Genomic DNA, 288,358 nt, shown 5'->3' on the forward strand with positions numbered 1-288,358 from the left:
TGGCATGGTCGACACTTCGTCCTGCAGCTCCGCTTGGTATGCGGTAAGCATAGAGATCGCGTTCAGAGCCCTGACGGAGAGAGCAACTGCCTTGTAAGCGCGCTCCGTCATGCTCGACTGGAATCTGTCCGCTTTGGATGGTAAAGTCGGATTTGCAGCCGCCGTACGCTTTGGGTGTAAGTGCGCGGCAACTAGTGGCTCCATGGGGGGCATTCGGAGAAGGCCATCCTTCTCCATCCCTTCCACATCAAGAGCGGATCCTCCCTGCACGGGCATCTTGCTTGTGAATGGTTTGTCCTTCCATGTCACCGCAACCTCCTCAAGCAGCTCTGGAAATACTGGAAGGAGCTGTCGTGCTGCCCGTTTCGCTCTCGGCAGCCTCTTGCCCTCATAGCGAGACTTTGCAGTCTCTGCTACCACGGTCGGCCACGGAATATTTAGTTTATCTGCAGCGCGTTTGCACACATCTTGCAGATCAACACTGAGAAGCGGAGAGGATGGTGCCCCGCCCGCCTCTTCCGTGGATCCCGCCGCGACGAGGAGTCGTGCCGAGTGCGCAGGGTGAAGGAAGGGGGAGTCCTCGAAATCTTCCTCTTCCTCAGAGAGAAGATAATCGGATTGTCCCTCTTCCTCGAAATCGAGCGCGTCCTCATCCTCGTCCGTGCTTAGCACACCAGGCAGAGGGACGCACGCGTCAAGCTCTTCACTCCAGGACAGAACTGCCGTGGTGGGCAGCTCTACTGCAGGAATGGTTACCTGCGGAGTGGCAGCTGGAACAGGGCTAGGTGACATGAGGGGATCTTGGCCTGACAGGCTAGCTTGGCGTGCTAGCCTGCGGCGAAGGCTCTTCATGGTGAAGCGTGCGCAGTGTTCACAGGAGCCGGGGTTCTCGATAGCCAATTGGGCATGTTTCAGCCCGAGACATGCAGAGCAGACCTGGTGTGTGTCCTTGCATGAAATTTTGTTCCCGCATGAACACAGTCGCACAGAATCTCCCTCGCTAGCCGGGATGGTTTGCATTGCTGCGGCCATCGTTGTATCGAACAATCCTTGCAATCGGCTGGAATGCAAATTGAAGGAGCCAGACGAAAAAACGGCGTGGTGGCCAGTGGTTCGTCCAGAAGTTTGTTCTTTGAAAAGGTAGGCTTCAAGGCTTCTGGTGTGAAGCGAGAAGAGGTTTTTGAATGTCGTTGTGACGTTGTGCTGCCCGTTTTATACTGAGGGAGGGGGAGGCCACTCCCAGACACGACGTCACGTCTGCCAGCCAATTGGGGCTGGCGTAATGTAATAGGGCTTCTGAGGAATACGCGGAAGGGGCGTATCCCATAGTGAGACACCGAAACGTATGCTTGAAAGAGAACCTGCCCTTGATAAATGCTGCGGCTGAAAACGATCGTCATTAGAATAACACGCCCCTATATATTCAAGTCTCTGCCTCCCCCACGCCCTCATTTTACGCCATGGACACTCGGAAGACGGCAAAGAAGCGAAACTTCTCTGACGTGGAGATCAAGACCATCACCAGGGAAGTGGAAAAAAAACTAAACTGTTTTATTTGGGAGTTTAAAGAGTGGGATTAAAGGCGCCCACAAAAAGGTGTACGGTGGAAATCCAGTTTAAATAGCTGTTTGGATGAGAAATTACCTATCACAATTCATTATTTTACAACACGTGTTTTGAAATAATATGCATTTAATTTCGTATCACATCACATGTATTGGGGTGTACAATAGTGATGATGATGTGATGTGGAGTACCATTCATTCACATTAATATAATTGCATGACAATTTGTAAGATTCTTATTATTATTATTATGATTTGTATTATTAATGACGCTTATTGCTATTTAGAAGAAGAATGTCATTATTATTATTATTATTATTATTATTATTATTTATTTTATTATTATTTAAAAGAAGAAGAATGTCATTTTTATTATTTTGTCAGTCTGAATTATTTTCAGTCCCAGTCCGTGCGCAGCTGCCGGGCCCAACCTTGAACCGTCAGGTAAAGCGCACAGGCTCGCAACTGGAGGAATATGCCTACAAATCAAATGCTTTGGTAAAGTCACACAAATTAAACATTGAAGTCCATGTTGCACAAAATAAACACTGAAGTTTATAATGACTTATTCGCACGGGATTAGTATATGCGGGGACCTCTGGTGATTTGTAATAATTGCAGAGAATGTCTGTGATCTTAGTCCCGTGCGAATCGGCCATGTAAAGTAAAAATTCCCCCGCAAATACCTACCATAGCCTACTTCGCCGAACACCGAGGTGATAATATTAGTCCCGTGCGAATCGGCATCTATATGGCCGGGATTAGGCGGATCGTATATAATTTTTGCAAGGTTTTTGTGTCCTGTGAGCATTTCTATCTTTATCTTTCACGAAGAATGGCGCTGGCTGCATATGTGCACCGTTATGAATTCCCGTGCGGCCGCGCGGATTATAGGCTACCACTTTCACTTTAGAATGAGCACAATTTGGGAGTAAATTGCTTGAATGGTGTGTTTAATATTATTCTTAATGAAAAACACAAAAACAGAACAGTACAACTCGCTTTTACATTTAACACTTTTACATTTAGCTTTGAAACTGAATCTTCCGCCGTATAGGCTATTGTTGTTATTATATTGCTTATTTACGTTTTTAATTGCGTTTGTTCTCTAACTGAACGAAATTATTTGTATTACTATAAAACAATCAAAATGATATCGATACGACTGTTTATAATTTCATACAGCTATATAACGAAAAAACATTTTCAAGCAACATCATATCCGGGAGATAAGTCAGTAAATTCGAGTAAAATCACAGCTTATCCCGTGCGAATTGTTTTTCTGCTCATTTTCGCACTAACTCAGAACGTGCGTACCACCTCCTGAGCTGGCGTAGGATTTGAGCGTGCCGTACGCCAACGTCCATATTGATAAATCTCAAAGTCACCGTGGTTTTGGGTGTACACCAGGTGTACGCTGGAAATTTGGTGTACGCACTTTTGATAAATGAGGGCCATTGAGTTTTGAAAGCGTGAGGGTATAAGGCCGGTCCACCTTCTTCTTGTAGACTTGATTTACTCTTATCTGTTTGGTTTACATGCCAGACGCCAAGACATTTATCTTCATTTAGTTCAGCATCATTCTCGCTGCCGGAATGGTCCTTTTAATGCACACATAAAAATTATTTTATAAAAAGAACTCAATTAAAACATGATTGTTTATAAGCTGTGTGCCATTAGGCTAGACTCACGAGCTGGTGTTCGAAAGAAAACTTCCACAAATCTTACCCTGCGCATGCAGATCTTCATGGCATCATTTTACCTTCATAAATGTTGCCCTTCCTGTTTCTTAAACTGAGGTTATCAGAGTGAGACCCTGCAGTTAGTTCACGGCAGTTTGCTTCAGAAACACTAAAATGAAACCTATGCACATAGGTTTTTTTAAAACGCAATTTAAAGCAGCATTGACACCATTCATGCTCTACAGCTGTTCATATTAAAACACTAATTCATTCATTATGCAAAATACCCGTCCTCGAAATCTTGAGCACTGCAAGCAGTGTGAATTCAAAGCGTCAAAGTCACCACTTTGGAATGGCATTCAAATAAAAACGCTGGATACTAATGGTTACCACAACAACCAGGGATTAATTAAGTTTTCATATTCAGTTTTAATGTGCATAAACACTTAAGTCTGGCTAATTTTCAGCCAATCTCTTTAGTTGTGTCAGGTCACATCAAAGAAAATAGATTCCTAGCTTCCATCAAAAATTCAGTATAAAAATGAAGGGAAATGTGTTGACAACATAATAACATCTATCAAACTGACTAAAACAGAAACTTTTATTAATTCACTTAATTCATCCTGTATGAAATCAACTCGTTCTCAAGACATCAGAGAGCAATTTAAACCAGCACTTAATGTCTTTTAAAAAGAGGAATGTTGTTTGATCAATGTTTTTGTCTGGATTAACATGAAATATCCATATAAAAGGTGTCCAAGGGCGGCTCCAAATGCAACAATCAAGGATGTGTTTCCATAGTAATGTCACTTAGTTGCCATGGCAAATTATTTCTTGAGATAAAATGACTAATTTTAAACAAAGAACTATCCAGCCATTTGGATATTATAATCTGTCTTGCCTGTCCCTTTCAACGCTTGTCTCTGGTACTTAATGCTTTCAGAAACAAACATAAATGTAAACATACACATACACATAACATGCTAAAGGAACAGCCCCTGCACTTCAGATTCTTTAATAAAGAAATTGTACAAAAACTCCAAATATTAAAAGGCAGAAGGCACTATTTAAGCTGTCAGCAGAAAAATAGTGATCATTTGGAGATGCCTTTCCTGCCCAACACTTTCCCTGTCACAGCCTTTGTCTTAATAGAGCAATCACCCATCACCACGCTCGCTCCCTCTAGCAGCTGCAAGCATCATAAGACACAGCTGCAGAGGCAGATTGCAAATATAAATGTAGACCACAGACTAATGTTTTATGAGAATCATGAGAACATAACAAAAAATACTGGTTTTACTGTCAGTTTGGTTGGTGGACTTTATCATCTAAGCAGTGCAATACAAACTTCCAGCATCTGAGGAATCCAAGATACATGATAAAAATTTTTTTTTGATTTACCAGATCTAATACAAATATCAATTTCAAGGAAAATCCTACAATCCAAAAGCCAACTCCCTACAATTTATCAACAAATCAGATCATTTGTGTGGGTAAAATATACATAACATTTTATTAATTACTGAAATATCTAGTAATCTAATTATGGCAACTCATTTCAATCTCAGAGTAAGAAATAAAAAAAGTTACTGTGATAAAGATTAAAATAAAAAGTCACAACTGGGAAATACAAAGTTACAATTATGAGAAACAATCTTTGGAAACACTTTAGAATGGGGAACATTCTAGACTTTTGTCTCAATAAACTCATAATTTACTGCTTATTAATAGTTAAGCTTAAGTTTAGTTATTGGGTAGGATTAAAAAATTATGTGGAATAAGGTTATGAAGAATAAGGCATTAATATGTGCTTTATAAGTACTAATAAACAGACAATATCCTAGTAATATACATGATAATAAGCAACTGGTTAATAGCGAGAATCAAACCCTAAAATAAAGAGTTACCCAATCTTTTAATAATTATATAATTATATAGTCCGAGAAATATGGGCTTCCATAGACATTATATACAAATGTTTATATATGTATTGAATTTATTAGTTCATTGTATAATTTATTCTCTGTCGTTGTCATTTCACAATTCAAGGACACAGTACTAATACTATATGACAACCTCTGAGTCTGCACTGACATTATGCTATAAAAAAGAAAAGAAAAGATAATTGAGGCACAACATAAAGCCCTGCAGTCAACAATCCTCTAGAACTGTGGGTGAATGAAGTCACAGCTACAAGCAACCTTCCCAGCATCATGTCACAAAATATAACAAAGTAGATTGGGTGACAGAGTCGCATATGTTTTTTCATTTACAAAGCAATTGTTGTACGATTCGAGTACAAGCTTAAGAAAGTAAGCACTGACACTTAAAATCAATCCAAATCTCTCTCTCTCGCTCTCTCTCTCACTACCCACACACATACATGCACAAAAGGCATAGAAGACATTTAGTTAATTCTAGCATGTAGTGGACACATTTTATACTAAATTTAAAGTTCAACATGACAGTGATAGACAAATATAATAACCCTTTAAGCCAAATACAAGCAAAGTGTGCATTACACAAACTAGTAGTTAAAATATAACAAAAAATTACATACCTGTTTATTTTCTCCTGTAAATATAGAGCACCCAAAAAGAACTATACTACAATAAAATGTCATTATTTTCATTACCAATGGTGGCCTTGATGTCATTATTTTCATTACCAATGGTGGCCAAATGTGAATTTGACACATGTGAATCGCAATCAACCAAACAACAGAAGGGCAGTGAACTAGGAAGGGTTCAGTTTAGATAAACATCAAGAGAACAAAAGAGTGAATGGAGGAAAATGGGAGGACAAAAAACAAGAATAATTTATTTTCCACTATATAAAAAGGTGATAGATGTTTTGTTCCTCTCCCTCTTACCTCGTGCAGCTTCACTCTTACTTTATTGATAGCCTTCAACCAGTGCAGACGGGAAGGAGAAAAAGGAGGTGGGCCATCCTCATAGAAACTGAAAAAGACAATAAAATGAAATTAGACCAAAATCACTTGCTGAAACTACACTTTTGACCCATTTCCTGGAAGAGTATATTACATGCTTATGTAATATACATTACATTTACATGCATATAATTTGTTAAACTAATTGTGTCAACTTTTAAAAGTATACTAGCATACAGATGGTCTCAAAGCTAGCAGACATGAACTAAATTTAAATTTCACTGGGTATTTAGATCAGATACAAACCAGAAACAAACATGTAAAACATGATTCTCATACAGTTAAACAATGTGTAATTAAAGGGTTTCATTACAGTTACAACCAAGGTCAATCAATACACATTTTCCAGTGTTGTACTTGTATATTTATTTAAATATTAACTTATTTTTAGGTTTCATGTGATTGTATCTTGTTTTATACTTCTTAGTCTTTACTAGATTAATTTACTCTTCATTTATTCACATCTATTCAGTGTGCAACACATACCTGTGCTGCCTCTCAGGCTTTCTCCCTTGATTAGCAACAGGCTTGGGCGTATTCTCCCCCTGTACTTCTTTCTCCACATTTGCTAGTATCTCTCTTTCTCCTTTTTCTGTATCATCTGAGGCTGGAAGAGGTTGATCAACAACAGAAGGCTTTCTCTGAGTGTCTGAATAGCTTCGTTCTTCTGGCTCAGAGCTGAACTGGGAACTGGCTTGGCTAAGGTTACCAGAAGACCCAAATCGAGAACTGTCCACCGGGCTGGTGAAAGAAAACAAAAGATGTCAATATCAGGATGTAAATATGTAAACCTAGTCACAAACTAAATCACACAGGAATCAATTTCAGTCCAAGACAATCTTAAAAATGTGTTTAGGTAACAAGTCAATCATTTCATTGCAGTAATGCAGTACACAGAACCTTGGGAAAGTTGAATAAACATACTGGGAGCAGTGCTAATATAAATTTTCTGATTGTTTTATTTTTTTTTAACCAAGAACAGTTTAAGGGATTCGTAATTTCAGTAGCAAGCAATGTTCTTGTAATGTTTGTTATGTTATGCATGTTTTGACAGATTATAAGAAACCAAACGAAAAATGATCAATAATGGGAATATATAACAAATGAATAATTATTTTAATAAAATGAATAATAATTAATACAAATTAATACAATGGAGGGTAATGTTCACAATAAACCATAATAAATGGCATAAGAATAGACATTTATTATGATTTTACTAGCCTTTTATCAAAGGTCTGCTGTAGAAGGCTTCCTGGTAGCTTTTCTGCATTGGAATCTGTATCAGGAGGGTCCTTGTCCTTATCTATGCAATCTTGGGAAATTTGAGATTTCACTATATGTTCTACTTCCAGACAGGGCGCCCCTTGGTCAGGTGCTGTTGGACTATCTGGACTTGTGTCAAAGCTTGGCTGCTTATGTGAAGAGTTGTCACTTGGACCTTCTGCATCACTGGGATCTGCACTTCCTGTGACATCCGATTCAAGTGACAATTTATCAGCCTCGGGTTCATAATTTTCTTCAGGCATCAAGTCTAGGTGTTTAGACTGGGTTGCAGGAGGGGTCTGAGGGGGTGAACTTTGCCATGGGAAGCCCATTTTCCTTCCAAACATTGATGACATGGTCTCTTCCTTTGCAGTAGCTGACTTCTCTTCTTGGAAGAGACCCACAGACAAACCTTTGAAACCGGAAAGCAGACCACTGCTCTCTGCTTGTGGTTGTGAATGGTTGGTGCTGACTGAAGGGGCAGGAGTGGAAGAGCCAAAAAAAGAGCTGAAAGGTTTGGCTGTCTCTGCTGCACCAGACATCAAACCACCAAAAGAGGATGTTGACAAACCAGGTAAAGTAAAAATACCTTTAGAAGGTGGTGAGGTTGGCCGTTTGTCTTCAACAAGTATTTTGGGTGTAGATGGTGGGGTTTCAGTGTCTCCTGGTGGTACCTTTGAGGATAAACCCACTTCAGATGTCTGTGTGTGAATGGTTTCAGATGCATCATTGATCTCCTTGCTTTCATCTTTTGTTTCATCTGAAGAGTTGACCTCTTGTTCTTCAACAACCTTCAACAACTCAGAATCACATTCCTTCAGTTCTTCATTTACTAATGTAGTACCTGTCACAGTTGACTCAGATTCAGAGACTGCACTTGACTCATTAACATTGAGGCTCATTTGCTCTTTAGAGTCTTGTATTCCATCATCCCCTTTAGTTTCAGATTTATCTGGCAGCTTGGTTTCATCTGATTTTGTTGCTTCTGTACCTTTAAACAATCCAAACAGATCACCAGTGAGGGAGTCCGTTGGCAGGTTGGTTGGAAGATTAAAAAATGAGCTCTTCTGCTGTTGTGGTTGTGCAGCAGTGGATGTAGGTGATGACTTGAAGAAGGAAGTCTGTGGCACTGAGAAGAAACTAGAAGTTGCTGGCTTACTAGAAGCACTTGGGCCAGAAAACATTGACATAAAGCCAGAAAATGCAGCAGGTTCTGGGGGTCTTGGAGAACTAGGCATTCTTGGTCTTGGTTGACCAGACATGACAGGTCTAGGTCCTCTTGGGTCAGGCATTCCGGGTCTGGGCTGAAAAAAAGGTCCAGCCATTCTTGGTCTAGGCTGAGCAGGAAAACCTGGTATTCCTGGCTGAGGTACAATCATTTCTTGTTTAGGCTGTTGCTGCTGTTGAACAGAAGAAATCAGCTGTGTATCTAAAGATGGTTGCATGGTTGCGATCATTAATGTTTTGTCACTTTGTTCGGACTTTGTGATTTCATCTGTTTTTTCCTTAAGGTCTGCTTGTTGGCTGTCATAAATTTGGTCTGTTTTTTGTACATCATCACCTTTCCCCGATTCTTCAGTGAGAGTTTTCTTATTTTCTGTGGCTTTCCCAGAATCCAGAGGTTTGCTAATTTCTTGAGACTTTTCCATTTCCAGACGTTCTTCTGATTCCACATTTCTCTTCACTGGTTTTTCAGCTTCTAACGGCATTTCATTTTCTTGTAATTCAGGCAGGTTTTCAGGCTCTACAGCTTTATCAGATTCTAATGATACCTCTGATGGTTTCTCAAGCCCAACAGGCTCTGTAACTCGCCCTTGATCAGATGAATTTTTAAGAACAAACTGGTTTATATCTTTACTAAAATTGGTTTTATGTGGACTGGTGGCTACCGCTTCTTTGTCATTTTCCATGCCCAGCTCCTCATTTTTAAGTTGCTCATTAATGGCTTGTTCTCCATGTATTTTGTCAACCACTGAAGTTTCTTCATTTTCCTCTGTCAGAAGAACAAGCTCTTCAGTCTCATTTATTGGTGTCATGCAATCAGATTTCTTTGAACAAGTGTCTACAGTTTCTTTGTAGCTTTCCATGTTCAGCTCCTCATTGTTAAGTTGCTCATTAATAGTTTGTTCCTCGTGTATTTTGTCAACCACTGAAGTTTCTTCATTTTTAGATTGTTCCTCAGTCTGAAGTACAATCTCTTCATTCTCATTTATTAGTGTCATAATTTTAGATGTTGTATTATCATTTATGCATGTCTGCATTTCATCAGTCCTCCCTGTAGCATCCATAGAGTCTTCCTTCATTTCATCACATGGTATTTGATCCATCTTAACAGGAGATTCAAATGTGTTCTCTATAGGAACCACTTCTTTAGCCTCAACATATGTATTTTCATCTGTAATTGATTCAGGTGTTGGTGTTGTATGGCATGTGAGAGAACTGTCCCTTACAGTGGTTACATCCACAGATTTTGAATCAGATTTTTTATCATCCATGAAAGACATTATGTTGAATCCAGTAGATTTTGTTTTATCAGATGAGAACACAGAGGGAACTTTAAAGAGACCTTCTGGCTCAGAGCCTCCAGCTGGACTTTGTCCACTAAACATGGAAAACAATCCTTTTCCAGTTGTCTCCTTATTTGTGGATTCAGTTGCAGCAGCATCAGTTGGTGCTTGAGATTGAGAACTACTTCCACCAAACATGGAAAATAAACCAGGCCCATTATTTTCTTTGGCCCCCGAACCAGGCAAAATACCTCCAAGAATTGAGGATCCAGATCCAGGTGTTTTTGTAGCAACACCTGTTGGTGCTGTCTGCTGAGAAGACCCACTAAACACAGAAAATAGTCCTTTACCCAGTGGTTCTTTGGAAGTGGGCCCTCTTGGAGTTGGACCCCTTGGTCCAGGTCCTGATGTAGCCCTTAGAACATGTCCTGGTGGTCCTCTTGATCCAGGTCCTGAAGCCACACTTGGAGTAGGCATGCGTGGTGGTCTTGGTCCTACAGGTAGATCTTTTGGGCAAGACATATGTGGACCTTCTTGGTCAGGTTGTGGCTGAGCAACAGATCCACCAAACATAGAAAATAAGCCTTTTCCAGGTGGATCTTTGGGTGCAGATGATGCAGGAGATGCGTGAGGAGTAGCACTTCCAAACATTGAGAATAATCCTGTACCTGGTATTTCTTTGGAGGATGATGATCCAGGGATTATTCCTCCTAGTATGGACTGTCCACTCTGAGGCTGAGATTGACCCAATGATGTGCCAAAAAGTGAGAATATGCCTTTGCCAGATTGCTCTTCAACAACTGTGTCTTTGACAGTGGAAGGAAAAGCTGGTTCAGTGCTGGTGGGTGTGGCCTCTTCATTCGATATTGCAGGCCCTGATCTCTGCATTTCCACTTCCTTTGTACTTGGTTTAGATTGTGATATGGAGGCTTTCGGAATGTCTTCTGATGTTACTTTTTCTGTTCCTGAAGACACTGGTCCAGAAGTGATACTCGATTTGTCAGACATTACTTTAGGGGATTCTTCATGATCTTTTATTTTCTCTTCACACTTCTTTGATTCAGTGTTGACAGGTGTGGCCTCTTCATTTGATATTGCAGGCCCTGATCTCTGTATTTCCACTTCCTTTGTACTTGGTTTAGATTGTAATATGGAGGTTTTCGGAGTGTCTTCTGGTGTTACTTTTTCTGTTCCTGAAGACACTGGTCCAGAAGTGATACTCGGTTTGTCAGACATTACTTTAGGGGATTCTTCATGATCTTTTATTTTCTCTTCACACTTTGTTGATTCAGTGTTTCCAGGTGTGGCCTCTTCATTTGATATTGCAGGCCCTGCTCTCTGCATTTCCACTTCCTTTGTACTTGGTTTAGATTGTGATATGGAGGTTTTCGGAGTGTCTTCTGGTGTTACTTTTTCTGTTCCTGAAGATACTGGTCCAGAAGTGATACTCAGTTTGTCAGACATAACTTTAGGGGGTTCTTCATGATCTTTTATTTTCTCTTCACACTTTGTTGATTCAGTGTTTGCACCATCTTCTAGGTTCGACTTAAAAGCACTGGACACCTGGTCATCTTTATTGTAATCTTCTTCAAGATGTGTTTTTTCAGAAGAGCTGACCTCAGGGCAGATACTCTCATTTTGTTCAACAGTGCTTAGTATTAATGGTGCTGATGCATCAGAGTTGGTGAGTACATCCTCAATGGAGTCATCGTGTTTAATCTCAGAAACCTCTGTTAGAGCCTCTGGAGATGTAATTACTTTGTAGAAATTCATTTCAATGCTCTGACTGTCAATTTCTTGAGATGCCACATCATCTGTTGCTAAATTGTCTTGAGAATCATCAGTACTTTCCATAGTGGTCTTGTCAATGAAAGATAAAGCAAAATCATCTTTCTCTGTTGTATCAGGTTTATCTGTCAAGATATCTTCTTCACTAGGACAGTCTTCAGGACTGCTAGCCTCTGAAATCATGATCTGAGGGATAAGCATTTTTCTTGGGCCCAAACCAGAACTAACTAATGATCGCCACTCTAGCTCAGTGGGTGAAACTGGAGTGAAAGTAGGTACCTCTTCAATAGACATCATCTCAGACAAAACAAACTGTTGGGGAGTAACATCTAATTGACTAAAATTGTCCACAACAGTGTCTTGTGTTGAAACAGATTCAGACATTGCTGCTGTTTGTGGTACGGAGGCCTGTGAAGTAGCTTGAATTGGCATATACTCTGCATCACATCCACTTACTGTAGCTGAATGATGTAGCATTGACATTTTATCTGGTTGGCCTGAATCAATCTGGTTGCCAGACATAACCATAAGTGGTATCTCTTTCAATTGTGTTTGAAGTATTGAGGGGGTAACTGTAGACCCACTGGAAGATGTAGGAAGGCTGGTGGCAACAGGAAATGATGCATCACTTGTGACTGAAACTTCAGCTAAGGGAATGCTTCCAGAAGTGTTTTCTTGAGTCTGAGACTCTGCTGCCATTACAAAAACATTCATTGGCTGAGAAATTGTGCCACTAAATGTTGGAGCCCAACTTTCAGCAAATGCATCTGTAATCTGAGGAACTGATGTCCTGTTATGTTGCCCTAGTGAACTTCTTAAAGACTGTTCAGTTGGGAAAACTTCAGCTGGTGGAACTGGGGAAACTTCATTAAGTTCAACAGATGGACTTAATACAGAAGGTGGTGTAGTAAATACTGGACTTGGAAAAGGCTCTGTGGGTGGATCGACTAAGGATGGTGGTGCAGCATGTGCTTGACCAGTAGTTAGTATGGTTCCACTGAATGCTGATGTATCTGCTGTTGTCATCACTGTCTGGTTTGGAGATGTAGTCATTTCTTGGTTCATTTCAATACAATGATGAAGTGATGGTTTGATGATTGGCTGTATCATTTTATCACTTTGTGAGATATTAACTTTTGTTGGTTGTGAGCCTGCTCCATCAAATAACGATATCAATCCTTTGACTGACGTCTTTGTGGATGGGTCTGAAATTGAAACTTGATATGGAGAAAGTTGACGACCATCCATAACACTTGGCATGACAGCTGGACTTGATGAAAATGGCCCTGGACATGCCATGGAAACTTCAGAGTTTGAAGTACTTGTGGGTACAACAACTACAGATTCTAGTACAATGGCAGAGGTTGTCACTGGCAGGTTTGCACTAGTAGGCACACAGTTAGATGACAAACCATCAGGTATGGATACATCTTGAACAGATATAACTGGAACAATTGAAGTTTGAACAAGTGTTTTGTCTAACACTGGTGGCTTTCCGTTGAAAGTAGATATCACATTCTGAGGGATGCAATCTTCCCCTAAGCTTTCCACTGTTGATTGTTTGATAAGACCTTTTGGTCTTGAGACAGTAGTTGAAGTAATAAATGGCTCAGCCTGCTGAATATGTTGACTCCCTTCATTCTCAATTAATGTTGAGGGAACTGACTGGTGTCTTATCTGCCTATTGATGATAGACCTTTGAGCTGGCTGCTGATTAGCTGTATGCTCTGAGTAATTTATGTGAGGCATAGATTTTTGGGCCAGGTCACTGAATGTCACCACTTTAGAGGAATCATTGATTTCTGTAGAGAGCAGAGATCCATGTAAATCAACACTTGTGCTGCTTGCAAATGGAAGCCCCTTATCCAGAAGCTGTGGGTTGACTGGTTTACTAGGTTCATTTTGTGCTTCCTTTAGTTGTACAGAATGTTTTGAGATATGCAGATCAGTTCTATGCAAATAATTTTTCATCTGAACTGATGTATCTGCCATTTGAGTAGGCACGTTAAACTGAAAAGATGGATATGATGCTTGAGATTTTGGTAAATTATTTGATTGGGTGGCCAATACTTCCTGATTTCCTGACAGCTGAGGAGAATCTTGCTTATTTGTTGTAGTGGAACTCTGAACAGCATATATAGGCACTGTACATGACGATGTGTTCTGAGTAGATATGCTAGTAGTTCTTGGAGATGAAAGATCTTTGACATCATTGTCAGTTTTGTTTCTATTTACGGCAATCATTATGTCAGCAGTCAAATCAACAGCCCCAACATAAGATTTATTAGACGTAATACTATCATTTTTGGGATATCTGCTTCCAATCCTTTTCTCCTCTTCAGTTTTAGTAAAATCCACAGGATGTCCATTCTGAAGAACAACGGAGCAGTTGCGCTTTGTAGGTGAAACAATGACAGAAAAGTCAACCGGTTTGCTGAAGACTTGAGATTGTACGGTTTGTATCTTTGAGACTGGGAGGATTCCATTTCGATGATATGTAGGGATCTGCTGGCGCAACAAAGTTTCTGTAGTATGACGTCCATCCAATAATTGCATTCGGTTTGGATTACCTTTTTCTTCTAGTAAGGATACACAGTGTGTTGTTTTTTGGTGGATCTGCTCAGAAGGTGAAAATGATTCAACAATTAACGGCATTCCTATTGAATCTTCTCTTGAATTTTGTTTGTTGATGGATACTTTATCTTTGACAAGAGGCAACACTCCACTTGGAAGCATTTCTGCTGTTGATCCCTCAGATATCTTAGAAGTTGATCGGACCACAGACATATCAATAGTGGATTTAATTGTGTTAGCTGGTGCTGAAGGTACTTTTGTTCCTTGAGCTATAGTTGATTTCAAGGAAAAAGAGGAGATTGTCCTTTCATCAGGCAATTTGCTTTGCCCTCGAACTGGTTTAGGTAACAAAGGAGGCTCTACAATTAGAGGTAAACCAGCTAATCTTTTTAATAATTCAGCATCAGTGGTTGGTCTTGTCTTTACAAGTGACAGCACACCAGCTTCAATGACATAATCTCCAGAAATATCTGATGGCTTTGACAAGAGTTTTGGAGACATGTCAACTATGTCCTTGATTGTATTAGCTGGTGCTGTGGGTATTCTGTTGGGTTGCCCTGAAAGAGATGATTGGCGTGTCATTTGTAATGTGGCAGCTTTGCTTTGAAAGAAACTCACTTTAGCAGAGATGCTTCTGACTTCAAGGGATTGCTGGCTTGAAGTAACACTATTCTTTTCTTTCAGTGTTTCCTTATCTGAACTTTGCTGCACTTGTGATGGAGATGTAGACTCCAATATAAGGTTTTCTTGGGAATTAGAGGGTGTTACAATTAAAGGCAATCCAACAGATGTCCCTGTGGCAATCACAGTATCTGATGATTTTCTTTTCATCAATGGCATTGGAGATAATTCTTGTTTTTCCTCTTGGACTTTTTCAGTTGGCTTTGGAGACATATCTACAATTGTTTTAACTGCACTGGCTGGAGCATATGCCACTTGCCAACTTGGTGTTTGTTGGCTTAAGACTGGACTCAAATCCATTATCTGTTGTGAAGAATCATTTTCTGTGACATTTGATTGCGATTCATAACTCCTGAGAAGAGTTTTCTGCTGTTGTGTTGGAGGCTCTACAATCAAAGACATACCAACAACAACTTCATTGCCATCTGAGATAGATGATGATCTTGCTCTCACAAGTGGCAGTGCTTCCTTTTGAACTTCCTCAGTTACCACAGCCGAATGAGTAGTTAATTTTGCAGACATATCTAATGTAGCTTTAATTGCATTTGCTGGAGCAGTTGCTGTTTGATGATAACGAGAAGGTTGCACTGGCAAACTTGCAGTTCTGTTATAAAGATGATTTTGGCTGTGTAAAACAGGGCCTTCCTGGTAAAACTTGGAGTCATTAGATAAGAGCTGTGGCAATGATTGACGCCTTTGTTGGAGAATATTTTTCTCTGGTACTGATGGCTCAAAAAGCAAAGGCAATCCAACAAGCTCTTCATTGCCATCTGAGATTGATGTTGACCGTGCTCTCACAAGTGGCAGTGCTTCCTTTTGAACTGCTTCAGTTACCACTGCTGAACAACTAGTTGATTTTGCAGACATATCTAATGTAGCTTTAATTGCATTTGATGGAGCAGTTGCTGTTTGGTGATAATGAGAGGGTTGCAGTGGTAAACTTGCAGTTTTGTTGTAAATACGGTTTGGGTTGTGTAAAACAGGGCCTTCTTGGAAAAACTTAGATTTGCTAGATAAAAGCTGGGTTAATGATTGATGCCTTTGTATGAGAAGATTTACCTCTTGTGCTGATGGCTCCACAAGCAAAGGCAAACCAACATAATCTGTATTCATTTCTGTGACTGAGGCACGTCTGCTTCTTACAAGGGGTACAGCTTCAGTTGCTGAGATCTCAGTGATCATTGTAACCATATCTTTATTGACTGTCTTTGAAGTCATATCCAAAGTTGCTTTGATTGAATTAGCTGGAGCAGTGCTCTCATTATATGATTTTCCAGTGATGTGACTAATTCTCAAGGATTCACTAGCAAGTGAAGTCTGTCTTATAAGACCAATCTGTTTATTTTGAGCAGGCATCTGCAATGCTGGGCTTATCATTGGTGATGTCTTTATTTCAGAACATGTATGAGGTGAGGCTGCCCGAGGTATGGAAGATGGCACTTGGCTGGGTTTGGCACTACGCTTAAATGGCCCTCCCTCTAGCCTATCAAGTTGAGCCGGAGTTGAGGCTGACTTGAATGTTGCCTTTGAGGGTGAATCCACCAGGACTTTGTTAGAGTTTACTACAGAACTGTTTGCCTGGGGCAACTGATCTGAGGCTTGTCTAGCAATCTGGGGTTTTTGTCTTTGTGATATGGGTACTTTATTGCCGCATTTGTCATTTTGTCTGGGAACTCCACAGTCTGGAGGAAAGTATTGTGGTCTGCTTCTCGGGGAAGGTGCAGCAGATACAGTTCCGAGAGGTATATCACACATTATGGAGGAGAGATTTCTATCCTCTAAAGCTGGAAAGGTGACATTGATTTCTTCCACTTCCTTACTTAACTCAACAGTCAGATCAACAGCCGCTGTCTCACTTGTGTCAGATCTCTCTTCATTCTGGTTTTTAACGTTTAGTTTTGTTGTGGTAAAGTCAATGGCATCCAAAATACATCTTTCAGCATGAGTGTCTAACGGAGTTTTTTCATCATTACCCTTGCCTTTTTTGCTCATGGTTCCAGAGAAATCCACAGGTTTACTACAAAAAAGAGAGTCGACTGCAGTTTGAGGTTTGTTAAAAAGTAAATTCTGTGGTGGTGGCAATGATATTCTTTGATTTGACACCACTGTGCAATGTTTTGGCTTTAAGGGAACTACTGCAGTCTTAGAGCCTTCAAAATTAGACACTTTATCTGATAAAGGAGACTGTTTTGACAGTGATGGCTGTCTTGCCAGTTTGGGTTTTTGAGATGCAGCAGAGGGCTTAGAAGCAATACTTGTGAGTTGCGCGCTCAAAACTGAGGCTGGTGGAGGAGGTAATACATGAGGTGTGGTGGTTGCACTGGGCTGTGTAAGCCCATCTTGCCTGGTTGAACTTACTGGTGTTACAGGAAGTGCCCTAGTTGATGTAGGTGGCATTCCATTGCTTTTCGGTAGATCAGGAAGTTTTCTAGAAGTGGACTGAGGTTGTGGTGTAATCGTAGACCCTGCTGTTACTGTGCTTTTAGCTGTTTGCGGTCCAGTAGTGGTCTTTTCAACCAAGTTTCCAGCGGTTAAAACAAGACCAGAAGTTTGCTTATTCTGAGTTTTCTGGTCAACTGGCTTATCATCTACATGTCCAATCATGATTTCAGGAATTGAAGGTTTCATATTTGAGGGATGCCGTCTATAACCCACTGAGGAAGTAGACATAGCTGGAGAAGAGGACTGTGGCACAGATACTTCAGGAAAAATGTCTTTAATACCCTGATTTCTCCAGTATGGTCCTCCATGACATGGATTCTCTGATTTCCTTGAGAGGTCAGCTGCTTCTTGTTGCTCCTCTGGAGAAATTATACTTGGCTCTTGTGAACCCATTTTTACTTTTTTTAATTTGTACACACTGAAGTCAACAGGTTGCTCTGTCTGTGCATTTATGGACTCATGAAACATTTGGGAGAACCGCTCAAGGTTCATGTTCATAATCTTGTCACCTTTCTGTAGAGCTGAAGACAAATCAACAGGAGCATTTAGGAGCTGCAAGTCACGCTGATTTTTTCCTGGTCTCCAAACCACCTCATCTTCATTGACTAGAGGTATTTTAAAACCACAAAGTGTAATTTTAGGTTTGTCTTTTTTATGCAGAATACTTGAGATATTTTCAGTGATTTGTTCTAAAACACGGCTCTCCTCTGGGGTTGCACATGCATAAAGGTGCCTACCAGCCCTATCAGTCAAAAGAGAGTATATATATTCTTCATCCATGTAAACATAATATCCACAGTCTCCTGCCTCAGCTGGCCACCACATTCCCTGCTCCAACAAGGACAGCCACTGCTGGTACCACTCAGAATCTTCAAAAAACATGTCAGCCTCTATATCTCCACTAGCAGTCACAGTGCTACTGAGGTCGACTGCACCTGGAGTCAAATCCAATGCCCCCTTTTTTTCAGTGAGTTGTTTGAAGAATCTTGAGTCAAATTTAAAATTACAATGTGTTTTCGGGGTCTTCTTTGGGGCATTTATGCTATTCAAACTACAGTCTGACATTGACTGGCATGAATATATTTTTGCTGGTACATCCGTTTTGAGGTTAACAGCAGCATCTTTCTCCATACAAGGCTTTTTGCTTTTATCACTGAAGTCATCTAAATGGTTACAGCCTCCCCAGGATTTCCTGTTTGTGTTACTCATGTCAAATACAAAAATATCCTCTCCATTTGATAGTGGAAGAGTCCTTTGAAATGGCAAATTGACAACATCCTGCCAAGGATGTGAGGGTATATGGAACTGACTAGGATCCATATTTTTCAAGTTCCCCCATTCAGGTGTATCTAAAACTGGTTCAGAAGTTAATGGCATTCCCACTTGATTTGCAGAATAACAGCCTGGAACTTGTGTTGCTAGGGTCTCCGACAGAGCATAATCATTCAGTTGCTGCCAAAGAAGAGCTTCTATAAGACACTGATGATCATAGAGTTCTGGGGGAATCACACCATGCTCAGCAAATGTATACAATAGATCTTGGTATCCATAATTAGTAGCTGTGCCATATAAGAGTCTATGGATCTCCTCCATGTACTGTTGCGTGGATTTCACTGCAGGATGCAGATTAGCAGGTTGTTGAGAAGCTTCACTTACTAATTTGTTTGACTCTGAACCACTGGTGCTGCTGGTAACTGAAGTGATGGGCTCATCTTTATTCTGCTTAGACATTGGTCGATCAAGAAAGCCCTTCTCTTGGTCCTTACTTTTTGCTGGAGAGTCATTTTCATTGGCTCCAGATTTAAAAATCCCAGAAAGCACACATGCACCACTATTGGAACTACTTTTTGGTTCTTCTTTGGTTTGAAGAAAAGGAAGTTTAGATGAATTGTCTTCATCTGATGCCTTGTTAAATAATCCAGACAAGAAACTTTTTGGTGCTGAAACTTTTTGATCTTTTTCAGCACCTCCATCTTCAGAGGACAAAAGTTCAACTGGTTTGGCCCTCTGAATCTGGGGGCGGCCTTGACTAGGTTTAATTCCAGAACGGTCTTGTTGCTGCTGTTTTGGTCTCTGACTAGGAAAACCTTCATTTGTTGCTGTTGGCTCTTCAGCTGTTGTAGTGAGTTTGCTCAAAAACCCAGATAAGATGCTACTAGACTCATTTTGCTGATTGCTTGCACTTTGAACAGAGACATTTTCTGGCTGATTGCCTGACTGAGTATGTTGTTGCACAGATTCATCTGAGGTGGCCATTTTGAAAATGCTAGAAAATAGACCACCAGACTGTGTTGCTCCTTGTGACGTTGTCTGACCTTGACGCTGTGGACTTTGCAGCTGGTTTCCAGAAGCAGGATGTGGCTGCTGTCCTACAGAAGGTGATTTTTGAGTTGCAGCTTCTGAACCCATCTTCAAAAGACCAGAAAGAAGTCCACCTGATTGGCTTGGAGGGGGTGGCTGCTGGGTAGAAGTTTGACTCTGTCCTGATGCATCTGGCCTACTTGTTTGTTGGTTAGGCTGATCTACAGGACCAGACTTTGTTGACTGAGCTGGAGTATCTACTGATGCAAGTTTGTTAAAAATGCCTGAAAGCAACCCCCCTTGTGGTGTCTCAGGAGTTGGAGTATGAGAGGGAATCTGATTCTGTCTTTGTAAAGGCTGCCGGTTTCCCTGCTGCTGTTGACTGGATCCAGGTCGTTCTTGTTGTGACTGTGTTGGTGTTGGGTTTGTTGAAAAAAGCCCAGAAAGGAACCCACCCTGTTGGCTAGAAGATTGCTGGGGGGCACTTTCAACTTGACCAGATCTACTGATTTGCTGCCTAGTTTGTGACTGGGGTTGTGCAGTGGCAGTATCTGCAATCTTATTAAGCAACCCAGAGAACATTCCACTTGGTCCACTTTGTGGTACCTGGTGAGGTGGAACTTGATTTTGTCGTTGCAGGTTTTGTCTGTTTGTTTGCTGTGCATTAGGTTGATCAGAACAAGGGGTCTCCTGCTGTGGATGACTTGGGGGAGCTGGATCTTTGGCATTATTAATGTCTGAAGCACTCATCCCAAACAGGCCAGAAAGAAAGCCACCTGTCTGAGGTAACGGTTGTTCAGGGAGTTTAGAGCTCTGTTGTGAGGTCAGGGTATTATTTCCAGGATGTGGCTGTTGAGGAGCACTCTCTGGAGCTGTTAGCTTGTTTAAAAATCCTGAAAACATTCCACTTGCTGTAGCAGGTTGTGGTTGTGGTTGTGTATTTGGCTTGCTGAATTGTGGCTGTGCATTTGGCTTGCTGAATTGTTGCTGATTAGGCTTACTGCCAGGGCCACTTGGCTGTTGTGACCCTGCAAGGGCAGTCTCTGTTAGTTTTAGAAGCCCCCCAAAAAGTCCTCCTGTTTGACTAGGAGGTGGTCCAACTGGCTGCGGCTGAGATTGTGGTTGACTCTTTGTGTCTGTTTGTTGTTGACTTGGTTGTTGACTACTGCTCTGTTGTGATGTTTGCTGCTGCTGAGGTTGGGATACCTCCACGGGTGCTGGGACAGTCTCAGGGTTGGCTAACTTCAATAGCCCAGATAAGAATCCTCCTGATTGAGGCTGAGGTGAAGCTCCTTGAGGTGGCTCATTGGTGGTGCCCTCCAATGCTACTTGCTTAGTGACATTTTGATTTTCAGGACCTAGTGCTGACTGGATATTTGCTGTTTGGGGGCTTGAAACTGTATCACTGGCCAATTTGAATAGCCCAGAGAAAATCCCAGGGCTCTGCTGTGGTTGGCTGTTGCTTTGAGTGTTTGCAGGTGATTTTTTAATGGAGCTCTCTTCGTTGGAGGGTTGTTGCTGTTGTGTGCCTGCTAATTGGCTGCTTGTGGTCAAGCTTTCAGGGGCAGCCATTTTCAATATTCCTGACAGCAGTCCTCCTGACTGAGGAGGTACAGCCCCTGGTTCAACCTGGTTTGAGTTCTGGGAGCCAGTAACAGTGGAAAGTAGCCCTGAGAATAATCCACCCTGTTGAGGTTGACCAGAACTTGTTTGTGGTTTGTTGTTGCCAGATAAAAGACCAGATAGCAAGCCCTGAGACTGGGGTTGTGCTTGTGTATCAGTTTGGGGCTTAGATTGCACCTGAGTCTCTGGATGACATTGGTCATCTTGTTTAGCATTTGCTCCATCTTGTAGTTTAGATGGATTTTCATTTCTCTCAACTTGATCTGCTACCAGTGTATCGGTGTTAATCTCACTTTGATTTTCAGTAGACAGGCACTCATTATGGACTTTTTGATCCGTTTCTATATCTACAGAAGCTTCTTCTACATTGAATGGTTTTTCAGGATTCACAACAACAGTGGGAATACTTTGAGTAGTTGCTGTTGGCTTTGATGAGGCTTGTGTTCCAGTCTGTGGCTTTGGTGGTTCAGTTGGACCTGCTTTAAACAGATTGGAGAACCAGCCAGTATCTGTATTTCCTTTGGAAACACTTTCAAGCATTGCAGAACGACTGGACAGTGGCGATTTAGCACCAGTTTGGGGTCCGCCAGGTCTAGGTGGACTAGGATCTTCACCTGTTGTCAATTTTAGAAATCCAGAGAGCATACCACCTTCTTGTTTAGGCACCTGAGTACTGACTGGAGCATCTGAGGAAAAGAAAGGAAGCTTTAATTTATTGCCAAACGTACCAGACACATCCTCAGATTTTGTAGCCTCGGCTGGCTTAAAAATAGAAAACATTGAGGGAGCCTCAGCTGGTTTATCATCAGGTGTATTGCTTGATATGAGTGAGTTCAATGACTTCTTAAAGGGGCTAAAGAATCCAGTGTCTTCTGCAGGTATGTGACTGGCAGGCTTTGCTTCAGTTTTACCCTCTCCTAGCTTGGACATAGCCACTCTGGGCATGGAATCAGGTAATTCTCCAGATGATTCTGTTTCAGGTAAGAGCTCTACTGATCCACTTCCTGATCCCCCACATGAGGACTGGTGCTCAGGTTGTGTGCCAGACCCCTCTAAAGAAAATCTCTTGGATTTATCCATTGATGCTTCTTTAGACTCTGTGTTTCCCTGAGATATATTTGGTTGTGAAGTATTTTCAGCACTAGATTTGTCTCCAAAAAGCCTGAAAGGGCTCAATCTTCCTAGCACTGAATCAACCACTGTTTGAGACTGACTTGGAGTGGAGTCCTGAGTTTGAGAGCCATTTGAATCAGTAACGTTTTTAGCATCAGTCTCTGATGTAGCACTGGGTGGTCGACTGACCTCTGGGGACTGAAATGGCAACAGTGACTGCAAAGAGAACTTCTTGTCTGCACTGGCTTCCTGATTAGCAGGTGGTACAACAGCAATAGGAGTTGGACTACCAGTCGGTTTAGGTATGAAAGAGAACAATTTGGAAATACCAGATTCTGCCTGGGGAGGAACTGGAGATGGAGTTTTTACTATCGTTTCTGTTGATTCTGTATTTTCAGCTGCTGGTTTAGTATTTGTGAATGAGTTAAACAATGAGCTCATGGCATTTTTAACCCCTGTAATACCTTGTTTCTCAGCACTTTCCTCTTTTACCTCTGCTGGTTTACCCTCAGTTTTCATTTCTTCACTCCCCGTTTCTGTTTTTGTGACAGATTGTGATTCATATTTACTAATTTCCTCCTCTCTTCCAGCTAGATATTCTGACACCGTGTCAACTAAGTTCTGAAGTTCATCCATAGTATCATGATACTCCTTATTTGGTTGCTCCACAGGTGACACCATTTCATCTGGGCCCCTTGTGCAAACATTCCCCATGCTACTATGCGGTTTATAATAGCCTTGTGACCATTCATCATAAGAGGAAATATATCTTGAATTATTGTAGTAACGATCATATTCAAATTGTGCATCCTCTTCTACAAACGCCATATCATCCAGCTCCTCTTCAGACCCAAGAGAAAAATGCATTTCATCAGATCCTGCAGATCCATATTCACTTCTTGCTCTCATCCTGGCTTCCTCCTCCTCACAATAAATTGTATAGTTCTCAAGGGTGTCTTCAAATGATTTTTTGGCCCACATCCTGGTTTTGTACAATAGCCCCTCCGTATTTAATGCTTGGTCTGCCCTGCGAAGTTGACTAATTGAAGGCATGATGGAAATCTCGGGAGGGGAAATTTCATCCTCGAAGTTTCTAGCTTCCTTATAGACCAAACGGACCTCACTGCTGCCTGTGGCTGTTCTCCTGATGGGATTTCCGGATGCATCATACTCCTCAGCCTCCTCAGGAGACATTGCATCACACTCTACTGTCTGGTAGAAACGACTGCCTTTGGAATCACCCGGGCTGCTCACGATTCTATAAATTTCACTCTTGGTCTCATCATCATCATCCCACATTTTCTGCGCTGGTTCCAGGTAATCATCCAGTATGTTGTCATTCATTTTGTATTTGGTCTCCCAGTCTTCAACTCCCATGCCTGAGTCCACTGGAATCATCCGGACATCATCTGTACCACTTGAAAATCTGATGTATATAATGTGAAAGTGCCAAAAGCATGGATGAGGATGAGAATGAACAGAAAGAGAAATGAACAAAATCTTAAATCAAAATATATAGATGGATAAACACAAAGAAAAAAAAAATGCATGAATTATGAAACAACTGAAATGTAGAATATTTTCCTGAAGGTATATTGACAGCAATAAATTACTTAACTTGTTTTTTTATTAAAAGAAGATTAAAATTAACTTTAGAAGCTACTCTTAGACATTACAACTTGGCTTCATAGATTGTATCTTGAATATAAGTGCATTTTGTCTTACTGCAACGACCGAGTTTTGAACACTGCAATTGTTTTTAACTTGTTTAAGCATAAAATAAGTAAACAATTTTGCCAGTGCAGTAAGAAACAAATGCACTTTATTCAAAACACATTATATAAAAAAACTCATACCATCTTATTCAAGGTTGCATCAAATAAACATATCTTGTTTTAAGGATTTTTAGATAACGTTTGTGTAATGCAATATTTTCAAATGTATTTATGCAAAGCCGTACATGTGTTTGTGTTTCAACATACCTCTGTTCCCTTCCTTCTCTATAATCCAAGTCATAGCTCTGTATAGAGCCTATCCTAGACTCTTTTGACAATGCCTCATGCTGTAGTCTTCGACCAATGGGGTACTGATGTACAGAGGAATTAGGTTGAGCTGTGGTGTAGTATCGTGGAGGCCTGCTGTTTGTCTCACTACGATAATCACTGTCCCTGTCATCCACAGCGCTGTCATGATCATCGAAAGCTACAGCACAATGAAATCCAGAAGTGAATAGTGTTGTCAGGGCGGACTGCACCTAAACATTTGCATTCAATTCATTTCATACAACCTTTGTATTTAAATGTTCAGAGCAGAGACTCCAATGTACAAATTGAAACATAAACAAAGCAGTGACAATAGTGTGATTAGCTACACTCCATCATAAACTATTTTTTTTTTAAATTAAAAATTATAATGCAAGCAGTTATGACTTAATATTAAATGAGAAACTACCTGGAATATTTTACTTTTAAAAGTTTATGTCAAATCACTGCATTAAAGCTAAAAGGCAATCAAAAATGGTGAACATTTTAAAGAAATGGTGACCAGTCACAGTCAAAGCATCTTAGCTTTACCTTATGTATCACATCTTAATGTTGAAAAAAGTTCATGGAGATGGTATTTGTCAAATTACACATTTCTACATACAAATAATACACATAACAAATAAATGCATGAAGCACAAATAAATGGATAATGAAGGAATGATGGAAAAACAAAGTGGGAAAGGATGGAGAGTAGTGCAAAACCTCAGTTTGCATATGCCTTAAACTTAAAGGATTAGTTTACTTTAAAATGAAAATTGTTCCATGATTTACTCACCCTCAAGCCATCCTAGATGAACACAATCAGAGTTATATTAATAAATATCCTGACGCTTCCAAGATTTATAAATGGCAGTGATGGGGTCCATTGAGTTTGAAGCTCAAAACGTGTATCCATTCCTCATAAACATACTCCACACGGCACTGGGGGGTTAATAAAAGCCTTCTGAAGTGAATCGATGAGTTTTGTAAGAAAAATATCCATATTTAAAACGTTATAAAGTAAAATATCTAGCTTCCGTCAGACTGCCTTTCGTATTCAACTTACACAAAAAGTGTAAAGCCTCTAGGAGTTCAAAACGTTTGCGCTATGTCCAACGTCATATGCCGCGAAGTTACGCTTTTTCCATAAGTAGAATTTTTATTACACAAACGCATCACTTCGCTTAAGAAGGCCTTTATTTTATTATAGTAAGGAGTATGTTTATGATGGATGGATGTGCTTTTTTGAGCTTCAAACTCAATGGACCCTGTCACTGCCATTATAAAGCTTGGAAGCATCAGGATATTTATTAATATAACTCCGATTGTGTTCATCAGAAAGAAAAAAGTCATATACACCTAGGAAGGCTTGAGGGTGAGTAAATCAAGGGTTAATTTTCATTTTAAAGTGAACTAATCCTTTAATTTTGTTGCATTTACACTGCTAGTCAATGGCACATTAACACGTTATTTATTATTACAATTTTCAAAATTTTAGAACAATAGTAAAATGACCAATGAAAACAAAATGGATTATCAAAATAGTTTTTGTAATAAAATGGAATTTAGATTTATCTTGAGAACTAATTTTAAGAATGTAAGCCTTTAATCAAAAGATTTAAGATTACAAACAAATTTAGTAGTGTGCCAAAATGTTTGACTGGTAGTGTATATTAGACACCTTAGATGTCTTGGATTCGGGTGTACTACTAATAAATATTACATTTTTGACTAGTGAAATAATCACTCTCATAATCTGTATGTGTATTAGCAGTGCATCTGATTCACTTTTTCTCTCTCTGTAATTTAATACATGGTAATACTTCATCCGCTACAGTAAAAGACCTGGGTGTTATATTAGACAGCAACATGTCTTTTTAAAATCATATTTTAAATACTACAAAAACAGCCTTCTTCCACCTCAGAAACATTGCTAAGCTACGGAACATGCTATCTGTCTCTGATGCGGAAAAGTTAGTTCATGCATTCATGACCTCTAGCCTAGATTACTGTAATGCACTACTAGATGACTCTCCTGCATCCTCAAAAAAAAGCTACAATTAGTCCAAAATGCAGCTGCTAGAGTTCTTACTAGGTCAAGAAAATATGATCACATAACACCAATTCTAACATCCCTACACCTATTATGGTTACCTATTAAGTTTCGTATCAATTATAAAGTCTTATAAAAATCTTATCTCACAGGTAGGTCCTTCAAGGTTGCCTGGAGAGGAGAGGAATCCCAACCGCATCAACTGACCACGGGGGTTCCTCAGGGCTCAGTGCTTGGACCTCTCCTTTTCTCCATTTATACTACTTCATTAGGTCCCATCATACAGGCACATGGCTTCTCATATCACTGCTATGCTGATGACACTCAGCTCTACCTTTCATTCCAACCAGACGACCCCACAGTAGCTGCACGAATCTCCAGCTGTCTGGCTGACATCTCTGCATGGATGAGTAAAAATCACCTACAGCTCAACCTGGCAAAAACTGAGTTCATCATTATCCCCGCCAGTCCCACTATGCAACATGGCTTCACCATCCAGCTAGGTACATCCCTGATCTCCCCTTCAAAATCACTCAGAAATTACATTTGATGACCAGTTGTCCTTCAGAGATCACATTGCTAAGACCGCTCGCTCATGTTTGCGCTTTACAACATCAGAAAGATCAGACCGTTCCTAACAGAACACGCAACACAGCTTCTTGTCCAGGCCCTGGTTATTTCTAGACTTGACTACTGCAACGCGCTTCTGGCTGGACTCCCCTCTTGTGCGATCCAAACACTTCGAATGATCCAGAATGCAGCGGCACGTCTGGTCTTCAACGAGCCCAAAAGGACCCACGTCACACCACTCTTCATCTCTCTGCACTGGCATCCACTCGCTGCTCGCATCAAGTTTAAGGCGCTGACGCTTGCCTACAGAGCCACCACGCGCTCAGCTCCTGCATACTTTGACTCGATTCTACGACTCCACACCCCCGCCAGAAGCCTTCGTTCAGCTAAGGAGCGAAGGCTTGTGGTACCTTCACAGAGAGGCAAAAAATCCCTTTCCAGAACATTTTCTTTCAACGTTCCCAGCTGGTGGAACGATCTGCCCACCGCCATCCGAAATGCTGATTCATTGACAACATTCAAAAGTCAACTAAAAACTCATCTCTTCTGTGAGCACTTAACCTCTTTAAAAAATTTTTTAAAAAAACTTTCCTTTCCTCTTTCTCCTCCTCTTTCCCTCCCTACTCTAGCCTGTGCTACACTGAGAAATGTACACGGACTAAGTATTTCAGGCACTTGTTGCGCTCACTCGACTCTTCACGACCAATCGCTTATTGTACCCCCAAGCTGTAAGTCGCTTTGGATAAAAGCGTCTGCTAAATGCATAAATGCGTAAATGTAAATAAAGTACTGCTACTAACCTATAAGGCCCTGGTTTAGCTCCTGTGTATTTAACTGATCTTCTGTCGCCTTATAACCCATCACTAAACTCTGGGCTTCTGGTAACACCTAGGATATCTAAGTCCACTAAAGGAGGAAGAACGTTTTCATTTTTGGCACCTAAACTATGGAATAGCCTTCCTAATAATGTTCGGGGCTCAGACTCACTCCTCCAGTTTAAATCTAGATTAAAGACGCATCTCTTTAGCCAGGCATTAACATAATGCATCTCATAACCTTGTACTCCAGTTATATCAGTGCACATGATTGTCTTTGCTTACTGCTTTGAACAGCAGCTACCCTAATTATTTTTCTGTTCTGTTTTTTCTCGGGACGCCCATCCCGAGGTAACTAGAGAGTCCGTCAGCTCCAGTCTGGATCCAGCCCCTCATAAAGACTGCAGATGACCAACACCTGTGAAGAGACGACTCTACTCCTGCGAGGACTTCAGATGACGCAGCTCTGCATCAACACACACCCATGCTCATTTCTATATACGCTATTCATTAACATGTATTCTTATTTCACTTATTTCTGTGCCTTAATTATTATATTGATTAATAATACATTGTTAGCTAATCTGTGTGCTTTGTAGATGTGCATTTCTGAAATACATAACGTGGACAAATCACTTTAAATTGTAATGTAGACGCATGCATTTTTCTGTGAAGCTGCTTTGAAACGATATGTATTGTGAAAAGCGCTATACAAATAAATGTGAATTGAATTGAATTAAAAGAAAGAAAGTAGAAAAGAAGTAAAATGATGATGAGTTCCAACACACAAAATACATACTCTGCTGATCATTCCACCCAAAGTATGTCCAATCGCCTAATGGTGCGGAAAAAGTTAAATAGCAGAAAACAGTTGTAATTTATAGCTGCATAACCCACAGAGAGTGTTTAAAACTTGCAGACAAATCTACTTTCTTAATCATTCAATCCCATAAATCTACTACTGCTCTTGTTACAAAATACCATGAACTATATCTGTGCATTACTCAAGGGCTTCATGGTTGCTTAAAGGGATAGTCACCCAGAAATGAATTTTCTGTGATTATTTACTGTGTACAACATTTTTATGACATTCTTTTCCATGGAACAAGAAAACAGATGTTAGGCACAGTGTTAGAGAGACTGGCAGTCTCAGCTTCCACTGCATCTTTTTTTTTAATATACCATGAAAGTAAATAGTGACTATCATAGCGTTATTCTGCCTAACGTCATCTTTGATGTTCCAAGTATAAAAGAAAGCCATATGAGGGTAAATGTTGACCATTTTTATTTTTTAATTAAAAGTGAATCTTGACATGCAATATTACAACAAGCAGAATGACAAAATTATCAGAACTAAATGCATTACAACAGCTATTAATTACTGCCATCTATTGGCTTAAAGGGGAAATGTCAATTTCATTTTTTTCCGCACAGTACAAGCTGTGTATACTTACAGCACTGGGAGGGTACTGGGGGCAGCTGTTTCTTCTGTGCTTCATCTTGCAGTGAATACTAAAAAATAGATGGAAAATTAACCAAAAGGTCATGATGATACACAACAGAAAGATTTTCATACCCATGTGTGTCTTCATAAATGAGATTAATCAAATGAAGTCAAATTGAAGCCTGCTTAATCTTTTTTTTACACTGGCTAAAATGACAATAAACCATTCTTGTGCTCTGATCTTCCCCTCCATTCGTTATACTGTACAGCTCCTAAACCATTTGGCAGTATAACTGCGCAGTAACTCAGTGCTCACAGCAGGTGGCAGAAGATGATAATTATTTTCTTAAATTGCAGAATTCCTTTTTTTGTTGTTGATGTACAGAAATACAATATTGATGAAAGCAATATAGAAAAAAATACCTGTTCCATACCAACATAAAGCAAATCAATACACACACGTTTTTTTAGTTTTTTTTTTTTTCAGTTTATGGCTGAAAATGAATTAAAAGCATTACATATTTCCACAAATATTTGCAAGTCATTCATTCATTCACTAAATTACGTATTACAGTTTTTAAATAAATAACTAAAAGACACCAAATTGTGCAGACTCAGTTTCGAAATATCCAGTCAGAGGTTGATGCTTATTTAAAGGCAGTTTTACCAAGCTCAGTTCTGACAAGAGGTACACAGAGATTATAACAGGTTTGAGGATGTAATAATTACCAACCAATTTCTGTTGGATAAAGCAACAGAGATATGAGGGCAAGTGACCCAGTTAACGAAGACCAAGAATCTCTTTTATACAATACACAATGGTGTGATTAGAATTTACATTCTGTAATAAAATCTGTTAAAAATAAATAAATAAATAAATAATAATTCAAATTCAAGAAAAGAATGTTCTAAATTCATATCTCAAACTAAATTCACCAGAGTTCTTTTGAAAAATGCATTAGTATTGTTTAAGAGTGCGAAAGAAATGTAAAGATTTCGAATGCCAAGGCCCATAAAGAAACACGTTACTACTTCTACTGTATATATTCACACATCTCTACTCCAACTAAACACACACAGTCTGTACCTCATCATGTATCCTCATAGAGTTGATGTGATCCAGCTTTTTAGTCCAGTACTGAGCCTCGTCGTCAGGTATATCTGCACAAGCAAACATATAATGGAGAAATAAAGGGGGAAAAAAGTCAGATATATTCAGATAAAACTCCAGCTTCCACTTCCTCTCACTCCTCCCTTCCAGTTTCTCTGCCCGCACGGCACTCAATTCTGTATTCACAGTGTTTAATATGGCATGAGAGACAGAGGTTACTGCAGGAACATCACAAATACATCAGCACCCTTTGCTTCCTCTACAGTTTCCTTATGATGTTCTCCGATTATGTCTCCCTAATTCTCTCAATTCTTTAACTTTTTATTGCATACAGTGGCGCTAAAAATAATACTTGGACACATGAGGCACTTAATGTATGAATTTATTTTTGCGGCCACTGTATTTACAGTTCATCCGGAAGGTATTCACAACGCTTCACTTTTTCCACATTTTGTTATGTTACAGCCTTATTCCAAAATGGATTAAATTTATTATTTTCCTCAAAATTCTACAAACAATACCTCATGGTGACAATGAGAAATAAGTTTGTTTGAAATCTTTGCAAATGTATTAAAAATAAAAAAAATCACATATACATAACTATTCACAGCCTTTGCTATAACACTCAAATTTGAGCTCATGTGCATCCTGTTTCCACTTCTCATTGTTGCGTTGTTTCTACAACTTGATTGGAGTCGACCTGTGGTAAATTCAGTTGATTGGACATGATTTGGAAAAGGCACACACCTGTCTATATAAGGTCCCACAGTTAACAGTGCCTGTCAGAGCACAAACCAAGCCATGAAGTCCAAGGAAATGTCTGTATACCTTTGAGACTCGGATTGTATTGAGGCACAGATCTGGGGAAGGGTACAGAAACATTTCTGCAGTATTTAAGGTCCAAATGAGCACAACATGGGAGAAGGGCCTTAGTCAGGGAGGTTACCAAGAGCCCGATTGTTCCTCTGACAGAGCTCCAGCATTTCTCTTTAGAGAGAGGAGAACCTTCCAGAAGAACAACCATCTCTGCAGCGCTCCACCAATCAGGCCTGTATGGTAGAGTGGCCAGACGGCACATGACAGTCGGCCTGGAGTTTGCCAAAAGACACCTGAAGGACTCTCATACCATGAGAAACAAAATTCTCTGGTCTGAGGAAATAAAGATTAAACTCTTTGGCCTGAATGGCAAGTGTCATGTCTGGCAGAAACCAGGCACCGCTCATCACCTGGCCAATACCATCCCAATAGTGAAGCATGGTGGTGGCAGCATCATACTGTGGGGATGTTTTTCAGCGGCAGGAACTGGGAGACTAGTCAGGATCGAGGGAAAGATTAATGCATCTGGACCTCAGACTGGGGCGAAGGTTCATCTTCCAACAAGACAACGACCCTAAGCCCACAGCCAAGATAACATAGGAGTGGCTACGGGACAACTCTGTGAATGTCCTTGAGTGGCCCAGACTTGGACTTGAACCCGATTGAACATCTCTGGAGAGATCTGAAAATGGCTGTGCACTGACGCTCCCCATCCAACCTGGTGGAGCTTTAGAGGTCCTACAAAGAAGAATGGGAGAAACTGCCCAAAAATAGGTCTGCCAAGCTAGTAGCATCATACTCAAAAAGACTTGAGGCTGTAATTGGTGCCAAAGGTGCTTCAACAAAGTATTGAGCAAAGGCTGTGAATACTTATGTACGTGTATTTTTTTTGGGGGGGGTGGGTTTATATACATTTGCAAAGATTTCAAACAAACTTCTTTCATGTTATCATTATGGGGTATTGTTTGTAGAATTGAGAAAAAAAAAGATTTAATCCATTTTGGAATAAGTCTGTAACAAAAAGAGCAATATCACACTCATAGCAGTGCGATATGGCTGTATATCAGCACGGCTGTGATTCGGCTGTAGGTAATTACAGCATGCTGATATACAGCCATATTGCACTGCTACGAGTGTGATATTGTGTTTATACAACAGTTCAACGGCACAAGTGTGTAAATAAATCAATAACTGAGTGTCTTTAACATCTCTTTTGTGCAGAACTACTTCCCTTTGCCACGGATTCAAATCTCAAATTGACAGTTGAGCCCAAGGCTCCGTTAGTAATTCTAAAACGTCACTTTAGAACTAGTACGCGTCATTGAAGCTTATTGTATTATGTAGAGGGAAAGATCGGCTAAACGAGTGTATTACCTGCATCTGATATAGCATTCATTCTTCAGGTAGACGTCCATAATATTATATCCATTAAATGTCCGTTTGAATGTCCACTGAGGAAAGCGATATCTTTGTCTTTGTCCTTTTAAAAGATTGACAGCGCTGAAACAACTTGCTTGTTTACAACCAGTCACTCATAAAGACAGTCTTTGCCGCCATCTAATGGTTTAATAATGTAACTGTCACTGAAGTCGACTATTGCAATCACTGACGGACCCTTTCTCAATACCATATATTTTATATAAGATAATATTTATTGAACAATAATATTAAAATTAACAACAATAACCATTATAAAAGACAATAGGGAGGAAAAAAAACAAGCAAATTCAGTCAAACGTACAAAAGCAGCACTCTAGTAGGCCATACAGGACTTAAGTATAGCCTAAATATAAAGTTATGAAACTTAATTTTCCCCTTAACTAAAATCGATTTTCTCTGGAATATGTTAAAGATTAATAAGACCAAAGATTGCCTGTTTGATATACTCCAAATTAATTATATCTGTTAAACCACTATCTACATAAGGGACAGCGGCAAATTCCCGAAGGACTGGCCGATATGAAGCTCTCGGCAGATACATGAACAGCCACTGGTGACCTGGATCTCGCATCTGCGAAAGCATCAAATTGTAAAATAGGCGCTATGTTTAAATATGAGTCACATATTTGAGGTCCAAATAACTACATTCTCGTCAAAAAAAAACCTGTTAAAACTACATTTTGTGACACAACAATAGTATTATTAAAACATTTATGGTGGATTTGCTCGACCGCCATGACAGTCGCCGCAAGTGGATTGATACAAACGGTGAAACGGTTTGAAACAGCTGATATCACTAGAATTTCGCACGGCTGGAAAAGGCTCTCAGCCAATCAGATTCGAGAACCAGAAAGAACTGTTGTATAAAACATAATGATACATGAACAGGACTACCAAAAGGGAGCTCAAAGCGCATGTCCAGCAGCACTAGGTGAGGAGTGGGGTTTTTAGTGCCATATATCTCATCTTCCTTCATCAGAACCTCAGAATCCAGTGAGGTCCATTCTCCAGGCCCCTCCTAGAGAGAAAAAGAGAAAGACCTGTAAGATGTCATGCCAACTCTGATTCTGAGATACAGTGCATGAAATAGAGATAGACACCAGCATGAAGATATTGCAGCAAATAAAACACATTTGGAAAGGGAGCGTTTGGAGGTTTCAAGTCAGTAAGCATCCCATTTCACCAGTGGCAGAGTTTTTTTTTTTTTTTTTTTTTTTACAGAGTATTTGCATTTTAAGCTTTACAAATTCATTAGAGCGACACTAAATTGTAAGCCTGAATGCTTATTAAAGTAATAGAACTCCTTTCCTCATCAAGCCACATGCCTTGAAGTATAATTTACATCAGTAGGACAAAAGTGCTGGGTTTATGTAACTTAAAGGTCCCATGGCATGACATTTTCATTTTATGAAGTTTTTCAACATTAATATGAGTTCCCCTAGCCTGAATATTGTCCCCAAGTGGCTAGAAATTTTGATCGGTGTAAACCGAGTTCTGGCTGTCCTTCTCTGCCTTTGAGAAAATGACAGCTCAGACGAGCTGATCTTGAATTTTCCTGTTATGACGTCATAACAGGAACGGTTACCTCCCTTTCCTCCACCCAGAGAATTTGGCAAGCTCATGCGAGCGCCATATTTGAACGAGTGAATGCTGGCAGTTTCTCAGTGTTTAGATGTACAAATGAAAACAGAAGTCTTTTTTCAGTTCCTTCTGATCTGTGATCAGTGATTTCTGATGTGTAGCTAATTATTCAAGTTCACACAGAACTTTATTATTCGTGCACACGCTGCGGCTTCTCTCTCTCCCGACAAAACTGTGTTTTCTATCTTGTGAGTCAGTGTTTTTGTACGTCCTCGTCGCGTCTATCTGTTCTAAAATGTGCATACAGTTGTGAGTTTCTGCTCAACATCGGCAGAGCCACATCTTTAGAGATAAACCTCACGCACGCCGAAGCTCGGGCTGCACTGACCGTTTGGCTTTCAACATCACCGACCCCCACTACTACATCTCGCCCACAGCGGAGGCGCCATACGCGGCGCGAGATTAAGCAGAAGGGGGGTAAGCGTGAGGGTATCCGGGCTAGGCTAGCCAGCTATCCCCAAAATAAACTGGATTACATTCGATTACTGCGCTGTTATGTCTTTGTTTGTGCTGTGTACTCAATGCGCATCACTGACGCTAGGGCTGCACGATTCTTGCAAAAATGTGAATCACGATTTTTCTCCATGGGAATTGAGATCACGATTCTCTTACACGATTCTCATTTTTTCTTATACTTTAAAAAAAATGAATCAATTTTAAATAAAAGTAATTAGTTACAATTAAATGAAAATGTAGAAACAACAAATGTAGACAGACTAGATGTAAATATATGCTTATTACTGTTTATTTCTATTTTTATGATTATTTAATATCTTGCCTTGTGGAGAGAGGGTTTTTGTTGTCTTATTTCGTTGTTTCATTTTGTTTTTGCGTTCTTGTAAAAAATGAAAACTATAAATAAAAAAAATGTTATAAGAAAACGCTTAACGTGGCGTAATGTACTAAGACAGTGTTACAGACATCCCAACCTGAAAAAAGTAATTTCAGGGAGGTACCGAATTTCACCACAGAACATGACTTTACTTGTATATTATAATATAATATATCATTAATATATAATTACTATAGGCCTATGCAATTATTTGTAAAAAAAAATATGTAAAATTATGTAGATCACTTTTACTATTTACATAAGCTGCTTATACTATTTATGTAAACTGCTTTTATTTATATTTCATTGCAACTTTAAACAGGTCTAAAGAGTTTGTTTTCATGTAGCCTTGGCAACTAGCCGACCTGAAAAATATGCACATGAAATGAAACTTGTTTAACTCAAACATAACATGTCAGTAACAAACTGTACAGCGTGCAAGATTGTCATTATGTTTATACTTTATACTTTCGTTTTTTGGGGCACTCTCCCTCTGCCATGCGCTCCAGTTTCTAGATACACTGAACTGATTAATTTGGTTCGGGAGAAGAGATAAAAGCCCGCCCACGCTGACAATTGATTGGTTGACTTACCGAAACAAGCCAATCAGGATGCTCTCCGTCTTGCATGCGCTTCATTAGGTGCACACCAGCACACACACGCAAGGTCTCTTGCTCTCTCTCCCTCTCTGCCGTGCGCGCGTGCACAGTTTGCGGTTCATTTTTACCTCTTACCGCTACAAATCTGACTCCGTTTAGGTCTGCTCTGCCGTCTTGTTACACGTCAGTAACAGCGAAACATGGCCAATGAGGGAGAGGAGAGAAGTGGAGATTTATGATTGATTGGTTAGTGTTTTGTTATTGTGTGAGTGTGACAAGCTCTGGTGTGACCAATAATGCGTGAACGTAGCATGATCTGAGGGAAATACACAGAAGTGAATCGCCAACATTAAGAAATGAGATCGCATTTATGTTTGAATCGAGATCGTGATTTTTTTTCGATTAATCGTGCAGCCCTAACTGACGCTTTTCATATGATAGGAAAATATCAAAAAAATAATGCTATAATCAACACTTATTCGTAACTCGTTCATCTCGACAGCTGTAATGGTACATTACATGTGTTACAAAGTTGGTAGAATAAGGAGGAAGACGGGCTCGGCATGACTGGGACTCCTGTTTTACTCTCAGGTACAAACAAAAAAAAAAACTCGCGCTGACAGCGCTCTCACAACTCAGTAGTTACAATATAACTTTGTTAGCAACCACTCCTTCTCTGGTCCACTAGTGATGTCCGGTTCGTGAACAAATCGTTCTTTTGAACCGGTTCTTTTAAGTGAACCAGTACACCAAATCGGACTGAATCGTTCTAAACTGTACGCATCCCGAGTCGGCGCTGATCCATAATTTACTAAAGTTACTAACTTTCTGACATGAGTGACAGTCCCTCTGACTAGAAATAAACTAATAACCTGAAGTATATGCTAGTAACTACAACAGTTCACTGAACTGACACGTGCAGAGAGAACTGATGAGAAGTGAACTCAGGTCCATCCGTCTCTCTGGCAGGCTCCTGCCTCGTAGACCTTGTTAAAGCACGCCCCCTCCGCTACAAGATCTAATACTCATTTCAAATGCAAAGATGTCAGCCAATAACAACAGTGGGCGTTTTTTACGGAAGTCTCACAGCAGACACGCCCCTTGAAACAGGGCATTCAGCCAGAGGGAAAACATCAGTATAGAAAAAATGCCTTTTATTTCTAAATTATGACATTTTATGATGTAAAAATCATACTAACAATATAAGTACACCTCAGAATACATTATAAAATAAAATAAAAAATCCATGCCATGGGACCTTTAAGTAATACTTAAGGTTAGGGGTTTAGACTTTTTGTTTAGCATTTTAAAGTACTGATGGTTATATTGATATACCTTTTAATACTTAATTGAATGCCTCTTGATTTAATCAGACCATTAATAATATAATTTGCACTGTTGACTGTCACCCTGGGGTTATTTCAGAACTGTCCAGTTGGAAGCAGTTCAGGTAAAATTTTCCATTTGCAACGCATCCCCACCCACCTCAGCTCCGGGCATGACTCAGATGGTCTTAGTGTCTAGTGTGAAAAGGGGTGGGAGTGGCACTTTCATGCCTCACCAGATAGACAGCTGAGTTGAGTTGTGTAACTGCTGAGGCCATGTTCTCTGCAATTCGATTAGCTGGTGATGCCCACTTACCTCATCTGATTGGCGGATAGTGTTAAGTGGGATCCATGCTGTTCCCATCAAGGTGTCCCAGATGAGTCCTTTACTCCACACCTCCACAACCAGACCCAGATCCAGACGATTAATCTCACTTGGGCCACAGATAGAGACAGAAATAGAGATCAGACCATCAACAAACATGCATTCTGAACTTTTTTTCACCCACACCTCTCTGTGAGTTTAAGACACTTCTTCAGTGTCCTGGGAGTGTCTAAAATAGCTTTGCCAATAATGGTGGATGAATTGAGAAAATGTACTAGGCATAAATATTGTGTCTCATAAAATCTCTACTGGTCAAACACTGTGTATGGATGGATGTCATCCATCCATTGCCATGTCTGTCTGTCTGTCTGTCTATCTATTCAACAACAACAAGGATCTGCCTATCATTCATTGAAATTTAAATTACATATCGTTCCTGAAAAAAAACAAAAAACACAACATTTTGAACCCTGCTTTAGGGTTAACTCTTTATTCACTTCAATATTGGTCTAAACAGCTAAATATATTCACTAAAATAATAATGTCAAGCTCTTATAAGTTAAACTACCAGAACAGAAATCTCTCTGCAGAATTCCAAGAAACCAGACCCATTCTTCACAATCATATTCAATATAAAGACACAGTCATTCTATTAAGAGGGGGAGAAGACATGGTGGAATTAATTATAGTCCTCTCTTAACATTACGATCAGAACATTGAGTCTTTCAGGAGTCCTGCTACTTCTAAATATTTTAATTCCTCTGTAAAAATCATAATTGTCTCTCCTTCTCTTCTTTAGTGATTCTCAGTGGTCTCTAAAGAGCTTGATGCTGGCAGCAAACCTTTAATGCACTACATTTCTCACTTCGCAACAGTGGTGGACAAAGTACACAAATTAAGTACTTGAGTGAAAGTACAGGTACTCTATTAAAATATTACTCTAATAGTTACTAGCTATTAAATACTCTTTTTTAATTTAACTCAAGTAAAAGTACACAAGTACTTGATTTATAATGTACTAGTAAAAGTAAAAAGTACTGATTGTAATTTGATACATTTGTATACTTTTATATTATTTTTATATTACATACTTTATATAATCCTACTGCTCAAGATACCTGGGGGATCTGACATCATTATGAATTTTCAAGTAGCCAGCACTAGTCATTATGGAGGATTAGTGGATGCAGATACAAATGTATTGATCTGCAAGTAAGAAAATTAACGATCAATGTTTATATGTGAATAAAAGCCTAAATTAAATCTGTTCAGCGTATAAAGAGATTGTGTCTCTACAGAAAAGTTGGACTAAACAACTCAATTCATATGGATTAGTTTTGCAATCTCGTTATGAACTTTTTGAAGCATCAAAGTGGCAGTTGCGTAGCTGTCAGAGTACAGGACTGGCTCAGATTTTATTACAAATCTTGGTCGCACTTCAGATTAGGGTACACTTTTCACTATTAAAGGGTTAGTTCACCCAAAAATGAAAATTCTGTCATTAATTACTCACCCTCATGTCGTTCGACACCCGTCAGACCTCCGTTGATCTTCGGAACAGAAATGAAGATATTTTAGTTGAAATCTGATGGCTCTGAAAGGCCTCCATTGGCACAATGGCACGGTTCACTATCAAGACCCTTAAAAGGTACTAAAGACGTCGTTACAAAGTCCATCTCACTACAGTGGTTCTAAAATAACTTTATGAATCGGCGATAATAGTTTTTGTGCGCACAAAAACCCTAAATAACGACTTACATAGTGATGACGATTTCAAAACACGGCATCATGAAGCTTCGAAGCGTTATGAATCAGCGAGTCGATTCAGCGGTTTGAATCGCCATATTTCAGCAGTTTGGCGGTTTGATACGCGATCCGAATCATGATTCGGCTCGCTGATTCATAACACTTCGAAGCTTCATGATGCCGTGTTTTGAAATCGTCATCACTATGTAAGTCGTTATTTAGGGTTTTTTTGCGCACAAAAACTATAATCGCCGATTCATAAAGTTATTTTAGAACCACTGTAGTGAGATGGACTTTGTAACGACGTCTTTAGTACCTTTTATGGGTCTTGAGAGTGTAAAGTGCATTGTGCCAATGGAGGCCTTTCTGAGCCATCGGATTTCAACTAAAATATCTTCATTTGTGTTCCGAAGATGAACGGAGGACTTACGGGTGTCGAACGACATGAGGGTGAGTAATTAATGACAGAATTTTCATTTTTGGGTGAACTAACCCTTTAAATATTAGCAATTTGATATAGCGTCTCTACATTTTTGTTCATCAAATGGTTTCACTGTCCATCTCTCTCTCACTTTGTGTCTGTCTATCACTATCAATTTGTCTCGACCATTTACTAGTCTGATCCCTGGCATGTGAGGTCAGCACGTGGCAGTTTAACCCCTCAAAAAGCAGATAAAAGCTCAACACTCCTCTTTACCCCTAACACTCTCTCTCACACACACACACACACGCAAAAATGTTCACTTAAGCCCTATTCGGACGGGATTAGTTTAACATGGGGAGGTGGGGGTAAAGTAATTTTACCTCAGGACGTCTGTAATGTTAATGGCCAATTCGCACGGGATAAGACATCTCAGTAAAACTAGCAGAAGTGGGAGGGGTAACTCGCTTTACGCACCACAGTAACCTCCTTGTCGTATGACGTTGCTTCCTGTTATAACGTGAGCAAACACGGCAACAAGAAAAACGTGAAACTGGAGCAGGGAGGAAACGCCGTGTTTAATCTCGGAATATTAAAAAAATCTTTAATAACATTTTTATATTATATGAATATTAAAAAATATTCTAATGTAAGTGTTGTGCCTCTAATAAGTGCTTTCAATCTTGTTTTTGGTTTAAATGGTATGCGGAAAATACTGGAGGTTTGTCACAGAGTTGTCCCACCACCAGTGTTGTGCCAGTTCACAGCTTTTCTGAACTAGTTCAAGTTCAGTTCATACATGCTCAAAGTGAACAGTTCACATTCAAAGTTCACAATTTTAATTCTGAACTAGTTCAAAGTTCAGTTCATTTAACTTTTTTCGTGAGATATTCAAATAAATACTTTTTTTCACACTACGAGCTAGAAATCACTATACGTTCTTTGAAGCTGCTCATTGTAGACATTTGCTCATGACACTGCAATTGTCGGTGTCCGTCTCCGTGCCATCACTTCCACTAGCCATTTTTTTTTAAATTGCAGCGCTTTCTCTCACTCTCGTCTTTGGTCTGTCTCTCTCTCTCTCTCTCGCTCCTCTAGCCCTCCGCGCTCTCGTCGTTGCCTGCTACGCGGCGTTGCTATGCCTACCCCGCTCTGCTGCAATTCATCATGGGTAACGTTGTGCGGAAGCCAGTATGCTATTCAATTCTCAGCCGGACACTACGTTGCCCGCAATGCATTGCGCACACAATGTCAAAACCATTTCTGTCTGGTGATACATGATTTAAGCGGCACCAGCGAGAATACAGGAGGGAGGAACTTTCTCTCGTTGCGTTTCAAAAGAGAAAACAGATGTCACTCAGTTTTCAATGGAAAACAAATTCCAACGTTCATTTACAGTGATGTCTGCCGTTCATGACACATAATGTGAACTAATTCACGTTCAAGTTCTTTATTAAAAAATGTGTTGCGTTCAGTTCAACGTTCACGAAAAAATGAGCGTGTTCAATGAACGCGTTCTTTTGAACTCGTTCACGCACAACACTGCCCACCACCTACAACGCAACCGAGTGCTGTTTGAAGCGGCTCCATGCTTGCAAAACGCTCCAAAAACTACTTTTAAACAGTAAATGATGGAATTTTACCGTACATTTTTACAGCGGGTCTATTCGAACGGGATTAGTATTACCCGAGGTCATTTTTCCGGACCTTTTTACAGAAGGTAAAAGTCTCCGTAATCTTTACTGACATTGTCCGTGTTTTGTTCACTTAGATCTATGTTACACACTACATGAAAGGTAAATTTCAAAATTCCATGATAGGTGCTCTTTAAGAGTAAAATTCCATCAAATTGAATTGAATAATCCTTACATATTTTAATTGAATAATTGATTAAGTATTGTTCAATTATTCAATTACAGTTTTCTCCATTGGTTTGGCTCATTTCTTGACACAGAAATTACATTCTCAAAATTGTAAGATCATTTGGCCAAACAGTCTTACAGTTCAGCACAACACTATAGCTCACTTGCAAAAGCTAATATCTCTCCCAAAACTGTTCACTCATGCTTCAAAACTTTTCAAAGGCTTGTGTTTTTTATATCTGCTGAGGTTGGGCTGAAGTCTCTGTCCAGCCTCTCTCAGTGTCAACCCATGGGTACTCTAACCCCTTCCCCTCTCTTCCCCTCTCTTCCCCTCTCTACCCCTCTCTACCCCCTTCCCCTCTCTTCCCCTCTCTACCCACTTCCCCTCTCTTCCCCTCTCTACCCCCTTCCCCTCTCTACCCACTTCCCCTCTCTTCCCCCTTCCCCTCTCTACCCCCTTACCCACTTCCCCTCTCTACCCCCTTCCCCTCTCTACCCACTTCCCCTCTCTACCCCCTTTCCCTCTCTACCCCCTTTCCCTCTCTACCCCCTTCCCCTCACTACCCACTTCCCCTTTCTTCCCCCTTCCCCTCTCTACCCCTCTCTACCCCCTTCCGCTCTCTACCCCCTTCCCCTCTCTATCCACTTCCCCTCTCTTCCCCTCTCTTCCCCCTTCCGCTCTCTACCCCCTTCCCCTCTCTACCCACTTCCCCTCTCTACCCCTCTCTACCCCCTTTCCCTCTCTACCCCCTTCCCCTCACTACCCACTTCCCCTTTCTTCCCCCTTCCCCTCTCTACCCCTCTCTACCCCCTTCCGCTCTCTACCCCCTTCCCCTCTCTATCCACTTCCCCTCTCTTCCCCTCTCTTCCCACTTCCCCTCTCTACCCACTTCCCCTCTCATCCCCTCTTCCCCTCTCTACCCACTTTCCACTTCCCCTCTCTACCCCCTTCCCCTCTCATCCCCTCTTCCACTCTCTACCCCTCTTCCTTCACGGGCTCCCCCTCTCATCCTCACTCTTCCTCGAGCAGGCAGTTGCCCTTGTTCATTTACTTGACCAGGTGCCTCCATGTTCAGAAATTGACTGGTCATCTGAGATGTGTGAAAGTCCTCCTTCGTTAGTCAAGTTCTAGTTTCACCTGACTGTCAATTGCTGTAATAAATTGATCAAATGTTCCAAGGGATTCATATATGATATTCATGGTATTACGTTCTTGACTAATTTTGACAATTGAACAGATTGTGCATGTGATGACTTATACAATGAAATGACGCTGACACGTTTTGGAGCGAACAACCATTAGACTGAGAATCAACAATCAGTTTAGATCAACAAGATCTATTCACTTGGAAATTGCTAAATGTGGGCTACCTGTACTCAATCATTTGCAAAGATGTACTGAGACATTGAGACATGTACTTAGACATTTGCAATTTGATGAAATGAATGAGAAATGCTATTCTGTTGTGAACAATTGCAGAGTGGTTTGGAGGTTTGTCCATGTTGTTTTGAGAATGTAATTTCTGTTTCAAGAAATGAGCCAAACCAATGGAGAAAAACTGTAAAATATGTAAGTATTATTCAATTCAATTAGATTAGATTATTCAATTCGATCGTTAAAATGCGTAAATCTTAAAAAAGGCTTAATTGTTTGGAGTGCAGGCTCTCTTTCATATAGGGTGTGTGCATTAACTTTCAATAATTCAACAGTCCATGTTTTAAAGATACAGTCTTTTTAAAGTAGATGTAAATGAAAGATGCATCTATTATAGTGTAGTACATCATTATCTACATTACAATCCAGCTGTTAGTAATCCTAATCTTGACATTACATAACCAGATGGCCTTGTTCCACTCCACAAGACCAGGATTTGCCCGACAGTGACACAAGCAATTTTCAATTTACATGACATCCATGTTTCTGTGTTTGATGACTGTATACATTTTTTTTTTTCAAAAGTGTCATTCTGCTATTCATTTGTCATTTGACCTAAACATGCACATCACTATAACAACTAGTAATGCACCAACAACAACTATGAGGAGATCTGTCGTGTCAACAGCTCAGACATTAAAATGAAAATAAATTCTGTCAATGCGTCACATACGCATTTCATAACCATATCAGTGCAATAGGAATCACAGAAAAATACAGATATTTGAGCTATGATCTCTAGATAATAGCCGTCCCACCAAAGCCTCTATTTTGGTCACGTAAGCCTCTTAAGAGAGGGCAGATTTTAGTCCATATCGACTGATTTATTAGACTCTGTTATGACCTCATGTCCAATAACACCAGGAAACTCCAATAAAAAAACCTGGTAAACAGATCTTTGTTTTTGTTTGTACAGCAACTCAACAAAAAAAGTGACAGCTCTTTGTAGCATTAATTAAATAATATTTAATTAATTATATTTAATTAATTAACATAATATTGGGACAGCCCTCCAAATCATTGAATTCAGGTGTTCCAATCACTTCCATGGCCAACGGTGTATAAAATAAAGTACCTAGGCATGCTGTCACAGACACGTCAGGTTCCAACCTCCACCAATCACAATGCACGCCATCTCCTGAGTACTGATCACCATCACCTGCACCTCATCACGGCACTCATCACCAGCACTATATAACACACACTCACACAGCACTCCATGTCCGGTCTCGTTCGCATATACTCTGTGTTATGCTTACCTCAAGGACTTCTCTTCGCATACTTACCTGTCTCCAGGGTGTCTCCTTCCCTTTGTGTTCCTCGTCTGCTGTGTGGGTGTGTTCCAGTCAGCTCCTCATCGACAAGGATTAGAACCTCGGGTACGGCTGCATCTCGCTGCATGCGAGGATTCCATCGGCCTTGAGAAATTCATCCAGCTCTCCATTCGCTGTGCCACTTGCATGCAAGCGTGCATCCAAGAGCACCAGGACCAGTATTCCATCAACGTGCCCATCTGCCGATCCGAACCCGTCAGCACCCCAGAACCAGCCCAAGAACCCATGGAAATAGAAAATTCCCGTTTGTCTTCTGAAGAACGCCGCCGTCGGCTGACCCTTCGTCTTTGTCTCTATTGTGGTGAACCAGGGCATGTCATTGCTGCATGCCCCAGACGACCCCCGTGACCCATGGTGAGTGCTATTATTCCTGCTACTCATAAGATGAAACCACTCACCACTGTCGTCATCCTTACTGCCGCTAATGTCTCCCTTTCAGTGGTCGCGCTCCGCGACTCGGGGTCAGCCGGCAACTTCCTCTCCGGTGCCATCTGCCGCCAACTTCACCTCAAGACCACTCCGTCTCCGACCATCTACAGGATCAGTTCCATAACCAGCAGACCCCTCAGTCGCAAGCGCGTCCGCACCGTGGCTGGACCAGTTACACTACAAGTGGGTTTATTACACCGTGAAGAGGCTCATATGCTGGTTCTGGAGGATTCAACTGCTGACGTGGTTCTGGGGCGCCCCTGGTTGGAGCAGCACAACCCTACCATCTCCTGGAAGACGGGCAAAATCCTGAAGTGGGGCGACACTTGCTTCTCTCGCTGTTTGACGGAACTTCCTCTTCCACCATCGTCTCCGCCTGATTTAACTCTCTGTGCCACATCCATCGAAAGTCCAGTTGAACAACGCTCAGTTGACGTCCCCAAGTGTTACGCCCCCTTCAGAGATGTCTTCTGTCCGCAACGGGCTTCCAAGCTGCCTCCACACCGGCCATGGGACTGTGCCATCGACCTGCTTCCGGGTGAACCAGTACCAAGGGGTAAGATATACCCATTATCCATCCCGGAGGAGAAGGCCATGGAGGATTACATCAAGGAAGCCCTCGCCCAAGGTTACATCAGGCCGTCTACTTCCCCTGCTGCTTCCAGCTTCTTCTTTGTGGCAAAAAAGGACGGAGGCTTGCGGCCATGTATCGATTATCGTTCTCTCAATAAAATCACCGTCAAGTTTCGATATCCCCTTCCTCTCGTCCCAGCGGCCCTGGAACATCTCCGTGGTGCCACTGTGTTTACCAAGCTGGACCTCCGCAGCGCTTACAACCTCATCCGGATACGTGAGGGGGACGAGTGGAAGACTGCCTTTATTACCCCTACAGGACACTATGAGTATCTCGTCATGCCGTATGGATTGGTAAACGCCCCCTCCGTATTCCAGGATTTCATCCATGAGGTGCTCCGGGAGATTCTCCATCGATTCGTCCTAGTCTACATCGACGACATACTCATATACTCCCGGAGCCAGGCCGAACATCGCCAACTCGTTGCGGAGGTCCTCAACCGTCTACGTCAATTCCACCTGTTCCTCAAGGCAGAAAAATGTTCATTCCACCAAACATCAGTTTCCTTCCTGGGTTATCACATAGACCACAGTGGCATCCGGATGGACGAGAGGAAGGTGGAATCCATCACCAACTGGCCAGAACCCACAACCATCAAAGAACTCCAACGCTTCCTCGGATTCTCCAACTTCTACAGACGTTTCATTAAAGGTTACAGTTCGATCACTCATCCACTCACCAGTATGCTACGCAATAAGCCCAAGTCTCTGTCCTGGAGCCCGGCAGCCACCAACGCCTTTGAACAACTTAAGAAAGCCTTCACCACCGCTCCCTTACTCGTCCATCCAGATCCAGAAAAGCCTTTCATCGTGGAAGTGGATGCCTCCACAACTGGAGTGGGAGCGGTGTTGTCCCAGCAGCAGGGGACGCCTTGTAGACTCCATCCATGCGCCTTCTTCTCCCGCAAGCTCAAAAATCATTTTCAACGGAAATCGTTCTTCTCCCTCCTAGGTGTGGCCGTTAGCCTGACGTCGGGATATCATCCACAATCGAACGGGCAGACGGAAAGGAAGGTACAGGAAATTGGCCGCTTCCTACATACCTTCTGTCATGACCACCAGGACTCTTGGAACCAGTTCCTGGGTTGGGCCGAGTACGCCCAAAACTCGCTGAAGCAGTCAACCACAGGACTCACCCCGTTCCAGTGCATACTCGGCTTCCAACCTCCACTGTTCCCCTGGGATGGGGAACCCTCCAACGTTCCAGCAGTGGACTACTGGTTCCGAGAGAGCGAGAGGGTCTGGGACTCAGCACACCATCAATTGCAACGGGCCCTGCGCAGACGCAGGATGGTAGCAGACCTCCGACGGTCTGACACTCCTGTCTTCCAGCCTGGTCAGATGGTTTGGCTATCAACCAGAGACATCAGAATGCGTCTGCCTTGCAAAAAGCTGAGTCCCAGGTTCATTGGCCCATTCCCCATCATCAAGCAGGTCAATCCAGTCACCTACCAACTCCGTCTTCCACAAGGGTATCGTATACACCCCACTTTCCATATGTCACTACTTAAAGCTCACCATCCCTCTGTTTCACCCACAGGACCTGACGTGGTTCCCGCCAAACCCCCCCTTCCACTCATCCTGGAGGACGGAACTGCCTACAAGGTTCATGAGATCTTGAACTCCCGACGTCGTGGTGGTCAGCTGGAATACTTGGTGGATTGGGAAGGATATGGCACCGAGGAACGCTCCTGGGTCCCGAGGAACGACATCTTAGACCCCAGTTTACTCCAGACCTTTCACGACAGTCACCCTGAGAAACCGGCACCGCGGGGTAGGTCGTCCACCACGGCGTCGGGGTTCTCGGCCCTCTGGAGCGGGCCGTGGAGGGGGTACTGTCACAGACACGTCAGGTTCCAACCTCCACCAATCACAACGCACGCCATCTCCTGAGTACTGATCACCATCACCTGCACCTCATCACGCCACTCATCACCAGCACAATATAACACACACAGCACTCCAAGTCCGGTCTCATTCGCATATACTCTGTGCTATGCTTACCTTAAGGACTTCTCTTCGCATACTTACCTGTCTCCAGCGTGTCTCCTTCCCTTTGTGTTCCTCGTCTGCTGTGTGGGTGTGTTCCAGTCAGCTCCTCAGTTCTCCAGCGATCTCCAAGCTCCAACATTCATCTATCTGCAAAAGAAAGGACAGTAACTATCTCTATCATATCCATCCAACAACCAGTTCACTCACCTGTGTTACTTCATCTGCTCTACTGTGGTCAAATAAACAACCATTACCGGTTACGTCTGTGTCTGCCTCCTGTGTACTGTAACACATGCAGACTTCTGGTGAGCTGATTGAGACGCACCCAAAGAATGGGTCGCTCTCAGGAGCTCAGTGAATTCAAGCGTGGTACCGTGATAGGTTGCCACCTGTGCAATAAGTCCATTAATGACATTTTCTCACAAATAAATATTCCATGGTCAACTGTTAGTGGTATTATAAAGTGGAAGCAATTGGGAACAAAAGCAACTCAGCCACGAAGTGGTAGGCCACGTAAAATCACAGAGCGGGGTCAGCACATGCTGAGGCACACAGTGCACTGAAGTCGCCAACTTTCTGCAGGGTCAATAACTACAGACCTCCAAACTTTGTGTGGCCTTCAGATTAGCTCAAAAACAGTTTGTAGAGAGCTTCAGGGAATGGTTTTCCATGGCCGAGCAGCTGCATCCAAGCCTTACATCAAGTGCAATGCAAAGCGTCGGATGCAGTGGTGTAAAGCACACCGCCACTGGACTCTAGAGCACTGGGGACGTGTTCTCTGGAGTGACAAATCCCGCTTCTGTCTGGCAATCCGATGGACGAGTCTGGTTTTGGCGGTGGCCAGGAGAACGGTACTTGCCTGACTGCATGGTGCCAAGTGTAAAGTTTGGTGGAGGGGGGATTATGGTGTGGGGTTGCTTTTCAGGGTTTGGGCTTGGCCCCTTAGGTCCAACGAAAAGAACTCTTAATGCTTCAGCATGCCAAGACATTTTGGATAATTTCATGCTCCCAACTTTGTGGTAACAGTTTAGGGATGGCCCCTTCCTGTGCCAACATGACTGCGCACCAGTGCATAAAGCAAGGTCCATAAAGACATGGATGAGCTAGTTTGGTGTGGAGGAACTTGACTGGTCTGCACAGAGTCCTGACCTCAACCCGATAGAACACCTTTGGGATGAATTAGAGCGGAGACTGCGAGCCAGGCCTTCTAGTCCAACTTCAGTGCCTGACCTCACAAATGCGCTTCAAGAAGAATGGTCAAAAATTCCCATAAACACACTCCTAAACTTTACCAGAAGACTTGAAGCTGCATAGCTGCAAAGGGTGGGCCAATTCCATATTAAACCCTACGGATTAAGAATGGGATGTCATGAAAGTTTATGTGCATGTAAAGGCAGGCATTCCAAAACTTTGGCAATGTAGTATAGGTAAACAAATATAATTTATATAATCTGAGAGACACATTTACATGACTGTTTGAATTTAATACAAAATTTTAATAACTAATTGTGCACATGATCTCTGGAGTTTGAGCATTTTCAGCTATGTTCCAAAAGTAAACCTAAAACTTCACAGTTATCTTACACAGCTAAACTGGGGTGATATAATAAAACAGTTTTACCAGTTTGACAGATAAAATCAACATCCCCACCTCAGCATTTAAACCAGAGGCATTAACATTAACTGAAATAAAATATAAATAATAAAATATTACAAATAAAAATATTAATAGAATACTAATACTGTATTAACAAAACAGTTCACTTTAGTCCAAAACACATTAACTACAACAGAACTAGTGCAATAAATGTGGTTTCTTTTCATTTAAATATAGCATTTAAATCAAATCTAGTTGAATTGGAAAACACATTTCGTTACAGACTATATTTCATTGCAAACTTATGTGACTATGCATTTGTGTGAGTGTTCAAACTGGATAAACACTTGTAACCTAATCTATTATTAAAGACGCACCAATAACTGGAATGATGATAAAATAGTTTTGCCTGTCATATCTGAGAAGCATATTTAAACTGGCCATCTACTCATGGCTGAACAGCAGAGTCTAGCCATAAACACAGAAATGACAGCTGGGAATATTGCGTCCGCTCTAAATATGACCGTGTGACAGTTTTCGGCATAATGTGTCACACTAACAGGCCTTTCAAATTTACTCATCTGAAACCTCCTGCTAGCCTCTTGCTATCAAACCTGCTCCCGCTCTCTTTAATACATTCACTTCGTCCTTCTATTCTCTACACACAATGCTGCTTCAATCCCGTAGAGAAAGTATGTTACGTGTGTGTGGATTTTAACCTGCCGATCATTCGTGAGTGCCGAGCAGCAGGACAATAATCCAGGCATAGAGGATCTCTGTCTGAAGAGAACACGCACACAAAGCTGAGCCACTGGCCTAGAATCCTAACACACTATCCCTATAATTATACAATGCTTTCTCAGTGGTAAAAGGAACATTGCTTTTGACTTCAGGCTTTCCAACCGACATAGCAAGACATAGTGGTTTGAACACTTCCTGTCAAATCAAAGGTTAGTAGAAAATGTTTCCAGTAATGTGATGAACTACACATGTGCTTATTCTGCAGGGGAACTGACTTCATACATATACATATACACATACATTATATATATATATATATATATATATATATATATATATATATATATATATATATATATATATATATATATATATATATATATATGGGGGGGGGGGTGTTGAAGGATATATTTTACTCTTTACATACTGTAAATATTATTTTCTACTTAAAAACTATAATTTCGCTATTTTAATAACCCAACCAACGACTCATCTGCACTTTCCAATAGGTTGCACGCACTTTTCGCAAACCGTTACGGAGCTGTTCAATTTTGATTTTGCATTTTTTTTTTTAAACGTTCATATGTGTAGTTCAGATGACCACTTTACAATATTTCAATAACAATTTATTTTGTAGCCTGTGCTATGCTTTGCACGACAAAAAGTTGTGCTGCTAATTATAAGTGAAATGCAAATCCTGAGTTTCGTGTTTTTCCCATTTTCTTAATTCTTGATTTGTTGTTTTTCTGTTTTAATAAATCTGTGTTATCAGAATCACCTTCATTCTTTCATTTGATTAGACATTATGGCCAAGGCAAATTGTCTTTAAAAGTATTAACAAGACTAAAGTTATTTGACGTTCGCTGCAGTCTGGGTTTATCTTAAACTGCCGCTTTAGTGCAGTAAAGCCACAAAAGAGCTATGTGACAATGAGCAAGATTTCATGAGACACTACAATAGGCTGCTATAATAATTCATTAATAAGGAGGACTGTTTTCTTGTACAAAATTAAATATTTTAAGTTAAATGTACAGTGTAAGACATGTAAAAAAGACAAGAGGCTAACAATGTCAAGATCAATGTGTAGCCTGTCTGACACGGTATTTTCACAGACTAACACACGTCACGTCTCCGGAATAGACTACAGTATTTAAAATAGCATATATGCATTAGTTATAGCTCAATTTAATTTACAGAGCAATCCCTGCAAAGTTTTTAGGTTAACTATAGAAGAGACTAGGATTAGTGTGTGTCGCACTCGCAAGACTCGAGACGGTGGGCGTGGCATCACGGTGGTGGCGCTCCATCGTGATGTCGGACAGCCATCACAATGGACGATGATATTCAGTAAAACAGCCATACTGTAAAATACTATTACAATTTAAAATAACAAATTTATTCCTCATTTTGAGCAACCATTACTCCAGTTTTCATTGTTATGATCCTTCAGAATTTTTTCTAATATGCTGATTTGGTGCTCAAGAAATATTTCTTATTATTATCAATGTTGAAATCAGTTGTGCTGCTTAATATTTTGGTGGAAACTTATTTTCAAGATTCTTTCATTAGTAAAACATTACAAAAGAACAGCATTTATTTGAAACATGAAACTTTTGTAACATTAATCAAAATGTCTTTAATGTCACTTTTGATCAATTTAACGCATCCTTGCTAAATAGAAGTATTTTAAAAATCTTATTGACCCTACATTTTTTTAATGGTACAGTGTATACACATATGACATCTCATTATTTAAATTTGGTAAGCATTATATAATTAAACTGTTGACAATTTCACATAATATTTACTCGAATAAACTTAAATAAAAAAATAGAAAGTCAGTAATTTACTCACTGTCAAGTTATCCCAAACACAAGAATCTTACTTTCTGCAGTTTACTCTTTTCCATGGAATTACAATAAATGGAGAATGAAGCATTCATGCTTCAAAAAAAAAAGAAGAAGAAGAAAAAAATAGCCAAAACTTCTCTCAACTAAGTCAAATGTGATCTAACCACTAATATGGTTACCAAAACATTTCACAATGTTTCAATCCAATAGGTCGGGTAATTTTCTCTTTGTGGTTTAATAATTTGGTTGGTCCGAGTTGTCAAGTCAAGTCAAGTCAACCTTATTTATATAGCGCTTTTAACAATGCAGATTGTTTCAAAGCAGATTTACAGTGTTAAACAGGAAAATAATGCAACATAACTTTATTCAGCTGTATAGCCATTCTGGAGAAAACGGTGATGTCATCAGTTCATTTCAATTATCATACAGTGACAGTGTGGGCTTTAGATCAGTAATTAGATCAGTAATTTAGTTTATATGGTTAATTTAGTTTAATAATTATATTTATTTGGATATTTAGTTGAAAAATTTAGAAAAATTTAGTGTCCCCAACTGAGCACGCCAAGCCAGAGGCAACAGTGGCAAGGAAACCAAAACCCCATCAGGTGACCTAATGGAGAAAAATAAACCTTGGGAGAAACCAGGCTCAGTCGGGGTGCCAATTAACAAGCAGTGTATGATTATTATTCTGGCAACTTTACAGGTCAGAGGTCATAATAGATCAGAATTTTCGAAGGATCGGAGGCAACACGCCGGAGACGGGTTTATTGAGGATGCCGTGTCGACGATGCAATTTCAGGGGAGTCTAATTGAAACGTAGACACTTCAGGGTCATGCGTTGGTCTTCTCTGGAGTTGTGTGGATGAGTGTGTCAGTGTCCTGACTGAGGCTGGCTGTTGTTAGTCGTGTTAGTTTGTTTTTGCAGCCTCAGGATCAGCTGAATCAGGGGACTCTTCACAGAGTTCACTTCATGGTTTTTAAGGGCTTTAAAATGATAAGAGTTGGAGTCACTTATTTTTAAATGTTTCCAAAATTTGATGGCTCGTTTCTGCATGTGGATTAGTAGAGGGTATTGGCCTAATTCTGCCCTGCATGCATTGTTCGGCGTGGTCATCTGTACTCTGAGGATACTCTTACAGAACTCAGCATGCAGAGTTTCAATCTGATTTTTGTCCCATTTGTCAAATTCATGATTTAAGAGAGGAACCCAAACTTAGCCATATAGTGCAATAGGTTCTATCACTGACTGGAATATTTTGAGCCAGATTCTGATTGGTATTTCAAATTGAATTGATTTTTTGATCCCTTCTTGCTTTCTCTTTAAGTTAATTTACAGCCAAGTTGAAGTTTCCGTTTGCACTGAATTTCAACCCGAGGTATGTGTAGTCGGTGGCATGATCTATTTTGGTCATACCAAGGGTGAAATTGTGCCTCTTTCCCTGACATCTGTGTCTTTTCTGGAATGTTAGTACTTTAGTTTTAGCTGTGTTAATGGTCAGGGCCCAGGTCTGACAGAACTGATGCAGGACGTCCAGGTTCTGCTGTAGACCCTCTTCTGCACCAGATCATCCGCATACAGGAGGAACTTTATAGAGGAGTCATGTAGTGTGAGGCCAGGAGCTGCTGATTGGTTTAGGAGATTCCCCAATTCATTGATGTAAATATTGAAGAGGGTCGGTGATAGTGGGCAGCCCTGTATCACACCCCGCCCTTGAGTGAAGAACGCCGTTTGTTTATTGCCAATTTTAATTGAGCACTGATTGTTTGAGTACATTGTTTTAATTATGTTGTATGTTTGGGTTCACTCACACGCCGTCACGGTGTAAAAGTGGCGGTGGCAGCGAGTGTGGAGAGTTTTTGTGAGAGAAATTGTGGGACATGAGAAAGTAATGTCTGCCTCAAAAATGAACAGCGCTATCGTAATTTTCTTGAGTACAACAGAAAAAGCAAACGAAGTAGTTCAGAGGGGAATTGTGCTAGAAGGTGTTCTTATCCCCGTTCTTCCACTTTCATTACCGTCTAAAAGAGTTACTCAGTCGAACGTCACGCCCTTTATTAGCGATGTTGTTTTAATGCAAGCCTTGTCTCGTTACGGAAAACTAGTCTCCTCGATTAAAAAAAAGATTTCTCCCTTACTGAAACATGTTGTGTCTTTCAGACGCTCCGTTTACATGATCAGAAACAACGACGCTGATCTAGACTTCTCGCTGAATTTCCGTGTGGATGATTTTGATTATGTGGTTTTCATTACCACTGACAAAATCAAATGTTTCGGCTGTGGCAAAGTCGGCCATTTGGTCCGAGCTTGTCCCAGCAAACAGGAGGAAGACAACCGTTTGGCTGACGCAGAAGGCGCAGTACTGTGCAACCGGACAGTGAGGCTGAGAAGTCCGGTGAGGCCGGTGAAGAGTCCGCGGTGGTACGGGCGAGCAATCATGATGGAGTTCAGAGCGCCGGGACTGCGAATGATGCTTTGTTTTCAATGGGGGAAGAAATCAAAAGTGCAAAAAGGTGTTGAGAACGAGGGAGGCAAAGGTGAGTCAAGCAATAACAGAGATTCAGAAATTGTTATGGGGATGTTGGGGAGGTTGACGGTAGGCCTAATGAAATTGATTCAGAACAAGCATTGTTTAAAGTGGTTGCTTTAAACCAACAATCCCCCCGTGTCTTTTAAATTTTCTATAATGAAATAGCTAGTAAAATAAAGGCTTTTTAATAATTTGAAGAAGAGTGCCTTGGATTTTCTTTTTTCCACATTCATTTGAATTCTCGACCCCAAGGAAGAAGTCAGATAGAGTTCATGATTTTAGACATTTAAAGAAATTAGATCTTGAAGATGTTGTTGATCCGATTGATTCAGAGAGTGACATGGAGTTATCTGACTCCAGTGTTACGTTGTCACAAAGTGAGTTTTCCAGCCGCAATTATGATGTAGATGACATTAAAAATCAAAATCAAATCAACAAAGAACAAGAGAGGGGTGCAGGTCAATGAGTACTTCCCAGACATAGGACATGGGAAAAACAAAGAATTTCATGACTGAAGGCTGTTTTTCAAACAAGGAGGTGTACAGGTTAAAGAAAATAGTTAAAAGTCAATATGGATTTAAATGATGGCAGTGAAAAAGCTTAAATCAATGAATATTCATTTTAGTCTGATTTTATTTTTTATTTTTGAGTATGGCTGTGTGTATTGCATCGCTGAATTGTTTGAAGTCATTAAACAGAAAAAAATTGATGTCACTTGTATCCAAGAAACACACAGTGATGTTAGAAATGCTGCTGATTGGATGCAGGAGTGGGATGGTATTTCTGTACTCAGTCACAACACCACACTTAGTGGGGGTGTGGGTATTTTATTTACGAAGAGTTTTTGTCCAGTCTCTTATCAAGTTGATGAGATTGTAAAAGGAAGAATTTTAAAAATAAGAGCAATTTTTGAAAAATGTGTTTTTGTTTTTGTATATGCTCCAACAGCAGCAATGGAAAGATTGGTGTTTTTAGATGCCCTTAGTACCACTTTACAAAAATGCAGTACTGAAGAATATTTATTTTTAGGAGGAGATTTTAATTGTACGGAAAATAATATTGACCGAGATCACATTGAGCCCCATATGCCTTCACGTGATCGTCTCATTAAGATGATAAATGTGAATGATTTATGTGATGTTTGGAGGCATTTTCATGATGGACAGAGACAGTATACATGGGCTCATGCTTAGACCTCTCACGATAACAAATTTTGCTGGACGATAAATTGGCCAATAAATTATTGCGATAAACGATAATATTGTCGTTCTGAGACCATTTTCACCTAAAATAATGATAATGGCATAATAATGCATAATAATACACCTTTTCAAAGATCAATAAACTTTTATTTCTAAAGACTATTTAACACTGAAAACGGAAAGCATTTTAAATATCCACAATAAATGAACAGAACCAAAACTAAAAAAGCAAAGGACTCTCAGTCTGTTAACAAAAAAATACACTTAAATAAACAGCTGGGAAAACTGCAACGGATGATTGTGTTTTAGGTAGTGCTGGGAATCGATTAAAAAAAATTAACTAATGAATCAAATTTTTTTCTGTAATTAATCACGATTAATACGTTTTTAATGTTTTGATATTGTAATAATTTCAGTTCCTCTCCAAATTAATGTAGAAACAATTTATTGACAGCGTATTTTAAATATGTGTTGTATTGTCATGTTTTTATGAATGAAGGCCAGTATCACCGATGTCTCTATGAAACATTAATGACGTTACATTACAGTATAACTGAAAGCCACCAATTTCAACATTTATTAGGCTTTAAAAAAACAACTTTCAATTTAAGTGAACTTAAAACAATCTTTACATAACCCCATTATAATAAATGTTATTTTTACCTGTGCCTTCCCTGTTAGACATATACAGAAATTTAATAGTTATCAAACTGCATAAATAAATGTATGCAGTTAGTTTCTTAACTGCATAAATAAAAAAATGAAATAAAGATTAATCATCATTAAAGCTACACTTTTCTCTGTTCCCGTTGTTCTTTGATGAACATTAATGACAGGCATCATCAGTGCTCCTGTCACTTTAAGAACAGCCGCTGCCGAACATGACGCGGATCTCACGCGCATCTCATTTTCTCACAACTCTTTTAAGTTAATTTAAGACGTTATTTAACTAATTTAAGACTCCTAATATGAGAATACTCTAAATTCTCTGTGTTGTTGTTATTGTTTGTTCATGAGAAAAAGAGAACTCGATGTGAGTAGGAGACTGACGCGAGTCTGTCTGTGCGTCGAGTGTGTGTGTGTGTGTGTGTGTGTGTGTGTGTCAGAGTGTCACTCGATTAGCTGACATGAGACGCAGCCACACAGACAGGACATTGACATACAGCGCATTCTCATGTGTCTTGTCGCGTTTAGAAGCATTTACATGTATAAGAGTGTGATCATACAATGTAACGCTCTGCAAAAATGGATATAAAAAACGGACGCTGAAAATTATTGCGGCCGGAAAAATTATCGAGCTCATTTTTTTTACCGTGCGATTAATTGATTTATTGACTAATCGTGACAGGCCTACTCATGCTAGCGACAATGTTCTATCTCTTGCTAGATTAGACCGTTTTTATGGTTTTAAACATCAGTTGGGTATTTTTGAAAGTTGTGTCATTTCACCGGTCAGTTTTTCTGATCATCATATGGTATTGTAGCCTGAAGTTGTCATACTCAATTCTAGTCAGAATATGGGAAGCATATTTTAAATTTTAGCATATTTTTAAATTAAAAAAAAAAGCATTTGAGAGTCAGAATTTTTTGAAGCATCGAAAATACATTTTGGTCCAAAAATAACAAAAACTACGACTTTATTCAGCATTGTCCTCTCTTCCATGTCTGTTGTCAATCCGCGTTTACGACTCCGCAGTGATGCTGCTGACGTGTTATCTGGTATCATCTGTACCAGAAAATTTATTTTTCCAGAAAATTCTAACTAACCCACTGATGTCACATGGACTACTTTGATTATGTTTTTATTACCTTTCTGGACATGGACAGTATACCGTACATACATTTTCAATGGAGGGACAGAAAGCTCTCGGACTAAATCTAAAATATCTTAAACTGTGTTCCGAAGATGAACGGAGGTCTTACGGGTGTGGAACGACATGAGGGTGAGTCATTAATGACATAACTTTCATTTTTGGGTGAACTAACCCTTTAACATTTAAAATGAAATGGTGTTGTAATGGAGCATTATGCACTGTTGTTGAAGAGGATTTATTTTTCGCAGTTAGTGTAATTTACCTTTTTGTATGTTTTAATGATTTCCTTGGTACTTATGTGATATAAGGTAATTTTGTAACTTGTTAACTGTACAGTGAAGTGTGATTTTATAGTAATAAAAGGCTTTTTCAAATTCAATTCTCTCTCTCTCTCTCTCTCTCTCTCTCTCTCTCTCTCTCTGGTAATCACTGTAACTGCAGCTGATTCTCAGAGCTGTTCCTGAGGAATTGACAAAATTCTCTCTGGAACAATCCAAAAATCGGGGACAATTTCTAGGACGCTCAAAACCTCCTGAGAGGCCATCAAAAAGCTATTTAACATTAGTCATTACAACAGAAGAGGGTCAAAGGTAAGAGAAACTGAATTGTGTGTAATTTAGAGCAGGAACAAAAGAACAATCAACAAACATAATTTTCTGCTCTATGAAGAAATACAGAACATAAACAGGTCTAACTTTTATATAGAAACAATGATACCCTTTAACCTAAAATAAATATTTTAGTTTTTGTATAAACTATAAAGTTTTCTTGTACATATATAACAATCTTCCATTTTGCACAGCAAAGTAGTTTTGATTGTTTTTTAAAGTCCTTCAGCAAAGCAGCCCATGCATTAGGTGCAAATGTGTGTGTTGTGGTACAGACATGTCCAAAATACTCACAACATGAAGTCCTGTTCCCAGCAGGGCTGGTCTCCTCGCACCGTGATTGTTGTGCTTTTAACATTCTGGACCTTCAGCGTGACGTACACATTAAACTTGTCTGCAAAATAACAAGTAGCCAGGTTAAAACATCAATTTGTTTCTTATGGTTCACCCAAAAACAAAAATCCTGTCACCATTTACTCATCTTCCTGTTGTTTCAAAACTTTATGACTTTCTTTCTGTCATAGGAAAAAAAAAAAAAAAGAGACATTTTCAAGAATTGTACTAGCCCACTAAGTGTTACCTTAGTTCAGGAATCAATATTTTTATGCATAAAATAAAGCAACTCATGTGATGACGTCATGGCAATCCGACAAGTATTGTAATGGAAAATTGAGATGTGACATCTTCCTAAGTGTATTTGTGTGTGTTAAATATTCATGGTTTTATGTAAATGCAATAGTTATTATGTGCAGCGACGCTGTGACAGGTTGAAATAGGCTGTCAGAGGTCAAAACAAGCAGGCATAATTAAAGCTAGATAATAAGTGCCACAAGAGCACCATGAGAGCCGCAAGTACAGAGGAATATGAAGACAAATGCAAGTGCATATATCATCTCTCCATAGATGGTTCTATAAAAGCAACTCCCGGTACACATCTCATTACTTAACATATTCAGAAACTACAGTCTGTTTTGAATAATATAGACAATTTTCATTGAAATTCTGAACTGTGAGATGTTAACTTTCAGAACTCAAAACTTCTCTATTTTAACTATGCTACAAAACATGAGGGCGATTCTATAATTGCAGACATTTGTTGTCCATTTATAATTTTTTTCTGCTTTTTTAAAATGGTTATTTTTAATTATTTTAGTAATTTGTTACTCATTGGCATGGATCACAAGATGTTACAAGCCATAACAATAGGATATTTTCTGTAAAAAAGTGTCTTACATAAACGAAAATCATGATTTCTTGTGTCTGAATTTCCATCATGTATCATTGTGCAATCAAAATATTTTATTTTACTTTTGGTAAGATTTAATTTGTTTTAATCATAAAAGCCCTAAAAAGTCACTTCACTAATTCTACAACATTAAATTGTTTAAAAATTACTTTTATCTTATAAAAATGTGTGTCCATAAATTGTGTCTGTTCTGTTACCGTACCATACTTTACCTTTAAATTGGTGGAATTATCTCCCACAACTATGTAAGATACAGAAAATGTCTTGTGTGATCTCTTACAAGAGTTATTTTGTAAAATGTCAATTGTTACCATTGTTACCACAACATTGGTAAAACATAGTTAACAGAATTGATCACTGATCAGATCACGCAGTGGATTGTTTAAAAGTCTTTTTTATCATGATTTCATTATTGCCATGCTTTTAGCATTTATGCAAGCAAGTGGAGTTTTTGGCTAAAAAGTTTAAAATCGTCAATTATGTTACCATTAAACTCAGTTACAGAGGCTGACAGTATGTAAAAGAGTTGACAAACGATACAGGACACTTCTCACTTATTTGCAGACCTTTCACAAGATCGTCTTCCTGTTCTTGTCATTTCAGTCCTGTTAAAATGTGCATACGAAAATGTCCTTCACTGCATCTGTGCTTGTCTGTTTACATTATGAGGAATGCCTGGATCCAACAATCCTTCCTTCTTTAACAAGAAAGAAGCCAAACTGGATCCATCAATCTTTCCTTCTTTAACAAGAAAGAAGCCAACAATCATCCTTACACATACAAAAATGGATACACTTAACTTACACTTTGGTGTTGGTAAGAGTGTTTGAATGTTTATGGAAGAAGACTCTTACGCTCACTAAGGCTCCATTTATTTTATAAAAAATACAGTAAAATATTAATACAATTCAAAATAACTGCTTTCTATTTTAATATATTATACAAAAGTAACTTATTCCTGTAATGGCAAAGTGGAATTTTCAGCATCATTACTCCAAATCTTCAGCGTCTCATGATCCTTCAGAAATCAATCTAATGCTGATGTAGTACTCAAGAAACATTTCTTATTAATAACAGTTGAAAACAGTTGTGCTTCTAAATATTTTTGTGGAAAAAATATCTAGCTTCCAGCAGACCGCCTTCCGTATTCAACTTACGGAAAAAGCGTAACTAGTGCTACGATGACATTGGACGTAGCTTAAGCATTTTGAACTGCGAGAGGCTTTACACTTTCTAAGTAAGTTGAATACGGAAGGCGGTCTGGAAGCTAGATATTTACTTTATAACGTGTTAAATACTTATATTCTTCTTACACAAACCCATTAATCCACTACAGAAGGCCCATTGATTCACTTTATTAACTAATTTGGAACTAAATACTAAATAATTTGACACATAAATGTGCCAGTCTACAATACGCACTTGGAACCAATTTGGATGGTTAAGACTGAGCAAAGAAAAAGTAAATCAATCTCCATCTTGACCCAGAACTCTGTGTACTGAATTATATTATGTTTCTATCAAGATCTCAAAGCAGATTACCAAACTATCACAGACAGAAAGACTGATTTCGAATGGGTGATTTCTAAAAGAAAAGGGCAAAAATACGCAGAGAAAAAAAAAAGAGAGGCAGCATTATCAAAGTTAGACAAAAAGGATTATTCTAAACTAAACTATAATTTCAGAACATAGTATATAAAATATTAAATATTCCAGAGAATATTATCTCCATAAAACAATGTGTTCATGACCCTGTGAGTACTCTAAATTTAGCTCATACATATCACCATGGGCTGAACTTCTCATCTGCAGATTAATCAGTAGTAGATTGCTCAATGACATTTCTATTTACAGCAATATTATTCATCCAATCAAGAACTTTGGCCTGAGAAGACCTCGCAAAAATGGAGCCTGCATTTTGTACAGTCTTACAAGGAGATCGTTCCTAAAACAAATCAAAGAAAATATTCAATAAAAATCACATGATTAAATGTAGGCTAAGAGGTGTCCACTGACAATCTCTTGAAAGGCTTTCTGTCCTTCACTCTTGATTTATTTCAACACAGTCCAGTGGCTAATGAATCCTGCAGAAAGCCCAAGAGAAAATGTGTCTTTAACTGAAGGTGGCTCAATCTTTACACCCAAGATTATCTGGCACGGCTGACAAATAGTAGTCGTGATTTTAACTCTCCAATTCTCTTTCCCTAAACCTCTTTATTTCTACCTTTCCTCTACCTTTCAGTTACCCAGGTCCAATTTACCTCAACTGTCAGTCTTGAGAAAGACAGAGAGCAAGCACACGGATAGGTGCCCATAGGGGAGAAAATACAGATAACATCTCTGTCAATCCCAATTGTTTCTCTTATAGCCAACAGTGAGATATTGAAGAAATTATAGAGAACTTTGCTTAAAGGAATAGTTCACCCTAAAATTATATTATATATATATATATATATATATATATATATATATATATATATATATATATATATATATATATATATATATATATATATATATATATACATATATATATATATATATATATATATATACATATATATATATATATATATATATATATACACACATACATATATATATATACACACATACATATATATATATACACACATACATATATATATATATATATATATATATATATATATATATATATATATATATATATATATATATATATATATATATATATATATATATACACACATACATATATATATATACACACATACATATATATATATACACACATACATATATATATATACACACATACATATATATATATACACACATACATATATATATATATACACACATACATATATATATATATACACACATACATATATATATATATATATATATATATATATATATATAAAAAAATTACATTTACTACAATTATTTTAAATCATTTGAATTAAGATTCTGAAGGGAGCATTCTATGGACACTTTACTATCCCATGAGGCCACGGGAGGGGATTTATGAATGTAGGTGAAGCGACACAACTGGCACTGGTAGGTCACATGATAAATGACAACATGGCGGATGTAGTTTATCCAGATTACATTCATACTATATAGAATGTACTTTTTCAACGGTCATGAATGAAGTTCAAATTCAAATGTAGTACCTACTCAGACAGTACGCGATTTCGGACGCAGCTATAAGCTCTAATTTGCCTATATGACAAAAAATATTTCAATATGAACTCAAAGTTTTCCAAGACCAAATTATGGCTATACTATCCGCATCTATTGTATTGCGCCATATTCTTACTGCATATCAACAATGGTCTCCTGAGGCATTTCAATATTTCTGAGACAACATAACATTTACCACAATTGTAAACTGTAGTCTTTGGAGTACTAAAAGAGCAACAGCGATAACTGTCCTCTGCGTGTGTATGCATACATTAGTATTAATGTAATCCTTGAGGGTCAAGTGTCATGTGTTTGTCTAGGTGAGAACTAGACAGCTTTTCTCAAGAGGTAATGCTAGTTTAATGAGAATTTCTCTCTCTCTGTCACTCTGCAGACATGCTGCAAGACCCTCTCGGTCCCCAATGTAATCTCGGTCCCCATGGATTCATCCTTATCCCAGAGCCTGCAAAGGAGGACACAGCTTCTACAGCCCGCTCTTGATATGACCATCGTAATGAAGAGCAGAATTGGGGCTGAATGAGAGTGAGATAGAGGGATAGAGCTGGAGAAGATAGAAAAAGTCAGTGAAGGGCAATTGATGAGTGTGTGGGTCTGTAATTTTTAAAGGGTTAGAAGGGATTCAGCTAAAGCGGTATAGCAAATATTACTCTATCATCTATCCTTCTCATAATAATATTTCTCTGACCTTTGAGGTCAAGTACAGACCCTTTAAATTTAACAGGTACACAAAGAACAGAAAGCGAAAGCTTAATTGCTGGTTTATACAATATGTATGTAACGTGATTATACGTGATTAAATATTGCTATTCAATATTTTATTTTTACATTTGATTATTACATTTTTACATTACATATTTTTGTTAAATTGTATTTGTCCTATTGTTTGTAATTTGCTTATTTTTTCTTATTTTTAATAACAGAAATGAGATAAAATAACTATATCGTGATATATATCATTATCATGAAATAGAATTTCTCATCTCGTGAAATAAGAATTTGGACATATGGCCCACCCCTATGTGACGATCTAGCATCTCTCCACTGATTATTCTTCCTTCCTCCTCAAATGTCCCAAAGCAAATAATTGAGCATGTATCCATCCATAGTGAAAAGAACAGTTAGGTACCAGAATAAGTAATTTGGATGCCTGAGATGGTGGTGTGCTGGTGCGGCATCTTAACTGGCTTGGTTAGGCTTCTAAAACAGCTGTCCTTGAACACTACACTTAACACTGGGTTAACATCTTTTTTTTACTCTTGGATTAAGGAACATTCCACAATTTTTATTATGTCCAGAGCCAAAGTGAGATGCCAATAGATTGATTACTAACACAGGGTAAAGAAAAAACTATGTGAAAGACAGAAAAAGGCTATTACGCTAACCCTGAAAATTAAACCAGCTACTGTAAGCCAATTAGTTAACCAGCTTGCTGGTAAGCAAGCTTCACCTGCTACATTTTGCTGGGCAACAGCATGGCTATAATAGTCAACCATCCATACTAGCAGCAATAAAGCAGTCACATTGAGGGAAGTTTCAGGCTTGCAGCCGACAAATTGTGTTGTGGATTTACCTGTGTGACTTGTAAAGGGCTGTGATAGTAAGTTGAAGGTGTATACTACCACCATGTTTCACAGAATACCAACGAATCATTGCGCCGCTGCAGCCTTGGTACGGCCGCGAAGATCCGCGACTATTACGCAGGAATGAGAAAGTAGTTCCTAGCCATATAGGTGTAGAAAATCGCAACTTTTAATTTTCAGTTGGTCTTAGCACACGATGTAACTGTAGAAGAGTCAAGTTTTAAATAGGAAAAATATTGAAAGTGTCTTTGGTCATTTTTTGAATGAAATGCTAATGGTCTGATCAGAATCAATGATGTATGCTAAGCTATGCTAAAAGTGCTACCGCCAGATACAAAGATCGGCTGAATGGATTAAAAAACGGTAAAACTCAACTATTTAACTCTAGGGGACTTGTAAAATGAGCCTATTTTCAAAAAAAGTGGAGTGTTCCTTTAACATTAGTCAATGTATTAACAAACATAAACTAATAATTAGCAATTCATTTGTTACAGTATTTATTAATCGATGTTAATATTAGTTAATAAAAAGACATCTTTTCATTGTTCGTTCATGTTAGTTCACCGTGAATTAACTATGTTTAACAAATGCAACTTTTGATTTTAATAATGTATTAGTAAATGTTGAAATTAACATTAACTAGATTAATAAATGCTGTCTAAGTATTGTTCATTCTTAGTTAAAGTTGACTAAAGTAGTTAACTAATCTTAATTGTAATTGTAAAGTGTTACCGAATGACTAAACTAAAAAGTAAAATTAAAGTAACAAGTATGTGTATTGCTGTGGAACAAATAATTTATTTCATGTTTTATTTTTTTATATTTATATATATATATAACAAAATAAAACAACGTTAACGTATACATCTTGCATGGCTTATTAGAGTAATTTCATCATTTGAAAATAATAAAAAATATTCGCAAAAGGTGGCAGCTTGAAATCTGCATTTCACAAAATTGAAGACTGGGGACAGCAAGGAAATATACACAAAAATCTAATTTTTTTTTTAAAACCCATAGACAACAAAAAAGCTTAATCTAATCTTTAACCTTTGCTTTTCAATTTGTAGACCATGTAACATAATCCTACAGTAAGGCTGCAGAACCACTGAAACATGTTTGAGGGAAATGGAAATACAGAAATGAGGTGTGACTTTTGTGATTAATGGTCTAATCTGGGCCTAGGGAGAAGCAGGGAAATTATCAAATATTCATATCTTTCTGAATCTCTAATTACTCTTATGTACGTCAGACTCTTTTGCTTCCTCTCGCTCTCTATTACACCAATAATAACACCATCTTCAACACAAAAAACCCTTCCCTACAACTAACTTTAAAATCTGAATGTTATCTTCACATCCGTACCCAATTAGGTTAGGTTAAGGGTAACTTTATTGTCCATTCTGTTTGTCACAGAGCGGAATTTTTTCCTTGACTCTGGTGTCATACATATATACATAAATACATAATTCCTAACATTTTTTTAAATTAATCTAAACAATCAATTAAAAAAAAATTTATAATGACAATCATTCTCTTGCATTACTTCGGAAAATAGTGTGATTTAAAATAATCACTGCCATTGGGACAAACCATTTGTTTATACACATTTCTTCTTGCCAAAGGAAATTTTTAGTGTATGCCCAGATGGGAGCATTTCAAAAGCAGAGTGAAGGGGGTGAGTTTGGTCTATCGCAATTGCCCTTTTTCCCCTTTCACAAGATTCCTTTATACGCTCTCGCGCTCTCTGTCTCAGAGTGCAAAGGGGCTCCCAGGGATGCCTAACCTGATGAATATTTCATTTTTGATGACTTACGAAAATAAATAAGTCATATTTGCACACGCCTAGGCCTGTACATGGTGACATTTAAAAGCTATTTGAAGAAATACTCCCACATGCGATGTTAAAAAAAGACACTTAAGTACTTAAGCAATAAATATAGCCCATATTACAGTGCACCAGTTAAACTAATATGGCATGTTACGCCATATATACAGTCCTGATCAGAATTATTGGCACCCTTGGAAAATATAAACAAAGAAGTCTGTGAAAATAAATCTGCATTGTTAAATCTTTGTCTTTCTTTTTTTTTACACAAAAAAAGCCCACAAAAATCTAACCGTTTGAACAAAAATTGAATTTGGGGGGGTGGGGGGGGGTCTCATTATGTAATAAATGTTCTCTAATACACAGTGGCCACAATTAATGGCACCCTTTAATTTAATACTTTTAGCAATCTCCTTTTGCCAAGATAACTCTGAGTCTTCTCCTGTAATGCCTGATGAGGTTGTAAAACAAATCTTTCCAGATCCTTCAAATTCCCAAGTCCATGTTGATAAACTCTCCACTTGAGTTTTCTATAGCAGTGGTTATAGGATTCAGGTCAAAGGACTAGAAATAAATTAATGTTGATGATTGTTTAGGATCATTGTCCTGATGGAAGATCCGACCACAAGGCTTAATAGATTTCAACAAGATTTCAAGCAGAGGCTGTCAAGTTCGGAACAAGAAGTCCAGGACCTCCAGCTGAAAAATAGGCACACAAAATTAAAGATCCAGCCATATATTTAATTGTACACATGGGATACTTTTATCCTTGTGTGCACCAAGCCCATCCTGTGGGTTTGCTGCAAAAAAGGGCTCTTTTTTTTTGTTTGATCTGACCATAACCAGGTCCAGTTTGAAGTTCCAGTCGTGTCTGACCACTGAATATGCTGGAGTTGAAAACCTCCCAAACGACTTATAGGTGACTTTTTTTTTGTTTTAGTTTTTTTAGGCTTTCTGACTCCAAGGCTCAACTATTTTCTACAATTCTCCAGCTGTGATCCTTAGAGAGTCTTTGGCCACTTGAACTATCCTCTTCTCCGTGCATTAAGACAATATACGCATCCTCATCCATGCAGATTCGTTAAATTTCCTGTTGATTGCACTCACTAGCATCAGCTGACAATCTGCTGATCCATGTCTATAGGAATTAGGCATGTGCCGTTATCAAATTTTCATGTTGCGATTAATTGCTGAAGCTTTTATCACGGTATACGGTATTACCACGATATTGGAATAAGTTGCAAAAAAAAGTGTTGTCATACCATAACAGGTTTGATAACTTTCTTATAACAAAAAGAACCAAACATTTAAATACAATAAAGCAATACACAAAAATGTATAAAGTAAACAAATATTTAAAACAGATTAAAGTGCCAAAGAATTATAAAGAACAATAGGTAACACTTTACAATAAGGTCTCACCAGTTAATGCATTAACATCAACAAAGAGCAAATAACTACATTTTTACAGTTATTATTCTTTGATAATGTTAGTTAAAAAAGCAACTGTTAGTGTTAGCTCAGGTCCATTAAATAATAGTTACAACTTTTGATATTAATAATGTGTTATTAAATGCTGACATTTACATTTAACAAAGATTAATAAATGCTTTAGAAGTATTTTTCATTGTCAGTTTGTTAATGAATGAACTAATGTTAAATTATGGAGCCTTATTGTAAAGTGTGTGACTGAACAACAATCAGAACATATTCAAACAATATCTAGTCCATGTAATTTAGTCCAGATTAAAATATAAAATGTTTGAGTTTGAAAATGAATAGCCTTAAGTCTTTAAGTATTAAGTTTTTGGTTATGTGATGAGTTTTGTTTACGAGGGTTACTGGGGAAACGGCTGCATTTCTGCTGTTCCATCAGCGCCCACTGCTGTCAGAGAGTGAATGCGTGTTTCATTCCTTCACTCGTTCCGCCATGTGCTCATGCAGGTTGGGTGTTGTTTAAATCAGTGCGTGTTCCTCTTTGACGTATTGTTCATATTAAACGCTTGATGGGTAAAGTATTCTTAAAATGCATTCTAAAAATCTGAATATATCGTAAGAAATAATTATTCACGGTATTTTTAAGTGCCCACGATAACAATATTGTGCATGTTCAATATTGCGGTATATCGTATTACCGTATACCGGCACATGTCTAATAGGAATATGACACCTACCACAGCATCTTAATATAAGGTTCATTCAGTATTAACAGCAGCTTTATTGCATTGTGATATTCATTTTAATATCGTAACGCGATTAATTAATTTTAATTAATTTCACAAAAACAAATGAGTGTTTAGAATAGGTTTAAAGCCCAGAAACAGGAATTTAGAAACACTGTCTCTAATAGGCTTCATAACATCTAATAGCCGCAAACATAATAAAATCTTATTAGGAGTCAAACTGCATTGGATTCTGGTGCAGTATTGAATTCTGTGCTGTGGTTGGGCCACTTGTAGAAAAGGCTGAAAAGGCTCTTTCTGTTATTAGCAATAAATTAGATTTCTATGGGCTTCTCTGTCACTCAGACAGAACTCTGTTCATTTGGGATGCAAACACAGACTGATGCTTTGCTGATGCTTCTGGTGCACACAAACACACACACACACACACATTCCCTCTCTCCCAGTGATCTTAAATCTCATTTATGGAATAGTCACTCTACATGAGGTCAATCAAGAGATCATGAATTATGCAGTTAGGAGGTGCCTCATCAGATAATGAAAAATATCATATATGCAAACATTCACTGTATTATACATACACTTTCAGATGAATGAAGCGTTTCATTTCTGTGCTACTAGCAGCACCAAAAAGAAACACAAAAATAGTGACCGTCTTTTCAAATAAGTTTTAAATACTTCCTAAATGCTACTGGCCAGACAGGCCCATTTTTATGTTTAGCCCAGCCTGGGCACTCAAACAAGTAGATTGCAATTCTGTTTGATGCTACTTGTTATGTAGTTATGTATGTAGTTATATATGTATGCATGTTTGTATGTATGCATGTATGTATGTATGTATGTATGCATGTATGCAGTTATGCATGTATGCATTGATGGATGTATGGAGCAGGGTGAGGCATAAGCAGACATTCATGGTGTGGGTGGCACAGGGAGAATGAGAAGACCAAGACACAATCAATTATAACAGAGAGTCAGAGAGAGACAAAAACACTAGCTCATTAGTTTATCAATAGATTCATTGGTTGGACTGAAAGATACTCATGTACCCATATAGATCCAGTTGCCATACATTTCTACCTAATCTAACATCCTTTTATCTTCAATATTACATTTTCTTGCAATATTTTATGTCATAAACCACACAAGACATGAGCAAGTCAGAATCACACATTCCAGATTCATAAACTTTTCCCTGGCAGACTGCAGGATGTATATCTGAAATTGTATCATAGTCAGATTGGAGTTGGAGATTTTAGCCAGCTCTTTCCATTTTTGTATGCAACACTGATCAGTGGTTGGTTGCATAATCTGCTTAGACAAGTTAGTCATCAAAAAAAAAATTCTAGGGGTCATGAACTGCATATTTTTGATTATTTTATAATGTTTCCTGAGGTGCACTTATAATGTTAGTATGATATTTACATAATTTTGAAATAAAAGGCCATTTTCTACCCTGATTTTATCCCTCTGATTTGAACGCTCTGGTGGAAGGGGGCATATCTGCTGTGAGAGCAGTGAGACATCAATGTAAACATCCCCTGCTGTGACTGGCTAATACCTTTGCAGAAGCAGGGGCAGATTAAGGTCTACACAGGCCCCTAGGCTCAGGGATTTCTAGCGGCCCTCCACCCTTCCAAATAATATACAATATCCTGGAAATCGAGAGAGAGAGAGAGACTGTTTCCACCTGGTATTAAGATGTGTTTTCGGTTATCCGATCACAAGTGGTCAGCCAAGATGCATTACCGTGTCACCTGGTATCATCACACGTTCCAAATGCATCATCTGTGACCACTTGCATTCATATTTTGTGGAGACACTCTGCTCTTTTTTTCGTCCCACTCAACTACATCAGTTTCACTTTCGGCGCAAGAATGCTTTTGAATGAACGAACCCGTGTTAGGAGGCAAATTAATATAAAAGTGACCTATAATAGAATTTTTTTTTGGAAGGGTGTTGTGCCACAACATCATGGAAATGTGTTTTTGCAGGGTGGGATGTCTGTATACGCACATCCAACACACATGTGCATGACTCGTATGTTGTATCACTAATCAGATTGTGCTACCAACAATATATTTTCATTGTTTTATGGGTAGGTTTAGGGTAGGGGTAGGTATGGATGACCAGATTTAGGGTAGGGGTAGGTATGGACTTATGGACTTAACCACATGAATATGATGCTGTTGGCACAATCTGATAGGTAGCACTTTTCGCTATCGATTTGTGCTACCTATCTGTTTTAATTTGAAGTAGCACAATTTGAGTGGGTAGCACAAATCATTTTTAGACGTGACATGAGAACTGCCCCTAAAATCCATAATGCACGATGTGTGCTCGTCAATTGCCTGTTATTTACTAGTACAGTAGAAATAATATAACAAATATATTAATAAGAAAATGTTTGTAAAAACAGCTGAACAGAGGCCCCCTGATCACATAGGCCCCTAGGCTGCAGCCTAGGTTAGCCTATGCGTTAATCCACACTGATATGGAACTCTCTCAAACGTTTCATACGTTTTTACTATTAAAGCTTAACGAGATTAGCTAATCATGAAAAGTCTTGCTTATAGAGCTCCGGACATCACATGACCAATTCTGTCTACAACGCCCTATTGGAAGGCAGGAACAGCGGGGAGCGAATTTGAAATGAAGGACGCCAGCATGAGTTTCCAGGCAACACTTAATATAAATAAAACTAAATAACTTAATAGATTAAACAACAGATCCCTATAATGCCCCCGGGGTGCTTTTCACGTGTATCGATAAAGGAACAGATAGCTTTCCTGTCAGGACACCTGTTGCACCAGCTGTGCGCAAGTTACAACTAGCCTGGTTTTGATGTAAATGGGCACTAAGTTACAACTTATGCACTGCTAAATATTTTTGCGTTGCGCCATTAAATTTAGTTGAAGCCTAAATCTACGTATAAACCGAATATTTACGGAAGCCTCCAATCAGGAGTAACGTTAACGGATAGAATAAAATAGCAGGCAGACTGAACTGCATCAATAAGCTCAATTCTTTACACATATATGATAATGCTGACATTTACACGGGGCTAACATTTTAAGAGAGAAAACATTATGTGAATAGATTACTATGTTAGCGGTTAACACAAACTTTCGTGTTAAGGTTAATAATGGATAAATAGCTATATAAAAACTCTATACTATTTTGTCCATCTGAATAAATAAAAAAAGAAAATACTGAAAACTCAAATCAATTACTTTTAAATGCTGAAAGTGAATTTAGGCATCAGAAAATTAGCAAATATCAAAATGAATATAATTTTTTAAATACTTTTTTATACATTTTATATTAAAAAATATAACATATTCATTTTGATATTTGCTGAAGCTATCAAGATAATCTAAATAAAAAAGGGGGGAAATGAGCACGTTCAATTCTAATATCGTCTGTCATGGCTGATACTTAAAAGTTCAACAAAAAACATTAAAAACAATCAATTAGGCTAATGCAAAAAATGTTTCAGTGCTCCTCTATAAAGCTTATTGCAATTCAAAGGTTCAGTCACTGAAAGGCATACACATTTACACGTGTGTGTCTGTGTGTTTGTAATGCATCTCTCGTGAGTAAAAAGTGTAATATGTTATAGTAGAGTGAAAATCCCCTGACAGTCTAGTGCTTGCCTGCTGGCTAACAAGTAAACCAGTTCACTGTGTCTCTGCAGCCCATGCCAAACTGGGCCGCAGAGTCTGATTCAAGCACTTCATTTTAGCACCAAACACTCATCTGAATGACAATTGACTGCATTGTGTGTTATTTTTTCCTCTTTGAGTCTAAGGCAATTGTAGAGCCACAACTGATTCATGTATGACGCAAACAGTTCATTACCTGGAGGTCCTTGTAGTTTGGCCTTTTTCACTGAAAAGAAAAGAAAAAAAGACCAAATTAAGTGAAAGCCACAAATAGCAGGAAAGTGGATGTAATACATTTTTGCAGTAATACAACACCTGATGAAAGGAACAAAATACAGATACAGACAAAACACTACTGCTTCATAAAATGATTTAACCACATATGTCCCGAGCAAGTTCAAACTAAAGACAGGGTTCAATCCCAAAAAACAATCTGTTATGTGCTGGCCCCTAGCCTGTACAAATTATTAACTCTCTCCCAAATGATTTCCACTAGGCCTACCTAAAGAAAGCGTTAGCATTCACAGTGTAATTGCATTTCAATGGCAGCTGTTCAGCTGACACAAGACTCCCAAAAGCAAGCAATCGTTGTTCAAGGGACACAAACATTTTGGAGCAATCATCTGAACCATAATTGCCATGTGACTAATTACTCTAGAGGCACAGAAAAATGGCATAATGACAACACTGATTGACTGATAGTACCACAAGAACCTGACAGTCCCAAACCGCTAGTGTCAATCGTAGGGACCCGTGATTTCAGCCAGTACTGCAGAGGGCGCATGTGCCGCATCATACCCAGCGGAAGTACTGGAGAAGCTGATGCCATAAGGCCCAGCATTCTCTGAAAAATTTGCAGGGGTTTGTTGGTTCCCGTCTTGAATAAGTATGCGAGCTGCTGTGTAGTCAGAGCGCGCTCGTTCGATAGCCACGCCCTCCCAGGAAGGAGATTCTCTGTCTGGGAAGCAACGAGCTCTTGGCTGTGTTTATTCTGAGACCCAGGCATTCTAGATGGCTGAGTAGCACAGATTTGTGAGATTCTAGTTCTTCCTCTGACTGGGCCAGGATGAGCCAGTCGTCGAGGTAGTTCAGAATGCACATTCCCGTTTGTCTCAAAGGGGAGAGAGCTGCATCCATACACTTCGTAAAAGTGCGGGGGGCCAGAGATAGACCGAATGGCAGGACTGTGTACTGATAGGTCTTCCCCTCGAACGCGAATCTCAAAAACGGTCTGTGACGGGGGGTCATTTGGATATGAAAGTAAGCATCTTTCAGATACACTGGGAAAAACCAATCCATCGCGCAGATTTGCACGATGATTTGTCTTAATGTCAGAAGATGTTGGATGCAGGACGCACTCCATCCACACTCAAAGTCTACACGGCAGCTATCGCCGCATCCCATGTCGTTGGGAAGACACGACATGTTCATAAAATTCTTAAAAGGAGCCAGGAGGCTTAACCCTCCCCGCCCTCCTACGGTGCCATCCTGGGACCTTTCATTGGTACTAAGAGCACTAAAAAGACCTCCCTTCGAGCCGTTGCAGACGGCAGAATTGAAGCCACTTTCGCTAAAAACTGCTCTGTTATTAGCACTGGCATGCTCTAAGCGTGTCGGTGACATTCAAGCGCTATCTGTGAACGCGTCATGTTTAGAATTTGGCCCAGGTCATTCTAAAGTCATCCTTAAACCGAGGCATGGCTATGTACCTAAAGTGCTTTCAACAGCGTTCAAAGCACAGGTAATCACTCTCTCTGCCCTCCCCCCTTCAGAGGATGAGAGACAGTTACACCTGCTCTGCCCAGTTAGGGCGCTTAGAGCATATATTGAGCATAGATATATCGTCGCTTCAGTCGATTTAACCTGACGCAATTCCGTTACGCTGTCCTGCCATTGGTTCATGCAGTTCCCATAGGCCAACCAATAGCATACGAGATGTCTCGACACTCTTTTGACTGGGCAGTGGCACTGCGTGATTTTACAAATACTTCATTATTTCGAGATAAAGGAATTATCCCAGTGCGTCTAGCTAGACGCAGTACTCGTTCCCTTATCTCAGGGAACCGAGGTTACGTTAAGTAACCGAGTATGTTATGTTTACGAAAGTTAGCCTGTTTTCAGGCACTGCGTAATATCCTTACGCACCTGTTGCACCCATGGTACGGCAGCAAAGTTCCTTGATTATTATGCAGGAATGAGAGTATAGTTCCTAGCCATATCGGCCTAGAAAATCGCAACCTTCTTTTTCGTCGGTCTTAGTACACGATGTAATTACAGAAGAGTCTAGTTTTAAATAGGAAAAATATTGAAACTCTTTGGTCATTTTTGAGCGAGATGCTAACAGTCTAATCAGATTCAATGAGTACGTTTACATGCACGTTTTAAAGCAGCACTAGGTAACTTTTCAACCTTTATAATATATTTTCAAGACTCTTGTGATGATACATCGACTTACAATAGGTTGAATGACACGTCTGCCATAGCCTGACGGGGTCTGTATGGTTTTTAATCGCACTTTTAAACTTCGGGTTTCGGGTAGTAACCCGAGAACAAAAAGAACTACAAAATTCGACTGCTTTACGGCATATACGTCACTTCCACCACCACCCCCACTTCCTTAAATTCGGACGTGCGAGCCAAACTATCATTTGTTTGCCGAATGTTATAATCATGGCCGAAGCAGCACAGAAAAATAAGAAAGCAAAGGTTTTGTCGGAGGAAAGCAAAAAGAGGAAACGAGAAAGTGATCGGATTAAAGGCAGGACGAGGATCAACATTGGGCCAGCGTTTGCTCGTTGGCATGAGCTGAAGGAGGAGGGGCTACATTCTTGCAAGTAAATACAGAAGACGTACAAAATCATATTTTAGGATACCTAACATGTCTGTGATATTTGTTTATTTGTCTTGCATCAAGCTATAATGCAAATTGATTTTTCAAATTTGCAGATTCATCTATGGTAGCTTGATATTATAATATTGACGATATATGGTTATTACCTACCACTCAAACACTGAATTGAAGTGTCATATAGATTATGTAAAACGGGAACCAATAGACTAGGCTACTATAATGACACTGGCTTGTAAACGTGAGCATCACGATCATTTGGCGTTTGAAAAAAAAAAATAAAACCCATGAAATTATATTCATATGACATGCTGAAACATATGCCACTGTACCTGGGATGAAGACATTTCACACACGACGCAAGCAGAACACCTGCATGTGAACTCCTCCTGCAGTGTTCAGGGCTATCATGGTTGTCATGTCAACAAATGCACGTGCGATGCATCCCCTGATGTAGAATGACAGAGTTTACGACAGTAGTAGAGGACAATACTGTTTCCCAACTGTAGGGGGACCCCGAGAGCAAAACCTACCTAGTGCTGCTTTAAGCCGATTATGCCTAATAAGCCGACAACGAACATGGTCATGTAAACGCTGTAACACATTGTCTTTTATCGGAGTAAGGTCATAAACGGCTTAAGCATAAACTGGTCGGAACAGGTAGATTTTGCCTCTTATCCCGATTTCACGCGGCATGTAAACGCATTAACAGCTTTCTGTCGGCTTATTGAAGTGCGCATGTGTGATAGGTGACAGAAACGCATACTTAGAGCAGATTTAAACACATCTAGACAGAGCGAGCGTTTTGCATGAAAGAAAGAAGGAAATATATCACAAACGCAGACTCTTTTAAAGGGGGGGTGAAATGCTGTTTCATGCATACTGATCTTTTGGCACTGTTAAAGACTTGGATTCCCATGCTAAACATGGACACCGTTTCATAAGCTAAGGTGGACGTTTAATGGGAGTATTTCTTTGCCAAAATTAGTACTTCCTGTTAGTCATAAGTTTCGGAAAGTTTTTTTCGATCATGGGTCCGCTTGACGTCAACAGGGCGGAATTTCCTTGTATGGGCCGTACGGACAATTCTACCGGAAGAGCGCGCGTGAGAGAGAGAGAGAGAGCGTGAAAGCAATAGGCTACGCCCATCAGAGCGCTGGCTCGTACAGATGGAATTTGCTTTTCCGGATCAACAACTGAGTTGCGCAAATATTTATGTCTGTTCCCTGCATTTCGGTGCCGATTGTTTTATAAACAAGGCCCAGTTCGACGCCGGATTTTCAGATCGCCTAATACTGAAGGATGGAGCGGTCCCAACGATAAAGGTCCCAACGTTGGAACCGCAGGTTTGACTGCTTCAAATGTCTGTTTTTGCCTATGCCCATCAAGTAGCCCAAACATGATCACGTATTGATCAATGGAGCATGCGATGTATAGTGTGTGTACATTTGTTTAGCTGGCCACTATATGTGTATGTTTGTGTATTGTAAAAGCACTCCAAACAACAATACACAAAGAATGGGGAAATATGTTGAACTAAATAAGCGCGCTTCTTCATTCAAATGCGCTACTATTCCATGTCTTTCTATGTAAACACTAGCCTGACGCGCAAAACCAGTCCGCTTACTACAAATCATGTCTTCACAAACCACGCGTAAACACACACACATACACACACACACACACACACACACACACACACACACACACACACACACACATTGTAACACTCACGCTTGACATGGTGTTCTAAATAACACAAGCCGCTAAACATATTATATAGTTAGTGTAACTTATACCACAGTCGACGTCCTGCTCTAGTCGTTTTTGCTGCTGCTCCTGTTCAACTTCAGCCTCTGGGTCTGATTCCGGATCATAGATGTATGGCTGTATCTGATTAAAAGCCATTTTTTATGTTGAATAAAGTTTTTCCCCGCTTTTAGGGATGACGCAGCTTTCAGACGCACTCAACACAGTAACAGCGGCGCGCGCTCGACATTCTTTAGCTCCGCCCACACGATACGCCCCCAGCCGCACGGCTTTTTCCGGAAAGACTCGGAACAGCGCATCTTCCTTTTATAATTATAATAAAAATAAAGACTTTTCGGAGATATGCAGGATGCAGTGCTACTCTATAGGTACTCAAGATTGACATGAGACTGACTGAAACTGAGTGTTCCCCCCCCCCCCTTTAAAGGTCCCATGGCATGGCATTTTTCTATTATTTTATAGTGTTTCCTGAGGTGTACTTATATTGTTAGTATGATTTTTACATCATAAAATGTCATAATTTAGAAATAAAAGGCATTTTGTCTATACTGCTGTTTGCCCTGTGGCTGAATGCCCTGCTTCAAGAGGCGTGTCTGCTGTGAGACTTCAGTAAAAACGCCCACTGTTGTGATTGGCTGACATCTTTGCATTTGATATGAGCGGAGGGGGCGTGGTTTAACGAGGTCTACGACGCACGAGCTGCTGCCAGAGAGACGGATGGACCTAAGTTCACTTCTCATCAGTTCTCTCAGCATGTCTCAGTTCAGGGTGAACTGTTGTAGTTACTAGCATATACTTCAGGTTATTAGTTTATTTCTAGTCGGAGGGGCTGTCACTCATGTCAGAAAGTTAGTAACTTTAGTAAATTATGGATCAGCGCTGACTCGAGACGCGAACCGTTTAGAACGATTCAGTCCGATTTGGTGAACTGGTTCGGTTCACTAAAAAGAACCGATTCAAAAGAATGATTCGTTCGCGAACCGGACATCACGGAGACGGAGCGATTGCTAACAAAGTTATTTATAGTAACTACTGAGTTGTGAGAGCGCTGTCTGTCAGCGCGAGTTTATTGTGTTTGTATCTGAGAGTTCTGAATAAACACGAGTCCCAGTCACACCGAGTCCGTCTTCATCATTATTACCAACTTTGTAACACATGCAATGTACCATTACAGCGAGATGAACGAGTTAGTAAGTTTGATTAAAGCATTATTTCTAGATATGTTCCAATCATATGAAAAGTGTCAGTGACGCGCATTGAGTAACTTACACAGCGCAAACAAAGACACAACAGCAGTAATCGAATGTAATCCAGTTTATTGTGGGGAAAGCTGGCTAGCCTAGCCGGATACGCTCACGCTTACCCCCCTTCTGCTTAATCTCGCGCCGCGTTTGGTGCCTCCGCTGTGGGCCAGATGCAGTACTGGGGGTCGGGGATGTTGAAGGCCGAGCTTCGGCGTGCGTGAGGTTTATCTCTAAAGATGTGGCTCTGCCAATGTTGAGCAGAAACTCCCGACTGTATGCACATTTAAGAACAGATAGACGCGACGAGGACGTACAAAAACACTGACTCACAAGATAGAAAACACGAAAACACCGTTCTGTAGGGAGAGAGAGAAGCCGCAGTGTGTGCACGAATAATAAATAATTAGCTACACATAAGAAATCACTGATCACAGATCAGAAGGAACTGAAAAAAGACTTCTGTTTTCATTTGTACATCCAAACACTGAGAAACTGCCAGCGTTCACTCGTTCACAAGCCGAGGACAATAATATAGCTTTTGCATGGGCGTGCCAGATTCTCTGGGCGGAGGAAAGGGAGGTAACCGTTCCTGCTTGGACGTCAAACCAGGAGACTTCAGGATTGGCTCGTCTGGCCTGTCATTTTCTCAAAGGCAGAGAAAGACAACCAGAACTCGGTTTTACACAGATCAACATTTCTATCCACTTGGGGACAATATTCAGGCTAGGGGAACTCATATTAATGTTGAAATACCTCATAAAATGAAAATTTCATGCCATGGGACCTTTAAGACCCAGAAAATTGTAAAAATGTGTTCTCATCTCTCGTGCAGTAGAAGTGGTTCAGTCAAAACGCTGCATCTGTAAATGCATAAGAGAGAAATTTTGCATTATCGTGTTCAGCAGAAGAAAGGAATTCATACAGGCTTGGAGAAACTTAAGGGTGAGTAAATGGGTGAATTATCCCTTTAAAGCGGCAGATGGCAAAACTGCAGCGCTCACTTAAACAGAACTATATTGTGCATTGGTGTGGTGCTGATATAGTTATCGTTCTTGATGTGGGCTTTGCATTTTTTTTTTTAAATGTGTAAACATCTTTAAAACATAGCAGGACTCCTGGTGAAGACGTCATGCCATTATTCTAAACTTTAGTGACTACTATCGCAATCTTTTGGGAAAGTAGAAGAGACTTGGAGTAGAAGTCAATGCCCAGATCTAATACAAGAAAGATAACATGAGATATCCAGTAAGCTTTGAATGCATTTCCTGGTCAGATTAGAAAAACAGAGGCTACACTGGCATGCACACATGTGATGCTGCGGCTGCATACACACAGGCCCACACAGCACCAGATGGCTGGAGGATTACACCGAAGCTCTGTCCCTCCCCCCAACACCAGCATCATGCTGTATATCCATCAAACTTCACTTTCCCCTTGTGCCAGTGTTTCCTCTCTACACGTGGAGAACAAACTTCTAAACAAATGAACTGAGTTCTCAACAATCCAAAGCAACACAAAACACTGCAAATCAAATCTGAAGCTCTACACTTTTTTCAGTCTTTAAAAAAAACCTCTTAACCGTAAAACATGGCCTGGAGCAGAACGCTGATAGAAAAGGAAAAACATAATGATCCACTGTTGCATTCATGATGAGAGCAAATCATATTTATTTTGTACCGTTATCCCAGAATATCTCTCTATTCATCATCGAGATGTCAGTCTCTTTTGATTTTCTGTATATGCTTCCTCTCTCATGACTGCTGACAGCATGACAGATCTTTGTGACACAAAGGACCTCACAGAACAGCAATTTACTCTAGTCCAGACAAACTAAAATCAATTGTATTGGATTTATAAAGAGAGGAAACTTCTATAGATCGTCTCAAATTGATGGCATGCTTACAGTATATGCATGCATACTGTCACTGGAAATATTCAGTTTACATACATTTACTTATGGGGCAGAATATTTAGCTGCTCTAAACTACTCTAAGTCACAGTAGATCAACAGAACTGATAAATGAATTAGACTTCTACATTTTCTGAAGAAATGTGAGTGGTGCTTTGTTATGCAAAAGCAGTCACCACTATTCTAAGATATTCTAGGTGGTTGCCAGTGGTTTTAACACAGTTAAATTCGCAATGAAACAGAAGTAGCAACCTTTTTCTTCCATATTGTGACGTACATCTGAGTAGAACTGATTATCAAACAAGAAAAAGACTTGATTCATCAATTGTTGATTGGATTTTGAGATGTAGGTGTTGCACTCAAAAATGGAGGCAGATGAACGCAAACTTGCAGGGACTGGGTTTAGGAGGATTAAATAATTGTATAAATCCTGCATGTCACCAGAGAGAAGTTGTTTTCTTTTCACCAAAAGATCCGGTTATGACATTATTATTAATTTTGATTACTAGTAATGATGGGTCGATCATACTCTGAGACCGTTGGATGAAATTCTGATGCATAAGGCACACAAAATGGGAAATGCTTCGGGAGTTTCAAAGTCATTATCTGATTGGATGAATTCTACAAGATTTCCGGATACGTGTGTGTCATGTTCTTTAACGATCCACCTGGAAACAAAGTCGTCTTGATGCCAAACCCCCTCAAGGAAGAAGCAAGCCATTGATGGCTTATCAGGATCAATTAAACCCTGGATTTCCAAAAGTATGTGAAGTTTGCGGCTCCATTGTTGCAGTAAACTTGCACAACGTTCTTGAATTAATAATTCATTAGATGCATGCCGGCTTTACATTCTCATGCCCATAAACATGACACAGAACAAAACAAACTGTGATTGGCTGTTTTACATGTCAGTCAGGTGGCCTTTGGGCTGTGATGGAGTCTTTTGCCATCAGTCTGTCGATCATGATTCATTTTTAACAAATCTTTAAAGGGTTAGTTCACCCAAAAATGAAAATGATGTCATTAATTACTCACCCTCATGTCGTTCGACACCCGTAAGACCTCCGTTCATATTCGGAACACAAATGAAGATATTTTTGTTGAAAGCTGATGGCTGAGAAAGGCTTCAGATAGGCCTCGATTGGCATTCAGTACATTTACACTCCCAAGACCCATAAAAGGCACTTAAAACGTTGTTACAAAGTCCATCTCACCACAGTGACTCTACAATAATTTTACGATGCGACGACAATAGTTTTTGTGCGCAAAAAAAAAATCAAAATAACACCTTTATCCAACTTGTTATTGTCTTCCGTGTATGCCTCCACGACGCATGCGCGAGAATATGACGTAGCGCCAGCGTTCGGGAATCCATGAAATGCACACTTTAACCCCATTTTGAGAACTACGCCGAGACCTAAAGCACGATCAATGTAGAATCCAACAGCTTAGACACGCGCGTCTTCCTCTGCTTGTAAACAAATCGCTTCTGGGTCATGTGTCCGAACGCCGGATCTGCGTCATATTCTCGCGCATGCGTCGTGGAGGCAAACACGGAAGACAATAACAAGTTGGATAAAGGTGTTATTTTGATTTTTTTTTGCGCACAAAAACTATTGTCTTCGCATTGTAAAATTATTGTAGAGCCACTGTGGTGAGATGGACTTTGTAACAACGTTTTAAGTGCCTTTTATGGGTCTTGGGAGTGTAAATGTACTGAATGCCAATGGAGGCCTGTCTGAAGCCTTTCTCAGCCATCAGCTTTCAACTAAAATATCTTCATTTGTGTTCCGAATATGAACGGAGGTCTTACGGGTGTCGAACGACATGAGGGTGAGTAATTAATGACAGAATTTTCATTTTTGGGTGAACTAACCCTTTAATATGACTCAGGAACATTTTGTGTTGACCATGCATGTGCAACATCTTTGGGTCCAAGTTGTTTGTTCATCCCGTGACAGACCCATAGGCTAAGGCTATGCAGTGGTTACCGGAAACAGAAATTATTGACCTCCTGAGTCTTGGGTTCTGAGCCGTTTCTTTCTTTTGTCACGTGAGTTAAAAGCTGTATTGGACACAGAAATTAGTTAATAATTCCCAACCTTCCTTACAAACAAACATGTAGTTGTTTTTTTATTACTCTTACAGTAACATAATGCGTTTCTTGTCTCAAATTTCTTACAATTTATACATTAGTGAATTCATGATAGTTCTTTTCCACAACTCGTGGTGAATGAACAACTCAGACCCAAAGACTAGGCAGGTGAGCTAATAATTTCTGTTCCTGTACAGACTACATAGCTTCAGCTTATGGGTCTTGTGTAGCCACTAGGCAGACTTTCGGACTGACGACAGAAGGTCTGAACTCCATAGCTTTCACTGGCCAAGGACCGCCAAGGATGTCTGACTGACATGTAAAGCAACAAATCAGTTTGTTCTGTTCCGTGTCATTTTTAGGGGCGTGAAAATCTAACGTTGATGTCCCTACAATAACAGACCAGTGTCTGTGTGTAAAACTTTTGGACGTATTTTAAAGAGTCTATGCTGCGAACTTTACTTAACATACTTTTAAAAATTCATTGTTTAGTATCCTGGCCAATACGAGCCAGGGCTTTCAACAGGCTGGGCTGGGCTAATAACCTCGGACCTGTAGCACCGAGCCCAAAAGGGAAAGCCCCGACGAGGCCTGATCAAGCCCTGGAAGTGACCGTGGAAATGCCACTGGCCCTGGCACACACTAGCAGGCCTACTTTTGGCCCGACAGGGGAAACGTGGGAATTGTCACAGTTGTAAACGCGACACATTCTTCTTTCAAGAGGAGGTTTGTCATCACGGAATCTTTGTTTCCAGGTGGACCATTAAAGAGCACAACACTTGCATCTCCCGGACATCCTGTAGAATTCAACCAATCAGATGACGACTTCGAAAATCCATAAGTGTTTCCAGTTATATGTGCTATATGCATCAGGTCCATGGGCTGAGACTGAGCCTGTGACTAATGGGGATGTGACGTGACAAAAGAACAAAAAACCCAGCTAAGCAATGAATTGCATTAAACTGCCTGCATTATAGTTTTTTCTTACTCTAAATGTGATCAACGTTTGCGTAAGTTGACGTGTTGGGGAATTTGGCTATTAACATGTAACATTTCAATTATATTCTGCTGAAATGAACAAAAAGATTGCTTCCTTTTGAGTCTCAAAGATCTGAGTCAGTAAAATGATCCAAACTTCCCATCACTAATTTCTAGCTCAATATTTTCATGAGTCGTTCATAATAACATCTATAACACGCATTTATGAAATAGGTGCATTTTCATTTCATGCCTACTATAAACATTGCGATCCATGTTAGGGTGATCTGGATGGTTGCTGGGTGTTACTTACAGGCTCATGTCAAAAGAGCAATCAAGTCTTCGTGGTATTCACATGTTTAGGCAGGCCTTTTAGGGTTCGTTCATTAATGCAAGTGTAGATTACTTTTTTCAGATTTTATTATAGAAAAGTGATCAAGTTTAATGTTTAGGGTTCGTTCAAATTCCCAACTCTGTTTATGGTTCTGAATGGTTCCAGACTTCAATCGAGTATTTTTTGTACACTGTATTATAAATACTGAGCATTTGACATACAACTTTCAGGAGATACACTAGCATATACAGTAATGGCGTCAAAGCTAACTGGCATCGATTAAAGCCACACAACTCCAATGATTGATTGATTTGCAAATCTGATATAAAAGTACACTTCAATTGAGTGTCAAAAGTTACTTCTACTTAAGCTCAATGATCTAAAACATGACTGACTGAACATGGATGGCTACTGAAAATTTGCAGTCAACAACAGGTGCACAAATAGTAGTCATAGTCGCACCGTTTTGCGGCACAAATATAGTCTGTCATGTGGATGAAACGCAATAATCCAGGGGAAATATGTGCTTGTTGTCATAAACAATCAAAGCGTACAGTAGGACAGCCAGACAGGTGATCACAGCATATGCGGGGCCATAACAATTCAGCAGCGGGAAAACCCGTTAAGCGCATTAACAGACAAGATGAGTCGCCTCCAATCCACAGTAACACACATACGAGTCCGTGTTACACTTACTTTTTCCTCAAAGGTTACTACACCTGTTCTTGATTGATAACTTATATCATAACCTGTTAGTGTTACCTGTTGCTTTAACCGGTTTCAAGTACATTTCAAGTTTATACCACACGCTATTTCAAGAAGCACATAAACACAGTAAACGGTAGACAATGCAATAACAAAAAATATTAAAAATATTAAAAGGTCCCAAACACTTACCTCGCACGCAGAGAAGCGACATTGCTGAGATTTTATTCCAACACAGCACAATTATTATGACTTAATCACCTCCAGTGGCATTTGCCACTTTATTTCCTCCCATCTCGAAATGATATTCGAAATTGCGAGAAACAATCGTAGTTGTTTAAATTCATCATAAAAATTAGAGTGAAGAACCGATTGTGTTTGCAACGCGCCTGGGGAACTGTTCGGCGTACCCATGGCGTGAGTGACATGAGCACGAACCAATCATCTTCACTGAACGGAGAATGTGGGCGGCTCTAAAAGACTGTGCGTCGAATAACGTTTTGCACGCGTACAGGTGTGTAAAGCCCTCTTTAACCCGCATATTTTACAACATCTGTATCATTATAATCCTTTAAAACAAACAAACACCATGTAGTTTTTAACAATTAACATGTAAAAATGTAATTAAGTCTAAAGTTAGATATTTTGCAGCCGTAGTCGAGACATGTACAACGTGCAGCTTCTTAAAAATATTATTTAAAAGAAAGAAAAAACGATGACGAAAAATACCGAATAGTAACATTTGATTTCTACAGATTTAATCGGATCTTTATTGTAATAAACTCTTACATCAGCCTGTGGTGAAGCATTTTGGAGTCTAACGACTTGGATTTATACATGTTGTTTTTGTGGCAAAATTGCGCCATCTAGTGGTGACCATATGCTGCTTCATATTAAAATAAAAATTTATTTATATTCATATTTTTGTTTCAAAGTAACCGTAAACCCAAACACTCTGGTAGACCTGATTTACAGGAAAGCTTTACATGAGCAACACCATCAGCGGCATGTGTAGATGCAAATTCCTACAGAATCTAGTAAAAGTGCAATTCGTGATTAAACGTTTAGTTTTTACAATAGTTTAAATTGAACCCAATGTAGTTAAGTGTAGCTTAATTGTTTTTTTATTTATCCAAACTCTTTCTCCAGTTCTGATGGATTTAGGTTGCTTATAATTTAAGTCAACTTTCGACACTAAAAAAGAACTGAAAATATGATTTTGTGAGGTTATTTAGGAAGAAGTATTGTTAGTTTGATTATTATTATCATTACAAATCATTCAATATGACAAAAACGTTTCCTCTTTACGCCTAATTTGAACACTGGAGGTATTTGTAATTATTTGAAGTGTATACGTAACGGCATATTTTGACTTTAAAATATTCTACAAAATATGAATTTATACATTTAAAAAATGTATCGATAGTTCATCGTTACATAAACACATGCATTTGCCCTGTCGTTATCTATACGTTTCTCCACCAAAGCGGAGTAAAAGGAACGACTAGCACGTGTACGGGGCGTGGCTTGATAAGACGTTGCCTGAGACGGAACCAATAAGAATCTATTTCGTCGAAATATATATCTGTTATTCAAATATATTCAAATATCGCATTAGTACGCAATTGTTATTGGTTCGAGGACGAGAAAGCGACCAATCGCTTAAATGACAGCCCTTCAGCTGTTCGAACGTCCCTCCTCTTAGTTATTTTTTAGCAAATCCCGGAAGTATTGCTTTTAAAGGGACAGAATAATTTCATGGGCGAGGGCTTTGGACCAAGAGCCAAGCAGAAAATAGCAGAGGCCCGTTGGCATAGGACGTGGAAAGGAGAACAACGGCCATCAAACAGCTTTGTCGACATTTGGAAACCAGGATCTTGTATCCTCATCGGTCAGATATATCTCCGTTACGCTGTGGGATTTCAACGCAGACAGTTTGACGTCGATTACACTGAAGATCTTGAGATCCTGCCTGCTGTCAAAAATAGCATCAAACTCTTTCTCCAGATACGATGGGAATGTTAGTTTGCTGACTCTGCTGCAGTCCTTGTCATTGTCATCGTTATATGTTTGCTGTGGGTGAGTTCTCTTTGTGCTGCCATCCTCCTTTAGATCACTCTCAATTCACCATGTATATATTTAGATCAGTCTCATTTCACCATATGCGAAGGATCTGAGATTATAATGACGAAGGATGAATTCTTAATGTGTAAGTTACCTCAGTAGTCTCACTAATCAATCATGTATACACCTTATTAATCTACACTCTTTATGTAAATCTAAGGTGAAATGGATATTAAGATTCCCTGGGTATTTTCCACCTATTGTATTTGAAATGATCTCACGTGTGTGTGATAACGGCTGATTGATCACAGTCTGCACACACAATGCATACAGGGGCTGCTGTATGTTCATGCGCAGGGGGGCGTTTCTGCTTTGTCTGATTCATGCCATTTCATCAACTGAAGGCAACTTTCATCAGTCCAAAAGGCACAAGCCTCACCTTCTTTATCCTTTAGTTTTTATTTTCTTTTGTCCTTTTTTGATGCATTACATTCTTTGTGCTTGAAGTGTGCATGATTCTGTTCCTGTAATGTTACACCCCTAGCCATGGGCCCATGTGAATCATGCCTTAGTGGCACAGTTTATTTGGAAAAAGGGTTGCCTCTATGCTTCACAATCGACTGCTGTTGACTAAACACTGCGAGGATATCACGTTGTCCTTGTAGCCTAATTATTAGATTAATTAGAGAAAGACAGGATTCGGCGTCAGAGTTTTGGCTGTGGGTGGGTGTGCGCACACAGGTTGCAGAATATGTAAGAGGCAGGAATCCATCCTGCTCATTACTGATGCCAGACAGGACGTCAATTGAAAGGCACAATGGAAAGCTGCAGAGTGATTTCTATTGTCCCCAAAAAAAAGAAGAACAGCGGATCAGCAGTGACCCCGAGTGGGCTCTTTCTCTCTGTAAAGGGCTCACATGTCCCAAAAGAGCTGCAGGTAGAATGTGCCCTTTATCACCAGCTTGAAGTTTGAATATTAAGAGCTTCAGAACAGCTCCTTAATGCCCTTGCTGTGTGACCTCTTTCTGTGTGCCCGTCAGCAGAAGTATGTATTACATCATTGGGTTAGTGAGGGGAATGCATGGTAGGAATAGCTGCAGCAAATCGGAAGATAAGCTTGTCAAGCAGGTGTAGGAAGCAAATGCGTGTTTGAGATGGTTATTCAGTGTGAGGTAGCTTAGCATGCGTCTTTAAGGCCTGAAGCGACACCTTTCCGGCAACCGATACGTGTAAATGTTGAATGAGGGGTTTCAATTCAACGTATCCCCTAAATGCAATGAATTCTCTTTCTCTCATCTTGATGTGAGTGAGGGTGGTGCCGCACGGTCCATTAGCACTGGTCTTTTTCAGGATTCAGGGCTCTTTTTGTTTTTACATACCATCCTTTCTACTGGGCTTGGGCCTTTTGAATTGGATTCTTGTTCCAGTTGAAGGTGTTCTAAATTAAATGGCTAAAGGCAAGCATTCATGTTTACACAACAATGATGTATTAAAAACTAAAACGTTTTTCCTTTGCGTTTTTCACGTACAGACGACAATGTTGTCCCCGTTCACATGGATCTGCAAAAAAATAAACGCTGTTATGCTTCCAGGCCAGTAGTTGCCGATGCCACTTTGTAAAGAAACACTATATGCACCTATAGACTGAACCCGTAATAAGCATGAGTAAATTTGCATTTTTGTAGTTTACACAGAGACAATAACAGTATAGTTTTCAAAAACATACACGTTGAATCCCCTTTTCAATAGTTTGCGTTTTCAGGCCCTCAAAATACTGTTGTCATGTAAATTAATGTTCAAAATGTCTGTTTTTTTGTTGTTGTTGAAATCAGTGTTGTGTTAAAGGGGTACTTCAGCGCTGGGAAGATGAACGTGTATTTAAACGGTGTCATTTATGTAGTAGAAATGTGAAATTATTTTTGAATTTGGTGCCTTCTATAGGCTGAGAAAAGACAGAAAATGTATTTTTGTCTCATGTGGATGAAAGACAACAACTCCCAGAATGCACTTGCTTCGCTGCCCTTCGAGGCCACGCCCAAAGCCATGGCTATTGGTTACATCTCTTGCCCACCGCGGCACCGCCCCCACCCCACCGTTGTTTTGATATTCATAGTAATAAAATCATTCCGTTCAGTTAGAGAACAGACACTACAATTAAAAACTGAACGTGTCATTTCAATAAAGTGTAAGAGAGCCGAACGAAAGTCACGTCTCAAACGCAGCAGGAGTCAGATTTCATTCATCACGAGAAGAGCTGAGGTAAGCGCGGCAGTCATTCACGAAGCGTGTCCAGTCTGGCGAGTTATCAGATCCTGCCTATGGAAGCTTAACTTTCATAGAAATTCATTGAAAAGTTGAAACACTCACTTTTCTCTGCACCGCTCCGTTATGAATGCCCGAGCCGAGCCCATTTACATTCTGTGAGTGAGATCTCTCCCCTGTGGGCGGGTTGATAACATGCGGAACAGCTCCTTTTACTGGCTGTAGTCTATAGCCTCTGGCCAAAAAATCCTCTCTTTTTTTTCAGAAATAAAATGCATAATTCTCTCGTTTTAGGGGGACATGAGGGGGGAAAGTACGATAATTCGAAAATATACTACCGGGTTTCTTAGCTTAATGGTAAATCGCTGAAGTAACCCTTTAACAGCCCTTAAGTATCGAAGTTCTGTGACTGATTTACAATTTAGCCTGGTTCAGGATAAAAGGAGGGAAATTATCCCCTATATTAACACTGAAAAAGAGACCTAGGCCATATTTAGGGAACTGTTTTAAAAGTGGGCCCTTTTAACTTGAGGCAGTAATAAACCACCTAGCAACCTATAGAAAACTAAAACTGTTAAAAATTGTTAATTGAAAGAAAGCTAAAATAAAATATAATATTAGATAATGGCAACTAACTGAAATAATTTTAAGTTGAAGTTCAAATTAAAACAGAATAAAAGCTTAACTAAAGCTTGGTCTCTCTCTCTATTATATATAATATTAATTATTACAAAAGATAATAATGAAAATGAGAGCACATCAAATTACTAAATCTTAAACTAAAATGAAAACTGAAAATATCAAATAAATGCTAATTAAAAATACTATAGTAGTATATAAATAATACTAATAACAGAATAGCAATACGCTTTAACCCATTGGAACAACTTAGCAACCGCATAGCAACCCTCTCAGAACACCCTAGCATCGTGACAGTGCGTTTTGAATCGGTTACAGTTTGGATAATCTTAGTCAGTACTTCTTCCAATGTATGTGTGTTTCTACATCTCTGTATGCACATTTGATTTCTTTAGAGAAACATTATGTACCTTAACTTCTTAAAATATCCCTAGATTAGAGATGCCACGGGTAGTTAATCATGATAGCCAAACCCACTCTACTGGTGACTTGGATAAGGGTTTCGATAATAGAAATGTTTCCCAGATCAGTATCACAGGGTTAAGTGTGAGCATGTGCACAGGTCTGATACAAGCAAGGCAGCTTCAAAACAAGGCCCTAACCTGCTAAGCTGTTTATCATTTATTTAAACATGACTAGCCTCTTAATTTTAAGAATTGGCAGTAGTGTGATAGTTGCCTCAGGCTGTAGCTATATATGTAGCTATTTAAAGAAGTCAAGGTACATAATGCTTCTCTAAAGATGAGAGCAAATCAAATGTGTATATAGCTATACATGCATGCATGCAAGCAAGCTGAAGTTCTGCTGTATTGCCACACAACAGGCTATTTTTAGCAATGCCTAAGATGCATGTCCTGTAATTTGTATAGTACTTTGCTTTTGCTAGGCTAATGTCTTGGTCATATCCCAGCTCTCTTTTTCTCTGCAGTTATCTTTCATTTCACCTTTGCCCTCAAATCCACCTTCTGCCATCTATTCCCTTTCTCTAATTACGCCCTTACTCTGTTTCAGAGAAGTAAATTTGTCACCCACAACCCCCACCTTGGAGAGCGTATTACCAAGGGCATGTTAGTTACCGTCCTCGTTCATCAGTGTCAGCTGCTAATCTCTACAGTGGGACTAGCCGTACTATCTAGCGTCAGCTATGTTTTTGTTATTGTAGCGACATACACAGACTTCCACAGCTGATTCCTCATTAAAGGCCTGATTGTGTTTGCGCCTCTTGTTAGGTAGTATCATTTTATTGATTAATTTATAGTGTGCATACTCTGGCATATGGTTTGTTATAAAGATGTGTATCTGACACACACACATCATTCAAAGATTGCGCGAGTGCAAGATTGCTGTACCCTTGCTCTCGATAGCTGTAAAGACACTTTCTTCTGGAACATTCTGCTCTTTTCTAGAGCACATTCTAGAGTCTCTTTCTCTTACTCTTTGCAACATTAAAAGTGAATAAAGTATAAAAGTAAGCGTACTGAAGGTGTGACTAGCAGAAATCACATCATGTGTATTTACATTATCAGTGCAGAGAGCACAGGATTGCACCTTTTGTGTTTTCTCACTTGGCTCATTGAAGTGGAAAACAGGAAGTTGAGCAGCTGACTATAATAGCGTCAGTCTGGTGGGACTTCAGTTCTGGTTTAAAGTGCTTTTATTTGCCTTGCATGTAGACTTTTTGTTTAAAACTTTACAACCAAGGCAAATAACAGCACTTTAAACCAGAAGTCCCACCAGACTGATGCTATTATAGTCAGCTGCTCAACTTCCTACTGTAACAACACTCATAGCTACTGTTGTCATTCAAACAGTTAGATTAGATTTTTAAAAATTAAAAACATTACAAAATATATGATAAAAACATAATTAAAAAAAAGCTCAAGAAGCACTTATTATCAGCGCTGAAAGCAGTTTAGCTGCTTAATATTTTTGTGGAAAGATACCTTTTTTCAGAGTTCTTTAATGACTAGAAAGTTTTAAAAAACACAATTTATTTGAAATGGAAATCTTTTGTAAACATTATAAATGTATTTTATTGTCGCTTTTGATCCATTAAAAAAGGCAAGCACCAGTTTTTCCATAGAAAAAGTATAAGATTAAGAAATCCAAGTTTTTTCCATCAAATTTGAAAGCTTGAGTTTGTTTGACTGAAAGGAGACATGGACACACTTGCAAACATGGAAGAAGGGATAAAATATTAAAGCACTTTTGAAGTGTTTGTTTTGTCAGCATCATACACCAAATCTATGCTGAAGCACCACTGAGTGTATACACATCTTTGTGTATATTTTGTGCACTTTTGTATTTGTGTGTACTGTTTTGCTTAACTCTGTATATCTGAATTCTCAGAGGCCAGCTGAGGGCTGGCTCATGTCTCAAGCCACGCCCCCAAGCTTTCCTTATGTGGGTACGGAACATGAGCTCTTAAAGGAGAAGTGTGTCTCTGCAAGGCATGTTTTCAATTTATCACAACCAGTGCAAGACATTAGAACTCCGCCGTGTGACTAGCGTAACACCGCTATAAACATTTTTCCCCTTTTACACCCACACACGCAAGGCAACCCTCAACACTCACCCACACCACCACCTCTACCTCACTCGCTGCATCTAAAGAGATGAAATTAATCTGTGTTTGCATGTGCTAATGCTTTCGTTTAAGTGCATGCGGAATTACCTCTCCCTATTTGGAAGATGCGCATGCATTTGAAAGAGGTCTGTGTGGCATGTTGCCTGCAGACACATTTACACAAACGTACACACCCATCCCTTCACGCCCATCAGAATCTCTGTTTCTGTGCAAGGGCAGATAACACACTTTCATGCATAGACGTATCCGCTCAGCTGTGCACTTCCCCTTTTTGCTCTGCATTTTTTTTTAATTGTCCTTTCCCTTTTTTAAATGTATTTGAGTGAAGAATATGAGCATACTTGTATGCATTTGTGTTGAACTGTGCTTATATTTGTGTTCACTAATAAGTCTCTTATGCTCATAAAAGCTGCATTTATTTGAGGAAAAATACAGTAAAAACATACATTTTGTTATATTTTAATCTATTTTAAAAAAGTAATTTATTCATGTGATGGCAAAGCTGAATTTTCAGAAATCATTATGATTATATGAATAATATGATGATTTGGTGCTCAAGAAACACTTCTTATTATTATCAATGCTTAATATCTTTGTGGAAACCATCATACTTTTTTCAGGATTCTTTGATGAATAGAACGTTCAAAAGGACAGCATTATTTGAAATAGAAATCTTCTGCAACTTATAGATGTCTTTTTTTTGGCAATTTAATGTGTCCCTGCTGAATAAAAGTAAAGTCTTTCTGAGGCAAAACTTTTAAAGTTATCACTGAAAATAATGTGAACCTCTTCACTGGCATATTTGCCTCCAAAGTAACGCGTTCGGGTTGCTCTGGAATGCCTCTATTAGACAAGCACACACACACATATATACACAAGCTGGCACTAATGCACACAATAACTCACTGAAGCTCTATCAGGGAATACATTGCCTCTGCAAAACAAGCAGAACAGGTGGGCGGGACTTTTGAGGTTTCCCTTTACCTTTTTCACCTATCAGGACAGTCACTATGGCATCTGATCCCTCTCCATCTGACCAATCAAACGACAGCACAGCCGGCCCCACTCTTACATGAGTTGTGTGCTGACTGAGCAAGCGAGCACGCCTTCAGTAACCAGCTGAGAGGAAGTAGGCTGAAAGGCAAAGCAGAGGAGAGAGAGAGAGAGAGAGAGAGAGAGAGAGAGAGAGAGAAACAAGTGGTGAGAAATTTTGCAAGAAAGCGAGCGCACTAGAAGGGAGGGGGGACTAAAGGCGGTATACCAAAGCTGCTTTTATTGTGTTGAAGTTATTTGAGGGGGAAAAGATGTGTGTGTGAGATGGTGGTGGGGGGAGTTAGAAGTGAAAAGTGGTGGTGGTGGGGGGGGTTTACAGAGTTTATATGCATGTGCTAAAGGGAGCCTGAGAGAGGTTTTGTGTGTGAGTTATTGAAAGAGGGAGAGAGAGAGAGGGGGAGTTCGGGAGGGTGGAAAGAGATTCACAGTTGGGCATACCAGAATAGCAGTGCAGAGAGAGCATAAACAGCGAGATGTGCCTTTACAGACTGCTTGAACAAGAGACCTTGATTGGACTAAAGTATTGTATGTTTCTCTCTCATTCTCACTCCTCTCAGGGGAGGAACAGAAAGAAAGGCCTGCACTCCCTCATCATTCCATGCAAGTAACCTTTCAACTCCTCACAGTCTTGAAGCAAGAACAACCACAACTTTAGAGCACCGACAGAGAGGACGGAGAGACAGACGAGGAGGAAAGGGCAGGAGTTCCTAGAGAGGTGAGTCAGGAGGTTAACTTGAATTTCGTAGTGTGTTTGTGGGTGGTTGACATAAAAATGTCAAGCAGTGATAGCAGTTTGACATGGCATACTTCATCTAAAACTACTAGTACTCATTGAGAGGCTACTTTTAAAAAGTTAATTTGTCACACCAAAGGATTTTTAAACGAACTGCAAACTATAGCTACAAGCTGTAAAAACAGTGGAAACCCAGCTAAAGCACCCTAATTATATTTAGACATACATTGACATTTTTTTAGAAGTGACATCAGTGTCCTGCTGTGTGACATGTTATACTTTTATCGAAAACTATTTTAAACAATTATTTTCAATAAATGTATTATTTGTAGCTTATATATTCAGTTTGTGTGCCTTTTTTTAAATTGAGAGGCTACATTTAGAATATATTTGTACTTTTAAAAATTAATTGTCACACCAAAGGACTGTTCAAATGAACTGCAAATGAGCTAAAAAATATGTTAAAGCACATAAATTGTATGCTTCCCTTCATTTAGATTTTAACCTAAAAATGTGATAGTTTATTTATGGGTCATTGATATTTTTTTGTAGTGGTATCAATGCCATGCAGTGTGACATTGTTATAAAATCGCATTTGTATTATTTTCAACTCTGAAATTACGTTTTATGGCCTTTTATGAATTGATGGACTATATGGAATATAGGCGCAAATGGTGGATAACTTCAAGGAAATGGTGACTAGTTTAGTTATGCTTCTAAAATTTTATGTGGATTTTAACCTTAAATGTTTATTTAGCTGTATATGTCATTTGTCAACTACCCATTTATGAACATGGGTGGTTGGAAGTCAAAAAAGGAAGTAGTTTCGTAGAGAGCTTTGGGGGAAAAAAAAGCTGTCTCATGCTTTTTCTCTCTGTCTTGTCATATCTGTCAATGCACAAATGAATCAATGACATCATGACCCGTGCCGTGTCTAGAGATAATATTTCAGCCATTGGGTTTGCAAACTGACAGGCTTTTAGTTGCGGAGAGAAAAGCTTAGTCAGAGGTGTGCTTGTGAGTCTTTGTTCCTGCTGTAGTTTATAATGACATTTAGTGACTTCCTCAGTCATAAGAGCCAGGTGTTTTGCAGAAACCTCAAGGCTGCACATATCGTCACTGTAGCTTAAGGGTAGAGGTCTACACTCACGCCCATGAGATGTTCTTTCTCTGTGACTCACTCTCTCACATGCATGGTGAAAATGAATTCATTGTTTTTATTGTTTGAGGAACAACACCTGTTGGGTATATGCGTGCCTTAATTCAGTGAGGGAACTCTTTCAGCTGTATTTTAGCGTGACTGAATCAAGAATTGTTTGTTTGAGAATACTTCCACGTTGCCATAAAAGCCAAAAAAGGTAGTGGATTAATACTCTCTTGGCAGGGGGAAGCTAGATGAGTTTTTGGCATCTAGATAATCCAAAAATATGGAGCAAGTCTAGCTATATTAGGATCATACCTATGATAAACAAGCTCCACAGTGGCTCTATAGGGACTTATGTAATAACAAAGCTTGAGTAATAATGAAGTAGTATTCCCAGAATGTTGTTTGGACTCAGAGGAAACAACGTTTGAAACTGAAGCTCCAATGTAATTTTTGATATTTTGAGTCTTTTATCCATCTTGTTGCCGTGTTCCTGAAACTGAGAGACTGGACTGTAAAGGAAGGAAATATTTTTGCTTCATTCAATAATAGCCATCAGCTACCACTTCATAATCATCATAAACAGATGCGCAGCTATGCATTCAAGAATTCCAATAGCTAAAGAAGAACACAGATGTCTTCCATTGCATTGTGATTTGGCTATATAAAATAAAGTTGTTCTTAATATCCCCTTAGTTTTCTTCTAATCATCTTAAGGGGATTTTAAGGGGCTCAGTTTCTCACTAAGGACATTAAGACACTGTTTTCTGTAAAGCTGCATTGAAACTAGCTTTATGATGAAAGGTTTTATACAAATAAAACTGATTTGACTGACTAATTCTTGACCAACTTCTTTTTCCTAAATTATACCAAGTAACCAGTAAAAACACCATAAAGCTGACAGCTGCCCAAGCTAGTCTCGGTTGTTTGGCTTCCCTATCTATTTTCTTCTGCTCCGTATTGAATTCTCTGGGGGTGGGGATGAACATTCTTGCTTTTTTCTTTAACAGGCAGTGTGGATGAACTTAACTCTCAGTGTGCCATTGATTTGTTCATATAACCTGGACAACAATTGATTCAATGTATTACAGTATCTAGATTTGTAGATTGCGTGAGACAACCATATCAAGAGCTGATAATGAAATCATGCAGTCTGACATATATGACTTATAATGACTGGTAAAATTAGTATGTGTCCAAAAAAACTACAACTACTAGAGCATTTTATTGCATAGCTGAAGAGTTCATTACGTATATGATAGTGTGTAGTCATATCACTGGCATCATTTGCTTAGAATAAACACACTTCAAATCTCTCATCCTACCCTCTGAGCAACATGTTGGTGTTTCACACCAGTGTGCTAGCTGGTGTGTGTCTTGTCAGCTGTATTTGACCTGGGGTTCAGGGTTCTATTCATGCTGAGCCGAAAGATTCACAGCAACGCTCTGAGGGTCTTACATCATGTGTAACAGACTACCACTTGGCCAACTATAAAAAAATAAATAAAAAAAAAACAGACTTTTGTATAACCCAAATTTCTCACATCTATACTATATCTTTCAAACTATGCTTTTTAATGTATTTGATAGAAGTCTTCAGTATCACATGATCGTTCAGAAACCATTCTAATATGCTGATTTGGTGCTCAAGAAGCATAATATATGTTGAAAAGGTTATGCTGCTTCATATTTTTGTGCAAACTGTAAAAGTATTCATTTCTTACTAACAAATCTTGCTGAACCCAAACTTTTAGTGTACTTTGTCTGTTTTGTTTTCAGTTAGCTACATTGGTTTCGTGCTGTTGGGTTACAGATGTTGTTTTTAGGTGTCCTCTACGTACGGCTGGACCTTTTGAATGTTATTTTAGATCTTATGTCACTGTGAAGTCTGCCCCATTAGCTGTTTAACATAGCGATGCCTAAAATACCCTCAATCCCATGCCTTTTGTGTACATTAAAGTTAAAGCGTTATGTTGTGTGACGTCACACAAAAACAGTAATGTGGCACAACACACTCTCTCCTTCAGTATCCATTTCTGTCTCTATCTCTTTGCCTCTCTCTTATTAAATTGGCCGCATAGGCCATTATTTTGAGGCCTATATTTTGCCAGTGAACTCAAAGACGCTCAGGAACATACTGCCACCAAACTAAGATACGCTGTAAGAAAAAACAAATCCATAGAAAAACAAAAAAAAGTACTGGTCATTTTTCTGCCAGGACATTATCTGTTAACCCTAAAACCCAACACAATGCAATGTTTAATTCAAAACATGGGTAAAATACCTGTGAAAAATCAATACAGAAAATTTCTTCATATTAACACCGTACATTGTGCCCTATTTTTACAAACTTTCTTTCGAGTGTAAGCTCCTCCCTTGAGAGGCCACTGAATACTTCATTCAAGCAGTGTAATGCAAATGCTTCTCTTAGAAAGGCCAAGTCCTCAACATTCTATCTTTTCATATTTTGTGCATTTATAGCCATTAGACTCACATACTTGAGCTTCTTTAGATGCTGCTCAGTGCATTGCAAGATTTGTGACGCACACTACTGTTCAAAAGTAAGTCAGTAAGAATTGAATTGAAGTATTGAAGAAAGACATTTTTAATTCTACAAAAGATTTCGGTTTTAAAATAAATTTTGTTCTTTTGAATTTTCTGTTAATCGAGGAATCCTGTATGTCTACTACATACATATCAATCAGCAAACTATTTTCAACATTAGATTGGCGTAACAAAAATGTTTATTGAGCTCCAAATAAGCATATTAGAATAATTTAAGACCGGAGGAACAGCTGCTAAAAAAATTCAGCTATCACAGGAATAATATACAATGTACTACACAATAGACATAAACAGAAAACTGTTATTTAAAATTGTAATAATATTTCCAATATTACTGTTTTTCTTTTACTGTATCAAATAAATGAATGCCTTAGTGAGCATATGAGGCCTTTTTCAAAAGCATTTAGAAATCGTACCAAAAATCTTATCCCCAAACTTTTGATTCTATGGTGCATTCAATATGTGAATCAGTACCCGAGGCTACATAAGAGTCAGGGTGGCATATTCATGGCTGGTCCACCCAATCAAATGAGACAAAATATTTTTTTGTGTGGGAAATTAGAAGAAAAAAGTTACACATAGGCTACATGACTATAATAATCACTCAAATACAGTACATGATATGCAACAAATATATAGCCTAAATTCAAGTTTCAGAAATAATTATTTTAGTGTGAAAAACGTGACTTTGATATACATAGCCTACCTGTGATGGCCAATCAATAGGCTAGTAGTACTGTTTTAACCAATAGCAGATTGTTGGGGGGAGGAGAAGATGAGTTTGCATTTGCTAGTGAAGTAAAGTAATATTCAACACTCAAGAGGTTGAATGTCGAAACAGATATCTTTGATTAAAAATTCCAAAAACAAAACAAGAATAGAGCCTGAAACCACACTCAATGTCGTCGAGCTCTCTTGTATTCATAACTTCATGAGCATTCGTGATTTTTAGTGCCTTCAACTGACAAGCAGATTATGATTTTCATAATGCAGAGGATTTGTCATTCTCTCCCCCCTTGTGTTGTACTATGCGTCCTTAAGACAGCTAGTTTGAAAACGGCTTAACCATACAGATAAATGATCACAAGACAGACAGTGGTGAAATAATTGCATAGTTTCAACCTTAAAGGAATAGTTAATCCAAAAATGTAAAATCGGAAACATTCTTCAAAATAGATACTGTATATATTTTTTGTGTTCCACAGATGGAAGTCATACAGACCAGTCATACACTTCGGAACAACATGAGTGGGATTTAAATGACAGAATTTAAATTTTTAGGTGAACTATCCCTTTAATGCACAGCACTATCTCAAATCAGGTTTTTTTAAATTGAAGATATTGAAAAAGGAAGGAGAAAATGAATCCTTCAGACTATATTATCAGCATTAAGCTAAGCTTTAGTAGATAATGCTCACTTATATCATGTTTTTCCAAAAGCCATTACTTGGGGCTAGTGTGTTAGTGATTGTATGTTCCTGTTTTCGTCTTTTTAATGAGCTGAACTGCTCGTTCTCTGATCCGAGACTGTACAAAGGTTCTGTTGTGCGTCTCTGTGTTTTGTCTGCCAGTCTTGATCCCAAACAAGCCTGAGCTCTAGAGACAGAGAGCCAGTCAGAGCAATGTAGAACACAGTCTGTTCAAGCATGTGTCCTGATCAAATGGCATAAAATGAGTGTAGTGAGTCATACGATTGCTCTTTGTGTCTGTTCCCTGTTAGTGTGATTTGTTTGATTGATTTATTGACCAGTCTTTTGTAATTAAAAGCTAGTAGATGACTGATCAGTTTGAGCTTTGATATCTTACCTCATCAGTGCATATGTTGTTACAGCAATTTACCAGAAAACTTGACTTTTAAATCCTGTTTACGACTACTTCGGATCATGTGCAGGTTGAACTGTGGCATGGTTACTGATTTGATTAAGTCGATTTGTTGTTGATTTAACCATTGTGCTCTGACAGGTTGTGTCTCTGGAATGCCTGGCTCAGGATGCAGCCGCTGAGCAGTCCACTCCTTTCAGGAGCCAAGGGGAGGCGTGATTGGCCACTGGCCTTATCTGGGTGGAGCTGTAGGAGGGATATTACTTATTCATTGGCACGTTCTGCAAGCCCCCTCCCACCTCACTGACGCTCTGCCCTTGGTAAGTAAACTATACACATATACTATAACCAATTGGAATCCAATCATATTTAGCAAGTTTTTTTTTTTTACAAATCTGTTTCAAGCTACATTCAAATGTGGTTTGAAATCTTATTCAAATCCTATTTCTGGAAATCAATTTCATTCCGAATGCTCTGATCAAATTGCACATAGCTTTTTTGCCTATGTTTACGAGAAGTTCTAACGCCACATAAAACCACAACGTCAGACGTTGTTGTTGGAAACATGCTGAAAGTCGTTGTAGATCTGAACAGTCGTGATGCACAGTGTGGACCGATTCCTATCAGATACACAAATAATCAGACTTGGATTGACAGTGTGAATATCGCCTAAGATTACTGGTAACCAAGTAATTGTTTAGCATGCTTGATCTGTTGTCAAAGTTTAGTAGACCTAATGTTAGATGTTTCTTGAGTGTTTTAACATTGTATGTTCAGTGGAGCACAGGAATTTATGTCCAAAAAGGGTTTTAATGTCTCTATATAAACTTGATTGTCTCTCTGACATTTTCTCTAATTCTATTTTGTCAGGCCCCTGTTAGCTGCCTGTGTGTCTGGGAATGCTGTTTTTGCATCAGAGGGGCAGTGTTGGGGATGGCCGAATTCAGGGGCTAAGGACAGAGTCAAGATTCAAGGGTCAACGCAACTCAGAAGCTGCAGGGGTGGATGTGGAAGGGCCTAAAGCCAAGCTGCAGGCACCGACAGGCACATAGGTTAGGAAAATGATCATGGACACACTTATTTGTATAAATGTATTTTATGTTTCCTGCACTCATTTATAGCAGTGACACTCACTGCAGAATCGGCAAAATAAGTTGCGAATGCGAGTTTGCATATTGATTGAGAAAAAAAAACTTATTTTTGTTGCATTGACTTTGCGGACTACTAGCAAAAACAAACAGAAATCGTGTCCATTGCAGTCTGATTCACAAATGATGCATATTAGCCAGTTCTTTGTTTTAGTGAATCAGAAGCGCACAATAAAACCAGTGTAGTCTGATTCCCAAAGTTGACTCATATGAGCCAGTTCTTTTTAGTTAATCAAAACCATACAGTGCAAATAGTATGGTCTGATTCCTGATTGAATTAATTGGTTCTTTTAATGAATAATTCAAAAACACAAGTTTCCATTTTGAATCAGTCAACTGAATCAATCGGGCCGGTTACCGAATCAACATCTGCCCTGCATACTAACATAAAAGTTATTTATTCTATTCTTTATCATCAGAGATGTCCATATCAGGAAAAAATATATACATTTTGTGTCATTAGCTGCCGAATGACTGTTTAAATGACAATACTACATTTTTCAACTAAACATCGAAATAAATCTAATTAATAAACTAAATTAACCATTTAAACTAAATTACTGATCGAATTATTGATCTAAAGCCCACACTGTCACTGTATGATAACTTAAATTTACTGATGACATTAGTGTTTTTTCCTGAATGGCTATACAGCTGAATAAAATTATGCTGCATTATTTTCCTGTTTAACACTGTAAAGCTGCTTTGAAACAATCTACATTGTTAAAAGCGCTATATAAATAAAGTTGACTTGACTTGACTTGACAATAGCTCATGCACCCAAATAATCATTAGTAATCTGATTGATGGCTGTGTTGTTCAATCCAACAACATTTTCTAATCTGATGGAATTATTATCTAATGGAAAGGTGTGGTGTAGACCTGAAATAAATCAATAGGTAAAAACTTAGCATGTAAACACTTGAATGTGACTAAAATTATATGAATATGATTCAAAAATGAGCTGGTGAGCTCATGAACCTATGAGCTGGTTATTTTTAGTGTTGTGTGTGTGTGTGTGTATAAATATATATACAGTGAGGAAAATAAGTATTTGAACACCCTGCTATTTTGCAAGTTCTCCCACTTAGAAATGATGGAAAAGATGGTCTGAAATTGTCATCGTAGGTGCATGTCCACTGTGAGAGACATAATCTAAAAAAAAAAATCCAGAAATCACAATGTATGATTTTTTAACTATTTATTTGTATGATACAGCTGCAAATTAGTATTTGAACACCTGTCTATCAGCTAGAAGTCTGACCCTCAAAGACCTGTTAGTCTGCCTTTAAAATGTCCACCTCCACTCCATTTATTATCCTAAATTAGATGCACCTGTTTGAGGTCGTTAGCTGCATAAAGACACCTGTCCACCCCATACAATCAGTAAGAATCCAACTACTAACATGGCCAAGACCAAAGAGCTGTCCAAAGACACTAGAGACAAAATTGTACACCTCCACAAGGCTGAAAAGGGCTACGGGGAAATTGCCAAGCAGCCTGGTGAAAAAAGGTCCACTGTTGGAGCAATCATTAGAAAATGGAAGAAGCTAAACATGACTGTCAATTTCCCTCGGACTGGGGCTCCATGCAAGATCTCACCTTGTGGGGTCTCAATGATCCTAAGAAAGGTGAGAAATCAGCCCAGAACTACAGGGGAGGAGCTGGTCAATGACCTGAAAAGAGCTGGGACCACCGTTTCCAAGGTTACTGTTGGTAATACACTAAGACGTCATGGTTTGAAATCATTTATGGCACGGAAGGTTCCCCTGCTTAAACCAGCACATGTCCAGGCCCGTCGTAAGTTTGCCAATGACCATTTGGATGATCCAGAGGAGTCATGGGAGAAAGTCATGTGGTCAGATGAGACCAAAATAGAACTTTTTGGTCATAATTCCACTAAACATGTTTGGAGGAAGAAGAATGATGAGTACCATCCCAAGAACACCATCCCTACTGTGAAGCATGGGGGTGGTAGCATCATGCTTTGGGGGTGTTTTTCTGCACATGGGACAGGGCGACTGCACTGTGTTAAGGAGAGGATGACCGGGGCCATGTATTGCGAGATTTTGGGGAACAACCTCCTTCCCTCAGTTAGAGCATTGAAGATGGGTCGAGGCTGGGTCCTCCAACATGACAATGACCCGAAGCACACAGCCAGGATAACCAAGGAGTAGCTCTGTAAGAAGCATATCAAGGTTCTGGCGTGGCCTAGCCAGTCTCCAGACCTAAACCCAATAGAGAATCTTTGGAGGGAGCTCAAACTCCGTGTTTCTCAGCGACAGGCCAGAAACCTGACTGATCTAGAGAAGATCTGTGTGGAGGAGTGGGCCAAAATCCCTCCTGCAGTGTGTGCAAACCTGGTGAAAAACTACAGGAAACGTTTGACCTCTGTAATTGCAAACAAAGGCTACTGTACCAAATATTAACATTGATTTTCTCAGGTGTTCAAATACTTATTTGCAGCTGTATCGTACAAATAAATAGTTAAAAAATCATGCATTGTAATTTCTGGATTTTTTTTTTTTAGATTATGTCTCTCACAGTGGACATGCACCTACGATGACAATTTCAGACCCCTCCATGATTTCTAAGTGGGAGAACTTGCAAAATAGCAGGGTGTTCAAATACTTATTTTCCTCACTGTATATGTTTCATATCAATTTGCTTATGCTTGTATACCTGTTTGTTGTACTTCAGAAGCTGTGTGCACTGTGGAAATCAGCTTGTGCTAACTCCATAACTGACCCCTGGAAACTACAGCCTTCCATCCACCTAGACGGGAAAATTACTTTCACTTTCACAGCCTTGTTGCACTTGTTCGGACATTCTAGAACTCTCTAGAGCTTGTGTCTTTATTATTTAACACTGCACAACTTCCCTTGAAACAATCACCCAGCACAAGCAAAGTCACTATGCGTCACATCCACGTGGAACTGGCTCGTAAAGAGCCGGCCGTAGAGCTTCCAGCCCAGGATGGCGATCTGCCTCTGCCTAGCACTCAGAGTGAGAGCCCTGAACCTGGAGTACGTCGAGTAGTTCCCAGACCTTTTGGAGAAGAAGAGATCAGACTGCAGAAGGTCTACCAGCTGTCCATCCTCTCACAAAGAGGTGGTTTTGGGGAAAATCAAGAGACTCTGCGACCTATCAGAGTAGGCATGAAACGTAGTCTGGAGGGGACACAGGTCCCTGTCGCCCACAAGCGTCTTTTCCAACAGGATGATGAGGATGATGATGAGTCCGATGGGGAGGTGCTGTGTGGGTCTGGGGTGGAACCACTTTTTTACAACTCGTTCCTTGAGCACAGAGACTCAGAAATCCCTAGGTCACCTCCCCTTTCCCCTTCGCATCCTCCAATTCCTGGTCGCCGCCCAGCCCAGCACAACCACGACAGGCCTGTTCCGGACTCCTTTTCCCCGCTTTCCCCAAAATCTCCTCCAATGGTGGACCCCCAAGGCCCTCACTCCACCTGGGGCCACTGCGAGGGGAGTCCTCCTACCCTTACTCCCAGGACGGAGGCCTCCACAGCAGGAAACATCCTGGCTGGCTCCAGCGAAGAGCCTCAGAACGAAGGCCATAACTCTGTGGACGTCAAGAGCACGTTGTGTGCCACAGATAGCAGTTGGGCACCTGTCCCGTTTTCAACACCTGCTGAAGCTGTCGAGTGGGGTACAACTTTCGAATCTTCTCCTCCACCATCAGAGACAAAGACCTTCTCTTCCTCTAACGGAGTGAGCTCTCTTGAGAAAACACCAGTGGAAGCAAATAGCCAGATATCAGGATCCTCCAATTCCTTCCCAGTGAAGAAAAGACTTCTCTCCTCCAGTGATACAGGAGAGTCCTGCTCAGAGGATGAGGGTCCATCTACATCAAAACGCAGTCGGCTGGCACTGTTGGCACCAGGGCTCGGATTAGCATCCTGTCGCAGCACTGATGCCAAGGGTGCACCCTTCTGGAATCATCTACTACCCTCAGCAAGAGAGCACACCAAGGTGAGATGCAAATAACTAGAAATTAAACTGAAGGCCCTTCCACATGATTACAATGCAACTAGTTATACGAACTTAAATTTTAACCACCAGCTTAGATGACTTGAGCCTGGTGAACCAATTATATAAAGACTCTTACATCTTTAAAATGAACAAATCCGGTACCAGTAACAGCGAGCATAGACATGAATTTGTTGTGCCATTAGACAAATCCTTTTCTGCTTCTCATATACACAAAATTATTCACTTCAAATATACACTATCATTCAAAAGTTTGGGATTTGTTTTTAAAGAAATGTAATACTTTTTTTCCAGCAAGGATGCAGTCAATTTATCAAAAGTGACAGTAACAACATAGTTACAAAAAAAATATTAAGCACCACAACTGGTATTCCTGAACACCAATTAATATTAGTATCAGTATATTAGAATGATTTCTGACCATTCCTGCGACACTGAAGACTGGAGTAATGGCTGCTGAAAATTCAGCTTTGCCATGTTATAATGTAATAAAATGGAAAACAGGTTAAATATTAAAGATGTTTCACTGTTTTCAACTGTATTTTTATCAAATAAATGCATCCTTGGTTAGCATAAGAGGCTTTTTTTTTAAAAAAGCATTTCAAATGTTTACCTACCCCAAACTTTTGAATGGTATGGTGTATGTATGTGATATGCAATTCATAATCAGGCAACAATTTACTGTTGCATATACAGTATATATATAATATATGCACGTCATGGCAGATGATTATTGGTGGCAAAGCACTCGGTTTACTATGTCTCTGTTTCCACACACATCCAGTTCATTCAACACACTGAGGTCTCTCCTCCATTGGCAGAAAAGTCTCTAGTCTCCCATTTGGGATCCTGCCACATAATGCATTTTTGAGCTAACCTTGAAGACTCCCCCTGGGGGAGGGGCTCTGGTAATGCAACTCTCAAAGTTTTGACCACTCCAACTGGATGTGTAGCCAATGATTAAAGCACATTACTATCATTCATAAAGCACGATGGAAAACAAAATGCATATCATGGCATTCAGCATCATTAGAAATTCTCAATGAATTGGAAAAAAATGGTAAAATCAGTCTTTTGTGACCAATGTTTGCAATGCTTTTCATGTAGAAGATAAAAGCGGCACATTGTGAAATGCATTGAATGTGAATCAAGAGGAAAAAAAACATGCCAGATGTTTCCACATTATGAATGATTACAATATAGGAGAGGAAATGGAAAGGTGCTGATTAGCTTAAGGAGAAACCATTCCTAGGTAATGCGTAAGTGTGAAGGGGGCGGAAATAATCTACTACCTATTACTGACAGAGTCATGATGAAAGGTGAATAGTCAGATGGATAAAAGATATATTTGGAGTGAGATTTTAGATCGTGTGCTTAATTTTCCATTGCAGTACAATAAGCATTGGGACTCCAGAACAAAGCCCATTGACAGAGGCATTGTTCAAGAGGTGAGACCTGCCTCACCTGACCTAACACATACACACATACAGGTTCTGGTCAAATTCAGTTCCAGAATGAGTGAATTTGGGGTGAGAGAGGTTACACGGACTACAGAGGCTCATATACTGTCACTTTCATCATGGCGGTGTTGGTACTTGAAGGCTGAGCTCAGGACTGAAGAGAGGCCAAGAAGGGAAGAATAAAAGAGAAAGTGAAGGACAGAGAAATGATAATAGAAACAAGCCAACGAAGAGACGATCACAAAGAGAAAGGAACAAACAGTATAGAGAAACAAAGAGATAGACTGAAATAAAGGATCAGACTGTCTGAAAATGTACAAGTTTTATACACAGTCTATAGTTAAGTGTAGCTGATATTTAATAATATTTAATCAGAATGATATTATGGACTACTGTGATATGTGTGACATTGCAGCCACATCTTCATCTGTAAGTACTTGCAGTCTTTTTTTATTTATATTAAATTTAACATTGAAGTTTGAAAATCTCCCATTGAGATTAGATGGTTCAGCATTCAAAGTGTAATGTGATTTCTGATGTCATAATGGCCATTCTTTTCCATTTTTGAATCATCTTTCCAATCACTCACTTTTCTTTTGCTGATTGTCATGAAGAGATTCAAATCTAGTTACGTTTATTAGTAGCCTGTTTTTATATGATCATAAAATGGACCTCAACAGTAGTGTGGCCTTATTTACTGACGTAAGTCTTTTTTATTTAACAGATTATTAAAGTAAAACTTTGTATTAGTTGTAACATCTTTTTCAAACTTCCTTTTCAGACTGCTACAAACTGTTCGCGATCGAGTAGAAGGCTCAAAGCAGGGAGTCGACTCAAATCGTAAGTCGTGTTTTTTATTTTGTCTCAAAACGAATTATATTTTATTACATTATATTAACATAAACATTTGTGTATGTTACTTTCTTTTATAGTCGACAGTTGCGCAGTGGACGCAGAACAGACACCAGTCGCTCCTGTAGTTCGGTCTCCTCTTTATCCTCCATTAGTAGACCTCTTCTTGGAAACTTTGAGGTACACAAGTCTAAGCTGTGTAGGAATAATATACTATATATTTATGACAAGGATTTCACCCAGTTGGAGGATATCAGACATGTTTGATATTTTGAGCTGATTTTAGAACATATATTGTTTTCTTTTGTCATGCGTCTCCTAGTAACAAGGTGCATGTTTCAGTGTGAGATTGTCGTGTTTGGAAAGACTGTCTGGGGGGTATTCCAGAAAGCAGGTTATGTTACATACCGGGTATGTTTAAGACTAAGTAAGCGGATAACCTCAACTTTCGGTTCCAAAAACGGAGGTAACTTTCAGGGTATGTAAGTAGCCATAGCAACTCACTCCCTGAACATAACCTGCTCTGGAGGAGGTGATGTTCCAGGGTTAGTTTGCTTAAGTGGTATTCAGATGTGTGTTATTTAATTAATGTATGTAATTACAGTTATATAATATACAATATTATATATTAATTCTAAAGCACTATTACAACAAGGTTATGTTTAAATGTTAATTCAATTCAAATATATTTATTATTTATTTTATTGTCATCTCACACATGGATCTGCATTCAATTAATTAGCATCAAACAAACAATATAATCCTTATTCTCCGTGAATAAAGATTACTTATTAAACGAAAAGGTCGAAAAAATTATTGCACAACCATCAAATAGGTGGCGATATGCATTAAGTAGGTTATGTAAATCGCCATTAAACAAAAGAAGGAAGTAGAATGGCGCGCTTTTTCTTGGTGAATCATCGATTTGTTGCTCTGTTGAGAATGTCTTGTGTGTTAACCAGGAACATACTCTGAGTTGTCTGAACTTACTCCGGGACTCGTTTTGGGAACCAGCATAGCTCGAGTAAGCAAGGTTTGGGTTAATCAACCGAGAGTTCATATATGGCGGTAGGTTAACCTTACTTTCTGGAATACCACCCTGGTAGCATGTGATCCTCAGTTGTTTATTGTAATGCCTGGTTTTTCCTCTGTATAAAGTGGGCAAGTATGGTGTTTTAAAATATTGAGATGGAGTTGTTTAGTGTATTCCAGCTATAAAAACAGTGACTGATTGGTTTTTGTGTGCGCATCTGTCTGAAGGAGTCAATTCTGAAGGGCCGTTTTACTCCATCTGGGCGGATCGAGGGCTTCACAGCTGAGATCGGGGCTAGCGGCTCCTATTGCCCACAGCATGCCACCTTACCTGTGCAAGTGACTTACTATGACACCTCAGAGCACAGTGCCCCTTCTCCCTTCCTGGTAAAAACTACCTTTTGTGTTTCATTGTTTCATCTTGTTACGGTAGAGGATTCTTTCTCAGCACTTGTAAAATGCCCATGTATTAGAATGTGCATGCGCCTAGCCTAGTGAATTCAGAGATTTGTTTTTCTTTATTCTAAATCTGCATATTAAATGTCATGTATATTTGCCATGTTTAGGGGGTGATCTTGCTAGAACCACTTGGAAAAAAAGGATACAGCGTACCCAAAGCAGGGACCATTCAAGTGGTGGGCTCTCTTTCTATTTCTTTCCATGTATTATTATGATTTTTTTTTAAATTGATATATATTTTTGTACTTTTTCTTTGTGTTGTTTTTTTTAATCCTTTGTTTGAGCTATCTTTCTTTTTTGTTGTTTTTTGCAGACCTTATTTAACCCCAATAAGACTGTGGTTAAAATGTTTTTGGTGACGTATAATTTTGAGGACATGCCCGTTAATCACATGACCTTCTTGCGCCATCGTATCTTCCTGGTGCCTGTGGATGAGGTGGAGGGGCAGGAGAGCTCCTTGTCTGACAGGAAGAAGATTCTCTGCTACTTGATACACCTCAGGTAAACGCTGACAGGATGTACACTATTGTTCAAAAGTTTGGGGGTGGTAAGATTTGTTTAAAAGTCTCTTGCTCACCAAGGATGCATTTACTTGATCAAAAATAAAGGCTGTGATATTGTGAAATATTATTACTATTTAAAATAACTTTTTTATTTTAATATATTTTGAAATGTAATTTATTCCTGTGATGTCAAAGCTGAATTTTCAGCAGCCAGTGTCACATGATACTTCAGAAATCATTCTAATATGATGATTTGGTGCTCAAGAAACATTTCTTATTATCTACTGTATGTTGAAAACAGTTGTGCATATGGGCTAGTTTGCAACTAACTATATTTAATATATTCTATTTAAAGAGAACCATAAAATAAATTCTCCTTTAAGTGGTACATTTAAAGATAGAAGAAATGAAGCATAATAAACCTGTTTTTCCTCTCCTCGGTGTTTGCACATCTCAGATTCCAGAGTTCCAAATCTGGGAAAATCTACTTGCACAATGATATCCGGCTGCTATTCTCCCGCAAGTCCATCGAGGTGGACACTGGGATTCCTTACGAGCTGAAATCTTTCACCGAGGTGCCAAGAAACCCCAAATACTCCCCCAGAGTGTGAGATCGTGATGCCCTGCTATAGTGGGGCGGAAGATCTGCATTAATAAAGATTGCAAGACAAGAGACCCCTGTACACTTGAACACAGACACACTTGCACTCATACATGCATACACAGACAGATGTATGTACATACACACAGATATCACACCCTCTCGAGGGCAAACTCTAGAACTGAGTGTGTAACATGCATGCCTTGTGACTAAATTGAGTTTTCCTCTAGTGCCGTTAAACAGTTAAGCTTTGCCCTTCACTCTGCCTGCACCTGCCCACTGTGGACCAGTCGTAAACATGCCCACCAACCCGATCTAAAATGTTGGTGACCATCAGTAGATACGGACTTCCTCAATTAAAGAGGACTGATTTGATGTACAAAGAGGTATTGAATGTGACCAACAGGTACATACAGAGGAAAATCAAATGGAAAAAGAGACTTCTAGGCCCAGAATGGAGTTTCAACAATGGAGAAGAAAGTTCTAGAAAGAAAGAGACCAGCGAAACAGAGGAGTGAAAGTACATCCATTCAGTATCTGCATTGGTTGTAAAGAGGAGAATAGACCTCAGTATTTTCGACATTTTCTTGTTTCAGAAGGGCAGTTTGGAGGACATTGCTGTTTCAACTTATTCTGAACAGTCCAACATCAGAGAAGAAAATAAACTGTAGTATTTATGTTCGCAAATGTCTTAAAAAAAAAAAAAGAGCAATATGCTGCACAACTAGAGTGATTTAATTTTTGTGGAGGTAGTAGGTGCCCTCTCTGCTAGGATGGAGGGAAACGATTGCCAAGTGAGAGAGGATGGAGAGAGGGAGGGAGGGAATGGGAGGGAATTTGGGGTATTTAAAATCAGAAAATGTTGTTTATGTATATTTTAAAATTGATTAAACTCTGTGACTTGCTGGTGAAACCAGTGTTTGACCGTAATTTGCCAAGAGATACTTGAGAAGGTTTGCTCCTGTATGTTTTGTGGATGATCAATAAAATACATTCACTTGCAACATATTAAAAAAGCAAGCTTGTGTAGATTAAGTGAAAATACCTCCAGTGTTTCATGCCAAGAAGATGAAAATTACCCCATGATTTACACACCCTCAAGACATCCTAGGTGTATTTGACATTCTTCTTTCAGAAGAATACAATCTGAGTTATATTAAAAAATGTCCTGGCTCATCCAAGCATTATCATGTCAGTAAATGATAGCCCAAAAAAGTGTATCATCCATTATAAAAGTAATCCACATGGCTCCGGGGGGTTAATAAAGGCCTTCTGAAGCGAATCGATGGGTTTTTATATGCAAAATATTCATATTTAACATAAAATATCTAGCTTCCGGCAGACCGCCTTCCATTACTTGAAAATGGTAGTATAGTTGGCAAGGATCCTATTATTGTGATACTGTTACAGTACTAATTTGTGGTTGAGATATTAAAAAATAGTTTATATTAGTAGAGAGATAACAGATTTAGACAGATTTATTTTTGTCATTCAATGGTAAGGCAGCAAAATCGCTGTTTTTTTTAATTAATGGAATACAAAATGATTAGCATATTCCTAACATGACTTCAAATATAATTTTTTCATGCTGAACATGCATTGAAAATAATAAAAAAAGTTATTTTGCAAAATTTGAATTACAAGAGGTCTGAGCACTGACTACATTTCCTTAAGCACAGGGAATGATATAAACATTCATTAAAACAGTATAAGAGGACTTAGGACTTGTTTCTCTTACTTATCTGATGTGTATATTCTGCTTTACCAAGCGTAGCTCAGTTAATGCAGAGGTTCTTCTTCAGCTCTCTTTTAATGTGAAGCACTCACTGTTCGGCTCTTCTCTGTGGATCCTGGCATTACTTTTGCTCACAACCTTGGGGGAAATAATCACAATGGTGTCAGACTTCATTTCTTGAGAATTTTGTCTTTCAGTATGTCACATAACTTTCCCAGAAGATGCAGAATGCATATGTTTAGTATTGCTTTATTGTGCACCACACATCAGCTAACTTAAGTAACACAAACCTGGAGTTAAAAGAGAGACCATGCAAGCACACAAAAAATGATTTGGGTCATTTTAAATTAATTAGTGGCAAGCAAAATACACTTCTATTGGGGCAAACTAGGTATGGGTTTCTTTATTTTCATGTAATTTCATTTCAAACAGTTACAGTGGTTTCAAATTATGATGATGTTTTTGTTACCTTATGAATTTGTTAAATATTTTTGAAGGGATTGTGCAAAATAAATAAATAGCCCAAATACATTTTTTTTTGATTGGTCATATACATGTACCCTTAAACATACATTTAAAGTTTAAAAATACAAACATAATAAAAATGTTATTACTTGACTACAATTAAAAAATGAAAAGACTAAAAACAATAGCTACAATACAATTAGCTTGACCCCTAAAAGAAATGAGCGTAATCTTTGTGAGTCCTTGTTAGTGAATGTTAAATTAATAGCTGTAACTGTACTTTTGAAAGCAATTAAATAATAGCGGTTTCCACTAAATATGGGTAAAGAATTTACACATAACAAAACTAACACAACTGGGAAAATGTACATTTTTAAACTCACATTTGCATAAAGTTACACAACGGGGTCATGCTTAATGACACCATTGCTACACTTTTGTAACATATTCATTTAGTTCATATTTGACCAGTGATTTGCTAATTCCTTCCTAACGTGTGTTATGTGTTTTAAAATATCAATGTAGGCTACATATGTTTTAAGCATTGATCTATATAAATTAAATATAAAATTTAATTTATATAGATCAGTGGTTTTAGGGCACATTTCTATAAATTAAACAAAAATGTAACAGTGGGCCTCATTTGTCAAAATTCATCCGTATTATTCTCATAATAGAGTCAGTTCAGTGATAGATAATTAATCCCAAATAGTTGTCACATAGCCTGATGAAACTGACAGAAATGTCAGAGCTCTGAGATGAACACACTGAAGTTTCAGTCTTCTAGCTTACAGGGTTTTTAACAAAGGTCAATTCCACTGCATTGCAGGGCTCTAAAAATGCATTTGAATTATGCTACAGAGGGTCAATGAGATGTAGGAAAATCCCAGGACCATTAAAACTTTACAGAGGGTCAGATGGATTCAGATGTTGAACGTAATCACCTGTCGTCTTCTTTCCCAGACTTGCTAGAAAGCCTTCTCAAAAATGCCCAAGTCAAAAGTGTAACTGATAAACGGATAAAGAAACAAACAACAGCAGCATCTATTCACAACCAGTGGAGCTTAGAATGTGTGCGTAGCCGAAGCGCGCGCTGACGTCACCGCCTCTCTTCTCCGGTTAGGCGCGCGCGAAAGTATCGGAGTGAAATCTCACGACTCGCACTGATCAAACCTACCAGAAACTCTCCCTAATCTTCAAACATCTGCAAAAACCATGTCGGACCCAAAGGTAAGAATGACATCATCTTCATCTTCTGTCCCTCTCGGACCGGGATAGACGGTTATTTCTGTTGTTTTGTGGGCGATAAACGTTTTATGCGGGTCTTTTTTAACGGAGTGAAAAGCAGGTGTTTTTCCCCTTGTCATACGTCGCGCGCTTACATATTAGACGTTAAAACCGCTCTTTCCACTTGCTATTCTTAATATCTGTCTAATTATACGCTGTCAAAGTCTTTTGTTTATTTAAAATCACGCTACACTGTCAATAGTAGATGCAGCGTACTTAAAAATCACTATTGTATGTGTATTTGTGTTCGTCACTTACTTAAACACAATACAAACAAATATTTAATTGTCTATTTACGCAATAAAAACGTCCACGTCGTGTCCCCATTAAATGCTGTTCATAATTTAAAATTGAAGGCTGCTATGCTAAGACACTGTTAGCTTGTGTGTGTGTGTGTGTTAGCATCGCTAACCTGCCGCACATGTGAAGTTCAAAGCCGGTTTATTTGCACCCTTCCGGGTTCATTTGCGTGTTTTAACTGTATTTGCTCAGTGGTTTTAAAACAGTGGGGTGAGACGGAGATTCAAATACTTAAACGCCTTTAGGCCGCTTATTAGCTTCTGATAGCCTGGGTGCTAACTGTATGTCCACTTCTGAACTGGTTTAACTCACACATTTAGACATAAACATCTCCAGATATCTGATCTTGAGTGAAGTCAATTGTTTAGCAAAATAAACTGCTTGGCATTGTTAAAATGCTGACTGAAGAAACTTAACTAGGAGGGGTTGGACCAGTCCAAAGCTTCACGTGTAGATCTGTTGCCAGAGTGGGTCGGAAAGCTTTTGAATAATTCAAGCTATAAGGCCTTCATGGATGTTAGATTAGTGATTAGTGGGTAGCAAGAGCATGAATTCCAGCATGTGAGTTCTAGTTCACGGCTCAGCACCAGTGCATGTAAGTTTGGTTGCAGCAGCAAATTTGGAGACAATAGGCCAAACTCCAGAGAATGATCCCTCCAAATCCCACAGCTTTTCACTCCACTGATCTGATGAGTTATGTGGAAGCAGGTTCCCCACCGCCGGGATCAGGACAGTGTGAAGCTCAGCAGAACAAATGCCATAGTACATTTGCTATTCTCTAAAAAGTCTAATCCTGGAGAATTTTCCAACTGCAGTAAATCATTAGCATATTAGTTTTTGATGTTTGATTTACAAAAGCTGCTGTTATTATTTCCCCCTCCAGGAGGCACAAGAGGATCATGAAGCACCCACGGAAAATGTAGAGGACTCCAACCATGACCCTCATTTTGAGCCCATCGTCTCCCTACCTGAGCAGGATGTTAAGACCCTTGAAGAGGATGAGGAGGAACTTTTCAAGATGTAAGTCACTAACATAAGCCCCCGTTTCCGCATATAAACTTAATAAAGCCTGAACCTCGTTTTTGGTCCATCGGTCAGATTTTTAAAACTTAATTTATTCGATTAGCAATCAACTCTTACTGCATGCACCACAAAAGACTTTTAAAAATGGTGGTTGAAATAAAATGCTGCGTGGACTCAACCAATCAGCATGTTCAGCGCCCAAGTCCCACCCTTGAAAGTTCCCGAACTTTGAAAAAGTATAATCTCGTGACCAGGGCAGTATTGAGGGGGGAATATTTACCCGGAACTTCATTTAGAGAGTACATGAATTTCCCCTAGGCTTTTGGATTATCGCAAAAAACAAGCTCTGTGTTCAACAAATGTTTATAATACACATTTTGTCCATTTAAGATAATTTTCACAGTTGAAGCCTTAATGCAGTCGCTAGAACTAAAAAGCTAAAGGTAGGCTATAAACGGACTAATCCATGGTCCCACAACTTCAATGTCTCCACCACTTAGCTCTTGACAACTTTCTTTTTTTTTTCTAAACACATTAGCTTAAATTCACAAGTGGGGTGATTCTGATGTATTTTGTTGTGGAATAAAACATGAAAGTTCCTTGAGCTTGTTCACCACAGACCTTATTGTAGCCATTTAACCAAAATCCCTCCCAAAAAAAACACCACTGATTTTGGGACGATGGAACCGGGAGTTCTAAAATGCTAACTCGGGTTCCATGTTTATGCCTGCAAAGTGGTGTCATTCCTGCACCACTCTATACTAAGCAGGTTCAGATTTAAAGATGCACTGTAACCTTTTTTTTTGTTCAAAATGAACAATCTAATTAATGAGTTGATATACAACATCAATCCTTCTGCCAAAAATGTGTTTTTGTATTACCCCGATTCACTAATGGCTCGTTTCCACTCGTTTTCAGCAGTACGGTTCAGTACAGTACAGCACGATTTGGTAACGTAAATCCTGATATGGCCTGCGTTTCCACTGCCAACAGTACCATTATGATAGGTAGGGGTGTAACGGATCGCAGTTGATCCGTGATCCATACAGATCACGACCCGAGGATTTATTGCGCTTTTTTTTTAACTTGTGGATTAATCTGAATTGTTTAGCGATCGCAGACTAAAAGACAGTTTTTCTGCCGATATTGCTTTTTAAGTGATCTCGTTCCTTTAACCTCGATGCTACGTTTCAGAGAAACACATGTATTCACGTGAACAGGCCATGTTAATCAGTCAACAGTGGCAAGCGGAGAAGTAGAAGAACTTGAAAAGCCTCCCGCATCATTTAAATCGCATGTATGGGAGCATTTTGGCTTCCCCGTAAAACATAATGATGACGGAAGAAGGGTGGTTGACAAAACTGTAACAGTAGGCAGGCACTGTGGCACGAGAGAGCCGTATGAAAGTGGCGCATACATCGAGCATGGCACCTGCTGACGCCCGTTTCACACATACTCCGTTTGCAGTGCGTATGCGTTGCATATTTTTTCCGTACCCATGTTAACGGATACAGCTTTCACACTGCACGTGGCTTCGGTCCGTCCGTGCGTTCCAGGAGCGCGTGGCCATACAGCTGTGCGGCGATCGTTTCCGCACAGTCTATTTTTTGATGTGCTGGCGCTGAATTAAAGTGACAGCGCATCCGCGTTAAAACAAACATGTATCAATGCGAAAATCTAGTAATTCCACCACAGATGCATATAATGTAAAGTCTACTGTTTCAAAGTCAACACATGGCTTTTTGCCTTGAGTAAAGCAAGGAAAACGGCCTAAAGTAAACAAGGAGAAATAATGGAGAGCACCTGTCCTTTCTTGGAGGTGGTAAAACAAAGTTCTTTATGACCTGCAGGATTTCTTGTAAAAAGATTTAAAAACGAAAGAAAAGACGAGAGTCGTTTTTTGTCTATTGTAAGTTTTCATTTAAAATGTTTGTTATTTTAACATAGTCTATAGCCTGTTTTGCAACTTGCATGAGCAACATAATATATACATCTAAAGTAGGTACTAGGCTATATAAATATAAAGTAATTAATTGAATAAACCGTTGTTTAAGTGTAGTGCGTTTAAACATTATATCTATAAAATAGTGTATAGGCCTACAAAGAGAATTGCAATGCTGACAAGTGTGAGAGGTCTACTCTCTCCCCTGAGAATGTTGACATGTTAATCTTTAAAAAATAAAATAAAAAAAAAGTCATAAGCTCAGGCCAATTTTCACGCCTCAGGTTGTTTTTTACATGTTACACTTTAACAACTGAGTAAATTATGATTTATTCAGATGGTTATTTGTTTTTTATTTTTGTTAAAACCATATAGGTTATTTTTGTTAACACCAAAAGTTTCTTGTTAACCTATGAACCATATAGGTTATGTTAACACCAAAAGTTTTTATGTAATAAATAGAAAGCAAATAAAAATAGTATCCTCCCCTTTTTATTCTGATCTGAAAATGATCCGATCCATGACTCATGATACGTAGTGTGATCCGTTACACCACTAATGATAGGTGTGGTGTAGCGATCGACTTCATTCTCGCGCAAAGAAGAAAGTGACACCGTAAACAACAATGGACGACATACAGGAGATCTTGTTCTTGCTTCTCGACATGTGGCTGTTGTCACAAGAAGACGTGCTTTGTTTCAGCCAAGGCTGCAAGGAAAAACAGTCGAAAAAGCACACGCAAGTGGCGATTTTCTGGCAACCAATCAACGTCTAGCTCCACCCTTTCGTACCGGACTACTGTGCTATATACACCAACGGAAGGGTACCAAAAAGTGGTACGGTTCGGAATTGGGGTACCATTCACTACTTCTGACAATGGAAACGGCAAAAATTTTGTACTGTACTGAACCGCACCGCTCGGTGAAAACGAGCCATATTACAAGGTTTTATATTTTTTACCTGTCGGGATGCGTGTCTCGTCATATTTCATAAATAGAAAATGGATGTTGATCCGTCTACATTGACGCGTGTATGGTGTGGGAGTGGCATAGGTTAGTGGTCACAACAAGCGAGAAAGGTTGACATGGAAAACACAAAATCAAGCAGGACTTGCAAAGATGATTTGGCTAATCATACCAAGAAGACAGGTAGGCTACTCTACAGCAGAGGCAGCTGCACCTTGATGAAACTGTCTACATGTTACTAGTGACACTTGCATGTATTCTTGAAATACAGCATATTACAAAAAGTAGTTCGGTATCGGTTTCGGGTACAGGCCAGGTTCGGGCTTCAATTTAAAGCCTGTACAGACCTCTAGTGCATGGATCTAATATGTGTCCGATTTTCTCTCAAATGTTTACATTCACCTAAGACCTAACTGACTGTTTATGTAAACCTTGTGTGTATTTGACAGTTTAAGAGCAACAAGACGTGAAAGGGACTCGTGTACTCATGCAGTGTGACGCTTTTAGTGTGTGCGCGCTTCGGGTGTAGCGTGCAAATAAAATGAATGCATGCAAATAATAAACTTTCGTGCTTAAGAACTGCATGTATTGCTAAACATGTGATGTGAATGTATGTCACGTTGTACAGTATATTGGGACGGGACGTCGTACCAGAACTGAAACTAGGGATGCACCGATATGAACATTTTGGCCGATACCGATAACCGATAATTCTTAATATTTGAAAGCCGATAACCGATATATTGGCCGATAAATCTAAATACAAATTTTAATAAACTCTGAGAGCCTGATTACAAAAACAAAAGGCTCACCATTAAAAGCCATGTCCCAAACACTTCAACATAAATCAAATCTATACACTACAGTAGCCTATTTGAACCAGTGTGAGATTCCTTACCTTTTCAAATTAATTTTACACTCCTATGGCCAAAATTTTTTTTTAAACACTTTACAATAAGGTTTAATTTTTGTTAGTATTAGTTAACCAACAATGAATGAACAATACTGTAAAAAAGTTTTTATTCATTTTAGTTCATGTTAATCTCAACATATTCAGACCCAAAGTTGTGTCTTTTAACATTAGGTATGAACTATGAATGGACGGTTACAAAACACAAACATTTTATTACTAAAAGAAACAAAGGTTATTGCTCTCTGTTTGTTCATGATAGTTAATGCATTAATAAAATGAGACCTTATTTGTAAAATGTTACCAAAAATTATATTGTCTAAAAAATAAAAATAATATACCTAAATAATGCAAACAAGTAATTGAACAGCATTACTTAGGCTGCATAATAAAGAATCAGAATGCAAGTGCATGAAATAACCTCCGCACAGACGATAAAGAAATGGTTTTAATCAAACCATATTGTTGATGGAAATGATACGAGAACAATAAAAGTGCTAATTATAAAAAATAATGCTTCTGTGTTTTTGAAAAAAAAAAATATGTTTAATATTACAGTAATAGTAAACATCTGTAATATTAGTCTAGTCTATTAGGAATAATGTTGCTGTTTGAGAGCGCGCTGAAGCTGGAGAGAATGAACGAACAACCATAAACTGAAGCGCTTAGAAGTTTAATTAACAACTAAACGCATCATATATGAGAACAATCAGATATTTATACAAAATAAATATAATATTACAACTTGTATTAGCACAAAATCACGCATAGGTGAAGGGTTATAACTCCTGTGGATGCTCTTCCCCTGTTTGAGAGCGTGCTGAAGCTGAAACTTATGATCACCGGTACAGTGAAGCACTGCGGGTTATTGACTTAACGAAACACATCCTATATGACTTTAATCAGATGTTTATACTACAAAAACGTAATATTACGACTTACATATGCTTAAAATGACGCGAATGCACAAGCGAACTTGACTGTGCTGGTCAGAATGCGTTGTTGACGCTTCCCACAACAGCGCGCTGAAAAACAACTAAACCCAGAGAATTCACTACGTTTTATAACAGAAATATTCTCATTGCAGTGTTATGTATAGGACAGTCCCAGTAGTTATTAATGCTGTGCATTTCTGTTTGAAATGCGCGCGCCGGTACAATGAAGTACTTTACTGCATCGTTAATTAACTCAACCAAACGCATCCCATATGGAATTATATACACAAAATAATAAATATAATATTACAACTTACAATGGCACAAAAGGCTGTGAATGCACAAGCAAACTTGACTGTGCTCGTCATGAAGGTGTAACTCCGTGGGCGCGCGCTGAAGCTAAAGACCGGTACAATGAAGTGCTTTACTGCATCGTTTATTAACTCAACCAAAAGCATCCTATATGATATTACATACACAGAATAATAATAAATATAATATTACAACTTACAATGGCACAAAAGGCTGTGAATGCACAAGTGAACTTGACTGTGCTCGTCATGAAGGTGTAACTCCGTGGGCGCGCTCTTCCCTCAACAAACGCGCTGAAACACAACGCTCTTTTACAGCCTATTCTATTCTCATTATCATTTTATGTAGATTATAGAAGACTTGCGCTGCACATGTTGCACATAACTGTATTTTCCTTTTCGAAGTGATTCCAAACATATTTAGAGCAAATCAAACCCATCATGGTGGACAGCGCGTCCGTCTCAGCTGAAGGAAATAATACATTATCTATCGGCTTGACTATATCTGTCAAATTTTCTTATTGGACCGATAACGATAACATCAAAAAATAATCATTTATCGGCCGATAACGATATGTTGCCGATATATCGTGCATCCCTAACTGAAACTGATAGAATGTGCACTGTAGCACGATCTAAAATTGAGATATTGCACACTACTTTGTTTTTGACCCATCCAACCTTGCATTGTGATCATTAAGGTTGTTAATACTTTCTTATTTACAGTCAAGATTCAGCTAATACGCATCTATATCATTAAACCTAATCTATGAAAATCCACTAAACATTTAATTTCACAATCCTTTCAGATTTAATCGAATCCCGCCATGAGGTCTTCCGAAGTGTGTTTGTAGCCTGCATGAATGTGTTTGCGTGACGGTCGCTCCGTGCAACGTGAATGCGGACAGGAGAGTTCAGCTTCACTGGAGACAGGACAAACTTTAAATCCTTGATTTTAAAATATGCTGCGCTATATTCAGTTGACCACTGTCATATTAATGTTATTTACACAGTGCTGTATGTAAAATTAGTGCTACCTTGTCTGTATTTGAAACAAATATGATTACCAGTATGCACAAACTTGCCAGATTACTGACTGCCCTGTTAGCCTACAGTGTTTGCTTCCTTTTTATTCATGTATTTTTAAACAATTACTTTATTTGTGAAAAATACTGTAATATAATTGCAGAATCAAGTTGCCATCTAAAGTATAAGCATGTTTATTTTAAAGATTTAAAAAAATATATATATATTCAAATTTCTCCAATATCAATAAAAATAAATATAAATGGTATATTATATATAGGCTTTATATCGGCCATCAGTCACCCTGCTCTAAGATATCGGCATCGGCCATTAAAAAAACAATATCGTTGGAACATTAGTTACGATAGCAATATTTTAGATGCCAGTAAAATTACATTTTTCTCAAATCCAATTTTGCAACAAAAAAAAACACTAGTCTAACGAATATAAACTTTGTAGATTATTAAAGACAAGTAAACAGTCAGTAATGAGAACATTAGGCTGCGGCTGTGTTTTTAGTTTTTAAAAAACTAAAAAGTAGTCATGCACCAAAATGAAAATTCTTGGCTGAAGCCGAATAATAATAATAAAACACTTGGCCAAATACCGAACGCGTTTTTTTTTTGCCAATTTGTTTCACGATTGCATAAATTAAATAGTAAAAAATTAGCTTTTTACTATTTTGTCTTGCTTTTTTTAAAGAAAAATAAATTTTCCAAAACTACAATTTAAAAATATTTAACTGAACATTTTTTTGAATTCCAGCAGACATTATACAAACAGCCCAATATGTCTTACAAAAAAAGTTAAATAAAAATATTTTAATTTGGCCATTTTATGCCTTTTTATCTTATTTTTGGCCTATTATGCCTACCGGTATCATTATAAAATCACTGAGGGTGCTCTATTAAAGTGCAGATTTAGGCTAAGCAACGGCTCCACCACAGCAGTGAGTGTACAGTGACACATTTATGATTATTTAGAATTTCAAAAATATTTTGCAACAAATATTTTTCTATTAGTCTTCCTTTACATTGCTTTAATGCTTTACTATTTCACTGTCACTTCCGAGATGTTGCAGCGTGCAATTGGCCGTTAATCCTTTTTGCAACATGAAAAACGATAGTTTTATTCTCATATTTATTATTATATAGACTGTAGACTCGAAAGCAAGCCAAGACCGCTCCATTTACGATCACTAAACGCTGTCGCTATGTCAGTTCATCGTGATCTCACAAAGTACAAAGTTCAATGAAGCTGCTAACAATGCACAATAAATATCTTACTTGCGTCGATTCGTGTCTACACTTTTTGTTCATGAAAGGTTTTGTGAGCCTGTCACCGCTGCAGAAACATGTTATAAATGGATACATTTGACGTTCTACAGACACAAATATGCACTGGAGCATTTGCCAATATATTATTACAATATCAACTGAGGGTGCTCTTGCTTGAATTTGAGGTGCTTAGACAATTCAGCAGAACAGTGTCTGCAAACGGACATATGTCGGACACTAATGCTTCCACACTTCCAACATGTTTGCTGCATTTAGAAGCGTGCGTGCCTCTCTCTCACGCGCTGGTGGCTATATCATCAAAAACGTCATTGTTCGGTTAAATTTATTATGTCTTTTCTCTTATTCACTAATTTCAGTTGCCGAACATTCGGTGCATCCCTACTAAAAACTGAACGTGTTCTGCTCAATGTAGTGTGAGCCAAACGAGTCGCAGCAGGAGTCAGATTTCACTTATCATGAGAGCAAGGAGCTGACTGACTTTGTATCAAAGTGAAATGTAAAAGTGCCTATTTAAGCAAGTTTGTCATTGTATTGTTTTGTTGTTGTGTTTCATTAAGAATAATAATGAACCCACCATTCAAGCAATTGCTGCCCCCGATTTGGTGCTAATTCAATAGGAACTCAATTCTGTACTTCTGTGTGTTTTGTTGTTGTGATGGCATTTTCTACCAGGACTAATGCAGACTCACTCTGTTTAAGACTGACACATCCAGCCTTAAACTTTTTCTGTCTGCTACAGTAGCATGAAGAATGTTACAAATTGCCTTGCCATTCACTTGGGAGGTGATCGTACCTTCTCAGACATTTTTTCTTTATTAAATTAGTGTGTTCGGGCAGTCCTTACTGTGTCGAGCCCTGCTAAAGTACCAAAATGTTATTTGATCATGGGTTCTGTTCTTTGATATAATAAACAGAATTTTTTCCAACATGATTTTTTAGGAGGGCAAAGCTGTATCGTTTTGCCAGTGAGAATGACCCTCCTGAGTGGAAGGAGCGTGGGACGGGTGATGTTAAACTCCTGCGACACAAAGAGAAGGGTACCATCCGCCTTCTCATGAGGAGAGACCGCACCCTTAAAATCTGTGCCAACCACAACAGTGAGTGTTACCATGTGTCTGTCCACTTCCTGTTATTTTCCGATCATGTGATGACTAACTCGTGTATTGAAATCCTGTGCTCTAGTTATGCCGTTAATGGAGCTGAAGCCCAATGCAGGCAGTGACAGGGCCTGGGTGTGGAATACACACGCTGACTTTGCAGATGAGAAACCCAAAGCAGAGATGCTGGCTATTCGATTCCTCAATGCAGAGAGTGAGTATAAATGAACATGATCTCAGGGGTCTTGTTGAATTAACTAATTGAAGCGTTACAAAATATAGAAAGTATCAGATCTTTTCTTCCGTAATGAAATGCATGCATGCAAGCATGGATGAATCATTCATAACATTTCCATTTCCTGATGACTTTAAATGATAATGGTTGTGAATAGCATAAATGTATATGTAATAGTATCATTAGCATAACAGACTTCTGCTTTTTTATGCCCTTTTATGTTTTCTTTTGTTTTGCAGATGCACTGAAGTTCAAGATGAAGTTTGATGAATGCAAAGAAGAGGTCAGAAAGTCTCTAGAAGGTAAGATGACGGCATTTTCTACCAGGACTAATGCAGACTCACTCTGTTTAAGACTGACACATCCAGCCTTAAACTTTTTCTGTCTGCAACAGTAACATGAAGAATGTTACAAATTGCCTTGCCATTCACTTGGGAGGTGATCGTATCTTCTCAGACATTTTTTCTTTATTAAATGTGTGTTAGGCTTGTGTTGGAGTACTCTTTGAAGAGGCTTTAACTCGACTGTTTTCATTTCGTTTCACAGGTGAGGTGGACAGCCCTAACAAAGTGGCAGAGAAGCTGGAGGAGCTGTCTGTGAAAGATGACAAGACAAAGAGTTCAGGGGACAAGAAAGAGGAGGTGAAGGAAGAGAAGAAAGAGGAAAAGGCTGCTGAGGAGGAGAAGAAATGAGCCTGGAACGCCGCTTCATATGGATCCTCCACTTGCCATTTTCCCCTTTTCTACAACAGACTCTGAAATTGAAAAATTGGACACTTTAGTTTTTTTCTTTTTGGCCTCTTGACTTCACAAGACCTTGGTGCCACTCTTAATGCGTCCATTTCTCAATCATCAAGATGTTGTGAGCTTTTGTCCCATTCACAAAACTCTCATATCGCCCTTCATTTTCTCATACATTGTGGACCAGTTGTCAGTCATCATGTATTTGTGTATTTACACGACATGCTATGATACAAGGCTTGTGCTATTGATTGATTCCCACATTGGGTAACTTCTTTTGTTGTTTTTCTTTTGTACTTTAAAGAGTTATATTGTGAGCGTCTAGATGAGCACTGTCTGATATGAGAGCGGGCTGTATGAATTGATAGGGAGTATGAGTATCTGCGATCTTTGACTTTCCTTACAATAAAGTCACATGAGGAACATTTGGCTTCTCTGTGGCTTGAATTTACTATTGAATGACTCATTTTCTGTGGAGGGCTGCATCTGGCAAAAAAAGAGACCGCTCTGAACAACTGAAGGAAGTTTTTTGATGAGTATGACCCTTCTATTATGAGTGTGACCCTCTTCTGTTTGAATTGGAAATAAAGAATGGTTGACAACATAACTTGAGTGTGGAAAAGCAGCAAGGTTTTAAACAGTTAAAACCTATGTTGTGAGAATACATATTAAGTGCTTCTTAAAAAATATAGGAAGATAAGTGAAGTAGGTACTGTATCGCTAATTAAATATGGTTTTCATTCCATAAGGGTTGTTACAACTTAAATTCCAAGAAACCGCATTGATCCAAGTTTTACAGGCCATGTCTAAGGTTTATCATATGTAATATTACAATGACTGCATGTACAATAATTTGGCCTCTTAGACATTGTTTTGCTTTTTTTTAATTTTGAATGTATGTTTTAGGAATTGCGGTTTTGATATTGTGTTTGATGAACCGCACATTTTCCACATTCCCAGTTTTTGAGCAATTTTTAATAAAAGCAGGGTCCCTTAAATTACATTTGGCATGTGATGAATGACTTAAAATCTCACATTTTATAGTGGTTACTAATTACACTTGTAAAAGGGTTGTGATCAAACCAAATTAAAGACTGATGCTTTGTCATACATCAGAGTGAATAGCTTTGATTTAAAGGCCTAATGGGACAACTGATTTTTCAAGTTTGTGTAATAGCATTTCATTTTGAGATGTTAGTCATGAGACAGGTCTTGTACTCAGTTGATAGCATAAAACTGTAATATTGTTTAAAATCATACAGATTCTGATATAGACGAAAAACATTGCAGCATAATGTATATTTATTTTAGATACGTACACCCACAACTGGTCAGAATTGAATTATATTTATTAACTGGTTATTGCGATATTAGATTGTTAATCGATATATAGGTGATTTTAAAATCTATAGATTATTAGCTACGCAGCATCTGAACTCTATGCGGAACCTTTATCGTTGAGGAAACCGTTGTGAGACGGATCTGTTTGAAGGACGGAACCTAAACAGCCACGTAGAATAGGCAGGAACACGTCTAAGGTTGGTGCTTGATTACCTTTTTATCATCTCTTCTAATCACCATACTAATTGTTCACCATTTCACGTGACGATTGCTATGCAGAAGCGTGGTCGTGTGTCGGTGTCAAGCATCAGTTGCATACGGTTTTTAGATGTCGTGCGATGTGGCTAAGTAGCTAAAAGGCGGATGCTAATGAGATCAGAGATTTATAATAATATACTCACTTTGACTCTGAATCTCTAGGGATTTTTCACTTTTTCCGTACTGCTTATTATTTATTATGATTGACGTGTTTGTTGCTGTGCTTTCATTTTCAGTTCATTACATTAAAAGAGGAGACATTATCTCTGTGTTGAGTGACAGTTAATCAAACATGCGGCTGACAGTCTGACCTGTCATATGTGAGTTTGGGAATGACGTATATTTAGGTTGATTTTAAAGTAATGTCAGCTTCGTTTGCATGTCTGATAAGTCTTAAATCGCACTAGTCTATAGTTAGACTCGTGTTGATGGTTAGTCTAATCCTCCAGCCTTGTGTGACACACAAATCTCATTCCTCCACCATAATGATGTGTCTCATTGTGCAATAAGAACAAAAATAGTACAAAAGCACTAAAACAGTATAATATGCTGTTAGTTACTAGCCTGTCATGCCACTAAACTATAATAACTAGGATAACGCAAACTACAGTGCTGAACATTTTATATAAGGAAGAAGATATGCAGAAGTGTGAAGGAGTATGCTTCTTTCATTTTCTCATACATGTGTTTTCCTTGGCTATAGCTCAGTATGAGTCATCACCACCTGTCAGCAATAATGTGTCCAATATTTAGTATAAATATTGACAAATAAAGCATTCACTTCAGTGAGTGAATGGAGACTAAATAATTAGTTTAAAGCAGATTTTTAGTGCATTTTTTAGTTTATTTATTTTCTTCTCAATAAGACAGACAACCTTTGTGTTGACAGCCCAAAGTGTTGACAGCTGACTGTGTTGGCATATTTTGCATATTTTGCATATCAGGCATGCATTAAATAATACAGGAACTATTTACTAATGCATTGGTAACCTAATTAAAAAGTGATTTAAATTTTTTTATATTATATTTCCTCCTCCATAAGAGACATTTGTGTTACTTTTTTATTATTATTTAACATTTAAATCCATATGATGTATTGAGCTGTGGTTGGAGTTGTCATTTAAACCACGCTTGTTTATAAGTTAAAAGTATTTTCCCCCTTTCTTTCCCCAAATTTGAGGTGGTGTGGCTGGCATGTTAAAGGTTGTAGGTTCAAATCCCATGTTTGTAAAAGAAGAAAAAAAAACCTGTGATTTTTAGCAGGACCGAGAGAAAAGCTATTTGTAGGTTTTTGAGGGCACTTCATACAAACACATGACCAAAGAAAGAATTAAACAGCTAGTGCCTCTTCCAGTAACAATGACATAAGTATGTCACTGGTCACCGTGATTTTCCCTACCCTACCTAACCGTACTACCCATAACTTATCCCTAAAATCAGAGGGAAATGATAAGTGAAAAACACTGATGCATCTAGCCCTGGTTGTAAGCCTAAACTTGACATAAACTGTAAACTTATCCCTCAAAATTGTTTGGTGGATTGGAATGTTGTTCCATGATCAACAGAGATGTTGATTCAGGAACATGTTGAATCCCGTTCACTGGATGTCTCCATTTTGTCCTTGATCAAGACATTTAATCTTAGATTGCAAATGTCCCTGTAATTATTCATAATGTCAGATGATTTAGCATCATTGGCATGACCAAATGATCAATTGGTTATTAATCATTGTTGCCTTTACTGTTCAATGAACCTTGAACTCTTCTCACAGTATGGATGACTTTCATTCCTCAGGTTCACCAAGGACCGTAGCCGTTTGCACCATCCAGGCCAGCCTGCAGTCTCAACCAAAGTTTACCGAGCATGAAGTAAAGGTGAATTGCACTAGTGAGATCCAGCTCATTTTTATGGATGCTAGAAGAACAGCATCTGTATTTCAAGAGATATGGAAAATGGAAATAAAGAAACAGCCTCAATTGAGGCCATCCCTCAGCAGCTGAATGCACAACATCCAGACAGCAATACTGTAGAATCTCTGAAGTCGGAGAGATCACTCGTATTGGAGAAAATCCCTAATGGTGAGTGTTATTTTGAGATTAAATTTGATGGATGGTGTTCTAAGTCAGGGGTTTTCAAACAGGGGGCTGCAAGAGTGTGAAGAGTTTAGAGAAATTAGAGTCTCTCCCTCCTGACTTGGAATTGGCCATCTTTGGCTATTCGGACACAGTTTCCTCTTTGCCTTATTATTTGCAGCTGGCATTATTGCTGGGCATGGTTGTGGCCAAGAGAATTATATTAAGAGATTGGAAAGCCACGGTTCCCCCATGTTTTCAGAGATGGCTTGCTGAGATGGTCTCTGTCGTAAACCTATAGGATGTAATGAAGCAAAGTCTTGTGTTAATTTACCCTGGGGTCCCTTCCTCCAACGTTTACAAGATAGCAGAACTTACATTTTTTAACACATCTGTTACTATGATTATTGTGCTGATTTAGATCCCCCTCTTCCTCCTTTGTACTTTATTTAGGCACTTACGTCATTTGTCATGTTTGTTTACCTTTGTTGTTCTTATAACTAATGAAAGCAATATTTAGAGAATAAATAAAACAAAATTGATTAAATAAAATAAAACAATTATTCAAATGTATAAGTAAACAACAAAATAATACATCTAACAGGACAGTTCTATAATAAGTACAAAAAAAGAGTAACGTAAAGAAACAATGTTTTTAAAATAATATTTTATGCATATTTATAATATTTTAGTTTAGTATAAAGCGGGTCTTTATACATGAAAATGTGTAGCTGTCTTTTAATTTCTAGAATTTGGGTCCCTCACATGAGTATGATCATATTTGATCCGTGGCATCTAACAGATCGAAAACCCTTGTTCTAAATATTGCAGTTAGATGACTGGATTCATCAACATTGAGGCTGTTTATTTGTGCATTATTCATCCTTTCCCAGATGTGTATATACGGTAAATGTACAGTTTATGCTCAAAATGTGAGCGTATGCAGGATTCACTGATAAGCTTGTCTTATGAGAGTTGTTGTGTTCAGTTCATTCACAACATGGCAAGATTTCAAAGTGAACATTTGCTGTTTACTGCGTCACTTGGCTTTGAGAGGTTTTTTTCTTCCCACTTTTCAGTGCCATTTGTTACCTTAAATAAGTGTTTTTCTCTCTCTAGATACTGTACATCCACAAACTTCCCCCTCACTTTCAGTGTCAGTTTCCTGAACGGTCACTGTAGCTCGATTAGGCTGTTTGACTTGTTCTGCAAGACTTGCACACAGGAGAATATTTAGGCTATATGCTGGTCTCTAAGTATGAATGTTGTGAATGACCAAAAAGCACAAATCATAACCTCATAACACAGATATACAGGCTAATTTGGGTTGCGCTTTGTACTTGCGCAAAGTAACATTTTACCCATAAAGAAAAGAATAATGCTTTAGACAAATACGTTCAAAATGATCTCGACATAATGAGAGATGGTCCCACTTAATGGTGGGCTATTCACTTTATCTCAGTATCTCAGACACCGTTCTGTCTGTGGAATAAATTAATCATGGATGACAAATATGTCTATGAATGGGCCAGTGTTTTCTACAGAATTGTTGGTAACACTTTTACAATCCGTTCAATTTGTTAACATTAGTTAAATGCATTAGTTAACATGAACTAACAATGAAAAATACTTGTAAAGCATATATATATATATATATATGTAAAATGCATCATCATCATTTTGACATTTACTTATACAATATTAAAATCAAAAGTTGTATCTGTTATTAATATTATTAATAACACTTTACAATAAGGTTTATTAGTTAGTTTATTAGTTAGGTAATTATTAGGTAACATTAGTTAACATGAACTAATAATGAACTGCTTTATGTATCTTTGTTAATGTTAATTTCAACATTTACCAATACTTTATTAAAATTGTTAGCATTAGTTAATGCACTGTGAACAAACCATGAACAGCTGGATTTTTATTAACTAACGTTAACAAGGATTAACAAATACAGTAAGAAATATACTGCACATGGTTAGTTTATGTTAATTAATACATTAATTAATGTTAAATAATGAAACCTTATTGTAAAGTGTTACCATATTATTTCATGGACATGAGCTAACATGAACTAACAATGAGTAGTTGTATTTTTAATAGCCAATAACAAACGTATTGCACCTTAATGTAAAGTCTTACCAAATAGTCTTTGTGTGGAGTGAAGCATAAAAAGTGCTCTTTTGGCTAATACATTTTTTTAAATAGATACATTTTATTTGATCACATTTTACTTAATTTTAATCATTTTAAATACAATCCTTTTCATTTAAAACTCTGTTGTAAGTGTTTGTTTTTTAGCTAGGCCTACAGTTGTTAAATGACCAGTTAGTCATTACATTTTTCTTGTGTTTCTGTTAATTTATATGGTCCATAGATGTCCATATATTGGCCCGTAAAACACACAAAAACACCTGTAAATGTAAAGCTGTTTGCTGAATCCCTTCTCTTTGCCGTAGGTCATGTCAAAGCAGAGCTGTTGCCAAACGGAGAGGCCGTGGTGGAGTGTCAGGAAGCTCACAGAGGCAGCACCCCACCTCTGGCAACTCCTTCCCCGGGCAGCCGCCTTGCCGACTCCCCCTTGAGCGCAGAACTGGATCCAGGTGTGGCCTCTTTCCCTGACAGCCTAGAGAAGTCTGAAGCAGCTCTTGCAGAGGGCTCTGTTCACAAGGGTGACGCATTGCAATCGCTCAGACTAAGTATTCCTATGCAGGAGACTGAATTGTGTAAGCATACGATACTGGATAACCCCCCCCCAACCCCCCACCCCCCTCCGAATCACCCTCTTCCCTTCCTGTTGTGTTGTAATTCCCCCCAGTTTGGCTTTTGAGGCTGATTTAGGCTAACCCTCCCCATTTGGTGAACCCGTTTTTGCTTGCTTCTCCGTTTTGTCTTGCAGAGAGATTTTAGTGGGAATCTTTTTATTGCATAATGCCCCCTAATTAATTAATTAAAGGCTAATTAGTCTCTCCTGTGATTGTTGGTGCTTTGATTTCTGACAATTCTGTGCTAGCAATACTGGGGTTGTTGTGCTAGTTGGTGATTCAGGAAAAGTTAAGCTTTTCTCTGAAAACAAGATGCACGTTGTTTTGCCAGTATCTAAGTTAATTTGGATTGGATGTGAAATATGGCTGAACTAATAACTAACTGACGCAGAAACTGAAGTGTGCTTTTTTCTTTCCGACTAAGGCAGATGGAATGGCTCATTATGGGTTGCAGAGATCACATGGTGTTTGGTCTGCCAGGACGAGCATGAAGCTTCACTCTTAAGTCTAGGGATGGGAATCATGAGACATTTGAATGATTCTGGTTCCATTTCCACTTTACAATTTCCTTAATGATTCTAATGACTGATTCTTCTAGTAAGTTTCCTCTGGAAAATGCTCAGCAGCCTGGCTATTATTAATTTCAGATTTGAACAGAACAGTAATAAAAAAAAAAAAGATTTTATTATACAGTTCCAACAAAACAAAAAAAAACACCATATTTATTCCTTCTAGTAACATACTTATTTAGACCCATACTTAGAATTTTAGTTTTTCTGTGGTTTTTTACCTAAACATACACTGCCTGGCCAAAACAAAAAATCGCTGTTTGGATTTAAATAGGCATATGCTTAAGAGTCAATGGCTGTTAGCATGCACAAATTTTTGTCAATCCGAATGAATTGAATCTAATTGCAATCCGTTTACATGTACTCTAAACATTGTAATCTGATTCAAAAATCTGTTTATATGTGCTTTATATACATTCCGATTAACTTTTGCGTACGCGCTCTGCCTGTGAAGTCATATCAATTCCGATTGGGCCGTCAATCCGATTACAAATGGATTATTTGGGTGCATGTAAATGTAGTCAATGATTGGATCATTATTGCAGTGATAATTATGTTTCTAGCATGTTATATGTTTGGCAACAGTTCTTCTAACCGTAATTGATGGAGTGTGTAGCTTTTCATTTCTTAAAAAAAACATGTAGGAAGACACATCATGGCCATGTACCAGGATGACAATGTCAAGATGCATCAGGCTCAAATTGTGACAGAATGGTTGGGAGGGAAAGGGAATCATTTTCACACATGAATTGGCACCTCTGAGTCCAGACCTTAAATTCATTGAAAGTCTTTGGGATGTGCTGGAGGAGACTTTACAGAGTGCTTGACTCTTGCATTGTTAATACAATATCTTGACCAAAAATGTATGCACCTCTTGATGGAAATATCATCACAACATTTATTTCCATGGAGTACCCACTCCATCAATTAGGGTAAGAAGAAGTTTTGCCAAACATATAACATGCTAGTAAAATAATAATTACTGGAATAATGATCCAATCATAGACTCTTAAGCATTTGCCTATTTAAATCCAAAAAGCAACTTTTCTTTGGCCAGTACAAGTCACCAAAAGATGCATTTACACAGAACTGTTAATTGCATTAAAACTGTTAATAATGTGCAAAAATAAGACGCTTGCTCATCATCATCACAACTGTAAAAAGATTAAAAAAGATTGCGTTATAACAGAACCAGTAAGTTCTTGTATTTAAAAAGAAAAAATGGAACCAGTTGTCAATTTCCATCCCTAGAAACGGCATTGTCAAACAAGCATGTTTCAGGATTGAGGATTTCTCGTATAATCAATAGCCTGTTGCATTCAATCCAATACAGCTTGGTTGACAATATCTGAACTTTTCACCTGCCTAATTTTATGTAGCAAGAGTGTTTGTGCATTTGTTGACTCTGTCTTTCTTGTAGCTTCAAAAGAGCCATCAGTGGAGATGGAAAATGAAGAAAAAATTCGCCAGGAAGCTCGTCGGCGTCTAGAGGAACAGCTCAAACAATACAGAGTACAGCGGCACACAGAGAGAGTGAGTCAGCTAATGAGAACTGTCAGTTTCTATGAAATTACTGATATTGAATTAAATGAATAGTTTGGCAAAAAATTTAAATTGCCATAATTTACTCACCCTCATTACATGTTGACTTTCTTTTTTTCGTGGAGCACAAAAGTTTCCTTACAGTGAAAGTGAATGAGACTGGAGACGGTCAAGCACCAAACATGACAAAAAGGCACCATAAAAGTAGTCCACATTCCTTGTGTGCTATATTTCAAATCTTCTTAAGTCATAAAATAATTTAGTTTGAAGAAGAGACCAAATTTTAAGTCATTAATCTCTGAAAATTTGCCACCGCTCTCAAGTGTATTTAAATATGGCACATGAAGAAGCATCACACTAAATTGACTTCAAGAATGCTAAACGATTCGTTTATCTTAATTTTTTTGTTTGCTATTCACCATTTATTTATTTATTTTAACATTCTCATTACTTTTGTGTTCCTTGGTAAAAAAAAAAAAAAAAAGAAAGACAATTGGAATAATATGAAGGTGAGTGAATTTTTGGGTAAAATATTACTTTAATATTAGCTATAGATTGACTTGATTGACTTAATGTTAGACATAGATAAACCATTCAGTGTTTGTCCAGTTTTTACTATTGTTCTCCTGTTTTTGTCTTACTGTTTAATCATCATTTCTTTGTCTCGTTCAGACCAGGAGGTCCACTCCTAAGAGCCGCCTATTTAGCACTTTGGACCCAGAGCTCATGCTCCATCCCGAGGGTCTCCCGAGGGCCAGTACCGTTGCCATGACTACGGAATATTCTTTCATGCGCACCAGTGTTCCTCGTGGTCCCAAACTGGGAAGCCTGGGAATCCCTTCCAACAAGGATAAGAAGTCCAAATCATCTCGCTCCAACAAGATCCACTCTCTCGCTGACTACAAAACTCCAGAATCTGACGTTAAAAGCTCAGAGGCACCTGGTGGGGTAGTTTCTAGGTCTGCCGACTCATCGTTTAGCTCGCTGCATTCCTCCATCAGCTCAGTATCCACCATTTCACAAATCAGCATCAACTCAGAGACCAACTCCCATTTGGAATCATCTCAGCTAATCAGAGACAATGTCTCTGAGGTGGATGGCAGCGAATCAGGTTTCAGAGCTGACGGCAATGACAGCGATAGCTCGTCCTATAGTAGTGTGTCTACTACAGGGACAAATAATAGGTTAGCTGCGATAGTGAACAGGCCAAAGGCACCATATACTGTTGAAGGGAGAGAAATTGCTCCAGAAGCCATGGGCCACTTTCCATCACTGCAGGAAGTCCTGCAGGCAGCCACTGAAGAGAGACACATGGAAGAGCTGGAGCAGGAAAGAGAGGACAGCGCAGAGCCTCGCAGTCGCAGGGACAGCTTCTCCAGCAGGTATGGGCCCGCAATTTCCTCCGGTTAGTCCATTCCCTAAATATTTTTAGACCCTTAGGAGAACATTATTATCTATCATGAAACCAGCCAATTAAACCTTCATGATTGAATTATGTGTTTTCAGTGTGTCATATGGGAGTTCTGTGATGGGGACTCATGATGAGATGCTGCAAGTGCTGAAAGAGAAAATGAGGTTAGAAGGACAACTGGAGTCTCTTTCCTCTGAGGCCAATCAGGTGAGTTAATTGTCCCATTTCATCCAATATTTGCTATTTGCTATATTAGTAAACAACTCATGCACAACATTACTGCAATATAGCTATTTATTTATTTTATTTACTTATTTTAATTATTGATTAGAACATCTATTTTATATCTTTAATTCTTTCCTGTAATCCTATTATAGTATTTTTTTTTTTTAAATGTAATTCATTCCTGTGATGGCAAAGCTGAAGTTATGATGCTCATGAATAGGGATGCTCATTACTCCAGTCTGCAGTGTCACATGATCCTTCAGAAATCATTCTAAAATGCTGAATTGGTGCTCAAGAAACGTTTCTTATCATCAATGTTGAAAACGTTTGAGCTGCTTCATATTTTTTTGGGAAACTGTGATACTTTTTTTCCAGAATTTTTTGATTAATAGCAAGTTCAAAAAACAGCATTTATTTGAAATAGAATTGTATTGTAAAATTATTTATAAATGTGTTTAACATCACTTTTGATGAATTTAACGCATCCTTGATGAATAAACGTATTAATAATAAAAAAAAAATCTTACTGACCTAGTATATACATTTTTATCTTTATCAGTTGTTACAAATATACTTCTTAAAAACATGGTTGAAACCACATGGATCATCTAAAACCATCCTCCATTTCCAGGCTCTGAAAGAAAAAACTGAGCTCCAGGCACAGCTGGCTACAGTAAATGCTCAGATGCGGGTCCAGGTGGAGCAAACCCAGGCCAGTCAGGAGAGGCAAAGCACCCTCACCTCTGAGGTCACCACGCTACGCTCCAACTGCTCTGCACTGGAGAAGGCTATGGTGGATCTCCAGGCCAATCTGGAGGGAAAGAATGCCAGCCTGGCCTCACTGGGCAATGACCTGCAGCTGGCTGAAGAGCAGTACCAGAGGCTGATGGTCAAAGTGGAGGAGATGCAGCAGAGCATGAGTTCCAGGGACAACACAGGTGAGGCGGTAGCTGTACATGTCAGGGTGGAGCTTGATCAGTTGGTATACTCAACATCAGTCTTAATTTTTTAACTTTACAACGTTATTGAACTGAACTGAACCAACACTGAACTTGAGTTGACTTGACTATAATTACTCAGGACGGTTAACATGGTGATATTGCTTTTGCCCACTAATAACATACCAGTAGGTTTTAATACATTTAGTGCACTGTGAACTATTTCAATTACTGTTAAAAATGATCTAGTAATTGTCCAAAATATTGGCCAAGGTGATTGATTGGCTTTTTTTGTTGAAAAACCCATAACTGTGCTCACTTGACTGGTCAACAGAAGTGGCCTTGAGCGGAGTGTAAAAGTGGACTTCAATGATTTAATATCCTGTTGCGCCTTCTCATAGGCCATGATCAGCGGCTAGTCAACATCAAGTTTAAGTCATGGCAGAGCATTAAAGTTGACTCGTCTGTGCAACCCCGATTACAATACCATGTTTGTCGTTTTTTTCCACTTAGTCTCAGAGTTGCGGCAGCAGATGGGAGGCCTGCAAACACAGCTTCAGCGGGTCCAGAATGAGAGGACCGCTCTGCAGAGCAGACTAAAGACCTCGCAGGCAGAAGTGGACTCCCTGCAGCAGCTCCGCCTCTGGTACCAGCAGCAATTGTCAATGGCACAGGAGGCACGTGTGCGACTGCAGGGGGAGATGGCAAATATGCAGGTATAATGGCCCGCTATGGTCATGTTGTGAGCTAGTAGGTATCATTGCAAGATCTGTAAAAGATTCTGTAAACAAAGATGTTATAGGTGAAGTGTGAAGGAGTATGAATTAGTTTTCCCATAATATGTATACTACCATTTTCAGCTTTGAGTCAGTAAGATTTTTTAAATCTTTTTGAAAGAACTCTTATGGTCACCAAGGCTGCATTTATTTGATCAACAATACAGTAAAATAGTGAAGCATTATTACAAAATAGCCGTTTTCTATTTTAATATATTTTAAAGTGTAATTTATTCCTTTGGAGGCAAAGCTGAATTTTCAGCAGCATTACTCAGTGTCACATGACACTTCAGAAATCATTCTAAAATGCTGATTTGGTGATCAAGAAGCATTTCTTATTATTATCAATGTTGAAAATATTTGTGCTACTAATATGTGAAAAAAGAACTACATTTGCATCATTATAAATGTCTTTATTGTAACTTTTGATCAATTCAATGCATCCTTGCTGAAGTAAAGTACTGAACCCAAACTTTTGAACGGTAGTATATGCATTCAAAATCCTGTGTTTATCAGAAAGGATCAGATGCGGAATGGCCAATCTGTAGTGTGCATTTGTTTGTATATTTACTTTCAGGCCGGTCAAATGACTCAGATTGGTGTGTTGGAAAATCTGAAGATGGATAACGTTACTCTGTCTCACAAACTGACAGAGACAAAACATCGCTCTATAAAAGAGAAGGAACGGATTGCTGTACAGCTACAGAGTATAGAGGTCTGGCATTATATTTAATTTTTTACTTGAATTAATAAACAAGGAAAAAGTTGAAGAAGGAAGATGAAATTTGATTACATCTAAAAAGCATACGCAATAATAATAGACTGATTCTTATCCAGGCGGACATGTTGACTCAAGAAGTGGCCATACATCAAATCCAGGAGGCAAAGACGATGGTGGAGGAAGATCTTCAGCAAAAGCTGGAAGAGTTTGAGGAGGAGCGAGAGCATCTTCTCAAACTTGCCAATACAGCCACAACACTGGAGAGAGAGCTAGAGCAGGTATCTAAAAGCTAGCATATACACACGCACACACACAGTTGTAGGTTCAAACCAATCAACATTGTGCTCTTGAACCCTTAATCCCAGGTTGCTCCATTCTTGTAATATGTTATTTTGAATTAGCAACCCCTAATAATGGAAAGTCAAGTTAACTTTTTTTATATAGCGCTTTATACAATACAGCAGCTTTACAGGGATAAACAGGAAAGTTATGATCAATGATGCAAACAGAATTAAAGTAAACAGTCTTTATTCAGTTGAAATTAGTTCAGTGTTGATTCAGTTCGGTTCAATAACTGTGTAAAGTACATCCATTATGAAATGAATGAACTGACACTATAAGTGCTTTATAACTGAATTGAACTCAAGTCAATAATAGGGCAGAATATTAAGTGTCCCCAACTAACCAACCCAAACTCCATTGTTAGTAGTTAGGGGGTAGTCCTCTTGCTGATAACGTTTCTTTAGTCGTTCGTCAACCCTGCAGACTGAACCAATGGATTGATATAATTCAGAATATTTCATCCAGTTCCTTCTGCTTGAAGATCAGTTTACATTACACCAGCATTTGGTGGGGAGGACTTGAAGCTGGCCATAGGGTCTGTGCAGAGGACTTCTCTGGTTCTCATGGTCTTTGCTGATGATCTGTGCCGATCTAGTCGACAAGGTCTTTGCAGGGGATCTGTCTATATGGCTCATCTAGTTGTCATGGTCTCCTCTGACATTCAGGGCTGTTGTTGTCGTCTCTAGGTGAAGGTCCACCATCTGGTCTGGATACGGGCCAGATCCGGCTGAGTACAGTAACCTCGGGATAGGGATGATGAGACAGACTAATATTAGTGTAGATGCCATTCCTCTTACGATGTAACAAGTACATCAGATGTTATGGGAAGTGTTCCCGGTTGACCTAATTTATGCAGCCTAATGACTCAAACGACTCAAATTCTTCTCCATCCAGGTCAAACTCGTTCTCTCCCAAAAAGACGCCCAGCTGGAGTTGCTTCAGCGTGAGCACCTAGAGCTGATGAAGCAGCTCACCACTACTCAGGAGACCCTCCAAACCAAAGAACAGGCCCTTAATCAGCTGGAGGCCCGTTACCAGGAGCTCCAGGCCCAGCTGGAGGAGCTACATACTGACACCACAGCTAAAGAGGAAACCCTGCAATATCTCCAAAATGAGAAAATAGTCCTGGAAGTGGCTCTGCAGGCCGCACGGGCAGATAAGAGCGAGCTGGATGAAGGAGCAGAAAGACTTGGAGAGGAAGTGCTGTTGGCCTCGGACACTCTTGACCAGCTTAGACAGGAAGTGCAAGTTAAAGCAACCCAGGTGAGAGGTTTGAATTTGAGTGATGGGCTTTTTTGTAACTAGAACATTATGGTGGGTTCAGATTGCATTTATCCCCCTTTCTCTCCATAAGATTGAAGCTCTACAGCAAGAGAATGGCACCCTCAAAAAACAAGCACAGAAACTGAAAGAGCAGTTCATGCAGCAAAAGGTAAGTGGACCAAAGTTCCTTCAAAATGTACACTCAAAATATTGAATTTATTTAATTAAGATTTATGCATTTGAATTGCATATAAAATGTCTATACATTTGGATTACACAGTTTTAAACAAACTAATATGCATATTTGTCAGTCATACACAGTTGCCCTTGCTCAAAAAATCATGGCATAGTTTATTAACTACTTGCTTATATTTTATTTAAATCATATTTAAAAAAATGGATTTATTCAAATTGCTTAGAATCAGCATAAATAATTTTTTGTGAAAACAATTATATATTGCTAGCTGTGGAACAAGCAATATTCAATTCGTTAAAATGTATGAGACTAAAACAAATTGGATTTATTGATGGTAAATATAAAAAAAAGTGTTTATTGCCTATTTAAAACACATTCTGTTCATTAGTACTATTATAGAAATCTTATCTGTTTCTTACTGGTTTAATGGTAACACATTACAATAAGGTTCATTAGTTAACTACATTAGTTAACATGAACTAATAATGAACTGCACTTATAAAGCGTTTATTAACGTTGTTAATGTTAATTTCAAGATTTACTAATGCATTATTAAAATCTTGTTAACATTAGTTAATGCACTGTGAACTAACATGAACGAACCATGAACAGCTGGATTTTACTGTATTTTTCAACTATTGCTGAACAGAGGTCTTGTTCATGGTTAGTTCATGTTAACTAATGTTAACTAATACAACCTTTTTGTAAAGTGTTACCGGTTTGATTTATGTATGACTGTTAATTATAATATTATAAAGAGGTTCTACCACAAAAAATATACACCTAATGCTTGTGAATCAACAAAATAGTCAAATGAGATTTGGAAGAAGTGTCCTTAATCTACCGTACTCTTTCCTGCAGGTGATGGTTGAAGCTTACCGTAGAGACGCCAGCTCCAAAGAACAGTTGATCTCAGAGTTGAAGGCTTCTAAAAAGCGTCTGGTGGCGGAGGTGAAGGACCTGAAGCAGGAGCTGTTAAGAATGCAGGGAGAAAAGAAGAGTGCAGAGCAGGAACAGGATCGCCTTCAGAAGGAAGTGGAGAGAGTCCAGAAGCAGATGAACAACCTGGAAGCTCATTTACAATCTGTACAGACAGAGAGAGACCAACTTGACTCTCAGCTGCAGGTACACGCCAACTGCATTACGAAGATCATCTCAGCTGCAAGGATACAGCCTTTTTCCTACATAAACTTTTGTTCAAATGTTTGGGATCAGTGATTTTCTTTTTAAACAAATTAACTTTTATTCTGCAAGTATGCATTAAATTGATCAAACGTGACAGTAAAGTAATATTTATAATGTTACAAAAAAAAAAATGCTGTTATTTTGAACTTTCTATTCATCAAATAATCCTGAAAATATGTATCAGTTACCACAAATATATTTTTTCCATCCCAGGAATAAATTACATTTTAAATATATTGAAATTGAAAACAAATTATAATAATATTTCACAATATTACTGTTTTACTGTATTTTTGTGAGCATCAAAGCCTTTTTTAAATACGAAAAAGTATTACCAACCCCAAACTTTTGAACAGTAGTGTATGTAGCATATTTTGACACTCTATGTTGTTGCTTCAGTCTCTTCAGTTTGACCAGAACCATCTGGCATCAGTGACTGAAGAGAATGAAAATCTGAGGAAGAGGATTGAACAAATGCAAAATGAAGCCAAGACGTGAGTCATAATCACACCGCCTCTACTGCCATAAGGGTTTCCATAGTGATAGTTTGCTGCTCAGTCTTTGACATCACTGATATGTGATGTGACATATAAACAAAACTGCCGAAGTGTTCCACCAGCTTTACATGTTTGCTTATGAATTAAACCATGGGTGATTGGGATTTATTTTTCCTATTTTAACTATTTACTAAAATTAAAAATGACCAATAGTAGTGCGAAGAAGACCAAAAAATCTTGTCTTACTTGCTGTTATGCACCTGCTTTTTCCTCTACCAGGGCTATCACAGAGCAGAAGGTGAGGATGAAGCGTTTGGGCACAGATTTGACCAGTGCACAGAAAGATATGAAGGCCAAGCATAAGGCCTATGAGAATGCAGTTGGCATTCTGAGCCGCAGGCTACAGGAAGCTCTCGCCACCAAAGAGACAGCTGAGGCTGAAATTGACAAACTCAGAGCTCAGGTTTCAGAGGGAGGAAATAGCCAGGAACTTCAGGTAAACTAGTAGTGATGGTCTACGATATAAACACAAAGTTAAAAGAGTTGCATACATCCTGAAAGCATTGGGACACATTGATTATAATTATTTTGTTGTTAAGGATTAGTTCACTTCTAAATAAACTTTTGCTGATCATTTACTCACCCCCATGTCATCCAAGATGTCCATGTCTTTCTTTCTGCAGTCGAAAATAAATGAAGGTTTTTGATGAAAACATTCCAGGATTTTTCTCCATATAATGGACTTCAATGGGCTCCAAATGGTTCAAGGTCCAAATGACAATTTCAGTACAGCTTCAACGTGCTTTAAACGATACCAGACGATGAATAAGGGTCTCATCTAGCGAAACGATCAGTTTCTGCGAGAAACCGAGCAGTATTTATGCTATTATTTTACCTCTTATCAGACGAACGCGATCATCTCTGAGCTTCGCCATAACATCCGCTAAGTGAGGTCAAAATACGACCGTGGTCATAGATATATCGATCGTAGATGCCTCATTCTACTGATCCGTGCAGGTGCTAATGAGGCATCTACGTGTACATCTATGACCATGCTCGTATTTTGACCTCACTTAGCGGAAGTTATGGCGGAGCTCAGAGATGATTACGTTCGTCTGATAAGAGGTAAAATAATAGCATAAATACTGCTCGGTTTCTCGCAGAAACTGATTGTTTCGCTAGATGAGACCCTTATTCATCATCTGGTATCGTTTAAAGCCCTTTGAAGCTGTACTGAAACTGTCATTTGGACCTTGAACCGTTTGGAGCCCATTGAAGTCCATTATATGGAGAAAAATCCTGGAATGTTTTCATCAAAAACCTTAATTTCTTTTTGACTGCAGAAAGAAAGACATGGACATCTTGGATGACATGGGGGTGAGTAAATTATCAGCAAACGTTTTAAAACTTTAGTATTAAAGTGAACTAATCCTTTAAAATCTTGACGTATTGTAGTCCACGAGTAACTACAGTGTATCTTCTTTTCTAATAACTGATAACAGTATTTTTTTGTCATTGCTTCAGGCCAAGGTGGAGTCCCTGCAGAGAGAGCTGGAGGCAGTGAGCCAGAGTAAAGCCATGCTGGAGAAAGAGCTACAGGAGGTCATCAACCTCACCAGCACTGAGCTGGAGGAATATCAGGAGAAAGTAATGGAACTGGAAGACGAGGTGAGAGAGAACTTATTCTTAATGGCAAATAAAACACTTGTTGTTCAAGACAAGGTTTAATTGAATACAAATAGCAACCTTGCTTAAAAAAAAAAGATGTTTGCTTGCTGAATAAATACACTACTGTTCAAAAGTTTGGGGTTGGTAAGATTTTGTTTTTGAAAGAGGTCTCTTATGCGTACCAAGGCTTCATTTATTTGATCAAAAATGCTGTACATGTTTTTGTGAACTATTAATACAATTTCAAATAGCTATTTTCTATTTTAATATATTTTAAAATATAATTTTCAGCTACCATTACTCCATTTTACAGTGTCACATGATCCTTCAGAAATCACTGAATAGAAATGAAAATTGAAAAGAATGAAAAGAAATAAAAGAAATCTTACTGGCCCTAAACCTTTGAATGATGTATATGTATGTGTTTCCCCATTATTCAATTCTTAGTGTTATAATAGCACAATAATTTAATCAACTCTGATCTGTATACTGATTTGTTCATTTCTTTTATGTTTGTAAAAAATAAATGGTGTCCTCCTTGCTCCAAAAATTTCCTTTTATTTAATTAAAATACCAGTAATATGATGATCCAAGATTTTTGGAGTAAGTGAGTTCTATATAATGGACAGTCCATTGCAATTTGTGAAAGAATAATTTGCTACGTTTATATAGCGCTTTTCTGGGTACTCCAAAGCACCTTACATATAGAAGGGGAGAATCTCCTCAACCACCACCAATGTGCGGCTTCCACCTGAACGATGCGACCGCAGCCATATTGCGCCAGAACGCCCACCACACACCAGCTTATTGGTGGAGAGGAGACTGAGTGATGAAGCCAATCAGTAGTATATGGGGATTAATAGGAGGCCATGATGAACAGAGGTCAATGGGTAAATTTGGTGAGGAAGAAGTGGTGTTATCAAAATTTAAGAAATGTTTTGTTCATTTTTTTCACAGCTCCAAGAGTCACGAAATTTTAAAAAGAGAATTCGTCGCATGGAAGATGCTAACAAGAAACTTGCGCTTGAGCTAGAGCATGAGAAAGGGAAACTTACCGGGCTTGGAAAATCCCACAGTGCATTGCGGGAACATGCTAATATTCTAGAGGCTGCACTGGCAAAGAGAGAAGCAGATCTTGTCCAACTCAACTTGCAGGTGTGATGCGACCTGTCATGTCGTCAACTTAAATAAGTGGAATTTAATGTTTTTTACAAATTTAATTAACATTTTTGTTTTAACATCTCTGTAATCTTCCACTCCAGGTTCAGGCAGTATTAAAGCGTAAAGAAGAGGAGGACCAGCAGATGAAACAGTTGGTGCAAACGCTGCAGGCTGCTCTGGAGAAGGAGAAAATAAAAGTCAAGGATCTGACAGAGCAGGTTAATATATATAGTTTAACATCTGCATGACTTTTTCAGTTCCCCTTGAGAACTCCCGAAGGCTTTGGTTTATTTTTTTATGTGCATGTGTGTGACCTGTGTGTTTGTGCGCTTTGTTCAGGTGGCGGAGGCCAAGCTGGAGGCAGCTCATAACCGCAGGCACTACAGGGCAGCCATGCTGGAACTCGGTGAGATCAAGAAAGATCTGCAGGCCAAAGAAGAGCTTGTCAAAGCCCTGCAGAAAGAGGCTAAGACACTTGCGTAAGTTTTCCTGACACTCTGGGTTATAGTATCACAGCTGCCTCGGAAACTCATAATATAGAACTACTGCCACACATCAAGATATCTTTATGAGGTCCAGCTATTCTAGAGTGATGTACTGATGGTTGTAAGATAACGTGGAGAACTGAAAACTCGGCAATGGAGATCAATGCCTAAATTGCTTGATTAACTTCTCTGATTTATGATAATGAGAAGATGCATGTGACTTCTTAGATTGTGTTGGTGTCTTTTGTGAATTTTCTTTTCTTGGTCTCTCTCTCTCTGACAGAGCTCAAGATGAGAAACACTCTGAGGAGGTTTCTCATTTCCAGGAGGAATTAGCTGATGCACACGCTCAACTCCAGATCCTTCAAAAACAACTTGAAGATGAGCTCAACAAACAGCCCCTCACTAACCAAGAGGTACAGTGCGGCTTTGTTGTATAATCTAGTCAGCTACCTCGCTGTTTGGAATTTTTCACCGAGATTCTTGTAATATATGTCTGTTCTGCCTTAAAATGCTGTGTGGATAGGCAGGCTGCATTGTTTCAGAACCAAAGTGTGACTTAAAGGTCCCATGGCATGGATTTTTTATTTTATTTTATAATATATCCTGAGGTGTACTTATATTGTTAGTATGGTTTTTACATAAAAAAATGTCATTCAGTGATACCTTTTTTCTATTCATGACTTCAGTGAAAACGCCCACTGTTGTGATTGGCTGACATCTTTGCATTTGAAATTAGTATTAGATTATGTGCCGGAGGGGGCGTGGTTTATCGAGGCACCGTCTGACTCTGCAAGCACTGCCAGTCCAGAGATAGACAGACTGTGCACTTGTGGACCAGAAAGACTGAGAGCTGGAGAAAAATAGCACAGAAAGTTTTATTATACCGAGTTGTTGAGAGCGCTGTGAGCGCGAGTTTATTTTGTTTGTATCTGAGAATTCTGAATGAACACGAGTCGATATATATATATATATATATATATATATATATATATATATATATATATATATAATCAAACAAATCTCAACTGCATTATTGTTAATATAATTACAGAATGTAAGCTATATTACCACCCAGCCGACCACCCAAAATCTGCTAAATGCGACTATAAGGCATGAAGATATTAAAGTATTTTAAACATTAACATCATGCTTTTCTGTAAAGAATTTTGAAACGATGTGTATTGTGAAGGGCGCTATACAAATATATTTGATTTGACATTATCTTAATAGTGAACACTCATAAAAAAATCTTTTACTAGTTATTTTAAGCAACTAGTAATTTTAAGTTTTTAGTCATTTTAGTACTAATATAATATTTATGTATGCAGAAGTTATAACATACTTCCTTTTCCCGTTTTTTTCACCATAAATCCGTTGCCTCGCCATGGCCAAACCATTTGAGATATCAAAAATCCACTTACGATTTTTGTATCCTCAATGAGTTTGGTGGCAATCGGAAGAATCGCAGAGGAGTATATACAATTCCAGAGCATGCATTTTTCAAACAACCCATAATAGCAGACTTCCTGTTGGGCTGTTGTATTGTTTGGCTCAATGAGATCTATACGTGTATGAAGTTTGTTTACTGTAGGTTAAAAGCCCCCCCCCCCCCCCCCCCCCCCCCCCGGTGTGCCCGGCCCTGATGGCCAACGATTCCAACGTGTGCAAAGTTGGAAGTTCAAGAGTTTTTGTGCATGTTAAGGGCCCCAAAAATGCCCAAAAGGACCTTAGGAAAACGCTGCTTGGGCCCTAAAAATACTTCACTACATATATATAAAAAATACTGTATTCCTGTCCCCTTGCAGGTGGAGGATCTGAAGTGGGAGGTTGAACAGAGGCAGCGGGAGATTGAGACGCAAAAACAGCAGATGGAGATGGTGGAACAGTGTCACCATAGAGAGATGGACACCATGCAGGACATGCTACAGGTGTGTTGCTTTATTCAGTCAGGTTCTGTTGTGAAAATGTGTATTATGAATACTTTTTTTCTGAATTCTGGGCTATTTTTTGTTTGACGTGATGTGTAGAGGATAAAGGTGGAGCTAGAGATGGTTCAGGAGGACCTCAGCGGCGCGCGGAAGGATAAATTCATGCTCCAGGCTAAAGTTGGAGAGCTGAGGAGCAGCATGAAGACTGTTCTTCAGCAGAACAACCAGCTCAAACAGGACCTCAAAAACAGCAGGCTCAGAAAGGTAAGACGAATGCTCATTTTCATGTGAACTTTAGACAGTATGTAGGTTTGCAATATGCACAAGTGTGTAATGGAATATTTTCTCTCAATATTTCTGTCCCCACACCAGCGGATGGATCTAAAGGGTGAATCGACCCCAGTGACGCCAGTAAAAATCCCAGACTGCCCTGTTCCGGCCTCACTTTTGGATGAACTGTTGAAGCCCTCAACATCCGTCAATAAAGAACCTCTCAATAATCTCCACAACTGTTTGAAACAGCTAAAGTAAGACTTGCACACATCATACCATAACTTTCTGTTTGAAAACTAGAGGAGAGTGAGCACCCTGTAACACTGTCCCACTATTAGGACAAACTATGCAATTCCATGCAATTAGCAGGGGAAAATATATTTGGCTTTATTGTGTTTATTTAGTTTCAAGCAGCAATTAGTTTGAAAATGTACTATATACCATTCAATAATTCGGGGTCAGTATGTTTTAAAAATTAATACTTTTTTTCAGCAAGGACAGTAGAGACATTCATAATGTTACAAAAGATTTCTGTTTTAAATATTTGCTGTTCTTTTGAACTTTCTGTTCATCCAAGAATCCCGAAAAAATCATCATGGTTTCGACTAAGCATATTTCTTGAGCACCAAATCAGCATATTAGAATGATTTCTGAAGGATCATGTGACACTGAAGATTGGAGTAGTGATGTTGACAATTCAGCTTTACTATCACGGGAATAAATGTCATTTTAAGATGTATTAAAATAGATAGCATTTATTTGAGATAATAATATTAATAATGGAATAATATTTCACAATATTAATGCTTTTTCCTATATTTTTTGACCCAGTAAATACAGTCTTGTTGACCATAAGAGGCATCTTTTAAAAACATTAAAACATCTTTCTGACCCCAAATTTTTGAACGGTAGTGTATATTATTAATTTATAATATGTATTGTAATCATTTTTTATAATTGATATATTTTATTTTGTAGGCCTATTGACAAAATCATTTAGTTTTACTTTATAGATCTGATACAATATCATATATTCATGATGGCACAAGATCACATATATATATATACCTGAGGTTTAAAATTAATGTGAAAAAAAGGAGAAATAATTTGAACCACACACACAAAAAGAAATAAATAAATGAATAAAGCTGCCACAATTACACAACAGATGGCGTTCACTTTGTGGGCGTCTCCTTTCTCACTCCTCTGATGGTCATTTCTCGTAGGCAGGAGATGGACAGCCTTCAGAAGCAGATGGAGGAACACACGGTCACGGTGACGTCACTGGCCAGCGCAGAGGAGGAGCTCCAAAAGCTAGGGCTCCATGAAGATATCAGCAACGATTTGTCTAATAATGATGAGATACCGGGGGAGATGCAGCCCTCGTAATACACAAAGAATCCCTTTAAGACGCTGAGGAGAGAGTTCGGTTTTATCTTCATGGGCACTTTCAAGTTTCTTTTTTTATTTCTTATCAACTGCCAACATTTGGCTTTATCCCTACCTAACCAAGATTGTTCGGGTGAAACAAAGTCTTTCTCTATACCACAGCTTTAATTTCGTGGGGGTCATTTTGGTGTTCGTTTATTTTGTAATTACTTTTATCACTATTTATTTTCAGTTTAACGAATAGAGCTGCTCTCTCTCTCTCTCTATCTCTATCTAGTCTATCTGATCTGTTTATCTCGCTTGCAGTTTCACAGTAGTCACCCACCTGACGCTCAGCTTTGATTTAGTTTTCTTTCTCATCTCATTAGAGGTGCAGAAAGAGGTTTGTGAGGGCTACTGCTAGGCTGCTTAGTCCCGCAGGAGTGAACAAAACCGCAAATGTGATCTACAGCAGACATCCAGGGATTCCAGTGTTATAGTAACTAGTGACCTATTGACCTAATTGGTCAGGTGTATATTCGACATATCCGTCTGGTGGTAGTTCTCACTTCCTGCATGGAGAATTCAGCAGCTGAACTGTTCTTCCATTCCTCTGTGCCTGTGAATGAGCTGACCTCTCATTCCATCACTGGACAGATGCCTGATCTAGAGCTGTTCCCTGCAATATAATTACAATACAATACAAGGCCCCCATATGAAGCATTTTAAAGCACAGATCAGCCCAGAATGTTTTGTTTTTCCCCAAAAAACTTAAATTTTCCAGGCCTCAAATCAAGTCTAGAGCGATGTCTACTACATGCGTTCTGCACTGTGTTCTGCGTTACCCATTAGTTTAGGTCCACTGTTTTGTAACACACTGGGACCTTGAGGATGCGCTTACAATATTATGCTTCACATCACAGCCTCTTTCTGACTCAAACTCAGGACCTGAAGCCCCAGGAATGCAAGTGTGGGACTGGGAAAAGTGGCCCTTTTTGTACAGGGTTATATCTCATACATCAGGTCATCCAATATCAATAGTATCTGTTTGTTGTGTACGGTCTGCAGATGTGAAATCCCATACAAAAGGTCTTGATAACGGCTGTCGGAGTTCGACTTGTTCTCTTTAGGGCTGCGCCTTAAAATGAATCCAATATGGAAACCTTTAAATACTACTAAAAATCGCTTGAATGAATTTATAAATAAATATTTCTGTTTGAGACATCTTGGGAAATAATGTAAAATAGGTTGAATGTGCTCTTGAAAGCGGTGTTGAGTGTGTTGATGTATGTATATTTATAATATATATGAAAGGTGTTGACTTATATTGCACAATTGATAAAAGAAAGCAAGCTTACTGACTTTCAGGTATGGAAAGATGTAAAATATGACTTTTTGATGGAGAGATCTTGCCATTTTTTGCCAGTGTTGATATGTTCTCTTATTTAAAAACATTTTTTGCATCCCAAAATTCTCAAGGATAGTTTGTCATCATCACAGCCTTAATTGTTGGAGATATATGCGACTATATTTTGAATAATGTCTTTTAATTAGGTGTAAAAAATTGTTCTTTCCCCTGATGTGTTCATTTCACCAACTCCACCTGTTGGTTGTTTATGTGGAGCTGGACTTAAAATTGTAATTGGCTTGAACTGTTTCAAGTGTGTTCTGACATGATGACATTGATCTCCATAATACTGCTTTAAATGACATAATGGGAAATGAAGCTTTACACGCTAACATGTACATTTATATTCAAAGGATTAATACATATTCAGCAAAAGGGAGGAAACGGTTTTTAATTGACTCAAAACATGTGTGTTCATTTCTGTACTGACTAAAAGCACGAGTTTCTGTTCAATGTTTACAAAAAAGTGACTTTCAATTCTTCGCTTGCTAAGCATTTTTATGGAATGTACCATATTGAGTGTAAAATATAAATCATTCTGTAAAATGACCACAGCTGCTTTTATTCAATGTTGTTTAGATGTGATTTTTTTTTACTCACAAAAACTCAGATTCCAATTTCCTATTATATTACATTACATTGTTACATTACATTATATTACATTTATTATTTTAGCAGAATTTACAAATTGACAGTAACTGCCTATTGTTGCTTGAAGACATTCTGCTTTGAATTAGTTTAGTCGTTAAAATGCAATATACATATATTTTGAAATTGTTATAAATGCTGACCTATTTGGAATGAAATACCATATTTTTCGTATTGCAGTATAGACTACTTATTGTAGAGTTTGCACAGTATGCACATTTTCATTATGCATTTTACAATTATTATTTTTTACATTGATTTTACATAGCTGAATCTTATTTCCACCACGGAATAAAATAATAATAATAATGGTTATTGCGACTTTTTTTTACCAGAATAAAAAAAAAGTCCGAATTGCGAGTTTGTATCTGACTATTCAGACAATTTTTTTTTTTTTTTTTTTGTATCAGAAAACCTTTATATATTTTTTCTTTCCGTGGCGGAAAAGGCTTCCATGATGTTAGTATAATAAATACACGACGTAGACACTTGGGAGCGCTACTAACACCAATTCAAACACAAGCAAAGCTACAACGAGCGAGCGAGAGAGAGAAAGACTTCCGGGAGGCACATTTTTTTGCTCAGGCGTTAACTTGAAACAAATGGCGTGATTTCTATGAACCCCATATTTCCAGTTGTGTGTGGTTATAACTCTTCTTGTACAGAACGTGAGTGGTATTATCGAGTGCGAGCTATTTGTTCCTGTGTTGCCACAATAATTGCCAATAGGCATGGCTGTATGGAAACTAAGCATGTAAGGATCTCTTGGTGTGCAGCCCATCTCCACCTGCAGACGGAAGAAGAAGAGGTAATAATATATATTCGCTTATCAGGCTGAGTTTGTAATCACTCACTTCCACAGCTTATCTTGTTTTTTGTCTTTATTAGTAAAGTCAACCTGTCAAATGTTAAATATCACGTGATGAGATTAATACTTGCTATATTGTGGGATGTCATTGTTGGAGTATTGACTTAAAATGTGACGATTACTGGTAGTAAGTCTGACTCTTCCGGGAATCGGTTCTTTCGAACAGTTCGTTTCAAACATTTCTCATTCCTTTACGTAGTGCTGGAATTTCTGACATCCCGTCGTCGCATATTACATGTATTTTTTGTTAATAAATTCGTAAAAACAATGACAAAATAAATTTAAAACTGTTTCAGGGTAATCATTACAAAAGCGTTTGTGTTTATCTTTAGTACATTTCTGCAAGTAGTGATTCACATGGACATATGATGCATATCTTTAATTTCATTTTGAATATAATAATGGAATAAAATAAAATTGTCCTGCCCAGATCGGTTTTGTGAACCGGTTCATTCGATTCTTTGCATGGAGCCGACTCACAAGATCGATAGTCCTTGCACCCGGCGTTTGAAACCTGTTTGAAACACATGAACCCTGCCCGACATACTGAGCATGCGCAGGCTGTACCAGACGCATGCGCAGGCTGTACCAGACGCATGCGCAAACCGAGCTGTAAACAATGCGACCCTTCCAGAGCGTCCGCGCGATTCACACTCGTAGAAACGTTTAAGAAATCACACATGCACAACTGCGCTTTCACGTCAGGCACGGCATCGCTGCTCAGCTGATAGATGGTAAGTGGAGCTAAAATGACGGGTGACATTTTCATTATCCGTGTTCAGATCTGTCATCTCCATTAATCATGATCATCAAAATACAGACAAAAACTACAATGGATGGTAGTTTGGGCGTGACACCTCGGTTTCAATAAACTTTTTATATGTTGCAAATGCGCGCTTGCTTCACAGGGGATGGGATTTAGACGAGTTTAGATCAAACGTGACCGGTGCCACGATTTGAACAGCTGCACATCATGTCACACGTTTTTTTTTTTAATCTTTAACAATGTAAAGGATCTTTATGCTGTCAGTTTAACTGGCGCGTCCACGACGTCATGGCTCGTTTCATAAATGTGAAGGAAGTAAATAATTTCAACAGTTCCATATGTCATATTGGGATAACTTTGTTTCCATTGTTTATTGTGGGGGTGAAAAGGCATGGGCATTGCCTCTTATACATAATATATAATAAAATAAGGGACGTGTCTTCTAAATTTAACCAGTAAATGTATATATTAGAAATGGCAGTGTTTGTGGTGCTTTTAGTGAAATTGTGGGATTGTCCTTGTTTTGGATTGGGGCTTTTTATTAATTAAAATGTGATTTTTGGTTTCCAATTGCTGTTTAAGGATGTGTTTGATTTCTAAAACGTGCACAAACAAAAAAATAGTGAGTTTTATTTTTTTAATTAGTCTTTTATTGCTCGTTGTCATCCTTTTATTGTCTCTGACAAAGATTTCAAGCATTATATCCAAGCTATTTCATATTCAAAGAATTCCAAAGCTCTTAATTTACTTGGTTAAATGATGCAGTGTATTTTGTCGAGGATATATATTTTACATGTATTTATTTTTATCATTGTTGCTTTTCATATCTAGTTAAGTACTTTATTCAGTCTGTACATTTGCATTTATTCTTCATGCATATTTAATGTGATAGCTTAGCAATAAAATAAGTAAATTATTTCTCTAAACCACTAGTAGTGTGTGCAGAACATTACATGAAGTGCCCTACCTGTGTTATACTATCTCTGATACAGGGCTCTCTTTTCTGCATGTGTGCTTTCATACCCATTTCTTTTCATAACCCCAAATGTGTTTTTTATAATCAGGTAGCCAAAACAACAGAAGCATGGACGCGGTCCTGAGCAGGTTGAAAGGTCTCACTGCTGACGAGTTGAGGGAGGAGATCATTAAAGCCAATTTGAAGTGTGGCCCCATCACTGCCACGACAAGAGCCATATTTGAGCGTAAACTTGCCAGAGCTCTAGTGGAGACTGCTGGACTTACTGAGGCCGATGGCAGCGGTGGGAACAGTGCCTCGTTGGAAGGTTCTGGGAGTATAGTGCCACCCAGTGCCATATCAACAACCCTAGATCCGGTCACAGGCGACGATGGAGATTTTGGGTACGGCATGGGCCTCAACCCGCCGGAGGAGGAGGCTCTGAGTGGAGCGGTGTGCCCCTGTAATGTGGAGAATTCACAGTTGGAGTCACAGACTCCCTCTAAAACTGCACAGGTGTCTCCCACTTTCTTCTATGGGGTGTGTCCTTTGTGGGAGGATGTACTGGCTAGGAATGGTAAGCAGTTTTACCTTTACTTTAGACACGAGCAATGTTCCCTCGAATCTGTGCGTGTCGCGCATGGCCTTGCACTTCTGATGTTGCACAGCGGAAAGATGCAAAATGTGTGGGGATTGTAATCTAGTAAATGAGAAATAATTGCAGTGCTCTGGTCAGCCGCTAGAGAGTTAGTGTCGCTATAGAGTTAGACCCGATGAATGAAAAATACAATAAAAACAATAATATTGTAACATATAATAACCATTTAATTTATTTGAATTGTAATTCATTCCTGTGATGCAAGGCTGAATTTTTAGCATCATTACTTCAGTCTTCAGTGTCACATGATCATCAAATCATTCTAATATGCTGATTTGGTGCTCTTGAAACTTTTATTATTTTTAACGTTGAAAACTGTTGTGCTGCTTAATATTTTAGTGAAAAGGGAGGGACGGATGTGCTGTACCGATTCTTTCTGAAAATAGCCGAACTCAGCCATGCAGTGGGCGGAGCTAAAGAGTCACGAACACACACACACACACACAATAGATCATGGCATTATCCCTGGATAACTTTCTATTCACTATACGTTCGTGTTGTTTACATTATATGCACTTACGTGACGATTGCCAACAAAACACGGACATTTTACTTAACGCCTGCGGTTTCGACTCGGGAACTGGGAACAAACAAACACACTTGCAAATAACTCTTGCTTCGGACAAACAAACAAACTGCATCCGCTGTTTCCTTAACGCTGGGTTATTTGCAAAGCTGATAAAGGTTATCGTTCCCTCACACAACCAAAAACATGCTTCTTTAGTGACATTGTTGATTTCGTGGTCTAAAAACAAAATGACAGCGCTGCCGGCGGCTTCTGTAACCCGAATGAAGCTTGTTGATGGGCGTGCTCTCGCTCTGGTTTGGGAGAAGTGCCCATACACTCATCCGTCCTTCGGATGAGACGTTAAACCGAGGTCCTGACTCTCTGTGGTCATTAAAAATCCCAGGATGTCCTTCGATAAAGTGTTGGGGTGTAACCCCGGCATCCTGGCCAAATTTGCCCATTGGCCCCTGTCCATCATGGCCTCCTAATCATCCCCATATATATATACGATTGGTATCATCCCTCAGTCTCCTCTCCACCAATCAGCTGGTGTGTGGTGGGCGTACTGGCGCAATATGGCTGCCGTCGCATCATCCAGGTGGATGCTGCACATTGGTGGTGGTTGAGGAGATTCCCCCCTTCTATGTAAAGCGCTTTGAGTGCCTAGAAAAGCGCTATATAAATGTAACAAATTATTATTAATTATAATTATACAAGGAATTCCGCCCTTTATGACGTCATGCAGGGCCTTGGTCGAAAAAAAAACTTTCCAAAACTTGTTCGAATCCTGAAGGAGTGTATTTGGCACAGAAATACTCTGTCATACATCCAACTAATTTTTTGACATTTTGGCCATGTTTAGCATGAGAATCCAACTCTTTAACAGTGTAAATAAGTTAGAAAGCATGAAATGGCATTACCCCCCCAATAAAAAAAACTAATATCAGCATCAAGGATTTTTTACCCTCTGTAATTGGTTGTTTGCATTAATTCTGGAGAGTTGTTAGTATAATAGACTTGTACATGCATATACAGATGACTTAAACCTGTTATGTTGGTCTAAGACTGATTTTCTTTTCCTCTGCCTCTGTAGAAAGAGCCCATGTGTACATTGATAAGAAGGAGGCTTTGCAGGCTGTTAAAATGATGAAGGGGGCTCGGTTTAAAGCCTTCTCCAATCGTGAGGATGCTGAGAAGTTTGCCAAAGGCATATGTGACTACTACCCTTCGCCTAGTAAAAACACTCCCTGTGTTTCTCCCATCAAACCTGGCCTGGTGTTTAACAAAGGTGAATAACCTCTCCATTTATTTCAGATGTTAAGCCCATTAAAAACTTATTTTATTTTATTTATAATTTTAATTAGTTTCAAAATTGATATTTTACATTATAAATAAATGTATAAATGTTATCAAATAATGAATGAAGTAAAAAATGTTAAGCTAATCGTGTGTGTGTGTGTGTGTGTGCGTGTGCGTGTGCGTGTGCGTGTGCGTGTGCGTGTGCGCGTGCGCGTGCGCGTGCGCGTGTGTTAAATTACTCAAACCAGACCACCCATCTATGATGGAGGCAGACGCAATCAACAGGGAGAAGGCAAACAGTTTTAAGAGTCCTCGGACACAAGATTTGACGGCCAAGCTAAGGAAGGCTGTGGAGAAGGGAGACGAGATTGCCTTTACTGAGCTGGTTTGGAGCAACCCTCGTTACCTCATCGGGTCAGGGGACAACCCAACTGTAGTCCAGGTGAGGGCTTTTGTACCATGATCTGTTTGTATGGAGTTGTTTTGGCTCTTTTCCCACTTGATATAGTGAGCTCTTGGCTTCTTTGCAAAGTTCAAAGTCTCTTTCGAAACTGGCCTTGTATCCTAAAGGTCCCATGGCATGAAAATTTCATTTTATGATGTTTTTCAACATTAATATGAGTTCCCCTAGCCTGTATATGGTCCCCAAGTGGCTATAAATTTTGATGGGTGTAAACCGAGTTCTGGCTGTATTTCGCTGCCTTTGAGAAAAGGACAGCTCAGACGAGCTGATCTGGAATTCTCCTGTTATGACATCATAACAGGAACAGTTACCTCCCCTTCCTCTGCTTTGCCCGCCCAGAGCATTCAGAGAAAATGGATTCAGTTTATGTCAGCACAGGCTTTACAAACAGACTTTACAATATGGATTCGACAGCACCGTGACAAACAGTGAGTAACAGTGTTCATTAATGTCTGATCTGTGATCAGTGATTCCTGATCTGTAGCTAATCGTTCAAGTTCACTCGACTTTCTTTCTAGATCGTTTCTTTCTAGACTTTCTTTCTAGATAGTTTAATGATCGCTATCTTGATGCCCTAAGCGTAGTGCATCAGTGAATCAAGCCAGTGACTAAAACGATCGTTTCTGTTAGTAGCATGAAACAAATCCGTTTTTTAAGTGATTAAACTACAGAGAGCGATCAAAGAACACTCTTTATAATGTTCGAAGCTGTCAATCACACGTCGCGAGTGTATCTGCACACTTGCCCAAACTGCCGTTGTAATGAATGACGCTGTTATGCTGCACAAAGCTCTTACTGTATTCATGTCGATGTCGTGTTTGCTGTTAGTTGAGGTGAAAGCATTTGTGAGAGAACGCGCTGCAATGAGGAGATCACTGCATTCACACGATCAACAGACTGCCTGTCTCCTCAATGCTCATCACTGCAGCTTTTCATGTGATAGGAATAGATCATAAAATAATGCTATAATCCACACTTTGACGATCCGAATGATGGCTAGACTTTACTGATGTTTCAGGAGTTTATTGAAACCGTTTATCTCCAAAAATCACCGTAAGAGCTGGACAAAAAACAAAGTGCACAACTCTCTCTCCATAGCATTATCAATAACAATACAGCGAAATACACAAACATACTCATTACAAATTACAGTAAATAAGCACATACCTTTTGCCTTTTCGGGGGGTGCTAAACAAACTGTAAACTTTAAATCTGCTTAAACCCACTGAATGATGAACCGCAAGCTCTCAGGAGCGCTCTCTCTTTTTTCATATCGCTCCGTAGACTGCAACACCCGTCAAAATAAAAGACCCTACTTATTTATATGGATAATACAGACCTAAAACCTATTTAAACGCACAGAAATGTCAAAAATGTACACAAAAACAAATTATAAGATTCATTACAATGAAGTCTGTTACAATAAAACTTCCTCCAGCACTCCGTGGTTCACCAGTGCCCAGTCAGTCTCTCTCTCTCATGCATGCAGTGCCTCGCTAAACCACGCCCCCTCCGCAACATAATCTAACACTCATTTCAAAAGCAAAGATGTCAGCCAATCACAACAGTGGCTGAAGTCACACAGCAGACACGCCCCTTGAAACAGGGCATTCAGCCAGAGGGGTAATAATAGTAATTATGACATTTTTTTTAATGTAAAAATCATACTAACAATAAAAGTACACCTCAGGAAACATTATAAAATAATAGAAGAATGCCATGCCATGGGACCTTTAATATTAAGTTCCCAAATATTTCCACATGCACCATTTTTTTCTATATGATTATGAAGACAACTATATACTTTTAAGGTCAACATTAACATTTAAATATGCTTTTCTTATTTTACATGGAAAATTGCAGTATATAAATGATTTATCTGTGCACATCATTATTTTTTAAATTCATGTGTCCTCATAATTTTTTATCAAAATAACTTCCCCTCCCTCTTCTCTTCTTTGATGATGTGTTTACTGGCACAAGGACGGGACAACCTGTGAATCACATGAGATCGCAACAAAAGCAAACCACAACAATCCAGTCAATTCCCATTGGACAAAATCAAGTCCCGCCCTATATTTACTTTCTTGTTTGAGAAGCCATTTAACTTGGATATATGTCACAATAGAGAGGAAAATAGAATTTGTTTGAATGTCGACTTAAAGCATGTTCTTCTACGTATTCACAACAGCTTATGTAAAGTCTCTGAATGTTGTTCCTTTAAATGTTTCTCTACTGTAAATCTGACCGCAGGAGGGCTGCAGGTATAACGTGATGCATGTGGCTGCTAAGGAGAACCAGCCAGGCATTGTTCAGATCCTGTTGGACACTCTTGAGAACCCAGATTTCATGCGTCTTATGTACCCAGATGACCAGGAGAGCATGTTGCAGAAACGCATCCGGTATATCGTAGACCTGTACCTCAATACGCCAGATAAAGCTGTAAGTGCTACATCTTAATCTGTCTTTAATATTTAACTGTTCAAACATAATGTCCCGGTTTCACAGACAGGGCTTAGATTAAGCCAGGATTAGGCCTTCGTTAAATTAGGCCATTTAAGTAGCTTTTATAAATGTGCCCTAGAAAAAAAAACATTACTGGCGTGAATCTTGAGACAAAACAATTGCATTGGCATATTTTAAGAGAGTGCAAGCTGTTTCAGTTAAAACAGCTCAAACATGCATTTTAATCTCGGACTAGTTTAAACCTTGTCTGTGAAACCGGGAGAATGTATTGTAATGAGAGTTGAAGTAACAGCTTTCGCATTCCTCTGCTATTTTTTTGCTGGTTGCATCCTAACCATAGTAGTGTAATAGTGACTGAAATGGGCATCAACTCCATTAATGGTCCCTCACACAGTCATTTACTTATACTATATACTAGGGGTGTAATGATACACTCATGTTACGATTTGCTACGATACAATACAATATTATTGCGATACTTCAAGACATGGTAAAAGTTGGTAAAAAAGCTAATTTTGGTATTACATTGGGTTTGGACTTGGACATATTACAATAAATAGGCTTGGACTTGTTGCTGATGACAATGTTGACACCAGAATTAAAATATTCTGAAGCTGAAAATACAGAATTATTTTATACAAATATGCTTGCACTCGGTCACTGATATATTTAAAATAATGTTGGCCAATTTTTACTGGTAACATATGACATTTGGCATCAGGACCAACAAATATTCCCCCATTGCATTATTATACATCATATTCATTTAACATTATATATTAGCTGTGGGACAAAATATCGATAGGGCAATATATCGTTGTCCTTCTCTGTGCGATACGAGAATCGATAGGCAAAGGCCAGATTTCGATATTTTAATTAATAAAATAAGTCGCTCTAAATAGATTTCTCTGCTCCCAGTGTCACTACTTCATGGCTTCTCAAGGTGGCAGTAGTTGGTATTCTTGGTATGCTACAAACCAGCTTCAAGTTTCAGCATTATTTAGCAGAAATATGACCATATTCTCTGGCTAAATATTTTAGAATTCTTCGCCTTATTGTTTCCATGGCGACGCATCATGCTTCTCACATGACACACAGCACCCACAATAGTGTTGTATGACAGCTCGCCTGTATCGGGTTTATATCTGATATTCTGATTTTCAAATATGTGTAAGACTAAGTGAATGTGTGTTAGGTAATCTATAATGCGCAATAGGCGCCGATATGTTAGTTTGTGCCTCAGAGAATCGGATCTGTTGGATTTACAACACATAAATTCATCTTCATCTCACGAAATACATGAAAGTAAGTGACTGCTGAACTGGGAGAAGAATAGAATAAACAATATTGTTACTATATGTGTATCTGTTATGAATAAAACATGTAGTCAAATTATAACTCTGAAAAGATTATTGTCGCTTCCATAGACATCAGGGTGTATTTTTTGCTAGTAACATTGCTTATGTGCGTTTAAATGTCTGAAACCTAAAATAAACATTATGTGGTTGAAAACACTGAATAGTTGTGATGTGTGACTCTGGCTCAGCGCCAGCCAAAGCGCAAAAGCATCTTTGAATTTAAGTGGCACCGAAATCTGCATTCTGATTCGGTCCGGTTACATACTGGTTATATAGGTGGCACCGGGTTTCGGTACCCAACCCTACACATGAATGAGGGAAACGTTAACATAAGTTAACTAGCCTAAGAAAAATATTTTTTTTTTAACAGGATGGCGGGCGGCAATGTGAGTAAAATAATAGATGCCCCAGCCGCGTTTAAATCCAAAGTCTGGAAAACCTGCTCTCAACTTTTTCACAAGCATTTTGTTTTCATAGTAAGACCAATATCGTGATGTATCATTATAAGATTGCTTAGCAATATATTGATTATCGCAGAATTGCTGTAGCGTGATATTATCGGTATCGTATATCGTATTGTGAGGTACCCTGTGATTCCCACCCCTATTATACACTCACCTAAAGGATTATTAGGAACACCTGTTCAATTTCTCATTAATGCAATTATCTAATCAACCAATCACATGGCAGTTGCTTCAATGCATTTAGGGCTGTGGTCCTGGTCAAGACAATCTCCTGAACTCCAAACTGAATGTCAGAATGGGAAAGAAAGGTGATTTAAGCAATTTTGAGTGTGGCATGGTTGTTGGTGCCAGACGGGCCGGTCTGAGTATTTCACAATCTGCTCAGTTACTGGGATTTTCACGCACAACCATTTCTAGGGTTTACAATGAATGGTGTGAAAAGGGAAAAACATCCAGTATGCGGCAGTCCTGTGGGCGAAATGCCTTGTTGATGCTAGAGGTCAGAGGAGAATGGGCCGACTGATTCAAGCTGATAGAAGAGCAACTTTGACTGAAATAACCACTCGTTACAACCGAGGTATGCAGCAAAGCATTTGTGAAGCCACAACACGCACAACCTTGAGGGGGATGGGCTACAACAGCAGAAGACCCCACCGGGTACCACTCATCTCCACTACAAATAGGTAAAAAAGGCTACAATATGCACGAGCTCACCAAAATTGGACAGTTGAAGACTGGAAAAATGTTGCCTGGTCTGATGAGTCTCGATTTCTGTTGAGACATTCAGATGGTAGAGTCAGAATTTGGCGTAAACAGAATGAGAACATGGATCCATCATGCCTTGTTACCAATGTGCAGGCTGGTGGTGGTGGTGTAATGCTGTGGGGGATGATTTCTTGGCACACTTTAGGCCCCTTAGTGCCAATTGGGCATCGTTTAAATGCCATGGCCTACCCAAGCATTGTTTCTGACCATGTCCATCCCTTTATGACCACCATGTACCCATCCTCTGATGGCTACTTCCAGCAGGATAATGCACCATGTCACAAAGCTCGAATCATTTCAAATTGGTTTCTTGAACATGACAATGAGTTCACTGTACTAAAATGGCCCCCACAGTCACCAGATCTCAACCCAATAGAGCATCTTTGGGATGTGGTGGAACGGGAGCTTTGTGCCCTGGATGTGCATCCCACAAATCTCCATCAACTGCAAGATGCAATCCTATCAATATGGGCCAACATTTCTAAAGAATGCTTTCAGCACCTTGTTGAATCAATGCCACGTAGAATTAAGGCAGTTCTGAAGGTGAAAGGGAGTCAAACAAAGTATTAGTATGGTGTTCCTAATAATCCTTTAGGTGAGTGTATATTGTAGTTTAATGTAGTACTGACACTAAAACTCTGTAAATTTGAATTTGTTTTCTCACACAGTTATTTTCATTTTGGTTGAACTATACACAATACAGATTGTTACTATCCATGATACATATTGTTGCATTTTTGTATTGCAATATATTGTTACACCCTTACTATATACTGTAGGTGTGTTTATGCAATGTCGGAATTACCATCATTATGGCATTCCAACTGCAGAAAAAACTACAGAAACACTGAAAATGGCACTAGTCAAATGTAGTTAAGTAGTTATCTCGTAATATAATTTTTTTTTAAATTCCAGTAATTGGCTGTTATTAATCTGAAAATAAGGCATACAAAACAGTTTGATGTAGCTAGCTTAGAGTTGGCTAACTAATGTCTAATGTCCTGCTAAATTAACTTTAGAAATGTATTTTATCTATAATACATTTGCATAACAACTGTTTCTTGTTGTATTCATTTTGACGTTAATATTGTTTCCATAGAAACGCATAATTCTGATTCTGAGGACGAACAACTGGGTTATTATTATCTGGTAATTACGTGAACATACTCTGATAAGCTCAAAAATATTTTGTAAAATTTGTTCCTACAAGGTATTTTTAATCTTGGATTAAAACGTTTTAGTGCTGCCTCAGAATTTTACAAAGACGATATCTTAAAAGCCAACATTATTTTGATGCCAATGTGCTGAACATCTTTTTCTGTCTGGTACATGCATATGATATCTATCTAATACGCTGCCAACTGAATGCTGTATCCTGTGTTTCATAGGGGTTTGAGACGCCTCTCCACTTTGCGTGTAAATTTGGCTGTCCAGAGGTGGTGAACATACTGTGTTCTCATCCAGACATTGACAAGAACTGTAAGAACAAGTACAACCAGAAACCCTCTGAGGTACGGCAACCCTGATACATTAACTTGCATGCTAAGGATTTCATAATTAATTTTATCTTATTTATCAGTCATCCATTGTATTCCCTTAATTTAGGTGATTTGTGAAAGAATGAAAGAAAAGGGTAAAATTCAAGAGGTCAAACAGAAGATGAATGAATATTTAGAAGGTAAGCCAAAAAAGTTCCAAGAGGTCCGGTCTCTATATTTCCTTCCTAGCATAGGTCCGGACAAAACGGTTGTACTTTTCCATGGGGGCAGCCGTAAGCACTCCTAAACAATCCTAAACTCTCATGCTGCGTTCACACCAAATGCGAATAGAGCGTCAAAATCACGTCTACCGCGTCTAGTTTGATGTGTGAACAATTTAAATCCATTTACGCGCCCACAGCGATTTGGATGCGCATATAAATCGAACGTTTGAAGCAAAAGAGTTGCGCGTTCAAGGGCGCTCCAGGAGAAATATGTCATAAAACACCACTCTAGCTCTTTTCATTTTCATAAAAAATATATATTAAACATTAATAGCCACACAAATGTGGTCCAGGCAACTCCTACATTATCTTCACGGCATGTATATTTAAATATCCTTAAACAATAAAGTTATGAAACTTCTCTTTGCCCTCAGTCAAAACGATTTGGCAGACAACAAATTAAAGATTCATGAGAGCAAATATCGCCCGTTAGATCCACACAAGACGAACCACTACAGGACATCAGAGCCAGCGGCAAACGTCAGAAGGACTGGCCGAGGAAAGACTGCTCTCACTGGGTTAATGACCGCCCGGTGATCTCCTGGATCTCACAACTCCAAAAACACAAGATCATTTTTTTAAATAGGCGCTCTCTTTATAAATAAACCACAGATTTGGCTTTAAACAACTACATTCTCACCTGAAAAAGTATTAAAACTACATTTTGTGACACAATAGTAGTATTTTTAATTCATGGAGGGTTTCTCATCACATCACTTTTACCACGTGACAGCAGCAAGCAGGCTCCTGATTGGTTAACGTGGCGCGAATTGACGCCAAAGTTCAGATTTTTCAACTCTGGCGTCGCAGGACCTCCAGACGCGCGTCAACGCGCATTTCCATTGACTTAACATTGAAATCACTCGCTCCTGACACTCTATTCGCGTTTGGTGTGAACGCAGCATCAAAACAGTCATCAAAGATGAGAATCTTGGGCCCCAAGAGCCAAAGCAGTGATGTCTCATGATCTCATCATGAACAAAAAACAAGTTAACTAGTTTTTTCAAAGTTTTCTGTCTACCCTTGCCATCTCTAAATCATTTTCCAAATAATACAAACATTGTTTATTGTGAAATGCTTTTAATATGCTGGTTTGATAATGCTAAATGTATGGAAAAAAACAAAACGTTTAAAGGCGTCACACGTTAACTTGTCACACTTGGTTTAGTTAAACGGTCGGAGACATCTGTATGAAAGATACAAATAATTTTCTTTGCTGCATTCTTGTTTTCTGCAGCTTTTTAGCAGAAAAGTATCTATTTTACTGCTCACCGTGTTTCTGCTACTGTTGTTAAAATAACCGCGTCATCTGCAGCTGTTAATGTGGCTCTTTTCGTCTTTAGCGGGAGAGAGAAGCAACACTCAGTGGAAAGGGCTTGAATGAAGTGTGTTTGGTTCTAGATAAAAATATTAGAGGATATACGCAAACGATCATGAGCGCGTGTGGTGTGAACCGCTTCTTTGTTTTGATGTGCTGCTCACATTAATCTGTAGAAACAGTAAAATGCTGCAATTATGTGCTGTGGCCCTGAAGGAACCAAGCTGGGGTCCAAAATTGAACCTCGGTCCGCCATTTGAATACCGCTGGTATATACTTGTATTAAAACATTTAAAAAATTTACATTTAGTTGCATTCCATATTCTAACACCTGATTTCTGATTGGCTACAGATCGATTATACATCCCATTATTGAGAGCCACTGATAACTCCTCCCAGCCTGTGATTGGTGCACCTTGGTCCCCTGAGCCTATGGAAAACCTGTCACCACGGTTACCCAGAAGCCCAAAGGATCCAGTTATGGCAGTCAGGGCATTTGCTGGGCCTTTAAGTCCATCTAAAGTGAGTAAAAAAAAAAAAAAAAATCTTCTCTTTTTGAGTATATTAGAGTTTCGTGCTGTCAGACTCAACAGATGTTTAGTCATTATTATGACCTAATCAAATTTGCTTATGAATGGAAACAATTGTGGTGTTATAGGCGGATGAGTTCAGACGGGCATGGAAGACTCCTCCCAGAGAACGGGCAGGGCATTTTCACAACATCTTAAAGTCCGACCCAGACCGTGGGGCAGAAAGAGTTGGCAGGTCAGTGCTAAGATATAATTTAAGGAAGCTAGACATTACATTTATATTTCATACACTCGTTTCATGCTCTTTAGGCATTAATAGAGCATTAAGCATTGATTAGGTATCGGTGTCTTGTCTGTGAGCAGAGATCTGGCCCATGAATTTGGTCATCCCTGGGCAGAGTACTGGGATTTCCTGGATAGTTTTGTGGACCTGCAGTCAACTGACGGCCTAAAAGTGCTTGAAGAATACCTCAGTAAAAAAGACTTCAGGGAGCGCGCTCATGAGGAGGCTGGAGAGAATGAAACCAGCAACAGGTTTAAAACCCCATCTCCGGGTAAGATCACCGACTCTTAACATACCTGCAGACTTTTGGCATATTTTCTGTTCTGACATTAAAATAGGCCGTTCACCCGATTCATGCAAATCTGAGGAGTTTTTATTTGATGAAGGGTTATATGAACTGACTGTCTTCACAAAAGTTGATGGCATTTTCTTTTTATCTTACCTTTGAATGCGTTTGTTTATTTCTACATTTCCATAAGCACCACCTACTGTCAGAAAATAAATTAGCATTTTCATTCAGCTCGTCTGACGTTTTTGTTCAGACAAATTAAAGTGCCCTTATTACGCCTTTTCGAATATTACCTTTCATGTGGTGTGTAATCTAGCTGTTTGTGAATGCAAAAGTTCTGCAAAGTTTTAAAGATCAAATTATACTTCTTGAATTACATTTATATAAATGCATATCATTGCTTGCTACTGTACTTTTAAGATTTCGAAATGTAAATTGTGGCTGGTTTGCATGTAAAATTATTTGATTAATATGTAATGTATATGTGGGCAGTTATACACTCACCTAAAGGATTATTAGGAACACCATACTAATACTGTGTTTGACCCCCTTTCGCCTTCAGAACTGCCTTAATTCTTCGTGGCATTGATTCAACAAGGTGCTGAAAGCATTCTTTAGAAATGTTGGCCCATATTGATAAGATAGCATCTTGCAGTTGATGGAGATTTGTGGGATGCACATCCAGGGCACGAAGCTCCCGTTCCACCACATCCCAAAGATGCTCTATTGGGTTGAGATCTGGTGACTGTGGGGGCCATTTTAGTACAGTGAACTCATTGTCATGTTCAAGAAACCAATTTGAAATGATTCGAGCTTTGTGACATGGTGCATTATCCTGCTGGAAGTAGCCATCAGAGGATGGGGACATGGTGGTCATAAAAGGATGGACATGGTCAGAAACAATGCTCAGGTAGGCCATGGCATTTAAACGATGCCCAATTGGCACTAAGGTCCCTAAAGTTTGCCAAGAAAACATCCCCCACACCATTACACCACCACCACCAGCAGCCTGCACAGTGGTAACAAGGCATGATGGATCCATGTTCTCATTCTGTTTACGCCAAATTCTGACTCTACCATCTGAATGTCTCAACAGAAATCGAGACTCATCAGACCAGGCAACATTTTTCCAGTCTTCAACTGTCCAATTTTGGTGAGCTCGTGCAAATTGTAGCCTCTTTTTCCTATTTGTAGTGGAGATGAGTGGTACCCGGTGGGGTCTTCTGCTGTTGTAGCCCATCCGCCTCAAGGTTGTGCGTGTTGTGGCTTCACAAATGCTTTGCTGCATACCTCGGTTGTAACGAGTGGTTATTTCAGTCAAAGTTGCTCTTCTATCAGCTTGACTCAGTCGGCCCATTCTCCTCTGACCTCTAGCATCAACAAGGCATTTTCACCCACAGGACTGCCGCATACTGGATGTTTTTCCCTTTTCACACCATTCTTTGTAAACCCTAGAAATGGTTGTGCGTGAAAATCCCAGTAACTGAGCAGATTGTGAAATACTCAGACCGGCCCGTCTGGCACCAACAACCATGCCACACTCAAAATTGCTTGAATCACCTTTCTTTCCCATTCTGACATTCAGTTTGGAGTTCATGAGATTGTCTTGACCAGGATCACAGCCCTAAATGCATTGAAGCAACTGCCATGTGATTGGTTGATTAGATAATTGCATTAATGAGAAATTGAACAGGTGTTCCTAATAATCCTTTAGGTGAGTGTATATTGGGGACTGGGAAAAGCATCTGATTTCAAAGAGCAAGGGAAATCCTTCACTCCATGAAATGTCCTCTTTTAAATTTCAGGAAAACTGAAGAAGTTCTGTAACTCCATCTCTGTGGGGGCATTTCTGGATGAGGGTGATGACATCAGCCTGGAGGAGATCAAGAACAGGCAGAATGCTGCACTCACCAGTATTTCTTCTGTGTGCTCCAAAGATGGCCTGCAGGGGGCGGTAGGGGGCCTTGAACTTCACATCCTACCAGTTTCCCACAGTGCTGACCTCATAGAGGCAGCGGCAGAGCAGGATTTACTGCTCTCTGAGAAATCCTTGATCTCAAGCAGTAAAAATGGCCTGTGCGAACAGGGCCCTGGGGACAGGACTCCAAACGGGGACAAAATGTCCCCTCACATCTGCGGTTCCTCCAATTCCTGCATGCTTTCGCCCATCTCAAACCTAATGGCTGAGTTCGAGAGAATGTCTCTGCTGGATGAGCCAGAAAGGACAAATAGGGAGAGGAGGAGGAGTGGAGGGAAACGCCACAGAGACGCCCAGGCCACAGAGCTCACCTCCGGACTGGGCCGCCTCTCGCTGTCCTCGGAAGATGACTCTGTGTTTGAGAAAGACAGGACGTCCGTGTTACGAGCAGCTGAGAAGGATGGACTGGAGAGAAGAAATGAAGTAGATGGGAGGTCTAGTGCAAGTTCAGATGAATACTTTCTGGCCATTGAGAGGTTAGAACCTATGAACCAACAGACTGTAGAGACTTCAGGGGGTGAGCGCACAATATGTGCCAGATCAAAATCCTGGGATCATGGGGGAAGAGACCTCAGCTCCTCAGGGTCTTCCAGCTCTTACAGATCACTTGACAGCTCTCAGGACTTCATACTGCGGACCCCTCCCAGAGTGACGAAAGGACTCTTCATTGAAGGGTGAGAGGAGCATATTATCACTGTGATATTTCAGGCGGTATCAGAGAATTTCTAAATTGTGATTTCTAGACTAGGAAAGTAGTGGAATTAAATATTAAGGCTCTTGTAGTACAATACAGGGGTGGTTCCAGGCCCTTTATAGGGGGGCTTCAGCCCCTGTCTGTCGTCTCAGCCCCCCTAAAACTGTAATCAACTATCTTAACGATTGGGCCAGTGCTGCTTCCTCTAGAAAGTATTATTTTCACATGTTTTTAAGTCTTGTCAGTTTAAATATTCAATGGGGTATTCACACGCTGTGATAGATTGTTTCTGTGTGCGCGCATAGACAAACCATGTGCAAATTCATCAGTTAACACCATTGCGGAGTATTTTCTCCTTAACTGCAGTTTACCAAAGACAGTCGCCCCTGTTCTCAACGTCACAAACATTTTGTAACCAATCCCATCATATGGGATTAGCATATCATGACATTAACTATGCTGTGAAGCAGGGGAGTCTCGAGAGGTCCGGTGATCCCGGTATATTTCTCTGTTGATATGAAAAATCAGGTACATTTAGCAATATAGCGGGTGAATTTTGTATATGATGTACAGTGGCATGAAAAAGTATGTGAACCGCTTGCAGAATCTGTGAAAATGGGAATAATTTTAACTAAATAAGAGGGATCATACAAAATGCATGTTATTTTTTTTATTTAGTACTGTCCTGAATAAGATATTTTACATAAAAAATGTTTACATATAGTCCACAAGACAAAAAAAAATGCAGTGCATTTATTAAAATAACCCTGATAAAAAGTTTCTGAACCAATGATTCTCAGTGCTGTGTGTCGTTCCCTGGATGATCCACGGCTGTGTGTTTGTTTTGTGATGGTTGTTCACGAGTCCCTTGTTTGTCCTGAGCAGTTAAACTGCCCAATGTCCTTTAGAAAAATCCTCCAGGTCCTGCAGATTCTTCAGTTTTCCAGCCTCTTTTTCATATTTGAACCCTCTCCAGCAATGGCTGTATGATTTTAAGATCCATCTTTTCACACTGAGGACAATTGAGGGACTCAAACACAACTACTAAAAAAGGTTCAAACATTCACTGATGCTCCAAAAGGAGAAACAATGCATTAAGAGCCGGGGGGTGAAAACCTATTGAATTTGAAAATCAAGGTAAATTGTACTTAATTTGTCTTCCGGGAAACATGCAAGTATCTTCTATTGCTTCTGAAGGGCAGTACTAAATGAAAAAAAATTATATTTAAACAAAATAAGAAAAATTTGGACATCTTCATCCTGTTTTTCTTAATGCATTGTTTCCTTTTGCACTGAGAATCAATGGTTCAGAAACTTTTTATCTGGGTTATTTTAATAAATTCAGCAATTTTTTTGTCTTGTGGACTATATGTAAACTTTTTTATGTAAAATATCTTCGTAAATATAGTACTAAATAAAAAATAACATGCATTTTGTATGATCCCTCTTATTTAGTTAAAATTATTCCCATTTTCACAGATTCTGCAAGCGGTTCACATACTTTTTCATGCCACTGTATATTACGATGTTATGATGAATTATAGGCCTTTCTCCACTGACATTCTAAGTTGTTTGAAGCATTTCTAAGGATACTGAATTTTTAAAGGCAGACTGAGATGGCGAATGGGAACATGGTTTGTGTAACATTAGCAACACATTATCTGTTTGATCATGTAGTCAAGCCAAAGGCTAATCATATCAATTAACGTTACAGATGTTGTAGAGCGATACATAAAGCGTGTTAACATTCTGATACATCGACTTGTAGACGAGCCTGTATAATTTACTCTTCCTTAATTTCTGGTTTATACATGTATACTACAGCAAATTTGAACGAGTAGATCAGGTAGTCTGAGATGGAATGAGTGAGTGGAGGCGGGGACCAATTTGCATATTCATGGTTCCGCACATACTAAATAAAGCAAGGGTGCAGAGTTACATTCAAGCTATTTTAAGACATAAAGAAAATATTTTCACGGGGGGAGAAACATTTAAATATGTAATTTTGGTGATCAAAGGTTAGTTTTAAGTGATTTAGCCCTGAGTCAATATTTTTGCTAACAGTAATGTTGATAATCATAAAAATAAATGTTGTTAGTCAAACAGTAGCAGACACGTGTACTGTACTGCAGAAAGTATATCCTTTATATATTATAGAAATTGTACAAAAAATAAGTTTAAGTACTGGTAAGCTACTTTTGACTTAGGCACCACATAGGCAATGGCCTTTTGCTCCTGGGACTCTGGGTCTATTTTAGTGTTCCATGACTCTGCATTGGATAAGTTATTGTATTTTTTTGTTTTGTTGTTGCATACATTTTGAAATGTTACTTGAGTCGTGGCTGCTGAAAATTCAGCTTTGCCATTACATGAATAAATATATAAAAATAGAAAAGTTATTTTAAATTGTAATGTTATTTCACAACAGTATATAAATAACAGTACAAACTATTTTTGATCAAATAAATACAGCCTTGGTGAGCATAAGAGACTTAACAAGCCCAAACTTTTCAATGGTTATATGTACATATTTATTTTTTATTCTGTCTCTATAATTATGATATGATTAAAATTACAATCACACACCACAGTTTAAAACTATTTAGATATATCCCATAAGTTACAAAAATGTAAAACCTCCATATTTAAAATTGAACAGAAGCTTGTGTAATATTTAGTTTGAGCTCCTGTGGTAGTCACATTTTCTGAAGGTAAAAAAAAAAAAAAACTCACCATTTGTTATAAAATAAATGGGGGGGGGGTCTTGTGGAGGTGTCCCATACACTATCTAGTCCCTTTAGTTATGCTCCATTCTAATATATTTTAGGATCTAGAATCCGTCTAAAATGAATGGAAAATTCAAGGTTTCGGCTTCAAACATTCATACTTTGTTTCCTTTTTCAGTCATTCACCCAGCAAGTTGGACAGAGAGGTTTTGTCAGCTTTAGGAGTCACAGATGTTGACCCTCTGAAGTATCCCAGCATTCACAAATGGAAGAGCACAATTCAGGCATTCTCCCACTTAGAAGTGCAAAGGTAGGTCTGTGTAGCTCACTAGTGAGAGTATTACATTATAATACAATTCAAAAGTTTATTTTAAATGACTGTCACTTTTGATAAATTTAATGCATTGTCTTTGAATACAAGTATTAAAGACATTTATAAGTATTCAAGTATTCAAAAGACATCCTGTTCTTTTGAATTTTCGATTCTCACAAAATCCTAATTAAAGGGGTGGTAAAACACATTGTTTTGAAGGCTTGATTGTGTTTGTGGGGTGCACTGTAACATGTGTTAATGCTTCGTTTTTAAAAAAAAAATCATTATTTTTCATATATTTGACATTTATTCTACACTGCTCTGTCCCTCCTTGTAAAACGGTCTGATGCTTTCCGGGTTGTATGAAGCCAGTCCCTCAAAAATACGCAGTGGGCTCAGATTGGTTAGCTGGCCCAGTGTGTTGTGATTCGCTAACCGCAGTGTACGTTTATCGGAAACGTCACGCCCCTTACCTTACCGGTAGACTGTGCTTTTGTCAGTTTTAGAAACGATGGCGTCAATAAAACCACACCAATCTGAGCCCGAATCAGACCCAGAACATTTTAGTGAAGATGATCGAGCAGAACCTCTTCAGTCCTAATGAGTAAAGACTGCGGATCTATAATGATCGCTACTGAATGGCACTGTTACTTTTGTATTTTTAGAACGATTATAGCCAAATATCTGTCGCAAGAACTATTAACCCAAAACACTAAACACTGGCTTTACTATAGTAGCCAAATCACACACAGAACCATGTTAAGCATGCCTGTAGATAAACAATACATAAAAGCTCTAATCAAAGAATCATTTACACTAATGCCAAGTTCGCTGTTGAGATTTTAACGTTAGTGTTTGTAACGTTAGGTGTTCGTCGGATAACGTTAAGTATGAATAAGCATTTAACAGACTGGTTTGCAGAACAGTGTTGTCATCTGTTTACTTCCTTGCTACAACCTATTACAGGAAAACACATCGATGAAAAATAAAGTTGACAGACTTACAGGTTGTGGCCCGTAAACAGCTTTTGTTTGTAAATCCAGCTTTCAGGTCAAGCCGTTGTGCATATCCTGCATTGAACTCGCGAACATTGTGAAAGTTTTCCTCCGTGAAATGTGCTGCGGGAGGGAGCCCCGCGCGCGTCGTGCATTCACACACTGGCCGCGTTATGCAGCTGACGTAGTGCAAATCCGGTGTTGAACTCGCGAACATTGTGAAAGTTTTCCTCCGTGAAAAACTGCTGCGGGAGGGAGCCCCGCGCGCGTCGTGCATTCACACACTGGCAGTGTTTGTCTTATGCAGCTGACGTTGTGTCATACACACGTGCATATAACATGTTGTATGTTAAATGCTCTGCAACGCACCCCTGTCCCTATGAAGGCTGAACAAAGCAAGTACCCCAGACCTGCAATCCGGATGAATATAACAGCGTTTCCTCGGCATCGCGGCAACAACACTCCAGCCTAACTATACCACAACAGCGCCGCGCGATACAAAATGGCCTCACTCCCCCCTTATTTAATATTCTCGGAGGAGGGGTTTATGTAAATATTAAGCCTGGTGATGTCACCAACCCTGGAGGAATGTGTGTAGTCGCCTACTGGCCGTTTGCTGTAGTTCTTAGAAATGGATTTCTTTAAAAGCAAATATCTCCCTTTGCTTTAAACTTTGAACGTTGTAACTTTGCAGATGTTGTTTATGCTAAAGCAGCAACATTACACGCTAGCTTAAGTTAGAATAGTGAAATCGTGGTTTACCACCCCTTTAAAATTTTTATTGCGGTTTCCCACAAAATATTAAGCAAGACAATTGTTTTCAACACTGATGATGATAACATTTTAAATTATAAAAATGTATACTGTAAATATAAAAAAATACATTTAAAAATATATTAACGTTTTTTTTACTGTATTCTTTAAAAAAAAAAAAAAAAATCTTACCAAGCCCAAACTTTTAAATGATATGAGTGTATATTCCTTTATTTTCAAAAAGCAAGAAAAATCCTGTTTGTCAATGTCTATTATAGGCTCTTGAGAACATCTTGTGACAAATATTTATGTACACTAAGAGATCTGTATTTATGTTTTCAGCTGGCAGACTCCTGCAGTGTACAAGAGTCATTTCAGGGCTCACTCAGTCACCCCTGGCTCTCCAGCGAGCGGTTTGATGTCTCCCGCGGGCCGTTTCAGCCCAGCTCGTCACATGGGCTCACCGGATGTCTGCAGCCCTGGACGCTATAGCCCAGCACACTCCAATTACAGTCCCGCTCATTCAAACTACAGCCCGGTCAGCTACATCCAGCGTATCCGGCTAAAACATTTCGGTGACGCCCCCATTTAACAAATGCTCTCCATCCCGTCCAGCCCCACCGCCAGTTTCTACCGATTAGTAACTGAAATAACAAAAGTAACTAAATCCAGCATGGGCTGTTTCAGAGGATGGAACATGTCATAACGGAAGCCATGAAATCTGGGCTCTTAGTGCCGTGCAAACCGCAGATAGGATCTCGCAACAGGCCGTCCTTCAGTTTGAATGCTCCTTGGTTCATAGAACACAGCTCAAATAATAATATGCACATCTCCTGTGGGTTTTCGAATCGTCATATATATAAATATATATATATATATATTCGGTACTTCTGTGTATGACACAGAGTATGTTGATCTGTGATGGTCGTATAGACTTTTCTAATCTGGTTTTGTTTTCTGTTTTCTTTATTTTTTGTGTGTGTGTGTGTGTGCGTGTGTGTGTGTGCGCGTGTGTGGATTTACAAAGCTGTGTCTTTAATGGAAATTAACAATTTTCCACTTAACACGGTCATTTAAATTGGGGGACAAGGTGTCAATATATAAACCCAGAGCTAAATTAAAATTAATGTTGTAGTAGTAAATTATTTAATTATTTTTGCTAGTTAACCGTCAGTAGCACAAAATGCTCATTTTAATGGGTATTTAATGTTTTTAAAGGGGGGGGAAAAGTCGACTGACTGCCAGAAGTAATTTTTTATTCTTTAATTGGAGAACTGCCTTACATTTCTTAAAGGAAAGACCAACTTCTGGATCTCAAAAGCAGGGGTTTATTCATGCCTTGTTAATAGCAGCCTTAGGTGTTGGGGGGGGAGTGATCTATGACGTGTTCAAAAGATTCTTCTTTTTTTATTTTTAAGTTCAATAAATGTGATTTATCATTTGTTTGCACTTTTAATTCTTTTTGGATTTTGACGCAGTTCGTCGTGACCAACGGATGAGATGTAGTCGAGTTTGTTGGAAAGACTTCAATCTGCAGCTTGAGCCGTAGCTACCGTGTTCAAACTAGGGATGCACCGAATCCAGATTTTTGGGGTTCGGCCGAATACCGAATCCACTGGTTAAGATTTGGCCGAAACCGAATACCGAATCCTACTCCCATCCTCAGTCCATTATCACAGTAAACACATTAATGAAGTAAACAACGTCCACAGCAGTGTAGGGACGATATTGACCATTTAACTGTTAACCGAAAGTAAGAACTTTGACCGATTAATACTATCAGTTAAACGGTTTGTTTTTAACGCTTTTTTGTTTTTTATGCATGGTTAATGCTGTATAGCGTTATTTTTTCACTCACGGAGCGCGTCGACATGTGCAACCACAAACCAGATATATCTCGCAAAAAGAAGCAATGGAAAGCTTACTGTGTGGGACCATTTCAACAGAAAAATTCAGCAGCAGAACAAGCTCCTGACTGGTGGAAAGCAAATGAAGGCGCTTCCCGAGGCTGGCCACTCTAGCGAGGCCTCTCTGTATTCCCGGGACATCGGTGCCATTTTAAGCCTTGTTTAAGGCTTTTAATAGGGTGGTTTTGGTCAAGTTTACTAAAGTAAACATTGTTGCGTATGTTCTTCTCAACCGCTGTTTTCTGATGTTTATAAAAAAATTACCCCGAGTCGCCCTCTGTCGTTTCAAAGAACTACACAACGGAGGCGCGCACGCAGTCAAGCGATACAGATCCACTTTTGGGGCACGACTGAAGCGTGGTGTTGTGACGCTTCCCCTCATGTGTATGTTGATGGGCGTTCCTCAAGTTTACCGCTATGGGCGTGTAAAAAGCCCAATATTCGGCCGAATCCGACCCCGAATCCTGGATTCGGTACATCCCTATACGCATGCAAAGCTGGTGATGATTGATGAGTGTGGATGGCAATGTCATAATAGCTGTAAGACTTGATGATTGTGAATCCAGAGTGTTGTAAGTGCACTTTAAATGTGTCCCTCATCCCATCATCAATGGACAATGTTTCAATCATGTCAGTGCGATTCTCTCATTGGCTTTTGAAATGGACCCATTTTGCCAGATCTCAGACGATTCACCCCAGTCATTTTCAAATCAAAGCCGAAAAGCACCAGGTAGCTCAGTTTTATGTGATGAATATCTCAAGGAAATGAGTTCAGAACATCCTCTGTGGTACTTTCAGATCATGTGATCGATTTCTTTGGTGCCCGTCATTCTCAGTGTAGTGCTGGCCTGTTGATCTTTGCTTTGTAAAGCTTTAGTGCCTTTGATTATGATCTGTTTGGAAGGGCCTGTGGCTCCTCAGTGTATGACAAATGCACTGATCCCATACAAACTGAATAGACCTTTTTTTTTCTGTTTCCTAGTATAAAATACAGTACAGTAGCATTGGCATATGCAGTGTCTGAATACCTCTTAAATGCGATTGTAAGAAGAAAAAAAGTTTACAGTTTAGTTATTGCTAGTGTTGTATCAATGCCAGCCTTACTTTTTGTTAAACGATGCTTTGTAGTGCCAACACTGGTGAATTGAAAATAAGTTGCAGTTTATTGTTGAGAATTTAATTATTTTTGTTGTTCTGGCCTTTACGTTGCATGCATTTCTAGTCCTATTTTATTACAGTATACGTTAAAGGAAAGTATTTGATGTTCTATTGATGAACGATAAATAAAGTGCACAGTCTTGTAACTTTACTGACTTTCTCTGACTGTACAAAAAAAAAAAATCAATCTTACTTTATGGAAACTAGTACATTTCATTTTGGTGATTACACCAATTTTTCACATTATTATTATTATATTTTTTAAAGTCTCAGAGGTACACTACTGTTTGGGGTCGGTAAGATATTTCAAATGTTTTTGAAAGATGCTCCCAGAGTCTGCATTTATTTGTTCAAAAATACAGTAATATGTGAAATATTAAAATTTTAAATAATTTGGCAACTGGAATTTTCAGCATGGGTGCTCAATAAAAAGTTCTTGTTAAAATTTTACATCAATGTTAACAACAGTGGTGCTGCTTAATATTTTTTTTTTTGTCAAAACTGACTTTTTGGGGGGAATTCTTTAAGAACAAAGTTTATTTAAAAAGAACAGCATTTATTTAAAATAGAAATCTTTTGTGACATAAATATTACTGTGACAAAAAAAAAATTGTAAATCTTGCACCAAAAAAAAATTTTGAACGGTAGTGTATCTGAGTGAATATTATGAAAATAGTCAAATGTCTACATATTTATCCAAAAAATAGGGCTTAATAATAAGGCTTAATGTCCTGATCATACAGGTCTTTTTTTTTAGCTTTTAAAGCTGCTGTCCGTAACTGTGTTCAAGATTTACAAAAAATATATGAGAATGTACAACATGAATCCTTTTACCAAACCGTGTTTTTGTCTAACCCTGAATCATTATGGTACACTTATAATAAGTGTTTATATTGGGACTATTTCAGACCGGAAGCGCTGCGGAGGAGCACAGTCCCTGCGTGACTCGCCATAGACATAAACGGAGAGATGTAGCTCCGGCTGTAAGGTTCTTCCACAAGACGCATGCAGTTCTGTTTATTAACCGCTTTCATTTTATTTTGAACTGAAATATGACACAAACACTGAACTTAATGAAAAAGTTTTACTGTCCGTTTTCTTTGTGTACAAACAATCATCAGACATTAATACAGGGTCATCCTCAACCTCTCAACGGCAAGATTCTTACATTTTAGAAAACTCACAACTTGCCTCTAAAACAATCACAAACATAATCACGTTAACAGTGCAAACAGACACCAACTGCCTCAACAAGGCCTCCAGAGTTCACATAATGCCCCTGGAAAAAGACGTCTCATTATAAACGTAAAAAAGGTACACTTGCTGGTTTTCACCTTTCCATCACTGATATTGTTCAGACAAAGCATGGCACAGGAGTGTCTAATTGGAGAAATAGCAACAATCCTTAACGTGTCTGTTTTAAAAAATACAAGATGATTACACTCAAGACACTTAAGGAGAACAGATCACCACAGCATCAGACGATAGAGTTGCAAAGGATATTTTTCACAGTAATGTTCTCTAAATTGCAGCCATGTATGATGATTATTAAACTAGCACATTCATACCGTTCAGCAGAACATTTCGGAAATGTTTTGACCCTTTGAAACTCTAACGTGTGTCTATGTCAATTATCATTCAGTTCTAGGCTGTAATGAGGCCATGCTGGTCTAGCTTGAGAACGTCAAGTCCGGCTGAGTTTATCTGGAGGCATGAAGCCGGAGTCTCCCAGCGATCTGAGCGCCACTCGGCCACTGGGCCGAATCGTTAGCCAGGTGATGCTGCCATTGTTCAAGCCCATCCTCAGCCAGCCCTCTGGAGGAAACTGCAGAGCCCTGAGACAAACACATGTCAATTACGGTCATGCTTTTAACAGACAGTGTAAACCATGATCCAGCATGTATCTGACGATACAAGTCATGTGAACGATCAGATTACAGTGGGGCAAAAAAAGTATTTAGTCAGCCACCAATTGTGCAAGTTCCCCCACTTAAAAAGATGAGAGAGGACTAATTTTCATCATAGGTACACTTCAACTATGAGAGACAGAATGAGACAAAAAAAATCCAGAAAATCACATTGTCTGATTTTTAACGCATTTATTTGTAAATTATGGTGGAAAATAAGTATTTGGTCACCTACAAAAAAAGCTAGATTTCTAGCTCTCACAGACCTGTAACAACTTCTTTAAGAGGCTGCTCTGTCCTCCACTCGTTACCTGTATTAATGGCACCGGTTTGAACTCGTTCTCAGTATAAAAGACACCTGTCCACAACCTCAAACAGTCAGACTCCAAACTCCACTATGGCTAAGACCAAAGAGCTGTCAAAGGACACCAGAAACAAAATTGTAGACCTGCACCAGGCTGGGAAGACTGAATCTGCAATAGGTAAGCAGCTTGGTGTGAAGAAATCAACTGTGGGGGCAATTATTAGAAAATGGAAGAGATTCAAGACCACTGATAATCTCCCTCGATCTGGGGCTCCACGCAAGATCTCAACCCGTGGGGTCAAAATGATCACCAGAACGGTGAGCAAAAATCCCAGAACCACACGGGGGGACCTAGTGAATGACCTGCAGAGAGCTGGGACCAAAGTAACAAAGGCTACCTTCAGTAACACACTATGCCGCCAGGGACTCAAATCCTGCAGTGCCAGACGTGTCCCCCTGAAGTTTGCTAGAGAGCATTTGGATGATCCAGAAGAGGATTGGGAGAATGTCATATGGTCAGATGAAACCAAAATATAACTTTTTGGTAAAAACTCAACTTGTCGTGTTTGAAGGAGAAAGAATGCTGAGTTGCATCCAAAGACACCATACCTACTGTGAAGCATGGGGGTGGAAACATGCTTTGGGGCTGTTTTTCTGCAAAGGGACCAGGACGACTGATCCGTGTAAAGGAAAGAATGAATGGGGCCATGTATCGTGAGATTTTGAGTAAAAACCTCCTTCCATCAGCAAGGGCATTGAAGATGAAACGTGGCTGGGTCTTTCAGCATGACAATGATCCCAAACACACCGCCCGGGCAAAAAAGGAGTGGCTTCGTAAGAAGCATTTCAAGGTTCTGGAGTGGCCTAGCCAGTCTCCAGATCTCAACCCCATAGAAAATCTTTGGAGGGAGTTGAAAATCCGTATTGCCCAGTGACAGCCCCAAAACATCACTGCTCTAGAGGAGATCTGCATGGAGGAATGGGCCAAACTATCAGCAACAGTGTGTAAAAACCTTGTGGAGACTTACAGAAAACATTTGACCTCTGTCATTGCCAACAAAGGGTATATAACAAAGTATTGAGATTAACTTTTGTTATTGACCAAATACTTATTTTCCACCATCATTTGCAAATAAATTCTTTAAAAAATCAGACAATGTGATTTTCTGGATTTTTTCCCCCTCATTCTGTCTCTCATAGTTGAAGTGTACCTATGATGAAAATTACAGCCCTCTCTCATCTTTTTAAGTGGGAGAACTTGCACAATTGGTGGCTGACTAAATACTTTTTTGCCCCACTGTATATGTGAAATCATTTTAATTGTGATTAAATTATATACAGAAAGCGATCAAAGAACACTCCCTTTAGTTGCTGGAGTTGTCAATCACACAACGCGATTTTAACAATGACTGAGTTCTGGATTCGTGCCAAAACACCCTTTATAATCAATGACGCTGTCTACACTGCACAACAAATCTTTTATTTAAAATGTGTTTGAAGTGTTAGTTATGATGAAAGCATTCGTGAGAGAGCAGAAATCGAGTTGAAATCATTATTTCGTATGCAAAGATGCTAGCCAATCATAGCAGTGGGCGTTTACATTGACATCTCACAGAAGACACGCCCCTTCCATCAGAGCGTTCAAGTCAGAGGACTAAAATCAGGCTACAAAATGGCTTTTTATTTCTAAATTATGACCATTTTTGATGTAATAATCATACTAACATTATAAGTGCACCAGGAAACATAAAATTTAAAAAATGCAGTTCAGGACCTTTTAAATGCAATTAATGCATATGCTTACCTATGCAAAAAGTGCCATTATGATGCTAGGTTGTTGTGGAAGGTTTACATGGTGTTGATAAGTGGTTTTTAGCATGTTACTTTGCAGTTGCTAGGGTCTAATGGGGTTGCTTACTGTCCCCACTCCCATGTGTCTATGATATTATGGTCTCTAGATATGGCTTGAGTTTACTCAATGCAATTCTATGGTCATTTTTAATTTGCTAAACTATAACACTAGCTGCGTTTCCATTACCCTTCAAATTGCGTGAATTGAAATTGCAAATTGAAAATACACGCAACGCGTCAATTTTGCAAAAACTCCCATATACATTTTTTTTAAAAAACGCAAAAAAGTTATGCTCACATGAGGTGGTTTTTCAGGCAATTCGAAAAAGTAATATTTCGCAAAACTGCAATGGAAACGTTGATCATTCTTTAAAGATGAAGCGGTATGTTTGGACAGAAGACGAGACAGAGTTCTTTATTAAACTCATAAAAGACAAAAGAATTACGGGAATACTGGATTCTAAAAAACAAAGAAATGCCACAAATGATCAAGAACTCAACGCATATATGAGGAAGAAACACCTCATAGTATACGTGGCCGCTCCCCAAGTATAAAGGGCTTAACTTGCCATTAATGCTTGGATAACACGCCTACGTCTACTTCGATTAAAAATAATGGCTAGCGCGGTGGCTGCGATATAGATAAACCTACCAACATCCGTTGCCATGATCTTTGGAATGACTTATCGCGAGAGGAGAAAAATTTTTTTTAGTTGCGTAACATCGGTTAATGGAAACGCTGTCATTTCGCAATAGTTTTTTAATCGACATTTTGAAAATATTGCAAACGTTTTGTGCAAATCTATAATGGAAACCAGGCTGTTAAAGTGTTAGAGGTATGAGCAACAGCAATAGTGATGTTTGACCAAGCAAGAATCAATGATAAAAGGTTGCAAACAGAGTTTATGAATTCTACATATTCAATATGGAAACCAATTTCTGGCACACAAGGAAAGAAAAAAAATTATGCACATGATTATGACATAAAAAGTCAAAATTATGACAAGACGAATTTACTATATACGTCATAATTATGAGATAAAATATAAAAGTTATCTAGTGCTGTCAAATCGATAAATCGCATCTAACAAAAGTGCAAAATTATATATACACATATACAGTATATATTATACAAGCAAAAACTTTTGTTAGATGTGATTTATCTATTTGACAGCACTATAATTATCAAATAAAAAGTATATTCACAATTATGAATTTTTAACTCATAATTTTGACTTTGTCACGACTTTTGATCTCATAATTTTGACTTCTTGTCTCATAATGACTAGTATCTCATAAAGCTGACATTTATTACTTACCAAATCATAATTTTTTCCCCTATGTGGCAGAAATGGGCTTCCACAAAACTTTTGCAACCTCACACGCATAATACAAAGTGATCAAAGCATACTTATGATTGCATTTTTTTAAATGGACAGACTATTTATGGATTTCATAAAAGCTTTCAAGAGCACAAAAATAAGGATAAAGAGACTGGACTGAGTAGCAAGCAAACACAAACCTGCACACAAAATAGCGGATGACATTAGCATGACAGACGATGATCTCGAAGCTGTCCTCCTTCTGCTTGGCGTCGGCTCGGTGGATGTACCGGCGGAACGCTGCCTCGATCCGTGCGCCGTCCTCGTGATACTGCTAAAACCAGCACAAGAGTTTCACAACCATCCACGTGAGGACAGGAAGGACTCCACAGCGCACCCACGACAAAATCAAACTCAACATTCTTCATCAAACAACAACATTTCAGACATCAGGCTTTAGGGTGACTAAAGAAACAAAAGAAGCGTTTGATGTTTGGTGAAGAGATTTGAGATGGTTTCATTGTGGGTTTTGTACGCCAGCAGTAACATCTAAAGTGTGTTCTGTTATGACCTGCGTCATCAACAGAAAACTCAACACACAAAGACAATCACAACGTGAGGACTTCAAATGAGCGATGATGGGCTAAGCAAGAGCGTTTTGCATTTACCACTGCCTCTGGTTTCCAGTGAGTGACAGGTGGGACGGGCTCTATGGGCGCACCCTCTCGCAGTAAATCACAGCTTACAAGCTCCACACCTAAAACATACACAAGGGTCACAAGTGAAACAAATAACCATTATGAATCTCTACAATGGCGGCACTTTACAACGTGAAACATCAACGATCATAGAGGAGAATATGACAGTCCTAGCTGAATGGTTTCGTCCTAGAATGAGACTGTACCCGGCAGGTATTTGCTGATGATGTTGGCCGTCTCTGTTGCTCTGGTCATGGAGGAGTGGATGAGCACATCGTACTTCAAACCGAGCGCTTGTAATCTCTGCCCTGTAAACTCAGCCTGTTCACGTCCTGTAACCAAGACAGGAACCAGCATGTGATCAATTTGGTGGTCTAATGTAACGTCTAATGGATTAGGCTCAACATCTCTATCATTTTAATATATGCTGAGGGATCAGTACCTAAAGCCGTCAAGACCCTCTCTTTATCTCCATCCCCCTTGAGGTTGTACTGAGAGTGTCGGATGAGGCAAATGTGGCGTGTGGCCCTGGGTTTGCTGTTCTCCACATCAAGACTTCCGCTGTCACCAGCACTCTCCTTTCTCTTCCCGTTCACCATAGAGGAGGGCTCACGTCTGAAAGCATCAAAACACAAATTAGGCCCACTGAACCAATTTAGTAACCAATGACAATGGTGGTTACTGCAGTAAATACAAACACTACAGAAATGTTAATGGTTGAGTTATACTGGGAGAAACCTGATGATTAAAAAGACACTCGTCAAGAGACTGTGCAATCAAATTAAACATTTAAACACTCAGTATTTCAAAAAAATATTTCAAATGGTTCAAAATGAGCATTTTTGATTCTTAGAAATACTGTTTAAAGGGATAGTTCACCCAAAAATGAAAATTACCCCATGATTTACTCACCCTCTAGTCATCCTAGGTGTATATGACTTTCTTCTTTCAGACGAATACAATCAGAGTTATATATATATAAAAAAAATGTCCTGGCTAATCCAAGCATTACAATGGCAGTGAATGGGAGCCCAAAACTTGAATTCCAAATGCAATGCTTCACTTCAGAAGGCCGTGTGGATTACTTTAATAATGGATGGATGCACTTTTTTGGGCTTTACATTTTGGGCTCCCATTCACTTCCATTTTAAAGCTTGGATTAGCCAGGACATTTTTTAATATAACTCTGATTGTGTTTGTCAGAAAGAAGAATGGCATATACACCTAGGATGACTTGAGTAAATCATGGGGTAATTTTCATTTTTGGGTGAACTATCCCTTTAATCCCTGTTTTTCTTAAAATGTTAAGCCTTATTCCATTTCTCAATGACCAACACCAACAGACATGTTCGTCTGTTTTTTTAGGATCAGTGTGCATACTGCCATTGGTCAGACCTCATCTCCAATTGAACATGTTCCATATTTGTCAAGTTGTGGAATGTCTGAGACGTCCTGTAATCTGGTGATTGTCTGCATTAATCGACATCTGTTGGTGCAGTGTAAATTATTCATAAGTGCATTTACATTTATGTATTTTATGAAGCTTTTATTTGAAGAAACGTATACTGTATTTAAGGTATAATTTTTTATCAGTTACAATAACTACAATACTGTTCGATATTCAAAGTTAAAGAAACAAAAATGTTTTGAAAATGTTAAAATAGTTTTAAAAGTCATGTTCTCTTTTTTTGTGAGAAGTATTGATGTTTTCCTCGTTTTTTTTGTTAAAGTTATTTGATGAAATCCAGTTAGGGTCCATTTGATCCCCGCCATTAAACTCATACCCAGATTTTGAACATAATACAAGGGTATATTTGAGATTGAAAACATTAGTTGGCAGACACTTTCTAAGTAAATAGAAACTATATTAGTGACAATTAACCAGGTCTAAGACTAAAACTTCCTGAGCCAACAAGATCAGTGACACCCATTTCAATCAGTGCCAAATGCAGTTAAAGACCTGGGATCAAAGCCAAAGGTTTTAAGTTCAATCCTTAAACTGGGTGATCCTGGGTGATCCGCTGATCAAGGCATTTGGCCTAAGGCAGCCCCATAACACTAACCAAAACCTACCATAATATGGGTTTTGGCCATGGCAATACCAATGGTTTTCTGAACATTCACCATGGTACGTTAGTGCCATAATGTTCCTCCAGATGCCTTGAAATACAAAGTAAATACAATAGTAATCAATCGGAAATAACACTCTATTTCTTACTTGTCCCAATTATTATCCCATCCGTTCGCAGTCGGCCATGCCGCAGGCTGCGCTGCGCACACGGCAGCCAGAGTTTTTCTGAATCGGCATCGCTCTCCGAAAAACCCGTGATTATCTGCCGTGACCGCCGCGCACACCAGCACCGCAGATCCGCCGGCGAACCCGCACGCGAGACTGATCGCTTTCCGAAACGACATGACTCAAAAGACAGGACAGGAGTCAATGGAGAGTAGCGGCTGCTCCTTTTAGCACTATGACGCACCAGTCAGTCGCTATGAGTCATTCTGCTGAGGAAGTATCACGGTTTCCTCCTTTCATAATAACGTAAAGCAAAATAATTGACAGTCACTAATGCCCTGCCATCACAAATATGTGTTCCCCCCCTGAAACATGAGTGAAAGTGTATTTGGACTCCACAAATAAAAGGTTTAGATATTAACTGAACTTCCAAAAGCAGAGTCACGACTTTATTTGTGAAATCAGCGACAAAACGACACACCATTTTCAAAATAAAAGCCTCCAGAATACAAAGTAACAGTTTTAATATTATAATTTTTTAATGGTTGAATACCCATGGTATTTTATTAAGTTAATGCTACGTTTTAAAACACATTGAATTGATTACATGCTTATTTTATGATTTATATAATTTTTCTGTATCACTTTATATAATTGCTCTCCAATTAAAAGGTAATGCCTACATTAACACTGTCTAATAATATACATTATTTATATTTTGTGTAATGTAATATTACATTTTGATTAATTAATTTTAATTATTATGCGTTTGTATAGTATATTTTTGTATATAATTATTATTATTAATAATAATAATATTGTATATTACATATATAATTATAAACAGTTCCAAATATCCTTTAAAATGTATTCAATTAATACTGCGTTTTTATTATGATTTATTTAATTTCTGTTTTGCACTCAATAGATAGCAATACATACATTAATACCACTTGTTTACTATCCAATTAAACGAAATTATTATAGTTTGTATAAAGTAATATTATTGTGTATTTTGCTCCAGACCTATAGGTGGCAGTAAAATGGCAGCAAATGTTAACCATGAGCAGTGGGTTTATGTTTTGATTATTTGTGGCGACATGTTTTGCTGTCGTTGATTAAAAGTGTTGTTTTACTTTGTTTGTGCGTATCATATACCCACATATCTGTCTCTTACGTTATAGTAAAGATGGACACGGATGAGGAGGGAGACAATAATGACTGGGATCGAAGCTTAGAGTCAGACATGCTGGAGACAGGTGGGTTCATAGCTGGACAACTATCTGAAGTATCTGTATATGTTAAAGCATTGCATGAATATTATAGACAATATTTACTCAAGGACAAGATACACATGCTTGTTTAGTGTAAATGCACAGCTTAATGACTAATGACAGCTTTAGTTTGCTGTAAAGACTACTGCAATATGAATAGACTGCATTTAACTGTCTTTATGTGATTTATTATTTCAGAGGGAAGTATCACTAACAGCCTTACTTCCATATCTCAAAGAGTGATTCTGCACTTTGACCTGGACTGCTTTTATGCACAAGTTGAGATGATCCGAAATCCCGCCCTCCGAACCAAACCTCTTGGTAAAACACCACAGAGTATAAACTTTAAACCTTTTTTCACTAAATATACATCAAATATGTCTTGGGGCAGTTACTGAGATACAGACAAAAACACATTAATGGTTCTGCAAAACAAATGCGATCAAAAATATACAAATGTGCACAGTCAAGTGATAAAGAAATACGTGAACTAACTACTAACTCATCAAAATAGTCAAAACTCCTTCCTATCCTTCTGACATATGTAATGTCATACTTGTCTCTGTCTACATCTTTGGCCTTTTAGGGATACAGCAGAAATACATTATTGTGACATGTAACTATGTGGCGAGAGAGCATGGCGTGACCAAGCTGATGTCAGTGACTGATGCAGTGGAGAAATGCCCACAGCTGGTGCTAGTGAAAGGAGAAGATCTCACCCATTACAGAGAGATCTCCTACAAAGTCACTGGTAAGATACTTTTTTTTTTTTTTGTTTATTACATATTTTATTATTATTGTGTCAGGAAAGTGTATATATTTGTATATTATAAATCATATCATTGTATATTATATATGTATTATAATTATAATAACAATGAAAAGTACACTGCCGTTCAAAAGTTTTTGATTGGTAAGATTTTTAATGTTTTTAAAAGAAGTCTCTTATGCTCACCAATTTTACAAAAAAAAATTATATTGTGAAATATTATTAAAATGTAAAAAATCTATTTGAATATATTTTAAAATGTCATTTATTTCTAATGCAAAGCTTAATTTTCAGCATCGCTACTCCAGTCTTCAGTGTCACATGATCATTCAGAAATCATTCTAATATGATGATTTGCTGCTCAAGAAACATTTATGATTATTTTCAATGTTGAAACAGTTGTGTGTTGTTTTTTTAGGATTCCAGATGAATAGAAAGTTCAAAAGAACAGCATTTGTCTGAAATAGAAAGCTTTTGTAACATTGTACTAAAACTTAGACATTAATTTCTTTAGCAAGAATGCATTACATTGATCAAAAGTGACAGTAAAGACATTTATAATGTTACAAAAGATTCTATTTAAAAATAAATGCTGTTCTTTTGAACTTTCTATTCATCAAAGAATCCTGAAAAAATGTTTTACCCAACTGTTTTCAACATTGAAAATAATCATAAATGTTTCTTGAGCAGCAAATCATCATATTAGAATGATTTCTGAAGGATCATACACTGAAGACTGGTCTGGAGTAGTGATACAGGAATACATTTAAAAAATATATATATTTTTAATAAAACAAATGCAGCCTTGGTGAGACTTCTTCTAAAAAACATTTAAAATCTTAACGATCAAAAACTTTGAGTATATATAATAGCATATATATATATATATATATATATATATATATATATATATATATATATATATATATATATATATATATATATATATATATATATATATATATATATATATATATATATATATATATATATATATATACTATAATTCGTTTTTTGCATATTTCATATACTACCATTCAAAAGTTTGAGCTCTAAGATTTTGTTTTTAAAGAAATTAATACTTTTATTTTGCAAGGACACACTAAATTGTTCAAAAATAACAGTAAAGACATTTGTTATGTTACAAAAGATTTCTATTTCATTGATAATAAGAAATGTTTTTTAAGCACCAAATCAGCATATTAGAATGATTTCTAAAGGATCATGTGACACTGAAGACTGGAGTAATGATGCCAAAATTTCAGCTTTGGGACAAATACATTTTTAAAATATATATTAAAATAGAAAGCAGTTATTATAAATTGTAATAATATTTCACAATATTACTGTTTTTACTGTAGTTCTGATTAAATAAATGCCACCTTGGTGAGCAAAAGAGACTTCTGTCAAAAACATTTAAAAAATCTTACCCACCCCAAACTTTTGAACTGAAGTGTATATTTGTATAATGCCAAGTTGAAGATCAGTTTGTTTTTTATGACTTTGTTTGAGATACAAGCCAAACCTTCCTGTTCGAACTGCCTATAAACCGGACTTCATTGACTTTATCTGCCCAGATTTGCTGATGTCATACTGCTCCCTAGTGGAGAGACTGGGCTTTGATGAAAACTTCATGGACGTTACAGAAATGGTGGAGACAAGACTGAAGGAGACCCGTGTTTCAGATCTCTCCTTCAGTGGACACGTATATAAACATGAATGTGAGTCAGAGCGCCACTTCAAGCAAGTACTAACAGTTTTAAAAACAATGGTTGTAGTAGGCCATTGTTCAAAGTTTGCTGTTTCAGACCCCATAAGTGGCAGTTAATGAATTGGAAGAATTAAGCATAATCTTTTTCCTGTTGTTTTTCATGTTAAATGGGAGAATTGCTAGAGATTTCTGGTCATTATAAATCATCATGCTCATCTTCAGGTGTGGCAGTTGATGAGGAGAACGCCCGACTGGCTGTAGGCTCTGTGATAGCAGCTGAGATGAGACAAGCCATCTTCAGCGTGCTGGGACTAACGGGCTGTGCTGGCATTGCAGGCAACAAACTCTTGGCCAAACTGGTGTCAGGCACCTTTAAACCCAACCAGCAAACCACCCTCCTGCCATACAGCACTGCTGAGCTCATGAGCAGCCTTACAGGACTAATCCGAGTGCCTGGTAAAATGACACAAAAGCTCACCCATCGCATGCCATATACTGTTTATATTCTGTAAACACTAGCTCTGTTTACAGGGATTGGTTACAAGACACGTGAGAAGCTAAAGGCTCTGGGTCTGGTCAGTGTGAGAGATCTACAGTTATATCCTCTGCCTGACCTGGCGAAAGAGTTTGGTGAAGTGACCGCTAAAAGGATTCAAAACCTCGCCTGTGGCATAGATGAGTCTCCAGTTACGTCGGCAGGCCCTCCTCAGGTATTCGCCATTAATATTATAGATCGTACAGGGGTAGATGCAACAGAATGGGGGTGATTGGAGGCTTTGTTTATAAATTACATTAAGTTTTACATGTACATTTAGTCATTTAGGCAGACACTTTTTTTCCTCAATTTATTATACAAGAGCCAACAATAATTGCAATACCATAATGCCAGTGTCTAGAGTAAGCTAGAGTAATAGAGAGAAGCTCAAAAGTAAAAGTAACAAAAAATATTGCACTTTTCTTATGCTCATTTATTAAGGCTGCATTTATGTGATCAAAAATACAATAAAACGCATATATTGTGAAATATTATTACAATTCAAAATAACTGTTTTCAATTTTAATATATTTTAAAATGTAATTTATTCATGTGATAGCAAAACTGAATTTTCAGCATCACACGATCCTTCAGAAATCATTCTAATATGCTGATTTGCTCAAATTTCTTTATGATTTTATTCAACCTTGTCATTCAAAACCGGTAAAAAGTTGATATAAACTACCTGTATATAAACTAATGTATGGTGACAGTAAGATTGTTTTGATGTTTTATTTTTTATTTTAAAGAAGTCTCTTCTGCTCACCAAGAATGCATTTATTTGATCAATAATACAGTACAGTAAAAACAGTAATATTGTGAAATATTATTAAAAGTTTAAAAAACAGTTTTCCATTAGAATATATTGCTAAATGTAATTTATTCCTTTGATCATTACTCCAGTCTTCAGGGTCATGTGTTCTTTCAGAAATCATTCTAATATGCTGATTTGCTAACATTTCTTATTATTATCAATTTTGATGCTGCTTAATGTTTTTTTGGAGACCGTGATACATTTCTTTCTGGATTGTTTGATTAATAGAAAGATCAAAAGAGCCGCATTTAAAAAAAATAATTTTTCTTACATTTAACATTAACATAAATGTCTTTACTGCGTCTTTTGGTTAATTTAATGCATCCTTGGTGAATAAAAGTATTCATTTCTTTTTTTGAAAATCTTACAGACCTAAGCTTTGAACGATAGTGTATATATCCAAATATTTGTGAAGCAAAGCCATTTTATAAGTTTTGGTTTCCAATGCTGCATGAAAGCTAAAATCATCTGTAATGTAAATTATATATTTCAGTCTCTCAGCGACGAGGACTCGTTCAAGAAAATTTCAACACTAGAGGAAGTTGTGAAGAAAACTGAGGAACTACTCACCAGCCTGGCTGAGAGGTGGAACTTCTATTTTACAATATCAGTGTAAAGTAAAACACAATAGACTTTTGTTTGGCATGTCTGTAGTTTGTTTCTCTGTTTAAATTGTCTCTAGGATGCTCAAAGACGGAAGGCAGCCACACACATTCAGACTAACTATTCGCCGATACACGGTCACCAATCGTTGGTTCAGTCGAGAGAGCCGACAGTGTCCTATACCCAACCACACCGGGCTCAAGATCACATGCGGTACAGTTCTGCTCTTTTGCATGCCTTTACTGTATGTACACAAAGTATTTCACAATTCACACAAATTGCAATAAACAGCAGTGAGATGCTTGTGACATCACCATATTTTTTTTGTTTTGTTGTGCTGTACTGTTATTCATGTTTACCTTTCTTTATCCTAGGAAACAGTGAGGCTGTGCCCCAGCTACTGTCATTGTCAGTGAAGCTCTTTCAGAAAATGGTGGACACACGTGAACCATTCCATCTGACCCTGCTGAATGTGTGTTTTAGTAACCTGCAGGCTAAAAGCTCCAGCAAGAGCTCCATCGCCTCTTTCTTCACACAGAAATCACCTACAACATCACAAATGACATCTCAACACCAGGTCAGGACATATGATTTTCCTAATTTTAGAGTTATTCATTAAAACATTTGTTTTTAACTATAAAATACAACAAAAAATCAGTTATTCTCACTGGTTTCATTTTTAAGCCAAACTTATGCTAGTGCTTTCTGTTTTTCCAAAGCCATCTCTGAACTTTAATGGGGCTTTATGAGTTTTAGAGATCTTAATAACTTTAATAAAAGCTTATTAGGGACTAATATTTAATATTTTTAATATTTATATAGAATCTTATTTAACAATCTTATTTAAAATCTTATGTTTTATTTTATATATATATATATATATATATATATATATATATATATATATATATATATATATATATATATATATATATATATATATATATGTATATATGTGTGTGTGTTTTTGAAAGAAGTTTTCTTTATACTCACCAAGGCTGCATTTATTTATAATATATAAATAAATAAATGCAGCCTTGTATAAAAATACTGGAAAAAATTTATATTGTGAAATTATTATTAGAATTTAGAATAACTGTTGTCTATTTTAATATGTTTAAAAGATAATTTATTTCTGTGGTCCAAATCTGAATTTTCAGCATCATTAATCCAGTCTTCAGTGTCACATGATCCTTCAGAAATCATTCTAATATGGTGCTTATTATTATCAATATTGAAAACTATTTTATTATTAGCTAACTCCCTAATCAGTCAAAGAACAGCATTTATTTGAAATGAAATTGTTTTCTAACATTTTAAATCTTTACTGTAACTGCAGATACAGATGAGGTCTTGCTAACTGACAACTACGTATTATAATTTTTATATGCTCATTTAAGTCGCTAAAAACATGAAAACAGCTAAAGATAACAAAATTTGTCTTTTTGCATTGTCACTAGGTGGAACCTGATCTCTGTGAGTCTGTTGCAAATTCCCAGTTTACTCAATCAGATGTTTTACATAAAACATGGAACAGCACGAAACCAATAAAGCACACATCGATATCTCCAACCCAAGAATCACAAACACAGCCACCTTTAATCAACCCCAAATCTCACAGGCATCCTGTTTTCGACCACTCACGGGTCACAAACATGAACACTAAAGAGTCTTGTATGAGCAACGTTCCAGAGGAGACTTCATGTTCCAAGCCGCCTCCAGGTGTCGATCCGGAAGTATTCAAACTCCTTCCTGAACACATTCAGATGGAGCTAATTACCAGTTTTCAGAATAAAGACTCTGCACTGCTCATTTACAGACCCACTGACACATCATCTGAAGGTGTTGACACAGCAGATCATTCCACGTTGACTTTTAACCAACCAAGAACACCAGAACGCTGTGAGTCAGGACTAAATTATAGCAGGAATTCTTCTTCTCATAACCATGAACTCGACAAGGCCTTGTCATCTGCTCAGTCCACCATGGAATTTCATTCTGGGCTCATCAAAGACGCAGAAAGTCATGATATCCCGCCCACCACTGAGGCACCTCAGTCAGATATGCCTGCAAATGTGGACCCTTATGTATTCTCACAACTTCCTGCTGATGTGCAAAGGGAGTTACTGACAGAGTGGAAACAGCAGAGGCCTGTCCTAAAAATCCCATCCAAGCACTCGCATAAATCATCCAATACCAAAGACAAGAAGAGTGCTGCTAAAGGCAGCCAGTGTAACAACATACTGAAATACTTTAAGCCCAACTGAGCACAGAGACACTTAAGTGTCTGTTTTTAAAATCAGATTTGTTTTAATAAATATTCAAATAGATAAGTATGTAAACCATATCTTCGTAATCAATGGTACAGAAATATGTAAATTCTGTCATGATTTACTTGCCCTCATGTCAAACCTGTATGACTCACTTCCAGGGGATGCTGGGAAACAAGGTCATCCTTGTTTGTAACAATCATGACAGAATTTTCATTTTTCAGTTTTATTTTGTTAATAAACCATATATGTCTTTAAATAACCATTTTGATGAAGTCATTGTATACACAAGACAAGCTGAACACTTTATGTTTACATGTAAAAGAATAATAGTATTAGTATTATTAAAATAATCTGCCATTTAAAAGTTTGGGTTCTGTATTGTTTTAATGTTAAGAAGTATGCTCACCTAGGCTGCATTTATTTGATCAAAAATACAGTAAAAACAATAACATTAAGTATTATTACAATTTAATATATATATATATATATATATATATATATATATATATATATATATATATATATATATATATATATATATATATATATATATTATATATAGGCCTGGTTTCACAAAAAGGGCTCAGATTATGTCAGGATTAGGCCTTAGTTTAGTAGCTAAATGTGCCTTAGAAAAAAGAAAGAAAGAAAAAACCTGTCAAAATATGTCAGAGCAAGTTGCTTTCATTTAAAACTGATCAAACATGCATTTTAGTCTGGGACTTGTCTGTGAAACGGGGTAAATTGGGAACTTTGAAAAATAAAAACTGTGTTTTTTCTTAGAACCTTCTTGTTACTTATCCATAATATATAAAAGAAAATGTTTTTAAACATATTGTTTTTTGCATTCTTGGTTTTTATGAAGCTTTCAATTTTATTCTGGGTAGAAGTTTTAGCAAAAACTGCTAAATTCATTGTAAAAAAATAAATAAAATAATAATGATAATAAAGACTTTTATTTTAAAATAATATATTTCTTCTTCCGGCGCTGCCAACGGTTGCGCGGCTTGCGCCGCTTCCTCCTCCGTCTCTCTGCAGCATCACCTTCCGGCACACCACACCACTTATTCAGTCTATTATAAGCTCTACCCGACCCCTGCATTTTCCAGAATTTTCTCCATTGCACATCACCGGTAGTTAGGTTGTCTTTGAGAATGAAAGGAGCGAAATTGGCCGTGGTTTTGAGCGTGTTTTTGGCCTTCGTCCTGCTGACTGGGGCAGCGCGGAGCAGGAAAGACTCTAGCAGCCAGAACAGCTTCAGGAGGGCGGCCAGCGGCTTCTACCAAACCCTCAGCAATGTCTTCGGAGAAGAAAACATCAGAGCGTTGTACAAGGTAACGTTAAATATACGCGCATGCAATATTGTCATGAAGTGCATATTTATGTTTGCAGGTGCATTAGATAGAGCATGCCGATCACCAGCTGTCAGTGGCCGTGTCTCAAAAGCTTGTGAGCTGCCTACCTAGAGAGAGCATTCTGTATAAGGGCATCGTTATAGGTCACTAGCTTGAAACTTTCATAATAATGACAATAAGTGTTTGTAATTAATTATAATTTTAAAAGACAAATAATAAATTAACAATTGATTATGGGCAGTAAATAATTTTAGAATAAAATCTGTTATTAAATGTCCTATTTTATTTACATTTTAATTGTACATAGAAAATAAAATATATGAACGTATATGCAGTTCTAATGCAGTTAAGCATTTGAATGGACAATTATGTGCTGTTGGAAGTGCTGTCTAGAGTGTTATATTATTCGGAATCGTTAATGATCTTTTTTTTATATGTATTTTTGAAGTATATATCATATAGGCAAATGTGGCATGCATGACTGTCCTTTACATAGATGTTTAGTTCTTTAACTTGTAATATTTTGTACATATTTGCAGATAAAGGATCATTTATCAGTTGTGCAATACTAAATGGCCATATTTAGAAGTGCAATGATAGATAATGGATAGTTTCAATTGAAAGGATTCAACTTTATTATTATTCTTTCTAAAAATTCTAGAGAAAATTATAAAACAGCCTATATTTAGGACCATTACAATTTATTTGCATTGTCACATTATTTTCATTGTCACATTTCACCACCTTCCATTTACTAAAATTAAAATACCTCATTCTTATTACTGTAAAGCAAATTGATATATAAAAAAGTGAATTAGTTATACATCATGGTATTATTTGTTGTATTGCATTTATTTTGTGTTATTATTAACATTTGCTTATAGTAATATTTACTATACTATAAAAAAAAGAAATAAAGGTGGGAGATGCTTGCTTGTCATAAAAATAATGTCACAGAGTGATATAAATCAAATCTAATATATATTAATAAATATAATGTAAATTTAAAATTATCTTAGTCTAATTTAGATTAAATTGAATGTATTCAAAATAAAAATGAATGGGTAGATGGATATATTTGTTAAAATCAGGTTTTTTTTCCTGTGACCTGTACATGTTTTTATTTGATTTTAAATTGATATCATATATAATAAATCTTTGCAATCTTTATTTGTTAAACATCTTTGTGTCTTTTTCTATTTTTTGCAGTTCTTCTCAAAAACTACAGAGAGGTTTGTTCATGGAGTCGATTCATTTTTGGACACTTTGTGGAAACTCTGGGTGGATCTGCTTGATGTTATGGGCATTGACTGTAAGTTTGGATCACACTTATGTAGGGCTGCAGCTATCGAATATTTTAGTAATCGAGTATTCTACCAATTTTTCTATCGATTAATCGGATAAGTGCGATACTAAATGTACAAGAGAAAATAAGACTAGTCTCTTAAAGTGAACAACTAATTTGTTTCCTTTTTAGAAAAATTTTACGTTTTATTGCTGAAATTGCGTACATTAATATCTGTGAAAACCAAGTTAGTGCATTCAATTGCCATTTTATATTCAAAATGCAAATATATAAATAAAAAGTACATTTAAAACTACTATTAACTATTTTATTTACTATTAAACCTACAACCTATAAATCAAAATAATAGTAATAAAAATGCCTAAACATTGCATTTATGTTGTGCAACTTAACTTTCAAGTTTCAGCTTCAACTCAGGTATGACACAAGCCTTTACGGTCTTCTGAAGGCTTTGTGGCTTTTGTAAGAAGCAAAAAATACTGGACAGGAAGGAAACTTGGAACAAGAACAAGAGTAGAGATGGGCATACTAGAGATGCGCGGATCAGCTCTAACGTCACCGAATCCGCTGTTAAAAACAAACCATCACCCGCACCTGTGATTTTCTGATTTAGATATCCGCACCCGATCATCACATTACAATTATTCACATTCTCAGTGTTAAGCGCAATGCTACCGTAACATATAAGCTACACTGAAGTAGGTTGCTTTAAAAAAAAAAAAACCTTCTTTGGCATAATTACATTTCTTAAATAACCTTAACCATGGTCGACAACTTATGCAGCACGCAGAGGAGTACCTGCTGGAGCGTGAGGAAACACGAGAGATGTGCTTGTGTTTAATTCAGATAAAGTTCGTTGCACAGATCTAGGCTACATTTTGAGTTAATCCTTCATCATAGTAACACAGCTTGTTTTATTAAGTTAGGAGCTATAAATAGCCTGTGATTAAAGTGTGAGATTTAAATTACGCAAATCAATGAAAGCACGTCACGGGCACACAACAGTTACAGCTTGTTCTGCTATTTGTTGCGCTTAGCTTTGAGAACATTTTAATGGTGTATTTCGGTGATTTCGGTCAAGTGTATAATGTCCCATTAAACATTTCACATACACATCACAATGACGGTGATGCATGTGCAATCTCCATTCATGCTGTGCATGTGTTTCGAGTTGCTCGTATCTCTTCAGCTGACGCGCAAAGTTCCGTGAACTGCTGCAATAAGCTTAGAAGCGTTTTAAATGTTCAGTGTCGCATCCTGAAGCTCAACACACAGCTGTCTTCATTTAAAAGTCTCTCTCGCTTTGCAGTCTCTGATCTTGAAATGAGCTGAAACCGAAAGTTAAAGGGTTAGTTCACCCAAAAATGAAAATTCTGTCATTAATTACTTGCCCTCATGTTGTTCGACACCCGTAAGACCTCCGTTCATCTTCGGAACAGAAATGAAGATATTTTAGTTGAAATCTGATGGCTCTGAAAGGCCTCCATTGGCACAATGCACGGTTCACTCTTAAGACCCTTAAAAGGTACTAAAGACGTTGTTACAAAGTCCATCTCACTACAGTGGTTCTAAAATAACTTTATGAATCGGCGAGAATAGTTTTTGTGCGCAAAAAAACCCTAAATAACGATGATGACGATTTCAAAACAAGGCATCATGAAGCTTCGAAGCATTATGAATCAGTGAGTCGAATCATGATTCGGATCGCGTGTCAAACCGCCAAACTGCTGATTCGACTCACTGATTCATAACACTCAACATATCTCCCATCCACCTGCAATTTTTAGAATGTTACTTTTTATTACATTACCCACCTGACCCGCGGATATAACCGCAATCCACGCATAGCCTACTCTGAGACCTTACACAAAAAAGGTCTTTCAACATGACCGTGTGTAGTTAAATGCTCTACACGAAGCTTTGAGGCAACTGATCTTGCCTTGATGCTTTTTTGAATTCGAGTTACTAGAGGAATCGTTTCAGCCCTCCACTTATGTCATATAGTAATCGTTTGTGTATGATGCAAAAACCACATCCTTAACTTCTCCCTCTTTGCTTTCCGTCCGTTTTCTTCTCTCTCCTCAGCCTCTAACCTGACTCACTACTTCAGCCCATCGTCTGTGTCCAGTTCTCCTGCTCGTGCTCTCCTCCTGGTGGCAGCCTTGCTGGTCGCTTACTGGTTCCTGTCCTTGTTCCTGAGTGGCTTCTTTTACATTCTTCATGCGGTGTTCGGCCGTTTCTTCTGGCTGGCCCGCGTTGCGCTTTTCGCCCTCTCGTGCCTGTACATTCTGCAGAAATTTGAGGGCGACCCAGAGAAGGCGGTGCTGCCGCTGTGCTTCATCATGGCTGTGTACTTCATGACGGGACCGGTGGGAGCGTACTGGCGGAAAGGGGGCGGACCTGGAACTCTGGAGGAGAAGATTGACCAGCTCGATACCCAGATCCGCCTCCTCAACATCCGCTTGAGCAGAGTGATTGAAAACCTAGAGCGCTCCAGTGACCAATGAAGTTTTTCGCCCCAGGCTAAGGGTTAGAGCTGGGGTTTGTGGGATGGTATGAGAAGAAAAAAGGTTTTTTTTTTTTTTGTCCCCTTTTTCTCAGGATGTCCCAATGTAGTCAGGCAAGAATTGTATGTGACATATGGAAATTTGATAAATTCTGAAGTTAGTCCATTCTGTTCATCATATTGTCGTAGAATGTATTATTAGTGTCCATTTCTACTGTAGCCGCCCGTTTTTGAGTAAATATCAGGACTTTTTTTGTATACTGTGGGTCTGTGTGTGTGTGTATGTGTGTGTGCAAGCCTTGAGTTGAGTGTGCTATTCCATTGCGCAGTGTTATGCCTACATAAGCTTTGTTTGGGCACTTCTGTAAGTGTGCGTGTTTGTCTGTGTGTTATTTATAAATTTAGGAAGGCAACGCAATTGAGAGTTGATTCAGAAACACTCAAAGTGTGAAGAATAGTCAGTATCACTGCATTTTTTTTGTCTCTTCTTGTGGTCACCAGAGGTTACTCTGAGTTCAGGACCGATCCACACTATCAGGGTTCGAGATGTATGTGGAAATCGCTTTCAGAAAGCAGCTAGTCATCAGATTCGCGAGGATATATCTGACCAGTGTTCCTGGCAGCAAAATAACGGTGCTGCAATCTACACTAGTATCTCTGTCCAACTTCAGCGAAGAGAGAGCGATGTTCTCATGTGCTTAAGATAAGTACGTACAGGGTAAAACCTGGTCATGCACTTTGTTCTCAGCATGATATCAGTTGTATGTACCATTTTAATACACTTCTAGAAAGGGATTGATTGAATCACGTTTTAATCCCACTACGTATTAGTGCTGCTTAGTAAATCATTTTTTAAGAAAGTGGCCTCTATAGTTTCATCCACAGTGGCATTTTGTTGAAAATCTTCTCTGTTGCCTCTCATTCACTCTCATTCCGTCCTGCTCTTGCAGTTTGTTTTGACATTTGTTCTATGTTTTTGATTTGTCGTGTTTTTGTGCACACTGCTAAACCTTTGTAGCTAAAACTAATTAGCATGTTTTTTTAACTATAATTTGAACATTTAATCACCGTTTCACAACATTTAATTTTACTATTTCAGTAAAAAAATTACTGTATTTTTTTATTTTTATTTTTTTTACATTAAGATAAATATTAATGTTCAGTCTTTAAGTATATTTTCATTCCATAATAAGCCACGAATAGTTTTTTTTGTTACATTTTATTACATGATCAGTACTGCTATATTTGAAGTAAATACACTCTGGTTCAAAAGTTTGGAGGTTTGTTTTAGTTTTTTTATAAGAAATGAATGCTTTTATTTAGCAAGGATTCAGCATTCAATGGTATAAAATTGTTGAACTTTCTGTTCATCAGATGCTGAAAAAATATATCACAGTTTCCACAAAAATATTAAGCAGCACAACTGTTTTTAACATTGCTAATAATAAGAAATGTTTCCTGAGCAGCAAATCAGAGTATTAGAATGATTTCTGAAGGATCATGTGACCCTGAATACGAGAACATTTAGCTTTGCCATCACGGGAATAAATTGCTTTTTAAAATGTTAAAATAGAAATCTGTTTATTTTAAGTATTTTATTGAAATATTTCACACTTTTACTGTTTTTACTGTATTTTTGGTCAAATTAATCTTAACGACCCCAAACTTTTGAACATTATTGTAGTGTTTTTAAAAAACTGGGAAGATTTTATGTTTCTTGTTTTGCATTATATTGTAAAAGCGTTTATTTTCAAATCAATGTTTTTTTTGTTTTTTTTTATTTATTAAATTATCGTTTTTATATTATTGTATTTGTCTCCAGTCTGTTATGGCTGTCATGAATTTCAAAGTGAGAGTTTTGTGGCTTTTAGTCCCTGTGTCTTCATCGATGCCATCTAAACTATTTTTAAACATTGACAAGATTCACTTTAAAATTTACGGTCTTTGTCTTCAAGGAAAAAAGTCTAAAAATATTGATGATTCATCCTGCACTTCACTGATTTTTAGACCTGCCAACGATTACTGAATTCTTGGAAATCGGTGCATGCACCTTTATCAAGAAGGCTCTTTTTACTGTATAAATGTGTAAAGGATGTTACCTGGTTTATAAATCATACAAAATAAGCACCAGCTTTTAAGGAATCGGCAAATAGCAAACACGCGTGTAATTGCAATTTACCAGCATTATTAAAAAGGTACTGGGGACAACTAAGAATAATTACACATATACATGTTTCAGCAAACACTCCTATATTTTAAAATTGTCATGTGTACCTTGCATATGTGAATGAGAAGCCACAGTAATATACCATGGAAAGTAAGTTTTATTGTTAGCTGTGATGTCAAGGGTATACCAGTGTGAATGTGCTGAGTTTGCTTGTAGAAATGTGTATGATAGATATTTTCCTACCCAAACTGGCTTTTATAATTCAGTTCTGTCTTAAAATATCCATTGCCATGTCAAGTCCTACATTTATTTGTGGAATGATATGTATTTTATTGTTACATCAAACATAAGGGAGATGTACTGACTCAATAACTGCAAAGACCCAGTTCTCTCTCCCATTGTCTCTCTCCTGTTGACTGCGCCAGTGCCAATTATTGTGTGTTGAGGATTTTGCATCATTAACTGATTCGTATTAGAAAGCACTGAATTTTTGTGAAGTCTAGACATTAACTGCCTAGTATGCCTAGATTTCTATATCAGGTTTGCTTTTGTACTGTATCATTTTCATCAGGGTTGTTCACCTGTGATGTTGCTTGCTGTGGTATTATTTGCTCTGTCTGTATCATATTTTTGTGTTTATGGAACTTAAATGATTTTCTCTGAGATTAAACGGTGGTCCAAAAATGATTTAATAAACGTAAAATTTGACCAACAAGTCTTGGGAATTAATTTGTATATATACACTATAGCCTATTGCCAAAAGGCTATTGGGACACCCCTTCAAATCATTGAATTCAGGTGTTCCAATCAATTCCATGGCCACAGATGTATAAAATCAAGCACCTAGCATTCAGACTGCTTCTACAAACATTTGTGAAAGAATGGGTCGCTCTCAGGAGCTGCAGTTCAAGCATGGTACTGTAATAGGTTGCCACCTGTGCAATAAGTCCATTCGTGAAAGTTCCTCACTACTAGTGATGCAAAGTCCGAATCATTTCCGCGAACCGGTTCTTTTTGGACAGTTCGCTCAATGAACCGGTTGAAAAAGCCGATTCATAGGCCATCATGCAACGATGTCACTCTGCACTCTGTTTTTTTTTTTGTCATGTTATATCAAGGAAACATTCAAATAAAGTAAATCCATATTGAAATTATTGAATAAAGTTATTCGCATTAGTGCATTTAGCTGATTATTGCCTTTCATTCACTTAAGTTAATGGTGTTTGTGTGGTCAATTTCATTCACGGATCCTTTGTGTCGGATACGATTGACCAATATTGAGTAGCCTACATCTTGGATAAGATTCCTAAAAGTTTTGCACAAACAGCACACAGTGCAGAAATGCATAAACTAGGATGTGTTACATGTCTAAAGTAGCCTACAAAGAATAAACCAGTCTTATAAAGTTATAGATTTCACTTACCAACTTAAAATAATCTGCATGCACAATACTAGCCTACAGTAAAAAAAAGAAAGGGTTTTGCAGGTTTTAATAAAATGATATTTAAAGGTCCCATGCCGTGGATTTTTTTTTTAATTATTTAAAAAAAGTATGCCGAGGTATACTCATATTGTTAGTATGATTTTTACATCACAAAATGTCATAATTTAGAAATAAAAGGCTTTTTTTTTTCTATCTTGATATTAGCCCTCTGGCTTGAATGCTCTGTTTCAAGGGGCGTGTCTGCTGTGAGACTTCAGTGAAAACGCCCATTGTTGTGATTGGCTGACATCTTTGCATTTGAAATGAGTATTAGATTATGTGGCAGAGGTAAGCGGCAACCTCCCGCAGTTTCTCTTGAAGCCAATACGGAAGTGCCTCAAACTGCAATTCATCGACTGGCCGCTAGGGACAGGATCCAGAAAGGAGCAGAATCTCATTGAGCCCCATGTTAAAATGGCCAACTTTAGAGCAGAATAAAACATGTTTACAGCCTGGTACAAATTGTGCTTTTGGTCTATACGGCTCATTTTGCCCTTCATGACAACTGTGAGGGGGGTGAATTTTTTTATAGCTCATTCGTTTACATTATATAAAGCCTTAAAGTTCTGCATAATTAAGGGCGTGGCCACTTCGAGTGACAGGTGGATAGCCATTTATCTGCTGTCTGTTAGTCATCGCGGCACTTAAGCTCCGCCCACGTCCCGCCTTTTTGCCCATTTTCTGTTATCCGGGAGTGACGCGCGATGACGCGCTGCCAAGATGGCAACGGCCAGCTTTGCGCTTCAGAACGGCTCATCAGAATCCTATGGGTGACGTCACGGACACTACGTCCATATTTTTTTACAGTCTATGGGCAGAGGGGGCGTGGTTTAGCGAGATCTGCAACACTGCCAGAGAGAGACGGACTGGGCACTCGTCGTCAGTGTTGCCAAGTCCGTGGTTTTCCCGCTGAATTGGGTTACTCTAACACTGTTTCCGCAGGCTGTTTTTCATGTCCGCGGGTTGATGCCACCCCAATTATGTGATATTTATCCCCGGGAATGCGAATTCTTGCAGGGAACCCTGCCAAAAAAAACAACAATTCTCTCACTACTAAATATTCTACAGTCAACTGTTAGCGGTATTCTAACAAAGTGGAAGCAATCGACCTATCGGTAAGCCCCTCCCCTCGAACGCAGATGAGCCAATGGCAGTTGAGTATCAGTTGCGCTGGGACCTGAACTTGGACATCTTTAGGTTTCAGCGGCATAGAGAAACATTGGAAAATCCGAAGCTCTCATCGGTTTGATGGTGTTAATGCAACAAAAGTGCTAAAATGTCGTGCTTGAGGTACTGTAACACTGATTCCAGGGATCCTGAGAGGATTTTCTGTTTGTCATACTCTCATTAAGTTACGATTAAAGTCCCTGCTAACATACAAATCGAAAAAACTTCTCACGTCATATGATGTAACGGTGTAGGTCAAAAACTAGAAGGTCACATTTCAGTGCCTCTCCATATTAAACTGGTTATTTGTAAATTAATTTAATTTTAGATATGTTTAAAGTCTACATTATCTGTCTTACTAAGGAGGACTCCTATTTTGATGGATATTATAGTCTACGGGTAGTGAAAGGGAAAGGGTCCAAAAACATCTTGGGATAAAGTTTTCACACTGACAGCTGTCATTGTAAGATATAGCAACTCCGTTTGTTTGTCCGAGTTAGCAACAGTAACTAAGGGGTCAGCACATGCTGAGGCGCACAGCGCGCAGAGGTCGCCAATTTTCTGCAGTCAATAGCTACAGACCTTCAAACTTTGTGTGGCCTTCAGATTAGCTCAAGAACAGTGCGTAGAGAGCTTCATGGAATGGGTTTCCATGGCTGAGCAGCTGCATCCAAGCCTTACATCAATGCAAATGCAGTGCAATGCAAAGCGTCGGATGCAGTGGTGTAAAGCACGCCGCCACTGGACTCTAGAGCAGTGGAGACGTGTTCTCTAGAGTGACGAATCACGCTTCTCTGTCTGGCAATCCGATGGACGAGTCTGGGTTTGGCGGTTGCCAGGAGAACAGTACTTTTTCTGACTGCATTGTGCCAAGTGTAAAGTTTGGTGGAGAGGGGATTATGGTGGGGGGGTGTTTTTCAGGGGTTGGGCTTGGCCCCTTAGTTCCAGCGAAAAGAACCCTTAATGCTTCAGCATACCAAGACATTTTGGACAATTTCATGCTCCCAACTTTGTGGGAAGTTCGGGGATGGCCCTTTCCTGTTTCAACAAGACTGCGCACCAGTGCACAAAGCAAGGTCCATAAAGACATGGATGAGCGAGTCTGGTGTGGAGGAACTTGACTGGCCTGCACAGAGTCCTGACCTCAACCCGATAGAACACCTTTGGGATGAAGAGCAGAGACTCTTGTCCAACATCAGTGCCTGACCTCACAAATGCGCTTCTAGAAGAATGGTCAAAAATTCCCATAAACACACTCCTAAACCTTGTGGAAAGCCTTCCCAGGAGAGTTGAAGCTGTTATAGCTGCAAAGTGTGGGCCAACTCCATATTAAACCCTATGGATTAAGAATGGGATGTCATTAAAAATCATGTGCATGTAAAGGCAGGCGTCCCAAAACTTTTGGCAATATATGAAGAAATATCACTGACAATGTGTCATATATATTAGGCTATATTTGCTCACACTGCAGTTTGAGCTTTTTGAACGTTTATGAAGAAGTTGCTTCACATCATAATTTGATGTGCGTGATGCAACAGATACTTTTTTGAATATTGCTTCATTTGTCTGTTCAAATGGCCTCATATGAACTCTCTACAGCTCTTGTGTCTGGAGAGGGTTAAATTATGTCTGGTCTGACACACAGCCAACCCAATGGATGAGTTTAAGCAGGCATCCGGTGCATGTGCAGTTCGGATGTTAGGGAGTTCTGTTTGCTTTGCAAAAACGTTTGTGAGTCAATCAGTGATGCTGAAGTCCGTCCACCAGATCAAATGCACAAATGAAAAAAGCCTTATGTAATGCTGGCATTGCAACTCGTTGATAACCAAGAGGTGAAAGCTTGCGATGTTAGCTGTACTTGGCATTTGATTTCGCTATCCTCGTGCAATATAACGTACTGTACATTGAATCTGTCACTCAGGTGAAGGTTTCTAAAAAATCTTTTTTCAGTTCACATTGTCATAGACACTCTGAAATTGTTTAGTTTGTCCAGCCAGATGCATCTCTTGTAGGCAATCCATATGAGAGCTGATCCAACTGCTGTCTCTCAAAGGCTTACGTAACACGTAGCGTTCAAAAGGAGCACTGCGCTTTTAAGACACCCATATTTGGCTTGTATATAATGTTGTGCATTGTTGCTTTTTTCATTGGTTGTGCCCAGAGGGTGCAGGCATGACCCCATTCCCATTCCTTTTATGAAAGCACATTCTTAATAACCCATGTTGACTTTATGCCAGTCTTACTAAGATAGATAGACGGACGGACGGACGGACGGACAGACAGACAGACAGACAGACAGACAGACAGACAGACAGACAGACAGACAGACAGACAGACAGACAGATAGATAGATAGATAGATAGATAGATAGATAGATAGATAGATAGATAGATAGATAGATAGATAGATAGATAGATAGATAGAGATGGATGGATGGATGGATGGATGGATGGATGGATGGACAGACAGACAGACGATGATAGATAGATAGATAGATAGATAGATAGATAGATAGATAGATAGATAGATAGATAGATAGATAGATAGATAGATAGATAGATAGATAGATAGATAGATAGATAGATAGATAGATAGATAGAGATGGATGGATGGATGGATGGATGGATGGATGGATGGATGGATGGACAGACAGACAGACGATGATAGATAGATAGATAGATAGATAGATAGATAGATAGATAGATAGATAGATAGATAGATAGACAGACAGACAGACAGACAGACAGACAGACAGACAGACAGACGGACGGACGGACGGACAGACAGACAGACAGACAGACAGTAGAGATCCAAAGCAACTTACAAAAGAGGAACAAAAGCAATTTCAAACAAATTAAGCAGATTCCAAGATTTCTTTAAGTTTTATCACAAACAAGCAACTTTTTTTGCTTCTAAATGTAAATCTGCCAAGTTTACATAGTCAATCTGTGGACCAACTCCTATTTCCCAAATGTTATATAAATATTGATGAAATTGGCCTTGAAAATCACAGACTCTACAAAAGTATTCAGCAGCTCTTTATATACCATAATACTTTCCCTTGGTGCTAAAATGTTTAGAAAAATAAAAAGGCTGCATAAAATTCCAAAAAAATGTATGGAACATATAGTAGCCTACAGACACACCTTTCACATTTAATGTTTTTCTTTCCCCACCATCAGATCATGTTGCAGGCAGGCTGCAGGCTCTGGATTGGGCACACCTCTATATAATCCCTTCTTCTATTGGCTTGGCTCTTCAGTGGGTCGAATTGGCGGAACGGCTGTGTGACTTCTGATTGGTTCCCTTCTCCGTCTGTCCATGTTGCTTTCTCTCGCGCTGCGGTCTCGGCTGATGTGAGGCCAGCTTTTAGGAGCCAATGGAATAAAAGAAATGCTAATTGCGGAGCAGCCATATATTCTTCCGCCAAAGCCTGACAGTAAAGCTTTATCCAAGACCCTTTAAATGTCAGTGGGTAAGAGCAAGTATATAAGTTATATTCTACTTTAACAATATACATTATAACACTTTAGGGGCAGTCAGCATTCTAAAATTGAAACTATATCGTTAGGCTATATGTATTGTTAAATATAGTTGAATCACGGTAAAGTCTGAAGTTCAATAACTGACTGAAGACTTATTTAAATGATCCATTGTTTTTGTTTTTTAATCCCTTATCAGTTTTCGACCCTTATCAGTTGGCAGCACTTCGTCACCTTATTATATTTTCATAAAGAAAATCCTGATACATGCCCCTTCCGTGAACAATTTTTTTAATCGACTCTTTCTGTTCACAAACACCGAACGATTCATTCGCAAAAGGGGCTGAATCTGTCTCAACGGTTCTCGAGTCACTGACTCATTGAACCGATTACATTTTTTGACTCATTCAAGAGCGTTACATTATTATTTTACAGTGCTGCTACCAGCCAAGAAATGTAATATTTCACACAAATTAAATGACAAGAAATAGCTACTCTTATTGCCCTTTGAATGAATAGTAAAGGATTGCTACTAAATTAATTCAATTTGCGCTGTATAGAGAGTACGTGTTTATAATTGTTTATTTAAACGTTTAACAGCATATCACATTCTCAACGGGATGTCAGGAACGAAGACATTAATGTCATTATTATGTCATTACGCCGGTTCTCAGAAATAAACTGTTCTAAAGAACCGATTAGCAGAAATGAGTCGGACTTCCTTGTCATCACTATCTCATAGATGAAACAGTCAGATACCCCTTACAAACGCAAATGCTGTTCTTAATTAAATATGCAATCTTAATTAATATTTTGATTAATAAACACTAAATTGTTCCTGCATCATATATACTCTTTTGTGTAAAAACATTTTACAGTCTATCTATGGCAAAAACCTAAGTACTACATTAGCAGCGGAAGAACATGCGGGGAGGGCAGGGTGGTGGTGCGGTTGCGTGGTAGGCGGGGCTTCTGCTTCTGCTGGTTGATTATGTGCGGCTGACGCTCGGAAATGACCCATGTGTCTGACCTGCACCAATACACGACCACCGGATCGGCTCGTCCAACTCCCATAGTGCGTTTCTTTCAGTCTTTATAGGTTATTCAGACCATACCGGTGCGTGTCATCCGATCATGTCTAAAGACACGGAGGCCAACAGCGAGGAGATTATGGAGTCAAAGGTGCTCTGGTACCCGGACTCTAAACGAAACACACTGATGGACCGATTCCGGACTCAAGTGAACCGGGACTTCGGGTTGAATCTGGGTGAGTAGAGGCAGGCTGGGCTAGTATATCAGCTGACAACACACCCCTATTCAACAGGAAACCAAAACATAGTACTATGGTATAGCGTTAATCCCATTAATAGCTCATCCTGGGATTGGCATGGGTTAAATCATGGTCACATTTGAGCAAAAACAGATACTTTAACCTTGCTTTTAGATGCAATTTTTGGCCCACTACATTTTCCTCCAGGATCCATTTTGTGTTTTTAACTCTTTCAATTGCTTAGCAAGGGATGTTTTTCATGCATACCAAGCTGCTGCTTCTCAATGCATTGCATCTATAGACATTATGAGTTGTAAAACCTGTATTTCAGATAAGACAAGAAATAACTTTGTCACTCCATACAGTAATACATGACACCATAAATGACTCCATACATGAAACTATAAATGATTTAATGGTGTCTTCATGTACATGCATCTCCGCCTGTATATAAATAATTGCTTTAACTTCTTTAACTTTTATTCTTTAAAACAAACTACTATCTGTTTGTATGTTACTAGTACTCATTATACAGTTCATAATCTTTATTCCTGATATACTAGTACTTCCTCATTTGTTACTAGTGAGCTGGAACTGGAAGAACTGGAATTGATACTAGTAAATATTTGAAAAATGTAATAATCTAAGATGTAATGATGTTTAACAATGTAAAAACCCACAACGGTTGACTACTAATCTGAATATTGTATGGACATGTCCTCTTTAAAGTCTACCTATTTAAAGTCCATGCAATATTCAGATTAGTAGTCAATTTTTATGTTTTTTTTTCTTCAATAGTTATTTAAATTGTCAAAAATAAATGTCCTAATGTAGGAATTACTCATCAAAAAACCCTTAACGGTTGACCACAAGTCTGAATATATTGCTTGGACCAAGTCCTGATCTGTATCATCGCTAAACTAAATTAAATAATGCCGTGTATTATCTCTAATGGTACCTTCAATAAATGTCTCTTTTATCTTAAAGCTAACTATAATGACCTGTATCAGTGGTCCGTGGACAGTTATCCGGAGTTCTGGGCGAAGGTTTGGACATTCTGTGGCATCACCTGCTCAAAGATGTATGAGGAGGTTGGTTTATTTTTGCTACCTTTTGGCCTTCTTTATGTATTCATGCCTCCTTTTTTACATTTTCAGATTTAAATATACAGGTATTTAAAAGGGTTTTATGTTTTTTTTTTTGTGTGTCATTTCCTGTTGTGTAATGTGTTATTCAGGTTTACAAAAATATTCAGAACCTTTACTAAGAAATTATTTATTGTCTTATTTATGTGGAGCTATACGTGCGATATATCACATAGATAGACAAATTCATTAGTCACACAGATGAATCATATAACCTGATCATAACTAGTCAACATTTATGAATTTATTACCATTCAGTACTACTGTCTAAACTACTGCTGACAATATTTAAAGCTCATAAATATAAATCTCTGGCTATGAGGGTGTGTTAGGGCTTTTCCGTCTAAGAGAGCTGTTGTTTTACTTAAGGAGTGTCAAACGATAAAACATAATACAATTACACAGTCTATATATGGCTTACTATCAACAACCTTCTCAACCATTTTATTTTGACTACATGCCCTCTGTTGATTATTTGCTGACTTAAAGTTTGTTTTATTATTTGATTTTATGATAACATGGATTGCAGCATTTTCGTGTTGTTAAAGCAATAGTTTACCCAAAAATGAAAATGCTCCCATAATTTACTCACTCCAAGCCATCCTAGGTGTACATGACTTTCTACTTTCATCCGGACACAATTGAGTTATATTAAAAAATATCCTGGCTCTTTTCAGCTTTGTAGTGGCATTGCATATTGGCCGAGTTTTTGAAGCGCATCCGCCCATCATAAAAGTAATCCATAGGACTCCATTGGGTTAATTAATGCCTTCTGAAGCGAAGCAATGGGTTTTTGCAAGAAAAATATCCATATTTAAAACTTATAAACTATAATCACTGGCTTCCAGCAACGGCCGTACATTGAATTATGAGTATAATTTTCATTTTTGGGTGAACTATTCCTTTAACTAAATACATTTTTCTGGAATTGGGAAGGGTGGGTAGTCAAAAGGTTGGAACAAATTTGCTAAGGTAGTTAACCTGTAGTCTTCTCTCAAACCAATGTTGTTACTGTTAACTAAAACTACACTTATTAAAACCATTTTTTTGGTTAATTGAAATAAAGCTAAAATAAAATAAAAATAAGGGAAAATAAAGCTAAATAGAAATATAAAAAACTAGTAAAAATGCCAAAAGCATGTAATAAAATGACTAAAACGAACATTCAAATGAAAACTGATGTTTCAAAATATAAAATTGCCCCTATTATGCCATTTTAATGGTTCCTAATTTAGTTTTGGAGGTGTCTGTAGTCACTGAGGCACTAACGGACATTTTTCCGGAACTTTGGGAGGAGATTGGAGCTTTAACAACACTGTGTGGGCGGGACCTTGATATCACGACTCAACTTCGTGCTCACTACTGCGCAGACTCGAGACCCAAGATGTCGTATTTGGACACTGGCGGCTTCACTTACATCAACGGAAGAGTGAAGGCGCGTCGTCCATTTTTTTACAGTCTATGGGCCCCAGCTACAACAGTGTTTGAGGGCGGGTCAAAGTAGATTGGCATTATGCAAATTTGTTACATTGTTACATAGGTATGTAACAGGAAGTGAGACTAGAATTACTGATGACTCATTTCGGCGGTTCAGAATCAATTATTTCTTTTAGGAGACAATAACTTTATTTGTTGTGTGCTTTGATCTTTTAAAACTTTGCAGACCTTTTACATTCACAAACGGCTATATTACACACTATATGACAGGTAATATTCGAAAAAGCATAATGGGGCACTTTAATAAATATTATAATAATATTAAAATATAACTCAAAATGATAAATAGATGCTTGAAATAAGAACTATGTTGACATGTTCAAATGTGCTCGGGTGACATGTGACTCTGCTCACTCTCTGTTTTAGGTGGTTGATGTGTCTAAAAGGATATCAGATGCACCTGAGTGGTTTAAAGGCAGCCGACTGAATTATGCAGAGAACCTGCTCAAACACAAAGACCAGGACAAAGTGGCTCTCTATGCTGCAAGTAAGTATAAAAATAGTCACAACCAATCTCTAAACTCCCCAAGTTTATTACATGTTACACAAAACTGTTTTTTACAAACTATTTAATATAATTGACCATGGTAAGCACATTTTCTGCACTGTGCTAGTTTCATGTCTCCCGTATCACACGTTTACTTCTTACATCTGAAATGAATATTTCATATCCATTTATTTACTTAAACTACTGTTCAAAAGTTTGGGGTCAGTAAGATTTTTTTTATGAATGCATTTATTCAGCAAGGATGCAGTAAAACATAAGTGACAGTAAATACATTTATAATGCGACAAAATATTTCTATCAGGGTCTTTAAAAGTCTTAAATTCAGTTTTTATCAAATTAAAAGCCACATAAAAAAAACATGCAATAAGAAAAGTCTTAAAGGGTTACTTCAGTGATTTAGCATTAAGCTTTGTATTTAAACTGGGTCATTTATGCAGTAGAAATGTGAAATTATTTTTGAATTTGGTGCCTTCTAGACTGAGAAAAGACAGAAAATGTATTTTTGTCTCATGTGGATGAAAGACAACAACTCCCAGAATGCACTTGCTTCGCTGCCCTACGAGGCCACTCCGTGCACCGGAGTCTTCATAGTAATACAATCATTTCCTTCTGTTAGAGAATAAACACTACAGTTAAAAACTGAACGTGTCTTTCAATAAAGTGTGAGTGAGCCGAACGAAAGTCACGGCACAGACGCAGCAGTGTCAGATTTCATTCATCACGAAGAGCTGAGCAGAACTGAGGTAACGTTAAGCGCCAGTCTGGCACGTTTTCAGATCGCATATAGAAGCTAAACTATCACAGGAATTCATTGAAAAGTTGAAACACTCTCTTTACTCTGCACCGCGCTCCGTTATGATTGTCCGTGCGGCCGTCTGTGTCTTACATTCTGTGCGTGAGATCTCTCCCCTATGGGCGGGTTGATAACATGCGGAACAGCTCCATCTAGTGTCTGTAGTCTTTAGCCTCTGGCCAAAAAAATCCTCCGATGACGCAAAATGACGATATTTGCGTCATCGGAGGATTTTTTCCAGAAATAAAATGCATAATTCTCTTGTCTCAGGGGGATATGAGGGGGGAAAGTACCATCATTTGAATATACTGCCGGGTTTCTACTGATACAAAGCCTAATGCTAAATCACTGAAGTTACCCTTTAATTATATTTTCAAGAGGTCTTAAATTTGGGGAAGGAAAAAATAGGAATTGCAATACGCTAAATGTGATTATTAAACTTCAAAAGGCAATAATTTAATTCAATTAAATGTGAGCACTGCACGTTTTAAAGTAAATACATGATAGTGCATTCTACAGGCTTATGGTTTCAGAGCAGTTCACAATCAATGAATACCACAGATTTATGCCGAATGGTGATTGCTAGTGATGTGCTGTTGATGTATTATGAGTTTATAGTGTCTATAACACCTGCAAACCCTGTTTATAAATTTACCGTTCTAATAAGCACAGCTGCTTTGTATACAGGGGTTACCAGAGTAAAGGTTATATTTCTGCTGTTCCATAAGTGCCAGCTACTGTTAGAGAGTGAATTGTAATAATTTATCATTTGCTTCTTATAAAGAAAATGAGAATTTTACCAACAAAAAAAAAATATTTGTCAAAACCTACAGTATATTTGAACTGTAAAGTTGTTGTGCTCATAATGTATTAATTGTATCCTTAAATTAGATTTTTAAAACAGATACTGTACATATTTAAAATAAATGCTGTTCTTTTGAACTTTATAAGAATCCTGAAAATATTAAGCAGCACACCCATTTTCAGCATTCATAATAATAAGAAATGTTACTTAAGCACAAAATCAGCATATTAGAATGATTTCCTAAGGATCATGCAACGCTGAAGACTGGAGTAATGATGCCGAAAATTCAGCTTTGCATCACAGGAATAAATTGCATTTAAAATGTATTATTTAAGATAGAAAACAATTATTTTAAATTGTATTAATATTTCACAATTTTGCTATTTTTAATGTATTTTGATTGAATAAATGTAGCCATTGGTGAGTATATAAAATAAAAATTTGATTCTACCAATTTTGAATAGTAGTGCTGAATAATAAGCAGTGTAAGCTGGTCACTATTCTTGCAGAGTACACCTTTTTAGGTTGATCCTGGTCCTTGTTTTGGTTTATTTTGTGATAACCTGTGTACTTAAGCTTCATTATGCTGAGGGTTTTATAGACTAACTAGATATTATGTCTATAATATTTATGTACTGTTATGTTCAGTTCTGCATTATTTGCAGCTGTGAACATTATGTTCAGAAGTTTCCTTGAATGACTTAGTCACCTGGACGTCTCCACTGAAGTCATAATGACATAATCAGATTCAGTAGACCTGAATGCAGCGGCAGTAATCCAGGTGATATACTGATGATTGTGATTCACTCCAGTCCACGCTCTCAAACTGCACCCTCAAGCAATACTATTTATCTAAGACCTACAATAACTTATGACAACGACCATAAACCCTGGATGACAATGCAGCTTGTTTTTGTTAAAGCTTTCATTACACATTTTATTAATTTTATCTCCATAACCAGATGCCACACAAATGTCTCCTGATTTAAGACAAGACTCTGTATCTCTGCTGATCTCCTTGAGCCGTTGTCAGTTTGACCTTCTACACAAATGGCTACTTTAAAATAGCAACAGCACTGTGTGCATATGTGCTTTTGTGTGTTTTATCTTTATAGATAGAATCTGTCATTGCAGACCTCTGGCTAATGTAACACTAAATGAATTATGCCATCTGTAATTTGATTTGTGGTTTTCCATGTAGGGGCGGGATGCACATAGTTGTGCTTTTATATAGTGATGGATGTCCTGGTGCGGTCCAGGACTGAGCGGATGTAATTACCAAAGTGGCATCTATCAGAAGTGTACCTGCGTCATTGGTTTGTGTATTTGTGAAACGGGGGGGCTCATTTACCTGAAAGGATTCTGATTAAATGTAACACTTAGGCTGTGTCCGAATTTGCATGCTCTCTTAAGTAGGTACTTATTTTGAATAAGTAATTACTTCGCAACTGCTAAAAACGTATGTTCTATATAGTATGAATGTGTGTAGTATGAATACATTTCGGATGTACTATATTCACTATGTTGTCATTGTCATGTGACCTACCAGCATCAGCTGTTCTTTTGAACGCTTTACTGTCATTCATAAATCTTGTGGCCTCCTGGGATAGTAAAGTGTCCATCGTATGTACACTTCAGAATCTGCAAGTCACCAGGTACTTTTTGCCTACTTGAGGTTATTCAAGTTAGTGTGTTGATACTTATTGATCATTTTAAGCCTACGGTTGATTTATTAATAATAATAGCAATATTAATGAATATAGCTGCGAGCAGCAATTATCGGGGTTCAAGCGTTTAAGGATTTCTAGCAATTCATAATGTAATAAGTATTACATTATTATTATAATGTTCATAATGTAGTAATTTTCTTAATGTAATAAAATCTTGCTCATAATGTAATAACAATTTTTACATTGAGAAAATTATTACATTATCAACTCACCAAAAACGTATCATATTTTCATTATTGTAATAGCTTTTAAAACATAAAAATATGAATATTCCCTTACAGTACATTTAAAAAATCTAAAGCCAGTCTTACCTGTGAAAGGCAGCATTTAAATATTCATGCAATTATTATTATTATATGTTTAAAGGAATACCAATGCTTCAGTTTGTTTAATAGAGTACATTTTAAAAATCTAAGTCTTAACCTGTCACCCTGGACAAAGACACTGCATGCCAATTTTCAAGTCAATCGGACTAACGGTTGGGTTGTCATAGCCATTTTCCTGTTTTATTTTTCCTCTTATAATGCCACCAAGTGGGCAATCGTCGCTTTTTTCCCCCATGTGACCTCAAATTGAGCTTGTACGCGTGTCCTGAGTTTAACGAAAATATCTTGTTCCGTTCAAGAAATTAGTACTTTTATTCAGTAAGAATGCGTTCAGTTGATCAACAGTGTCAGTAACATGTTACAAAAGATTTGTATTTCAATTAAAAGCTGTTCTTTTGAACTTTCTATCCATCATAGAATTCTGAAAAAGACAATGGTTTACAACATTGATGATAATAAAGAATTTATTTATTGAGCACCAAATCAACATAGAATGATTTCTGAAGGATCAGAAGACTAGAGTAATGATGGTGAAAATTCAGCTCTGTCATCAATACATTACTTTTTAAAATGTATTAATTTAAATCAGTTAAATTAAGTTTAAATTGTAATAATTTTTGATCAAATAAATGCAGCATTGATGAGACTTCTTTCAAAATCATTAAGAATATCTGATAACACTTCATTTTAAAGGGATAGTTCACCCAAAATTTTAAATTCAGTCATCATTTATTCACCCTCAAGTTGTTCCAAACCTGTATGAGTTTCTTTGTTCTGCTGAACACAAAAGAAGATATTTTGAAAAACGTTTCTAACCAAACAGATAAAGCAACCATTGACTACCATAGTATTTTTTCCCCTACTATGGTAGTCAATGGTTGCTCTATCTGCTTGGTTACAAACATTCTTCAAATATCTTCTTTTGTGTTCAGCAGGACAAAGAAACTCAGACAGGTTTCGAACAACTTGAGGGTGAGTAAATGATGACTGAATTTTCATTTTTGGGTGAACTATCCCTTTAAGGTGACGTAGTTACACGTTACTACATGTACTTACTATAGTAATAACAGTAAATAATGCATTATTGCAATCAGGGCTTTACATTAATTTGCTCACCAGCCACTGTGGCTAGTGGTTTTCCAAAGTTACTAGCCACTCAGCATTTTCACTGGGCAAAATTTTGTTGTTGGGAAATTTGTTGTTCGCTATATGTAAATGACCACTGTACACACCCAAATCAAGTCTACATGAAATATATAACATGACAGGTCATCAAATGGGTATTTTGCTCTGGTATGGTTGTGTTTAAAGCTCCTTAATCTAGATAGAGAAAACAGTTGCTTGTCTGAAAAAAACAAGATTTTTTGGTGTAAATATAGTTTATTCTCAAGCAATATTCTTATCGGTGTTCTGTTAGCTATGATATAATTAAATCTAGCATATGTTGTGTATGAGCCCATACAGTAGCCTAGTGAAATGCATATCCACATTTTCATGTGATTTTTGATTGACAGTTTTCAAAAATCTAAAAGGTGTGCATCTTACCTGACACCTAGATGAACATTTTACAGTTGGTTTCATGACTGTAAGTCATTCTCTTCAAATGCTATTGAAGTTAGAAACGTGTATACAAATGTCGTGTAACTTTAGAGGCGGTCCCTAAATTCGCGAATATCGAACGTCCAACGCCAAGCCAACTTTATGCCAGTCCCATCAGATGCGCTGTGGTTCTGCTGTAATCTTTGTTTGAAACTATTTTCGCTGCTGAAATAGAACAAAAACAGTCAATCACTGTATTATGAATGAATCTCCTACGCACAGCACACGTACATCTCTGCTTTGTTTATGATGCGATGACTAATCTAAATGCCTCTGATTATAAGACATTGCATTCATAAGCTCAAAAGAATCACGTGTGATTGGTTATAATGCGCAACACCTTTTGTGAAGACTACAATAAAATTCAAAAGTGTCTAGTGGGTGTGACCGTTTTACACGTCACAGCCGAAATCCACCTGCAAATGGCAGGTTGGAAGGTTAAATCTAACCCTAACCGTAACTCTATAATAATTAAATGTAGTTCTTTAATATTACTCTGTACTTATATGAGTAAATACAATGTAACGACCACCTTACAATAAAGTGTTACCGAAAGTCTTACTGACCCCAAAAATGTTAATGGTAGTTAATGATATGATCATGATTATAATTAAATAAAAATGTAATTATAAAATACATTATTTTCTTTCTTTATTTTTGCTGTCATGTCTTTTTAGCCTGTTTGAGATATTTTCACTAAAAGTGATTTTTGTGTGTGTGTGTAGCTGAGGCGAATGAGGAGATCGTCAAGGTGACTTTCGGAGAGCTGAGGCGTGATGTCGCTCTCTTCGCTGCCGCCATGAGGAAGATGGGCATCAAAACTGGAGACAGGGTCGTAGGTGAGTGTCACCTCCTTTTCTCTTTCAATGCGTCTTTGTATTTGTGTTGTGCTTTCTCAGTCAACCATATGACACCAAGATGACAGTAGTGGGATGAGGAAATACAAGCCAATACTTGGTCAAATGTAAAGAAAATCTAACTCGCTGTGTTATATTGCATCAGGCCTGGGCGCTCTAACCTGTTTTTCCGGCCCTCTTTCTTTGCTTATTTTTCTGTCCTCGTTTGTCTTTATGAATGTTCCAACTTAGAGAGCCAGACAGTCGCTCCTGAAATCACAAACTCCCCTTTTCTGTCTCGGTTCTGGGGTTCAGCCAGAGCCATTCATGGCTATAGATGGAGACTAAGTGTAGTGCAGTTTTACCATGGCGGGGGTAATTAGTCTTTTCAAGCAGTTTGTGTGCAGGTGTCAAACTTAAGTGCATTCAGACTTTTCCAAGCTGAAGCTGGAGGTTGTTTAGGAGCTCAGATGCCCGATATTTCTCCGCCCTCTACTGTGACAGCATGTGTGAGTAACGGTGTCTTTATGTGGATGATGTGAGAGGGGGAAAAGAGTGTGTAATCGCTGATGTCATTCTGCTGCCGCTGGGTTCATTATCTGCAGTGCTGATCATCTCTGACTTGTACTGGCTGTAAATGGGAGGAGGACATTTCAGTGACATGCACGCATAGATTTATTCATACAAGTCCCTATAGAGTAATAGAGGGGAATGAGCAAGATGGTAAAGAATGTTTTACTGTTGTACTCTATAGAGACATTTAGGATCGTTTTATGAATATCTTTATGATTCTCATGACTGCATGACATAGACACAGTATGCTTTTCTTTGGAGACCGATTTGAAAATATTTGCAGAAGGATAAATCTGATCAAATCTATTGAGGACATTCTGAAAAGTAAAAGTGGTTCATAAAATATAAACTAGATTTTTGGTTTACTTGGAAGAAAATGTGAGTCGTCTGCCAATGCAAAAGTCAACATCACAAGGGTAGAGTGGTTGCTATTTGAATGCTTTCTGGCTCAAGTAAAAGTTTCTTTGACCAGATATGTCTTGGACTGTCATGTAGTGTGTTGTCGAGAGGCCAGGAGGTTGATGGGAAGGCTCAGTACAACCAAGGGGGTAGTTTCCCAAATGCCAGACGTGATTTATTTACAGCTAGTGATGTTACGTTTGAAACCGACGCTCCGAAGCTTGCTTCAAATTCGAACGGTCCTTGCAATGAACCACTGCTTCGGAGCTTGTATCATAACGTCACTAGTCACGTGAAAATGACGTCTGAAGCAAACACAGTGGTTCACTCCTGTAGTGAACCACCGGACTGCTTTGACAGCCCAATCCAGTGTTGACAGGTTTGAAACCTGCCGGCTGAATTTCTTATATAAGTGAAGCCAAACCATGGCAACACCGTGGGTTAGTAATCGGTGTTTGGATTGGCGTTATTGTTGAGGAGAGTGGATTGAGTTTATTTTTGTATTATTAATTAGAGAACATATGAACATTGTTTAATAAATACATGCATCAAAGACAGAAACTTCAAAAACCCTCTGCTACATTATATAAGTACAACCAGTTGCACAAGTACATCCTTTTCAACATACAAAAATATCAGTCCCACCAGTTAACAAGTTATAGAGTTCTGCTTCCTACAGCTAAACAAGATAAAGCTTTCACACATGATACTGCCCTGCTAAAAAAAAACTATAGAAACCATTAGAATTTCTGTGATGGTTTCCAACTTTTTTTAAGCTGGTCTGATCTTCTGTCCTAGTCTAAAGGAATAATTACACACACACACACACACACACACACACACACACACACACACACACACACACACACACACACACACACATCATGCTTAATATTTTATTATCAAGGTGAACACATGAAATTCATCAGTATCTGTAGAATTCACCTAAATGAGTTTCACAGCACTAACACTGTTTCAGCTTTGATCGCCTCAGTAAACACGTAATAAACGGGGCGTTAACATATAAGCCTACTTGCATTTTATGGTTGTCAGCTTTGTTGCATTACATTTACTTCACCAGGAGATGGTGCTGCAATTTCTGTCTGAATGAAGCTTCGAGTAATGAACCATTTTCGACACAATTGTATCAGAAAGCAATAATGCGTCGAAACGCTTCATTTGGCCATCACTATTTACAGCATTTCAAAAATTGTGCAGTTCACTCAAAGTACAAAAAAACAAAGAAAACAAATAAACTTAATTTAGCTTATACTTAAGCTAAAAACAAAAGCAAAATGCTGTGAGCAGCAAAATCTGGCACTAAACAATGCCTAGTAGCTTCTCAATCAGAGCAAACTTCATGTCTCACCTCAGACAAACATTCAAACACTTTCCGCAGTATATAGAATGCAACCTCCCCGAACAAATTCAAACAATGGTTTAAATAGTCAAGTTTCCCGCCAAACCCTAGTGGGATAAACCATTGTCACGGGGTGGAACCTTTTCCTGTAACAGTCATCACAGAATTACACAGCAAAACATTATCAGCCAAATACTATAAGTATATGTTCAAAATTCATTTCTTACATCCTCTTCTTACAATACAAACAAACCCAACATATAAACATAAAAACAAACATTTAATCACTTCATAGCACTCGCATGTCTCCCCATGTTGGAAAAATGATCGATCAGACAGCAAGCTCTGGTTACGTGCGCTACCAGATCCCGCCTCCAAACTACAGGTCCTGAAAGATCAGATCTAACATGTGCTATATTATGCAAATTAACCAAATAAAGACAATTTAAAACAGACACTAGCTTGCTGTTATCCTTACCCCACATTGTTAAATTAAACCATAAATATTGGTATTATCCCACTAAACATGTACATCACTGCATAAACATGTTCAAACACACAATACATTTACCATAGCACTTGGCTGGCACACTAGTGATGATGTCATTGTCCAGGTTCATCATCACATGGACCAAGTACATTTTTGGTCTGCCAGAGAAAATTAGTGCGTTAGTACATTTTAAGGGAATTTGAATACATAGAATAACGTTTTAAAATGTTTTATTTTAAATATGAATTAGTAATTTAACATTTTAAGAAATATATTTTTAATATTTTACAAAAGTTTTATTTAATAATAAAATAATAAAATCACTTGTTTTTATAAATTAACTATCCAACAGTGACACCCGCAGGTAAAGTTACAGCAGGAGGCTTGCCTCCCCTGAGCCCACTGACCTTTAACAGACCTCCAAAAGCGTGCATTGGTTTTGATGGAGGGTAATTGAGATTGAATGGGGGAAAGTCACGTGAGAGGAGGCAATGCCTCCATTACACTATGATTGGATATGATTTGTTTGTGTGATAAATCCCGCGTCTTGTTTTTGCCTCTTGAAATCAAACTTGAAATGGCATGAACATGATGACTGTGGGAGGTTTTAGTGAGCGATCATCTTTGTACCTGTGACAGTGTTTACCTAGTTTGATGACCGAAGATCCGAAAATAATTTGACTGTTAAAAAGAACAGCTGAACATCAGTTCACAAATGAAATATATTTTTTAAATTGTTACTGCTTTTAGTTATTATTTAGGAATAGATGTAAAAATGCTTTTTAAAAAAACTAAATTGATGAGATGTATACTTGGTTTAAATAAATAAAAAATTGAAAATAGTATTATATTAGGTTTCTCTTTTTTGATTTAATGCTTATTTAACCAGAAAAATGTGATAGTGTTATGCCTGATCGGTGTACATAAAAAATACTTTCCCTGTTACACTTAATATTATGAGGTCAATTGAATAACACTGATTATCTCTTCATCCCGGCACCTGTTATTGGGATATATTTGGCAGCAAGTGAACATTTTGTCCTCAAAGTTGATGAGTTAGAAGCACGAAAAATGGGCAAGCGTAAGGATTTGAGCGAGTTTGACAAGGGCGGCCAAATTGTGATGGCTAGACGACTGGGTCAGGGCATTTCCAAAACTGCAGCTCTTGTGGGGTGTTCCCGGTCTGTAGTGGTCAGTATCTATCAAAAGTGGTCTAAGGAAGGAACAGTGGTTAACCGGCAACAGGGTCATGGGCGGCTAAGGCTCATTGATGCACATGGGGAGCGAAGGCTGGCCTGTGTGGACCGATCAAACAGACAAGCAACTGTAGCTCAAATTGCTCAAGATGCTGGTCCTGATAGAAAGGTGTCAGAATACACAGTGCATCGCAATTTGTTGCATATGGGGCTGCATAGCTGCAGACCAGTCAGGGTGCCCATGCTGACCCCTGTCCACCGCCGAAAGCGCCAACAGTGGGCACGTGAGCATCAGAACTGGACCACAGAGTGATGAAAGAAGGTGGCTTGGTCTGAATCACGTTTTCTTTTACATTCCCTGGATGGTCGGGTGCATGTGTGTCGCTTTACCTGGGGAACACATGGCACCAGGATGCACTATGGGAAGAAGGCAAGCCGGCGGAGGCAGTGTGATGCTTTGGGCAATGTTTTGCTGGGAAACCTTGGGTCCTGCCATCCATGTGGATGCTACTTTGACACATACCACCTACCTAAACATTGTTGCAGACCCTGTACACCCTTTCACCCTGTGTCCTCTTTCAGCAGGATAATGTGCCCTGCTACAAAGCAAAAATGGGACAAATTGTTGGTGCGCATTTTGCTTGCTCATCTTTGACCAGGACTAGGAAGTCTTTGAGGGTATTCAGGGCAATGTTGGCATACCACCACATAGGAAGAACCACATCCAAAAGGAGTAACTGTCGAAGCAAGTGGAATCTGTCTGAAATGGATGTCCAGGTACTAACTCGGATTGTATACAAAAACCATAAAACTAGACGTCGTCCGATTGATTGGTCTTGCATATTAATCGGCACTGATAAACAAAACTGCCAACTCACTGCAGAATTAAATGTGCATTTCAACTCTCCTGTTTCTACCAAAACTGTTGGTTGGTAACTCCACAGAATCAATATTTATGGTCGGGCTGCTATAAAAAAAACACTTATGCTAATGCGAAATGTCGGTTCCGATGGTGCCAACAGTGCAAATCTTGGGCCATGGACAATGTGAAACATTGTTCTCTGAGTCCACCTTCACTCTCTTTCCCACATCTGTGGGAGAAGCCACAAAGAGGCTTAACACCCAGACTGTTGCTGCTCAGAGTGAAACACGGGGGTGATCAGTGATGGTTTGGGATGCAATATCATGGCATTCCCTACTGTGCTTGATGGGTGTGTCACTTCAAGGACTACTGAACCATTCTGGAGGATCATGTGTTGTGCACCCAATGGTTCAAACATTGTACTCTGAAGGGGGTGCCGTGTATCAGCATGATAATGCACAAATACACACCGCAAGACTTGTGACAGAATGCTTTGATGAACGTTAAAGTAAGCTGAACATCTCCCATGGCCTGCACAGTTTTTAGCCACTTTGGGATATTTTGGACGAAAAAAAAGTCACAAAATGTTTTCCTCCTGCAGAAAATTGCTCAATATCCCTATGAGAGAATATTTAAAACGCTTAAGCTTAAAGGGTTAGTTCACCCAAAAATGAAAATTGTCATTAATTACTCACCCTCATGTCGTTCGACACCCGTAAGACCTCCGTTCATATTCGGAACACAAATTAAGATATTTTTGTTGAAAGCTGATGGCTGAGAAAGGCTTCAGATAGGCCTTCAGATAGGCTTTCCGATAAAAGGCACTTAAAACGTCGTTACAAAGTCCATCTCACCACAGTGACTCTACAATAATCTTACGATGCGACGACAATAGTTTTTGTGCGCAAAAAAAAATCAAAATAACTAGGGGTGCACCGATCCGACTTTTTCAGTCCCGATACCGATACCGATGCCTGGGCTTTGTGTATCTGTCGATACCCGATACCGATCCGATACTATTGTTAAATTAATAATAAACTGTATATCTTCCACCTTATCCCTTCCTTGAAGAGACTAAAGGCACCAGACTTTACTAACTAAACATAACTAAGACAAAATAACAGATGTATGTAAAGTGTTGAATTCTTATTTATTTAAAAAACAATTGTGCATTCAAATCTAAAATAGAATGTAATCAAACTTCTTTAAATAAATAAAATGTAGCAGTGGAAACAAAAAACAGTCAAACATACAATAGTAATCGGACAGTTACCAAACATTTTTTACACTACAGATAATTGTTTTGATATATAATCATATCAATATTAAAAAGTAGCATTACAAATTAACAAATAGTCTAATTTTCTGCCATATGCAATTTAATAAAAATGATCAGCTAGCTAATAACAACTTTGTTCTGGCTTTACCTCACTCCTGTCTAAATGATTGTAGGCTAGGCCTATTTATTTTACTACACATTGTCAACATAAATAAGCTGAAATACTGTTGATAATTAAAAATAATTCTTACTACCCCCTCTTGCTAAATTGGGTAAGCACACTTGTGTTCTCATTTCAGATGCGTTCAGAGTAAATGATTAAACTGATTCATGAGTTCAGTGTTGGACAGATCTGTTGTTCTGGCCAGTCGTTAAAATGATTCGGTTCAAAGGAGTCATTAGGTCACGAATCGGACATTAGCAGACGCGTTGTGTGTGAATCCTGTCTGTTAGAACATCGAGAAAGATGTCAACACACAGAAAACACTTCATAACTGGATATAATTTGTCTCCCGCTTATTGAAAGTATGCTTTATGTCAGCTGGTCAGAGAAGAGTCAATGTTTTTTGAGCGCAATTCACACCCAGTGATAATTCAAGGACAAAATTGTCCGAATGTGTCACGTGCAACATGGTTTCGGTCTTCCGAGCTTTTGATTTGGATTAATATGTGAAATATGAGAGCGAACACTGATTATTTTGAAGACCCAGAGAGCGCGCGCGGGGGAGGAGCTCTCAGATCGGTCTCTCTGTCACTCAGTCACGAGCGCAGCATCTGTTCTACATCACTCGTAAATCACAATAACTCATCAAATTAGGCTTTGGTGGCCGTCAAAAAATGTTCAATGCAGGAAAAACCCTGACTTTGCAGTAATACCACCTCCCCTCGAAACATTTAAGTTACTTAGCAGACATTGCAAACAGCCGACGAACTAGTTGGCATGGCAAGCGTGAAATATCTCCTCCACACAGCCGACTCTCTGGTTCGCTCCATGTTGCTTCTAGCATGCGACTCACGTGAAGCTGACGAATGACGTAGGTTCTGCTGTGACGAAAAAAAAATCACCTGGATCGGCTTGTGGATCTGTTCATTTTTCCGATCCCCGATCCAGCTATTTTGTCAGTATCGCGGCCGATATCCGATCCTAATATCGGATCGGTGCACCCCTAAAAATAACACCTTTATCCAACTTGTTACTGCCTTCCGTGTGTGCCTCCACGATGCATGCGCGAGAATATGACGCAGATCCGGCATTCGGACCGATGACCCAGAAGCGATTTGTTTACAATCAGAGGAAGACGCGCGTGTCTAAGCTGTTGGATTCTACATTGATCGTGCTTTAGGTCTCGGCGTAGTTCTCAAAATGGGGCTTAAGTGTGCATTTCATGGATTCCCGAACCCCGGCGCTACGTCATATTCTCGCACATGCGTCGTGGAGGCACACGCGGAAGGCAATAACAAGCTGGATAAAGGTGTTATTTAGATTTTTTTTTTGCGCACAAAAACTATTGTCGTCGCATCGTAAGATTATTGTAGAGCCACTGTGGTGAGATGGACTTTGTAACGACGTTTTAAGTGCCTTTTATCGGTCTTGGGAGTGAAAATGTACTGAATGCCAATGGAGGCCTATCTGAAGCCTTTCTCAGCCATCAGCTTTCAACTAAAATATCTTCACAGGTCTTACGGGTGTCGAACGACATAAGGGTGAGTAATTAATGACAGAATTTTCATTTTTGGGTGAAACAAACCTTTAACATTTGTGGCAGTTCGTGCGTCAGCTGAAGAGAAGCCAGCACTCAACACATAACCAGCATGAATGGAGTTTGCTTTGCACGTGCTTCACCATCATTGTGATGTGTATGTGAAATGTTTAATGGGACTTGATATACTTGATATCACCGAAATACACCATTAAAATGTTCTCAAAGCTAAGCGCAACAAATAGTTGAATAAGCTGTAACTGTTGTGTGCCCGTGACGTGCTTTCATTGATTTGCGTAATTTAAATCTCACACTTTAATCACAGGCTATTTATAGCTCCTAACTTAATAAAACAAGCTGTGTTACTATGATGAATGATTAGCTCAAAATGTAGATCTGTATGTGCAATTAACTTGATCGGAATTAAACACATCTCTCGCTTTTGCTCACGTTCCAGCGGTTTAGGTTCCATTTCGCCAAAGAAGGGTTTTTAAAGCAACCTACTTCAGTGTAGCTTATATGTTACGGTAGCATTGCGCTTAACACTGATGTTAGCTGATCCGCGCATCTCTAATATGCCCATCTCTACTCTCATTCTTGTTCCAAGTTTCCTTCCTGTCCAGTATTTTTTGCTTCTTACAAAAGCCACAAAGCCTTCAGAAGACCGTAAAGGCTTGTCATACCTGAGCTGAAGCTGAAACTTGAAAGTTAAGTTGCACAACATAAATGCAATGTTTAGACATTATTAGCCTATATTACTATTATTTTGATTTATAAGGTTGTAGGTTTAATAGTAAATAAAATAGTTAATAGTAATTTTAAATTTATTTTTATATTTTTGTTTATGATTTTTTTATTTTATATATTTGTATTTGCATTTAATATAATGTGGCAATTGAATGCACTAAATTGGTTTAGTTTTCACAGATATTAAAGCTGCTGTCCGTAACTCTTTGTGTGTTCAAGATTTACAAAAATTATATAAGGATACCATTTTCCAAACCGTGTTTTTGTCTTACCCTGAATCATTATGGTACTCTTATAATAAGTGTTTATATTGGGACTATTTCAGACCAGACTGCTAGGAACAGCTGCGGAGGAGCACAGTCCCTGCGTGACTCGCCATAGACATAAACAAGAGAGAAGTAGCTCCGGCTGCAATGTTCCTCCGCAAGACCCATGCAGTTCTGTTTATTAACCCTTTAAGACCTAAGGGTATTTTTACAATTAATTTTCCGCCTGGTGTTATTTACTAAAAAAGGTTGTAAAACATCAACCCTGTTGTGCACAGACAATTGACACACCTCTTTTTTTTCAAGACAAGTTGCTCTGTCAGTATATTTGTGTTGCATTGATGTCACCTGAATGTAAAATAAGTTATGGGACCATAAAGACAAATGAAAACATAAAACGGAAATTGAATCACTCAAATATTTATTGAAAACACACACAAATAAATAAAAGCTAAGCATATTTCCTCTGGAAAACAGTTTGTTCAAGTCTTTAGAGTCCTGGAACCCAGGAATAAACATGATAACTTATACAGAACCAAAACTATTTACATTTTTCCAAAAAAAGTCCAGGCGCTTTTGGCCTCTTTGGATTTTGGATATTTACTGGTGCCAAGCCTCAAAACAGTTCCTATCAGGAACTTCTCCTCAAACTTTCTCCTCAAACTTTTTCCTCAAACTTTCTCCACAAAACTACTAAAAACTGCAGCGCGTCTCTCTCTCTCTCTATCCTCAACACTAGTCGTGCGTCTCTCTCTCTTCACAATAAAAGAGCTGTGGTTCATGCGTAATGACGCACACCAACGTGGATGACGGATCAGCCTGTCATTGGTCAAACCCTCATCCAAAATGGCAGCTAGCATCGCGCTAGCGGCAAAAATGACGGAAAATTTATAAATTATGGACATCAAGTGGATATATCTTGGATGTAAGCGTTTTGATTTATTGCTGAACAACTCCAAAAAGATGCACATGTTCCAGGCTGGATAGAAAACCTTCTGTAAAGGCTACAAAGACACCAAAGACACCCCCGTGATGGCTAGCTCGTTAGCTTTCTGCTGGAAAAAACGGTAAGAAAATCGATAAAAGTTTCATGAAATAATATAGATATTTATCGGAGGTGCCGTGTGACGTCGTGGGCGATGCCGTCGGGCTCTGAGGGTTAAACGCTAGAGCACAAAAAGTTACTGACTGCAGCTTTAATATATGTAATTTCAGCAATAAAACTTAAAATTTTTCTAAAAAGGAAACAAATTAGTTGTTCATTTTAAGATACCTGTCTTATTTTCTCTTGGTTATTTAGTATCACTCTTTAACAGCATTGGGGAAAGTTACTTTGAAAAGTAATGCATTAAAATATTGCGTTACTCCCTTAAAAAGTAACTAGTTGAGTTACTTAGTTACTTTTTAAGAAAAGTAATGCGTTACGTTACTTTTGCGTTACTTTTTCTCACCTGGGCTGGGCTTGTTTTTGTTTGTTTTTTATAACAAAAAATTATATTTTTGTAAAGACCTCTTCATACCAAATTTGAAATAATAAGCCCCAGGCTGAGGTAAAAATGCAGATTCACGCATGAACAGTAGAGGGCGCAGCTCTGCTGTGCTGCCATTCTGGAAAATGGTAGAATAGGACGCAGGAGAAAAAAAGTTTTACCAATAAAAACAAAAAATCTAGTAATTTTCATCAACAAAGGTCAGCAGCAAGACAATGGTAAATTAAATATGAAGGTAGATTAAATGCATAAAAATAGTTGTTTTATTTAACATTTAATTATTGGAGGTTTGCATAGTATTCTGATTTTGCATTTGACTGATTTTATTCATTTTGAGGAGTACAGAATCTTTATTGTGCAAGTGAGATCAATAAATGCTCACATTTAGTCTAGAACTACAATAACCATCATGTTTACACACAACGCCTCTGCACTTATTTTTCTCAACATGGGGGCAGGAGAGCTGTCAGTCAAATTAATGTGAAAAAGTAACTTGCGTTACTTTTTTGAAAAAGTAACTCAGATATTTTGTTGTAAATTTGAAAAGTAATGTTACTTTACTAGTTACTTGGAAAAAGTAATATTATTACGTAACTCAAGTTACTTGTAATGCGTAATCCCCCAACACTGCTCTTTAATAAAGAAAAAGTCTCGATTAATCGATAGAAAAATTGGTAGAAAACTCGATTACTAAAATATTCAATAGCTGCAGCCCTAGTGTGTATACACACCACACAAACGTCCCTTAGCAGGATAATAAAGTGCATTCAGTTCAACACAGTTTGTCTATGATAATGATAATTATTATTAGCTATATTTAAAAGCAGAAGGGCTTATAAATCAATTTAGAAAGGTGTGTGTGCGCGTGTTTATTCAGCTGTATAAATTCCTTCACCACTGTGACGTTTTTAGAAGTACGTCTACGTGGATGCAAACATGACTGTGTGTTCATAGAGGTGTGTCTGTTTTTGCGAGTGTGTGTTGTATGAAGTAAAAAACGTAGAAGTTTACAAAGGCTGAGTGTATTGATCCTGTTAGGGTGTGCGGTTCTGTGTGTTCATATATAAAGTGTGTTTCTCTCTACTAAAGTGTCCTTGTCTTTCTCCTTGATTTACAGTGTGTGTATGAGTAGGAGTGAATATATGGCCACTTTGCAGATGAGGCCAGGCCTTATTGCCGCAGTATCATTTAGCTAATGGACACTTTCTCTTTCTATCTTCCCTCTTTCCATTTTGTTCAATACGCAATATCATTTACATTTAAACCAAGTATTTTGGGAAGGTGCTTTCTTACCAAAGTAAACATTTTATATTTATAGATTAATTTATAGATAAATTAACATTTGTGACATGTATGTGTCTTTGCCTCAACTTTTTTTTTAAATGCACAATTCAGGCTATTTCTTATCTTTTTCTTTAGTAAATCTTGATTGCAACCTATCCAATTAGCCGCAACTGTTGCTGATAAACTTTACTCCTTTCGGCTCCAAATTTGTGGCTGTCTTTGATGCTCAACTTAAATATTTTTGGCTCCACAAGTCACTTTGGTCTAGTATATTGAAAGTCTTTTGAATTATACTTCCTTTTTTAGTAAAACTGCAACTGTATGTAAGCACTACTAATTAGGTGCTGTATTTGTAATGTATAATATTTTTAGTGATCCTCTCTTTTGCCAATGAAAACACAGTATTTCTGAAGATAATTTAATATATTGTGCCTGCTGAGTGCTCACTAAAATTTAACTTGCTTCTCTTAAGAGTTATTCTTGCACAAGTCAGGTGGTCGATTGTGGTTTTTAATGTAATTTTGTCTGATATATTCTCTCTCTCTCTCTCTCTCTCTCTCTCTCTCTCTCTTTACCTCAGGATATCTGCCCAATGGGATTCATGCTGTTGAGGCCATGCTCGCTGCAGCAAGTATAGGTGCCATCTGGAGTTCAACCTCTCCAGATTTTGGTGTCAATGTAAGAGCTTTACATGCATAATGGTTGCTATTTTACCATATGACACAGCATATGGTACTATACTACTACTATCATATACCACTAGTTTAATCGTATGAGTATATAGTTAGTGTGTAGAAACCAGTTACATTTTTTGTGAGCTGTGGATCATCAGAACATTTGAAATATACAGGCTAGATCAGATCAGAAAGGTATTTTACTTTCACAGTGAGCATGGGACGTTCAGAAAGTATGAAATAATAATGCCGACAGATTTCAAACACACTTGCATGGCCACATTATTTACTATATTATTTATTTTTTTATTTATACCGTTCTAAAGTTTGGGGTCGGTAAGATTGAGGAAAAAAAGATAAAATAAGTCTCTCACCAAGGCTCCATTTGTTTGATTAAAATACAGTTAAAATGTTAATATTGTAAATGCCTGTTTTCTATTTTAATATTATGTATTGATTAATTTATTCCTTTGACGACACAGCTGAATTTTCAGCATCATTACTTCAGTCGTCAGTGTCACATGATCATTCAGAAATCATTATAATATGATGATTTGCCACTCAAGAAACCTTTCTTATTATTATCAATGTTGAAAACAGTTGTGCAGCTTAATATTTTTGTTGAAACTATAATGCTGTTTTTCAGGATTCTTTGATGAATTGAAAGTGATGAATTTGATCAATTTATTGCTGAAAACTTTTTTTTATTATTATACTGGTCCCAAACTTTAGAACAGTAGTGTGTTACACAGGAAAGTATTCAATAAAGCAAATCATTTGGCTGACTCCTTTCTCGGCTTCAGTCACAGAAATTAAAAGTGCCAAATTGATCGTTTTAATAAATAGAGAAATGGAATTCTCTCAAGGAACACTGATGGATCCAGTCAGTGGCAAGGAGAAATCATTTCTGTCTGTCAGCGGTTGCCTGATGTAGTAACCTCAGATTTGGATGTCAGCAGAAAGAATGCCTCAGTTTTCCCTCAGCTGCCAAAGATTGCTTTACCACGCTGACCTGGCATTCAAATGCCCACATGCCTTCATACATGCATACACTGGTGCAGTTGTTCTCATGAGCTTCCACTTTTTTGTAGTCTTGTGTGTTAAATGCAAACTCTTTATCCCACAAGCGAAAGTGATAAAATATAAATAGTTATAAACAGCTGGCCATATTATCGCAACATGTCAGCTCCCATGTACAAAAAAAAGTAGGTCATCTAACCATCAATTCTCATTGTCTTCAAATGTGTGTGTGACCTGTTAGCCACAGACATGCACACACTTTACCTCTCGCTCCTGCCACTCTGTGTCTCGCTCACGTACACTCTCCTACGAGGAGATTAAAGTAAGTCTACAGGCCCCCAAGGCTGTGGTTATTCCATAAATAGGACATCCTCTAGCAGTTAAAGCTACATAGATTTACCATGGCTGATTGACTAAAATGAACTCCGTATGGACACTGCTGCCCCCTGTGGTTAAGATGGGGTGTTACATCAAGTCGCTACACTACTGTTCAAAAGTTTGAGGTCGGTAAGATGGAGAATATTGTGAGTTATTACAATTTAAAATAAATGTTTTCTATTTTAATATGTTAAAGTGTAGTTTATTCCTGATGGTAGGCTGAATTTTCTTATTATCATTGTGATTATTTTGTTCAGAATTCTTTTGTGCATAAAACGTTTTAAAGAACAGCATTCATGTGAATTAGAAATGTTTTGTAACAATGCAAAAGTCTTGACTTTCACTTTTGATCAATTGTATGCATCCTTGCTGAATAAACATTAATTTGGTAAGAAAAAAACATTGGTAACACTTTAAAATAAGGTTTATAAGTTAACTACATTAGTTAACATGAACTAATAATGAACTGCAATTATAAAGCATTTATTTATCTTTGTTAATGTTAATTTCAACATTTACTAATACTTTATTAAAACCTTGTTAACGTTAGTTAATGCACTGTGAACTAACATGAACAAACCTTGAATAGCTGGATTTTTAACTAACGTTAACAAAGATGAACAAATACAGTAACAAATGTATTGCTCATGGTTAGTTCATGTTAGTTAATACATTAACTAATGTTAACTAATTTAACCTTATTGTAAAGTGTTACCAAAACATCTTACTGACCCCAAACTTTTGAAAAGTGTTGTTATATAGTGTGTGTATATGTAGTATATTATTTTATGTGAGATATGAATATATGAAAATATATATATATTATAAAAAAATAAAAAATAAAGGACTATTGTCTGTGTGCATCTTAACTCGGGTGTTTCACCTGTCTTTCATGTCTCTCTTGTCCTTTTCAGGGAGTGCTTGACAGGTTTTCTCAGATCCAGCCCAAGTTGATATTCTCAGTAGCAGCTGTTGTGTATAACGGCAAGCAGCACGACCATATGGAGAAACTCCAGAACGTTGTTAAAGGTATAAAGCACACCTTTCAGCTCACGCCCAGCTAGATTTTTCCCATCATGTGGTCTTGTTAATATGTTTGCATTTCATGGAGCCTCATGTAATTGTTTTTCCCCATCATCTCTCTCAGGTCTCCCTGACCTGAAGAAGGTTGTGATCATTCCATACGTTCGCTCTCGACAAGACACAGACGTCGCCAAGATTCCCAACAGGTCTGTGCATCTATGTGAGCTACCACTCATATTATACGTAGAAGTTCACTTGACAAGTGTGTTAATTTGTAATGCCTTAACGTCATCAAACACAGACTGAGTCATGCAATGATTAGGAATTGCAGGTATAATGTTCTTGTATTAATAAATATGAATGTAGTATAAATGACCAAACTTTTCTACACAAGTACACTGCTTTTCAAACGTTTGGGGTCTGTACGATTTTTTTTTTAAGGAAATGAATACGCTTAACCAGCAAGAATGCATTACATTGATCAAAAGTAAAGACATTTTATAATGGTTCAAAAGATGTGCTGTTCTTTTGAGATTTCTATTCATCAAATAATCCTGAAAAAATGTTTCAGTTTCCACTTTAAAAAAAACAACAATTTTCTATATTGATAATAAAAAGTGATGTTATTCCACATGATTTTGAATGATTTCTAAAGGATCATGTGACACTGAAAACTGGAGTAATGACTGCTGAAAGTTCAGCTTCACCACCACAGTAATAAATTACATTAATAAGGAATAATTACGATTTATAATACTTTTTTTATAAACTTTTCACAACATTTTTATGATCAAACAAATGGTGAGCATAATGCTTCTTTCAAAAACATGAACACATTTTACCAACCCTAAACATTTGAACAGTAGTGTACAATGTTTATAATACATAGATGTATTATAAAATGTATTGCATTATTAATAATATCTATATAACCTGCCAGTCCTAATATTTAAGTATCTGTTTTGTTTAACATTTAAAAAATAAATGTGGTTTTGCTTCCTAACTGTTATGTAAACTGCTCAAATTCACGCATTGATATGGAATCTTACTTAAGATGACTGAATACCCTGTGAAGTCATTTTTTCCGGCGACTTTTGGGTGATTGGTATGCAGTTTTAGTGTCTGCACCACTTGGAATTCCTCAGTTATAAAACACTTTGTCTAAATTAATACATATTAAATGTTTATTAGCTCTTGTTAAACTGAAGCCTAGATCAATTCAAAGTTTTATATTGTCTGGTTAGGATAGAGTCAGTCCTGACTCTCTGTCTCCTGTACTGTATCTTTCAGTGTGTTCCTGGAGGACTTTTTGGCCACGGGTAAAGAAGGGGATCAGGACCCTCAGCTGGAGTTTGAGCAGCTGCCCTTCTCTCATCCTCTCTTCATCATGTACTCTTCTGGCACCACAGGATCTCCAAAGTGCATGGTGCACTCTGCTGGGGTGAGTGCGTGTTGTGCACAAATGAGTCCAAATGATGTATTGTGCACTGAAAATGGATACATGAACATGACATATAAAGAAAGAAAATACCAATGCTAGCATTTGGTGTATAAATATCAACAGCTGTGTTATCTATTTACCATGGGCACTGGGCAGTGTTGTTATTAAAACTAAACTAAAACTATTAAAAATGTGTTATCGAAATAACAAATAAAAGATATTTTCTTTGTCTCCCATTCCATTTGAAAATAAAAATAAAAGATCACCATGTCCCTTTAGGGGCTCCGTAAACCTTCCACTTGCTCTGTGTCTTAAACTACTGCATCATTTCTCTTGGTTTTGATTTCTGTACATTAATGCCAGCATCAGATTGACCACTAGATGGCAGTAAGAGTCCATTTTAAAACCTCTACGACACTATAAGCCAGATGCAATTGGGATGAGCAATTATGTGCACCATTCCCATCCCTTCTGAATGAATTTCCTGTATAATCTCAACATTAGGGAGACATCAGCCCACATGGATGTAAATCAACCTTGGTTCCTAGTAAACGCATACCCACAAATATACAGGTTCCACAGAAAATTAATCGGTAACACTTTACAAGAAGGTTCATTTAGTTAACTGCATTAGTTAACATGAACTAATAATGAACTGCACTTATAAAGCATTTATTTGTCTTTGTTAATGTTAATTTCAACATTTACTAATGCGTTATTAAAATCTTGTTAACATTAGTTAATGCACTGTGAACTAACATGAACCAAACCATCAACAGCTGGATTTTTATGAACTAAAGTTAACAAATATTAACTAGTGCTGAACAGAGGTGTTGTTCATGGTTAATGTTAACTAATTCATTAACTAATACAACCTTATTGTAAAGTGTTACCAATTAATCTGAAAAATCAAGAAAGGGAAAAACAGGAATCTCTTTTTGTTTTGTGCTTCACAAACACATTTTGTATGTGCTTGGTTGGTGTGTGTATAGCACTGTGGGTTTTTTTTTATTTTCACTTTTTTACAGCTTTTCTCTTCAGCCTTTGCGGCATTTGTGTCTGACGCCTCTTGCTTGCTAGAAAATTAGAGCGCTGTGTGTATGAAAACACACAATCACACAAATGTACACACGCATCTGAATCTCTTGCTCTTCTCGCTCTATGGATGATCAATGTTCAGTGTGCTTTTATGAAAACAGTACATGTTGGGTTATGGCAGTTAGAGGATGAATGAACACTATCGTAATCAGTGCTTTCACTAGGATATGGGTTCGACGCATGCTACAGGGTTTGTGATGTTTTTTTTGTTTTTTTTTCAATTTTTTTGTTGTTTTTTTTAAATCCATGAAGTGTCACTGATCTTTTAGTTTGGTAATTAGGTTGTTCCCTGCCAGCCACAATACATCTAAACGTATGACACCAGCACAGGAGATTTGAGGAGAACGTGAGATCCAGAATGACAAACACAATCCTCGACTAATGTTTTCATGTTTTGTAGCCTCTAATATTACAGATTTTTCTCAGCCATTTTTCCAAAAACCTGTCTCAAGGTGATTTTTAGTGAATGTATGAAGTCAGTTCCCCTCAGATTCACACAGATGTCCTAGCAGATTAACCTCAGGTGTAGTTCATCATGTTAACTATGAACATGTTCAACGACCAGTTACCAGTCTGACCCTTTTGTTCTCCATTTCCCAGGGCACTCTCATCCAACATCTTAAAGAACACATTCTCCATGGCAACATGACCTACAATGATGTCATCATATATTACACTACGGTATGTATCTGCGACCTTGGAGTCATGGGGGAAAACGGTACCTTTCTCCAATGACGTCCGATCATTTTTTGCAAGCAACATACACTACCAATTGGGGTCTGTAAGATTTTTTAAAAATTGTTTTTGAAAGAAATCTCTTATGCTCACCAAGGCTGCATTTATTCGATGAAAAATACAGTAAAATTGTGAAATTTGAAATGAATACGTAGAGGAACAAAGCAATTTCAAATGACTATTGTGATTTTTAGTGCCATTACGTCTTCAGTGTCACATGATCTTTCAGAAATCATTCTGATATGCTGATTTGGTAGCCTGACAAGCCAACATCAAGAACACACCATTGGCAGGACTCAATCCGAGAGGCGGGATAAATGGTTGTCTTTCAAATTCCCTCTGCACGCAATAGGATAGCGCTACAACCAACCAGAGCGCTATCAGTGGTGACAACAATCACAAGCGAGTTCTATGCGTTTTACCACCAGCAGAGCTAGATGACTTTTGCCGTATCCCGTTGTCAAAACTCCGAACACCTCTTCCTTTTTTAAGAATGACTTCAGTGCCGTTCTTTGTTAGCAGGGAAGTAGCAGGGAATTTGTGCGAACCGTCGCAACTCTGCCGTCTAGGTTAAGCCCGCCCACCGACTCTATACACGATGTGATTGGCCTGACCAGAGTATGGTTTTTCAAGCTCGCAAGCCAACGGAGAGTTGCTAGATGACCCTGGCTGCAAATTACATTTGCTGCCACTAGGGTGCGTCTAGATTTCTAGGCTACTGATTTGGTCCTAAAGAAACATTTCATATTTTGGTGGAAACTGTGATGCGTGTTTCATGATTCTTTGATGAAAAAAAAATATTAAATTTTTTTACTGTTGCTTTTGATCAATTGAATGTGTCCTCCTTGCTGATTAAAAATATAAATTTATTTTAAAAGTACTAATTCTGTCTTTCTTACTGACCCCAAATTTTTTAACTGCAAAATGTACACATGCATGGCATTTACAGCGCAGATGATTAGCAGCATGCAGGTTGGGTACTTTTACAGGTATTTTAGATCTCTTTTTATTGGTCTATGATCTGGTTGATTTAATATTATTTTGCGCCACCCCCACAACCTTAGTTATTACAATGAGAAAAGTTATCTCAGAGGCAGGGAACATTACATTTTGAAAGATTATGAACAAACTTTTTTTCTTTAGGATAACGTGCACTGATGAATCGTACACAAAAACAAAAGGGACATTTATTAATAAATCAGGTTAACATTATATTCCATGATGTCTTTGTTAGGACAAAATGTCTTTGTTTGCAAAATGAAAGTACGCATCATTTTTTAATATTTGGTTAGTCCAGTCCAGTGTGATATTCACAGTGATATTTGAATTGAAATGGTCCATTTTGAGCACTGTTTGTTAAACATTGTGGAGTAGATATGTTTACAAAATACAGGACATTAATTCTCTGACCCAATCTAAAAGCAGGTCTCTCTTTTTATGTGCAGACGGGCTGGATGATGTGGAACTGGCTGATGTCCTCTTTAGCCGTTGGGGCTTCTGTGGTCCTGTACGACGGCTCTCCTCTTATTCCCACTGCCAATGTGCTCTGGGACCTCGTAGACCATCTGGGGTAAGTTTGTGTGTGTGAGAGAGACACTCTTTAATGAAGGTGTCACAGTCAGGAGCTTCAGTCTGTCTTTTTCCTCATGCCTGTGTTGTAATTGGCTGAGGCGTGGCAGTGCTTATCACCAGCATCTGCTGTGCCCTTTGTGTAAATGACACCACGTCACCACGGCAACCTGATTTAAAGAGACTGGTCTAATTGGCCACCTCTAATGTGGCATGGAGTTCCTTTCAGAGTTTACCTGTTATTGATCAGAAATGATCGAAGTGCAGCAGACACTGGAGTTCCTTTGGATCACACTTGGTGTGTGTGTGTGCGTGCACGCTCATTTTCAGTCTCTCTTGGCTGCTGGTGAAAGCCTCTATTCTTAACTTTCATTGTCTCGCCTTTTCCCCAGAGGAAGAAAATAGAGAAAGAAGAGCTTTTGGAAAAGCCAAAACATGCACACATTTTCATTACTCACCAGACCCATGTGAGCTGCTTGAATTACTTCAGTGACATATTCATTTTTTAATATTTAATTAGGCCTGTCAAATTATCAAAAATAAACATTTAAATTAAATACACTACCATTCAAACGTTTGTGGTCAGTAAGTTTTCTTTATTTTTATGAAATTGCAATATTATTAATGTAAAATGTTTAATTATTTATTTATTTATTTATTTTTAAATAAATGCTGTTATTTTAGACTTGCCAAAGAATCCTAAATATGATATGAATATAAATGATGACCCCCTTTTGTCTAGGGGTTTAACAAAATATTAATATCATTCAGGCCCGTAGTCAGCCTAGTGAAGGGGGGGTTCTTTTTTTCCAAAAAGTGGACCCTTTTTCACATCATATTTACTACAATGTTGTCAAATTACTAACCAAGATCATGTACCACCTTTTTCAGTCCAAACACACACTGTTATTTGGCATGGATAATCTAAACTTCCCCACAAAGTTTAAATCACAAATTCACGTGACAGAACTAGAAGCTAACATGTGTTTGTTTCATGTTGTGAAATATGAAGTTTTGTAGAAGTCACTAAATGTACATTTGTAGGATCACTAACGTATAATTGGTGGGGAAACAAAGGTGCTTTAATTATTTGGCCAATACTTTGCTGCACACACACATTAGGGTGTCTGTCTAGGTAGTTACGGGGGTTTGGGGGTATGCTTCCCCTAGAACATTTTGAGATCTGATCTACTACATATGTGCATTTTAAGACGTTTGAAGGCCAAACAATTATGAGAAATAGCTTTAAAACTAAGTCAGTGGGCAGTAAATTATTTGTCAATTCCTGCTCTCTCTCTTTCCTCATCTCCATCACTCTTTATTTTTCTGTCATTCTCCTTAACTTGCCCCCTCTTCCCCTCCTAAAGCAGTCAACAAAACATAGGGTCAATTTATATTTAGAATATTTTTTATTAATCACTTTCTAAGATTTTTTTTTTAATTCACTCACAATATGTACACATTCATTATTAATTGTATGCATTATATGGAAACGGATTAGTTAATGTTTCTTGTCCTCTCACATTGACAGTTGCTAATTATTACATTAAATCACGTAAATTATATGCGTATTTATATACCTATATTAAAAATTGCAAAATTATACAAAGGTTTATTAGTTTGCCTGATTATTTTTGTCGGTAGTTTAACATTTTATTCCTAAAACAGCTGCCAAATATGAAATGTTTAGTTTAGCTACTTACATCTTATCTCGCACTTTATGACCGTTTACTGAAGCACCTTCAGTGAACATAAAGCCCGCCTACTTTATTTTGATTGGTCCTCTTAAATGTTTTGACGTTGACGAGCGCTGACAGACTTTCACGTGCTATCGGAATTATCGTAAATACGAGTTTCCTAGGTAAAAATTGCACATGAACGCCCTCTGATGTCGTGTTTACCACTGGGAAGTTCGGAAATAATTTTGATACCCCAATTCCCGAGATGGGCGTGTCATAAGCTTTAAACATGGTGGCGGGGAGAACTGGACTGCTGTGGCAGGTCCAAAACAGCTTGGTCGTCTTGTCTTGACATTAACGTAGTACATATTTACAATCATATGAAGTGTATTGTATGTTTGGTACACAGCGGAAATAGCCTGCATTTGACTGAAATTACAGAATCAGCAGAAAGCGGACTATGTGGAATGTTTATGGTTGTCGGTGCATGGAGACTACAAATGATGATGGTTTTAATAAGATTTTCCCAATAAATAGGCAAGAATAACCTGGTGTCCACCATGATTCCTGTTCACTCCGACAACAAAGCACTTGAATGCAACAAGCTCGTAATCACGACTTCTAAAGTGGGAATTAGGACATTTCCGATAGCACGTGAAGACAGCAACAGTCACAGACCAAAGGCAGCTCAGATGAGAAGATCTGGTGCTGTGCAATATGTGCTGCATTAAAGTAATAGCCTACTATAGGCAATTATTTCACAACATTTATAGCCTACACATTGGAAAACTTAAATTCTGGACCTTTGGCAGTTAGGGGTGGTTCGTTCGAACCCCCCGAACCCCCCCCCCTGCCTACGGGCATGACATTTGAGAATAAGAAATGTTTCTTGAGCACCAAATCATCATATTAGAATGATTTCTGAAGGATCATGTGACACTGAAGACTGGAGTAATGATGCTTGAAAATTCAGATTTGCCATCACAGGAATACATTTTATTTTAAAATATATTAAAATAGACAATTTAAATTGTAATTTTATTTCACAATATTACTGTGTTTACTGTATTTTTAAACCATAAATGCAGAAGTAATAATAAAAAAAAAAACTTTTGAATCCAAATGTACATGATTTAATTAGATGTTCTCTTTATTTAGGGGATTTTTGCAATTCATTTAAAGACAACATTGTGGTAAACAAGTAAAGTATTAAATAGACATTACGAAACACAAAATACTTTAGAAGTCAGATTCTTTTATTTCCAAATAGTTGAACATAAGCCTATCACATTCCTGGTCCACAGCAATTTATTTAGCAAATGAGTCCGTTCAGTCAGTCTGAAGTAATGTTCACACATTATGCATTCTCGCATTCATTCTGTACTGTTTTTTTTAAGCGTTTGTCTGTGTACATGTTCATCTTTGGCCATGTCTCAACTTTAAAAACATGTCTCAAAGCCCCTGCGTTCAGTGCTATGCAGTTGCACTCTGTCTTGCTGTTCTGAATGCAAGAATGCGTCCTGTGTGGTTCTGTGCAGTCTGTTTTTGGTAAATGTGATTTGGCGATGCGTGTTGCCTGCAGTAGGAGCTGAGCTTCAAGCTTGAATTGCTCCAATGGTAGGAATATTTCTTAATGTGGCATTTACTTATGGGTCAGGTGACAAGCTTAAATAGTGTTTTTTTTTTTAATCACATTATTTTGAATTCACATTATTATTGTAATGAATGTGTTGAATTAACTGTCCTAATTTTGAAAGGCAGCTCTGGTTTGTATCTGAGAGTCTGTTGGTGACACAAATTAAGTTATTTCTCTGGGCAGTATAGGGTTTATTTTAGTTTTAGTTTTTTATAGTTTTGATTGTGATTTAAAAAAAGGTTCATTTTTAAGTTTAGAGGATATGCTGTTGTTCAGTATATCGATTAAACCTATAAACGTTTACTTGTTAGTCCTGGTCATTTAAAGTCAGCATGAAATTAAAATTCATCCATTTTGTAAATGCATGATAAAGATCTTAAAGGATTAGTTCACCCAAAAATTTTAATTGTCATTTACTCACCCTCAAGTTGTTCCAAACTTGTATGAATGCTGAACACAAAAGAAGATATTTTGAAGAAAATGGGGAACTAAACAGTTGATGGACCCCATAGTAGGGGAAAAAAATACTATGGAAGTCAATGGGGTCCATAATTTGGTTATCGACATTCTTCAAAATATATTTTGTGTCAAGCAGAACAATGAAATTCATACAGGTTTGGAACAACTTGAGGGTAAAGTAAACGATGACACAATTTTCATTTTCGGGTGAACTATTCCTTTAAGCTCAAAGCATAGGTCTATTTCGGCTCTCTGCATTCTGCGACTGTCTGCATGCCGTAATTTTCATAGTTCACCACCTGTGTGCTGTCCAATTTTGTGTCTTTATTATTAGAGTATGTGGAAGTTTACCTAAAACAATCTATAAAACACTTTATTCTGCTCCTAAAGTGCTCTAATTTGATGTTTAAATAAATGGAAAACAAGATTGTCCTTGCTCTTTTATAAAACACTTTATTCTGTTTGAAAAGTGCTTATTTCAAAACTAGTAAAACAGCATAAGTTTAGTACATCTAAAAATGGAAACTACAAGACTCGAGCTTGATACTTTTGATATTTTAGTCTTTATCAAAAAATTTGCAGATTGCCGTTAATACCCATTCATACCCTTGTAGTGTGCAAACTTCTGAAACATGTACTGACAATGTTTTACTCGTACTATATGTGTCACGACAGATTTCAAGCTTGTTTCAGACTTTGTCCATCTAGGATTTAATTGTTCACGATCCAGATTAGAGAGCAGTAATGAGCAACTGTGAAAAAAGTTGCAAGAGAGCGAGGCATTGAGAAGCTGGAGCAAAAGAATAAATGTTAAAACATCAAACTGCTCCCCCCTCTCACCAAGCACTGTTTCATCTATATTTTTCAACTCTGTTTCTTATTTTTCCTGTTCTCTGCAATTCGGTATAAAAACGATCACAAGCTCTTTTTTCCTCGTTGTCTTTTTATACATTGACAAGAAACGGCTCTCCTGTTGCTTTAAGTAAGTTAAAGTGAGGGAATGTATTCTGGGATCATCGCTTCAGTTCAGGTTTGTGATCAGTTGTGTAGTGTGCGCAGTCCAAATTTGTAGACCTTTGTGACACAAATAAATTTCATAACTTCAGACTGAATCAACCCGTCTACCACTCTTCTGCAGAAAAGGTGCAACTCTCCCTGATGTCCACCACATGATGAATAAAACATGTTTTCTCTTTTGTCCCTCTATGTTTAGTTGTACAAATACACTGATCCTGGATTAGTTTTTATCTTGTGCTGCTCCCCCTTCAGATTAATTATGTTTAATGTTTACAAATGATCAATATTCAATCAGAGGGCAGATGTGGTATCCATGTAGATGAAGGAAAATGTGTTCGGGAAACCTGTTCCGGACAAAGGGCCATTGTGAAACTTGGTCATGCTAGACAGCTTTTTTCTTTGTTCCTTATTGTCACTGTTGGTAAAAAAAATAGCTCCTGTTTTTGGTCTTTCGTGAGACAGAAGAGACTAAAAATTGATTGTATTGAAGTGCAAAACAACAGATGCAATGAGGTGAGTCCACAATCAGTTCTTCAATTCGGTTTTAAATTCAATCCAGAGAGTTAAATTCATTGGGTCTTATCTTAGGTTGATGGAGTTACTTAGCTTTGCTGGCACAAGTTAAATAACGTATACATCTCATTCTCTTTCTGAATTATTGAATTTATTATTTTTGTTTCCTTATCTGCGCTGGTGTAACCCCTTTTATGTTGCGGTCAAGATGCATACCAGGGGTGCCAAATCCTGATCCTGGAAGTCACCTTCCTGCAGCGTTTAGCTCCAACACGCATGCATGGAAGTTTCTAGTGATCCTAAAGACCATGGATGTGTCCGAAATTGCCACCCATAGCCTTAAATAGGGCACTATTTCAGGGAACAGCCATTTGTAGTGGTGTCCGAAACCATAGTCGACGTTATAGAGTGCACTCATTCAATCCCATAATGCACTGCAATAACGAAAGTACAACTGATGTACACTCAACGGTTTGAGAATAGCCATAATCCATAGTGAGGATCATCCCGAAATGAATTCCCACGTCCCGCCAGAAGTTGGCGCATGCAGCTGAATCATCCATCCATCCATTTTTCAAACTGCTTGTCCAATGTGGGCACTGTGTAATATCATACAGGTATAAATTCCTTGATAATTGATTTATTAAATTGTTCAATTAAGGTTTATACATGATAGTTTCCGTGTCAAAGTTAAATTCTATCAGGACCACTATTATCAAAGATGATTGACATTTAGCATACAGTTTGAATTGGCGGTATATTTTTGTTCTGGGCAAGAACTCCCTGCCCATCCATGCAACCTAGCATGAATAAGAGCAGGGAGAGCAGCGATATCCCTCCTAGGGTAAACAGAACCAGGAATAATTTAATGTACAACGTAATTTGAGAAATTAGTCTGATTAAAAGGGGAATCTGAAGGCCTCAGAAGCTCCTGAGCAACACGATAGCTGCTGATAATACTGATGGACCTTATATATGGATGCTGGGATAGGCGTCATGTTCCTATTGGAAGACGTGGATCAGCTGAGAGTCAACTGGTGCGAGCTTGACTGACGTGACCTGCCAGAACTAACGCTACACTTGATGATACATATTTTCATTACTACTGGAGCTACCAGTTTGCCAAGCTTCAAATGATTATTAAACCGCTAGCGCACACTGCAAAAGCACAGCCCTTCCGGCAATCTGTGTCCTAATTTGCACACTTGTTTTCATTTACTCTTTCAAGGGATCTATATTAGTGGAGAAATTTAGGGAATAGTGAATCTTGTAGAGCTGGTTCAGGTTTGATTCATCAGGGCTAGAGCAGCGGTATCCAATCTTGCTCCTGAAGGGACACTTCAACACACCTGCCTGGAAGTTTCTAGTGATCCTAAACACATTGATTAGCTGGTTCAGGTGTGTTTAATTAGGGCTAGAGTTAAACTCTGTTGAAAGGTGGCCATCCAGGATCATCATTGGACACCCCAATATACATCAATGCAGTGCTGGTGTCTGGTGTCCTGCAGACTTTAATTCCAACCCTAACTAAACAGAACTATCTGTAATTTGCAAGTAATTCTGTACAAATTGATAAGCTTGTACACCTAAAGTCTGCAAGACACAGGCCTCCGAAACTGGAGTTGAAGATGTCTGCACCATTAAGCTGGGCCATTACATAATTTGGGGCTCATCTGGGACCTGAATTGAGCTGGTTTTAAATTCAAGACTGAGCTTATTACAATACAGATAACAAAATGTATGCATCACTACAATGTTTCCATGATTTTCACAAAACAAGGCCATGTTTAGTTAAAGCTTGGGTGTCCAATCCTGCTTCTGAAGGGCCAGAGTTTATCCTGCAGAGTTTAGCTCCAACCTAATTAAACACACCTGAACCAGCTAACCAAGGTTATACTAGGCATACTAGAAACTTCCAGGCAGGTGTGTTGAGGCAAGTTGGAGTTAAACTCTGCAGGTCAATGGCCCTCCAGGACAGAGTTTGGACACCCCTAAAGCTTGAACAAATTTCTTTGTTTTTGCAGAGTATGTACCGTTTTCTCGAGGTGGCAAGAACAAGAACAAAGTTCTTTCTGGCCAGTACTTCACGAGAAAAGCAGGTGCCGAACATCTCCGTTTTTCTGACACCCACAAGAAAAAAGTTCTGCTCAGACGATGTGTCGAGAACGAGCTGCGAGAACTCCCAAACCAGGGCTCCGAGAACAAAATGACAGCCCTGGGAGCGAGAACTTTTTTTCTCTGTTCTTGCAGACTATGTAGTGGCCTTTAGTTTAAAGGGCTGCCCTTGGAAATCTGGAGAAACCTGAGTGCTGTTTCTCAAGGATTCATTGTTGATAGTTGATGGATCTCCCCTTTGAACCTCCAACCTTGTTGTTACCAGCCCAGATCTTTCACCAATAAGCCAGGTATCTAGTCAATACCAGGTTAAGATTTGGTCTTCACATATATTGTAATGGGAGTCTTTATTATATTTGCTTGAATTTTTACTTCTAGAGGCCAAAACTGCAACAAAGCCAGTTTGCATGCTTGACTCATTTACCAGTTGTAATTTTCCATGTGCAGATGGGGACATAATAACGTTCAAGTAGCCATAGCGTGTAAGAAATGAACAGTCTGAATATTTAGACGAGCATGACTGCTCGAATGTTAGAAAAATGAACAATCCTGTCATAAATTCAGTGGATAGACTTTGTAGTAAATCAGAGGTTCATGATGTCATAAATGGAAGGAACAGTGGATGGTGATATAATTAGATCACTGACAACTTGGCACTGACAAGTTTTTTTTCCTTTTTTTCCCCCTGCCTGACTGATATATTGCTTGTGAAATCACGTTCCATATCATATTCGTATCGAATGCACTTCCTACATCCTAAATGACCCATTAGTACTAACCAGGCCTTGCCAGCTGCCACCAATCACAAGCAAGCCGGACATTGTCATGACGCCTATCTACACAGGGGCTCTCTTTTAGGAAACTATAGTGAGAGAAAAGCAGAGAATGACAAATTAGTTTAGATTGATACTTAATTACATTTATGTGCAGCTGATATTTTGCACATTATTTGTACAGCTTTTAAAAAATGTGAAATGCCCTTAAAACATAGATGAAGTCTACTTGTAATGTTATTTAAGACAAACAAAGGTTCGTTTTACCTCACTATATTCGACACTTTCTCAGACCTTTAAAATTAAGTCTGTTTTTACTAATATCATTCTGGCACTTTATGCAAGTTCCCTCTGTTTTGATTGGTTAACCTCTTTGAATGTAAAATGAGTAGTTGCTATGTACTTAAAGGGATAGTTCGCCCTAAAATGAAAATGAAATCATCATTTACTCACCCTGGTGTTGTTCTAATGTCGTATGCCCTTCTTTTTTTATAGACCATAAAAGGAGAATTAAAAAATATATATATGATTTCCATTCTCGCTTGTCCATATAATGCTGTTGATTTGCAGATGTGGGTGTTTATGTATATTAATGTTCTCATAGTTGTGTTTTTGACACATTTTTCCAATTATTTGCAGTTGTAGTTCTGCTTCGATTGCATTAAGGAATAGGCAGTTTATATAAGATAGTCTATTTAACTGTAATTCCACTGTAAACTTAGTGAAACACTGTGCTGGACAAATGGAGATTACGCTAACACAACCATGTTGACAGCATTTAAGCTTGTCTGTGCTCTTCAGATATTACACTGCCATGACCTCCACCCCTGATTTCTGTCCGTGAGTGATTCCATCAAGAGATGGCTGACCGAGGCCTCTGTAGGTCAACAGGCCATTTAGATCAATTCCACCTCATTGACACTGAAAGTGTTCTGCTCTTTGTTCTAAAGCGGGGAGATCTAGATTGCTGTGGAAATGAGGTTTTTTAATGTTTGTCTGAGATGTAGCCTAGTGGAGTGATTTCCCAACCAGAGGTAACATGCATCTCAGGTTTTTTAAAGGAACACTTCACTTTTTTTGAAAATAGGCTCATTTTCCAACTCCCCTAGAGTTAAACAGTAGAGTTTTACCGTTTTCAAATCCATTGAGCCGATCTCCAGGTCTGGCAGTAGCACTTTTAGCATAGCTTAGCATAGATCATTGAATCTGATTAGATCTTTAGCATCTCGCTAAAAACGACCAAGAGTTTACACATTTTTTTTCCTTACGATAAATTTGCCTCTATATAACTTGCTTCTATAGTTACATCGTGTACTAAGGCCGACGGAAAATGAAAAGTTTGGATTTTCTAGGCCAATATGGCTAGGAACTATAATCTCATTCCTGCGTAGTAATCAAGGAACTTTGTGCTGTACCATGGGTGCAGCAGGCGCAATTATATTACGCAGCGCCTGAAAATAGGCTAACTTCCATCAAGATAACCAACGTGACAACCTGCTATACTTGGCTTACACAAGGAGCGTGCTGTGGACTATTTTCAGGTGCTGCGTAATATCATTGCGCCTGCTGCACCCATGGTACAGCACAAAGTTCCTTGATTATTACGCAGGAATGAGAGTATAGTTCCTAGCCATATCGGCCTAGAAAATCGCAACTTTTCATTTTCCGACGGTCTTAGTACACGATGTAACTACAGAAGAGTCAAGTTTTAAACAGGAAAAATACCTAAACTCTTTTGTCATTTTTTGTGAGATGCTAACAGTCTAATCAGATTCAATGATCTATGCTAAAAGTGCTAGCGCCAGATCCAGAGATCGGCTTAATGGATTCGAAAACGGTAAAACTCAACTGTTTAACTCTAGGGGAGTTGGAAAATGAGCCTATTTTTCAAAAAAAGTGGAGTGTTCCTTTTAAGGATATAATTGTACCTCCTAAATTGTAGTTTTGTTTTACAAGCTGTAAGAAAGCCTTTAGGTCTTTTATACATTAAAACAATACACTCAATTGTTAACATCCATATTTTTCCATTATTTTATCGTTTGCTGACAGAATCACAATTTTTGGGACTGGAGCGAAATGGCTGTCTGTGTTGGAGGAGCGAAATCTGAAACCAGGTGAGCTGCCGATCGCTTGTCATCTGTTTCTCTTTCCATTTTTTTCCCATAATGTTGTCACTATACAAAATTTCAGTAGTCATTGACAATACCAGTTTTGTTTTCTGATATTTCTTAATATCAATTTTGGTACCACCGCAAAATGAATATGCTGTTGAGCACTCTCCTTTATCTAAAGCAGGGGTGTCCAACCCTGGTCCTGGAGAGCTACCACCCTGCAGATTTTAGCTCCAACCTCAATCAAACACACCTGAACCAGCTAATCATGGTGTTCAGGGTGATAGATAATTACAGACAGGTGTGTTGGAGCAGGGTTGGAACTGAAATCTGCTGGACGGTAGCTCTCCAGGAGCAGGGTTGGACACCACTGATCTAAAGCATGGGTCTTCAACCAGGGGTCCGCAGCGGTACTACACAATTAATGTTTGATCACAAATAATTTTTTGATAAAAAAATTATAACATGGGGAGAAAACAAAGCAGCGATGAGAAATGTAGCCAATCATAGACATGCTCGATGATCTCTGGGACGCAATGGCCAATTAGAGGTGTTTAAGTTAGAATCCACTCACCGCTCAAACGGCAGAGTTTTTATTCAGTGCTGAGTTCTGCTCGCTCTCGTGAATTCTCTCATTAACAAAGACACGTTGTAAGTAAGAGTTTTGTTGTTTAGTGCAGACAACTTTACTGATTTTGATTGAACGCTGTGAGATCGCGAACTGAGATGAGTGACAGCCTAACTGTGATTGTAAAGTGAGCGCTCTTTCGTGCTTTTGAGGTTATGTAGCTATAATCCATTGAATAAAAGTAACGTTATTGGTTATCATGCTGCTAAGAGGAACGACGCCAAATTACACCCTGCAAAGTTTTGGAAGTGACGTCTACATATAAATGCGTGTTTCACTCTCGAAATTGCAATTGACAGTGATAACTAGGGGTGTCCCCTGATTTACACATTCGAATCAGAATTGTCGAATCTTTCTATAGTCGAATCATCTATGTGTGTGTGAATGGGTTGGGACTGGGAGGGGCACGACAGTCAGCAGGAGGGTAAAACTATTTTTATTTTATTTTACACACTCCACACAGCAACAACTTTTAATAGAGCGACCAAAACTGCCTGCCAATTGACAGACGAACTGACAATGGCTTTCTTATTTAGGTAATGTGGTGGATAAACATTCGTAAAACGTTTTCTCGTAACATTTTACAGCCGCGATCGAAATACAGAACATCACACAAATATATAAAATAACATTTTGATAAATAAACCTAAACAAAATACCTGCCTAGAGAGGAAAAGAACACACCGACTGCAGACAGGATTTGCATTTCACATTTTGCAAAATTAAATTAAATCGGCAAAATTGCTGTGCCAGCATGCTTTCAGTGCAGCGCAACACGAGACAACGAAAAACAATAAAAAGCACTAATTTACAGAATTAAATTAGAACAGAATATACATTACTAATAATAAAAAAATAGATAAAAATGAAATCAAGTCACAGGGAGCATAATAAATGTGTGCAAAATGCCAAAGTGCAGGGGAACATATGAAGACTTCAGATGCAAAAGCCTCTAAGTCCATCTGACATCTTTCTTTGAAATAAGCATTTTTGACAGGTTTCTATGTATAGGTTTCTACATAAGTACCGGTACTTCTGAATGGGCTGAGGCTGGGATTTAGTGGGTTTGAAGTGAAAGTATTTTATGAACGTATACTATATGCGGAGAGCATTCACTCAGTGCATCTGAAGCGTCTGAACTCTTCATATATAAAAAAACACAAGCCACAGTTAAATTAAGTAACCCTGAGTGACCAATAAATAAAATAAAAATAAATAAATTATTAAAACAACGAAAGTTTTGCCAGAATTTTGAAATTTCTCTTTTTAACTGCCGAAACAACAATAAACGCTAAACTGGCAGTTTTTTTAGCTAAACATGTTCACAGCAAATTAAAATTAGAAACGGCTGAAATGTTTGAAAACACTTGTACCCTACCCGATCGAAAAAAATCCATTCTTTCACTCTGCTTGTGTGCGTTTGAGTCTTTTCGAATTGTGTGCGGGGAAAACCAACTTGTTAACGTTGGCCGACAGCAGTGCGCTCTTAAACTTGCCCGTTTTAAGTGGAAAGCCATGTTTGTCGTTGATGAGTGGTAGGACATGAGCTGTTGGCACAACTTGCATTTCCCTTTTTTTGGATCATCTTTTACTATTTCAAAGTGCATCCACACTTTAGAGTTTCTTATTCCAGACATTTAGTAATCCCTGCCGCCAAGATGCGCCTCGTCTGTCACGGATCAGGGAAAGTGAAACTTAAATCTGTCACAGGGGTGGTTGGATTTATTCACACACTCGTTAAAAATATTTATTGAACGCTTCTTTCTTTTCACGTTTTTTTTACAGCATTATCATAATTAAAGGCTGTATATAACTTAATATAACTGTACAAAACCAGTAGTTCTGTGTGAAATTAGACATTACGCACCCCCATATTGCCAAAATGGTATGATCCTCGTTTCATAACACCCGCGAAGATTCGACTGTGAGATCGGTGGTCAAATCAGGCTCCGCATATCAATGCATCGAATGTTCGACTATTCGGGGTCACCCCTAGTGATAACTAGTAGCACGGGACAAAAATATGGCATGTCAAAATAGATATGCGATGTAATTACAGAATCATAGATAAAAAACATTTGTTTGTATGTATATATATATATATATATATTATATAGTGATTTGATTCTTAATTGTCCATCTCACAGTGAAATTAAACTAAACCTGAAACTAAAGTTCAGTTAAATGTTTAATTGTCCATCTGATTAGTAAAATAAATGTATGTGACTCTGCAAATCAATTAAAATAATTTAAAACAACTGCAAACAACTAATGATTTGGTTTTTTTATCGCAGCATTTTGTTAGTTTTAACAATGGCAAGTAATATACAGACAGTGCATGTGCAACAATAATGTGCATTCTGATCTACTGTCTTAACATAATATATCTTATTCTTAATCATAATATAGTTAGTTTCTATTAATATCGAAGGCTCTATGCTTAATATGTAGCTCTGTTTGACACATTTTGTATCGGGGGTCCCCGCTCCATATCTTTATCGCTTAAGGGGTCCTTCCCCTGAAAAAAGTTGAAGACCCCTGATCTAAAGAGTTTAATATTAATATAAATATTACCCAAAAAATTACATGTAGCCATCAAGTGTTTCTCAATTAAACATTACTTCAAGCTTTTTAGTCAATAATGTTGTTTGATAAATGCTAATGTTTATTAAGGCCTGATGCACAGTTCAGTTTTTTGTTTTGTTTTCTGTTTTGTCTCGCCTGTCTACATTTATTGACACACATTGAATTGTGTTTGACCGTTCATGTGCATGTGAGGCTTGGTCACAGGTTTAAAGCCATTTTTCCCAGCAGTCTCTAATCTAGATCAGCGGTTCCCAACCTTTTTTCCAGGAGACCCCTATTTTAACATTCTGAAATCTTATCGTCGTCAACCTGTGTATTTCCATACCTCCGCACACCCTGCTCACGCAGACATCACACGTCACCAGCACATTGCGTCAGGCTATGCAGCAGAGTTGTACAGGGTTGACGCGAGTCCTTCGCAAAAATGTTTCCAGTCTGACGGACCCGACGACTGTTTACAATCATTAGACAGACTGAAGAAGAGAGAGTTGGGGAAGTAATTTAATAGTTAATAGCTTTTGTTAGTTTAGTTTAATGAAAAATGGCTCAAAAACTATGAGTCCTCACAATCTCATTACTAAATGACTAAAAGTCTATTTAACATTTGACAAAATCAGACCCGAACATTCAAATCTGTGTTGGCGTTGGAGAGCGCTCTGAAGGGAGGGTGGGACCTCATGCTTTCAAAGATAGCTTGCTATTGCTAGCCTCTCCAAAATGTCCTACCCTACCTTTTTAAATGCCAATTCATGTTGTCTTTTAACGATGAAGCTCTTGGTGTGTTTGAGGATTTGTGGGATTTATTTGTTTCGCATGCGTGTGGTTCAGACGACTGTGTGGGTTGGGGGTCAGAGACTTGTTTCCTGGCCCTCTGCTGTTCCCGTTGGCTGCTTGACATTTCAGAGCGACACCTGTTAGCCTGTGGGGTGTGGCACGGGCTCTGATAACCGGGGCGAGAGACCCTCTCTGCACAGGACCCCAGACGGGTGGCCTGGCATGTTGCCTGCATACATTTCAGCACAGTTTAATGTGGTTCATAATTCTGATCACTGTGAGCTGTACCCATCTGCCTTCAGACTACAATCCGTCTGAATAAATAACATTGAGCTGAGCTTTATACTTCTGGACCGTTTATCATTTTAGAAATTGTAGCCTATTAAAAACCGCATTACTTTTTTACATATATAAAATGAAAATATAATATAAAATGTTTATGAGGTTGCATAAATATACTGTTTGGTCTACTGTAAATATACGGTATACTGTATGTATGGTTATTCTATATAACTAATGTTAGTAGTTATGGAATGAAAATGTAGGGAACTTGATCTGAATTTAACTGTCTGAGGTTCTTCGTTTTCCAGTCACACTCAGGACCTTCAGGTCAAAAGTGACCCGACCCCTGAAATCAGTTATTATAATTTTTTCAGTAAAATCAATTAAATATATTTTTGTTCAATAATAATTTTTTTCTTTTTTTGTGTTTTGAGAGAATTTTATGATAATAATTAATATTTATGCAATAATTATGATCCATTTTTCCCATTGAATATAATAAAAAATGTGTATGTGTGTATATATATATATATATATATATATATATATATAATTTTTTTTTATTTTTTTTTTTTTTATTTTTTATTAATGCTGTATTTCAGGTTAAAGTATTTGTGACTTTTTTTTTTTACGACCACTTGACCACTTTTTTACGACCACAATCCTGTCCCCAATTTTTTAGTGTGTTCATATACCAAGTACCAATAAAGTCACCAAGTGTCGTACCATTCCGATGAAGCTGCGATTTTTAATTTTTTAATTTTTAAAAATTTGGGTCAGAAATTACCACAGAGCCCTAGAGGGTTAAATATAATTGCATCTTTTGATGCCTTGTAATGTGTAGTATTTCAGTAAATCCATAATTTAGTTAACAGTGTTTAATCTATTCACTAATACATTTTGTTTTACTTTTCCATTTGCAGCAAACACACACAACCTGCAGACGCTTCACACACTCCTGTCTACAGGATCTCCACTGAAGCCTCAGAGCTACGAGTACGTGTACAGCTGTATTAAGAACAATATGCTGCTGGGATCCATATCAGGTGGGATCACGATTGAAATTATATTTTATTTTTTATTTTATTGCATTGCATTGCATTTTCTCCTTCATTCCTTCTATTACCTGGCTTTTTTCCAGTTTCCTTTCCTCTCTTCCTTTTCTGGCTTTTCTTTCTTTCTTTCTCTCTCTCTCTTTCCCTGCATTTGTCTTCCCTTCCCATTTCATCCCTTTATTCCTCTTCTGCATTCCTCTTTTCTGTATTTGTCTTGCTTCCCCTTCCTTTTTCCTGCCTTTCCCTTTCCTCTCTTTCTTCCTTTTCCTTCCTTCCTTTCTTCCTTTTCCTTTCTTCCTTTTCCTTTCTTCCTTTTCCTTCCTTCCTTCCTTCCTTCCTTCCTTCCTTCCTTCCTTCCTTCCTTCCTTCCTTCCTTCCTTCCTTCCTTCCTTCCTTCCTTCCTTCCTTCCTTCCTTCCTTCCTTCCTTCCTTCCTTCCTTCCTTCCTTCCTTCCTTCCTTCCTTCCTTCCTTCCTTCCTTCCTTCCTTCCTTCCTTCCTTCCTTCCTTCCTTCCTTCCTTCCTTCCTTCCTTCCTTCCTTCCTTCCTTCCTTCCTTCCTTCCCTCCCTCCTTCCCTCCTTCCCTCCCTCCCTCCCTCCCTCCCTCCCTCCCTCTCCTGATCGGCCCACTCTTCACTTTCTTTCCAATCATCAGCGCTCTTTCCTTCCATCCGATCCTATCCGATCCGATCCGATCCGATCAACCCACTCTTAACTTTCCTTCCAATCATCAGCACTCCAGCTCTTCTTGATAGTATGGTGTGTGTGTGTTTCGCAGTGTGATCTCATGCCTGCAGGGCCCTGTGGAAACAAATTAGCATCAGCGTTAACAGCTGTGGTGGACTGCTGATTTTGTGTGCATGAGTGTGTGTTTGTGACTGGGGTCTCGCAGCATGTTTCTCTCACACACCACCTGTGCCCAGTTTCTCCCTGCGGTTTCACCAGATGAGCTTTGCTCTCATGGCAGGTCAGCGGCAGCCTGCTACGGTCATGTTATTCAGACGGAACCTTTCAGAGCTATTTGTTGTTTAACTTCTTGTGTGCAGCGCTTGTTCCTGCATGAATCATTCGAGAGGAAGTTGCAGCTGTTATTTTTAAATACCTGGTCTGGGATGGTCATAAGCCACTTTTCTTTTACGATAAAACATGACTCTATTCTACGTCACTGAATAGAAGTTGCAGCATTAATGGTTTCCTTTGTATATGTTTGTAACATTTTACAATGTAATCTGATTATTTTAAATAAGTGAGAGAGATTTTGATGCATTCAGAAGACATTTTTGAGCATGTCTGCCATGAAGGCTTTTTGATTTGCCATTTGGTTTATATTTGATACCATGACAGCAATCTCATTGAATTCTGACACATTTGCAGAGCACATGAGCCTCATAACGTTTCGGAAAAAGGCTTTGACTGACGTTTCTTGACTCCAGAGGTTTTTGAAATGTCAGGCTACCTAAAGATGCCTGCTGGAAAACAGCAGCTCCGTTATACAATGCTTGTCTTCAGTCCTGAGCTCAGATAGCCTATTGCCCCTCTGAAATACTGAGAACCCGTTTGCTTTGTCCAGGAACAGCGCTTCTCCTTCCTCCCCTTAGATATGTGACTTCTGCCAACCCGAGGCAGATTTGACCTTGACCCCAATGTCAAGCAGAGCATATGTGACAGGGCTTGTTTCCCGCCGCTCCTGTCAGTGTGCCAGCCAGACTCCTGAGTGCAGAGGGGCAGCTGGCAGGAAACTTTAACACTTTCAGCCACCCAGAATCACCTGAATCCAATAGACCCCCCTATATCGCCCACCATCTGTCACATACACACATAAACACACATAAATGTATTGTTGCAGCAACCATTCTCTGTCTTTTTTTCTCTCCTCTTTTCCGTCTTTTTTATAATCTGACTTTACAATCATTACTTTTGTCAATTACTGAGACCTATTTTTATCTACAGAGGTGTCTGTTTGACATCTCCTCTCCATTTTTCTCCACGAAACCTCATTATTTTTGAGATATTGATTGTCTCGCTTTTTCTTTTGGATTGCAGTATCAAATATCAGTGTCTCCTTTTTCTCTCTCCACCTTTCTCTGTGCTGGCATTATAATGACTGAGCATCTGAGCTGCTCACACATGTTGTCTTTATAGGGGGTGACTCATTAAATATAGGCCTTACTCTACAGAAATACAAGAATGCAAACGCTTCTAGCTACACAAGCGTAAGTTTGTGTCATGAAGTTTTTAGAATGTGTCCATGCGACATAACACAAGTTCATAACACAAGTACCCGTTGCATTTCTCATCATTGCCACAAGGTGTACTATATTGTGCATTAGTGTAAACTGTCATCGCCTTCAGTCAGTTTTCCCTTTCCCTTTTAGGTCAACTACTGTCATGTAGGAGCAACAGTTTGAGGATAATATTGCTGAGAAAGCTAGTTAAAAACAACATGTTTATAGCAGGCTCCCATTAAATCACATCTGGCCATAGTGTTTTTGAGTTCAGCTTATCACAGGATGATCCAGAGTGATTTCCAATGCAATTAATGGTACTTTTAGTCAACTGGGCATATGATTCAACCCCCCCCCCCCCAAAAAAAAAATACTGAAAAATTTAAATTTAAATGTAGTTTCTTTTGTAATGTCACCACTTTTATTTAGTTACTTCCCGACCCTGGTGGCTTATTGCTTGAGTTGTTTTGGCTACCAAAAAGGTCCTTTTAAGGCACGCTGAGGGATACACGAGCTTTTTTAGTATCATGTGAACCAGCTTAATTCTTAAAGAAAGACCTAAGTTTGTTGGACCAAATAGATATTTGAGCACCTTTGTTCATCTTGTTCCTTTTGTTCATGTCTGATAAACAAATCAATAAGGAAGGGCTGCAGTATAGGAACTGCAATCTATTTAAATCAAGGCAGGAGAACAAAGCTACCAGAAACTATGCCAACAAGTTTGCATTAATGAAAACATCCCACCCGTCCCCTTTGCTATATTGTGAAACATTGAAGATCTGTCTCTGTCTTTGAATTTCTCCTCAAACCTACGAGATGTTCTTGCCTTGAACATTTTGATCACCTTTAAAAATTGTATATTAACATCTTTAGTGTTTCCTCAGGTGGCACAGACATCATTTCATGCTTCATGGGTCAGAACGTGACGGTGCCCGTTTACAGAGGAGAAATTCAGGCCCGAAATCTGGGTATGGCTGTGGAGTCCTGGAGCCGTGAAGGTGAGACATAGCTCATGTTTATCGCTGATTTTATGCTCAAGATATATATGACTTTTTTTTTCTTGTGAGAAAAGCCACACCACTTGGATGTGTACGTCACAATAGGGAAGAAAAGACTCAACTTCAGTTTCATGCTGACTTGAATAGTTTTGAATCTGAAAGCTGGTTTGATTGGAATCGCATATAAAGTAGGTATGTATATGTATGTATATCACGGCACCAAATCAGCATATAATTAGAAAGATTTGTGAAGGATCATGTGACACTGAAGACTAGAGTAATGGCTGATGAAAATGTAGTTTTGCCATCACAGGAATAAAATACATTTTAATATATTAAAATAGAAAACCGTAGATATATATTATATGAATAATATATATTGTATAATTGTATTATATAAAGCAGTGGTTCTCAAATGGGGGTACGTGAAGGCACTCCAGGGGGTACGTGAGATTTTAAAATATAGCCTATATATTTAAAAAGTAGCATCCATGCAAAAATCCTTAAAAAATAATTATTTTATAAATATTTCAGGAAAATACAAGTATAAGTTCATAAAATGAATATTATATTCAGTAGGCTAGTCAATTTCATTATCCTAAAAACCCAGAGTCTCCCCCATACCAGGATGGTTTGACCCAACCTGTCATATGCCGCCTGGCATCACCTGTCAATCACTTGGATCAACGATAGGGTGACCAGACGTCCCCGTTTCCCGGGGACAGTCCCGGTTTTTAATGTTCTGTCTCCGACTGGAGTTGTCCCCGGAAATGTCCCCGTTTTACAGCTCGTTTCAAACAACCCGCAAATATATTGGAAAAAAGCGCCCAACCAACATACAGCTGCTACGCTGACTCTACTTGGTCGCCCGCGCCGCCCGCTACTACTTCATGAAGAACGTAGTCGAGAGCAGACAGAGCGCCATTATCGTCTAATATTTAAAAAAAACCTTGTTGTCGCTTTCAAGGTAGTAACATACTAACTTTTCGTTTTTAATTTAAAGTAATATTGTATGTGCTTTATAACAGAGCCTCAACAAGGTGCTGAACTATAACTTAAATATAAAAACCTTAACCCTAACCCCAAACAATTACACTTGCAACCAATACATGTGCAGAATACATATACTTTCTGCTTAAAATAATCCTAAAATGCTAAATAACAAGAAAATTAAATCCAGACCAAAAATCCTAATAATCAAACTAAATCATAATACTTATTAATGTTAATAATAATATACTAATATAATAGGACTCCACAACAACAACAAAAACATTAAAAAAAATTTATTGTCCCTGTTTTTTAATTAAAATATAATAACCAATGAGATTTGAGTGATATTTTGACCACTCAAATAGGAAATGTTCCCGGTTTCCACTTTAGAAATATGGTCACTGTTTTCACTACATTAGTTTGAATCCCTACATTTTAGTGATGAGAAATATTTGCAATAAATTTAGTCATGGATTATTATCATTTAAAATGTTCGAAATAGAATTTTTTTTTCAAATGTTTGAATTTTGTATGTGTTTATCTGTTCCAAAGTTTAATAAATCAGACACTGATGGCACAGTGCTCTGTTTTACGTCTTTTTTTTCCAACCAAAAATGCTTTGAGCTGGTTAGGGGGTACTTGGCTGAAAAAATATTTCACAGGGGGTACATCACTGAAAAAAGGTTGAGAACCACTGATATAAAGCATGTGTATATATTTATAATGTCACCTACAATAATGCCAACAAATTATATTAACTGGGAGAATAATTGTGATTAAACTCCTTTGTCTCAGATCAACAAACATCTTAAGATGTTAAAAAAAACTGTGTTTTGCCTTTACCATTTAACCATGGTAAAAACACTGCCTTTGTTGCTTCAATAACCCTATTATGTTTGGTGTGTTTTTCAGGTAAGCCTGTTTGGGGAGTGAGCGGCGAGCTGGTGTGTTTGAAGCCCATCCCGTGCCAGCCCACTCATTTCTGGAACGACGAGAATGGCAGCAAATACCACAAAGCCTACTTTTCCACCTTCCCAGGTATTCCTTCACATGACATCACTCTGTATTAGGGGTGTAACAGTTGAACCGTACCGTCCTCCACCCACTGTTCGGCACGCACTTGCACCGCGGTTTAACTAAAATCTTATATTTAAACGTATATAAAACGTGGACAAAACATCACTCTTTGTAAATTTTCAATAGGAGTGCCATATGCTCTAATATGACAAGTCATTTACGCCGTCATCACCCGGGTGTTGATAGCGTGTGAGTGCAGGTGAGACCTGAACAGCACACATTGCTATCCGTGTTTAAACCAAACTCATTTAAGCCTTGCCAATTTAAACATTGAAGAGCAAGAGCTGTTAGAAGATTTGTGTGAAAAAGCAGCTTCTCAGACAGCGTGCAAACATTGAGTTCTCTTTCAAGTCTTACATTTGAATGAACAAATTCACACAAAAATTATGTCAGCATGCCCGTCTTGGTGAGTATCCTAGTGAACTTAGTAGGTTATGTCTTAAGTGAACATCGTCAAGAAAAACAACAGATGTGTGTTAGTATCAGTGTACTGGATCTGTGCATTGTCTTAAAGTGACAGCAGCCTAATATTCCTGCTGTCTGTGTTTTTAATGTTAATCAAACAACAAAAGACAAGGATATATTCAAGGTACTTGAAACTTGTTCAAGAGACAAGGAACGTTATTCAATTTCTGTACCTGAAAACTACTGTTAGATACCTACATAACCTGAAAAGCACTATTTTATTTGTATCTTTCCTCTATTGTATTTATTTGTACTGTTGCTCTTTATTTTTATTTGACGGTAGTCCTTTTTTCCCTGGACATAGCACATACCGCAACCGTGACCCTAAAACCGTGATAAAAACCAAACCGTAAAACAAAACCTAGTGAGCAGCCTCTATAGACAGCATTTTAAGGCATTATTTCTAGAATACATTGCTTCAAGCAGCCATTGCCTACAGAGGCTCACAGATCCACTCTGCTACCTTCCTTCAAAGCTCTTAAGTTGAGAAGTGGTCACAGGGAAGTGCGTTTTCTGACTGATTTAGAAAACAAACATGTCGTCCCTTTGATTTAGGAAACAAACGTGCTACTTCAGCTTGTTCAGAAGAGGCTGCAGCGTTTCCGCTGTATTGATTAAATGATTTCTGAGGGCGAAAGGGGGGAAAGAAAGAACCTGCCAGCTTTTGTTAGCACAAGAAAAATCCACTTGAAGCTTTATTGCTGTCAGTTTGGAGAAGTAGGAAAAGGCCAATCAGGGCACTTCAGCTTAATTAGCGTTCTCAGGCCGTCAGAGGTCAGACATCTGCTTGGATACACTGTAGATTCTTCTTTCTGTAGCTATTTGTTCATCCTTCTCTATTCATTTATTTGTGTCTGTACCTCCTCATTCAGGAGTCTGGGCCCATGGCGATTACTGTAAGATAAATCCAAAAACGGGAGGAGTCGTCATGCTGGGGAGAAGGTAAGTTTCACTTTGTTTTGCTTAGTTGTATTGTAGATTTTGATAATCTTCTCAAGTTTCTGCTTGGATTTTTATAATATTGTGTTATTGTATGGTGATACTCTGAGATGAATTAAGCTCCTACATGATATACTAAAAAGCGCTATTGTTCTGTTTGTATTTTCAGTGATGGAACTTTAAATCCTAATGGTGTTCGGTTTGGGAGCTCAGAAATTTATAACATCGGTGAGAAATAAATTTCACTCTTTTACCTGAAACGAGTAGACTAATTTGAACTAAATTCACAAGTGGTTTTTAACTACAGTACTCTACCAAACCCTTTTTCAAAATAGACGATATATTGGTACCATAACGGTTATTAGTTAATATATGCTGCTATTCAAAGGTTTGAGGTCAGTACGTTTTTGATTTTTTTGGAAGAAGTCTTGTGCTTAATCAAGGTTGCATTTATTTGATTAAAAATGCAGTAAAACGGTAATATTGTGAAATATTATTACAATTTAAAATAACTGTTTTGTATTTTGATATATTTTAAAATGTAATTTATACCTGTGATACAAAGCTAATTTTTCAGCATTACTCCAGTCTCCAGTGTCACATGATCCTTCAATACTTCCTATTATAATATGCTGATTTGGCACTCAAGAATATTTATTATTATTATTAATGTTGAAAACAGTTGTGCTGCTTAATTTTTGTGTTACTATTTTTTTTAATGAATAGAAAGTTCAAAAGAACAATATTTGTTTGAAATGGAAATCATTTGTAACAATATAAAAATCTTTAGTGTCACCTTTTGATCAATTTAAAACGTTCGTGCTAAATAAAAATACTAACTCTTTTTCATCAAAAACTTTTGAACGGTAGTGTATATTAATGTTTTAGTAATGTATTGTATTGGTCAATGTCGGATGCATATTGGCCGATATTAAATATTTAATTTTGCATGCTCATTTCCCTTATTTTTACATCTACATTACCTTTGTTGTCATCTAATGTGCACTTAAAGATAATATTTAATAAAAACACAAGAATATTTTAAAACTGATCTTTGGCAAATCTCAAAATAAATATTCATATTTCATACTGTACATTATATTGTTGTGATGCCAAATTCACTTGTGGTGAATTTTTAAAATCTACCTTTTATCGATTATCAGCCATAACATGAAAATAATTATCGCATATATAATTATTTCGAATGTGCTCACATCATAGTAAGACCCTTGTTATGCCCTCTCTTCTTCCAGTGGAAGCCTTCGAGGAAGTGTCGGACAGTCTTTGTGTCCCTCAGTACAACAATGACGGAGAGGAGAGGGTGATTCTGTTCTTGAAGATGGGACCCAATAAGACCTTCGGTCAAGAGCTAGTAGGGAAGATCCGCAGCGCCATCAGAGTAGCCCTCTCTGCCCGCCACGTACCAGCATTGATAATGGAAACCAAAGACATCCCGGTGAGCGTGGTTGCGATTTTGTTCACTTTCTAGCCATCCTTTCACCTCAGCTTTGTTTTCTGCCCATTTCTATCTGATTGACTTTACATCTCCTTTTGCCTGTAGTACACTATTAGCGGAAAGAAGGTTGAGGTTGCAGTAAAGCAGGTGATCGCGGGTAAGGACGTCACTCAGCGAGGGGCCTTCTCAAACCCAGACTCCTTGGACCTCTACAAGAACCTGCCTGAGCTCCAAAACTTCTGAACAACCCGCGTGAGGTACATCTGAACTCCTGAAGGTCCAGCGCTTCTGGTCCCCCTTTGAAGGGTTAAGATTCCCTGACACTACTGAAAAATCTGGTGGAGTTCATAGAGCTTTCAAACATCAAAGCTTTTCTGCACGTTGCAGCACCTACTCAAACTCAGCTACCCACTGGAACCGATGGAGTCTGTACACGCCATACTTCCTCAAAAGTGTAACTGGGTTCCTATTGGGTAGAAAGTTGAGAGTGCCATTTTATGAAATTCCAACTTGGATCTTAAAGGGACATTTTATTTGCTTCTGTCATTGCGTCCACCAAGCGTTATTCCCAAGAGACACCTACCGAACTCACAAACAATTCCCAAATCTGTTATCTTCATTTACCAGATATGTCAGTCCCGTATTTTTTCCTCTCGTATTTTGATACAATGTCACTTTAACCTTAATAAAGGTGTAGGAAAATCTGGCCATGTATGTTTTGAGGTTTTAAAATCACACTATTTATGTCGCTGATATGTTACTGAATGCTGTGGATTTAAGGTTAAGCCATTTCTCCGACTTCTTGGGTCAAACCAACTGTTTGCTTGACGGAACCATCTGGTACCTGAATTACAAAATGTTGCCGTAACAAAGTCAATTCAACTTTTTTATCCAACCCCCCCCCCCCCCCCCTCTCTGGAAACTACACTATGTTTGTATTTTTGAATGATATCCTATCATCACATCTGCTGTATTTGTATAGTATATTATACTGTCCAGTGTAGATTTGAATTGAAGCTTATGTAGCTCTCTGGCCAAAAAGAGTTCCGTATATTTTTACATGTATACTGTATATATTTCATTCTGTATATGCAGCTGCATGTTGTGTGCTACACTAGATGGCACTTTTTGCTCTCTCTTTTGGTATGCCTTATATCAAGTTGTGAAAAGTTTTCATCAACAACTGAAGCTCATCTTCATTCTTTGAGCCATTCTTTGGTGTATAGCTTTATCTTTGTCATCCCCAAAAACATCTAACAATTTATTTCTTCATGTGTCCCATCTACACATCCAGGGACTGTCGCTGTAAGCATTGCCCGTGAGAGATTCCTCCATCACGTTCCAAACCCAATAAATTTATCATCGGAACACTGCGCACATATGAAAAAGCTGCGTTTGTTTGTTGTTTGAAGTTTTTTAAGCCGTTACAATGACAAGATATTTAGATGACAAGATATTACGTTATTAGATCATATATAATGTTTGCATTAAGAGTAAAGGGAAGCATTCTGGGCATATACATGTGGGATATAAACAAAAAAAATAGCAAATATTGATTTATGTTGGATCAGGATCAAGCTGTTTGACGTGTACTGATGATGCGTTTATACTTGCTTTGCAGCATATCACAGAGACATTTATCAACATATTTCACAGAACAAGCCACCATCCAGAAAATACTTTTTGGTGACACTGAGAGAGGATATGCTGCAACAGCTCGCAACAAAAGCCAGAAAATTTGCTGCATTTTAATCATTTTAAAATCATTTTGTGCTAGTAATGTTATTACAGCAGTTGTTTACAACAGAGAAGCCTTACAGGCTAGTATTGATGTACTTTTTTTTTATGAGTCATATTTTTTGGGCGTCTTGTTTTTACAGGGGGAGATTTTGTGCATTTTTTTAAAACCTAGGTCTCTTTAGTTCAGGTAATGTAATCTGGGTTTGCTACATGTCTAACCTGTGAGTAAATCCATTTGACCTCAGCGAGTACCCCTTACTTGGTTTCCTAAAGGAAACTATGCACTACAGACTTACACAATGCTTTTTGTATAAGATGGCTGTAGTGTGAGGCTAGACCTAATGAAACTCAAAAGGGTGGACCGGCCCTTTAAAAGGCTCCTTTTCTTTCAAATTGAATTTGTTTGGTATTGTGGTGCAGATGGCAAGCAGTTGTGCAGATCGCTTGAATTAAATCGGTCCTTATTTCCGCTTCAGACAAGCAGGGACTGGTCTGTTTCACCTCATGGCCACCCTTGAGCCACCATATGCCCCGTATCTGCTCCGTTTTGCTGACAGAACATGCCTGGTCTGGGACTGCGGACATAAGGAAAGCTACCAAATCCTTGTTTATTGATAGTCACTGTGGATTTTGCTGTACGTTAGGCTATCACTTGTCATAAACATTTTTGTCCCCCAACATTTATTTAATTTTCCCATACTCTCAGCAATTTCATGAACATTCCTTGTAAATCTATTACAGTGTTGTCGTTTTATTTTCCTTTTTGATACTTGGAAACCAGAAATACTGGAAATAATTTTTTCTTGATATTGTATTACATTAAATGTATTTAGTGTACTACTAGTAAATGAAAGGTGCTCTGTTCTCTGTGGGCTAATGTAATATTCCTGCGTTGAAATATTACTGTACTTGCTGAATGCGAATAATGATTACTTATATAGTTGAGAATATATTTGTTATGAATATATTATGCCTATATACTGTATATCAATGGACTGCTTCAGTTGTGTCCTCTAGCAGCGTACATGCATTTCATGTATAAAGATGCTTACTGTAGTCCTAATTAAACGACTAAGAATTGATTGTGGCTTGCTGTGATTTTATTCATCTCACATGGTTTGCATTATTATTTTTATGCTCGCTTTGATCAGATTTTTGATTAGTGTGTGTGTGTATTAGTTTATAAGTGCTTCTAAAGCACATATTAATGCCTTATTCTGCATGGCCATATTCTACATCACTTTACTCTACCCAGTGCCTAAACTTAACGACTAACTTACTAATTAATAAACCGTAATTAGGAGTTCATTGAAGCAAAAGTCGTTGTATATAGTATAAATTAGACCCTAAACTAAAGTGTGACCATAATATTTATCAATATATTTGATGTACATTTAATATAAATTATGAAAATGTGTATTTGAGATGTGTTAAGATGAAAATTATTATTATTTAAAAACAATTATGCACAATTATTAATAATAGTCACGACTGTTTCACGAAACCGTATTGTAGCAAATTTGTTGTTCAATCACGTTGGTTAATGATGTCACGCAGGTGATGGAGTTACAACTTCTTTTAATGAAATTGTTTGAGATCGAATTAATGCTAGATTTTTTTTGCTATAAATTAAAGGATTAGTTCACCCCAAAATTAAAATTTCCAGATCATTTTCTCACCCCAATACCATCCAAGATGTTCATGTCTTTCTTTCTTCAGTCAAAAAGAAATTAAGAATTTTGAAGAAAACGTTCCATGGTTGTTCATCATATAATAGTTTTCAGTTGCAACCAAAATGCTGAAGGTCCAAATCAATGCAGTTTCAAAGTGCTTTGATCGAAACGATCGGTCATTTAAAAAAAAGAAAAGAATATACTTTTTAACCTAAATTGCTCATCTTGCGCAAGCTCTGCGAGGTGCTAAGAATGACGTAATCACGTCGGAAAGGTCACGCTAGACGTAGGCAGAAGTACCGCCCCTGTGTTTACAAAGCGCTCGTTTGAAGACTAATACAAATGCCCTTTAGCAAAAAAAATGTAAAACAACGATATTTCCCTAATTTTGAAGTTGAAAATTTAGTGTTTTTGCTAAAGGGCGTGCCTTGTTTATACTCGACGCGTCCGCAAGAGCGCAAGGGTGCGCACGGCAAAAATGACGTCAACGCGCAGTGGGCGGTCGTGCGCGTTGGGTGCGCAAGACCACATTTCGCCTGGCGGTGTGCAGCGCATTTTTTGTAACAGCGCGCGCGACTCCGCATCCGAATCTAGCCGAGCATGACGTCTCATCACACCGGCACCCAGTTTGCACATACAAATTAGGTGCTGCTTATATTTACAAAATGAGCCTACAAAAGTCTTCACACGAGTGCTTTGTAAACACGGGGGCGGTACTTCTGCCTACATCTAGCGTGACCGTTCCTACGTGATTACGTCATCCTTAGCACCTCGCAGAGCTGCACAAGATGAACAATTTAGGTTAAAAAGTATATTAATTTACTTTTTTTTTTTAATAACTGGTCGTTTCGCTAGATAATCTGGGATCACGCAGAGCCTCTGGAATCCATCGAAGCGCTTTGAAACTGCATTGATTTGGACCTTCAGCATTTTGGTTGCAACTGAAAACTATTATATAATGAACAATCCTGGAACGTTTTCTTCAAAATACTTAATTTCTTTTTGACTGAAGAAAGAAAGACATGAACATCTTCGATGAGATGGGGGTGAGTGAATTATCAGGAAATTTTCATTTTGGACATGGCATCTGAGGACAAATTCTTATTTTTCTTAGTTATTTTTGCTTTATTTCAAGATTCAACGGCTAGTTCTTGCGTACTAGAGCACATACTCACATGCACTCTTCAAAAACTGCTTTAAATCTCTTGACAAACTAAAAGACGTAAATTACATTTGTATGTTTGTAATAAAATATATACATTGTACTGAATGTCAGCTTGCTTGTTTTGCTCAAGATATGGATTTATTAAGGGCACATGTCAGGCAAACAAGAAACTATGCTTCTAACCACAGGCTGTTCTAACGACAGCTGTCGTTCTAATCTAAAGGAAATTTGTATACTCAGGACATTCATTGCTTATTTTAAATTATTTTTTTTGTATTATTTTAAAAGCACAATCTATATAGGGTGAATTCAGGGTGATTGGGACACTTTTTGCCATTGAGATGACTTGGAAAAAGTGTCCCAATCAACCTGAATTCACCCCTACTTGGGAACATGCAATTCAACCAGTCCTCAGCATGAGGTCATCTTGTAAAACTGCCAAACAAAGTGTTTAAAAATGCAACAAATTAAAAAAAAATACACAGTTACATTAAAAGGCGGAGATCTTTAAGATGTCAAACAATACAAAAGTAAATCTTAAATTATATTTTCCATTAAAAATGGCTATCAAAGTTGTGTCCTCACTTTGCGTCAACTCCATCAGGATTTTTTAAATAATTCTGAATAAATCAGGCAGTGTCATGCTTTAACTCGGAGGAGCACTTGTGCTTGGCACATCTCACAGTAGGACACACAGTCCTGGAAGTTATATATTTTGTAATATTTTAAACAAACAATATTGAAGTCTCTGCGGTCACAGCTTTAACACATCAACTCCGTCATCGCAGTGTAATAGTTTTCGTAAATAGTTGTGGGATGAGTCTTGTCATTTTTTATATGTTTATTAAGGCAGCTACAACAGGGAAAAAGCTCAATTGCTCCACTGTACAACACGTGGTAAAGGTGTCTAATGGTTGACAAGTGCTCTGAAAAAGTGTGTATAATGTGATTTAATGTTTTTTGCTGATTTGTAATTCTTCTAATGCTGTTTCATGATTCTATTTACATATACTGTATTTGGCCCCAGCTCGACCTTTGTCAACACTATTAGCCAACTCCATCAGTAGGCTATTTAACACCAATCTACACCAGTCTACAAAAATAATTTTTTTTAATAGCGTTAGTTTTTATTTTATCTAAAACATGTTTTGTCCCTTATCTCAAGAATCTATGGTTTCGGGAAACACTGACTCGTTGAACTATGCTGATAACGACTGAATTCGTGGCCATAGTTTTCATTTACCAGCCTAACTTTTGGATCATGTGGAAGTTTGGTTAGATACGCAGCTTTGTGACATCATTAAAAGATAAACGAAAATTTCTATTTAAAATTGTGGTACCATCACAGAGAGGCATGAAATCCCTTTCCAGAACATTTTCATTCACCGTTCCTTGCTGGTGGAACAATCTTCCCACCTCCATCCGGAAGGCAGAACCACTGACAACGTTCAAAAGACAGCTGAAAACTCATCTCTTCCGTGAGCACTTAATCTCATCTTTAAAAAAAATAATAATAATATTTTTCTCTATTCCCTCCCTATAGCTTATGCTACTCTAATGTCTAAGTAATGTCCAAAACTTAGTATTTCAGGCACTTTTTGTGTTTCTTTGTGTTTGATCAACACAGGACCCCGAAGTGTCTGGGAGACCGTGATTAGACTCCCCCTGCAACTGCCTCATCGACACGGCATCTCAATAAACCCGTCTCCGGCGTGTTGACTCAGATTGTTCGAATATTACAATTAAATAATACTTAAATCGATATGTCATCCTCAATAAACCCGTCTCCAGCGTGTTGCCTCCGATCATTCGAATATTGCACTTTAATAATTATTTAATCAACATCATCCTCAATAAACCCGTCTCCAGCATGTTGCCCCCGGTCCCTCGAAAATTCTGATCTATTATGACCTCCGAGCTGTAAAACTGCCAGAATAATAATAATAATAATACGCTGTTTGTTAATTGGCCAGAGGAGAACTGGCACCCCGACTGAGCCTGGTTTCTCCCAAGGTTTATTTTTCTCCATTAGGTCACCTAATGGGGTTTTGGTTTCCTTGCCACTGTTGCCTCTGGCTTGGCGTGCTCAGTTGGGGACACTAAATTTTTCAACTAAACATCGAAATACATCTAAATAATAAACTAAATTAACCATTTAAACTAAATTACTGATCAAATTATTGATCTAAAGCCCACACTGTCACTGTATGATACTTGAAATTTTTCCAGAATGGCTATACAGCTGAATAAAATTATGCTGCATTATTTTCCTGTTTAACACTGTAAAGCTGCTTTGAAACAATCTACATTGTTAAAAGCGCTATATAAATAAAGTTGACTTGACTTGACTTTCTTCGCCTCTTCATGACGGATCACTTTCTGTATTCCTCAGTTGTAAGTCACTTTGGATAAAAGCGTCTGCTAAATGCATAAATGTACATTTTATTTATTTGGCTATTTGAACTTTTGCTTTTTATTATTAACATTTAACATAGTTTTTTTCCCCCTGCTGTCCATGATCATATTAGATCAAACCTTATGAATCCGTTTAAAAAACCATTACAGTCCACCCTTGAGGATATTGAATTATGAATCATGAATTTGATCCAATTTATATAGAATAGGCATTTAAATGTAATGGTAAATCTTTTGCTGGTACCCTTTGGAAGCAGGTCGAAGGTTTATTGCTATTCTCTTAAACTTAGAGTAAAATGAAGAGTACATTTTTCGACGGCCTGTCACAGCAGGATCCCAGAACACCTCTCTAAAATAAAAGGGGCAGTGAGACGATGTGGCCGTCTCATTTGAAACCAGATTCATCTCACTCTACACCCTGATGTTTTCAATGTGATGATCAAAATGAAATCCTATCTGTGAGAGAGAGAGAGAGAGAGAGAGAGAGAGAGAGAAAAAGAGAGAGAGAAAAAGAGAGAGAGAGAGACAGACAGCCTGGACTTAAATGAAAGGTTTCGAAGATCAGACAACACCTTCCCCATATGAATGCCATCATTTGTAGTAAGAAAAGACGAGACAAATTTGTGCGGGTTCAATTTTGAGGCTCATTGAAGGAGGAAGGGAGAAGAGAGGGCCGGAGGGTCAGGTGTGCGAGTGCGTGTGAAGTATTGTCACCCGTCTTCCTAGAGATGATTGAAATGTTCAGGCCTGTCTGTCAGCAAATTGCCTCTGCTCAACATGTAATCTGCCGACCGGCCACTCGCAGAGAGCGTTTTACATCTAAGTGTGAGTGTGTGTTTAAATGGAAGGGTAGGGGGTATTCATTTTGGAGCGGATGGGAAAAAAGGAGACGGGGTCTGACAGAAACATGAACACAGAGGGGGAGCGGCATGATGAAGGACGTTCCTGCTTCCCGTTAAGTCATCTTTTGATATGTCTCATCATGATAAATCACAGCACAGTGGAAAAACCTTGCGATGTAGCTTCTGATTAAAACCACAATACAAAATATGTGCATGCATATAAGCCTGCTTTCAAAACTCAGTGAGCTTTCACCTTTAAAGGGAGCATCTCAACTATCATGGCACCTCATGTTGTAAGTTACAGATTTGAAATGCTCTCTGGGTTTAAATATGGAGCTGGTTAAGTGTGCTGGTGAATAATGAGGCCAAATGTCATTGTGCGCTGATCAGTATTCTTTGTGTGAGTTTGTTCGTGCATGTTGATGACATGCATGTGCTGCAGACATATCAATCTATTGATTGTCAGGTCATCTGTGGGCAGGTGGTGTAGTTCATGTGTGTATCAGAGAAACAGATGAATGTGGAGAGTTCCCGCTGGTGATGTAGTTGTGTCGAATAAAGAGCAGCCGAGTGCATTTTCCACTCCATTACATTCACTGTACAAAAGCCTGTAGCTGCTGCCGAGAGAACAGTCCTAAACCACCCTCAGCATACACACACACACACACAGGTTTGTTTTGCTATCCAAGTGAGGACATTCCATAGGCGTAATGGTTTTTATACTGGACAAAATGTACATTCTATCCCCCTACACTAATCCTACCCCTACCCGTAAACCTACCCATCACATTACATTTAATAAAACATTGTTTAGTATGTTTTTAAAGCTATTTTAAATATGAGGACATATGAAATGTCCTCGTATTTCATGTTTACGTTGTAATACCAGTGTAATACCTGTGTCATTATACAAATTTGTGAACACACACACACACACAACATCTTTTTCACATGCATGCACATACTGATGGTGTTGAAACATATGGCTAATTTCAAAGAAATGTATTTTTAAAAGTCAAAATCACCCCATAGAGTGCATGAAGGACCATTCAAAAGTACCATTTGAAATGCTCACAAAATGCAATGGTAGTCTTAATAGTCTTTTCAAAAACCAACTGAGAGCAGCCTGACATACTTTATATTTCTCCCTTTCACCTGATTTTGGTCAGTGGTTTATTTAAGAGCACTCATGGAATGAGTCAAAATGTAGAAAAGGAAAAGAGCTTGCACGTAAGTGAAGGGTCACAGCCACAGAACACTGCAGATGCTCTGCATGGAGAAATCGGTTTTAAAATGGTGCCTTCTGTTGGCACAGAACAGTGTTTGTTCCTTTCCAAGTAATTGTAGTTTGCTTTGCACTGTCGAGCACATTTTAGTATGCTGGTTAACACATTTTATAATGATAATAACAAATTGTGTATTTTATTCATTTTAAAATAATCATAATAAAAATTAAAATTACCATGGTTCTGTCACACTTGGGATTTTTTTTAATATAAAATAGGATATTTATGAACAGAACTGAAAACACAATGAAACAAAACAACCTCCACTCACACAAGGGAGAATGGACAACTGAAGGTGGCAAACTGATGACTTACAGAGCGTGAATCAGTATATTGTGTAGGCTACACAAATTCGGGCACTGCACTAAAAGTGGTTCTTGGCTCGTAATCATAGGGGGTATCTATATAGCACCTCAGTCATTTAAAGAACCGCTGAAGAACCACTGAAGCACCAAGATTTGGTGCACTTAAAGTGGTTCCCCTATGATTACGAGCCAAAGAACCACTTTATATAGCACCATTTTTATAGAGTGTGGTAAGGACAGTAAGGACTCACTACATGTTGGGACTCTGGTGCTCTGTTTCTGCCGACATGACAACGTCCTCATTGTATAACATCACTACTGGTATTTATTAACAACAGCAGAACTGATATCTTTTGAATGTTATTTAAAGTGATAAATACTTTGCTTGTTACATTCCAGTATACATGCAACTTTCCAGCCGTACATATATTATACTGTGTAAATATTAGCTAGATTATGTTCATTAACTGTCTAGCAGTGTATGATTATGCTTAAATATAATAAAATAATGGTTTGTATTTTTCAAAAAATCTATGGCGTATCATTATGTGTAGTGAGTTGGCTTGCGTGATTTATGTTCTGCGCCTCAGAACTTCCATTAAGGGAACAGAGGCTCTAACCCAATTCAAAGGCTGCATCCTTCGAAGTACTCAGGCCATGTTTGAAAACGTACCTTTTTCTCAACGTTTTGGCCTTCCGTCCACACTGAGACGGCGTGTTGTTTGTACCGCTATTGTGCCAGAGTTATGTGCTATTCACTTTCACACAGTTGCTAAAATATGTTACTTTGCACACTTCATATCACAGTCCTGCAAGGATGACAGAAAATGTACTTGCATTTGCTGTCCTGCAGCAAAACACGAGTGGAGTTGCGTTTTAGACCAAACATAATAATGGTTGACCGAGTGCGACCTGGACGCATCAGTGAATGGTAAGATATTTTGCTAAATAAAATGATCCTGCCAGAAGAATTGTGTGATAACTTTATGATATCATCTCGGTGAGCTTTTATGAGGTTTTACGCATGCGCAGTAAGTTGAAACGCTAGTGTGGACGGAGAGCGCTTTGAAACGAAAACTCTGTTTTCAAATCTATCCGGAAGGTCGGCCCGAGCGTTGTTAAATGGGACGGTCTAGCCTACGGAGGACTGTTCTTGTCGCCTAGCAAATGTGACAGCTGACTTTTTTGAAAGTTATATTAGCTGTCTGAAAATAAAACAGGGTCTAAATATGTTCACCATGGTACATTTCTGTATAAAGAGTATAAACTATATATAATCACATCTTAGTAAGATATAAGTCAGCATTTGAGCCTCTTTAAAGTTCTGTCGTCACTGGCGCCCAATGAATTCTGGGGTAGGCACGGCTGTGAATGATCCATCTGTTGTATCCTTCATTTCACTGGAAACAAAGTCACATTTGAAGGCTGTATTTGAAGGAGATTTCGAATTGGGACAGCCTTTGTCGCGCCGTGGTGATGCAATCAGCCTTCTAATGCGCCCTTCGAAGGATGCAGCCTCTGAATTGGGACGCAGCAATAGTGAGCATCAATGCTCCCTGGTTTTCACAGTGTTGTGGGACTTTTTAGGGAGCGAACGTTGCAGTGCACTGGAAGGATTTCCTGATTGAGACAGGCCTTATCAGTGCCCTGCCTACTGAACTAGGGAGCTGATTGAGACGCACCCTTGATAAGGAACAGAATCCGAACAGAACCAAACAAAAGCGCAAAGAAACTAAGCATAACTCTGACAGATAACTACATGCATTGATTATTCAAGTTCACTAAGACCAGCAATATGCATTAAGAAAGTAAATAATGTCCATTTTCATTTCATGTTGTCTGTTAGTAACCATATATTTAGTTTCATCAGTTTTTCCATTTTCAAATATTAAGCATTTGAGCCTCTTTAAAGTTTTTTATTTATTTTTACACTTGTATCATTAGATATTTGATTACGCTGAAAACCAATACTTGCGTTTAAAAGTGTAATTCAGAAATGTCTCTCTCAAAAAAATCCTGTCGTCACTGCGCGCAATGAATTCTGGGGTAGGCGTGGCTGTGAAGGATCCATCTGTTGTATCCTTCATTTCACAGGAAACAAAGGAGCATTTGAAGGCTGCATTTGAAGGAAATTTCGAATTGGGACAGCCTTTATCGTGCCGTGGTGGCGCTATCAGCCTTCGAGTGTGCCCTTCGAAGGATGCAGCCTCTGAATTGGGACGCAGCACTAGTGAGCATTAGTGCTGATGGGACTTTTTAGAGAGCGAACTTTTCACTGCAGGGGAAGGATTTCCTGATTGAGACAGGCCTTATCAGTGCCCTGCCTACTGAACTAGGGAGCTGATTGAGACGCACCCTTGATAGGGAACAGAATCCGAACAGAACCAAACAAAAGCGCAAAGAAACCAAGCATAACTCTGACAGATAACTACATGCATTGATTATTAAAGTTCACTAAGACCAGTAATATGCATGAATTAAGTAAATAAAGTCAATTTTCATTTCATGTTGTCTGTTAGGAACCATATATTTGGTTTCATCAGTTTTTCCATTTTCAAAAATTAAAAGTCTTTTCCTTTTAGCATCTGATTAATGTTATATATATTCATTCGATTGGTTGGAAAAGCTCAAATAAATTAAGTCTGTGTGCTGGTAGAGTTAGGAAATCATTCCTAAATCCTCTTTGCATTGGTGATGTTGTTGGCAGCAGGGTAATCCTCTCTGACAGACCCTGGTGCTTTAGAGTCAAAGCTGCTGAGGCCACAAACCTCTGGATATTAACATACATACATATACGCCTGTCGGAGAAGAGAAACTTAGGCCTATACAGTATCTGCGAGCACATGGGTACTATACACAACCACAAACCTTATCCCACTGCTGACCTACACTTCCCCGCACAACATAGATTTAACACATTTATGGATTTAAGCAACTTGCATTGCATTCAGGTTGAGGTACACATTTGATTAGGTCATGCATTCCCATGGGAACTGAACCTGTTTGAGCTACAGGAATGCAAAATGAGTTTATGTTCTTATGGAGTCCTAAAGGGATGGGGAAAAAAATTAAGATGGGAGGAACATTTTTTATATCAATGCTTTCGTGTTCTCTCATAAAACTTTTGTTTTCCCCAAGAAACGTTGCGTTCGCTCATAAAACTTTTTGCGTTCTCCCCCAGGAAGCTTTGTGTTTGCAAACCTTTGTGACTGAAATATTATGAGATGGGAGGAACAACTATATTTCAATGCTTTTGTGAGCGAACGCAATGTTTCGGGTGGAACACAATCTTTTTGTGAGAGTGTATTTGCGAGAGAAGTTCTACAAGAGAAGTTAGGCAAAAGCAGTAAAATGGAATTTATCCTCTCATATTTTCCCATCATTATGTTTCCTTGGGGGCTCCGTATATTCATTCACAATGTGAATAAATTAATACTTGGCTGTGAATTATCTTAAATAAAAAAGACATACACTTTAACAATATTACAGTAGGCTATACTGTTCTCAGAGGTCATTTTCACTACAATGCGTAACTGAGAGACAAGATGGCGTCAGATGCATTTGTATGAAACAAGAGCAATCGAAAGTAGAGGCAGTTTCTGTGAACAATACTCGGCGAATGTTAGGAATAGACCTTATTCAGAGGAGCACCATGTATGAGAGCGAGGCTGTGAGGGATAGACTTTTCAATATCCTTTTCAATAGCATCTTCTGTAAAAAGCTCTATAAAGCCTCCAGATCACTTATGATTTTCCACAGCTCATGTTGCCTGGAGTATTTTTTGTCTACTGAAATTTCTTAAAAAGGTATTTTCCCAGTGTTTCGTCAGCAGAACAATCCAACAACACATTAAATGACAGTACAACCAACTGAAGAGATAAAAAACAAAACAAAGATGGCACTGCTGTGAAGCGCTGAATGCAGTGAAGTTGACCAATCAAAATCAAGTTTTCCAGAAATCTTCGACAGGAGAATGTGCAGGATGAATGCATATCAAACTTTTGCATATTTAATAACAACATCCATTTGTGAGAAACATAATATAGCTCTAAACCATATATCTAAGTATAAATTACCTCAACAATCGCCTTTGGTTCTAAAAGTCATGTATACACACTAACAAATCAATGATTCTAGTTTCACAGACAAACTGAAATGTTCGTCTATTGTTCTCTGAGATGCAGCCATCGAAAACAAAGAAAGCATCACATTTCTAAAAATGACATGCTACTTGAAGCATGTGCCAACCCAGCGGATGTCATAGCTCAGTGACTTTGGAGCCTGCTCACAACATCAACTGTAGCATTTGAATGTTTTATCCTCATGCGTTGAGATTTTCTTTGTTTGCCAGCCAGCAGGGGTGTTGCTGGAAGCGTTGCTGAGGTGTTGCAGTTCTCTAAACCCTGTCTGGATTAGAAAGATAACATTCAAAATGTTCTATGCCTACTCACGCTGGTCATGAGGTTTTGAGTGTTTATACTGTATATGCTTGAGAGTGTGCAGAGCAATTTTAACCAACAATGTAAAGCAGGTAAACGCTACACAGTGTATACCAACAACGAAGGATCTGCTGCTGTGAGGTTTAGATTGCAGACATTTTGCACTAAATTGCAGCCTAAAAAGTTATGTATGATTGTGGGCCTTGCTATGCATTATGTGCGATTGTAATGAATGAATGTAAACTGTTTGTATTCACCTCGGGTGATAGTTTCATACATGCTGAGCTTCTATTTGAATTTGAATTTTTAATAGGTTTCATTCATATAAATTTGCCATTAGGTCATTATCAGATACATTTCTCTACAATTCCAACAGGGAACATTCTCAGAACTTTATGTGACAAGGTTCTCTCAAGAGTATAAAACATTCATTCAAAGGGCTCTACTTATACATTCATGCAACGTTTTTGCCTGATATATAGATGTATAATATTTAGTTGAACATTCAGAAATAACATTTTTGTAACTTAATGAGACCGTTGGCAAAACATTCTTAGAACATATTGTTTGTTAGATGGGATTGCCTCCAGAACTGTCAAAACGTAACAAAATCCAATGTTTTATATAGATAGAGATAGATTTAGATAGAGAGCTATGTGTGTCTGTTTTTTTCATTATCATGGCCTCTTTTTCTAATTGGATTTACTTATTGTAGAGTTAACAAAAGTTATAATGAGCATTGTAATGTTTGAAGCAGATGTCATAACAAATGTCAGTAAGTTTTTAAATGAGCAGTTCATTCATAAATCTGTAAGATTTTACCTTCATGCTGTGGAAATAGAAGGGACAGGGCTACATAAGGTCTGTAGGATAAGAAAGGTTGGCAAGTACTGTGCTCTAGCTGGTTCATAAAGATTTGCACCTGAGGGCCAAGAAACCCCAGGGATGGGTGCTGGAGGTCAGCTGCTCAATCTGAGCATGTTGTGAAAAGAACAGCATTGCTGAACACCAGCATATGTTGTGTTTTGGATGCTGGTGTGCTCGCACTCCTAACAAGATTCAGCAAGGCAACCAGAAGCATGGTCGATCTTCTTCACCAGCTAAGTTTTTCTGGTTAACATGGCAGTGCATGTCCTTCAGCTAAACCAGCACCAAATCAGCTGGATCAGCATTGTAATTCCTGATGCAGGTCTTTCAATGGGGAACTTTGGGTTTCATCATGTTTGGGTTCATAATTAAGACCCCACTTCATCATTTTGACCCAGAAACACAGTTTGGGTTTTATGCACTAAAGTCATTTTTTAATCATTATGTTTGTAGTCCAAACTACTTCTGACAAGGTAATCATTTAAATGTTGCCAGAGACGTTATTTTTACTGCAAGTGCATGAAACTCCAAATGTATTTCTAGTGAAGTGAAGTGACCCATACTTGGAATTTGTGCTCTGCATTTAACCCATCCAAGCACACACACAGTAGTGAACACACAAACCCAGAGCAGTGGGGAACAGTTGGGGGTTCGGTGCCTTGCTCAAGGGTCTCACCTCAGTCGTGGTATTGAGGGTAGAAGAGAGCGCTGGTTATTCACTGACAATTCCTGCCGGACATGAGACTCGAACCCACAACCTTCGGGTTACAAGTCTGACTCTCTAACCATTGACTGAAATGGAGCACACACATGCATGTCTGGTTTACTATATTTTTGGGCACTCTCCATAGACATAATGTTTTTTATACTGTACAAACTGTATATTTCATCCCCTAACCCTAAACCTACCCATAACAAAAAAAAAATCAGCATTTTTACATTTTCAAAAAACATAATTTAGTCTGATTTATAGGCTGTTTCCCTCATGGGGACCCAAAAAATTACATTTTATCCTCATAACGTAGGGTTTACCTGGACCACACACACAAGCACACACACACACACACACGCACGCACGCACGCACGCGCACGCACGCACGCACGCACACACACACACACACACACACACACACAATACATAATTTATTTTTTACAAACTTTTAGCTTTTTATATAGTATTATAACTCATGAACACTCTAAATTAATTATCACATTTATTAGTATTTCTGAGGTTGCAATTGTACATTTTGCTCTGTTGTGGTGTTAGTTGTATATGGCATAAGATATATAACTCCTACAAGGAGTTCCTGCTCAGTAGTCTGTGGAAACTCAATACTGTCAGAGTTAATGAATACGCCTGGTGTCTTCACCCAGTGCTTCCACTATAACAAACCCAGCAGAGACAATGTCAATTTTTCAGTACTGGAAAACATAATACCTCATTCTATTAACAACCCCATCTCTTTAATAACCAGTTCATCTCGGCATGGGTCGTCTCTGAAGTGTCAGTCACTGTCCTTCAGGTGGATTACAGTGAGAAAAGGTTTAATTGGTCTAAAAATACAAGGGTTGTGTCTGTTTGGTGGTGCTGACTGCTGAGGTTTGGTTAGGTCTTTCCTGTAAAGGCCTCATGTAGATCAACATAGTGTTGACATGTGTGTTGTTCAGAGTAAATTGGCTAAAGCTAAGAGAAATCGACGGATTCACGATAGACTGTCAACTAAATTAAGCTCAGAACTTGAAAGCAAGAAAAAACATCTCAGGCATGTGCTCTATTTGAGTCTGCATTATGTGTTTCCAGGTGAAATACAACTGGAAGAGGACATTCATGAGATAAGTAACCAAATTTAAAATATGTAACTAGCTCTAAACTTTAGATATTCCTGTAGCTCAAACTGTAGAGCATGGGTAGAGCAAGGTCATGGGTTTGATTCCCTGGGAATTAACTTGATTAAATAAATACCTTGAATGCAAGGCAAGTCGCTAGCGAAATGCCAAATGCGTAAATGTAAATGTTATAGACATTTATAATATTCATAAAATACTTTTTATACAGAGATAATCATCATTAGGTTGACTTCCTGAAAGTATAAAGTCTGTGGTTATGTCACAACAATTCTGAACTTTTGGCTCAACCAATGGTGTCGTTTTGGGGGCAGGTTTGGCTGAGCAATGGAAGCTGGGCAGAAAGGCTTTTTTATTGCTTCAACGTTAACAGAAAGGCTGTCAAAACTGAAAGATTTACAAACAAAGACTGAGAATACAGCACAATTTTTCTGCGAAAATATATATTCTGTTAGCAAAGTATGCTAACCTACACTCTAAAAAAAAAGCTTCTATATGGCACCAAAAATGGTTCTTGGCTCGTAATCATAGGGGAAACTTTTTAAGTGTTATATAGCACCAATTTTGATGCTTCAGTGGTTCTTCAGCGGTTCTTCAGAGGTTCTTCACCGGTTCTTTGACTAAGGTGCTATACTATATTTTTTTTATACTATAGCACCGCTACCATATACATAACATGTTAAGATATGGGGCTACATAGCACCAAAAGGGGTTCCTCTATGATTATGATGAAGAAACATTTTTGGTGCCATATAGAACCTTTTTTATTTAGAGTGTACGGAGAATGTAAAGCCATTCGATTGGTTTGAGGCCCACCTCATATTTCTTTTTCACCACAATGTCCCCTTAGGGGCTCCTTACTAACCTTATATTAGGGGGTCTTCGAATATTATGGTGCACTATGGGAGACCTTTGTCGAACAGGTGAAACATTGTGGCATTTAGCATGTTTTTGTAGAGTTTAGTTTTAAAGGGGTGGTAAAACACATTCTTTTGAAGGCTTGATTGTGTTTGTGGGGTGCACTGTAACATGTGTTCATGCATTTTTTACCTTTATTACCTTTATATATATATTTGACCTTTATTCTACTCTGCTCTGTCCCTCCTTGTAAAAACGGTCTGATGGTTTCCGGGTGCTATGAAGCCAGTCCCTTAAAAATACGCAATGGGCTCAGATTGGTTAGCTGGCCCAGTGTGTTGTGACTCGCAGTCAATTTCAGTTACCTCAAAATAGCAACGCGCCAACAATGCACCTGAACACGCATCATTTTCAGTCCAGCACGCCCATGGGCGAACAGATGGGCGCGAGTGCATTTGCTATTTAAACAACGTGGCATTGGACATGAAAATTATAACCACGTCAGGCTGAAACTAGCAAAAAACACTTGTGTCATGCCTGGTGTTGCATTGCGCTGTATGATAGGGCCAACAGTGTTTTCATTGTACAATGAACTGTTTCAAAAGATCAAGTAAAATTTGATTCCTCATGACCAGTTAATATAAAAAAGGCATTTGTACACAATGTAATGAATGTTAAAAGTTTTAGTGCTCACCAGTCAGGGTGTCAGTTTATGGCTAAAGCTGTTCTGTTAGGGCTGTACTCTTCCCCATGTGGGCTGTTTAATCTTGTTTAAACTACCCATTAAGTGCATATTGAGTTATTTGATATCCATTGCTCTAGAGGGTGGCTTTGGCAGTCTGATTTGTCTAAGATTGTTTACAACAGCATTTTATATGGTTTAGACCAATCGAATGGCTTTACAAATACGCAAGGAAGATTTTTATGCCTAACAGGGATAGTCTATCCTCTAAAATGGCCACCTGTGTGGACCCTTCAGATGATCCTCATTATCCCATCAGGAATCCAAGCCATATTCAGTCTTGCTCTCATAGACATGCAGGAAACACTGTATACTGAATATTCATGACAACCTGCCACTTACTGGATGTGTGTCCAACAACTGACAGTCAGAACGAAAATGTTTCCCCAGCCTGGGAGGACCGGGGTGTGTCTGGTGGGTTCAGATATTCCTCTGGGTGTTGTTGCATCCAAAAATGTCTCTGGCACATTTGGCTTGTGGAGCGAAGCTTATTTTTGTTCAGACAAGGCTGCTTAATGGCTATTACCTGGATTAGACGGCAATCTGTGACGGGAGAGCTGCACGGAGGAGGGACACTTTAGCAAACGCAAGCCTTTGAGCAGTCCAAAAATAAATAGAGCATCTGAGAACTCATTATCTCAATGAAGAGAAAATGTAATCTAAACTCTTCAAAACTCAACCATGCCGTAAGCGGTTTAGATATTCAATAGATGACGTCATGACCGGGGCTTGATCGCAATCTCTTTAACCTGATGGGTTCCTTGCCACTGTTGCCTTAGCCTTGCTTAGTTGGGGTTTAAAAGATACTTGAAAGATTTGACTGCACTGACACTATTGGATGAGAACATAACTGAATGGCGTTATTGTCTTCTGTGGAGATACTTAGCTGAATCAAATTAGTTTCATAATTGATGAACTCATCGCTACTGTTATTGAACTAAACTGAATCAACATTGCATTGACTCAAGCTGAATAATAACACTTATTTCATAATTGATGAACTGTAGGGTGATATCAGGTAAAATGGGCCATCAGGTAAAATGGGCCATTTAAGGTTTGGGGGTCCCAGCCCCTCTGGAATTTAGAGCCAATGACTGAAAAGGATTTCAAACTGTTGTCATAACTGTGTTTGACAAGTAACAGGTGATTTGATTGGTTTATGTTTGCTTTGGTGGGTGGGGCAATAATTCAAATCAAGACTGCACCAGAAAGCTGCATGGTAAGTAGCCTGGCATACCAAATCTAACTAAACTATTATAAGGATGATAAATCTATAAAAAAAACAAACATGCACATAAAAAAATATGCTGATGGCATCCATCAGAAATAATGCTGTTAGTTTGGTATATGAACATATTTTTTGGAAAAGTGATGTTTTTCTTGACGGCCCAATTTACCTTAACCCACTGAGGTAAAATGGGCCACATTGTTTCAGCTAAAATGGGCCAGCCTCTGTGTCACTCACAAACACACATACATGTGTGAGTGTGTCTGTGGAAGTGTGTGGGTGAGTGTGTATGTGTGTACACACACACCCACACACTCGCACACCGACACACACACACAACTACACACATATGTTGGTGCAACAACATTATGAGGACTCTCCATAGGCGTAATGGTTTTTAAAGGGTTAGTTCACCCAAAAATGAAAATTCTGTCATTAATTACTCACCCTCATGTTGTTCGACACCCGTAAGACCTCCGTTCATCTTCAGACACAAATGAAGATATTTTAGTGTAAAGCTGATGCTGAGAAAGGCTTCAGATAGGCCTCCATTGGCATTCAGTACATTTACACTCACAAGACCCATAAAAGGCACTAAAAACGTCGTTACAAAGTCTATCTCACCACAGTGGCTCTACAATAATTTTATGATGCGACGACAATAGTTTTTGTGCGCAAAATTAAATCAAAATAACACCTTTATTCAACTTGTTCTTGTCTTCCGTGTGTGTCTCCACGACGCATGCGCGAGAATATGACGCAGATCAGGCGTTCGGACACATGACCCAGAAGCGATTTGTTTACAAGCAGAGGAAGACGCACGTGTCTAAGCTGTTGGATTCTACATTGGTCATGCTTTAGGTCTCGGCGTAGTTCTCAAAATGGGACTAAAGTGTGCATTTCATGGATTCCCGAACGCTGGCGCTACGTCATATTCTCACGCATGCGTCGTGGAGGCACACACGGAAGACAATAACAAGTTGAATAAAGGTGTTATTTTGATTTTTTTTGCGCACAAAAACTATTGTCGTCGCATCGTAAGATTATTGTAGAGCCACTGTGGTGAGATGGACTTTGTAACAACGTTTTAAGTGCCTTTTATGGGTCTTGGGAGAGTAAATGTACTGAATGCCAATGGAGGCCTATCTGAAGCCTTTCTCAGCATCAGCTTTACACTAAAATATCTTCATTTGTGTTCCGAAAATGAACAGAGGTCTTACGGGTGTCGAACGACATGAGGGTGAGTAATTAATGACAGAATTTTCATTTTTGGGTGAACTAACCCTTTAATAATATCAGTGTAATTGGTAAATGTCATTATACAAATTTGTGCCCTCATAAATCACATAAACAAGCACACCGACACACACACACACACACACACACACACACACACACACACACACACACACACACACCACTGACCAATGATCTATGCTGTTCCAAAATTGACTTTTTTAATTGCACATTTGAATATGTGGGTTTGCACCCAAAATGTTTTTTTTTGTTTTTTTAATGGCATGTTTTAATGTTTGTTTAATGCAGTTTAAATGTATGTGGTTACATAAAATAAAAATTGATGATAAATCACTATTTCCCTGCAGTTTGACAAGCCCATTGGTTACCTGAAACAGCGGCCCATTTTGCCTGAAACAGCGGCCCATTTTACCTGAAACTGCTCATGCAAAAAAAATTGGCACAGCTGATGTTTTAAGAACTCTAGGGCCTAAATAATAATATTTTTTTACATAATTTCAACACAACATTATCAAAACCAGTCATTAATAATCATAAAAACACATGGAAAAGGCATATATGGTATTGTATTACTGTCCCAAGCGATTTACCAAAAAGTGGCCCAATTTAGCTGATATCACCCTACACAGTTATTGAATTCAACTGAACTGTAAGGTGGAAAATAATCAAAGATATTTGGAATAGAACAAAATCATCTGCTTTACTGTTAGACCAAGATATTTGAAATTGTCTCAACCCCCTCCCCCCTTAACTCCATCAGGGATTTTTAAGGACAAAAGAATGGCTGGCTGGCCAAATGCTATTCACACCTTTGGTACAGTGGGAGAAGTTTCGTCTGATTGGTTACTTTCAAACGTCTCACGGTTTGGTCTGATTGGTCAGTTTTGAAAGAGTCATATTTGAGTTTGGAGACATCAGCTAAACAATGGCACTATTGTCTTTTAGAGCTGCTTTACAGCATTTAGAATTGACCTCATATTTGATTTGCATAATTAATTCTGTTATTTTCCTGTTTATTACTGTGAAGCTGCTTTGAAACAATCTACATTGTATAAAGGGCTATATAAATAAAGGTGAAGTTTTAAGCAGGGGTGAGTTGAGGGGTTACCCAGGTATGGATTAGTACTATGTGCCCATGCAGTCCTCCTGCCAGGCAGGGGTGTGCAGACCGTACCCGTTTGCCATACGTACAAGCTGATGGTGTAATAATGATCAGTAAAACGGGTACCATCTGCCTGCGGGCGTGTGGCACCCAGGCCATTACACCAGATGGCATCAACTGCGCCAGATGATGTGGTAGTGTTAATAAACAGAAGTTTATTAACAGTCCTCTTCCTCTCTTGGTCGCTGTCCTCTCCTCATTGTTGTTCTCTCCATCTTGTTCCTTCTCACACACTGTCATCCATGGCCCACCTTCTGCTTCTTTCTTACTCTCTCTCTCTTCAACTTTCCACCCTTCTTCCTCTATGATGAGCAAAGCATCTGGGAGATGACACCTCGTTAGCTCTTCTCTCCAGTTCGTTGTGACTCCAGTAAACGACAGTGACAGAAACTTGTGGCGTGTTGAGTGCAAGCCCCTCATCAGCTTTAATTAAAGAGTTTATGGATTCTGCTCCTCAGCCAGTCTAACCTGATGCCTCTCGTTTCTCTGGTGTGTAGGTGTAGGTTTGTGCTTTGACCCTTTGTGAGGCCTCCTCGAGGCATTATGAGCAAATATATTACGAAGCTACATTCAAGCTGCAAATATTTACATTTATGCACTGTGCAGATGCTTTTATTACAATAGAAAGACATAACCAATTTGTCAGATTCAACAATATTCATAGTTTACAATACCAAGTTTAGAAAGCTACACTGGGAAACAAGCTAGAGCAGAGGTGAAATACAAATATATATTTTTTATATAATATAGTATAATATAATGTGATGTAATGTAATGTGATGTAATATAATATAATATGGGCTGTCAAACAATTCACGACTATTCGCATTCAAAATAAAAGATTGTGTTTGTTTACATAATGTGTGTACTGTTTATAACTATTATGTATATTTTTACATATATTTATATATGTATATATTTACGAAATATTTGCATGTATATACTGTATATATATATATATAACAAATTATTCTTATGTATGTGTGTGTATTTACATATACACAAAATAATTACACAGTGCACACACATATATCATGTAAAGACACATTTTTATTTTGGATGCGATTAATCGTGATTAATAACTCTAAATATATAATAATATTATAAAAACTTTATAATAATATAATATAATATAATATAATATAATATAATATAATATAATATAATATAATATAATATAATATAATATAATATAATATAATATATGGCTGGTAGATGGCGACATGTGACTGTCTTTACGGGTGAATATTTGATTGATTGATTAATTAATCAAATTCTTCAAAAACACTGATTCATTCAGGAATTAAACTAATAAACTTTCTATCTTACTAGTCTTACTAATTTTACAATATATTTCTGTGTCAGAAGTAGTAAGAGTAGTATGCTGTCCCAAATACAGCACGTTTTAAGAGTGAGTCACTGAATCATTCGCACATCCGATTCGTTCAGAAGCATTGAATCATTCAGGAACTAAACGCTTCTACTGTGTGTTAATTGTTGATCGGACATGTGCAGCAGTCGGTTCTGCTTTGGATTAGTTCTTCCTTAGCGAGGCGTCAACAGAGAAGCTAACGGCAATATTGTGTTTAAAATGTAAGTTGCTCAATATTAACTTATTTTTAAATTGAACTGTTATATAAAATTTACTTCAAGCACGCAATTGCTTTTGGCCTGAATATAACCGCGGCAGTGATTCGGCCATGCATTCATACACTAACTTACAAAAGGTAAAACTGGTATCAATCATAAGACAACAGCATGCATATTACACACACCATATTCACAGATGAAGTGAAGTCCAAATACATGCAGGACAAATAACGGCTCATTCTCGTGATAAAACGAGATAAAAGAGAAAGGGAACAGATATTTAATTTATTTAGGCCTATTGTAAGGTCTTTAAACATTATACTGTCATTTTTAATGTGGGCCAATATTTGATTACAATTAGGCCAATATGGTTTTAATCAATATGAAAACAGCCAGACCTTTTTCTAAAAGCACCTCAAAACATTAATATAAGTAGGCTAATATAATATAATTTTGAATAATCACTAAAAGAAAGTTGTTGAAGAGCCCTGATATATCTGTTTATACTGATAATTTTATTGGTCAGTTAATTTATCAGCAAAACAGGTAAGTGTTCAGTGCTGTTTCGACGACATCAAGGATGCATTAAATGACAGTAAAAACATATTGTTATAACAAATGTACATTTCAATGAAATACTGTTCTTTTTAACTTCATATTTGATTATCAAAGAATACTGAAAAAACATGTATCATGGTTTCTATTTTATATAAGATAGTAAGCAGCGCAACTGTTTTCAACATTGCTAAGAAATATTAGAATGATTTCTGAAGGATCAAGTGACATGAAGACTGAAGTAATGACGCTGAAAATTCAGCTTTGCCATTACAGGAATAAATTACATTTTAAAATAGAAAACAGTTATTTTAAATTGTTATTTTTACTGTATTTTTGGTTAAATAAATGCAGCATTGATGAGCATGAGTAATATTACAAAATCATATGCCTCCACACGTTTTGAATGGTAGTGTAATACTTGCACATCTATTTTTAGTGGTAATTCAAGGTGTCAATCAAATGTGTGAATGCATAATTAGATAGCATCATGCAATTTCACAAATTATTAAATGTTTTGCTGTTTGCCCATCACCTATTTAGTATGGCACTTGATGTGGTTTTGTGAAATATTGATTTGTCACCCACCAGCCATGCTCTGCATGCAACAGATCTCCCTGTAACATCCAAACAGATATTATTTTGTCACACACTAGAGACAGGTTGACTCTCACAATTTCTTTTGGACTTCATGCATTGGTCAGAAATTGAACACTGTCTCAGTCAGAGCTGCAAAAGACACACACAATACCTATTCCAAAATTCAGATATCATCCATGCATGCTGAAAATGCCCATATCTCAGATGTTTTTAAAGTACTTTCTTACAGTGCCAGTGATGTTTGTTTCTCTTTGATGAAAGTTCAGTGATTTGTTTGCTTGCATTAAATGAGAGCGAGCAGTAAATGCACAAGCTGTCACATAAATGAGCTGTAGCTTTTGCAACCTGAGACCTAGTTTGAGTATGATTGCATCCGTGTGTCTGCTTCTGTACAATCATCAGTATATAAATTCTGTTCGGACCTGTTCAGATAGAGCGATATTTAGCTTGCATGTGCACAGAGAGTCAGCCCCTCATTTTCTAATTGCGGCTCGTCGTAGCCATCTGCCACACACTCGTCTGCGTCTCATCCCTCCTTTCTGTTCATTAGCACAATTATTCTCCCTCCGTTTGTGAGCACAACTCCTTCTGGTCATCCAACAGTCATATAACATTCCTGGCACCCACTAATGGATCTTTGTGTGCTGCGAATAAATGTGTGAAGGCTGTTTCTGGATTAGGCCTCAATGTGTTTTGTTCTTCACTCTTGAGTTTCATTATTACCGAGTGTTAAATTCGACTCATTAGCTAAACAGCTCTATTGGCCAAAATCCCTAATGTCGATGAGGTGTTTTCATGGGATTTGGGTGGCAGAAGCATTTTTGAGACATTTTGTAAACTGAGCATCATTGATTTTACTAGGTGTGTGTGAAGTGATTGAAGGGTTGTTTAACATTCTCCGTTCTTTACTCTGAATGCACCATGTGCCATTTGAGGAATAGTCTTGTGTGCTTTGTGCTAGTATGTACGACGAGTGAGGAAAGTAAATGTTTATATTCAGGAGTAAATAAACATGTAAAAAAAACAAACAGATATAGATCTGCACGATGAGCCGGAATTGATTTAAACACCCAGATAAACAAGCCAGCAGGTGAATAAGAGGCGCGTAAATAACTATAGCAGCAAATTGCCGATTTGATTGCAAGATGGCCCAGTCAGATTGGATGTATACTAAATCACTGTATTTACATAATTCAGTCTCACTTTACAGAGCTCTGCTAATCAGCATGTGTCACGTTGGAACTGCCACGGGACAGAAGGTGAATGGGCCGGTCCTTATTGAAATTCATTGGTGTGTGTACTGAGCATGCTCAGTCGGACTCCTCCACACACGCCTCATCACACCGTAAGGTTTTAGCCAGACTGATGAGCAACGTTCGTCACCACAACGACCAAAACAACGTCTCGCTCTGTGAGTCATGCCTTGCGGGCCATCCCACGGGGCGCAATTATATGCAAATGAGGGAAATTAAGTCCTTGCGCACCGTGAGACGAGATCAAAATTAATATTTGCACTCTTCTTAATAAATCTGTCGATTTCCCTATCCCCTCTCTCTCTTTCTTTCTGCAGGTGGGATGCTTTCTCTGGGGTAATCTACTGGCAAGTGAGATGTTTGCATGAATCACGCTTCACTAACACTCCACACTAATAGCAGAATCATGGGAAGTGTGTCATTATTGTTATTATTTCTTGTTTATAATTCGCATTATCATTATTTCAGTGATTGGCACACGGCTCAGGGGTCTTGTTTGTTGATCAGCTTACTTTTTTTGGTGAATTAGACCTGAAATCCTAACAGAATGTTTTATTCAGAATATGTTGGATAGCTTATCATAGAGGGGGAAAAACTATGAAGTGGAACTGGAGGGGTTAGTGTTTGCAGGCTCACAGATAAAACTATCATGAATGTATATAATATGTATTATTATTAATAGATTGAGACAGGGGTTTAAATTTTGAAATGGAAGCAATATTTTTGTGCTATCCATCCATGGCTATATTAAGCAACAGGATGTTTTGTTGGTTGCTTAATTTTACTTTTACAGCGTAAAGCTGGACTAATGATAAGTTTAAGTGTGTTTGACTCGTCAGAGACTTTTGTTCATGTTTTTGTTGCTCTAATGGAATACAACGAAGAGTGTCAGAGGTTTCCAAACTTTTGTCATCCAAACTCCTTAGATGTAACTTGTTACTTGAAGTACCCTTTGAGAATTAATATTTCAATTATAAGTGGACTCAAACCTTTTTTTACCTTTGATAGTGTCTAGTGTTTTCAGGAACCCAATCAAATTTAAAGATAATAATAATGTTTAGTTTTAATTTTAATTATCAATTTTTTTTTTACCTTTGATAGTGTCTAGTGTTTTCAGGAACCCAATCAAATTTAAAGATAATAATAATGTTTAGTTTTAATTTAAATTATCAAAAAATTTAAGACAGAAATATATCATTGTTGTGAAATAAATTACAATTGTGCTGTGAAATAAATGGATATTTGATAATCTAATGTAATACTAATATTTATGTCATCAATTCACTTTCAAGCATTCATAACCTTGAGCTCTTAATATTTTGATATGGACTTATAATTTAACACGATATTTTCCGGTATTTATTGCGATAACGATATCAATGACAATATAAATGTAGTATCATTCCCTATGTTTTTGGCTACAAGTGAGCGCTGCACACATTCTTGAGAGCCTCAGAAAAGCATACAATGATCTAAAGTAAAACATACTCGTCATCAAATAGGCTCCGATAATAAAGAAATTTCATAAAATAAAAAATAAAAAAAGAATCCAAACACCAGCCTTTTCAGAAATTGAAAAATTGCTGATTTTCCTTCTGTAAAAGTGCAACTGTGATGAAAAACATCACACAATACAAACAATAATAATTCAAATCAGTGAATCTAAGTGTGTAAATAAATTCAAGCCGTCGGACATTGCTTTCCCCCATGCATGTTAAACTCGCAGCACATGCAGAGATGAAGTTTGCTGCATTTACTGTGAACCGAGCCGCTCAGAGACACCAAAAACACAGGATCATGAGCTGCTTGCATGTGAATAATCACAGTTTGCGAACCCCTGTTTGGAACACAAAAAGTGGAAATTTAGTTTGGTTGCATTTTGGTAAGTCTGTCCAAAATCAATAGTGTTGTCTGTAAAGCTTTTAGCTTGGATGCCAGCCGAACTTAGCCCCGCCCACAACATTTGAGGTCAGGAAGTTCGGTCTGGACTTGATCCGTTGTGGAGCAACTATGCTCCAACCAGAGCTGGGCGGGCTTTATACGATGATGATCAACAGTAACATAATCATCACGTCACCAAAGAACGCTTGGGTTGAATTTGTTTACTAAACGGAGAACTTGTTCGTATATATGCATTCACCTTTACTATTTCTCTCAAAAATGATGATCGTGTTGGTAAGTACTCCGTGTATCCTTAAATTCTTTTTACAACACCGACAAAGATCGTTTACACTTCTTCTTCTACTTCCAGCGTGCGTAGAGTTGAGTTCTGTTGACAACTATGCTTCGCTCAACATACGTTACTTACTCCGTTGCTCTGATTGGTTGTAGGTCTATCCAATTGAGTGCAGAGGCATTTTCTTTCCTGGTTCGTTTGAAACAAGCCCCATAATCGCAGCCAAATGGAGCAGTGTCAGAGACTCGTATTCTGACTAGAATCTGAGTATGACGACGTCAGGCTAGCAAGCTGTATCATTGTTCTTCATCAAGAGAACACAAAATGACTAATCAATAACAATTTGCTTCTTTAATTTTTATTATTGACACGGCCTCAAGTCATTACATCAGAAAGTAACAAGTTTCTCACTGGGAATTATGACTTCTTGTTTGTTGATTGTGTTAAAGGGTTAGTTCAAGTCAAGTCACCTTCGTTTACACAACACTTTTTACAGATTGTTTCAAAGCAGCTTTACAGTGATAATAGGAAATGAATGGAAGAGAGATTGTTTTGCTTGTTTCTGCTGTACAGCAGCTCTAGAAAAAAGTTATTGTCCAGCTAACGTAAGTTTTTGATTGATTAATTTCCGTTGTAAAAAATCATTAGTTATTTACGTTGCGACACCATTTGCATGGCAACAGTGTTTGGTGGCTTCGAGAACGCAAACTTTGAAATAGGTTTTGAAACGATACTATCATCATCTTTGTGTAAACTTCAAAAAACGTGAATCTGTGAGAACAGTAACGCACATAAGTATCACATGTTTAGTCTATAGGCAAGTGCGTTTGAATACATATGTGTGCAGGCGTGTCGTTTTTCTTTACAGAATGACCGCCAAAATCTGGCATGCATAATACAGCATTTTTAATCGTTTCTGCGGATCCATGTGAACAGGAATCATTCTGATTACATTTTTATCTGTACAGAAGGGAAGGGAAGGAAAGGGATGGGAAGGAGGCCTTCACAGGGGAGAGTCTAGTTGACACAGTCTCTGCTGACACTTCAGGGCTGCATTGTGGTCGTGTCTAGGCACAGGTCCACCATCTGATCTGGATAAAGCCTGGATCCGGCAGACTACTGTAAAACACGGGATAAACAGAGAGACTAATATTAGCGAAGATGCCATTCTTCTTATGATGTAAATGAGTACATCGGTGTTGATGGCAAGTGTTCCCGCTTCCGGCTGACCTAGTTAATGCAGCCTAACAGTCATTTAACTGATTATAATGTTCTATGCCAGGTTAAAGAGATGTGTTTTTAGTCTAGATTTAAACTGACAGAGTGTGTCTGCTTCCCTAACAACTCTAGGAAGACTGTTCAAGAGTTTAGATGCTAAATAGGACAAAGGATCTACCGCCTGGAGTTGATTTTGATATTCTAGTTATTATCAACTGGTTAGCATTTTAAGATCGCAATTGACGATTTTCACCCAAAAATGAAAATTCTGTCGTCATTTACTGACCCTTATGTTGTTTCAAACCTGTACGAGTTTCTTTCTTCAGTCAATGGCTACTGTCTGGTTACCGACATTCTTCAAAAAATCTTCTTTTGTGTTCCAAGAAGAAAGAAATGTGTATAGGTTTGGAACAACATAAGGGTGAGTAAATGATGATAGAATTTTCATTTTTAGATTAACTATCGCTTTAAGGCCAGTTCACACCAAGAAAGATAACTATAACTAACTATATTAGCGTCTACACCATCGGCCGATTCCTGGCATTTACAGTTGCGATTTGTGTCTGTGTTACAATGATATTATGTATTTGGAATCACTTTTTTTCAGTGGCCTCTCTGTTGGCTAAATGGTAAACTGCCAGACTAGGTGTTCTCATTCGGTTTCCCATAAATAGCCCATGTTACAGCGTGATGGAAGCTAGTGCCATTTTAGAGGCAATATTTCCTCACTTTACATTTCCCTTTGTTGGGGCTCTTAATCTTACATCCTTCACTTTAACCTCTGATCTTTTGCCTCGGCACTCTACATTAATCCTCTAGCTGGTGGTTTATCTATCAAATAAGATTCAATACATCAGGGCCAGACAAGGACTCTCAAAATTTCTGAATGCTTATCCACTCCAAATTTCTAGTTAGCTTGAAAAATCCTCTTTGAATCACAGACAGTACACACATGCCAGTTTAATGGTCATGTCCTGCCTCTTATCTTCACTCTCTGTTTTATCATTATGGATCTCAGAGGAAGCGCTAACAGATTGGTGCTGAATATGTGCAGCGAAAGGATTTGGCCGCGTTTTCCAGATACTTTCAGATGCGTGTTCCCTCGTGAGACGCTGGAGTACTCTCCTCCTTTGAATGCGAGATTCAGTTCAAAGAAACGTTCGCACCTCCGGTTGTGTGCAGATTGATGACTCGTGACACCCGTATTTCATCCAAAGAGGCTAGTAAACAAACGATGCCGGACAGATGCAATATGGAAATGTGCTCTCAATGTCTAAAAGACTAGGAAGTTATGACTGCACACGCTTTGCGGCTCCGTTCCGGGTAATATACTCCCAACACATTCAGTCATTATAAACGGACCACGGTCAGGGCCAAATTGACATCAAATGAGGGCTTTGAATTAGCCCTTCTCGTCGGCATTGATTTATGCTCAGTGGTAAATTGCATCTCCCGAGGAGACGCGCGTTTAAACAACAGCTTTTCAAGAGCGTAATTGATCTGGTTGTAAGAGATCCTGAAAGGGCTGGAGGCCCTCAGTCAGGAAAACATTCATTTCTGTGCAAATTGAAGAGAAAGAAAAGCATTCGTTTCAAAGACCGATTGCATTTCGTCTATTTCAAAGGCCGAGATGTTTTACTTGCTTGATGAGCCACGGCTAATTTACATATCACAATCTTATGGGTGTGTTTTGTAATATTCATTTTTATTCCTCCGTTATGTGACACAGGAGAGACAAAAGTAACGTGTGCCGCACTGCAAACACAATCGGTTTGATGGCCTACATGATGGCGTTCATTTGCATCAGTTAATTCTTTAATTGTGTGTGCCTTTCTTTCTTAATTGGAATATAGGCTGTGTAATTGGGATGCTTGTGTCGTTTGAGTTTACGATGGCTTGTTTCACTAACTAATAAACGGCATTTCATGAGAGCCTTGTGGTGTGTAACACAATGTTGCTGGTCTGTCCGCCCCAGTGTTGTGCTTGCTAGCATGCCCTCTGAGCCCTGCAATTCACCCACTGTTAATGAGATTCTAATGTATGCGCTACGGTTCAACAAGCACGAGGCTGCCTTTCTGCACCAGGGCTCATGTTTGGTGCGTCAAGGGTGTGTGTGTGTATCTGTGACAGTAGTGTTTGCGTGTGTTTATTCTAATGAGGATCATTGCAGTTTCTGCTGATTGCTGTCCTCTCTAAGGCCAGGTGAACTTCCTCGAGCGACGGCCACATCCTGCCTTCATTATTTTAGGAAATCGTTGTAGTCATCACTAACATATTTTTTTGTTAACTTAATCATTACGCAGTCTCCCAAGATGATAAACGGAGTACCAAAATTGGTTCAAACATTTCTTTGTTGTATGGAGTATGAAGAAATTGGGATTTTTAGCATCATTTACACAGAGGAAGATCTCCCTAATTTTTATGTGTTCACTAGAAATCTGACACTGAATTTTATCACATCAACAGTTTTTTGGGGAAAGAATTGCATATTGAATACCGCCTTCCCTATTCAACTTGTTCAGAAAGTGTAACGCCTCTCGCAGTTCTAGTGATACGTTGCGCCCTTTTTCATAAATTAAATACGGAAGGCGTCTGGTGGAAACTAAGATATTTAGTTTTAAATATGGATATTTTTCCTTACAAAACCCCATCGATTTGCTTAAGAAGGCCTTTATTAACCGCCCGGAGCCGTGTGGAGTACGTTTATGATGGATGGATGTG

The 288,358-nt window shown here is 38.3% G+C and overlaps 9 protein-coding genes across 15 annotated transcripts; 7 read left to right on the forward strand and 2 right to left on the reverse strand.

The window, feature by feature from the left end:
- Positions 1-27,743: 27,743 nt before the first annotated feature.
- Positions 27,744-83,682, reverse strand: LOC307124663 (protein unc-13 homolog B-like). The gene is made up of 7 exons (XM_079814038.1): positions 83,449-83,682; positions 71,570-71,599; positions 57,974-58,073; positions 37,479-37,596; positions 33,660-33,783; positions 30,486-30,559; positions 27,744-29,466 (listed from the first exon to the last, which is right to left on the reverse strand). The coding sequence occupies exons 1-7, from the start codon at positions 83,468-83,470 to the stop codon at positions 29,371-29,373; spliced, it is 564 nt and encodes a 187-aa protein (XP_079670164.1). The 5' UTR covers positions 83,471-83,682; the 3' UTR covers positions 27,744-29,370.
- Positions 83,683-84,995: 1,313 nt separating this feature from the next.
- Positions 84,996-109,199, forward strand: atosb (atos homolog b). 2 transcript variants are annotated; one of them, XM_079814039.1, is made up of 11 exons: positions 84,996-85,335; positions 92,419-92,576; positions 98,266-98,444; positions 98,995-99,176; positions 101,973-103,264; positions 105,524-105,582; positions 105,675-105,774; positions 106,855-107,013; positions 107,193-107,261; positions 107,399-107,586; positions 108,046-109,199. In XM_079814039.1, exons 5-11 carry the CDS (start codon positions 102,188-102,190, stop codon positions 108,197-108,199), a joined length of 1,806 nt encoding a protein of 601 aa, XP_079670165.1. In that variant the 5' UTR covers positions 84,996-85,335; positions 92,419-92,576; positions 98,266-98,444; positions 98,995-99,176; positions 101,973-102,187; the 3' UTR covers positions 108,200-109,199. The 2 variants fall into 2 exon arrangements, with proteins under 2 accessions (XP_079670165.1, XP_079670166.1); XM_079814040.1 differs by lacking the exon at positions 84,996-85,335 and adding an exon at positions 91,913-92,008.
- A 2,240-nt stretch (positions 109,200-111,439) lies between these two features.
- ranbp1 (RAN binding protein 1) lies at positions 111,440-123,568 on the forward strand. The gene is made up of 6 exons (XM_079816231.1): positions 111,440-111,619; positions 112,860-112,996; positions 121,326-121,483; positions 121,569-121,697; positions 121,958-122,020; positions 122,265-123,568. Exons 1-6 carry the CDS (start codon positions 111,605-111,607, stop codon positions 122,408-122,410), a joined length of 648 nt encoding a protein of 215 aa, XP_079672357.1. The 5' UTR covers positions 111,440-111,604; the 3' UTR covers positions 122,411-123,568.
- A 349-nt stretch (positions 123,569-123,917) lies between these two features.
- golga3 (golgin A3) lies at positions 123,918-147,429 on the forward strand. 2 transcript variants are annotated; one of them, XM_079816229.1, is made up of 24 exons: positions 123,918-123,996; positions 125,852-126,135; positions 128,598-128,864; positions 130,893-131,005; positions 131,687-132,396; positions 132,521-132,632; positions 133,282-133,588; positions 134,102-134,304; positions 134,942-135,079; positions 135,202-135,363; positions 136,322-136,690; positions 136,782-136,859; positions 137,748-138,011; positions 138,471-138,565; positions 138,848-139,064; positions 140,093-140,236; positions 141,194-141,391; positions 141,499-141,615; positions 141,737-141,876; positions 142,166-142,298; positions 143,691-143,813; positions 143,913-144,077; positions 144,186-144,340; positions 145,313-147,429. In XM_079816229.1, the coding sequence occupies exons 2-24, from the start codon at positions 126,003-126,005 to the stop codon at positions 145,473-145,475; spliced, it is 4,506 nt and encodes a 1,501-aa protein (XP_079672355.1). In that variant the 5' UTR covers positions 123,918-123,996; positions 125,852-126,002; the 3' UTR covers positions 145,476-147,429. The 2 variants fall into 2 exon arrangements, with proteins under 2 accessions (XP_079672355.1, XP_079672356.1); XM_079816230.1 differs by having other exon boundaries at positions 123,936-123,996; positions 128,598-128,741.
- A 616-nt stretch (positions 147,430-148,045) lies between these two features.
- Positions 148,046-172,931, forward strand: ankle2 (ankyrin repeat and LEM domain containing 2). Of its 2 annotated transcripts, none has more exons than XM_079815804.1 (13): positions 148,046-148,318; positions 150,209-150,676; positions 152,359-152,553; positions 152,813-153,006; positions 155,281-155,469; positions 159,469-159,591; positions 159,686-159,758; positions 161,513-161,682; positions 161,819-161,925; positions 162,054-162,244; positions 164,068-164,914; positions 167,839-167,970; positions 170,064-172,931. In XM_079815804.1, exons 2-13 carry the CDS (start codon positions 150,229-150,231, stop codon positions 170,311-170,313), a joined length of 2,919 nt encoding a protein of 972 aa, XP_079671930.1. In that variant the 5' UTR covers positions 148,046-148,318; positions 150,209-150,228; the 3' UTR covers positions 170,314-172,931. The 2 variants fall into 2 exon arrangements, with proteins under 2 accessions (XP_079671930.1, XP_079671931.1); XM_079815805.1 differs by lacking the exon at positions 148,046-148,318 and adding an exon at positions 148,985-149,112.
- Positions 172,932-173,808: 877 nt separating this feature from the next.
- On the reverse strand, positions 173,809-181,612 carry pgam5 (PGAM family member 5, serine/threonine protein phosphatase, mitochondrial). 2 transcript variants are annotated; one of them, XM_079815214.1, is made up of 6 exons: positions 181,087-181,612; positions 179,311-179,483; positions 179,075-179,200; positions 178,839-178,927; positions 178,371-178,501; positions 173,809-174,621 (listed from the first exon to the last, which is right to left on the reverse strand). In XM_079815214.1, exons 1-6 carry the CDS (start codon positions 181,281-181,283, stop codon positions 174,471-174,473), a joined length of 867 nt encoding a protein of 288 aa, XP_079671340.1. In that variant the 5' UTR covers positions 181,284-181,612; the 3' UTR covers positions 173,809-174,470. The 2 variants fall into 2 exon arrangements, with proteins under 2 accessions (XP_079671340.1, XP_079671339.1); XM_079815213.1 differs by having other exon boundaries at positions 178,371-178,504.
- A 514-nt stretch (positions 181,613-182,126) lies between these two features.
- Positions 182,127-189,553, forward strand: poli (polymerase (DNA directed) iota). Of its 3 annotated transcripts, none has more exons than XM_079815215.1 (11): positions 182,127-182,173; positions 182,289-182,363; positions 182,577-182,699; positions 182,965-183,129; positions 184,725-184,868; positions 185,081-185,314; positions 185,390-185,568; positions 186,701-186,792; positions 186,890-187,023; positions 187,185-187,387; positions 188,271-189,510. In XM_079815215.1, exons 1-11 carry the CDS (start codon positions 182,158-182,160, stop codon positions 189,075-189,077), a joined length of 2,172 nt encoding a protein of 723 aa, XP_079671341.1. In that variant the 5' UTR covers positions 182,127-182,157; the 3' UTR covers positions 189,078-189,510. The 3 variants fall into 3 exon arrangements, 2 of the variants coding, with proteins under 2 accessions (XP_079671341.1, XP_079671342.1); XR_013816378.1 differs by lacking the exon at positions 182,127-182,173 and having other exon boundaries at positions 182,177-182,363; positions 188,271-189,184; positions 189,289-189,443; XM_079815216.1 differs by lacking the exon at positions 182,127-182,173 and having other exon boundaries at positions 182,177-182,363; positions 188,271-189,553.
- Positions 189,554-190,100: 547 nt separating this feature from the next.
- bri3bp (bri3 binding protein) lies at positions 190,101-197,127 on the forward strand. The gene is made up of 3 exons (XM_079816313.1): positions 190,101-190,417; positions 191,648-191,750; positions 193,830-197,127. Exons 1-3 carry the CDS (start codon positions 190,238-190,240, stop codon positions 194,249-194,251), a joined length of 705 nt encoding a protein of 234 aa, XP_079672439.1. The 5' UTR covers positions 190,101-190,237; the 3' UTR covers positions 194,252-197,127.
- Positions 197,128-203,486: 6,359 nt separating this feature from the next.
- Positions 203,487-259,242, forward strand: aacs (acetoacetyl-CoA synthetase). The gene is made up of 18 exons (XM_079815223.1): positions 203,487-203,816; positions 204,807-204,910; positions 206,828-206,948; positions 212,948-213,061; positions 225,285-225,382; positions 227,691-227,805; positions 227,924-228,005; positions 229,090-229,240; positions 230,939-231,019; positions 232,519-232,643; positions 242,884-242,948; positions 248,139-248,261; positions 251,378-251,491; positions 253,397-253,522; positions 254,899-254,968; positions 255,135-255,193; positions 256,219-256,421; positions 256,527-259,242. Exons 1-18 carry the CDS (start codon positions 203,684-203,686, stop codon positions 256,662-256,664), a joined length of 2,022 nt encoding a protein of 673 aa, XP_079671349.1. The 5' UTR covers positions 203,487-203,683; the 3' UTR covers positions 256,665-259,242.
- The last annotated feature ends 29,116 nt before the right edge of the window (positions 259,243-288,358 follow it).

The sequence above is a fragment of the Gobio gobio genome, assembly GCF_949357685.1.
Source record: "Gobio gobio genome assembly, chromosome: 4".
Taxonomy (NCBI): domain Eukaryota; kingdom Metazoa; phylum Chordata; class Actinopteri; order Cypriniformes; family Gobionidae; genus Gobio; species Gobio gobio.

Coding starts and splice junctions, on each gene's coding strand:
- LOC307124663 (XM_079814038.1), bottom strand. CDS start 83,470: ATGTCGCTTCTCTGCGTGCGAG. Junction 37,597..57,973: donor TGGGAACAGGACTTCATGTT/GTGAGTATTTTG, acceptor CTGTGGCCCAAG/TGAGATTAATCGTCTGGATC. Junction 33,784..37,478: donor CTATCCGCCAATCAGATGAG/GTAAGTGGGCAT, acceptor TTTTCTCTCTAG/GAGGGGCCTGGAGAATGGAC.
- atosb (XM_079814039.1), top strand. CDS start 102,188: ATGCGTCACATCCACGTGGAACTGGCTCGTAAAGAGCCGGCCGTAGAG. Junction 107,014..107,192: donor GTGCCCCTTCTCCCTTCCTG/GTAAAAACTACC, acceptor TGCCATGTTTAG/GGGGTGATCTTGCTAGAACC. Junction 107,262..107,398: donor AAGCAGGGACCATTCAAGTG/GTGGGCTCTCTT, acceptor TGTTTTTTGCAG/ACCTTATTTAACCCCAATAA.
- ranbp1 (XM_079816231.1), top strand. Junction 121,698..121,957: donor TCGATTCCTCAATGCAGAGA/GTGAGTATAAAT, acceptor TTTGTTTTGCAG/ATGCACTGAAGTTCAAGATG. Junction 122,021..122,264: donor GGTCAGAAAGTCTCTAGAAG/GTAAGATGACGG, acceptor TTCGTTTCACAG/GTGAGGTGGACAGCCCTAAC.
- golga3 (XM_079816229.1), top strand. CDS start 126,003: ATGGAAAATGGAAATAAAGAAACAGCCTCAATTGAGGCCATCCCTCAG. Junction 128,865..130,892: donor TATGCAGGAGACTGAATTGT/GTAAGCATACGA, acceptor TCTTTCTTGTAG/CTTCAAAAGAGCCATCAGTG. Junction 136,860..137,747: donor AGCAGTTCATGCAGCAAAAG/GTAAGTGGACCA, acceptor TCTTTCCTGCAG/GTGATGGTTGAAGCTTACCG.
- ankle2 (XM_079815804.1), top strand. CDS start 150,229: ATGGACGCGGTCCTGAGCAGGTTGAAAGGTCTCACTGCTGACGAGTTG. Junction 155,470..159,468: donor TCAATACGCCAGATAAAGCT/GTAAGTGCTACA, acceptor TGTGTTTCATAG/GGGTTTGAGACGCCTCTCCA. Junction 164,915..167,838: donor AAAGGACTCTTCATTGAAGG/GTGAGAGGAGCA, acceptor TTCCTTTTTCAG/TCATTCACCCAGCAAGTTGG.
- pgam5 (XM_079815213.1), bottom strand. CDS start 181,283: ATGTCGTTTCGGAAAGCGATCAGTCTCGCGTGCGGGTTCGCCGGCGGA. Junction 178,928..179,074: donor CATCAGCAAATACCTGCCGG/GTACAGTCTCAT, acceptor TGTATGTTTTAG/GTGTGGAGCTTGTAAGCTGT. Junction 178,505..178,838: donor ACTGGAAACCAGAGGCAGTG/GTAAATGCAAAA, acceptor TGCTGGTTTTAG/CAGTATCACGAGGACGGCGC.
- poli (XM_079815215.1), top strand. Junction 185,569..186,700: donor CGTCGGCAGGCCCTCCTCAG/GTATTCGCCATT, acceptor TATATATTTCAG/TCTCTCAGCGACGAGGACTC. Junction 187,388..188,270: donor AAATGACATCTCAACACCAG/GTCAGGACATAT, acceptor CATTGTCACTAG/GTGGAACCTGATCTCTGTGA.
- bri3bp (XM_079816313.1), top strand. CDS start 190,238: ATGAAAGGAGCGAAATTGGCCGTGGTTTTGAGCGTGTTTTTGGCCTTC. Junction 190,418..191,647: donor ACATCAGAGCGTTGTACAAG/GTAACGTTAAAT, acceptor TATTTTTTGCAG/TTCTTCTCAAAAACTACAGA. Junction 191,751..193,829: donor TGATGTTATGGGCATTGACT/GTAAGTTTGGAT, acceptor CTCTCTCCTCAG/CCTCTAACCTGACTCACTAC.
- aacs (XM_079815223.1), top strand. CDS start 203,684: ATGTCTAAAGACACGGAGGCCAACAGCGAGGAGATTATGGAGTCAAAG. Junction 206,949..212,947: donor AGTGGCTCTCTATGCTGCAA/GTAAGTATAAAA, acceptor GTGTGTGTGTAG/CTGAGGCGAATGAGGAGATC. Junction 213,062..225,284: donor AACTGGAGACAGGGTCGTAG/GTGAGTGTCACC, acceptor TCTTTACCTCAG/GATATCTGCCCAATGGGATT.